Source organism: Boleophthalmus pectinirostris, unplaced genomic scaffold (assembly GCF_026225935.1).
Source record: "Boleophthalmus pectinirostris isolate CB_2022bp ecotype Guang Dong unplaced genomic scaffold, ASM2622593v1 HiC_scaffold_19, whole genome shotgun sequence".
Taxonomy (NCBI): domain Eukaryota; kingdom Metazoa; phylum Chordata; class Actinopteri; order Gobiiformes; family Gobiidae; genus Boleophthalmus; species Boleophthalmus pectinirostris.
The window spans coordinates 30,773,575-31,061,932 of record NW_026571140.1 but is presented as its reverse complement, the minus strand read 5'-3'; the positions used below and the strand labels follow the sequence as shown (position 1 = coordinate 31,061,932).

At 38.5% G+C, this 288,358-nt stretch overlaps 4 protein-coding genes across 5 annotated transcripts; 3 read left to right on the top strand and 1 right to left on the bottom strand.

Annotated features, from left to right (window-relative positions):
* Positions 1–65,048: 65,048 nt before the first annotated feature.
* Positions 65,049–158,996, top strand: dmxl2 (Dmx-like 2). The gene is given in 55 exon segments (XM_020939077.2): positions 65,049–65,718; positions 86,491–86,616; positions 89,928–89,999; positions 90,220–90,295; positions 94,564–94,708; positions 97,407–97,473; positions 98,788–98,960; positions 99,596–99,773; positions 100,980–101,160; positions 101,466–101,681; positions 102,341–102,612; positions 103,568–103,834; positions 104,595–104,824; positions 105,458–105,660; positions 107,433–107,554; positions 108,544–108,633; positions 109,859–109,961; positions 110,043–110,162; positions 111,422–111,649; positions 112,178–112,467; positions 113,127–113,296; positions 114,852–115,491; positions 116,634–116,963; positions 117,688–117,807; positions 117,884–118,019; positions 119,336–119,446; positions 119,695–119,864; positions 120,555–120,652; positions 120,761–120,926; positions 123,291–123,555; positions 124,592–124,791; positions 125,311–125,694; positions 126,395–126,577; positions 127,274–127,567; positions 128,185–128,376; positions 129,240–129,316; positions 129,459–129,589; positions 134,155–134,400; positions 142,317–142,501; positions 144,077–144,210; positions 144,415–144,500; positions 144,837–145,041; positions 145,967–146,084; positions 146,646–146,705; positions 149,137–149,223; positions 149,829–149,950; positions 151,362–151,419; positions 151,422–151,502; positions 153,362–153,422; positions 153,762–153,889; positions 155,210–155,287; positions 155,369–155,460; positions 155,551–155,603; positions 155,752–155,969; positions 156,876–158,996. Coding segments are annotated over 55 exon segments (9,135 nt in total). The 5' UTR covers positions 65,049–65,631; the 3' UTR covers positions 157,086–158,996.
* Positions 158,997–161,048: 2,052 nt separating this feature from the next.
* Positions 161,049–169,893, bottom strand: gldn (gliomedin). Its single transcript, XM_020939018.2, has 10 exons — positions 169,375–169,893; positions 168,059–168,110; positions 167,948–167,965; positions 167,222–167,320; positions 165,125–165,226; positions 164,636–164,761; positions 164,330–164,401; positions 164,111–164,236; positions 163,339–163,489; positions 161,049–161,657 (listed from the first exon to the last, which is right to left on the bottom strand). Exons 1-10 carry the CDS (start codon positions 169,891–169,893, stop codon positions 161,192–161,194), a joined length of 1,731 nt encoding a protein of 576 aa, XP_020794677.2. The 3' UTR covers positions 161,049–161,191.
* Positions 169,894–177,399: 7,506 nt separating this feature from the next.
* Positions 177,400–190,090, top strand: LOC110172912 (aromatase). Of its 2 annotated transcripts, XM_020938871.2 has the most exons (10): positions 177,400–177,644; positions 178,314–178,464; positions 178,934–179,088; positions 179,985–180,173; positions 180,728–180,842; positions 180,940–181,051; positions 181,540–181,702; positions 182,962–183,203; positions 183,685–183,798; positions 190,007–190,090. In XM_020938871.2, exons 1-10 carry the CDS (start codon positions 177,476–177,478, stop codon positions 190,088–190,090), a joined length of 1,494 nt encoding a protein of 497 aa, XP_020794530.2. In that variant the 5' UTR covers positions 177,400–177,475. The 2 variants fall into 2 exon arrangements, with proteins under 2 accessions (XP_020794530.2, XP_055010579.1); XM_055154604.1 differs by lacking the exon at positions 190,007–190,090 and having other exon boundaries at positions 178,314–178,466; positions 178,936–179,088; positions 183,685–183,928.
* A 12,240-nt stretch (positions 190,091–202,330) lies between these two features.
* On the top strand, positions 202,331–277,644 carry tnfaip8l3 (tumor necrosis factor, alpha-induced protein 8-like 3). Its single transcript, XM_020938866.2, has 2 exons — positions 202,331–202,545; positions 274,150–277,644. The coding sequence occupies exons 1-2, from the start codon at positions 202,500–202,502 to the stop codon at positions 274,710–274,712; spliced, it is 609 nt and encodes a 202-aa protein (XP_020794525.1). The 5' UTR covers positions 202,331–202,499; the 3' UTR covers positions 274,713–277,644.
* The last annotated feature ends 10,714 nt before the right edge of the window (positions 277,645–288,358 follow it).

The window sequence follows — 288,358 nt, the reverse complement described above, 5'->3', positions numbered from 1 at the left end:
TCCTCTGTTATCTCTCTGGATCACACTTGTGTCCTCTTTGTCTCCCTCTCTCTCTATTCCTCTCCTCATCCCCTTATCTCTTCCTCTCTTCACCCCTTCCCTCCCCCTTTCCTCTGCCTTTTCTCCACTCCTCATCTCTCCTCCTTCTCCTCCTCCTCTTCCACCCTCTTCCTCCCTCCTCCCCTCTCCTCCTCCTCCCCTCTCCTCCTCCTCCCTCCTCCTCCCTCCTCCTCTCTTCTCCCCTCTCTTCTCTCAGCTCTTGATTACTGGAGGGCCCTCTCTGACCCAGACTAGCAGCTCACAGCTCTTTTCTTTTGATGGAGAGAAATGTCACAGAACACAGTGGGTTATGCTCCAGCCCCAGCCCCATTACCTGCCCCAGAACAAAGGCACTTTTGCACACCCCTTTACACAAAGACTTACATTTATAATATGTAGTCTACTAACGCTGGTGATGCCAAATTATGCTCACTATATATTAAATCATTTGTTAAGTTCTGCCAGCATCCAGAAGTTCACTTAGATGTAAGTTTCATTAGTGCACCACTGACGGTGGCGCCTGCACTTTCAGTGTTGTTTGCATGTTCTCCCTGTGCCTGTGTAGTCTTCCTGTGGGTGGGGCTCTAGTTTCACCTAACGCTAAAAAATTAAATAAATAAAGTAAAAATCTAAGTAGAACGTCGATCTAAAACATGCACAATCGTTGTCCAGCTAGTGCTGACCAAAGCCTGCTGAAGTCTTTGGCTCTGATGGTCACTCTTTACAGATTTCCCCCACACTCATCTGTCTAGATAAGACCATCAATTAGTAAGAAGATTGATGAATTCAAAATGAAATGCTCAATTGCCTCAACCAAGTGTAACCCGGTCTAAAATGTCACTTTAGATGAACTGGCTAAAATATTAATATTTTCATCTTAATAAATACCAATAAATATGACTCTAATAAATAAGTAATCTGTTACAAACATCTCAAACCTGTGTCGGCGGCAAGGGGGGGCATTTGAGGGCCGTGCCCCCCCTAGCGGCCACTGGTGCCCCACCCCCCAACAGGCCGTTATTATTACTATTTTAAAATGATTTTGATTGGCGCATTTCACTTCGGGCTGAGGGCACAAACTTTACTGTGACATCAATGACATCACAGTCTCTGTTTATTTAGTGTAGTGTGATTGGACAACTGTCCTGTCACTCACGTCACGTCACGTCAACCTGCTGCGTCAACTCGTAGCAGCTTCACGATTAGCGGCAGCTGCTACTTTAGCCTAAAGCTCCACACAGGAAATGGCGAGAACAGAGTCAAACACACACGGACAGACCCGCCGCCGGGACCCGGGACTGTCGCCGCCCGGACTCGGGGCAGTCGCCGCTGGGACTCTCGCTGCCCGCGCCGGGGCCAGGGCAGTCGCTCGCTGCTCTATCCGCCTTTGCCCGCTCGTTTCTGGGTGTAAAAGTTTGACCTGAGCATAGCGCGCAGAGGCATAATTCTACCTGGTGTCCTGGTGCTGATATGGACTGACTGTAACTTTCAGATTTAAGTGGGAAGTGGGATTAAGACTAATTTTACAACCATCTTGTGCACTCGGCTCCTGGACCTCGCGTCACGGACTAGACTGGACCAGGATTTGGACCAGTTTCATCTCTTCATATTGGACAATAAACTTTTGGAAACAGAACCAGTGGGACAGTGGATAGAGGAAACATTCTGCTTCAGTCTCTGGAGAAGGTAAGAGGCTGGTTTTCATTAGTTTGCGGCAAATCTGAACTTGGAGCCTCACAGGTAAATAGTGTTATAGTTAATAGTTAATAGTTAATAGTGCGCGTAAATGAGCTGGTGGGTGTGATGGAGCTGCTCTGGTTGTTCTGTCGTGTGCTGTAGGAGCGGCATCTGTGTTCATGTCTCTTATTGTAGTTTTACTGACGTTGTTGGGTCTGGGTGGGGGCGGTGTGTTACGTTGTGTTGTTGCATAAAGTTTGCGCGTGGCTGTTCATTGTGCTCTGATCGATACTGTTCAGCCAATACTAACCAAAATATCTGTTTCTGGTATTTGTTATAATACTACAGCCTATATATATAATACATATATTATTCATAATATATATTTATAATTTTGCCCTTGGTGCCCCTCCCAAAAATTATACCATCAGCCGCCACTTGTCCTGGTCCTGTCCTGTTTAGTCCTGGTTTAGTCCTGGTTTAGTCCTGGTTTAGTCCTGGTTTAGTCCCGGTCCCTCAAGTCTCAGGTCTCTATAGGACAGGACTGGACTGGACGGCGACTCGCGTACCACGTTCACTACAGCCCTGGTGCTGTCCGATGCGTGGCTATTTCTAGTTCAGAGGTGTTTTTGACGAGAGGCTGTTGTTTAATGTTTACAACCAGTGGCAGGACTTATTGTTTTTTAATAACCCTCAACCTTTTATTATTGTCTTGTGTGCGTATCGTCTACCACACGGCCTCAACAACTATTGCAGCTAATAATAATAATGATCTTAATATAATAATGATTATAATAACAACACATAATTAGCCTAATACTGTTAAAGAAAAACGTGTTTGATAGCATGTCTGCTGTGTATGACTCCACCGCGTTAAAATATTTCTCAAATGGTAGTGCCCCCCCTGCTGGTGACCCACGCCCCTCCAGTAGATGTGCTCTGACGCCGACTCTGTCTCAAACTGATATAAATATATTTGATTAGTCTGATAAAAACATCTCTTATAAATAGTTAAAAAATATTATAAGCCAAGCAGAGGCTTTCGTCAGTTTCATTTGATAAAGTTCATTTTGTTATAGACAAAGTTTGTTAACATTGTACATGAGAATAACACATTGTATCTGCATAATCTAAGTCTATTGTATGTCAATCTTTTGTTTTCTGTAATTTAAATAGAGGATGCACTGGTGATATCCAGTCAGTGAGGAATGGGCGTGTTCCAATATCGCACATGTAAAAACATCTTGTCCTGTCGCACTCGGCTGTGAGCAGTGCAGGGAAGCAGACGATAGCGTAACCCATTGGGTAAAATAGTCACAAAAATAGCCATGGATGCAGAGTCTACAGGTTTTGTGTGGGACTATTGTTACCTGATGTCAAGTGAGTGTCCAATATGTTTATTTTGTGTATCATAACTAGAGCCCGACTGATATATCGGCTGGCCGATATTATCGGCCGATATGGGCACATAGAGACATATCGGCTATCGGCCAATATGCTTGCTGCTATGGGCCGATATTTCACGTGGGCATGTTATACCTTGTTTTAAATCTTAGAATCTCTACATTATGTTCATTTAATCCAATTTACAGACAGATAAATGTCCTAATATGTGGCTCCGCATCAGTATTTATCTGCGGTGTAATTTGTCTGTGTCTGTGTCTGTATTGTCCCTGAACACACCACCAGAGTGACGTCACTTCACTCGCGTGTGTTTGTTTACACCCGCAGCCGTGCGCAACACTGAGATTATTTTCTTTTTATGAACAATCAGTTTGACTCTGGATTAAAAGGACTTTTATTAGTGCAGACTTGTGATGTGAGGAGGAGCCTGGTTTAGTCCCGCTTGCAACAAAACAATCTCAAGAGTCGCTTGGGAGCCAAAAGAGCCAGCTGCTTTAGTGAGCCGAGCCAAAAGAGCCGGTTCTCCAAAAAAAAAAAACTAGAATACCCATCACTAGTAGCTAGAATGTGATGCAAAAATGCCATTAGGCCAAACTACTGTCTGTAGATATGATGTAAAGGGCAGAATAACAATAAATGTTGCCTAAATAAACCCAATTTAGAATCCACTAGAGCCAAAAACTAAGTTTTTTAAACAATTCAAGATTTACAGTGAATTTTTAGATCACTAAATATATCAGCGATTATATCGGCTATCGGCAGCTCCAACTCCCATTATATTGGTTTCATATCGGCCACAACAAAATCCATATCGGTCAGGCTCTAATCATAACAGCCCATTTGGCACAAATAAATGTATAATGCTAATTGTGAGTTAGCGACTTAGCATGCTAACGCTAAAGCTAGCCTGGTAGTAAATTCTGTACACAAAGTATAGACAGTTTATATGATTCATTTGCTAAAGAAAGACTTTCTAATGCACAGCGGACCAAGGCCACTCTTTGGACCCTGCTGTGGATGTCAAGAGTCTCTTTCCAGCGTGTGTAAGCTGCTCCTGAATCCTGCATGAGGCCGACATTTGAACAAGCTCATGGACACGAACCTGCTGCATGCCCCGCCTTGTCACCTGCCCACTGATTGGAACTACTGTGTTGTGAGTACAACTGAACCTCACTGCACGTGCTTTTTGTTTCGGCTTGCTCAGCAAGTGAAGCGACCATTTTTTATGTTTGTAAGGCCCAAACGCACCCGAGCAACATCAGGCCTGTAACAACATTGAACTGAACTGGTGAAATTAGTTAGGGGTTGTAAATTTGATTGAGATACAAGAGGTAAATAAAAAAAAAAACATTTCCAATTGTATTGCAAATTCTAAGTGCAATGAACACACTGCTGTCATTTTAATTTTAAACATCATATTAATTCACTAAATTCCTATTTTTACATTTTATATAGTCTGTGTGCGTGTTTTATTTTGGTGTATATTCACAGAGGTTACATTTGGTTACATACAGATAAAGATAAATTAATTCAGTCTTAGTGGGTTTAAAATGGAGTATCTAAACATTCCTGCTAAGTGGAGGCACCGTCAAACAAAGCTTTGTTAGATATTAAAGGATTAGATTTTTAGCTGTATCTCCTCTTTATTTTAAAGTAACTGTACCCAGGGCTCCACCCATAGTACTACCACTATTCAGATAACACATTGGCTACATGGGATGGGTGCTACACAAGGGTCCCAAAACTGAGATGGCCTGGGGACCATAAACTTTCACTCAGCCCACAGTGCCAGAGCTGGAGCCTGCTTGGTTCATACCTTGTACAATACAGGCAAACTTTGATACGCACCCACTGTTATATATATTCGGACTAAAATCAGCATAAACCTACGAGGACAGATGTGATTCACCCGCCCCGGCTGCTCTGAGGCAAAGCTTCTATTTCGGTTGTATTGTTTGGAGGCAGCAGCACTTCTTCCTCAGGCCCTGCGCGGCAGGTGCACACGGCAGGTGCACACGGCTGATTTATAGTAAAATAATGTGAGAGCCACACACCAGATGTTCTGACAGGGACAATGAGCACAGGCAGCAGAGCGTTTAGGAGGAACTGACAGAGGGCTCCCCAAGCACGGCTGGAGAACAGGTGAATATGCAAAGATTTCATTTCAAAACTTTAAGATCATCATAATACTGTTAAATCTACTGTTCCAGGTAACTTTTCTGTAAAGTATATATCACTTTGTTGTCTTCACTTAGTTGCAGTTGCTTTGCCTGGAATGTTCCACAGTTTGGCATTCAACTTATCGTCATGGAGACAAGTAGTTGATGGTACCACAGGTCAGATCTATGGAGATGTGAGCCTCTAGCATAAGGACAGTTTGATATGCAGCACTCTGAAGTGAGACTTTCAGTCAGGAAAGGCAGAAGGCATGAATATATATATGACCAGTCGACGTGTCACAGCAGGAACGAGTTGTGAAATCAAACTGTGCTTAAATTCAGATGCGAGAAAAGCACAGACATCTTTCCTATCTACAAAGCACTTCCCTCTGCAAGTCTTTAAAAAAACAAAAGTATAATAAACTGAAGTAAGTCTGCCAGAATCATCATGTTTGTTTGTTTGCGTGCTTTACTTGGCTTCTGCCTAAATCATAATGCTGCTCTGTGACTGGACCTTACCTTGTACCGGAGAGAGCCTGACCAGATGGGTTGGGTCAGGTTAGTCAACAATGAGGCCGATATTAAACGTAAACAAAGTGTTTAGTTGAACTGAATTGAAATAATCAGACATTGTCTACTGTAAGTGCCATGCTCTGATACAGCTGTACAGTGCATATAGCTCTCTCATATTTCCATAAATCAGGAAACGGACACCAGGAACAATCAGCATTTATCTCATGGCTCTAATCGAAGAATTCAACAGAGCACCCAAACGTGTCCCTGTAGTTTTCCTCGGAATGGTTCCATCAGGAGAAATGGGCCATCAGAACAGATGAGCTGTTCTGATGGCTTTAATTTCACACATGTATGAGCACATTGGACAGGCCCATGTGTCTGTATAACTGTGGATATTACATGTATTTGTTTCTCTGCTTTTGGTGCTGTCTGGAGACCCATGGATCAGTCTGCTTTCACTGCTTAAAGCCTCCGAGGGCAGAGAGATAAAGCTGGAAATGGGAGTATGGTGAATTCTAACAGTTTTTATTAGAGCCCTGTAAACTAAAGGAAGTGGTTAAAGTTTTGGGAACCCGTATAGAAAGCCGGAGCCCCACTTTCAGCATTTTCAAAAGTTGGAGGGTCAGGTGCCCACAGCAACACACCGCAAATGCTTCCTTAAATTTAGCTTTGAATCCAATGTTTACCTTCTTTCAGCTCCGTTAACAATGTTTAGTTCTTAATAACAACACTAAACCTTTTTTTTATTCATTTCTGTGATATTCTTTCCTATTTTCAATTTCAGACATTTGTGTTAGGGTTGAAAATCAACATGTTTGTTTTGATAGAATGATAGAAAACACATCATAGCTGGTCAAGCTACTTGTTGGCATTGTTCCGTGTGTAGAATAAACCTGGAATGAGATATGAGTGCTTACTATAGCAATGTCTTTTTAAAGGGAGAAGGAAACAGTGAAGGCATGCACACGAGCACTGAAAAACAAAGCAGAACCGGAGGGACTCAAATCAACCATTTCGGATCACTGTAAAAGAGAGAACCACATTATGGACTGGGACGGAGCAAACATCATTGGGACAGAAGACAACAAACACTGGATTACGGAGGCAATCCAAACACAGAAACATGCCCATGGGACTATAAACCAGGATGAGGGGGACTTTTTATTTTCACGCACCTGTCCTGAAGGCATTGGACTGCAGATGGCAGGTGCAGGTGTCATCCTGCCACCACCAGGAAGACTGTGTAAATCAGCTGAACACACACGTCACAAAAATATCATGTGACCACTCTTAGGAAAGACCATAATTGAGCCATCAAAACTGTCAGGTATGAAAACAAACTAAACTCTCTTCAACATGCCCTGGGGATGTAATGCTAACTGAAGGCTCTGCTCTGTCTGAAGCTCTGTTACTCAGGATGGACTTTAATCTGCGCTTTGTTTTAACACAATCTGAAATATACCAGATGAGATGACTTGCACAAGTCCCTTTCCAATAACATTACAGTCACAAGTAGGGTTGTCAACCCTCCCTTGAAAAACAGAATCGTCCCATATTCAGAAACAAATGTATGTGTCCCGTATTGAGCTGAAAAGTGCTGTCTCGTATTACCAGGAGAATCAAAAATAGTGTGTAGTCAATGAAATTAATGAGTATGTGGTGCTTTATAAGAAAATTTATAGTAAACATATTCTCAGCCTCTCCTGATCTGTGACCAGTGAGCTGACAGGTCGAGGTTGCTTGCGCTGCAAAGAAGATGCCGGAAAACAACACTGTGTTCTGTCGAAATGGGCTGCCCTGTCAAAATGAGCTACCTGCAGCCTAACGTAAGTATTCTGTCGCAAAATCTAACACACACACATGTCCACACTTAACATGCTTATCTGGTAAAAATATACAATACACTTTTAAAATGTGACTTGTTACTCCATTTCTGTCTCGGGAGCTCAAATCGATGGCATTTAAACTGGAACAGCGCTTGGGGGTTGTGCCCACGCGGAGTAAGCACTTGGTAGCTCTAATCGATGGGTAGCTCAAATTGACAGGACACTGGCCTTACCAATGAGGTGTCCCTGATTTATTTTTCAGGGAGTTGGCAACTCTTGTCATAAGCCAATTAACATTAGCCAATAGTTTTTCAATTGATCACTCTCACAGTTTTTGTCACTTAACAAGACCGTGAACGCTCATATTGATCACACACTCCTGAAAATGTGCTATTTCAATCTATTTTGTATTTTTTCAGACTATCTTAAAACTTTTTGGGCAGGGTTTTTCAGTGTGCATGGTATCTGCTGAACATTCTATCGTAGAGATACATGTAGGACCCCCTAGCATCATGTCACTACAAAGTATCAGTTGGAATGTGTTCAGATATAGCACACATTTTATCCTATACTTTCTCATCTCTTCTAAGCACTTTCTATTCGATATACTTTCAGCACGTTACTCACTTGTTTGTTTCTTGTTTGTCCGATTGAAATAGCCACGGCACCCTGCAAAAACTTGAAATTGAAGGTTACATAAGACTTATTCAAAGCAAAATCTGCACACGTGTTATGAGTATTTTTGAGCCTTGCACTACTGTAAAATTTTTGAAAGTGCACTGGGTTATTACTTAAAATTGGATCTCATTATTAATAATAGTTTTCATCCTGACTTAGTGTGGGAGAGAAGCTTTTAGAGGAAAATTGCCCTATTGGTTTCTATGCAACACCTCTGCATCCGGCCATCAGCATTCGGAGCAGAGTTAAACCATGTTATTATATATAAGTCATGCAAGTCTGTAGGCGAACTGGTCAGTGTATTGTATTTGGTTACAAAATATCCCAAAATATAGAGTATCAAGTTGGGTCTTTGTTCTTTTTATCATAAATTAAGCTGCTGTCAACCACCTAAACAGCTATTTATTTACTTATTTATTCATTTACAAATCAATGGCAATACATGCATCCCTTACTTCCGGTCATCGCACACAGCAGAAAAAGGCACAAGAAATGAGCTTCGAACTCCATAAATGCAAAAAGGGAATCAGATCTGTGCGACTGCAAACCTCTGTTCAAACTGTTTCCTTTTCCAGCGGAATTGAAACATAGTGAAAGGTGAAGGCGATGGACAGTATTGATACATGGGAAGGATGAAAAAGGTAACCTTTGGCTGCCTAAGAAATCACCCTGAGTTTGCAGCGAACATTTTGTATGTGGTGCGCCATCAAAACAAAATCCTGATCCCTCGCTCAACCTTGGTTACGATTTTTAAAAGTCAACACCAAAGCGAAAGGCACCAGCTATTCGCCAAGAAACACCTTCCACTGCAAAGCGACGAAGACGTGATGTTGCTGTAAAGCCAGTCCAACAAAAAGTGCTCGCTCAGCCTGCTTGTTTTTTGTACCTCTCGCTTAACAAACAGGAAAAGTTTGGCTTCGACAATAGACCCACCGGGAAATCGAACATGGCGGTTTGATGCAAATTTTTTCAGAGGATCCTTCCCAGTATGCATTGCGCGATGACCAGAAATCTGAAATTCAGAATGCATATTTTTAAAGCCATACTGCCATTAATAGAAACTTTTTTTTTAGTTTAGTTTAGATTTGTTTTTCGATACTGCACATTAAAAAATGTCCTTTCTCTGAGCAGGTTTGTATCTTCACAAAACTGCCTCTTGACTGACATAAAAATTATCAATGGAGAAAAAATTATGTCCTAAAATATGGTTTTAACTTTCTGTTCCTTTGGATTCATGCAGGTGACGTCACAATCGTCTTCCACAAAGCTGATCTTGTACCTGTGTCATGAGACCAGGCTCAAATAAAACAATCAGTGGTTTTCAAATGTAATAGAGATTTTTACTTGAGTCTGTCCCTTTTTCATTCTGTGACTCACAATGATTATTTTCTGTTTGTCTGATAGAGAAAACTTTAATTTAGCAGCTAAATTTAACCCCCCCTCCTCAACAGCCCCATTTTTGAGAGGTTTGTGTAGATAAATGATTCTGTCTGCTGACGCCATCACATCTGGTATTTATAGAGGCGAATCACATCCACCTGCACATTCACTACAGCAGCTTGTGTCAACAGTTTGCTTTGGTTTAGCAATATTTAGATTTGGGGCATTTGGCATTTTGGTGCAAAGATGGCATACACAGGGGTTAGCATTTTGTACTCACACTAAGAAGTTCTTCAGCCTCGTCATGCAGTATTCAGCAGTATTCTCTCTCTTTCTTCTCCCAAGGATCTGAATTGTAATGTTGCATAGTGTTATAGCCTGATTTTCTCCCTCATGATAGGTAGGTTTTATCTATACTGTGGAACATTCTAGACAAAGCCAAAGATACTTCCTTGGAAACATCAGGTGGCAGACCCTAGAAATGTTACGCAGTGCACCTATAAAGGGTCCATATTTTGCAATTTTCTAACTTATAATGTTGTTTCCTCATCAGAAACATACCTGGAGTTGTGTTTTGTTTCATTTACACATGTTTAACACACAAACTTTGCAAATTAAACAGAAAATGCACACCAAGGTTCTCGTGGAGGTGCAAATGCAAGAACCAGCAAAATAAAAGTGAAAAAACGCATAGCACACTCAGATGGCTGATGTCCAAAAGCTTTTTTCAAATTTTTAAATAACGTTTTGCCCAAAAAAGCCTTTATCAGATATTTTTTCTTGCTTTGGACCACAGTGTGTATCATATCTATATCATACTGTGGTCCAAAACAAGAAAAAATATCTGACAAAGGCTTTTTGCCATCTGAGTGTGCTATGCGTTTTTTCACTTATTGCACACAAACCCTGCAACTTTAGGCTTTAGAGTTCTTCTCTCAACCAGAAAACACTCTGTTCCACCTTGTGATGTCATGTAGTAATACAGGAAATGCACCACTGTGTTTTTAAACTCCACACACCTTCACTAGAATCGTTTGGATGATTTCAGACCTGGAAGTGCCAGTCTTTTCTGAATTTAAGGTAAAATATTGCTTTTAACTTGGAAACTACTGCTTCATGACATAAGGTGGATCGGAACATTTTAAGCTTTGGAGAAGTGGACAGAATGATAATAAAGGGTTAATCAAATGTGTGAATGAAATGAAACACAACTACAGCTAGGGCTGAATGATTTTAAGAAAAAACTGAATTGCGATTTTTCTGGCAAATATTGTGATTTCGATTTCATCCACGATTTTTTTCAAATCAAGTTTCAGTGCACATGAACATTTGCAAACATTGGAAAAACTTGCATCAAACCAGAGTCCTACCCTGATGATTTGACACTGGACCGTAAAAAATCGTCCAGCATGAAATCATCTTCCTCACGATGCAGACCGTCTGAGGCGACCCACGTACACCTCTGAAATTTTCTAACTACGCGTCAAAACAATGCAGACAATAAGGGTTGTAATTGGTCCTTTCGCATTGTCGCATTGTGGCAGTGAATTACTTTGCGCTGCATAGACCGTGACACAGATCCATAAATCCATAAACTGGGCTTTAGGAAAATTGTGTTGTCTGAGAGCACGATTTTCTTACACTTCTTAGACTTTGTGTAGTATAGGACCTTTAAGATTAAGGTTAAATTTGACTCATCCTTCATTGCCACCAGAACAGTCTGGAACAGTGGGCAATGCAGTGCACCCTGGGGATCTCCAGATTTTGAGCGAATCTTGGTCAGGACTACCTCAGCTGAAGGATTTTGTGCATGTTTTGGGTTGATGGGGGAAAACAGAGCGCCTGGAGAAAACCCACCCACACACACGGAAAACATGCAAACTCTACACAGCCTTCTTGCTGTGAGGCGATAGCGCTCGTCTCTGTGCTGCAGCTCTTAATAAAAATCAGCTTGCATAATATGTCTTCTTTAAATATTATTCCCTCTTCCCTCATTTGCATCCGCACAAACATGCAAACGCCTCACATCAGATTTAGTAAAACAGCATTTTTGTGAATCCTTTTTATCCACTGCTAAAAAGTGCAAACTCAGACCAAACTTCCACACTTGAAATAACCTTGCATAGACTCAGTACACTACTTCTCCTCCTAATTTTAGATGTGCTGATTACATCGTTCCTCGTGTTCAGCGTCTCACACATGCTGTTTTATGTCTTCGTAAGTTGCTGTGTTGGGCGGCTGTGATATTGCGCGCGGTCACACAGGTTTTATTAGCCATCTGAGAGGTCAGAGTTCAAAGGTCAAACGAAGCGTGTCAGGGAGGCTAATTAGGCAGTGCTGCGGCGGCGAGCATCAGTGCCGGGTTAGCGCACGGATAATTGAGGTGATGTTTGAGGTTAGGGAGGAAGAATTTTGGGGTTTTGTCACCGAGCGAACCGTTTAGATTTTAAAAAGGGTTTTGTCTGCTCCTGTTCTATACTTTTAAAAGCAAGGAAAGATAAGTAGACCTAAATATTCCAACACTACTGATCCAATTTAAGGCAATCCATGAGGTTAAAGGTGCACTGTGTAACTTTTTGGTTTGTTCCTATGGTCTATGGCTGGTGTTATAGCTCAACAATACTTGGGTTGCCTCTCTACAGATCTGGCCTGTAACTTGGTCTGGTTTGGGCTCCATGTAGATAGGGTAGGAAGAAAGGTTTTAATGCAAAGCAATAACATCTCATAGAGAAAAGTATTTGACAGACCGTCCACCAGAAAAGTTACACAATGCAGCTTTAAGTGAGGTAATGCTACAGTGGGAGATGTTTGTATATGGTAAAACTGGTCATAAGATTTGCCAATTTAAAAATGTACAGTTTTCTATCTTATCTTGCTTCCTTTTCATTTCATCCTTTTGATTAAATTTTGACAAAGAGACAGACAAAATCTACTTTAAAATATAAATGTCTTGCTCAGTGACAAAACCAAGAATACTTTTGCAATATTAGTTGTTCTCAAATTCTAAAAAACACGTTGACGTTAGAAACCAATCCAATATTGCAACCAACCCATCTGGATCCACTGATATTACACCTCATCCTATTCAATTCAATAATGAGGCAATTTGTAATTTGTAATTTAAAGGTGCACTACACTAGCCAGGCTGGGGCCACCTAGTGACTCTGCTCAATTTCATTTCTCTCCAGCCACTAGGTCTGGAATTGGAATACACTAGACGGTTTGCAAGAACCCCGGAAGTTGTAGACCATGCACCGGCCAAACACCGAAGAGCTGTGAAGCCGTGACGTCAAACTCAAGCGCCTGTTTGGGTCCCTTTTGTGGTACAACACAACAGTAAACGAGATGGATGTAGACGAAGATACACATTCTGTGTTGGCGAGATCGAGGATTTAAAACCGGAACGAAGAGAATGTTTGGTGAATTTTGTCAAGGGGAAAGACATTATTGCCCTTCTTCCTACTCGATTTGGCGCATTACACACATCACAACCAAATGGCAGCAATTGTTTAAATAAAGAAGTACTTGCCTACGGTCGAGCAAATGAATCCTAATGCTGTGAGGTCAAACGGATTCCATGAAGTGAAACCGGCTGATGAATCAGCTATACAACTTTTCTGGTAAAAACTTGTCTGTCTCTATGGAAACAAGCAGGTGAATTCACTTAGCCAAGTTATAGGTCAAATCTGTGAAGACACAGTAAAATAGCAAGTTTTTCAAGGTATTTTTGAGCTATGAAAAAGCTTGAAGAAATGCGGAAGGCCGTTTAAAATAATTTGGAATTACGAAATAAACATATTTTATTATTTTAGCTCATGCATGGACTAATACTGCATTGCTTTTATTTTAGAGGTGTTTTTTTGTTTTTTTTAATGACATTTTTTTGTAAGGCAGCCTCACTTTTTCTTAACAAACTCTTACCAGCTTGTCAAAACAATGCTTTTTACTGCTTTTTTATAAAGAAATTTAATTAATATTATGCAGAATTGAGTTAAGTAATCTGGCCAGGCCCTCCACAATATTTTCTGTTTCTTGTGCGGCCCCATGGAAAAAAATAATTTCCTACCCCCGGATTAGATTAATAAAAGAAGTGGGTGGCGGTCCCTTTACCAGAAGTTACAGAATGCATCTTTAACAACAACAACTCCAGCTGTTTAACTTGGGAGCTGCACTTTAAAAACACAATATGCATGTTGTCCTGGGGTCATCCTCTGCTCCTGTACTGTAGGTTTTCACGGTGAAAGTTGAGTCAAATGCAGAAGATTTTCACAACAGCAACAACAATATATACCTTGAAATAACTGCAAAGAGCCTTTTAATAATTTGTTTTTCATTGTTTTAAGGACCAGCAATCTGCCATAGCACCACTTAATCTCACCAGTGTCACACTTTGACCCTAAACCAGCCCTGGCTCATAAAAACTAAACTCTGAGGTGGTCCAGGTGGCTCCAGTGTGTAGCAGACGGTCATTTATTTAGTCCTTTTGAAATCGCAACTCTTAAGTGAGAATATACTTGTTATTCAAATAGTGACTGTCTTAGTGGCTGAATACCGAAGTGTAGAGTTGCAATATAACTATAAATGAGCTGTTAGATTGTTTTAGACACGCACAAAATGAAACAACAAACAAAAGACTTATACACCGGTTTTGTTTTGTCATCAGAACTGACTGAAGCAATAAGGATTAAGCTTGCGCTGTCCTTAAATGAAACACTTTAACCATAATTGGGACTGAGGGAAATCCAACTATAGCAGACACAGGAAACAAATGTAGTTATATTCAAACAGAGCTTTAAATCACATGCGTTTTGTTTTGTATTATATTACTCTGCCCCATTTACCTGTCAGATAAACTTGGCATTTTATACAGTACAATCAGGAGTATTGTGGGGAGAATCTGCACAGAAAACAGCTTTTATCTTCAGTTGTACTCTAACTGAGCCCAAGCCCTGAGCCCCTAAACTCAAGCACAATATGGGATCTTTAGAGAAACTAGTGGAGAGTCCGCTACCTGCTTGTCTCCCTGGAAATGCACTAATGGGACATTAGAGTTCAGATCTGTGGAGCGTCGCCCCTATTTATAGAAGGAATTACGTCTCTCATTATAGCGCGGTTCACCTTTCACGGCCTCGCTGTTTCATGGATTTTTTGTGCAATTTTGTATGCTTTTTTTTACGAGTATGAACACGCAATGTGTTCCTCCCCCTGTGTCCTGATTGGCTAAGGGACTGTAGACCATTGTCAATCAGTCTCCTCCATGCCGTGTCTCCTGTACAGTACAGAATGCGTTTAGCCAAATTTACATAAATGTTCGATCGCTAGCAGTGTGATTCTGAAGTGCTGTATGTTGTATGTTTTTCCCTGACAAAACCCACAGTGTCGACAAAACGTTCTGCACTGACAAAGGCTCCTACGGTCACACCCAAAAGTTGGACTTCTGGACATGCTGAAGGAAGATAGAAGTTACGCAGATGTGGGGCGCATTACAGAATAAGTTAATCTTCGGTTTGTTACATAAAGAAGGAAGAAAATAACAACAAGGATGACTGAAGCAGTAAGTTTTAGGAAGGATGCCAGAAGGGTTGTAACTGTCCTGTCTGAGAAAAGTGTTTAAAGTGTGTGGTGAGCGGTTTCACAGCCTTAAAACAGATATAATAATAAACTTGACTACTTCACGGATTTCGCCTATTGCGGGTTATTTTAGAACGTAACCCCCGCGATAAACGAGGGAACACTGTAATGTTTTTTTTTAACAATAAAAATACTCATAACGAATAAATGCTAAATGTATATGTTTAATGGAACATCCCAGGTAAAGCAATAACATTTCCATGGAGACAAGCAGGTAATGGACCCTCCCTCCGAAAAGTTACGCAATGTACAGTTAAGTGAGTGAACACATCCAGGACACGTTAGCTTTCTGAGGACTCTGTGTATAAAATACTTAGAGATACCGATTTGATAACACAGAATGAAACCCAGGATGGGTGGATGTGGGCTTTGAAACTGGTCAGATTTGCTCCATGCACAAAATAAAGGACATACAGGTCTCTTTCTCAGATCCAACTGTGCTGCACCAGATCACACATCTTTGGTCTTCATAAGAAACAGATGACTCTCCTCTGGTCCTCGCTCCTCCTGTGTTCTCCTCTGGTGCTGAGATGGTGTGAAGGACTCTCATTACTCACAGCAGATGCTGATTGTGATCTCTCTGTGTTTCTGTCTGTGTCTCCCTGTTCCTCCTCTCTCACTTTTCATCTTTCTCACTCTTTCTCTTTCTCTTCAACTCTCTGTTTCTACCCATATTTCTATCTTCCTCAGTTTCTTTCTCAACCCCTCTCCCCACCTCTCACTTTCAGCCTCTCTCTTGTGTATATCTTTTGAAAGGTCTTATATTACACAAAATGGATTCTTGTGAGTTTTAAGCCATGTTATAGTAATGTATGGTATAATAGTTGTTACCTCATCAAAAACAGACCTCCACTTGTATTTTGTTTCATTCACACATTTCAGTAATAGTTTAATATTAGTCTGTCTACATCTCCAAAGTTCAAAACTCTCCATTGTGGTAATTTTCAAATTAACAGCTACCTTTTGTGGTTATTTTGTATTTTGTACAGTATGTTTAATATTTTGTTTAAAATTGAACGTGTATCTGCGTAGACATATTTTTATCATGTTAAATGTGCTCGTATCACTTTATTTGAGTCATGTCCATTATTATAGTTCAATGGGTTACAGCTGGGGGGAGATTTGAGTGGTGTGCATTTTGAGTTCATCAGTGCTTAAAGATTAAAGAATTATTATTATTATTATTATTGTTATTGTTATTATTATTAAATGTCCATAGCTGACCCCTTCACTAGCTCCCTAGCCAGCCTCGAACAGCTCATTTCACAAAATCCAACAGTCCCTTACTTGTGTCCTTTGAACTACACTTGCTGCACTTCTTAGTTGGTTAAAATCCCATGACTGGATTTTAAAAACTGAGCTCAAAAACTTTCAGAAACTGTGCAGTGTGTGAGCCATGCTGCCACAAAAGCGCGAAGCATGATGTACTCATGTAATGTTCTGATTCAATTACCAGAGATAAAAAATTTTGAAATATCTGTTAATGATAAGAAATGTACTAATAGGGTGATTGGAAAGGAACCTTTTAAAAGGCAAATTGTTTTCAGATTTTGCAACTCCATCCAAGATTAAAATAGTTGATCATAGAATTAAAGTGAAAAACAAACATACATTCTTGAAATGGCCGGTCCTGCCCAAAATTAAAGAGATGCAAGTCAAAATTTTAAAGAAAATATATCCTTCTGCTGAAACACTGAGGAAAAGATTCAGCTTTGAAGTGGAGCTATGTGTATTTTGCACACAGAACCCTGAAACCACAGAACATGTCTTTTAAAGTTGCTCAGTGACCCAAAGGTTTTGGCTGGATATTTTTAAGTGGGTGCAATTTGACCATTCTAACTTACCATTTAGTGATGTCCAAACTCTCATCTATATGGGCGGTCCTTCTAATATTATGTTCCAAGCTTTGAATATAACCATACTTGGGGGTAAATATAATCTTCACAAATGTAAATGGAAAAAATTGTAAACCTTCTGTGCCTTGTTTTAAAAATGAATTGATGAATTATTTATCATCTTTAAAAACTATGAGCCAAACTAATGAGTGCTTGTCTCCCCTGTATAATATGCTCCATGGACTGATGACTACACACCCCCAGCCCCTTATGAACAAGAACTTTAACCCTTTTATGGACAATGAACTGTATCCCCAGTTGGAGAATGAACTTATCTTTATGTCTTCATTATAGGTTTATTTACCATATTTTCCGGGCTATTAGGTGCTCTGGATTATAAGGCGCACTGTCATTAAATGGTCTATTTTTGAATTTTCACAAATAAACCGCACCGGACTTTAAAAGAATCACAACAGTTCGATGAGTCAGTCAGACTTTGTTTGGTGCGTTCATTATGACTCTTGGCTTTGTTCAATTGTGGCGCGTAGTGTTACGGCCCCAGGCCTTAGATTGTAATTTGTTTTGTGTGATTTTGCTGAGTTCTCCTGATTCCTGCTGTGGGAACCCTGGCCTGTGATTGGTGGGGCATGTCGACACCCACCTAGCCTGCAACCACCGCCCCCTATTTAAGAAGATTGCCAGGACCTGTTCGGGGCTGCTGGCCTCGGTGGCCAGTATGCCATTTTGTGTGTTTATTCTGTTGTTCTGTTTCTTAGTTTAGGTTATTTTTTGTCTATTTTAGTCTTTTTTCTAATTTACCTTTACATTCCTGTTAATTAAACATTATTTAATTTATTCAATTTTTGTATCTTTACTATTTTTGTTACTTCCCTCACCCCCTAACAAGCTGGGCCGTAACACGTAGGGAGGGTGCTGTGTGGGACCGCTGGATTGTTGGCGTATTTGCAGTGACTCAGTTGTTCAGTTGTGGCTCAGAAAGGCACATTGCACTCGCTTTTTCGGTTCGTTCCTCCGTTCCATTCCTCATCCGTTTGGAGTGATGAATGTGGCTGCAGGTGTGTTTCGCTGCGCGGTCACTGTGTGCTCCGTGCGTGTTTGCGTGCGGCTTTATAGTTTACTGAAGTCGTGCTGGGTTTAGTGGATTCGTGTATAGGGCGCTCTGGATTGCAGGGCGCACAGTCGTTTTTTGATGGGGTTGGAGGCTTAAGAGCGCGCCTAATAGCCCGGAGCGAGGAGGAGAAAAGGATGCATAAAGACTATGAGTCTGTATGCATAAAGACTATGACTATGAGAAGAAGTGTGAAGATCTGAATGAAGAAAAGGACAAATACAGAAAAGTCTTGGAAACTGAAATGACAAAACTGCAGATGGCCACAAAAGAAGCGACTGAAAAGTTTGATGAAATTCTGGCAAAGCTGTTTGAGCGGAAAATTAAGTGTGAAATGGCTGTAAATCAGGAAGAGTTAAAAATTACCAATCTGTGCTACTCCCTGCTCATTGAAGAAGAGCTGAGAAACCGGGAGGTGGAACTCAAGCTCAAACTTCAACAAGTGCTGACATACAAGGATGATATCGCAGAGGAGGTGGTGAAATGTGAAGAGGAAGTGGAGCAATTTCGCATGACTTACGACACTGTAGTAGCTGAGGATAAAGATCTTGACAAAGAATTTCGAAAAGAGTTCAGTGATGTTCCCAGCCACTTTGTTGACAAACTGTATAGGTTGTTCAAACGTAGACCCAGGGTCCAAAAGATGAGAGCACAGACCACTAAAAACCCAATCCCATTCAAAGACCCGCTTCTGTCTGGGTCCATGGCTCCAGAGAGTCTTGGGAAGCTGCTGATGGCCGCGGATGAGATGGACTCGCCTCAGAATATGCCCAAGAACCTGAATCCTTTAATCTGGGAAAGGTTCTGCATTTTCAGGAGAACCAAAATAGAGAAAGAACACAAGGTAAAAATGAACGCCATGACTCTAGCTGAGATGCTAGCATTTCTGCAAAAAAGGAGGGAAGAGGAGAGAGCCGCCATTGAAGAAATAAAAACTATCTCTGAGGAACTCCAAAGACTGCATAAAGAGAAGAAGCAATTCATGGAAGACCCCAAGATCCAGGTCTTACTGAAATGGGGCCAAGTAGAGATGTACGATACAGAGCTCACAGTGGACTACTCCAACTATGTGCTGGTTGATAGAAGTATAGTGGAAAACCTGAACAAAACTATTACTATGCTTGGAGAACAGAAGATCTCAATCATGGTGGCCTGTAAAGACTTTCGCAAAGGCGTCATTCAGCAGGAGTGGGAAAACACAGTAAACAAGATGCGCATTGAAGATCTACAAAATGAGGCTAGAGATATACAAAGACTAAAGCTCTCTGAGGAGCAAAAGGAGTATCTCGACAAGACTGATAGAGAAAGTCGGGTGTCTAAGCAAGTCACTAGCTTGGAGAAGACTATAGCATTTGGAGAAAAGGCTCATCTAAAAAATGTGGACCGTCGCAAGCAGAAAATTAAGCAGCTTGAACAGCAGGCCAAGCTCATGTCTGACAAAACCTCAGTGTTAGAGGCCCAAAGGAAAGACTTGGAAGTCACTGTGTCAGAGTTGGCACACATGTGTGACAGAATAGCTACAGATGATCCATCATTGAAAAGAGAGGAACGTAACCAGGAGATTGTCCAAAGGCGTAAACTTAAGGAGCTGGCCCAGGTTCAGGCCGAGGAGCTGTCCCTGCTTAAGGCGGAAGTGGAACGTCTCAGGACAAAGAACTTTCCCTCTCTCAACCGGCTGCAACATCATTAAAATGCATGATTTAAAAGAAAAGTGTTAAAGAAGGTCTAAACAAATAATAATTAATAAACAATCAAAACTTAAAAAAAAAAAAAGAAATGTAATGATGATAACACAATCCCCTCATTGAACAACACACAGATTTGCTCTTTTGTACTGTAGCATGTTTGGCATGTACAAAGATTGGCGTGTCAGCTTCCTGGTGGTTGCAGCCCATCAACTAGGAACTATAGAAGACGATATTAAAATGTATACGTCAATAAAATGTTGAATTTCAATCTATTTCTTTATTTATTCATGTATTTTTTTTATTTATTTATATTTAAAATGTACAAGGTACACATTTTATTGGAAATGGAAGAAAGTTTTCTAAGGACAAATGCAAACATGTCAGAACATGTCCTGAATTTGGGAGAGAACCATTGAACTTCAATCTATTTATTTATTTATTAATCTATTTATATTTCAAATGAAAATGTATATGAGATTAAAGTGTATATGTCAATTAAATGTTGAATTTCAATCTATTGATGTATTATTTATTTATATAGTTATGTATTTATTTATTAATTCATATATTTATTTATTTATTTATATTTAAAATGTACACGGTACATATTTTATTGGAAATGGTAGAAAGTTATCTCAGGACAATAGCAAACATGTTAAAACATGTCCTGAATTTGGGTAAGATTGACTGAATTTCAATCTGTTATTTATTTATTTATTTATTATTTCTAGATTTATCTTTTGAAAAAGGTGGATACAAAAAAGGGTGCTCCAGATTTCAAAGATCTTCAACGGTGTTTTGAAGAAAGACAGAAGCACCTCACCATCCACACGAGCCACAGACTCCAGCAGGAGGCGTGGTTCACAGGAAGGGAGGGAATCTGGAGCATCTTTTTACAAAAATCAGAGGATTCCCCAGAGGAGAGAGAAGAATGAAACTCTCCAGATAAAGTGCCAGGACCTGGAATCAAAATAATTAGATACAAATTTGTAAAGTGGAGGAAATAGAAAATAACTTGTAAGAACTTCAGAGAGAATTCAGTGAACATGTGTTAGTCCTGGTTTAGTCCTGGTTTAGTCCTGGTTCAGTCCTGGTTTAGTCCTGGTTTAGTCCTGGTTCAGTCCTGCTTTAGTCCTGGTTTAGTTCTGGTTCAGTTCTGGTTCAGTCCTGGTTCCCTTCATATGTCCCTTCACATAAACGTGTGTCTGTGTGTACGACCTGCACACGTATAATCTCTGAAAAGTTTCACATGAACCATCTCCAACACGACAGAAACACAGAACAGACTCACCATCAGCAGAACACCCCTCTGTCACAGAGAGAACACTCATATTCCACTGAGTCACTGTGTCCTTTAGTCCCACAGAAACTGAACCACATCAGGGCACGAGGAAAGAGCTGTTTTTATCAACGCTTAGTTTATGCAAATGAGTCGTGGGGTTTTAAGTTTCGTTTCTGTAAAATGTAAACAAATGTGCTTCTGATACAGTGATACGGTGATGCACAGATTTGTTTCAGTGTAAATGGAGTCTCAGGTTCTGTGTTTTCTGTTCTTGTCGTAGTCGAGGTTTTAGTCGATCATTGATGATTTTCATTTTTATGTGAGATGAAAACTCTGTTCCATGTTTTACCAAAGCTTTAACTGAACGTGTTTCTCAATCCTGGCGATGTTTTTAAAAAGCCAGTAGATTACGTTACAACGTGTTTATTCAAATATTTATCTATTAATGTAAGGAACGTCTGTCTGCGTCTCTTTGTCTGTTCCACGTGTAACTCTCAAACCGTTCATCCGACCGATCTCACATTTGGAGGGTGTCGTCCTAATGGGACGAGTGTGTTCAGTGCCCAGTTTCAAGTCGTTAGGGCAAAAAATGACAAAGATCTGGTAAAATGAGAGTTATATTTTAAATATAAACAACTTTTGGAATCTCTCTTCTGTGTCCTAGCAACGGTTGCCCATGACGATAGAACTCTCGATGACATCATCACTTTGTGTGTTGTTCTGCTCACAAACTCATTCCCTGCTCTTGGGAGTATGACATCATCACATTCTAGAATCCTGAAAACAACCAATCACAGAGCTCCTGGTGACATCACTGGAATCTCAAAGTCAAAGCATTTTCCTGCGCTCTGATTGGTCGATCACGTCCTTTGAAGTCACTTTAAGCGCTTTGACTCAAAGACACCAGGGGTTGTAAGAGTAACACAAACACTCAAGATTTAGTGACATTTCAGTTTGTGAGAACATATTATCACAACGAAACGCACGAGCAACAGATCAAAGAATCTGGCGGAGGAGTGGCGGAGCGTTGAGCGCGACCACGACGCTGCAGAGGCGGAGTGGAGCGCCAAACTGAAGCTCTGGATGGAGAAGGAGGTGGAGACATTTCAGTTTGTGAGAACAATGAAACGCACGAGCAACAGATCAAAGAATCTGACGGAGGAGTGGCGGTCGAGTCGCTGCAGCGGCGGAGTTGAAGAGAGAGCATGGGGCTTTGGTGGGCAAACCCTCAACCAGAAAAAGTTACATAGTGCAGCTTTCTATGAACATCCATTGAGTACTAATTTTTCACTGTCTTTTGCAGCCTTCAGAGAGAAGTACGAAGTTGAAAGATGCCTGAAGAAAGGGGGCTTTGGTACCATCTTCACTGGCAACCGGAGAGAGGACAACCTTCCAGTAAGTAGGCGATTCATTTTGATTTGTATATGCTTTTTTCACCAAATAATTCATTTAGTTTGTGTAGAATCCCTCAGTCGTCCAGGTAGAATGCATGGCAAAAGAGAAACACACTTTGTCAACTGGACAAACGTTTATTTTGGTTGAAAACTGTTCTCTTCAGTTCTGGTCAGACGCTAGTGGACACTGCCTTATATCTGCCTGAAGGGAGGAGCTAACTACACAAATTACTATGAAACTAACACACCTACTTGTTTAGAGTTTCTGTTAGTTAGCTAGGCCTATTGAACTTGCACTGAGTGTGGGATCATATTAGCATAATCATTCAAGCCCATAATGGTGCTTTCACAACTTGGGACCTGACCTGGTTGTCCATATTGTTTTTTCTTGTTGTGATTGAGGTTTGAGGATGGACTTGTAAATGGGAGATAGATGATGCCCAATGGAGGATTCTCTTTCCCCCTCTCAAACCAATTATTTTCTCTGACTAAGATCTAAGACCCCCAAATAAATATAATACTAATTCTTCTATGCTTCTTACAGGTTACCATCAAAAGCATTCCCTTGCCCTTTATCACGTGGGTGGTAAGTCATTCTACACATCTTCTGTAACAGTGGTGTATTTGCACATGCCTTGACCCATATTCCCTTTTGTTTGTCCTAAAGCATGTGCCATACTGTAAAGATCCAGTCCCTCGTGAGGTGGACATGCTGGCGCGGGTGGGGGCGTGGCCTTATGCGAATGAGAACAATGTGACCCCCGTCCTCCATGAGTGGTTCAAGGCAGACAAGTACGTCCTGCTAGTGCTGGAGAGGCGAGAGCCATGCATGGACCTCTTAGACCATCTCAATATTTTAAGACGCGTCCCGTTCGAGAAGGAGGTCAAGGTAAGTGTAAAACTGATCAGTGTATGAGTTTTGTATGAGACTTTAATATAGGACTCTTAAAGGCATTATATTACACAAAACTGACTCTTGTGAGCTTTAAGCTATGCTATAATGTCCTCAAACATGCTTAGAGTTGTGTTTTAATTCATTCGCACTTGTTTGAGTAATCCTTTATTATTACTCTGTCTACATTTCCAAAGCTCAAAATGCTCTGCTCCACCTTGTGATGTCATGAAGTAGTAGTTTTCAAGTTAACTTTTGTTGAATCTGTATTGTATTACTGATTTGCTTTGCTTTTCCACAGCGTATGTTCTGGCAGCTGGTGAACGTGACCATGGAAATGATGTCTTGTGGAGTCTTTCACAGAGACATCAAACCTGGGAACATTTTACTGAACTGGAAAAAGAACAAACTCAAGCCCAGAGTGCGCCTCATAGACTTCGGCTGTGCTCTCCCCTTGGATCCACACAAGGCTTACAGAAGCACTGGAGGTTAGTACGGTGTCTGCTGCACATGTGTTTGGAGCTTAGTGTGTTTAAAGTAGTGCTGTCATGCGATTAAAAAAATTGAGAGATTAATTAGTTACGATCTGTAATTAATTAATCTAATTAATCTCATTTTAATCTCACCTAAAAATTGCTGAGAAAAGCCTTCAATTTGAGGTATTTTCATTTAAATTCATTATTACATTATTGTGGCAGATCAAAAGACTGATATAGAACAAAAAAAAGTGACTTTATAAAGTAATTTATTGTTTAACAAATCTCTACAAATTGGCTGTTGAGCCTAAGTCTCCATGAATAAGAAACTGTTTGCTGTAAAGTAGCAAAGACGAGGAAATCTGAACATAATAACTTTTGTCTACTTAAAGACAATAAAAAGTCCAGTCTTTCCTTAACCATATTAAAAATATTATTGATAGAGAAATGCTTTATATATGAGATCACTGGTTTTAGTTCTGCTTTTAGTCCTGGTTTAGTCCTGGTTTAGTCCTGGACTGGATTAGTCCTGGTTTTAGTCTTGCTGTTAGTTCTGGTTTAGAGGCGCACAGGAGGAAGCGCGGTTTACGCAGCGTATGCGAGAAAACACGATCCACACGCGGCGCACGGGAGCACGTCGGTGTCCGCGCAGTAACTACGGAAGGAAATGTGGTCCGCGCGTTCTCAGGTTAATGACGATGATGAAGGTGTGTGTTTGTGTGTGTTTGTTTGTGTTTGTTTGTGTTTGTGTGTGTTTGTGTGCGTGTCCTCTCATGTGGCAGGTCACTATAGGACAGTAGTGCAGACATCATGAGCCTATGCAGGTTGTTTTCACCAGTGACATTTAAGTTGTAGGCGATTTTAAATTTGTTATTTTCTTTTATATTTCACGTTGGGAGAATAGTTTCCAAGACACGAATGTGTTTTTACCTGTGCACTGCTGCCTCTGTTCTACTGGCTCTTCGACCTCGTCCATTGTGCCACTGACGCCGCCAACGTTAACATGACGTTTACTTCGCTCTTACTGTGCGCGTTTTGTGTGGGTTTCCGGCAATGAGTGGAATTACCGAAATAAAAAAATTTATAAATGTGTTGTCCCAACAACACATAAAAACAGGTTTTATAATAAAGCAACTCGCATACAGAAACAGTAAAGTTAGAGATTAAAAATGAGATTAACGCGATTAAAAAACATAACGCGCTAAATATGACTGTAATTAATTAATCGCAATTAATGCGATAATTTGACACCCCTAGTTTAAAGTGCATGTTTATAGGTCCTGTATCACACTAAATTGACTCTTGTGAGCTTTGAGTCATGTTAGAATGTTGTTTTATCCTCAAAAACATACCAGAGTTATGTTTGGTTTCATTTCACACATGTTTGAGTAATCTATTAGTCGGTCTACATCTCCAAAGCTCAAAAAGCTCCATTACACCTTGTGATGTCACGTAGTGGTAATTTTCAAGTTAACCTTTACCTTTAGTTCAGTAGAGATTGGCAATTCCAGGTCTGAAATCATCCAAATGACTCTAGTGAAGGTGTGTGGAGTTTAACAACACAGTGCAGCACTCCCTTACCTTTAACACAAATTTTGCATGTATAGGTTATAACTACTCCACTGTTTGTAATCTCCATACACCTTCACTAGAGTCATTTGGATACTTTCAGGTCTGGAATTGCCAATCTCTACTGAACTAAAAGATAGCTGTTAAGTTGAAAACACATGTTATTGTACTTTTGGTTTTGGTAAGTTTTGTGTGGGTGAAATGTGTAATGTAACGTAGTATTTGCCTGTTGTGTTGCAGGAACTTTGATGTTCAAGGCTCCGGAGTGGTTCAGGATGGGGAAGTACAAGGCGTATCCCTACACAGTGTGGCAGCTGGGCTTGGCCTTGTATATTATGCTGCACAGAGTGAGGCCATTTAACTGTACGCAGCAGATCACCTCCAAATACATGCCCAAACTGTGCGACAGGCTCACAGATAGTACGTATCAGACTTTTTTACACAGGTTATGCACACGACATCACAACACTTGGACTGTTTAGATTGACTGGAAACATTGTACGAGTGTGAATGGCAAATAATGACATTTTCAACTGTAAAAGCTCAAAACACAGCTTTAAGTTCCAATATTACACTAAATTGACTCTTTTGAGCTTTAAGCTATTTTATAATGGTGTTACTTCCTCAAAAACATAACAAAGTTGTGTTTTGTTTCATCCACACGTTTGAGTAATCCTTTATTATCATTCTGTCTACATCTCCAAAGCTCAATATGCTCTGTTCCACCTTGTCATGAAGGAGTAGTTAAAGTTAACAGCTGCTACCTTTTACCTTTGGTTCACTAGAGATTGGCAACTCCACGGTGAAATTATGGAAATGATTCTAGTAAAGGTGTATGAAGCTTTAAAACACAATGGAGTACTTCCTGTATTACCACATGACATCACAAGGTGTAACAGTGTTTTCCGTGAGAGAAGAACTCAGCCTAAATATGCAGGGTTTGTGTGTCAAACATGTGAATGAAACAAAGCACAACTGAGTTAAAATGGAGAAAAAATTGTCCAAAAAAGCAAAGACAGAGACACATTTTGTCTGTTACGCTGTTCATAGTTCTGTCACAATGTTAAGGGACATTTTCACTGCTTAACACCAATTAGAAATGCATTATACCCACACAGCGTTATACAACAGTTCTAATTCTAAACTTTGTTCTGTTTTTAGAATGCAAAGATTTATTAACCCGGCTGCTGGACAAAGACCCTAACACCCGGATATCCTTGAACAAAATCAAGGACCATCCCTGGTTGAGGAAGATGCAGAGTGTGGTATACCCCGGTTTAGCTGTGTCGAGGGAGGGGGGAAGGGAGGGGCCAACGGGAAGAGTGAAGAAGGGGCCGAGGGGGAGAGTGAGGAAGGGGCCGAGGGGAAGAGCGACGGAGGGGCCGAGGGGAAGTGTGAGGGAGGGGCCAAGGGAGGGGCAACGGGAAGGAGGGCCAACGGGAAGAGCGAGGGAGGGGCCAACGGGAAGAGTGAAGAAGGGGCCGAAGGGGAGAGTGAGGAAGGGGCCGAGGGGAAGAGCAACGGAGGGGCCGAGGGGAAGTGTGAGGGAGGGGCCAAGGGAGGGGCCAACGGAAAGAGCGAGGGAGGGGCCAACGGGAAGAGTGAAGAAGGGGCCGAGGGGAAGAGCGACGGAGGGCCGAGGGGAGAGTGAGTGAGGGGCCGAGGGGAGAGAGTGAGTGAGGGGCCGAGGGGGAGAGCGAGGGAGGGGCCGAGGGGGAGAGCGACGGAGGGGCAGAGGGAGGGACGGCCGAGGTGGAGATGAGGTGTTAGTGGGCGTGGCCACAGTCTCACCCTGCAGATTTGACTTCACGTTCAAGCTTGAACCGGACTGGGTTGCGCGGTGACGATGTGCTGGGTTAGCACCTAACCCTTTTTATTGGTTGTGCATTTAAGCTGGTAGGAAAGCAGAACTCAGACCTAAGCAGATGAGTCCTTAAAGGGATAGTTCAGGATTTTTGACATGAATCTGTATGGCATCCCCGTCATCAGTGTTGTGCATCCACACCGACTTACCCCCCGAAAGCGTCCGGTGAGCCGAGATCGTGACCGGTTTTGGTGCTGAGGAAAGTAGTTCGGCAAGTTGTGTGGGGACTGTATACTAAAGCGTTTTTCTTCTCAAAGTAATATTTGTTCAAAAGAGTGATACATTTGCATCACAAAACCACCGTCGCCAAAAAAGTCAGCCCTCATAATCGCTTGGCGCTATTTTCTCTCCGTACGTACCACTGCGCGCGGCTGCCAGGTGACAGCGCACCGATCCATCACTTTCTTCAGTTGTTTGGCAGTGTTTACATGCGCAGACCGCCGCCACACGAGAGAGCTAACGAGAGAGCTAACGAGAGAGCTAGAGCCATAAGTATATGAGCCTGGTTCACTTTGTTTACTGCTCGGAATGTTAGCGACAACATGTCTGATTATGACACCGACAATAAAGACGTTGCCTTTACCACAAACCCAAGGGGAGATCTTTGTGAACCCGAATATACTGATGCCGAATTTCACCAGATGGAGTTAGAACGAGGCAGAGAGAGAGAGAAAAGACAGAGAAGTGGTACAAGTTGACGCTGGAGCCGTGAGAGACCGAGTGAGCGACAATCACCATCACGTCATTTATAAACTCGTGTACAGCGAACATAGAGCCTCCACTGTGACTGAAGTATGGACTACTAATAGAAACATAGAATCATTCACACGTCCACGTAGCTGCTGCCAATAGTGTACGTGACATTTACAATAGTAATAACAGTCGACTTATAAAGTTATGTTTTGTAGAAGCTTCACTGGTGATATGACACTGAGTGATTTACTGCACACAGAGTTACAGCTGATTCTTGAACCTGTTCTCTTGTAAACGTAGCGGCACTTCTTCGTTCTTACCTGGTTTAGTTTCCACATTGAAGCCAAAGGCAAGAAGCCAAAGTTTCCTCAGCACAAAGTCCGTGACAGGAAAACAGTGAAATGTGCGTGGAGATTCAGCCAGATTTTTGTTGTTACAGCCTGGATAATCAAGAGTTCGCAACATTTTTTAGATATATTCATATGTATCTTATACAAGCTCATATACTTATGGCTCTAGCTCTCTCGTTAGCTCTCTCGCGTGGCGGCGGTCTGCACAACACTGCTCACGGGGATGCCATACAGATTTATGTCAAAAATCCTGAACTATCCCTTTAATGACAAGATGTAGGTTTTCTTGTTCTGGTGTTTGTGGCTCCCTAACCTGATTTATCAGCTGGTTTCACACAAAAAATTATACCACCAGCTGCCAATAAAGACTGCAATCGCCTGGTTGAAATTATCCAAATGATTCTAGTGATTCTAATGGAGCACATCCTGTATTACCATATGACATCACAAGGTAGAACAGAGTGTTTTCAGGTTCAGAGAGAAGCACATCAGAAGCACAGACCAGAAAATAGCGTAATATAGGCCCTCAAAATCTTACTCTCTAACCATCGCTTTTTCAATCTTACTGTCTTCTTTCTCTCCCTCTCCTCATCTCCCCATTCCCTCTCTCTCTTTCTTCCTCTCTTCCTCACTATCCCCCCTCACTCTCTCTCCCTTTCTCTCCTTCTCTCTCCTCCCAACCTCACCCATGCCTCCCTCTCTCTCTCTCTCTGCCTGTCTCCCTCTCGTCCCATCCACTCCCTCCCTTCACCTACCGCTGTCAGTCTAATAACACCAACCAAATCCCGTCCCATCCTCTCTTCTTTACCATGCCAGTCTCGTGTGCTTTTATGTGAACCGTCATGTCACACTGAAGTCCACCTGGGGGCTAGTTTCAACACTGCTCTCTCTGAGTCCAAAGATAAGCCCGGGATCAATGGTCGAACGGCTCTTAACCTGCTTTTAATATTTCATAAGTGGAAGAATTCGCAGTCAGGGCTCCCAAAGCATGACACAGAATTATTTAGGAGTGAATGAGCGATCCGCAGACAGGAGATGGAGAGAGAGATGGAAAGATAGAGAGGATACCTGTGCCTGTTGCTCATATATGGTAAAGCATTGCATCATTTGTTTTCTCAGTAGCATTTGGAGTTTGAGAAATGGTCGTTTCTAAGTGTTCAAACCACGCACTGAATCAAAAGCGATACGACAAGAAAACCTGTAACAGTGGGAGACCTCACGGCTTGATACAGTGAAATACGAAGAAAACTAACAGCAACATTTGAGAGCTTTCCTCTAAAAATGTGTTTAGTTTTGGTCTAAAATGACAGAATGGACTGCAAACTGTATATATAAATGGACATAGCTCAGCTGCTGTGTTCCAAATAGGAAGTGAGCAGGGGGGCGCTTCCGGCTCCATCAACTCTGGCTCCAAGTCACTTTGTTTTGAAAAAATGTTGCCCCTCTTTCGGACCTGCTGCTGTAAGTCTTTTCATTTTAGTCTTAAAATGTTCGCATTAACTCGCTCTATATGATTCTGGTGTTTTTATTTCACTATTTTCAGTTCAGACATGGAAGTATCCTAATTACAATAACCATCGACATTGTTTTTGTTCTGCAACTTTCCTATCTGACAGTGTCTCAGAACTTGAAGGTTGGCAGTTACATCTAGTATATTTTGTTGACATGCTGTTGTGTCTTTGGGCAAAACGATTTTCCCACCTTGCCTTTGCGTAAATGATGTGTACATAACTGTTGGTTGTTGGAGAGGCCGTTGGCATAGACTGGCAGAAAGTCTTTGGAAGGTCTTACGGCAACTCAGCCAGGAGACTGAATGAATAATTTAAAGTCTCTTAAATTACTTTCTTTTATTTTTTTTTATAGTTTTTATGTGCAAAAAGGTGCCATTGTGTTTGAGTTTTACTAAAATGTGCCTGTAAATGTCTTGGTCAAGGCTCAAGCTTTGCACAAGATGTGAGTGGACTACAAAATTACAGTGCAGAAATACCAGCCGAGTTAAATTACTCTCTTTAACTTTTGTAGTTTTTATGTGTAAAAAAAAGTACCATTGTACCACCAGAACCATCTTGTTCCACCAGAAATGCTTTCAGGTAAAACTGTTTAAAGCAGTGGGCATTTGTAGTGCAGCAGGTGGAGAGCCTTTCCAGATCCCTCACTAGAATCAGGATTGGTACTATAGTGTAGCCCATCTATATAATATATTTTGATGAAATGTTAAATTATGTAGTAACATTGCAAACGCCTGGATTATTTAAGAGTGCAACAATAGCCTAGTGTCGTAGTACTCGAGACCAGTCTTGGCCTTGTCTTGGACTTGACCACGTTAGGACTCGGTCTTTTCTCGGTCTTGAAGGTGCTTGGATTTGGTTTCAAGGTCTGACACTCAATGAGAGTCTATCTATGGAGAGAGATTTATAAAAACATTTATATATATGTGCTAAAATAACTGTAAAATACAAATAAATGTTGAAAATTACAAAAATGCTCTCAATTTGGTCTTGATGCGCCGTGGTCTCAGTTTTTTCTCAGTCTCGGCCTTTAAATGTCTCGGTCTTGTCTCGGTCTTGACCCTCAAAGTCTTGGTCTTGTCTTTTAGTGCGGTCTTGACTACAATACTACTATAGTCTATAGACTATTTGTTAGCTAACGTATGACTTTGAAGATGTTTTGATTGACACAGAAACACCAGGAGTGAGCAATATTTACACAAATGATTACCTTTTCAATAATTATGCAATCCTTCAGAATTTGGACTGTAAAAAATGTACATGTAAATGTCATTGGTTAAAGCTTAAAGTGCAGAAATATCACTTTATACACTTGTTTTATAAGACTGCAATTAAGTTTGTTTATTTTTTTAATCCCTTCACATATCTCCAAAAGTAAACCTTCTTGATATGACACTGAAATACTAACCACAACACCTCCACATACTTCACTATAACTTCCACAGACATCCCCACCAGCTTGTTTTGCTCGCACTACCATTTGAATTTCAAGAGATATGGACCCCAACCAAGTCATTTTCCGCCTGTATTATTTACTATGATTCTCAGTGGAGCTCTGAGTGTAGCATGATGCATTATGGGAAAGATAAGACTGCCGATGTCCTCCAATGTCCTCCTCTGCACAGCACATCTGCTTATCACATACAATTAAACTTGCATCTCAAAGTTAGCGCACGGATACAGGCACAACATCGAATCAATACGAGCTTCTAATGGTGATTAACACGACAAAGCTGCTGATTTTTTGTGCCCTCGAGGCTCATTTGCTTCTGGATATTTTAATTTTTTACTCCACAAAGACCTCTGTGATTTGTCGGAAAGCTATCCATGCATGCCAAGCACTGCCACCCCCAGAGCATTTCAATGTGATTCATAGTAATTTACATTTTAGATGCCGCTCAGTGGCATATGATTGTAATTCTTTTTTTTTTTTTTTTTTTTCTAGAAACCTCTATAACCCCACACGGTTCCATCATGTTTTTCTATCAAAGCAGGGAAGCTGGAGCTAGAACAAAAATGTATTGGTTGAGTGTGGTATCATTTTATGTAGGTGTCCTGCCAGTAGGTCAAATTCATTCTCAGTGGAAATGCATTTTGGAGATATACGGGGTTTCTGAAGTGGAATAGTAAAATGTCAGTCAAATTGTATATTTATTACGTAGTTTAAAATCCAGGCATGCCCACACAGTTTTACTCCTATTTTTCCACATGTCATACAATCTTGCGTCTTCTATTTCTGAGTGAATGGCAGTACTTACACGAGCACAAATTGAACAATGTAAGCTTAAGGTACACTTTATTTTTTCACTGCATTTGACCCATGCTTAAGGCTATGTTTATATGATGACGGTCTGAACAGAAGACGCAAAAGTGGCATTGCATCTTCACTTTTTATTCCGTGTTTAGGTGAGCGTTTTCGGAAGAAAATTTGCGTGCATACGATGAAGCAAAAGTGCGTGGAATTCAATTGGAAATGCTTGTACTTAATGCAGCAAGAGCAGCTTTGGACATACGGAGATTCATAAGTTTTCACGCCACGCATTTTCATCAGCTACTCTTTTCACAAAGTTGTCCCACCATTGACTGTTTCTCCAGGTCTCGTCCATAGCCCTCTGGCTCGCCTGGGACAAACTGGTGCATCCAGAATTTGACAGAGGTAAATGTAGATCCTTCTCTGTTCACTAATAGTATCTCTGCAGATTCTGTACATTTATTTGGATGCCTCCTGTAAGTTTTTTAGAGTTGCCAGAGCAGCTTGAAGGTCCGACGCATGGAAGTGATCAGATACATTTGTTTCTGTGTTCTGTATGTATGTGATGTAAACGCGTACATGATGTGAGCAGATCTGACCCAAATTTTGCGTCTTGGGCAGCGTAGACGGAAACGCTACGGTGGAACGTATTTGTTACCATCTAAACGAAAGGCATTTCTGTTCTCGTGTAAACAGGCCCTAAATGCTGCTGGAGATATCTGTCAGAAGCTGGGTGCTGCAGTGCTGTGCCCAAGGACCCATCTCCATATCTTACTAGGTTTTGGTCTGGATTACCTTAAAGGGATAGTTCGGATTTTTTGACATAAATCTGTATGGCATCCCCGTCATCAGTGTTGTGCATCCACACCGACTTACCCCCCGAAAGCGTCCGGTGAGCCGAGATACTGGCCCGTTTTGGTGCTGAGGAAAGTAGTTCGGCAAGTTGTGTGGGGACTGTATACTAAAGCGTTTTTCTTCTCAAAGCAATATTTGTTCAAAAGAGTGATACATTTGCATCACAAAACCACCGTCGCCAAAAAAGTCAGCCCTCATAATCGCTTGGCGCTATTTTCTCTCCGTACGTACCACTGCGCGCGGCCGCCAGGTGACAGCCGCGCACCGATCCATCACTTTCTTCAGTTGTTCGGCAGTGTTTACATGCGCAGACCGCCGCCACGTGAGAGAGCTAACGAGAGAGCTAACGAGAGAGCTAGAGCCATAAGTATATAAGACTGGTTCACTTTGTTTACTGCTCGGAATGTTAGCGACAACATGTCTGATTATGACACCGACAATAAAGACGTTGCCTTTACCACAAACCCAAGGGGAGATCTTTGTGAACCCGAATATACTGATGCCGAATTTCACCAGATGGAGTTAGAACGAGCAGAGAGAGAGAGAGAAAAGACAGAGAAGTGGTACAAGTTGACGCTGGAGCCGTGAGAGACCGAGTGAGCGACAATCACCATCACGTCATTTATAAACTCGTGTACAGCGAACATAGAGCCTACACTGTGACTGAAGTATGGACTACTAATAGAAACATAGAATCATTCACACGTCCACGTAGCTGCTGCCAATAGTGTACGTGACATTTACAATAGTAATAACAGTCGACTTATAAAGTTACGTTTTGTAGAAGCTTCACTGGTGATATGACACTGAGTGATTTACTGCACACAGAGTTACAGCTGATTCTTGAACCTGTTCTCTTGTGTAAACGTAGCGGCACTTCTTCGTTCTTACCTGGTTTGGTTTCCACATTGAAGCCAAAGGCAAGAAGCCAAAGTTTCCTCAGCGCAAAGTCCGTGACAGGAAAACAGTGAAATGTGCGTGGAGATTCAGCCAGATTTTTGTTGTTACAGCCTGGATAATCAAGAGTTCGCACCATTTTTTAGATATATTCATATGTATCTTATACAAGCTCATATACTTATGGCTCTAGCTCTCTCATTAGCTCTCTCACGTGGCGGCGGTCTGCGCATGTAAACACTGCCGAACAACTGAAGAAAGTGATGGATCCGTGCGCGGCTGTCACCTGGCGGCCGCGCGCAGTGGAAGAGAGAGAAAATAGCGCCAAGCGATTATGAGATCTGACTTTTTTGGCGACGATGGTTTTGTGATGCAAATGTATCACTCTTTTGAACACATATTGCTTTGAGAAGAAAAAACGCTTTAGTATACAGTCCCCACACAACTTGCCGAACTACTTTCCTCAGCACCAAAAGTATCTCGGCTCACCGGACGCTTTCGGGGGTAAGTCGGTGTGAATGCACAACACTGATAATGGGGATGCCATACAGATTTATGTCAAAAAATCCGAACTATCCCTTTAATGGTTAATAGTCACATTTTTATATAGTGCTTTTCCACTTTCAAGGCATAATACACATACTAGGGGTGAGGTAGGTTAAGTGTCTTACCCAAGGACACAACAACAGTATTCATCTGTGGGAGCTGGAACTGCGCTGCTAACCTGTGGGTCAGTCGTACCAGTGATGTTTATGTTGAGAGCGGGATTTAAACCGCCATCCTTCAGATCAGAGCACAAACACTCTTCCAACTGAGCTACTGCTGTACTTAACTGTAGTGTTGTCAGACAATTCAAGGTTAACACAACAATTCCAATCTTGTATAAAATCTTGGAAATTGCAATATATTCTGTATCCAGTCAAGTGAAAGCGACTTAGGTTTGGTGGGAAAATTGCTGTTTACAAACAGGGCTGGGTATCATTAAAAAGTTGCCGATACGACACATACTTCGATACATAGGCCATGATACGATACATATCTCGATACAGTGAGCTTTCGATTCAATACGATACAATACATTTCAATAAAAAAACAAAGGCTAAATCATAGCTGTGATACTAAAAATCTTTGTTAAACCACTTCTTGTGCAAAGTTCATATGAAACACAAACATTTTAATTGTCAAAACAGTGAAAATGTCAAATGTGTCATAAAAACGAATTTCCTTCCACTGAACAAGCCACAAAACTGTAGCACTGTAACAAAATAGTAAAATTTTGTAAAATATACCAAAAAATACTCTTGACGATATATCGATACAGCAGCCCATGATACCGATACTGTATCATCCAATTAAACAGTACGATATATCAATATTTAGATATTTTTGCACACCCCTATTTACGAATAAGATTAACAGCAGCTATGAAATCACAATGAACAAAGTGTGGTTGCATAAATAACTCCTCATAATTAATTTAATGCAAGCTTTTTACATTTCCTCTTTTTGTTATATTAAATTTTCTGTCTGTCTTGAACTATATGCTGTTGACTGTCATGAAAACCATTACACAGGTGATATGTTTACGTATTAGTATTGATGTAGATAAAATGCTCTATTTACATGATGAAATTGCAGATAGTCCTCCCTCAAAACCTCTGTAGAGTCGTTTTAAAACATAAAGTTAAGTTTATATATTCAATATGATAACAATGACATTGACGTTTCCAGTACTTGATAACATTCCCAAATGGGCAGCAGGAGTCTGTACTTACCCAGTCTCGTGTGGCCCTTCCTGGAGTATTTTGCACTATTTCACATCTTCAAGGACTCTAGGACGTAAAAGTAATGAATATCTGATCAATCTGTCTCCAATCCATCATCCCACAGACGCAGGCTAGTGGAGCTAATCATAAGAAAGGAAAAGAGATTTATCCCCCACCGAAAGCTAGCCATTATTCTGTAGTCGCAGTACACCACCAGTCCACCGGGGGGAATAAACCGGCAGCCCTTCATACATATTTATACAGTAGGAGCATTCAATATTATACGTGTTTGAATAACATGACAATAATGAGTGCTTTGAACAATGTGTTTACAGATGTGCAGTAATAAAAAGCATGTTCATGACTTTTGCTGCTCTGAGAGAGTTTGCTTTATGTGGTTTATGATAATGTGTCAGATAATATTACACCAGAGAAAGAAAAGCAAGTATGTTTGGATTATTAAAGGGCCCATATTATGCTGTTTTCTCATCTATGTATATATAACAGGACATGCTCCACTGTGTTTTTAAACTCCATACACTTTCACTAGAATCATTTGGATAATTTCTGAACTAAACGTAAAAGGTATGTAGGTTTTAATTTGAAAACTACCACTACATGGCATCGCAAGGTGAAACATTTGAGCATTTTGAGTTTTGGAAATCTAGACAGACTAATAATAAAGGATTACTCAAACATTTACACAAACATTATGAAACAAAAGATAACCCCAGGTACGTTTTTGATGAAGTAACATCATTCTAAAAGCTCACAAGAATCCATCTTGCATAATATAGGATCTTTAGCAGCTACAAGCCCACACTAAACAAAGTATGATTGTGTAAATGACTACTCCCAAAATAGAAACTGAGAAATGAAGAAGCTGCTAGACTGAGAGGTGAAATGTATTTAGAAACAACAACTTTTGTCCAACTGACAGAATTCAATTGTATTTTGCGATACTCCTTCAATGTTTTAGCACAAATTGAAAACACAAATTCTTTATATAGGTCTTGATCCGTATCACGGATATTTAAAGGTCCTTTATTATTCCTTTGAGGATACAGTGTGAGTTACAGATCTTAGCCAGAGAAAAGAATTGGTTTGAGAGGGCAGTTATGGAAGCTATTTTTGTTAAGAAAGAGGATCCTCAGACTCAGATACAATCTCCTATTTACAATTCCATCCTCAAACCTAAATCAAAACAAGAGAACAACAGGGATAGCCAGGTCAGGTCCAGAGGTGTGAAAGCACCATTATGGCCCTGAATGATTATGCTAATAAGATCACACACGGTGCAGTTCAGTAGGCCTAGCTAGTTTCAGAGTAGTTTCATTGTAGTTAGCTCCTCCTTTCAGACATATGTAAGGAAGTATCCACCAGCATTTTGACCAGAACTGAAGAAGCAGCTTGAATTAGCTGCGAAACCAAATAAACTTTGACCAAATAAACTTTTGTCCAGTTGACAAATTTTAATTCTCCTTTTGCCACAGATTCTACCTGGACAACTGAGCGATTTTTCACAAGTCCAATATTATACAAAATTGACTCTTAGCCATGTTGTTACCTCTTAGCCATGTTTTTACCTCATCAAAAACATACCTGGAGTTGTGTTTTGTTTCATTCACACAGGCATGTTTGAGTAACCCTGTCTGTCTACATCTCCAAAGATCAAAATGCTCTGTTCCACCTTGTGATGTCATGTAGTGGTAGTTTTCAAGTTAACCTTTATCTTTAGTTCAGAGTCTGGCAATATTAAGGCTGAAATCATCCAAGTGAATCAGTGGAGCACTTCCTGTATTACCACATGACATCACAGGGTGGAACAGAGTGTTTTTTGTTTGAGAAAAGAACTTAGCCTGATTTTGCAGGGTCTGTATTTTAAACATAGTTGAACGAAACAAAACACAACTCCAGGTATGTTTTTGATGAGGAAACAATATTATAGCATAGTTTATAAAATAGCACAATAAGAACCCTTTAAAGATATTCACATATCAGTATCAATACTAAGTATGAAGCACTTTCCTTACTATGAAAATTAAGGATACGTTCAGACTGCAACCTGGAGTGACCCAAATCCAATTTTTTCGCCCTATGCAACCTGTATCTGATCTTTTAATGACAGTCTGAACGACACAGATCCGCTTTTTTTAAGATGTGACCCATTGGATATGTGCTCCTAAAACCGATACATATCCGATTTTTTGACAGGCGACTTCAGTCTGAACGGCCAGGTCATGTTCATCCCACCTACACGTCAGGCTCAGATTCTAGTCAATGGAGGGAAAGTGGCGTTAACAAGTTAATTAGTATTTGGGGGGATCACTGTATTCAGGACAAATTGGAGTGGTCTTATCGGAACCGGATGTTTTTTGAAATGATTGCCAAAGAAATGGCAGAGCACCACTACAGGAGGTCCTGGCTCCAATGTCAACAAAAATAAAGACCCTGTAAGCCAAATACAAGGAGGCTAAAAACTCAAACAAACGAAGCGGCCGTGGATGTGTAACCTTTCCATTTTACGAAGAACTGGACCGTATTTTGGGAGACAAGCACAGCGTTTAGGCTTAGGTAAACACTGAACATGCTCGCTGTATATGACATCGTCGTGTTCTCCAATGCACATAAGGGACATTTTTGGGGTGTTTAAAGTTCACACTGGAGATCACATACAAGTCACATTTAATTGAAAACGTGAATGACCTCGCAAAAAAAAAAAGAAAAAATTCTAATTGAGCATTAAAGGTTGTATGGAGGATTTTTTTTTGTTTCAAATTGTCAATGATAGCATTATAGAGGTGCAGTAGCCTTGTAATTATGATGACCAAAAAAAAAGAGAATAAAAATTCATCAACTCTGGACGTGGTGGGGCTAAACATTTGCCAATAGATAACGACACTGCCTCGTTATCTGTGAGCTGACAGGCTGTCAATCAAACTCCCTACGTTTCTAGCGTAACTGACTTGCCTGCGCGCTGCCATTACGTGGTTTACGTACGCCTGTCACGCAGTCCACAGACGCACAGACGCTGTTTACTCCACCAACGCAACAGTTCTTAGCGGCTTTTTGGACCTATATCTTCCTCGCAGTTAGCACAAAGTTTGTTGCAATGGCAGACAAGAATCCAGGAGCAGTTAGCCGCAAAAGAAAGTCCGTTTTTGAGGTCGCTGAAAGAAGAAGACAAGGGGTAAAGCAGCGAAGCCAAACTAAGGTGATTCTTGTAGATTCATTCCAGCGATGGCGCGACTGAAGCAGACGCAGGGTCTAAAGACTGACGCATTGGTCGCCAAATTACTTCTGGACAGGTAACTTCTGCTTATTATGAAAACTTACTTTATTTCCAAGAGCTAGACAAACATTTTTCAGGACACGAATGCGATATCCTATGTCTGAAAACGTAATTTTCAAGGCAAAGAAAGAGTCCGCTTGCTGCTGCGTGTTGTAGCTAGTTCATTCGCACGGAATCTCCGCGCACCCTTCTCTGCTCCCCTTTCCTGCTCCTCTCCCCGCTGCCCGTTCCGCTCTTCTCCCTGCTCCTCACTTCTCCGGGCACGGAATCTCCGCGCACCGCTCCCCTCTCCTCTCTCCTCTCCTCGCTCCCCGCTCTGCTCTTCTCCCTGCTCCGCACATGAAATGTCCGCGCACAAAATGTCCGTGCACCGCTCCCCCCGCTCCTCACTTCTCCGTCTTGCCTAACCAACACTGTAGTTAGTTGTTTACAAGTCATGTGCAGCGCACCGGCTGTAAACAAACCTGTTTCTGGCGTAAGGAGGCGGAGGGAGGAGGTGTTTCTACGTAGGGAGCTGTAGGGGAGGGGGGTGGTTTCATGCATGCGCAACATTTGAAAAAGGACAAACAGTCGCTGGATTTCTCGTTCCTTGGAAAATCCTCTATACAACCTTTAAGCCCTGCAGTCTGAACGTAGCCTTACCACACCACAACAATTGACTAAAGAATAGAATGGAATAAAGATATTTATTAACGATGAATAGATGAGATGGTTGGGAGGAGACTCTGGATGGATCTCAGGTGGTCAGTCCAGCCGATTCAGGACCCACCTCCCTTTGCAGATGAGGTCTTCAGGCTGAAGGATGAACAAAAGACATGGGAGGAGGGAGAGGTTGAGGCATGGTCCTGCTCCTGAATCTCAATCAATCATATTAACTCCACTTGATGACCACCCAATTTTCTGTTTGTAAACAAGCTCAACATTGCACTAGGCTAAAAATCTGATCCTTTTCTCTTTTTTTTTCATATTTCACCGAGAGCATTCCGGTTGTATTTTGGATGGGTGATTCTATTTTTAACGAGCACATTGTAAAACCGATATTGCATCCCGTCTTATACGTTTTGATATATAGCTTTGTTTTTAATTAGTTTTAATGGTAAAAGGAAATCTTAGACAGCCCCATAATTGCCCACAAACTGCTGTACGCTGTAGCTCCCTTTGTCTGGGGCTTTTCTTAGTATAATTTTAGCCTTTGATCGAACTCAATTATTCCTCCCAGAAAAAGACGTCGAAATCTCCTCCCAAAGTTTTTCAATAAAGTTTTTTATGATGAAAGATGAGTCTAATAAAAAGCAATAACACTGGCGCACTCTCATTAAAAACTACTTTGTCATATTTCAAACAAAAATGCAACAAACCAGGAAGAGGGCTGACTTTATTCGCCCATTATCATACTAATTGCAAAAGACGCTCAACCACAGATACAGAGATGCTGCTAAACTGGACGATGTCTGTAAATAAAGAGGAAACAGACTCAGAAAAGGTCCACAGATGTCATCACTGCTAATTTATCATTATGACAAATTAGTAAAGCATGCTTTTAAAGGTGGGGAAAATGCAAGTACTTTATTTTGTTACTTGTATATCCTTGTATATAAGCTTTTGTATTTTGCCAATCCTTCAATGCTGCCTAAGGACCCATCTCGAGAGCCTGAGTTGGGTTCACTGCACGATGAAGAGGAAGCACCCAGACATATGGAGAACATACAAACCTCACACAGAAAAGTCCACACAGTTTGCGAATTGAACCCACAACCTTTATTCCTCTTGGTAACTTTAAAGGGACAAATCAGAATTTTGGACGTAGGACCTCATTTCTTAGTTAGCCAGAGTGTTGGAGACATGTGGAGACACTTTTTTAAAAATTCCATGTAGTCCTTGTATTTGCAGATGTCGCTGGCTGGTGCTAGGCTAGTGCATGTCAATGGCCATAGTTAGCCTGCCACTAAAAACAGTCTTACCCACTCCACAAAACACCTGAAAGAAATCTGTTATTACACCAGACTAGTGATGTGAATGTCTGTGTTGATAGAATAATGTTTGAAAAAAACTAACCTTGCATCGCATGAATTGTCACATGTTGAGGGACTATTTTCTCATATATCAGTCCACAGCTGCAAAGCTTTCTTTCAGGAAGTACAACTCGCTGTTGCTGCTCAGACATAAATCCTTCAAATGTAAAGTTGGTTTTACTTCTAAAATTATTCTATCGACACAGACATTCATATCAACAGTCTGGTGTTATAATTGTTTTGTTTTGGGTGTTTTGTGGAGTGGGGAAGACTGTTTTTAGTGGCAGGAAAACTTTGGCCATTGACACGCACTAGCCTAGCACCAGCGACCTCTGCAAATACAAGGACTGGATGGAATATTTTAAAAAGTGTCTCCACACGTCTCCAACACTCTGGCTCACTAGAAAATGAGGTCCTATGTCCAAAATTCCGAACTGTCCCTTTAATAGCTCATCATTATATACGACATCATACAGCTGTGATGGTCTTATGTTTAAAGGGCTCATACACTATTTTCTAATCTACTGTATATTTTAATGCTGTTTCCTCATCAAAAACACACACATTCACTCATGTTTAACACACAAACCCTGCGTATTTAGGCTAAGTTCTTCTTTTAAACAGAAAATACTATGTTCCAGCTTGTGATCCCATCATGTGGTAATACAGGAAGCACTCCACTGTGCTTTTAAACTTGATACACCCTGACTAGAATCATTTGGATAATTTCAGCCCTGGAACTGCCAATCTCTAGTGAACAAAAAGTAAAAGGTAGCTGTTAACGTGAAAACTATTGCTTAATGACATCACAAGGTGAAACAGAGCATTTTAACTTTGGAGACATAGACAGGGTAATAATAAAGAGTTACTCAAACGTGTGTGAATGAAACAAAACTCCAGGTATGTTTTTATGAGGTAACAGCGAGAGGTGTGCAAAAATATTGAAATATTGATGTATCGTATCGTTTAATGTGATGATACAGTATCGATATCTTGGGCTGCTGTATCGATATATCGTCAAGAGTATTTTTTGGTATATTTTAGTAAATGATTTTGTTGAAACGCTGCAGTTTTGTTGCTTGTTCAGAGGAAGAAAACACATTTATGCAACACATTTTTTCACTTGCTTTTGTATCACAGCCATGATTTAGAAATAATCATATCATATTGTTGCCTATGTATCAAGGTATGATACAGCCCTAGTAACAGCATTCTAACATAGTTTAAAGCTCATAAAACTCTATTTCAAGTAATATAGGACCTTTAATAGCTCATAACTATATATGACATCATGCAGCTGTTATTATGATGGTTTTGCGTTTAATGAGGAAGTGCATTAAGACGGCTCTGGTTTACTGTTTGCAAACAAGCATCTTTTTTCAGATCGATTCTTCCCCGCTGTGAAAAGTGATCCATTGCAGCGTCCAAAGGGGCTTTCTCTCCACAGAAGTACATTGATTCTGATTTGGCACCGTCTTCTCTGTGGTTTATGACTACACTACACGATCTCTTAAAATGTGAGCATTCTCTTCAACTTTCTGCTTTGTCGATACAAGAATATGTCTGAGGTTTTGGGTTTTAATGCTGTAATCTTCAAATAACTAAGGGATGCTGGAGATTTAGACTTGTGAAAAAGAGGACATGACTACCAGGGTTTAATACAAGTACAAGGCTTTCAAAGTGACAGTACCAATGATAATGAATATAATGAGTCCAGTGATGGGAAGAATACTTTGAAAATGTATTTAGATACAGATATAGAATACCAAAATTATAATGTATTTTGTATTACTCTGATACGTGGCCAGATCAAAATACTGTATTCTGAATACTTGGAATACTTTTACACAGAGTTACATTATAATATAGTGTAAAAAAACATAAGATATAATTCCAATGACAGCTTTATTTTTGTTGCACTGTTTTTATGCATTAATTTATGCCTAATTAGAGACAACAAAACATTCACTGACGCACTGCAAAAGCTGTATTTACTATTTTTCTAACCAATATTGTGCAGTCCAAGCCAAAACTGGATAATGAATTACTGCATGTATTCCTTTTAATTTAGTAAAGTTTCACCTTATTAAGTATTTTGCATTTGACCCACCCATTATTAGCCAGGCTGGCACCACCTAGTGCCTCCACTCAATTTCATTTCTCTGCAGCGACTAGGTCAGGAATCGGAATACACTAGACGGTTTATAAGAACCTCGGAAGTTGTAGACAGTGCACCGGCCACTCAGTGAAGAGCTGTGAAGTCATGACGTCAAACTCAAGTGCCTGTCTGGGTCCATTTTGTGGTACAGCACAACAATAAGCAAAGCGGTCGAGATGGATGTAGACGAAGCCAGACATTCTGTGTTGACAATGATTTCTAAGAGCGAGGATTTATAGCCAAAACAAAGAGAATGTTTGGTGAATTTCATCAAAGACTTTGTTGCCCTTGTTCCTAAGGGATTTGACGCATTATATACGTCACGACCAAATAGCAGCGATTGGTTAAATAAAAAAAGTACCCGCCTACCATCGAGTGAACATATCCTAATGCTGCGAGGTCAGACAGTTTCCACAAAGTGAAACCGGCTGATGAATCAGGCTAACCCTTTATAGCCACTTCAGCTGATTTGCACATAGGCTCATCTTCAATGTGAGCTTATGCAATTAATAAATATATTTCAATTCATATAGTAACTGTGAATTGTGTGATTATTATAAATCACCAAATATAAATATGTGTCATCACTTTTCTCTTTATGTACTGCTCTGTGCTATAACAGGAGCCTGAATGTCCCTGAAAGATGCTGGCTCTTTGTTGTTGAAAACATGGGGTCCAAGGCAAAAGGTCCCGGGGCCAGAGCTCTGCCTTATTCAAGTGTCACAAGAAGATCCATGGTCCCCACTCAGACCAGCGTCAGTGACTCCCATCCCCGGAGCCTGTCCTGGGGCATGTGGAGGGCACCTGAGACCCCATCTGAGGCCCCATAACAAGAGAGAGAGTGTGGGGAAGAGAGAGCAAGAGAGTGAGAGAGGAAGACAGAGAGAGGGAGGGGGGTAAGAGGGTTGCTTGGTTGGTTTTCATTCATCTCTGTCTTGGATATGTGAAATAACAGTAATAAGACTCCATATGTCCTCCAACGAATGAAAAATGCGTTTATTAAATAGAGATAGACCGATAAAGCGAATCGGCTGTTGGCCTTGAATGTCCGATATATTGCTGCCTAAAGAGTACACACAAACTTTTATTTGATCACTTAAATGCTCAAAAGGTGACAACACTGCTCTCTTGAAGGTTTGTGGCAAAAAGGGACTGTAGGTGAGTTTGTTATAAATTGAAATTCCATAATTTGGCGAAAATAATCTAAATCAGCCTTACATATCAGCCCAAAAATATCAGCAGAGCCCAGGATGCTTAACAATCGATATAGGCATCTACCAGGAAAAAACATATATATTATTAAATACAGAATCTCAATGTGTGGCTAGCACTCATGCTTCACAACAAGACGGTTTTGGGGTTGACTCCTGGGATGCCTGGGCCTTTCTGTGAAGAGTTTCCTGGTTTCATATCTGTCCTGACCAAGACTTTTGCATATTATTGGAGCAAAAACATTTAGATTGAATTGCAACTCATTCCATGCCACATTCTTAATATTTATGAGTTTAATATTTATCAAATTTGTATTTTTATGTATAAAATTCTTTAAAATTCAACAACGATCCCTAAACATTTCACATTTTACTTTAAAACCAATGCAGAGATTCATAGATACAAAACTCATCAAATTCATAATTTTTATGTTCCAAAATGTGTCACATCCAGAGCTCAGTTTTGCCCACGATACAGAGGCTGTAAATTGTGGCTCCAGTTTTCACATCTGGTTCGTGACAGCAAATCAGACGCGCTGTTTAAAAAGAGTTTGGGGAAATGTTTGATGTCTGCTCCTGACAGTTCACCTTGGAAGCATTAAAGAATGGGTCAAATGCAGCTACAGAGACATGAAAGTGTAAAAATCTCTCCACACTATCATCTGCCACTGAATGAAAAAAAAGTTTCTGTATATCTTAGCAAAGATAGGCCTAACCTTACTTTGAACACAATACTAACGCATGGATACAGTTACAGGAATTATCTTGACCACAATGAACCAGAAATGATTATGATGATAGACTAAAGACTAGACTAATTTACATTGTTCTGCTTAAGTTTTAAGATAGTCATGAGCTCCATCAGTATTTTCATATTGCCACAAGCCCGGACAGCCCCCCACAGCGCTGCATCAGACAGTGTGAATGTGTGGTCCCAGTGGATCACAGCTCATTGGTCAGGTACAGACCCTCTCCACTCCCCTTATGAATCTGACTGTTTCTGCGTCAGCATAAAGACAGAAAGACAAAGAGCTACACTTTAGTGCTAATGTCCCACAGCGAGGATCCTCTGTTCCCCCTCATCAAGCACGCTGCCACTGCTTTAGCCCCATAATGGCCACCGTGCACCGCAGTCTCCTCCCTCACTGTGCATTCTGCATAGGTTTAGGTGCAACTGCATAAATACATGCTTCAGAGTAATGTCCAAAGGTACGTAAATGTTATGGTAAAGGTATCTTCATGCAATTACCACAGTCAAAGGTGGGACCAAGTCGTCATTTTGCAAGTCTAAATTAAGTCTCAAGTCTTTGACCGCAAGTCCGAGTCAAGTCCCAAGTCAAATACAGGCAAGTCCAAGTCGAGTTCCGAGTCACTGCCCCATAAGTCCAAGTCAAGTCCAAGCCATCTGCTTTGTGGTTCAAGTGATTTCAAGTCTTTAAACCAGACTAGATTTTTGCAATTTATATGACTTTTAAGATAAATTGTACTTAAAAAGTCATAGTATATTCATATATGAGTATTTATAGAGTATATTAGAGTTGGAGAAATGCAAACTTGTTCTTTTTAAATGTCTTGACAAGATATTAGAGTGAATCATTACAGTCGGAATAGAAAGAATTCAGATTTAAAAGTGTCAAGTCAGAGTCAAGTCCCAAGTCAATGATCTTCAAGTCCAAGTTGAGTCCCAAGTCTTAGTCCATTTTATCAAGTCAAGTCTCAATTCCTAAAAATAGTGACTCAAGTCTGACTCGAGTCAAAGTCATGATTTGCAAATCCCCACCTCTGACCACAGACCAGACATTTTAGGTTCTAGATTTCTGCAACAGGCTGCTATGAGTTTGTACCGTTGACTGTGGGAAGGATGGAGCGTGTGATTGACAGGTGGATCAATGTTGGACTGTTATGGTGAAGAAGGAGCTAAGCGAAGGCAAAGCTCTCAGTTTACTGGTCAAGATACACTGGCACTCTTACCTAAGGTCATGCCCAAAAGGATTCAAATGGCCAAAATGAAGGAGCTTGGAGCAGAGCCGCTATTCCTCCACATGACTGAATGAACTGCTTGTCCCTTCTCCCACTCTGATGTTGACAAATGACAGAAAAACAACTATTGCTGCTTGATCAGGGAGTTGCTTAATTGTACTTTATTGTTTTGTACTTGACAATGATAAATAAATTCTGTTGTATTCTGGGATAGTCACTGGCAATGGTTTCTGGCATTTTCCTGAACTACAAGAAGTAAAAGTCTAGCCTGATTCATGGCCAAATGATAAGATTAAAAGGTAGTGGTCCAGTGATTTGCTGAAAAAGTGAAAGTATTCACATTTTTTTAACTATCTATCTTTTTCATTTGGTGAAGCAAACCTTGACCTTATTCTGCCCACATTTGCCTCTGAATGCTACTAAACTGGACTTTGTTTGTGGCAGCACTTCTCCGTTACAAAAAGTAGGTGGATTTGTTTTAAAATGTTCAATGTTCAGTAATTCTCTGGAAGGATTTAAAACCGTTTTGTAGAACTAATTTGCTGTCAAGATCGCTGCCCCATGCAAAATAATACAACCGCAGTGACAATACAAAGAGTATTTATAGTGTTACAAAATACGCAAGACCACACTGGAGACAGTATCACGAAATGTCCCAGAATCCCCAGAGAGGTTGCGTCTCCTCCTGTCGCTTTGAGTCACTGTTGAACTGAGTCACAGCTGCTCCTCCACGTCAAAACAGAAACGGTATCTGCAGCACTGTGGCGTACACTGTGTCTGTATCTGTGCAGTGAAGACACTTCTCATATTTATCCCTGACAAAACTCTCCTGGACGATCATCGAACTGGACTCGTATCAAAACAACACAGAACTTTGCCAGCGCCCTGTCACACTGCAGCCCCTTTTCTGTCCCGTCAGCTCCCTTCGGACTGATTTATGGGACAACTACATCCTCTATGCCTCAAACTGACAGAAGAGGATAGTGAATGGGAATTGACTTTTTATCTGGGCAGTGTTGTTCTTTTCAAATAACGCTTTTCACTGTTTCACTGTTAAATATAATCTTTAATGGTCTCATATTACGCAAAACTGACTCTTGTGAGCTTTAAGCCAAGTTATAATGTTGTTACTTCATTAAAAACAGACCTGGAGTTGTGTTTTGCTTCATTCGCACATGTTTCAGTAACTCTTTATTATTAGTCTGTTTACATCTCCAAAGCTTAAAATAGTCTGTTCTACCTTGTAATGCCATGAAGCGGTAGTTTTCAAGTTACCAGCTCCTTTTAGGTAGAGATTGGCAATCCCAGGTCTGAAATGATCTAAATGAGTAACGGTGTATGGAGTTTAAAAACACTTCATTACACCTCAAAGTGGAACAGAGTGTCCTTTGTTTGAAAGAAGAACTCAGCCTAAACATGCAGAGTGTATGTGTTAAACATGTGTGAATGAAACAGAACACAACTCCAGATACCACCAGATGTCCTGGCGAAGACCATCTTGCTGGGCGAAACGCATTGGCATCCCTCCATGCAATAAAGGACTTAATGTATTCAGTCGGTGTGCCTCAGGTTTGTACCTTGCCCACTTTCACTTTTTTTTTTTGGTAAGTTCTACATTTTGTTAATATTTCAAGTTTAACCCTTATAGAGCTAGTCTGGTTCATCCACCGGTTTCACTTCGTGGAAATCATCTGACCTCGCAGCATTAGGATTTGTTCACTTAACAGTAGGTGGGTACTTTTTTATTTAACCAATGCTGCTATTTGGTCATGACTTATGTGATGTGCCAGAACGCTCAGTGGTGTCCAAGTAATTGCAGACACAACACCAAACAAAGCAGCATATCTGTCAACGATCATTGGTGTTTCTGCGAGGTGAACTTGCGAATTAAAGGTGCAATAAAGAAATGTTTGTTTTTGACAGAGAAAGTCCAAAGGAGGATAGCAAATGCAGTCTGTTATCGCAACACGGATTGGTTCAGCTCTTCACTGTTGGGCGGTCGATCTACAACTTCCGGGGTTCTTGCAAATCATCTATTGCATTTCGATTCCTGACTTAGTCGCTGGAGAGAAATGAAATTGGGCGAAAGCAGTACCAGCCAGGCTATGTTTTTATGACCTAATGAAGCAGTCTACTTCTTCTCTTCATCTGACAACTCCAGATATGTTGGTGATGAGGAAACAACATAATAACATAGGTCATAAAATAGTGTAATATGGGCCCTTTAACCAGGAAGGTTCCATTGAGATGATCATACCTCCTGGCCAAGACAGCAGCACAGATCAAATAATACATCAGCATGCATTTAGACAATCACAAGAATTGTGTTAGCTGAATCAATATCAAACCTTTTAGCATTCATTTAATCTAACTCAATGGAAGCAGTTCTTTTAGTTTCCAGTCTTTTTGTAAATTGTTCCAGGATGTTGGTACAGAATATGGAAATGCACTTTACCAGTTTCTATGTAAACACTTGATATAGAAAGTAGCACTGAGTCTTGAGGTTGTTAAGTGCTGTCTTTCTACTCTATGTTGGATATAATTATGTTTTCTGAAAAGTTATGAAAGATCTGTACCTGATGTTTATTGTTTCTGGTTCAAGTATAAGCCCTTTACGCCACACAACATAAACAGCTATTCATCATTCAACAAAGGGAATTATTTTTTTATCCCTACAGACACAAAGAAGGACAAGAACCACATAACAACTGTATGCGACTATCCCAGAAAGTCGTTGGTCAGTCATGGTGCAATATTAGCTCAGAAAAAAATGAAAGTGGGCAGAGCCAACAGGCTGTGACCCAGGCAGTGGTTTATCTGTGATGGTTCAATATCACAACAAGAGAGGGTGGGGCTAATCGTTAAAACTAAAACAAGTTAATCGGTGTATCATTTGTTCGTTTTGTTTGTTTTTTTTAAATAAAACCAAAAATAAGAAAACGAAAAAACAACAATTTTCTTCATTGTTTGTCTCCAGGACCAAAATTAAAAAGCGGATAACAATTTGTTTTTACAGTTTTCAATTTTGTTTTTAAACGAATAATGGAAAAAACAGATAACGGCAGTTTCCCGTTTTCATGACTTAAACTGCGATGCTGGCACCAGGACTGAACCAGGACTAAAACAGGACTGAACCAGAACAAATACAGGACTGAACCAGATCTAAACCAGGACCCGATGTCAGTCCTGGTCTTGGTCCCTGTCTGGTACCGGTCTCAGTCCCCGTCTGGTTCCAGTCTCAATCCTGGTCCCGGTCCCGGTCTGGTCCCGGTCTCAGTCTCTCAGTCCCAGTCTCAATCCCAGTCTTGGTACCTGTCTGGTCTCAGGCTCAGTCCTGGTCTGGTTCCAGTCAAGTCCCGGTTTCAGACTCGGTCTGGTCCCGGTCTGCAGACACTTGTCCCAACACCAGACACTCAGTCCTGGTTCAGTCCTGGTTCAGTCCTGGTTCAGTCCTGGTTCAGTCCTGGTTCAGTCCATATGTGGCACAATAGTCCAGCATTGCAGTTTAAGTCACAGGTATGAGATGTGACCCCTTGGCTGTTGTGTCCTTAGGCAAGACACCTCATGCACTTTGCCAATACTGTGTCAATGTGTGACTGGTTGTGGGGGAGGGTGTTGGAGCAGATGGAATCCAGTTCTCTGTTATTCTGCCCATCGTGAAACACTGTGATTATATAAAATGGGAGTCTATCTGAAATACTCACAGTCATTTCATAAAGCTTAATTTCCAAGATGTTATATTCAGAAATTAAAATATATGAGATTGTCAACCGCTTTTATAAGTAACAAATAAAAGTGGTCCAAAAGCTGTATATTATATCAGGACCTTTTTAATGGATATGACCTGACTACAATTTATTCCCTGGAAGAGGCGCATTCCCTTGGTCTCTGGCGCCCTCTAGAGAAATTTAGTTTAAGTACACTGGCACACCACCACAGTGCACTATTTACTCACTTTTCTCAGTACATTTTTACTCATATGTACCCATTTCCTCAAGACAATACTTAGACAAAAGCATTTATTTTTATTTGCAAGTGTCTTGCAAATTTTTCTCCTGGAAAACTGCAGTATTGGTCCAACAGAATGATACTGGAAAAATATTTTGTGTGCTACCGATATGAAAACAGAGCAGGTTAAAGTTAAGTTTGGTTAAAATAGGTTAAATTTGTGGTTTAGGTTTAAGTTTTTGTTGTTGTTGTTGTTATTGTTGTTGTTGTTGTTGTTGTTGTTGTCGTTGTTGTCGTTGTTGTTGTCGTTGTTGTTGTTGTTGTTGTTGTTGTTGTTGTTGTTGTCGTTGTTGTTGTCGTTGTTGTTGTTGTTTTTGTTGTTGTTGTTGTTTCCCCAAACTTTATTTAATAACAATTTTCAAATATGAGCATTGTTATTTAAATAAAGACAAGACTTAGATTTTAATTATGGTTGAGGTTAGGATCAGTCACTAGGAAATTAATGTAAGTTAGATAGTTAGTATTAGTTAGTTTATTTCCATCCATACATTTTCTTCCACTTACCCGGAGCCGGGTCATGGGGGCAGCAGTCTAAGCAGGGACTCCCAGACTTCCTTCACCCCGGACATGTCCTCCAGCTCCTCCAGGGGGACCCGAAGGTGTTCCCAGGCCAGCGGAGAGATGTAGTCCCTCCAGTGTGTCCTGGGTCTTCGCCGGGGCCTCCTCCCAGTGGAACATGTCTGGAACAGATGCCCGAGCCACCTCAGCTGGATCCTCCCATACGACTGAGCTCCTCACCCTATCTCTGAGGGAGCGCCCAGCCACCCTGCGGAGGAAACTCATTTCGGCCGCTTGTATCCGTGATCTTCTCCTTTCAGTCATTACCCAGAGCTCATGACCATAGGTGAGGGTAGGAGCATAGATTGAGCGGTAAATCAAGAGCTTTGCCTTTCGACTCAGCTCCCTCTTCACCACAATGATCTGATACAGCAACTGCATCACTGCCAATGCTGCACCGATGCTACTACAAGTTAGTTTATTTTCTTTGGTCAATTGGCATAATCACTGATCATGTTATAATGATTCACGAATTACACAAAAAATAACCATCACCTCTTAACATACAAGATGGCAGAAAATCTAAGTAATTGTAATGGCCCCAGCGAGCATAGATAGCCAACATATGCGTGTATGTGTGTGTGTGTATGGGTGTGTTTGAGCAAATCCTGAGTCAGCTGAACTCAGATGTTTGACCTCATTTTAATTCTCACACTCTCAGGGGAAATGAACCAGCGTCACCAATCACAGACTGTGTGCAGCGAAAGATGTGCTAATGAACGACAAGCTCAGAATCTGTTTAGTCTCTGATGAAGACGCCACTTTGACCCAGTTTGTACGCCTTATAACAAGAGATCTCTGTATGTATTATGATTCCTGACCTCTCTCCTCCATAGGCTACAGTGTCCAAGGGTGTGTTCGCATTTGTTCTGGTTTGGTTCTGGTTTAGTGATGTGACGTCATTCACACATGTTTAACACACGCACCCTGCATATTTAGGTTTTCTTTTGGTTCTTTTTTTAAACAGAAAACAAAATTGACTCGTGTGGGTTTTAAAGGGCCCATATTACGCTATTTTCTAATCTCTTACTATGTTTTTTCCTTATCATAAACATACCTTTGCTGTGTTGTGTTTTGTTTCATTCACACAAATCCTGCATATTTAGTCTGAGTTCTTCTCTCAAATGGAAAACACTCTGTCCCACCTTGTGATGTCATGTGGTAATACAAGAAGTGCTTCGCTGTGTTTTTAAACTCCATGCACTTTCATTAGAATCATTTGGATAATTTCAGCCCAGAAATATCCAATCTCTACTGAACTAAAGACAAAGGGTGGCTGTAACATTAAAAGATTTTGTGTAATATTGGACCTATTATGACAATCTAATGATAAAATGCTGGTACCTCCTTAAAAACAGACCTGGAGATGTGTTTTGTTTCATTCACACATGTTTGAGTAGCCCTTTATTATTGCTTTGCCTGTATCTTTAAAGCTCAAAATGCTCTATTCCACCTTGTGATGTCATGAAATGGTAGTTTTCAAGTTAGCAGATACCTTTGATTTAGCAGAGATTATCTAAATGATTCTAGTGAAGGTGTATGAAGTTTAAAAAGACAGAGGAGCACTTCTTATATTGGCACATGACATCATAAAGTGAAAGTGAAAGAGTGCTTTCCATTTGAGAAAAGAGCTCAGCCTAAATATGCAGGATTTGTGTGAATGAAACAAAACACAACACATCAAAGGTATGTTTATGATGAGGAAATCATAACAGATCAGAAAATGGCATAATATGGGCCCTTTAAAACTGCCAAGAGTCAATTTTGTGTAATATAGGACATTTAAATAAACTTGAAAGATAAATCTGATCTGATAAATCTGAAGTTCATTAAGTCCTTGCTGATACTGCAAAAACACAACTAAAATCAATATACTGGCTTATAGATTTGTGTGTCTGCTTCTCCCCGTGAGAAACATATGACTCTCCTCTGGTCACAGTCCAGTTTCTGTCGCTTCAATGTCTCCTCTCTCCAGATAAGGGCCTACTATCACCCTGTTATAACATTTACAGGACCCACTGTTTGTCCACCATTAAAACCAAGGTCCCCTGTCTCTCTCCTTGTCTTTGTCCAACTCTCCTATAAGCTGAACAGTGCTGCTTTAGTGCCTTTAAAAACCTTTTATCAGCTCCGTGTGATGGTTTAAGATTAATGATCGGCTGCAGCACAAAGAGATGCAGACAAGGAGCCATTTTGAAAACAAAGTCTGCTCAGAAACCTCATCAATTATCAGCCAGGCCTTCTCTCAAATCTTCTATTAGACTTTTTCAGAACAATTCTTCACTCTGAAACTCCATTGTCCTTTTCAATGGCAAACTCTGGATAACTTTAAGGTCATGTGCACTATTCAGCCAATTTGTAGCTGGGTATTTAATAGTAAGCCAATAGTCTCCCAGAGTATGATTTCAACACACAACAATGTAGACAAAGATCGGTTATTCTCTTGTAAGATATACCTTTAGGGTAATATGACCTGGCTTGTCCTCTCCACGTGGGCGGGGAGTCCCTGTTTGAAGTGGAGGAGTTCAAGTATCCCGGGGTGCACGAGGGAGGCAAAGATGGAGCAAAGATGGAGTGTAAGATTACTCTCGCCTATGAGGTTTGGGTAATGACCAAAAGTACAAGATCGCAGATACAAGCAGTCGAAATGAGGGTGGCTGCTCCCTGGGGAGGTGTTCCTATCGCACCGGGAGGAGGCCCCCGGGAAGACTCAGGAGGCACTGGAGGGACGATGTTTCTCGGCTAGCCTTGAGGTCCCACCGGAGGAGCTGGAGGAAGTGTGTCGGGTGAGGGAAGTCTGGGAGTCCCTGCTTAGACTGCTTCCTCTGTGAACAGGCTCTGGATAAGCGGGAGAAGTAAGATGGCAATATGACCTACTTTTTTATCACAATACATTTTAAATAATCAACTGAATACTGATGTTCCTTCTAGCTGTTGCTCAGAATGCTGCAATATTCTTCCAGACACAGTTTCTTCTAATAAATAGGATAATAAAATAGTGCACATACAGTATACATGTATATTTATTATTATTTTTTCTGCATGTCTGAGTTGTTTTGCCGTTTTGATGAGTGGTATGTCCTGCTGATAGTGCTTCCTCAGTCTCACAGCCAAACAGCACAGGGCACAGAGCCATTATCACTGCTCTTCCTTCCTCTCTGTAGGACCCTGCTCATGAGTCGGTCTGTCTGCCGTCTGCTTTAACTCACACTGCCGCTAGCACAATTTATAGCAAATAATTCCACATTTAGGTAAGAGTCTGGTCCTGGTTTAAGCCCATGGTCCCAGTTCTGGTTTAGTTTTGATATAATCCAGGATTAGTTTGGGTTAAGTCTGAGTTTGTCCCAGTTTGAAGGTGGTGTGTGTGCAGCCAGTGTTACAGATCAGTAGATAAAACAAAACCGAAAAAACTAAGACTGATCATATACTACAATGTATATTTTAACTGAGCATCTGGTGGGACTGTGTCTCTCAGCTGGTCTGGGAACGCCGTAGGATCCCCCTTTGAAGAGCTGTGTCTAAAGGGAAGTCTGGGCCTCGCTGCTCAGACTGCTGTCTCCACATAATTAACTGACAGAAACCAAGGCTATAGTATTTTCTGAACAGGTTATCCTTGGTTCCCATAGTACATCATTGCTCATGTTATCGTAAAGATTACACAGTTCAGCACTGCCCTCTTTTGGACATTTTTAGTTACTGCACTTTGAAACACAGCTAAAAATGTAACAACCAAAAACAGATGTTTGATTCCCTCTTTTTTTAATCTAAAATACATTTTTATAGTTCCATTAAAAACATTTATTTGGGGGTTAGTTCCTTCCTTGTGGGTCAAAGTGGCCACCCAACAAAAGCATTTAATCCTTAAGTGTGATGCTGATTAAATATTTACCAGTATGTGTGCTTTGCAAATTGTCAAAAATATAAAATTTTTTATGCATGATATGAAAGCGAGTGAGGGTTGTAAGATTCCACATAATAATTGTTAAAGGACTTATATCCTATGCAAAACTGATTCTTGTGAGCTTTAGTTCATTTTATAAGTCATAATTATAATGTTACCCCAACAAAAACATACCTGGAGTTGTATTTTTGTCTGTTTTTTCATTCACACATATTTAAGTAACATGTGTAAGTGTTCCACCTTGTGATATCAGTTGTAGCAACTACCTTTTACCTTTAGTCCAGTAGTATGAAAAATCCCTCAGTTGTCCAGGTAGAATCCATGACAAAGGAGAAATCCAGTTTGTCGACTGGACAAAAGTTTATTTGGTCGAATACGTTCCAAGCTGCTTCTTCATTTCTGGTCAGAATGCTGTTGGACACTTCCTTATATCTGTCTGACGGGAGGAGCTAACTACACTGAATCTACTCTGAAACTAACACACCTGCTTGTTTACAGTTTCTGTTAGTCAACTAGGCCTATTGAACTGCACTGAGTGTGGGGTCTTATTATCATGATCATTCAGGGCCATAAAGTATTGTTCTCTTGTTTTTTTTTTTTTTTTAGGTTTGAGTTGTAAAAAGGAGATAGATGGTGCCTGAGGCCTCCATTTCTGTTCAAGGATGGATTCTCTTTCTTAACAAAAATAGCCTTTTTAACTCTCTTCTCAAACCAGTTCTTTTCTCTGACTAAGATCTGTACCTCACTATCCTCAAAGGGGAGATAGGTGGAGTTGTACAGCAGACTGAGGACCAATGCTGCTCTCTTGTCATACATACGTACATCCTCTTGTGAAGTGGCTGTTTTGTTTCTCCAGTGTTGCGCTCACTGCAGTCTTCACTACACTGCCTGGAGTAGACCACATCTTCCCTGCAGACAGATATGAGGAAGTGTCCACCAACGTTTGACCACAATTGAAGAAGCATCTTTGATGAGCTGTGAAACATATTTAACCAAATAAACTTTTGTCCAATTGACAAACTGAATTTCTCCTTTGCTTTAGTCCAGTAGATCTTGGCAATTGCAGGGCACAAATTATCCAAATGATTTTAGTGTTTTCCGTTTGAGAAAAGAACTCTGCTAAATAACTAAATATGCAGGGTTTGTGTGAATGAAACAAAACACGACACAACAAAGTTATGTTTATGATGAGGAAACAGCATAGTAAGAGATCAGAAAATATGCAGGATTTGTGCATTAAATATGTGAACAAAACAAAACACAACTCTAGGTATGTTTTTACGAGGAAACAACATTATAACATAGATCAGAAAGTAGCATAATATGGGCCCTTTAATGTATTTGAACATAATAATTTAAGAGCCCAGTAACAACTGCAGTTTTCAAAGGCATATTTTGCCACAGGCTGCACACATGTTCAGATGGACTTGTAGCAGAAGAGCGGATGTGACCTCCTTTAAGCAGAAATAATGTTTGAGACTCTGTGGACACGCGACTGAGAAACAAGAGGCCATTTCTGCACCAAACCCATTCTGTGGAATAGACCTCATCAATCTGTGCTATCTGTGACGCACTGCTCCCTCCAGTCTGAGCCGCTGCAGGAAGGACAGAGCCACCAGTCACCACAAAATCTCTATTTAAAAACACCTGCACTGTAAACCCTAATACTCTTCCTTACAAACTAAAAATATTAGTTCAGTGTGCTTAAAATGGGTTGATTCCTAAACATTATCAAGTAATATAGAGCTTTTTTTTTTTTTTTTAACAAAGAGTAACATTACAAGACTGATCTCAGTATTGCTTACTTTCCTTCAGACAAGAACATAACCAGTGTGAATTAAGTAAGGTTACTCAAAATGTTCGAGTAAGCATCCACCAGGACTAAACCAGAACCAAACCAGGACTAAATCAGGTACTAAACCGGTACTAAACTAGGACTAAATCAGGATTGAACCAGGACTAAGCCTGGACTAAACCTGGACTAAACCAGCACCAAACCAGGACTAAACCAGGACTAGACCAGGACTAAACCAGGAATAGACCAGGACTAAATCAGGACTAAACCAGGACTAAACCAGTACTAAACCAGGACTAGACCAGGACTAGACCAAGACAAAACCAGGTATTAAACCAGGACTAAACCTGTACTAAACCAGGACTAAACCAGGACTAGACCAGGACTAGACCAAGACAAAACCAGGTATTAAACCAGGACTAAACCAGGACTAGACCAGGACTAAACCAGGACTAGACCACGGCTAGACCAAGACAAAATCAGGTACTAAACCGGGACTAAACCAGGACTAGACCAGGACTAAACCTGGACTAGACCAGGACAAAACCAGAACTACACCAGATACTAAACCAGTATCAAACCAAGACTAAACCAGTACTAAACCCTGACTAAACCAGGCTCTAAACCAGGACTAAACCAGGACCAAACCAGGATTAAACCTGGTAATAAACCAGAACTAAACTAGGACTAAACCAGGAGCTGAATTAGGACTAAACCAGAAATAGACCAGGAATAGACTAGGATTAAACCAGGACCAGACCATAACTGAACCAGGATAAAATCAGGTACTAAACCAGGACTAAACCAGGAAAAGACCAGGACTGGACAAGGTATTAAACCAGGACAAAACCAGAAGTAAACCAGGACTACAGGGTCTTTCGGCTATAAATAAAGGAAATAAACAGCTAATCATGTTCAATTATAGGAAGTGCTGAGCGATAGAGGAAAAACACATCAGTTCTGCAAGTGTCAGAGGCCGAGCAGTGGAGCACTAAAGCATCAATCAAACTGAGCCGTGTGGCAGCTCGCACAAAAACAAAACCACCAACAATGAACACACACTTGTACAATACTGCATATATTTAACACAATATATTAACAGTTTATTCAGATTTCTTTCATTCATACATGTTTAACACACAAGCCTGGCATATTTGGTTGGTATGTGGTAATACAGGAAGTGCTCCACTGTGTTTTTAAACTTCATATACCTTCACTAGGGTCATTTGGATGATTTCAGACCTGGGATTGCAAATCTCTACTGAACTAAAGGTAAATAATTGTTGTTAACTTAAAAAATGACTACTTCATGACATCACAAGGTAGAACAGAGCATTTTAAGATTTAGAGATAATTCGGGATTGCTCAGTGTGTGAATGAAACAAGACAGATTTTCCTATTTATTGCATTTTATTTGTGAATGAAATATCCAAAAGGCAAAGTCATAAATGTTTACCCAGACCATTTCTCTTTGGCTACACCACATAACTTTCAATATTTCAATAAATATCTGCATTTTAACAGTTTTCATTTTGGCTGCTCTCCATCTTGGCCTATACAGAAGGTTGTGTTTTCATCTGGAAAGCAGCAATTCCTGCACTTGTATTTTCTTCCCGTCGGACTTCACTGTACTCCACTCTGAAATCACAGGCTGTCTGCGGCTCTCAGTGAAAATCATCAGTTGTTGTGGTGATGTGGAGAGGTTGGTCCAGTGGTGAGGATTTGATCGGTGTCATGTCTGTGAAACAGTCCGAGTGCAGAGACAGTGAAATTACAGTGCTCTGAAGATGAAGTGCAGCTGTGAAAGGACTGACTGATCATCCGTTTTATTCTCAGTGTTTAGACCAGACGCTTCTGTTCTGTTAATGACACAAAATACTATTTAATCCCTAAAACCAGCAAAACGGAAAATGGTCACATTTTTATATGATGCTTTTTTATCTTCAGGACACTCGAAGTACTTTATAAAACTGAGCACTTATGAGTAGACCACAATTGTGATTTGTTTATTATCATTTCAAAATAATATTCTAAAAATACACTGGAAAAAAATAATATCTAGGTAAGTTAAAATGACTTAAATTAAGAACATTTTACTTTATTTGAGTAGATTAAACTTGACAAGTAAAATGATCTACCAGTGGAATAAGTATGTTTTTCTTAATTCAAGCAAAATTCAATTTAGTTTAAGTGCAAAAAGTTGTAGTTTTTCTTAGTTTAAGTGTAGCAAGATGTATTTTCATATTTTAACTTCAAAAAGTCTTGTTCCGCTGGTAGATAATTTTTCTTGTCAAGTGAAATTTACTCAAATCATGATCAAACTTTCTTAATTCAAGTCATCTTAACTTGACCAGATGCTGTTTTTTTGCAGTGTATATTAAAGCAATTTAGAAATGCATAACATTTTTACACAGATTTCACAGATTCTGTTGTTGCATATTCCATTTTATGCTTGGCTTTTCCTTGATCATATTGTATAATGATTTTTTATGTTGTGCCAAATTAGCAAAGCAAATTCCTACACTTTTTGAACTCTGATTCTGCTGCTGTCATATATAAAATGTATATTTCCAAAACAAAATATTATCAAGATGACACTACCAAGTCATGTGCTAATACAGGAAGTGTGCCAGTGTTTTTAAACTCCATACACCTTCACTAGAATCATTTGGATAATTTTGTTTCCAGAAGTACTAATCTCTACTGAACTAAATGTAAAAGGAAGCTGTTAACTTGAAAACTACCACTGCATGACATCACAAGGTGGAACAGATCATTTTGAGCTTTGGAAATGTAGACAGACTAATAATAAAGGATTACGCATACATGTGTGAATGAAACAAAACATAATTCCAAGCATGTTTCTGGATGAGGTAACAACATTATAACATGGTTTAAAAGCCCATAATAGTCAATTTTGTATAATATACCCGTAAAGTCCTAGCCAGGCTGGCGCCACCTAGTGCCTCCATTCAATTTCATTTCTCTCCAGCAACTAGATCAGCAATCGGAATACATTAAACAATTTGCAAGAACTCCGGAAGTTGTAGTCTGCTCACCGGACAATTAGAGAAGAACTATGAAGCCATGACTGGGTCCCTTTTGTGGTACAGCACAACAGTAAACAAAGAGGTTGAGATGGATGTAGACGAAGCCATATATTCTGTATTGGCAACGATTCCCGAGATCGAGGATTTAAAGCCAGAACAAAGAGAATGTTTGGTGAATTTTATCAAGGGAAAGATGTTATTGCCCTTCTTCCTACGGGATTTGAGAAAAGATTAATATACCAGTTAGCCCCTTTAGTGACAATATTACATACTGTACATACCGACCAAATAGCAGTTTTTTTTAAGTAAAAAAAAAGTACCCGCCTACCTTTGCGAATGAATCCTTATGCTGTGAGGTCAAATGGTTTCCACAAAGTGAAACCGTCTGATGAATCAGGCTAGTAAATTCCACCCATACCCACGTTGCAAGTAGATGTTAAACTGACAAAAGTAGCAAAAAATGTTGATGTTTAGTTCCACTTTAATGCGTGGTAAACTTAAAATACCACCGTCCCTAATCTATGAGAAAAAGTTCCATGGCGCTATAAAAGTACAATTTCACTTAAAGCCCCGCTGGGTTTTATATTACAGATGAGCCAGAAAACCCAATATTAGTGTCCAGATATGTATACGCAGCGTGCAGCGTACTCACATTTGTACCCCTTCATTATTACTAACAGTTTGTGGACTCGGCTACATCCATCTTGAGCAGCTGAGACTCGTGCTCCGAGGCCCAGCCTGGAGCTTGTAGCCAGCCATGAAATGAGAAAATCTATAATGCATTTAATTCTGCTCTCCGGAGATCAACGCTGTGTCTCCCAACAGCGGCACAAGACTGCACGAGCACTGGATTAACCTCTGTCCAACCGTGGCCATTTTTGCAATACTTTGTGTGTATGCTGCAGCTATTACTCAATGCCTATAGGCCACTTCACGCTGCCACAACACAAGCCACCTGGTCTCTCTCTCTCTCCTTCTTTCTATCTATCTCTTTCTCTCCTTCTCTCTCCCCTCCTCTCTTTCTTCTTCCTGTGTACATGAGTTATCTGAGATGTAATCAAATGTACTTACGCAAGACTCACTGTGACAGTCGTTGTTCTTCTTTGTCAGCAGAGTGCAATGTCAAGCTAATATCCACACGTGTTTACAGTCTACACACCTTTACGAGCCGTGGAAGTAACCGAATATATGGGCCAAGAATACATACACTATTCAGAATACAAATTTTGAGTAACTGTATTCAGGCACAGTTACAATTTCATTTGGTGGTATTCAGAATGCAGCTACTTTTCCTAAATCAAAAGAATAACCTTAATGGTGATTTTTCCTTCTCCACTTAATGATTGGAAATGCATAACAAACAGTGAAACAAATATAAAGCTGTTTTAATACCATGTTGTGTCATGTTCTACTATAATTAAAATTTAACTCTATGTAAAAGTACTAATACAGTACTCTGACTGCAGCATGTATCAGAATATGATACTTTAATTCAGGTTTTCAGTATTCTGTAACTAAATACATTTTCAAACTATTCTTCCCATCACTGTTTACAAGGATAGAAGAAGTATAGAGTAGTAGTAGTGGAGCTATATATAAATGCATACTGAACTTATAACGTTTCTATTTTGAATAACAACCTAAGTGGTTAGTGGTGGATGGAGGTGAGGATGGAGCGTGAGATTGACAGGCAGGATCGGTGCAGTGTCGGCAGTGATGCGGTCGCTGTATCAGACTGTTGTGGTAAAGCGGGAGCTGAGTCGAAAGGCAAAGCTCTCAATTTAACGGTCAATATATGTTCCTCCACTCACCTATGGTCATGAGCTTTGGGAAATGACTGAAAAGACAAGATCACGAATACAAGCGGTTGAAATGAGTTTCCTCCGCAGGGTGACTGGGCGGTGCCTTACAGACAGGATAAGGAGCTCAGTCGCACGGGAGGAGCTGGGAGTAGAGCCGCTGCTCTGCCACATCAAGAGGAGCCAGTTGAGGTGGCTCTGGCATCTGTTCCGGATGCTTCCCGGGCGCCTGTTCCCGGGCATGTCCCACCGGAAGGAGGTCATGGGGAAGACCCAGAACACGCTAGAAGGACTATGTCTCTCGGCTGGCCTAGGAACTGGAGGAGCTGGAGGAAGTGTCCGAAGTGAAGGAAGTCTGGGAGTCCTTGCTTAGACTGCTGCCCCCGCGACTTGGCCCCGGATAAGTGGGAGAAAATGGATGGGTGGGTGGGTGGTTAGGTGGTTAGTTGTTTCTTTTAGTCAGATTAGTTGTCTAGTTCTCCGATATTTTAGTTGGTTTTAATCTATTCTGATATGCCTTTCACAAGTGATCTACCTGGAGTAATTGTTGTCTTTTCTACATGTTGTTTGTCAGATGCCCTTCCAAATATCAAGCCGTGCAATTACAATCTAAGTCCACATACATTTACAGTCTGAAGTATAGAGAAAAAGTAGCTATGTGTTAATATTGAACTTATAACAGATTTATATTTTTGAATAATACCTTTAGTTCTCATTTAATCTGATTAGTTGTCAATTGATTGAATCAATATATTATTTGGTTTTAATGCATTATGATATTCCTTTCACAAATAATCTTGTCATGATCTTCTACATACACCTGCACAGTCTGAAGTACAGAAAGTGTAGCATACTGAACTTAAAACACATTTCTATTACAACTTTTGTTCTCATTTAGTCGGATTAGTTGTCCAAGTTTCAGTATTCCAGTATTCATTCTGATATCCCTTTCACAATATTATCTACCTTGAGTTATTGTATGTCTTATTTCACATCAGATGCCCTTCCAAATATACTGTCACGTGCTTGTGTACATTCCAACACAGGATTAATAAGTATAGAAACTTATAAATAATTAACTCGGCCTGTGCATTTTATAGCATTGGGAGTAGGTGTTCATGAGCAGTTGCTTCAGCCTACTCATTTCGGGCTGTGTGCTTCTATTTAATGTATGCATGTAATGTTAAAAAAAAAATGTTGAAAATGTTAAAAATGCACAAATACACTAAACTAACAACATTTGGACTATAAATCATTTCTATTTTTATTTTAGACACAAGTTTTTTTTTCTTATAACTTCTTATAACTCACAAAAAATTCAGAGGTTCAATAATGATTTGATCAACTGTTGAGAAATATGAATGAGTGTTTTATTTTTGCTTATGTTGCATACACAGCTGCACGGACCAGTTCTCACTCAGATTAAGAGTCTTGTGATGCCTGAGGTGTGTGTGCTAACTCATCACTCTGAGAGGAAGCCTGACTTTACACAGACAGAGGAGTTCACTAATCACATGTGAACACAGGTCACATACTGAAGGCACAGATCGCTGAATGTTATCAATCTATGCAAACACTTTACTGTACACAACAAACTCGATCAGGGTTCATCAATCCCACTTCTCCAAACTGGACTCATTTTTGGTCATATATTTGTGTGCATTCTTTGGTCATGGTCATTGGATTGGAGGAATACTCTGAAAATGTATTTAATGTAAGAGAATACTGAATACCTGCATTAAAATGTATTTTGTAATGTATTCTGTTACCAATCAGAGCACTGTATTTTGAATATACAGAATACTTTTAGGGTTACATCAAGTTGCAGTTGTGGCGTAAAAATGCAACGTAGAAGTAAAGACAGCGTTGTGATTCTTTGATCATTTGTTACACATTTATTTATCTCTATGTGGAGCGAAGTTTTGTATTCTTCTCTCTAATATTGTGCAGTTTGAAGCCTAAACGGTGTGATCAAGTGTTGTTATGTATTCTTAAATTTTAAAAAGTAACTATATTCTGAAAAGCATCAAATATAAAAGTAACTGCACCATAATAGTTACTCAAAATTAGTATTCTGAACATGTATTCTTGATAAATGTATTCAGTTACTTCCTAACACTGGCCATTAATGTATTGGCTGATATAGTCCTGCTACAACTTCATATTTTGTGTATCATTCTGTATCATCAGTGTCTCAGTGGGTCATTAGCACTTATTCAAATTAATTAAACGCCCATGCATCTGTCTCCAACTGCAATGAGCGAAGCACCAGCCAAATCTGTGATCATCTTTTTAAAAAGTCCAAAAAAATATTGCACAATTCAAATGTCGACCTTCATTAGGGATTTTCTGTCGATCTAACCTAACAAATAATGCATAAATAATACAGTGGTATAAATAAGAGCCCCTATAACCCCCTTTGAATGATTAGGGTATATCAGAATAAGCATGTTAGGTTGAATAGAAGAGAGTTCATTAGTAGAAATCACAAACAAGCACATAATGTTCATTGGATGTTTATCTACAGACACATTATTATACATTATGTCTCATGCCTCATTTTCAGCAATTCCTGTAATTATACTGGCAAAGATTTAGCTACAAAATTAACTTAGAAGTAAAAAAATATATATAAATAAAACATGGAAATGACATTAATGATAATAAAGTATTCATTGTATCAGATATCCTGCTGTGATAAGAGGCCCGCCCCCTCTCAGCTGTGTCACCCTCTCTGCAACTCCTGCTCTGAGTGTTATTGTTTTCACAACATGTAGTAAATTAGTATTTGATGTAAGCATAGATTTAGAAGAGAACATGTGTTATCATTGCAGTAATACACTTGCAGGTCGCTATTCCAAAACAATGAATCCTACTGTACTGTTCACTGCAGTCTGCTCAGGCTGATGGAGGCTGGAGATAAGAAGAAGGGCAGGAACAAAGGACATCCTGCTCCAGAAGCTCTCTGTTCTCCGTCAAATGTCAAGTAGGTCTATCTTTTCTTACTGTTCTTTTCAGTTCTACTCTCAGTCGGGCTCAAAATAAGTACACTGTGAGCAAAGATCTTTCAAGAGACAAATTGATTTGCTTATTAGTTTGCTTTTCCTGCAGCATATACATCAAATAACAAAATAGACATTAAGTACGCCTGAGACATAAGGCCTGCTAGGAAATTATTATTGTAGGATTAAAAACCACATAACATCGTTTAGCCTGTGTCCTGTGTTGCCTTGTATAGACCTAGACTAGGGTACTTTATGAAGAAAACTGGCTAACTTATAAGTTAAGAGTGAAACTGCTCCACCCCCAGGCCTAGAGAATGATTCAAGATAGTTTTGCTTCTACAAAGAAAAATGACATAAAATTATAATTTATACAGAATTGAGGCAGATATGAGTTGACAGGTTTTAAAGACCCACATTCAGACTCTTAGTCATATTCCTGATAAATTGGGCTACAGTCATATCCGCTGTCTTTCACAATCGTGTTAACAGTGGGCCACTAAACCTTTATGCTGAATGAATGAACTCTCGACAGATGGCCACAGGCTCACACAGGCGCGCCTCAGCGCAGAACCAAAGAGCAAGAACAGTGCTACTCTCAGTCACAGTACTCGTTTTTATGTTTTATGGAGTCTAACTTGGACTAAATAACAATAGTAGTAACAGCTGAGCATTTATACTCGCAGATAACTAAGTTAATAAGCAACAAGAAATCGAGAAATACGTGCGGTCTGCTCCAGTGTTTGTGTATGTAGATTTAGTCGTGCCTGGACGCGTCGTGAGCGCGCATGTCAGGTTCGCTCCTGCAGAGATCCTGCTCGTCGCTCGGCTCTCCCGGTTAATCGCAGAGATGGTGTTGACAGCGAGAGGCGGCGGACGCTCCGTTTTACATGTTTGAGTAGATGACACGACCGGCTGAAATTACATTCACACGGGACGAGCCGCGCTCCTCCGACACACTCCGCTTCGCCCTGGAAGAGAGCTTCCAGGCCGAGGACAGCGTCAATATTACTGATGGAATTCCCACTCGTCGCTAGATGGAGAAACCTAAAGGGTGGACTCGTTATAAATAATTAAAAACCATTTGCTGCTAACATATCAACAAAATGCATCTGCACCAGGTGCTGACTGGGGCTGTGAACCCGGGAGACTGCTGCTACTCGGTGGGAAGCGTGAATGACATTCCGTTCACGGTGAGCTCTTGTTTTATATTCCGTATTTGACAAGGATAACACCCACAGAGGCTAAGGACTGAGTAGCTAGCTGGGTCCTGGACAGATAGCAGAGTTGGCTAGCCGCTTGGCTAACACGGCTAACGAGCTAAAGCGCTGCTGGTCCGGGTGATTGTTTAGCTGAGCTGCTGCACCGATGGGTCTGCTCGCCCTGCCTCTGCTGGAGCTCCGGGCTCCGGTCTGAGCTCTTTCTCTGTGGTAGCTACACTGCTATTACAAAGCTAACCATTAGCCTTGTATATTCCATTGTAGTCCTTCATATAATATCCATTACAGCAGTAGTAAGTTATTCCCCCCTCCCCAAGACAGTAATCGCGAGTCTCTCAAATGACCTTTAGCTTCATCTTGTAACGCCAGAATGACTGTAAGGGAATCCCTATGCGCAGCCATAACATTATGGGGACAATCGCCAAGGGGCATGCTCCGATCAAAATAAGCACCGCACAGGATACAAGCACAGTGCATGGGTCGTGCGTAAAACTGCGCACTTCTCCACAACGCAAAGGCGATGTGTCTTCTGGTCGCAGAACTAGCTAAGCTCGCTACCATTTGGCGTTAAATCCTCCTCACGGATCATTAGCCCGCTGTCATCTCAGCATCAGCAGCGCCAGGCATGACGTAGAGAGCCATATATGGAGACATGAGCTAGAGGCATGGGTGCAGGGGGTGCAGGGGTGCCTCTCTGGAAACAACCTGAGAAATAAGATGTGGGCGCATTTGGGGATGCTGGAGTAGAGCTAGTCCATCCATTTGGAACAGGCAGGACTTGGTGAAGGCTTGAATATGAATGAATGGCTTTCGTATTCCGTCAGTCAAAACGTTTAATTGTTTTAATGTAGGAGACACGTGACCCCTTTGACCCGTGCATATTCATTGGCTGTGTCAGTGTCAGGCGGCTGGCAGCATCACCTTGTTCTGTGCGGCTCATGTAGACAGAGACAAGCCAGGCCTGGTTTACACTGACAGCTGAGAGGTCTATAATACAGTCTACTGTTGTGTGCAATAGTTATCTAAGATCAGAAGTGCCCAAGTCTGTGGTACTAGGCTGAAACTTGTTGTCCAGTCATTGAAGTCTGGGTCAGATGAAGCACTGAGATGTTGCTTTGATGGGGTGGGCAATTGTTGATGCATTTTGAAAAAGCATATCCATATCTGTTCTTGTAAACAAACCTGAGTGGCTCCCTTTATCACTCTAAATCCTATAGTAGCAATATAACTGATAACTCCTTTACTACTCACTCACTATGGTTTAATCTTGATGATAATATTCAAATGATATTAGGGCAATCCATCAGCAATGAGAAAATTATCCACTAAAGAAATATCTCTTTACTTACACCCATGTTTGAAAGATTACTCTGCAATATATTTTTAATGAGCGCTTTTTATTCTCTCTATATGTATTGAATATGTATACCATGTATCTTCAGTAAACAATTGAGATATTATCCATTTCTAAGTGCATCTCAGAACATCAGTCAGATTTTTGACTAGGGTTGTCTGTCAAAAGTATCAAAATATCATATATATATAAAGTCACATTCTCAGGACAGAAATGAACCTTTCCTGAAGCTTTAGAATGATCTTGCGCTGTATCACAACAAGTATAAGAGTACATAGACTAGTACACGCCCACAGACCACTATCGAACCTCCCTGGATGACTGAGGAATTACACGGATATAACAGGGTAGCTGCGGGGTTTTAAAAGTCTTAAAAAGGTCTTAAATTTCACGTTCCTAAATTAAGGCCTTAAAAAGTCTTCATTTATGTTGTCCAAGTCTTATTTTTTTCACAAATGTATTAAATTTCATTATCCTATTTCCTATCAAACAGGCTGCAATGTTAAATGGAGGGAGGAAAAAAACAACAATGTGAAATCGTGTAACGTGAATGAACGTCCAATTTGGAGTATGCGCAAAAAATATTTTGGTTTCTGGTGCTGGTGGCAATGAACAAAACAATCAGTAGAGTGGAGGAAGACGCTGGATGGATCATGGGGAAGTGTAGGTTTAATCCACAGTGGCTCTTCTGATTCTAGATATAGTACCGGTAGTTGTTTGGTCATTATTAGAATTGGATCTGGTGTTTTTCGCCCATATAATGGTTGCGATGCTGGTCTTAATTTTCTTTTAAGTGGTCTTAAAAAAGGTCTTACAAAAGTCTTAAATTTGGGGTAGTCAAACCTGGGGATAGCCTTTATAAGACCACATGGTAATATAAAAGAAAGTACTATGATTTAATGTTGAAAATTACACTCTGTTGTCTAATTAAAGAGTGTTTTTATTATCATTGTTGTATTGGAATCTGTATTGAGTATCGAGTCTATTCCTCAGTATCAAAATTAACAAAGCCATGTAATCTTGTGTGATTTCTTCGTGCCGTCTTCTTCTCACTCAAGATCTTTGCTAAATGTAGTAAGTAGAGTCTTAAGAATTACCACATTCATGCTGTGAACGCCAATTCTGAGCTGTTTATTCTGCCTAGAGAGGTGTCAGTGAGAACACATTATATAAGATACACAATACACACTGTTTTATCTTCATTTGTGATCAGTGTTTGGCACAGAGAGGGCACTGATTTACACACGTTTATACTGAAACTATGGTGGCAAAAGCGGTGCATATATGAATCATCTTTTTAATACAATACTTGGAGTAAATGTCATTGAATGCTTTAGTGATCATAAAAGCGCTGACTACAGATTAAAAACAGTTACTTCATAGTGTTGTCACAATACTAATTTCAATAATAAGCAATAGATTCAATACTCAATACTGATTTCACCATCCTTTATTAATGGTAAAGTTGCATCATACATCTTTGTTTTGTAATTGTAATTCCACACAAAGCAACTCCATAACTTGGGAGTCTCCCTTAAATTCTTTGTTAAGACTGTGTTGCTTCACAGTTTGTTCACCTCTGCAACATTTTACACATTCTTTAAAGTGTTTATTTTGTTTTTATCTATTACATTAAATCTATTACAGGCCCAGTTCATTGTCAGGTTATGCCCGTATTCAATTTACTTTCACACAGTAATTCAGACTCAAAACAATTCATTTGATTCATCTTAATATTTGTTGATATTCTATTGTTTATTTATTCTAGTCTTCCTTTAACTCCCAGCATACATAGCCTCTGATTGCTTCCCTTTCTGCAACCTCTCTTTGTTGTTTACATTCATATTGATTACTTGCAGTGTTGCAGTATTATTATCATGGCTCAAGCATTCCATGTAATTTAATACCTGTAATACTCGTTCCCTCACTAATCCAGTCTTAAAAAAGAAACCCCCCCAATATTGTTTCTATGGAATTGTGCATATTTTGTGAGGAATAGGAAGGAACAGTCACCCCCAGAACGTATTTGAATCAAGGTTTGGTCACAATACTTTAACCGTTGCAATATACGAGAAATGCCTTGGCAGAGGTTTTTGCTCATCATTGATTGTTGTATTAAAGGGCCCATTTTATGCTATTTTCTGATCTATATTATAATGTTGTTAAAGACACCAGGAGTTGTGTTTTATTTGTTGGGGAAAAAATTATATATCTCTTGAAGATAAATAATGGATCCATTTGCGAAGCCCGATGAGTTTTTGGACTATAGACCAAGGTTTATTCTTGTTACAGCAGATATAGACAGTACCTAGGCCTGCCCTGGCCAGAGCCCAACAGCCTCTCTCCACCAGCAGTGTGTCCCTACCACATCTTGCCCCATTTCCCCAAGTATCTCCCCCAGTATCTGAGCTCTGATTATTTATACAGAAATACAAGTTACATACATATCAAAGCAGAGTGACTTTTGTTTCAGAGGCTGGTGCTAAATTAACATACAGTTGAGGACAGGTAAGACAACAAAGGGCTTTGTGAAGAGACAGTTGTGTCTGTTGAACCTTTACACATGTTAATGAAGAGTCTGGGTTTTAGGTGGAAATCACATTCATTTACACATAAACAGTTTGAAAGAAATGTTTCCACAGTATACATTTCTATCATATATTCAAACAAAAAAAGTGCTCCTATGTGTTTTTAAACTACTTGCACCTTTCAGTGATTTCATCCCTGAAGTAAAAAATCTCTACATAACAAAAGGTAAAAAGTAGCTTAAAAACTACAGCTTCATGACATCGCAAGGTGGAACAGAACATTTTAAGCTTTGGGGATGGAGCTTGCCTGATAAAGCAGGATTACTCAAGCATGTGTGAATGAAACAGAACACAACTCCAAGTATGTTTCTGATGAGGTAACACCATTATAACATGGCTAAAAGCTCATAAGAGTCAATTTAATGTAATATGGGACCTTTAACGGCATCATCCGCCTTTGTCAGACTTCTGCTGCTATTAATTTTGAGATTTCTGAGAAGACAAAACAATGAAATATGCTGTAAGTATTTCAAACATGTTTCTAGGTAACTGTTGATTTATCTCGTTTTTCTCAGAACGCAGTAATTTTCAGCAGAGAGTGTTCATTACCTGCACCTTCTGCTCTAATTGCAAATGTTCAAATTGCAATTTCAGTTCAGTTTGATTTAATCTCGCCTCAAAACACTTCTCAACTTATTCCTTATTTGTGTCCTTGTGGGTGTTACTCGCGCATTCTCCAAGCAGGTGTCTTCTACAATGGATCAAAGCTGTTAACTGGCTTTGTGCCTAAGGGTCAGAGCAGAGGTCAAAGAGGAGGAGGAGGAGGAGGAGGAAGAGGCAGATGCAGCTCATTAAGACAGAGCTCCATATGAAAGTCAGGCCTTCTTCATCACCACTGTCAACATTAGGACTGAATGAAAAAAATAAAAAAATAAAAATGCATTTGCGATTAGATTTGTGATTCATCTTTTAATAATAGGATGCTGTTCACATTTAAACGTGTTCAGAAGAAGTGACAAAAATACTGAAATATGACTGATAAACTAATACAAGAATCATATTTCAGGACCTGTTTGTACAAATGTAAACTACAGGGTTAGCAATTTTTTGATAAGACAGGATTTGCTGTTGATTTGGGAGGAAATTGTAGTAATGGAAAACTTGCAGCTTTTGTAATTTGCTCATTGTGTCCATTCCAATTGTGATTTCGAGTCGATTGCGATTACTCTTGCAGGTTTAATCATCATCACCATCAGAAAACATGGTGTGTCCCAGAGGAGAGCAGAGACGTGTCCAGTGCTGTTACAGTCAAGTCCACCCTGGTAGCTATAGGTCACTTACAGTCACATCGAACACAAGAGCAGGATTGCATGGGTTAAATAAGCAGCAGCAGCAAGCTTCGTAGCACCTTTGTTACAGCTTTGGTTGAGAATTGGACAATATATGGCAAGTTTTTTTTTTTGTCGTAATGTTGATTCTGAAAATCTTCACTGTGTAACATTTCTGATGGAGGGTCTGGCAACAGCTTGTCACCATGGGGATGCTTTTCCAGTTGCTTAGAGCGTCCCACAGTGTGCCATCTGTGGGATACTTTAAGCTGTTACCTGCTTGTCTACACTCCACGCAGACAAGCAGGTAACAGCACCAGTCCTTGTTACATGTCAGATCTGTTGAAAGGTGACCCCGCTCATCATATTTTTTTGTTTTTCAAGATGTTTTTGAGCAATAAAAACACACATAATTAAATAAATGCAAGATGGTGTAGTTAAAGCTATACTGCGGAACATTCATTTTAAAAGAATACTCAGAATATAGAAGTTACATGGCGCTCCACTGTTCCTTTAACTAAACCATTCACCTATGGAGTGGTATGTGAATTAACTCTACTGCTGCCATTGTGCCACCCAATTCAGCCTAGTATGTTAATGCTGGGTAACGTGCTGTGTTTGTATTGTAAAAACGTTTTGTATTTTAGTTTATTTCAAACATGCAAATTGTAAGCCCAAGTTATATCACATATTACAGTATCTCCACATCAGTCAAGTTCAAATGAAAGGAGACATATTTCATTCCCTCTTTCCTATTATAGCTAATGTTACAGTACCAGTAGTTGTATGTGTCAATAATTCCCATATTAAATAAACTAGAAAAAACATATCGAAATTAGCATTAACATATTTCTTCTTTATTGGATCATGCTTGAACATTGTTTCAAACCAGAGACAGAGATTCAGAAGCTTTTCATTGTCTGAAATGTGGTTTTAATGTATGTTGACATTGGCCCTGAGGCTGTAGTGTTGCTGAACGCTGGTGAAAATGTTTTGTGTATTTCTTGGTAGTATTATGTTGTACCTAATTTGAAGAGCTTGATATTCCACAAGGTCCTTAAACCTGAACATTGCAGAAACATGTTAGTGTGACCAAGATAACTACATTTGTTGCCCATTCTTACGCCTTTCTTCGGTTAATGGATGATTGCAAATTGTGTAGTTTCCCCATGTCGCAGCACAAAAGCATAGATAAGACCACACACCATAAGATGTGTTGTATGATTAAGTGAAAGTGAAAGCTAAAATGTGTTCTGTGCTCTTTTATTGGTGTTTAAAAGCTGACCGTATGAGACAGATGGCCTGTTGTCAGTGGTCCAACGCCCTGTGTGGAGGATTCACATGTGCTGAGCAGTACCCTGGAGAAATTCAGCTTCTATGGTTTTCAAATCTCATTAGCAGAGGCATAATTACACCATGTTGTTTCATTTTTGGTGATTAAACTTCTGTTTAAACATGTCGAGAGACAGATTCATAGTGACCGCACTCACTATGACAGTGACAGTTCTGTTTTTGTTATGAATGTAGTATCTTTAGTGGAAAGCTGTCTTGTTCTGGATGCTAGATTGAGAACAGGTACAATGAATGAAAGTGTCTGGAAATATAAATAACAGTTAAAGTTAGGGTTGTAAAACGTATCAAAAATCATTACTAAAATCGTTACTAAAATTTGTATCAAAACTAGATACTCATTTCGCAGGTACTGATACAAAAAAAATCACATTCACAGGACAGAAATGAACCTTTTCTGAATAGCTTTAGAATGATCTTGAGCTGTATCAGAATAAGTATAAAAGCACAATAAACTAGTATACGCCCACGGACCACGATGAAACCTACCTGGATCACTGAGGAATTACACAGATATAAGTCCACATAAACTAATGTTTAAAATAAAGTGCTAAGATTTAATGTCAAAAATTTAGATTCTATTGTCTAAATAAAGAATGCTTTTTATTATCACCGTGGTACTGGAATCGATATTGAGTACTGAGTAGTCCTTAGTATTGTAATCGAGTTTGAAATGTTATTGTGACCACACTAGTTACACATTTTCGAAATGTGATTTCAGTTATTTTAACAGTCAACTTGTCACGAATCACGATTATTTAAATTCATTATTACAGCTCTTACATTTCAGTCAGCAGAATATAAAATTACATGACCAGCAAAGCACTCCACAGTTCCTATATTACACTGCTCTCATCTGAACAGCCTCATCTGTCATATTGCTGAGGGTCACCTCTCACTCATAAAGAGAGGTGTACGCACTTTTAAATGAGTCCTTGATGCTCAGAGTTGGAGCTGTGTTTGTGACGTCTCAAACGTAGTCAAGGAGCTGCTCTCTATGTGTCTGATATAAATAACCTCAGCTTCAGTTTGAGATCACACATGAATATTTCAGTAATACTCTGCTCTATGTACTCAGTCATGGCACCAGGCACTGCTGCAACTGCAAATGACCAACCCTTTTTGTTTTATCAGGACTCTAGAGTCGCCTTTGTTCTGATTTGTTCATGTTTAGTTGGTGGTTAAAGGGCCCATATTACACTATTTTTCCAGTCTATGTTGTGATGTTTATTTTTCTTCTCATGTGTAAATGAAACAAAACACAACTCAAAATATGTTTTTGAGGAGTTAACATTATTCTAACATGGCTAAAGCTCATAAGAGTAAATTTTACATAATATGGGACCTTTAAATTGGAGAATGCTTAAAGACCCTGTACTAGATTTTTTCCAAATTGCAAAATGTGTCTTGCCCCAGTACAGATGCATTGTATAAGCAGCTCTTGGGGTCAAAATAGGTCTGCTGCCGTCCTGTCTGCTTCTAATTATGAAGGATTTAGTTTTGCAATAATCTTGAAGTGAGTGTTAGCATGCTAGTGTTAATTTCAAAGGAGAAATTCAATTTGTCCCCTGAACAAAAGTTTATTTTGGTCGAATATATTCCAAGCTGCCTCTTCAGTTCTGAACTGAAGAAGCTACAAAATATATTCAACCAAAATAAACTTTTGTAGAGTTGACAAATTGAATTTCTCCTTTGCCCTGGATTCTACCAGGACAACAGAGGGATTTTACACACATGCTATTGTTATTGCTTTGGACTACTGCAAACCATTTAAAATGAACTAGTTCTGTTCAGGTACAATTTTAATATAAAGGTCATAATTAAATTTATCTTCACGCAGCTCTGAAAGGAGGAAGTCGGCATTTTAACCATGTTCCTTGTTCACAAACTCATAGATGACAAAGTATGAGTGCACCACCGTGACACAACCAACAAAGTTTCATCCTAAAAAACATATTCTAGCATAGGCTCCCTCTTGTTATTTTGCAATCGATAAAATACTTTACCATAGATACAGTATATAGTAGACATCAGTATGATTTGGTCAGAAAGTGCTGCATTTACAATAAAATCTTTGGGAGGAAAGTATTTATAAGTAATCTCCACCCCAGCTTTAACACAAGTTTGCTTTGACATGAATAATATAATAGTATACAATGGATGACATGATAAATCCTTAATGACTTATCGTTCAATATATGAAAGCTGGAACAATACATGTTGAGGCTTTATACTTATCTTCTGTACAATTTATTGGTACAAATGTGGATGTGGGGTATTTTTGTTGTAATATAATAAGGTTTGAGCTGTAAAAGGTTAAATAAATAACTTCTGTAGCTAATTGATTCATTCTCTTTTTATTTATTGCAGCTCAGGCCACTTCATGATAGCCCGATTCATCAGCCGGTTTCACTTCGTGGAAACCGTCTGACCTCGCAGTGTTAGATGTCGTTCGCTTGACAGTAGGCGGGTATTTTTTATCCTTTAACCAATCGCTGCTATTTTGTAGTCACATATGTAATGTGCCACTAACGGGACTAACTGCTATATTAAGCTTTTCCCAAATCCCCTTCCCCTTGATGAATTTCACCAAACATTCTCTTTGTTCCGGCTTTAAATCCTCGATCTCGGGAATCGTTGACAACACAGAATGTATGGCTCTTCGCTGATTGACTGGTGCCCAAACTCGCACTTCCGGGGTTTTTGCGAACGGTCTAGTGTCTTTTGATTCCTAGTTGCTAGAGAGAAATGAAATTGAGCGGAGGCACTAGGGGCCCCAGCCTGACTAAATTAATGATACTGTTTATTTAAAAATGCTTTACTGAGATTAATTTGCATTATTGTGCTTGTGATTGTGGCACAAAGTAATCTTGATATTACAGTTTATCGCAGTTAGTATCCGTAGTATCTGTAGTAATATATCATACTTCCGAATTATATCGTACTTTTTCTTTGTACTAGTGGGAAATTTTGTCTCTATATTTTCCTCAGCAATATATTGAAAGTCAAAATGTGTTATCGTGACTGGCCTAGTAGCAAGTTTCTCTCCAAAGTTCTCTTCTTTGATCTAATCCTTGAATAAATGTATACTAATGTCAAACTTGTGTACTTTTGATCCTGTGATTGAATTTTTGTTTGTTTTGTTAAGTTTTGATAAGCCTTAATTATGTTATTTTCCAAATTTCAGTGTGCTATAATTTGCAATCACCGCACACACAGCAAGTTTTTTCTTTTTTTTTTTTTTATATCATGCAGCTCTTCAATGGCAGTGACCTAGTTAGGTACCAGCACTAAAAATAAAAGGCTTCATATCTCCTCTTTATATTTTACATTACCTATAGACATGAACACTCAATATTGCTGAAGAGGATTGAAGAAAGAACGAGTCATGAATGTCGTAATGACTCTTTACTTTGCGTTTGAATGTGGCACGAATATAGGCACCTGAGCCAGTTAGATATGCAAAGCTTCAGATGTGTGATGGGCTAAAAATAGAAATCCTGAAAATGATGTCGTGAGAGGGGGATGGAGAGAGAGGGGGATACAGGAAGAGAGAGAGGGAATGAGATAAATGGTCAGAACGAGGGTTAGGGAGGGAGGTGATAGTGGACGAGAGGTAGAGATATATATATATATATAAAGCGAGAGGAAATGAGGGAGAAGTAGAGGGAGAGAGGAATATGGGGAAGAGGGAGGGGGGGTGGAGGAAGGGAAAACAGAGAGCGAGATGGAGAAAGAAAGAGAGCATTGACCTCACAGCAGTAGCATTCAGGTTATTAGTTCATGTTGTGCAATGACTCGGTGTGGCATTGTTTTGTTTACATTTCTATCATTCTTTTTTTTCTTTTTTTGTCATTCACTTCACTGTGATTGGTTTAATCCACCTTTCCCTCACTCTGACCATAACAGAGGCTGTCCATTGGGAAGAGTGAATAATAATATGGTGAATTTACCAAAATATTCCTGCCCTGGTTTCTGTTATTATTTCTTTTCTCAATTAAAGTAGTGCAGATCCATCTTTAGTAACATACAGTACGAGTGGGTGTAATCGTCTTACAATGGCCACGTTTACATGATGTTTTTTAGTTACGAATTAATTGTTCTGAATTAAATAGTTCTAAATTAAAATATTATACTTTGAGTTTACATGGAAATAATAATTCTGAATTGAGGTTTACATGGAAAACACGTTAAATCGCCTTTATTTAATTCCGCTCAATCTCTGGGGATCAGGAAGGGTTCTGATTGGACAGGGAGTGCACAAATGTATTTACGTCTACCAGAAGAAAACACACACTTCAGCTGCTACCTGCTTTTTTGTCATCTTGGTTTGTCGTTACCCCATGGACACAAACATGATGAGGAATGAGGAATAAATTAATTTGGTTTTAATAAACCACCCACTTACTGATTATTTGGAATTAAGTTTAATTCTGACTAATCATTTTCATTAGGAATTAGTGTTTATGTGGTCTTTTTATAGCGGAATTAATTTTGATTCAGAATTAAATTATTCTGATTTGGAATTAAAGCTGTCATGTAAACGTGGCCAATGTCGGAGATGTCTGTATGCCCTTGAAAGTAGTCCACTGCCTTGTTTTATGGTGTACTGAAGCACCCAGATGTGAATAAGCAGAATCAAACCTCTTGTTTATTGTGTAGTTGTGAGTTCAATGTAAAACCATCAAATGTGTTCAATGTACTGAAAAGTACAGAAACAAACCAGACAGATGGATGGGAATAGAAAGTTACAAAACCACAAGATGATTTCTTGTTTTGACTAAAGTTGGGTTTTACACAACTTTTGTAGAGGTTAAAAATGACTGAAATTTCCCAATCAAAGTTTCACTTGTGTTCTGGTAATATTACTGTCACATCTGTGCCCAACAAACATGTGACCTTGGACTGAGTCAGCTGGAGTTATGGGGATGATTGGATACTTTAGTACCTTTTCACTTATGAGATGCTGCTTATTTGTACTTAAATTGTAACTTTTTTATTTAGTCGACCAGGAATTTCTTCTATTCACCTTATTCAGTCTCTTTTGTCTCTAAATGTTCCTAAACAGATCTTTCTTGTGGTAGCACTTCCAGATAAACGGGGATCCCATTAATTTCAATGAGAATTTGGGAAAATTTTTACAGCTAAAATATGACATAAAGTAGTTTCATTTGCGTTTATTGTCACATGATATTTTACTAGGACCAAAGTGCAGACCTAGAAGTGGATATTGTACTTTCGATATGAGTAGAAATGTGTTTCTGCCCGGCTGCTGACTCAGAGCCAAAGTGAACCCAAACATGAAGAAGTGTGCGCATAGGAGCAGCTGTGGTCTGCACACTGCATGTTCACATTAGGCATAGCACTATGGAGTGTGATGAAGCACAGGCAGTTTGTATTTCTACTTTGATGAGTTCAGACTTGTACACAATCTACATTTTTTAATATTGTATGTAGAAGAAGATGGTTCTCTGGTCGTATCGATGCTTTGGAGTGACCGGAGCATGCCTATGTTCCCTCAGCCCTATGTTCAAAATTAGGCCCTATGTTCCCACATTTCCTTTATCATCCATTTGCATCAGAATTTATCCCCATTTCTCCCAATTTGGTCGTCAATTACAGCCGACGTATTAACCAGCATCGGTTGAGTAATGTAGAGATCATGATGCAAAGGACCCTAGGTTGAAATTACTCTGAATCATCCCTTTAAATGCAGTATAAAAATAAGAATGACTTGACTTAAGAGTTTAATTTTTAGAAAGATTTTAGAAATAAGAAAAATCTTAGAAATAAGGGAACGCAGGGTTGAGGGAACATAAAGCTGACCTCGAAGTGACCATCACGCTGGGGGTGCTCCATATGCATTTCTATTTGTGGAATGTTTAGCAGTTACCATGGTTACACAATGCACACATTAGCAAACACAGCCCAAAAGCAATATGAGCGGTCATGGTCCTTTTTAGGTGTTTGGTATTCAACAACAAAGGTGAGAGTAACTGAAAAATGGTTGGCTAAATCAACTCATATGTGGTAGTTCCAACTAAGTCAGCTCTTTCAGGTCAGTTTGTGTTAAAATAAAGATCAGATTAAAGTCTAACTTGAGTAACAAAACACTGGTGCATTTAGTTTGCTTCACACCCCCAGAAAATGTTATTAACATCAGCTGCAAAGTTTCAATAGGCATGAAGTTTATAAGTAACTCTGATCTGCAATGGTCATAGGAAGTTGACCTAAAAGGAACAGCAAATGCTCTAAAAGTTGTCATTTAATGTTCGGTTTTTGTTTTATTTTTTATTACTATATAAATATTTCAATAATACTGCAGCAGATGTCATCACCATTCCCTGGGGTTGTGGCGCTAACTGCGGGCACTGCTCTGTCTGAAGCTTTTTTACTTGAGACTTTATTTTAAGCTTTGTTTAAACCCAATCTGACCATGAAGAACTGATTTAGCTGGAACTACTTGTATTGATCACAGGCTCTTGATGTTGTTTAAATCCATTTTATTTGTTTTTCTTGAGTTTTCAGACAATCTTAAATCTTTTTTGCAGTGTTTGCTAATGCGTGCATTGCGTCTCCATGGTAACTCTTGAACATTCCACTGTAGAGATACATGTAGAACACCCCCAGCATGATGCCACTGCAAAGTATCATCATTTCATAATTTTCATCTGCCATGAAGGTCAAGGTAGGGATAACCAAATCTCTCGATACAATATTACCACAATGCTTGTCACTAGGGCTGGGTATCATTAAGAAATTGCAGATACGATACATACCTCCATACATAGGCCACAATACTATACATATCTCGATACAGTGCACTTTGATTCGATACGATATATTTCAAAACGATTCGATACGGTTCAGTAAAAAATAAAGGCTACATCATGGCTGTGATACTAAAAGTCTTTGTTAAACCACTTATTGTGCAAAGTTAAAATGAAAAACACCCATTTTACTCATCCAAAATGTGAAAATGTCAAATGTGTTGCATAAATGAGTTTCCTTCCTCTAAACAAGCAACAAAACTGTAGAGCTGTAACAAAATAATTTTGTAAAATATACCAAAAAATACTCTTGGCAATATATCGATACAGCAGCCTATGATATCGATACTGTATCATCACACTAAACAATACGATATATTGATATTTCGATATTTTTGCACACCCCTACATCTCACGGTACGATATTTATTGCAGTATTTTGAAGAGGCTAATATAATTGTAGATAGGACACTTTTTTGCTTTTTAAATACCCTGACAAGAATTTGGTGTGAATTATTACTGTCATAATCTCAAAAATTCAAGTATATATTTGATATATTATTGTGAGACTTTTGACAATACTATATCACGAGAATTTTAGTTATCGTTACATCCCTGGTCAATGGTCTTTATATTCATGGGTTTCATAGGTGAGGACTTAAGTTTTACCCATTTGAAAGATATAATATTTAGTTTCACATACAGTGTGCATAGGGATGGATGAAAACGTCAACATTCCTGTGAAAATTGTAGGCAGATAAGCCCCTTGTGCTGATTTGAATTTATTTTCTGGTATGTTTTTTCATATTTTTGAAAGGAAAATATCTTAAAAATACCTTTGATGGCGATTGGCAACATAGATTTGCTTGCTTTATGTCCTACAGCCCTTTTTTTTACCAACTTGTACTTCTATTTTTAACAGTGCAGAACAAGCGTTAACCCACTCCCCTGGCCCTGTTGTACTTCCGTGCCTTTTTTAGTTCTCAGTGTGGTTTGCGTTGCTTCGTCACGGCGGAGCTGTTACCGCGGTGATTCTGTCCAAAAGCACCAGCTCATGTGAGTGACTTCAGACTGACGCAGGAAATGTGGCTGTTTAAGTCAGCACATACACAGACCTGAAGTGCACTTTTCACTAAACACACACGGGAAACACAAAGCGGCAACTCTACTGAGATCTAATTATTTTATTTTTTCCAGAGGCGTGCCTACTTTGTCAGAATAATAACATTTTCTACGTGTGTGGGAACCAAAAGTAAATGCAATTGTAGACTTCTTTCAACCATACATAAATTACATTATGTTTCATTTTGTTTGGTACAAGTGCAGTTAAAGGTGTATTGTGTAAATTTTCTGTTGGAGGGTCCGTCAAATGCATGCTTTTCGTCATGGAGATGTTATTTCTTAGTCTGGAATGTTTCACAGTATGATATTAAACATTTCTATCTTTATGGAGACCACACCAGACTAAGTTACAGGTCAGGTCTTTGGAGAGGCGACCCTGATCACATGCCTGTTTTTGTAGGTATTCTTAAGCAGTAAAACCACCTGTAATTGAATAAATGTAAGGTAAATCTGTTTAATGTCATGCTGTGGAGCATTTTAAGCAGAGCAATGATATATCCATTGAAACAAGAAGGTGATGGACTCTCAAACAATCAAACTAGAATAATTTCATATGCATATAAGATTATTTTAACCACAGCTCCTAACACTGACAATGTCCTGGATCAGTGTTTCTCAAACTGGTACACACTTCAGGTGGTGCACAAGGTCCTATAGAGTAGGCCTGTCATGATCATTACTATGGCTATGTTTATATGAAGACGGTCTGAACAGAAGACGCAAAAGTGGCATTGCGTCTTCACTTCTTATTCCGCGTTTAGACAAGTGTTTTCAGGAGGAAATCTGCGTGCATACGATGACGCAAAAGTGTGTGGAATTCGATTGGTTATGCATGCGATCAGGCTCGCCTGCGACGAACTGGTGCATCTAGAATTTGACAGAAGTAATTGCAGATCCTTCTCTGTTCACTAATCGTGTCTATGCATATTGTGTACATTTGTTGGGAGCCACCTGTAAGTTTATTAGAGTTGCCAGAGCAGATTGAAGGTCCGATGTATGGAAATGATCTGGCATGTTTGTTTCTGTGTACTGTATGTATGTGATGTAAACGCATACGTGACGTGAGCAGATCTGACCAGAGTTTTGCATCTTGGGCAGTGTAGACGGAAACGCTACGACGGCGTGTATTCAACTTTTCCACTCTGGAGGGTGGTTTCATATTTTTGCATTTTTAAGCCCCAAAAACGCCTTCAACGTCTAAACGAAAGGCACTTCCAATAAAATATTTTGTTGTTTTTACCCGCAAGCGTTCTTGTGTGAACAGGCCCTATATCAGCTTATTGTTCAATACATGACAGATGGAACAATATTTTGGGAGGGCAATACTTTTTCTTTGCATTACTGGGAAGTTTTTTGTTATTTTTTGACTATATGATGAGATCTGAGCTGTAAAAGTTTGAGTTATGAACTTTCATGACTCATTACAGATGCAAACTATGTGCTAAAAAGTGTTTCATTCTGCTGTTTATTGTAGCTCATGTTTTTTTTGTTTTTGTTTAGCAATACTGTAGATTTAGAATATTTTTGTGGTTTAAATCTGCTCTTGGGTGTCAGTGGCATAAATTAGTACCAGTATTATTATCGTCTATATTTATATCTGCAATACATCGTACTTCAAAATGTGACAGGTCTGACTTTGTTAAATTTTCATCCAGTTTATCCATATTTTTTGTCCTTTTTTGAGGTAATTCGTGTTTTAGACTCATAATAGTCACTTTGTAGTCCTATTTCAAACCTTTCAAATTTTAGACCTGGTATCCACCTTATTCCTCCTCACCCACTTTTGTCTCTAAATACTTCTAAATCACGCTTTTTGTGGTGGTACTTCCAGTTAAACAGGGATCCCATTCATGTCAATGGACGTTTTGCAGATTAAATATGCCATAAAGCCAGTTCATTTAGACTTAGACTTAGACAAACTTTATTGATCCACAAGGGAAATTATTTGGACACAGTCGCTCACACATCACAATATAATAGAGAAAAAATATAAAAGTGATAATAAATTCTAAATAAGTAGCAAAAATATAGCAAGAGGTAGGTGTTCAATGTTCATGTGCACTAACAAGTAAACACTGCACTCTGGGGGGCTTTAAAACAGCTTTGTAGTCCGTATTGAACTTGTTTGTTGTCAAAATTGGCAGCCACACACAAAATAATACGACCTGAATGATGATAACGGCGCCCACTGCAACTTCCGGAATAAGGTGCATAGTTCTGGTTTAGATCTTGTGCTACTCGGAGAGCCAAATATAATACAGGAACTTGGTAATGTTCTTGTATTGTTGTGATTGCATCTGCTGATTCACCAGATAACCAAAAACTATCCTCTTTAAAGAGTATTCTCACCTGCTCAGTCTTTACAGTAAATGTGGACATGCACAGTTAGCCCCATAACCCCCTGCGCTCGCACCATGACAGAGTACAGTGTGTGTTTCAGTGACGGAGGAGCAGAGTGGTCCAGGCCCGTGACGGTGACCGCTCTTATTTCCAGCCGTAATGCGCAGAACCGAGCGCCGCAGTAAAGCACAGCACCCATATTGTTTCCTCCACCAGCTCTAATGTTTTTCACTATTTCTCCCGGACCGTCGTTGGTTGTACTTCAGATGATTGTCAAGAAAGATTTTAATTTTTACGATTATTACCTCCAAGCATGAAGTAACTGTTAAGTGATAATCAGTATTTTTCAGTTTAAAGGTCTCTTGTGAGCTTTAAGCCATGTTGTAATGTTGTTATACTTCTCAAAAACATACCTGGATTGTGTTTTGTTTCATTCAAATGTTTCAATAATGCATCGTTATTAGCCTGTCTGTATTTCCAAAGCTCAAAATGCTCTGTTCCACCTAGTGATGTCATGTAGTGGTAGTTGTAAGAGAATTTAAGTAATTTATCTTCTACGTACATCTCAGTTTAACATTGACACAAAAGCGATATTTACACCATGATCTTCCCTTGGCATACCTTTGGCATACCATTATCTAAATTGTGGCATATTGCTGATTAACCGGTGTCTACTGACCTTCATAGTCTCACTACTTGCTTTATAAACCTCCTCCTCCAGAAGCAGAGTCAAGGGGCTTGAACCCTCAACGATCATACCGTGTTCTCTTTTGAAATCATACTATGTTGACTTTTCAATCCCCCCGGGCCTGTATTATTGATGGTCTCCTGCGTAAGACATCCAGTTGGTCTCCAGCCTTTTACTTCCACCCTTTCTTGGACAAGCTGAAAACTTTGACAACGGTAGTTAATGAAATGATGGAGTTTAAAAACACACTGGGGCACTTTCTGTATTGCCACATCACTTCACAAGTAGAGAGAAGAAAGCACAACTTCAACAACAACATGGTTCAAAGCTCACAAGAGTCAATTTTGTTATTGAAAAAGTGATTTTTTTTTTTTAACCTTACATGTTTGACCTGGAGATTTTTATTTCATTTTTTTGCAAGTAGGAGTAATGGGCGAGGATAGAGGCTAAATGAAAATGACAATTTTTTGAGCACTCAACCTTTGAAAGTAGGACTATACAGGATTAGTCAAACAAACTATCGTCATTAGCTTACTCAGAGTTATTGACTGAGTTGGTTCATAACTCAGTCAATAACTCTGAGTAAGCTATTGACGATAGAAGGCTGTCATAACATGGTCAAAAGCTCATAAAAGTTGATTTTACATAACATATTCCGTTTAAATGCATGTTTCTGCACCAGATTGGCCTGGTCTATCACGCACAAATGCCTGACAGGTGAATGTTGCCAATCAAAGTGAAGTGTTCATTAGAAGTACCTGAAGCCTTATAGGTATCTTTACTGTTTCGTGTCTCTTCTACAGCGTCTGTAGTGTACTGTAATGCGGTCGGTCCTGTTATGTGCCCTGCTCTTCTTCTGTTCTCGTGAATAATGAAACACAGACTGAGGAGGAGGCGGCTCTGCTCTCTGTTGCCTCTCTTTATACAGCTGAGCACCACCAGACTATCTGTCTCTATCTCTCTGTATTGATCAGAGGGAATGTAGTGTAAATGATAGCTGACGGCTTCTATTCTCTGGCCTCTGATCAAAGGGAGGTTTTGACTCTATTTTTGCATTCAGGTTGTTTGTTTTCCTTTACATATCAACTTTATCTGATCCATCTAAAGGTTCTTCAGTTACATCATCTGGTCCAATCCTTAAAAAATGAATTACTGATGAAAATATAATATGAAAAGAATACTATTTTGGTGGTTTTATCATATTGTGATTCAGTACTTTGTTTAATGTACCTATTATCAAAATTTTAGACACTTTTCCCACTCACTCCTCCTATTGGTCAGCTTCTGTTGAATTTAGCCAATCACAGTGAAGTGTGAACTTTCAAAAGCAGCATAATTATACTGTATTTTTCAGACTATAAGTTGCTCCGGAGTATAAGTCACAGGGCCACCCAAACCATGAAACAAAGAGTGTCTTATAGTCTGAAAAATACAGTAGTGGCCACATAATACTGTTTAAAGCTGTAGTACATGAAACGTGATAAAACTATGTGACTGTGGCTAAAGAAAACTAAATATCATAGCATATTTGGATCAGTCTGATAATATTTTTTGTTATTTTGTATGGACCAATGTTGTTATCAATATCTGGGTGGAAAAAATTAGGACTAACTCTAAAACATTCGCTTGTTTGACACCTTCATTTTAGTCCCTGGATTGCTTTGTGAAGTGGAACATAAATCTGGACAAGAAATTGAAAAGCACTATGTAGGACTCCTATGAACATTATGACTTTGACAAAGGGAAGAAAAAAACATTACTTTACCACATGCAGATTTGCTCATTGTGTATCTGTTATTGGATGGGAAACGTTGTCCTCCATGTCCTCACTGTTTTTTGAAGCAGGAACATGTTGTGCTAAATTGTAATTGCAAAACCAGTGGGTTCAGAGTGTCTCTTTAAATGTAGCTCTTGTAGAGATCCCAGACTGCAGTGCTGCTCAGAACAAAGCAGATCTGAGACTACTGGAGCCGTAACATTGTTGAAAAGGTCAATGTTGGTTCTGATGTAAGGTGCTACGGACTACAATACAGTTTATGTCAGTGTATCGGGCTTCGTTCAGTAGGCAGGTGTTCTGCCAATATGACAGGTGATGGTTTGCCCATTTGGCTTTGGTGTAGCTCTACTTTATACAATGTAAAACACAATTAACATTCTTGTCAAACTGCTATAGTCCATAACTGATTAACTACTAGGCTGAAAATATGACTTATTCAAAAGACAGTTTATACTGACATTGAGGACACTGTGAATATGAACATTTTCTTATTCTATGTAATATAACAATAAACTTTTAATATGTGTCGTATGTGAACCTTGTATTGTGACAGATATTTTATTGTCAGGTACTTGGGAATCAGCCAGGCTGGCACCACCTAGGGCCTCCGCTCAATTTCCTTTCTCTCCAGCGACTAGGCCAGGAATCGGAATACACTAGTTGGTTTGCAAGAACCCCAGAAGTTGTAGACCACGCACCGGCCAATCAGTGAAGAGCTGTGAAGCCAAGATGTCAAACTCAAGCGCCTGTCTGGGTCCCTTTTGTGGTACAGCACAATAGTAAACAAAGTGGTCAAGATGGATGTAGACAAAGCCAGACATTCTGTGTTGGCAACGATTCCCGAGCTCGAGGATTTAAAGCCTCAACAAAAAGAATGTTTGGTCAATTTTATCAAGGGGAAAGGCGTTATTGCCCTTCTTCCTACAAGATTTGGCGCATTAGATATGTCAAGACCAAATAGCAGTGATTGGTTAAATAAAAAAGTACCCTCCTACCGTCGAGTGAACGAATCCTAATGCTGCAAGGTCACACGTTTTCCACGAAGTGAAACTCCTTGGCAATGGCCAGCCCAACAGAATTGATCCTTTCCTGAATAGGTTTAAAATGGTGTTGATCTAACGGAAGCAGTATAATGGTGGTGATATGGTGATATTCAAGATGATTTTTTGTTTTAATTTGGCTGTACCTTTAGTTTAGACCTCTACAAACTGTCAATATTGAATGTTTTTAAAGTTCAGGGGATTCATATATTAATTTATCAATTCATATTTCAGTCCTCACTAAGATTAATGCTCCTGCAATTGTTTACAATTTCCACTCAGAACAGAACCCCACTTTTTCAAATCAAAACCCTAATCACAAAATCATACAGCTCTACTTAGTATCAAAATCTATAAATTAACCCTATTGTCCTTCTCATCTTGTAATATTGTGTGTGGTAATTCTTTATATGTTTCACTCACTGCCCCTGTCCTTCCTCTGTTGCAGGCCTATGGTTCGGGCTGTGACGTGGTGATCTTGGCCAGTGACTTTGAGTGTGTACAGATCATCCCCGGAGCCCAGAACGGAAACATCCAGGTGGGCTGTGTGGAGTGTTCCCACCAGCTCGGAAGGGTAAGTCCTGTCCTTCAGCTGTGATTGCTCTAAGCCCTATCTGCTCCTCTGCTCCTCTGCTCCTCTGCTCCTCTGCTCCTCTGCTGCTCCAACTGTAACTGCTTGGCCTGTCACGATAATCACAATATCGACTTATTGTTCAGTATGTGATAGATGGAACGATATTTTTATGGGGTCAATATTTATCATGTGCACATTTTCTTTGTACCTCTGGAGAGTTTTTGGTTATTTTTTGGCTATAAGATTTAAAGGTGCACTGTGTAACATTCCTAGTGGAGGGTCTACCATCTGCTAGTCTCCATGGAAACACTATTGCTTTGTCTAGAATGTTCCACAGTATAGATTAAACCTATCTACAATATCACAAGGGAGACAAGCAAGTTATAGCACTACGCTTTTGAGCAATAGAAACACCGGTAGCAAAAACATGCTCGATGAATATGTTTAATATCATATCGTGGAATGTTCCAGGGAAAGCAATAACATCTCCATGGAGACGAGAATGTGGCAGGCCCTCCACAAGAAAAGTTGTGCAGTGCTTCTTTAAGCCATAAAAGGTTAAATTAATAACATCAACAACCAATTACAGAAGCAAACAAACAACTAAAGTTTTTAATTCTGCAGTTTTTTTTAACAGTATTGTAAATTTAGGCCCATGGGAACACTTGCGGGTAAAACAACAAAATATTTAATCGGAAGTGCCCTTCGTTTCAGGGCTTAAAAATGCAAAAATCTGAATACACTCCGCTGTAGTGGAGTGCAAAACTCTCTTCAGATCTGCTCACGTCGTCTATGTGTTTACGTCACATACATACAGTACACAGAAACCTGGCATGCACACCCATTTGAATTCCACACATTTTTGCGTCACTGTGTGCATGCAGATTTCCTCCTGAAAACGATCGTCTAAACGCGGAGTAAAAAGTGAAGACGCAACTCCACTTTTGTGTCTCTGTTCAGACCGTCATCATATAAACGTAGCTTTAGAGTATTTTTTTGTGGTTTAAATCTTCTCTTGTGTTATTGTGTCAGTGGCCCAAATTACTGTAGTCTCAATAATATCTTTTATCATCTATAGTTTCTTCAGCAAAGTATCGTGCTTCAAAATGAGTTTTCACTGCAGGCTTAGTGACTGCTCAGTGTTTTGTCTGCTCCTCTGCTCGTCCTGCTGTGGCCTGTCCCTGGAGATTATCGCTCAATCTGCCGGAGGAGAATGCATACAGAAAGGGGCATTAGGTTTGTAGAATACAGTGAACAGTAGCTACAGCAAAAAGGAGAAGGCAGACTCGTGGTGTTTTGTAATGCTAACTTAAGTGTTAAAAAGGACAGATGGCCAGAAGTGAAGCAAGTGAAGAAACAACAATGACTGAACAAGCAAATAGGAACGGAAAAGGAGGGAAGGACACTAAGGAAAACCAGTCTTAGTTTGAGGTCTTTTATTTGAAATGTAAATTAAAAACATATTGGAAAGGTTTATTGATTACTGGGCGTTGTATCTGTCAAATATATTACAGATGGGGCCAGATTTTTCATGGCAAAGTATGTATGATGTTATCTGTTGAAAGATCTGGCTGGGAGTGCGATGTTCTCTCGTTCTTTAAAGGGTCCAGATTACGCTATTTTCTATCTATGTTATAATGTTGTTTCCTCATCAGAAACGTATCTAGAGTTGCATTTTGTTTCATTCGCACATTTAAACACAAAAACCCTGCATATTTAGACTGAGTTCTTCTCTCAGACAGAAAACACTCACATTTTACCTCGTGTTGTCATGTGGTAATACAGGAAGTTCTCAACTGTGTTTTTAAACTCCATACACCTTCACTAGAATCATTTGGATAATTTCAGCCCTGGAATTGAACATCTCTGCTGAACTTAAAAGCTGAAGATAAAAGGTAGCTTTCAACTTCAAAACTACCACTTCATGACATCACACAGTAAAAAAAAGAAAGTTACTCAGACATGTGTGAATGAAACAAAACACAACTCCAGGTATGTTCAATTTTGCGCAATATAGGACCTTTAATCTAAATAGTGGCACCAAAATATCACCCATCCCTTTGTAATTTAATACTTGAATAGGGGTGTGCCAAAATATCAGAATATAGATATACAGTATCTTATCATTTAATGTGCTGATACAGTATCGATATTGTGGGCTGCTGTATCAATAAATCATCAAGAATATTTTTAGGTATATTTCACAAAATTGTTTTGTGTAAGAGCTGCAGTTGTGTTGACGTTTTCGCTGTTTTGAGTAAAATGGGTGTTTTTCATATTAACTCTGCACAGACTTAGTTGACTTTTAGTATCAGAACTGTGATTTAGCCTTTGTTTTTCACTGAACTCTTTCGAATCATATTAAATCAAAAGCTCACTGTATCAAAAAGTGTATAAGTGTATCGTGGCCTATATATCGAGGTATGTAATGTATCAGCAATTTCATAATGATACCATTTTAGATGTTTAGATGCTTTTAGATGTTTTGCTGAAAGCGTCTGTAAAGAGACAAATGAACTGAAAAATGGAAGGGAGAAATCAATAATAAAAAACATGTCCTCTAAAAATGAATTAGAGGATGGAGGGAAAAAGAGGAGATCCAGATCAACCAGGAGTAGGAAAGATGGATTGAGTGATTACAGATATTAAGGATGAAAGATGAAGATAGAGAAGCAGTTCAGTCTAGTCTCTGTCTCGTCTCCTTCCTCCTCTCTCCTCTCTCTTTCTCTCTCTTTCATGGCTCTACCTTTTCTCTTTCATCTCTTCTCATCTCTCTTTATCTCATCCTTTCTCTCTATTTTTGTCTCTCTTCTCCACTCTCTTGTCCTCCCTTCTCGTCATCTTCCTCCTCTTCCCTCCCCTCATCTCACTCTTCTCCTCCCTGTTTCCCTCCGTTCCTCCTCCACTCTCCTCTCTCACTCTTTTTCACACTTCTCTCTATTTTTCTCTCTTTTTTTCCTTCCTTTTAAATGTCCCCTCTCCTGTCATCTCTCCTCCCTCTTATTCTGCCCCTCTCTTTTACTCCTCCTCTCAACTGCCCCCTCTTATCTCTCCTTTCCCTCCTCTCCTCCCTGCTACCCTCTCTCTTCTCCTCTCTTGTTTCCTTTCTTCTCAATCATCTCTTCTTTCCTATCTAATTCACACTCTCCCTTACTCCTCCCTCCTATCTTTCTTTTCCCTCCCTCCCTTCTCTCCTCTCTTCTCCTCTCTCATTTGCTTCATCTCTCCGCTCATCCTCTCTTCCCTGAGCTCATATAAGTGCTGTTGATGGGGTGAGTAGTGTTGTGATGATGGCGCCTCTTTATTTTTAGATCGCTGCCTCTTACGGAAACACAGTCTGCATCTTTGAGCCTCTCTTGACCAACCCAAACAAACGCCACAAGGTAGGCCACAGTCACCATTTTAATTTAAATGTATTTTTAATTTATTTTAATCTATTTTATTTTATTTTAATTTATTTTAATCTATTTTATTTTATTTTATTTGTATTTATTTTATTTTATTTATTTTGATTTCTTTTTAAATATCTACATTTTATTTTAAATTAATCACGTGTGCCTCTAACAAAGCATGGTGTGTGCACTCTCTTGTGACTAACTGCAGCTTAACTATCAGTGGCAAAAGACTGGACAGTTCTTCCTCGATGCCATCACCTACAACCTGGCCTGGGACCCTCAAGGTACAACTGCTGTGTCCATGTGCACTCACTTTTAACTCTTAACTGTGTTTAGACAGCAACACAAATCACATAATTCATATGGGAGCAAGATATTTACATAAGAAAGTACGTATGGTTTAGGGATGCACCAATATGATACTGATATTGGATGTTGATTTATTATTACCTTTTATTGTGTACTACTCTGTCCAAATAATCTCCTTTGTGGATCAATAAAGTTTGTGTAAGTCTAAGTCTGTGCTAAACCTGAAAAATATTGCTGGATGAACAAATATCATTAATTCGATATCCTGATTGGACATAAATGATGTAATAAGACTATGTACTGGTTGTAGACGGGGGGGTGGGGTTTTAGGGGACTAGAATTGGACCTTCATTAATATTAAAGGCGCACCCTTGTAAGGCTTCTTGCCCCAGGCCCCAAATTTCTCTTGATGGGCCTGGTAATGAGCACAGAAAGTCTCAATATTTGATCTTTTATTTAAACAAAGCTGTTGTGTAGTTACTTGAGGGATAAATAACAACTACATAACACATTTCGGTCAGTTTTGTCTTTTTTTATTTTTGTTTTAGAGGAAATACATGTAGTTTTAAGTCTGCACTGGTATCGTTTGATATCGTTACAGAGAGATATTTAAAGCTATAGTACTGGGATCAGTATCAGAATGGAAAAAAGCTGGATCGTTGCATCACTAGTATGGTTATGTTTTATCTCTTATTTTTTTAATTGTAAAAATGTTCAAAAAAAAGCTCATTTCATTAAAAAATCAAACTCACCTTCAAGTGCTCCGTATTTCTGTCGTGTCATTGGTCAACACATCAGCCTTCACCTCACTGAATGAGTTAGTTTGAAGATTTGTTTTTTGAAAAGGCCTTAGCTCTTACTGTATTAAAATTCAACATTAAATGATTTTTAGTAGTCCATTAGTCCACTTGTGCCGTGCTTGTTTTTGAATTTGAAGACATTTGCCAAAGTCGTTTCACTCTTATTCACTTTGCTTTTAGTGAATAAGACTGAAATAGTCCTTGGTCCTTTGAAAGTCAAATTTCAAAGGACCAAACACTTTTTTTATATTCAAAAAGTAAAATTGTTCATCTCATCAAGAGAGAGTGCACTGGTGTCAAAATACGCTGTTAGATAAAGCTATGTCATTGAAAATCTTTAACCAATCACTTGCCACTCCTTACGCAAAATGGCTCCCTCGAGCTTCAGAGCCTTTTACCTGATGAGAATCCTGTGCCAAAAAGCCATTTGCTTGATTCTTCTTTATGTGAGTTGGAAACAGCGAGAGCCTGGAGATAATAAACAAAAGTGATCCTGTCTACACGGCTGTAAGACTCTCCCAAAAACAGATAAGCGGAAGTCGATTTTTGCTGAGTGTTAGTAGGCCTGATAATTACTATATCGACTTATCATTCAATGTATGACAGATGGAACAATAATTTTCTGGGGTCTATGTGGGCGTATTTTGTTAGTACAAGTGTGGAACTTTTAGTTAAACTTAAGCTGTGAAGGGTCAAATAAATAATTTCTATGACTCATTATAGATACAAACTAACTGCTAAAGTGATTCATTCTGCTCTTTATTTATTGCAGCTCATGTTTTTAACCATTGTATAATTTTAGAATATTTTTGGGGGGATAATTGCTCTCTAAAGTTATTGTGTGAGTTGCATAATTAGTTTCAGTATTATCATTTATCGTCTATATTTTCTTCATCAGTATATCGTGATTTATAATTTGTCATCGTGACAGATTTACATGTTTGGAAATTTTTGTCTCTAATAGCTCCAATAGTCACTGATAGTAAAAGCGAAAAGTATAAGCATAAAAATACCCACACCTGTATGTACTAGTATATATCTACTCCTTTATTGACAAGTATAATTTGTGTTTGCTTCATAATACTAAAAACTTACAAAGATAATTATGTTTCTATGAATCCTGGATATAGAGATGAACTAGATAAAACGTTAAAATGTTGTTACTCATGACATTTTTTATGATTTGTTTTACTACCAATAGAGATGGAGAGTGTGTTATCATACCTCATAACATTTTTTGTTAGTCTAACGTTAAACCAAAGATACTAAATGCTAAAGATAGAGTATTTTGACACCACAGTGTGTTCTTACCAGTAGTGATCCAGCATTTTATGAGGTTTTTTCACACTTCCTTTGTAAACTTAAAAAACATATTTGGCTAAATGCATCTCTATGGACATCTCTTTTTGCACATTTAGCACATATACAGTATTTTATTACCTATTTTGACTGATTGTCTCTCTGACTAATAGTCTGCTGTAAAATATACCCCATTAAAGGCTTTTATACTGAGATAGAATAAAGGCCTTCTTAACCCATTACAGGACTAATTACTGGAACAATGTGAGCTATAGTATTTTAATGAGAGTCCATGCAGCTCCTCCTTTACTCCATGCACCAGAACTGCAGTGGTCTTGATCCATTGGCTTCACTTGTAATAAATCTTTGTCAGGGCCTCACTGGTTTTGTGTTTACTGCTGTTGGCGACGCACTGCTCGTAATACACTTCTATTGAATGTATCGATTGTTAAAAGTCTGGAGCTTTTAATATGTTTTGTGAACCGCCAAATAAGTACACACACAAAATCCCAGTATTATACATTATATTTTCTGCTTCCATAATGTGTAGGTGTGTGTTTGGTGGTTGCAGGTAAACAGCATTTCCATTTCTGTGCTATATATTCTATTTCATCCTACCTGACCCCTCTGGCGATGATCCAGAATTCACGGAACTGCAGTTACATACATAGCTCTTGTTTTTTTGCTCTGTGATGACTCAATTTCTGTCTGTTTCATGGACTTAAACAACTTAAATTTCCTGGAACTAAACCTGGACTAGATCAGGATTAAACCAGGACAAGAATAGGACTTTACAGCTGAAATGGCTCAAGAACAAGTCTAAATTTTTTGATTTTGATGAAAAAATACTTTGTTGATATGTGTTTTAATCATTGCCTTAAGTTTACATATTTACATCTTATATTTGCATGTATATTCTGAAACATTGATAGTATATAGTGTACTTGAGGCAGTAGTAAGCAGACAGTATTGTAGTAGTGGTAATATAGTAGTAGTAGTAATAGTCATAGTTATAATCATAATGGTAGTGGTAGTCGCAGTTGTTGTAGTATTAGTGGTAGTATTAGTAGTAGTAGTAATAGTAGTAGTAGCAGCAACAGTAGTAGTAGTAATAATAACAGTAGCAATAATTGTAGCAGTAGTAATATCTGTAGTAATACTTGTAGTAGTAGTAGCAGTAGTAGTAGTAGCAGAAGTAGTAGTTGTAGTCATAATCATAGTGGTAGTGGTAGTTGCAGCTGTTGTAGTATTAGTAGTAGCTGTAGTAATAATTGTAGTAGTAGTAGTAGTAGTAGTAGCAGCAGCAGCAGCAGCAGCAGTAGTAGTAGTAGTAGTAGTAGTAGTAGTAGTAGTAGTAGTAGTAGTAGTAGTAGTAGTAGTAGTAGTAGTAGTAGAAGTAGCAGTAATAGTAGTAGTAATAATAGTAGTAGTAGCAGTAGTAGTAGCTGTAGTAATAATTGTAGTAGTAGTAGTAGTAGTAGTAGTAGTAGTAGTAGTAGTAGTAGTAGTAGTAGTAGTAGTAGTAGTAGTAGTAGTAGTAGAAGTAGCAGTAATAGTAGTAGTAATAATAGCTGTAGTAATAGTTGTAGTAGTAGTCATAATCATAGTGGTAGTGGTAGTCGCAGCTGTTGTAGTATTAGTAGTAGTAGTAGTAGAAGTAGTAGTAGTAGAAGTAGTAGTAGTAGTAGTAGTAGTAGTAGTAGCAGTAGTAGTAGTAGTAGCAGCAGTAGTAGTAGTAGTAGCAGTAATAGTAGTAGTAGTAGTAGTAGTAGTAGTAGTAGTAGTAGTAGTAGCAGCAGTTATTGATATAGTATTAGCAGTAGTAGTTGTAGTAGCAGCAGCAGCAGTTGTGATATTAGTAGTAGTAGTAGAAGTAGCAGTAGTAGTAGTAGTAGCAGTAATAGTAGTAGTAGTAGTAGTAGTAGTAGTAGTAGTAGTAGTAGTAGTAGTAGTAGTAGTAGTAGTAGTAGTAGTAGTAGTAGTAGTAGTAGTAGTAGTAGTAGTAGTAGTAGTAGTAGTAGTAGTAGTAGCAGCAGTTATTGATATAGTATTAGCAGTAGTAGTCGTAGTAGCAGCTGCAGCAGTTGTGGTATTAGTAGTAGTTATAGTACTGTGTGCGTGACCTGGTGTGTATCTGTGCTCAGGGAACCGTATCCTAGCAGCCACAGAGAGGCTCCAGCTGTGGGCCCCTCCCCTCGCAGACGCTCTGATCGAGGAAGAGGACGGTCAGGCCACAGACGACAAACACCACCCCGTCCTCAACGACTGGAACTGTGTCTGGCAGTGCAAGTATGGAGCTATTTACTATTGTACTGTTTAATTATTCACTTCAAAGTATTCTGTATTTCAGACACTTTCTTTGACTGGCTAAAAATATCCCACAGTGTCTAAAAACTACAGTCTCCTCTATGTGACTTTGTTGATTTTGTGTGTTCAATCAATGCAGTAACTCTCCACCTTTGATCAAAGTTTGTTTTAAGGTCAGTTTTTAAAAAAAGAGAGAACTCTGCACATCAATTACTTGAGACGAGTTCGTTGGAGGAGAGGGAGCAGCCCAAGAACATACAGAAAAATCCCTCACACCGTCTTACTTGCAAAATATGAGATTTATTAGGACAAACAGTGCACCGTTTCGGCACTAGGCCTCTTTCCCTGATGAAGGTCTGTTTGTCCTAAGAAATTTCACATTTTACAAGTAATACAGTGTGCCGGATTTTTTTCTAGGGTCAATTAAAAAGGAGTTGTCTAGCCAGATATAAAGTGCTTTGCCCAACTTTTATGGCGGAGGGTCTGTGGTGTTATTGCTTTGCCTGGAATTACATTAAACGCATCTATGTAGCATTTATTCATTACAGGTGTTTCAATGGATCAAAAACACCAACATTCGCTCTGTGAGTAGAGGTGCCTGTCCACAGCCCATACTGCTCTACAAAGGCAAAAGACCTTAACTTGAGAAACTGACTTCACAGCTGTTTTGTCCAGACAAAAGTATAATAGGTAGGGCTCCCAAAATTTGACAAGTAGTTGCTATAATGAAGAAATATTTGTAGGTAAAAATATTGAGCTCAAAATTGCCCTTTGACCCTTGTTTGGGGGTTCCTGTACTCTGTAACATTATTATTATTTGCTTGATTTTCACCAGACTTATATCCATTATAAGAACTCCTCACCAAGGTCTAGTCTTCATGGAGCTTTGGATTTCTTATTTAGTGCTGATCAGGATCGTGCAGGAACACTTATACAGTTCAAGACTTTGTTTAACTTTGGAGTATAGTATGTATAAAAGTATATTTATAAGTATAAATAAACACACACAATACTTTCACAAGATAATTTAAGTATAATTGAATACAAAGGTATATTTATTTAATGTGTTAAGACCCTGTGCCAAGACCGCAACAAAAAGAAGGAGGCAAGAGGTTGGATTTCAAATAAAATTTATTTATTAACTAACTCACAAACAAAACATACACTGTTACTGCCTTTTGCCTTTGCATGACTCCTTATTTTTGGCACATGACACAAAGGCAGAGCACAGGAACTGACAAATAAGGGTCAAAGGGCAATTTTGAGCTCAATATTTGTCACAGTGTTTGTTCACATGATAAAGAAGGTCTCAAATACCCCCAAAATAATATTAACTCATTTTTGACCAAACATGTTGTTACAAAGTTGTGCCTTTGTAGGGCAGTATAGTTGTCTCCCTTGAAATAGATTTAGGTTAGATTTCAATCTCTACCCTGGAACATTCTAGACAAAGCAATAACATCTCCATAAAGACAAGCAGATGAAAAGTTGCGCAATGCACCTTTAAAACCGGCATTTCAGGTCCAGGTATTACAATTATCTTCCTGGGTTAATTAACCGCATTGTAACTATTCAAATAATAAGTTACAATGCGGAAATGTTATAATAATTATTAGATTAAGTGTGTTATTATCTTGAAATCACACTTATCTATAAAAACAATGGAGGACAATGTAATATTTTCACTTCCTGCCTTTTAAAAGTTCCATAATTATTATTTTTTTACCAGTCGCTTCAATATTATTCCCTTTATGCAGCCTAACACGAATATAATGTTATCTGTTATCTGTTTCTGCTGAACCAAAATGACTTGGACACATTATAGACTTGCAGATCTGTGTCTCAGTTTTTCCATGCCCTTCTCTTTTTTCTCTTTGAATAGCCAGTTAGCCACAATAGAGGTCCCCTGTTTGCTTTTGTCCGCTCTGTGCACGCTCTCATTACCAAACAAACACATAAAAGCGTACTGCTAATTGTCACCTGATGACACATGAATAACTGAAGCCACAGAGAAGGAAGTGCAACCTCCAATATCAGCAACACAAAACACACACTCACCAAACAACAGCCAACAGCACAAACGGATGAAGAGAAGAAGTGAAAATAGAAAGCTAGATGACAATGAGTATAGCAATGGGGAACAGTGATGGCGGTTTCATACCAAAATATTAATAAATCATTACTGACTGAGGTATCAGAAAGTACTGGAGCAAAAACAGCTGCCTCTGTTGTGAAAAAAATGCCAAAAAGTGGTTTTCTTTTTGCCACTGTCTTCTAGAGATACTAGCAATGACACTAATGTAAATAGATTTGGCTTTTGGAAAATCTAAAGAGGAAACTACAAGCCTCCAATGACTTTTTCAAATGGCACTTATCTGTTTTTGCAAATTAACTCTTCATATATTCTTTTTAAAATGTGGTGTTTTTCTTTCTAGTTTATCTGCACATATATTACATTTTTAGATCAGTTCAAGGCGGGGTGGAGTGTAAATGTAGGTAGGTAATAAATAATAGTAGGTCTATTTTTTTTTTAAAGTTGCATTTTAATACAAAACTGAGTCAAGATTGCACCATTTGCCATAGTATTACTTGATCTCTGGTTGATTTAAAAATATATATATACTGATATTGGCCATCAAACTGTTAATTAATATTTTATTTTCCACTGTGTTTTTCTCAGAACTGCTGCGTCTATTCATGTCGCCAAGTGGTCTCCAGATGGGGAATATTTCGCTACAGTTGGAAAGGTATGATTATTATGGCATTATCCCAGCTGCTGGACTGGGTAGCTTAGTTAAGACAGTGTAGTTAATAAAGTTTTAATTAAAATTGATCGAGATTCAGTCATATCTAATCGTCAATTATCAGATTTTGTCTTTTTAATGGAGAGGTCTATAACCAATCCCCTGTTAGTAAAGGGCTTTGTGTTGCATTTTTTTGTATGAAAAGTGCTCTGTAAATAAAGTTTGATTGATTGATTAAAGGTGTGGTTTGGAGCAGAGTTCAAACTTTGGAGGAAGAACATTTTTTGTTAAATGGTGATGATTAAGAGTGTGTATTGTTATGTTCAGAAATTTTTACTTTAAACAATTTTTATTTGTTTTTAATGAGACAAAAAATAGAATTGAAAAACATAATTGATTAGTATATTATAATGCATTTTTATAATAGTTTCTAGCTCTATTCTGGTTATTGCTGTTGGTTAAAAATGTTAAGGGTCAATATTAGGCTCTTTTCTGATCTATGTTATAATGTTGTTTCCTCATCACAAACATACCTGGAGTTGTGTTTTGTTTGAGTCACATGTTTAACACATGAACCCTGCATATTTCATGTGAGTCCTTCTCTCAAACAGAAAACACTCCTTGTCATGTCATGTGGTAATGCAGGAAATCCATAGATGTTCACTAGAATTGTTTGGATGATTTCAGCCCTGTAGTTACTAATCTCTACTGAACTAGAGCTTAAAGGGAGCTGTTAACTTGAAAATGATGGCTTCTTAGCATCGCAAAGTTGAACAGAGAATTTTGAGCTTTGGGAATGCAGATAGACAAATAATAAAGGATTACTCAGATGTGTGAATGACGCAAAACACAACTCCAGGTAGCTTTTTGATGAGGTAACAACATTATCACATGGCTTAAAGCTGACAAGATTCAAATTCACTTACTGTAATCATAGCGATCGTTAATATAAAAACACAAAATAAGACCAAACTGAACTGCTAATGTATTCAAGCAGCGTGCGTTACTCTTGCTCTTTGTTTACCATTTACTGTGTAACATGGGCATTATGGAGGTAATAGAACTCCTTTCTGTCAGATTATTGGTGTTAAGCATCTGCAGAGTCAACACACACACACAAACACACACACACACACACACACACACACACACACACACACACACACACACACACACACACACACACGCTCATTATCTAAGCTTTTACCGAGCTCAGTTAGCAACAGCATTAACCAAAACCAGGAAGCATCTCTTGGATAAAGCTATTTGTGCCTAATTTGATTTTAATTCTTGTGCTAATGATCTGCTTTGTCTTAGGATGACTGTTTACTCAAAGTGTGGTACCCGTCCACCGGGTGGCGCTCCGCTGTGGTGGTCCAGGACCCGTCTGATAAAAAGGCTGCCTCTGTGCACTTCTCCTTCGTTTATCTGGCACATCCCCGATCGGTCACTGGGATGTCCTGGAGGAAGACCAGCAAGTTTATGCCCAAGTAAGGAAACGCCTTAAACTAAGATAAAGATAGATTAATGCAACTCAAACGTTTTTGCATTTTTACTGCATTTTTTAGTAGTGTTGTTAGGAACGTAGTATTGTTAGGAATTTCCACCTCAAAAAGAAAAAGGCTCGTTACACACACAAATTGCTCTCTTGTTTTATATGTAAAATCTATGTAATTTCAGTAATACATAATAGTAGTTTCTTAAAAACTGCACTGTGTAACTTTTCTTCTTGTCTCCATGGAGATGATATTGCTTTGCCTGGTATACTAGTGTTTCCACAGTATTCCACATTGAACTTGTCTTGTATTTATTCAATTTAGACAGTTCTTCTTGCTCACATGAAAAATATGCTTTCTTACTGTGAACATAGTCACTTCTCCACTGATCTGACCTGTAACATTTTAGGCAAAGCAATAACATCTTCTTTGAGACAAGCTTATGGCTGTGTCTCCACTAGAAAAGTTCCATAGTGTAACTTTAATTTCACCATATGGTTTTATACTTATTCTGACATAGATCAAGATAAAATCATAAAGGGAAGATCCAGCTTTGTTCTATTTAAGTATATGTGTTAAGTATAACACTGTACTGTAATTGCACACCTGTTTGGTTTGTTTTTTTCCAGGGGCTCTGTGTGCAATGTCCTGCTGACGTCGTGTGAGGATGGTGTGTGCCGGCTGTGGTCTGAGACCCTGCTCCCAGAGGACAGTCTCCTCGGGGGGCAGATTTCTGAGAACTCACAGTCCTACAGCTCCAGTCTGCCTGGGCTCGGAGGGAAGGACAAAATACAACATGCCTTGGAGGTGTGTTATATGGCAGAAATTGATATTCCTTCCCCATCACTTTTGACCATTAAACACAATACCTGATTCTTGCAGTCTGAAAAAAGGTGAAAAACAGAACTACTGGTAGTTTTTTGAAAAGGTTTCCTATTTTTAGCGTCTAAATATGAGAAATTGTTGTTTTTGTTTACATCTTGCTTTTCTGCACATGCACAGTGGTAGGCAAAAAGTCAGTGGGGCCGCTCGTTTGTGTTGACAGCTGCGTAGCGTATGTCTGTCATGAGACAACTCCTCTTATTTTGATGTAGGTTTTGCATTTAATTGTTTTGACATGACTTCATCATCTTGTGAAGTGATGTGTTGAGGATCAAAAACGTTACTTTGAAAAGATAAACCTCGCTGATAACTGTTGACGATGTTAATGTTGTACTGCTGATGTTGACTTGCTGATACGGACTCTTTTTGCCTACCAAAATGGCTGCCGTGAAGTTACAAACACTTTTCACAACTTCCAGTTGCCAGAGCCAAATTTTGTTGTCAGTGTAATTCTAACACACATTAGCATGCTAACAGCGCACTTCTTGAATGGGTTTCATGCTGCTGTTTAGATGTTGACATTGACATCTAGTTGGAGTAGAGACATAAACGTTATTTTTCAAGCTTCCCACTACTTCTAAATTTTTTTTTCATTGTGAGAGTAGCAGCACATTACTATTTTTCAAACATTCCACTTTTCCGGCATGAATAATGTTAATGTTATAGCCTATTATACTTTGTGCTCCCATATATCATAAGACACTTGATCAGAGAATACTTTGGCCACAGGATATCACACAGTGGAAAATGTCCTAACTGATAGCCATGTGAAACAGTCATGCATTTTAAAAAAGAGCATAGGCCAACCTTCGGGAAAGTACCTAATCTGAAAGAGAGGCTGCATGGGCCCTTTGTGCTTCATTCGTTTTGTCATGTATGCGATCTGCGGAGACACCATATGACGTGTTAGAATAGTGATACTAAAAAGTGTCGGAAAACCGGCACGTATAAATAGAGACATGTTGTAATGAAGGGATGTCGGAATAGGCGGCAGATCCCTCTTGGGTGATAAAAACTGCAGTCTCATTGTGACTTTACCCTGTATCTATGTTGGGGCTAAACAAATTGTGCTGAACTACATTGAAAAAGATAGGTACAGCCACTTGAGTTTACATGTTTATGTTCTTGCAGTCGATCCACCACTTGAAGCACCTGCGCAGAGGCCGGAGGCGGTCCTCTGCTCTCGTCACCCACAGTGAGCTGCTGCCCTCTCAGCTCGGCACCCACGACCCGCACACGCACAGGCACCTGGCACACCACGGCAACGCCCTCTGCCACTTCCACATCTCCGCCAGTATTAACCCAAACACAGGTACTAGAAGTTGTATTTTGAGTGATTCATGTTTGAGTGCTTCTGTATTGCTCTGCATTTGTAAGTTTTGCGGTCTGAAAATGTCTACTTTCACCTTCTCTTTATCCCCACCCAGTTTGCTAAGGCGCTTGCACAAATGTTTATTTTTCTTCAAAGTATAAGCCTTATACATGAAAGAATTAGTGAAGCAAATGCCAAAAAAAAGTGAAGTCATGCTCTCCAGATGTAATAGCTTATCACTGAATACATGAATAATATGTCTTATTACAAACATGCCCTTCACTTGGTTTTGTGTCTTTCCTCAGATATTCCGTCCCTGGCAGATGCTGCAGCGTTTAACTCTGATGATGGCTCTGGGGGCGGGGGCTTCGTGGTGCACTGGCTCAACAATAAGGACCTAAGCTTCACTTCCTCTATGGACCTGTTTATGCTGCAGCTCCGCAAGTTTACGGAGCACCATCTAGAACAAGCCACTGACGACCCGCTAGACCCTGACGGATCCCCTATGAAATTTGAATTTGGTATGACTAAAATATCACTTACAGCAAAAAAAACACCATTGCCTATTCTAATCTAAGCAAATACTCTGCCTCTTAGTGCACATTAATATTTCATGACACAGTTATGACAGACAGCAAAGACTATCCTTAACAATAAGTACTTTTTGATACTGGGCAGTATTATAGAAATCTATCAGCATTTTGCTACTTAATACCCTAATTTCAAAGATTACACTGTGACTGTTTTATTTATTCTTTTTATCAGCTCTTTTTGCAGTCCTGTTTATTTATTTAAGAACATATATTTTCAGTTATCTAATTTTGCAATTCCTCAAAACAAACATTTGAATATAAATTTTACCAGTTTGTCTTTTTAATGCAAAATGTTAGGGGGCAGGAGTGCTACAAGGATATTCAGAGATTGTGCAGAATTGTCCTTTTCGTGCTCTTCAGTGTAGGGACCAGTCTCATATACAAAGTTGAAATAATAATAAAAACATTTAATTATCTAACGTTTTATGGTGGACTACCTTTAGAAGCCTTTTTGCTACAAATTTACATATGAAATATTGAAAGACAAACCACTCAAAGACCTAAACGCAAAATCTCAAAATGTTGTTGACAAATACAAACCAAAACTATGAAATCCTTACTTAATGCTCTTGTCTCCTTCTACATAGATCTAGATGAGATGTCTGACAAAGCGTCCTCTGAGCACGGAGAGGAGACAGAGCCAGGGGAGCAGGGCAGCACCAAAGCCTCGTCCCCAGGCTCCAGCTCCAGCCTGCCCCTGCCCTCTATGCTCCTGGAGAGGAAGATGGAGACGCTGATGACCGAGTGGAACAAAAGTCCTGACATGCTCTTCACCATTCACCCGGTGGACGGCTCTTTTCTGGTGTGGCACGTCAAGTATCTGGACGAGTTTAACCAGGGCATTTTCAGACAGGTTCAGGTGAGTGGTGTGATATTTCCAGGGCTGTAATTGACTTAAGACTTGGGGCTTGGAATTAGCAAAAGATTTCAGATATGTATATTATGCAACAATATATGACATCAAGTGCACATACAAGAAAAGTACTGGTAAACTGCATATTAGTTTGTAAAAAAGACAGCAATTTCCATGCCGTGCCCTTTCTGCTGTAATAAGGAACAAGATTTTCTGTTTGAGAGAAGAACTTAGCCTAAATATGCAGGTTTTGTGTGTTAAACATTTGTAAATGAAACAAAACACACCTCTAGGTTTGTTTTGATGAGGGAACATTATAACATAGGTCAGAAGTAGGTTAATATGGGCCCTTTAAGCCCCATGAGTTTCAGTTGTGTATTTTTGATTCTTGAAGACTGGAGTAGAGGTGATGGTGCAGATTCATACATGATAAAAAGGAACTGAAAGTACAATTGAGAGGAAAGTGAAACTTGAATTGGCTTTGATTTGCAATGTGTATCTTTGTCTTAGCTATATGCATACAAATCTGATTGATTAGAAACTAGGAATATAGCTATAAAAATGTACAAAATTATACATTTTTACCCAGAGATTGAGATGCTCTCTCTCTTGTGGATCCAATGGTGAAGTTAATTTTAAAAGATTGCTCTAATACGTTATGTGTGACAAAATCAAATAAATATATATAGAGATGAAAATATATATCTTATATATCTGTTAAACCAGAGGTTAAAAGGTATATTTACAGACTTTCATATATTTTAGAACCTTATATCTGTTTTTATTTTTTGAGCAATGCACTTATTTTGTTATTTTCTTTTAAAATTAAGACAAAACATCAAGATAAATTTTATATTTACTATATTGTTGTCTGTATTGTACCTGTATTGTCTGAGCTACTTTGTCCAAGCAGTAATCTAATAATTTGATAACACGTTTTTACTTTCTCTCACTCCTTCAGGTCTCTTTCTCCTCTCGTATTCCTGTGGCATTTCCCACCGGCGACGCCAACTCTCTGAGTAAAAATATTCTGATGTACGCCTACACTCTGACAGAGGGGGAGAGCGGTGGGACCGGGGAGCAGGGGAGGAGCACACAGCGCCTGCCCCGCTCTGCCTCAGCCTCCGCCGGGCTCACTTCACTGGGCATGAACCCTTCCAGCTCCCAGCCCATCACCAGCCCCGCAGTCATGATGGTCTCCAAGCACGTGGACGGATCCCTCAACCAGGTCAATGAACGCAATAAATCAAAAATGTGCTGTCAGGACACTGAGAGGAGTTTTATGTCATAGTGTAGTTTAAAAATAACACCTGCTTCAAAGAACTGGGGGAAGCGTGTAACTAGGGCTTGGTACTGTTTGACTTTTTTCTTTTTTTCCAATACTGATAATTGAAAAATAACTGTTTTTCGACATTGATACCTGTACCTGCATATTTTAAGTCTAATTTTAAAGGACATTACAATACAAATTAAGCTTTTAATCATGTTATTAGTATTTCTAATTCCTCTTTAAATGCTCCGAATAGCTTCCCCATAGATTTTTGTACAATTTTCATTTGACATTCAATCTTGACTAAGAATGCCCAAATCACAACCACAGAGAGTTCAAAATGAAACTACAATAAAACAATTATTTCATTTTAGAGGTTATAAATGACTACTGGACTAACTACATTTAAACCTGTATAAAACAACAAAGCAATCATGGTAGTGGATGGGGGTGCGCTCACATCCATATAAGACTCTAAATTAGCAAGTGTGCACCCCCATTGAAGACCTTAGTACCCCCATAGCTTCAAAACTGTCTGGCTCCACCTCTGCTGCTAGGTATGGTGACTCCAAGCTGGCCTGGTAATACAGTAACATAGAGATAATAGCTCTAATGTTAGATCAAAATTGAATACTCACCCTTAGTACATAATATTATGATGTAACTGAAAAAGTGAATGCTGAAGTGCAGACTCTAAACTTCCTCTTTGTGTGTGCAGTGGGCGGTGACATTTGCAGAGTGCTCGGCCTTCTCAAACGTGCTCAACGTGTCTCATAAGTTTCGTTACTGTGGTCACCGATTCCACCTGAACGACCAGTCCTGCCACACAGTGCTCCCCCTGCTGCTCACCTCGTCACATCACAACGCCCTGCTGACCCCGCCCTCTGCACCTGGCAGCATGGAGGGCGAGCAACCGCCTACGCTGCCAATACCCAAAGGACTGCCCAGGTACATGGAAGCAGAGATAAAAAGAAATACACATATGGTTTTGAATATTGCTTTAAAACGTTGGGAAACCACATTTTAGTGTCAGTGTTACATAATAATGCACCATAGTGAGTTCAGCCTTTTGAATGTTGATTTGGAAGCTTAATGCTCGAGGTAGTCACGATGTATGCCAATATAAAATATTTATTTTTTTTGCTTTTCCCCCATGGAGTATACTATAAAAGCAGCTCAAAATTAGTATCTATTTTTGCGACATACTAACCTGAAAGAAAGAGATGTAAGCAACACTATGATTGACTGAGTCGATAGTGGTCAATACCAGAACTAGTTTTAAATTTCTACTTCCTTCTTTTGCAGTTTGAAAATCAGGTAATGCAGCTTTGTTGTTCAAATCATCATCTTTTTTCATATGTTAATGAATTTAACTGACTTTGCTCTGAGCGCCTTTGAGCAGCAGTTGTTGACAGGCTGGTCGTGACATCTTAAATTCAATTGGAAAACTTTGGAGCTACTCTGACTCTGAAAAGATGATTGGGGCAAACACAATGGAGACACTTTTAGCATTTTGCAACACAATACAACAACTCATAAATAATGAAAGACACTGAAGCAGAGCTATTTTTGTCCCTCCAGGAAGCAGCTTCGTAATGCAGCTACTCGCACCTTCCATGACCCGAATGCCATTTACAGTGAACTGATCCTGTGGAGGGTGGACCACATCGGGCCCCTGTCCTGCACTGGGGGGGTCTCTGAACTCGCCCGCATCAACTCTCTCCACACCTCTGCCTTCAGCAACGTGGCGTGGCTGCCCACTCTCGTCCCCAGCACAGTCCTTGGTAAACATGTTGATGTATTTTTATGTGGGTGCATTAATAATTTAAGGGTGCATTGTGCAACTTTTCTTATGGAGGGTCCTTCAGATGCTTCATGGATGTGCTGTTTCTGTGTCTGGAATGTTTCACAGTATGTCATTAAATCTTTCTATCTTCGTGGAAACCAAACCAGACCAAGTTACAGGTCAGATCTGTGTAGAGGCAATCCCACTCTCAGTTCGAATGCCTGTTTTTCTAGATATTTTTGAGCAGTAAAATCACGTGTAATTGAGTAAATGTAAGATAGAGCTCTTTAATGTCATGTTGTGGAACATTCCAGGCAGAGCAATGACATCTTCATAGAAACAAGCAGGCGACAGGCCCCCCAACCAAAATGTTACATAGTGCATCTTTAAAGATTTTTATGGATTTTATGCTGAAAATGGATAGTTATGATGCAACTGAAATGAAACATAACTATTCCTTTGTGTGTGCGCTGTAGATGGTGATGTCCACTGATAGTTTTCTCTGTTAGATAAGCATAACAGTGTGGAACAATTTGATTTTGGTGGGCAGGAACATCAAACTAACAAAAACAGTAAAAAACTATAGTATACACACATAACCGCCAAACTGGAATCTGGGTTTCTAAACTTGTTCTCCTTATGGACTTCTTGGGGTTTCACAATAGTTTTTCACGATCTTGCTTAACTTTAGCTTTGCATAAGCCGCCTTTCTCTTTAAATTTTTTGTACCAAGTCCAAATCTCTTTGCTACTTGGTGAAGTTTTTTCCAAATTTTGCATTGAAGGCTACACAGTCTTGGGTGACTGTGTGCGAGCATATTCCAAGATGCAAAATAATTTCTCTTTGGCAGTGAACGGTTCAACCTGAAAACAGAGCAAAAATAAAAGATTAAATATCAGGTCTTGATCTGTTTCTATACATTCTGTGAAAATTTGAGGTTATTTAAGAATTTTCAAAATTATTGGTCTGTGAAATTATGTCATTTTTTTGAGACACCCATGTACAAATTCATTAATCTTACAAACAAAAAGATGCTTTGTACCAGATTTAGCTGCTGCTACTTTCCATCTGCAGTTCAGCGCCAAGTCCCATTTTAGAGTTTGCAGAATTAATCAAATGTTGTGATGGAGACTATACTAAATTAATCCATATAAAGGAATTCATTTATAACTACCATCCATTTGTATTTGATTTTTTTCACAAGTAGATGACAGATTTGAATCCTGTCCCCCCCTCCTCTTGTTCATTCATATAAGTGAATTCCCCCCGGCCTTTGTTAAGTCTCACCTGCGCTCTCTGACTGTCAGACTGCAGCAGCGTAGATAGCATCTAGAAGTGATATGTGAGAATACAACAGGGGCAGGTTGGCCAGTCTAATTACAGGTAGCTTTAATATTTTTAGAAAGTGAATATTTTAATGGCATTCCTTTGTCTGGGTGGGTTTGCCCCTGGGTACAGTGGCACACCTCACTGACCTAAAATAGACTAATCCTGTAGTTGGAACAGTATTTCATAGTATGGATTTTGCAGTCTCATGTTGCCATTGAAGGGGGACTATTAATAAGCCAATTGTGTGTGCTGAGAGTTCGTCAAGATGTACAATTTAATAAATAAGCAGTAACAATGTGAACTACTGACAGCCTTCTTGTTCTGCCTTTGTGAGATTTTGAGTCAGATACTTGTGCATTCATACACCGAGTTCTAACAGTAGCTAATTTATGCTTACAAAGTAGGACGCTGATTAAACTTTTCACTTCTGTCCTCCATCAGGGACTTACTGTAACAGTGCCAGTGCCTGCTTCGTAGCTTCAGATGGAAAAAATCTCCGCCTCTACCAAGCTGTGGTGGATGCCAGGAAACTACTAGACGAGTTGTCGGATCCAGAAACCTCTGTGAGTTGGTCATATTGAATCTGCACCATTATTCTTCCTGTATATAAATCATACTCTTAAGTACATATGACAGCATGTTTGCATGTTTTTCTAGTTTTCTAATGGTTTGGTGGAATAGTATCTGTGGTAAATGTGTAACATAAATTTACATTAGTTTAGTTTGTGGATTAAATAAAACATAAACTGGATTTGTATCCATTCTCAAGGAAAATACAAAATACCAAAATCCAGGGACAATCTATACATGAGTGTGTTTTTTTGGCAATTTGAACCTTCTTTTGACAAAATAAAGCTGTTTTGCCTTATTTTTTATTAGTCTAATCATAAATATCAAGCAAGTTAAGTATGTTTTGACCCATGTTAACATTATGGTTGCTAGGTAACTGTTTTTTAATTACAGTAGCTCGTAGGAGTGGAAGAAAATATTGATTCATGATCACGATACTTCATTGCGCGATTCTTATACCGATTCAAAATGTGTCGATTTTTAGAAGTCATGTTTTTCATGAAAAATTAATAAGTTCAATTTAATTTTCTTTCTCATGATTTAAAAATTAAATAAACAGTATTTCATAAAATTTTGTTCTTGTGAATGTATACTTGACCAAAATATTATATATAATTATTGAAAGTCACAATATTTCGTCATTTGTTTTACTATCAGGATATAGGATCGGGATATATTGAATCGTGACAGGCATATCATGATGAGTATTGTATCGCCATACAGTACCTCGTATGTCAGATCTGCTGCCCATGTCTAACCAGGAAGTTAAATTATATACTCCTCTAAAATAAAAAAAAAAACGTAAATATAAATCTTGAATACAGTGATGTTAACTTATATAGTTATAGTAAAATTAGTAGTCTAACCTGTCATTTGCACTTTCAAGTCAGAAAATTTAACTTTCTTTTTCTAACTTATTTTCCATCAGACTGCACCTACATGTTCTGTGTACATGTAAAGTAACTGTTGTGTTCTTGTTTAGAAACTGGTGGGCGAAGTGTTCAACATTGTGAGCCAACAGTCTACAGCCAGGCCTGGATGTATCATTGAGTTGGATGTCATTACAAACCAGGTTAAATGCTTCTCTGTCAATATTCAACTACATGGTACTTTATGTTTTAATGAAACAGGGCATAGATTATTTAAAATCTACTTTCATGAGCTTTTACCTGTCTTTAACCATCCACTTTAGTTGTATTGCATATTTCATAAACAGACAGACTTAGACTTAGACAAACTTTATTGATCCACAAGGGAAATTATTTGGAAACAGTAGCTCACATATCACAATATAATAACAAAGAGTAAAAATATAAATCAATAATAATAAACAAAACTTAATAATACATGCTCAGTTCAATGTTCCAAACAGTAAAAGCAGTCTTGCATTTGAGTTCCTGTTTTGACTCACCCACAATCTCCACTCACTGCTCTGTATTTACCTGAGATTATTCAAAAATCTGATTCTTGGTCATACATATAGGATTCAAACAGGTCACACAACCATTTTTCAATAGTAACAACACAGAACACCCTAATTTTTCCTGTTATTTATTGCAACTCAAGTTGTGCAAGGCCAGCGAATAGCTTGAAATGGTTCAAAGGTAAATACTGAACATCCAGAGGTTAAAAAAAAGATAAAAGATAACAAAACAGAAGTCCAAGCTCTGCCAAAAACTACCTCATGAAAAAAGAACAAAATGGTGAGCTTGAAAACGTGGAGTGTCCAGCCAAGTCTCCAGACTTAAACTGCACTGAGCTGGTTTTGTGATGAACTGGACAGAAAAGTAAAAGTCAAGCAACCCACAAGTGCCACATATTTATGGGAACTTCTGCAACAGACTTGGGAAGAACTTTCTGAAGAGTATTTGACTTCTATTGTAAAAAGAACGAGTCACGAGTGTGTTCAGCTGTTATACCTGCCAAAGGTGGACACTTTCATGAATCAAAAGTTTAGAATATGTTTTGGTGAGCAGTAAAGAGTAAAAAAAACTGGAAAAAGTGTGGTGTTCTAAAACGTTTGACTGGCAGGGTACATGAAAATCCATGGGTTGCTACAGTGAAATGCCAGCATGAAAAGACAAGAGGGTCTGTCTCTTCTGCAGTTTCCAACAGGAAGTCATTTGAGCTCTTTCTATTATTAGGTCATTTTAGATCAATAATGTGGTTTACAATAAAAAAAAAAGGAAATAATAATTTATATATGTTATAACTTAACACTAAATACCTGAATAAAAAGCATAATATGTTTTCTGCCATATTGCCATAGTAACCAGTGTACTTATGTGTATCTGCAGTGTGGGTCCAACACTCAGCTGCTGCATGTCTTCCAAGAGGACTTCATTCTTGGGTACAAACCTCCGAAATCAGAAGCGACACCACCAACATTTGGTGATGGAGGTACAAGACACTTTTGACAGCAGAATATATATCGTTTGTTCATTTTTTGTTTTTAACTTCTGCATTATTATCTTACTGCAGATTACCAGCCTCCTCCATTTTCTGAGAAGTTTTTCCTGGTTGTGATCGAAAAGGATTTGAATAGGAACTCTGTGCTTCAAATGTGGCACCTTCATCTCCAGTCTGTCCAGGCCTGTGTTGGTAAGTCCATGCAACTGCTTCATTACATAAACTCGGATGAATACCTGAAAACTAAATACCTGCATTAAAAAGTATTCTGTAGATTATTCTGATACATGGTCCAATCAGAATACCAAGAATACCAGTCACCAACTGCAATGTTAACGGCTACAATTTTAATATGTTCTTGTCAAGATAAATGCTCTTAACATCATGCATTATATGATTTAAAGAATGAAACTGTATGCGTAGAATACCCTGATGCCTTTAGGCCGATCAATTCTGTCAGAAAGCCCGGACACTAATGCACCTTACAAAATAGCACTGACTTGGAACGCACTTTAGAAAATGGGGGCGGGTGGGGGCTGTTTTTTTAAAAGACTGTATTTGACATACAATATTTTTAAACTAATTATTCCTATTATTATTTGTGCTGTTGCCAAGCTGGACCTGAGTGCAGAGTTTTGTTTCAGTGTATGTTTTATAATGACAAAAAAATTCTGATTCTGATATAATTCATTTTTACATAGCATTTTCTTGGGCAATAGCTTTTAAAGGTGCACTGCGTAACATTTCTTGGGGGGGGGGGGGTTAGTCTCCATGTAGATGTACTTGAAATGGTAAAGCATTAAACTTATCTATCTCAGTGGAGACCAGCAGTGTAAGGTACAGATCAGTTCAGTGGATATTATATGCATGTTCTTAAAGGTATTTCCGAACAATAAAATCCACCTCTAGTGAAACAAAGGCTGAATAGGCTTTTAATGCCATTCTGTGGAAGAATCCTGCACAACGTCTTACTTGCAAAATGTGATGATTTTTTTGGGACAAACAGTGCAATGTTTCGGCACTAGGCCTTCATCAGGCAAACAAGTGCCGAAACGTTGCAAGTAAGACGGTCTGCGGGATTTTTCTCTATGTTCTTGGCTGCTCCCTCTCCTCCAATGCACCCGTCTCAAGTAATTGATAGGCGAATTTCTCATTCTTTTAATGCCATTCTGTGGAACCTACCAAGCAAAGCGATAACATCTGCCTATAAACAAAAAGGTGGCACCGAAAGAATGGCAAAAACAAATAGTGGGCAAAGAGTGTCAAACTATAAAGAAAAAACTGCATGACTCTCGCAGGAAGTCATTTTTATGGCATGGTGCTATATCACAGCGGCAGAAAGGACTTAGTGGGCGGGGCTAAATGTTAAAACTAAAACATGTTTCTGACCCATGGTTTGAAAACAGGTACATCCCTTTAAATTCCCCCACCTTCTTTGTCCCTGTGCCCAGATGAGAAGAGTCCAGTCTACAGCTTTCAGAGTCAGCTCATGGTTCCTAATCAGACTGTGAACCCAGACTCGTCTCCAGAGTCGTCTCCCATCAGACCTCTGCCTCGCTCGGCCTCCACCGCAAACCTCCAGTCTGCCAGTAAACTCATCCTCAGCTCCAAACTGGTCTACAGCAAACGTCTGGACCTGCCGCATGGCGTGGAGGTCACCAGGGCAACGCCATCTGCAGGTAAGACGCTGCGTAACGTTTGTGCTTGTGGATAATACTTATTTATTTTTTATCTTTTTTATGGGGATAGATTTACAGAAGTATTCATGCAAAAAAGTTCTAAATGTTTTAAATTACTACTGCCATCTACCATAATTCCAGACACTTTTTTTTTTAAATAAACAATTGGATAAATAAACAAAATAAACATAAATTATCACTTGTTTGGTGAGAAGGAAATAGTGCAGAAACTGTTTTGCTTTAAATCACATTTACATTTAAGGTTTAAATTGTTCTTGGATTTTTGTGAAAGGAGAATTTTCCAAATAATTACACATTTTTAGTACTTTCAATTTCACATACTCTTTCACAAAATTACCATAAATGTCTGCTATTGTAAAGAAACTAAAGAAACTCACTAAAAATTCTAAAACTGACTGGATTACTTTAAGTTTGACATTAAAAAGCACAAATATTTCCTAAAGAAGTATATACATCTAAAGAATATATAGAAATCACCACATTGACTATCCCATTCTCTTTCTAAAGGTCATTTGAGCTCCTCCTCCATCTACCCCGTGTGCTTGGCTCCGTACCTGATCGTCACCACCTGCTCGGACTCCCACGTGCGGTTCTGGCACTGTGCTGTAGAAGGCGCCGACGAGGGCTATGGGGACGACCAGCAGGACAGCCGCGTGTACCGGTGGGAGCCCTGGGCCTTAATGAACGAAGAAGAAGACAACAACAGTGCAGTCTCAGTCTCAGGACGTCCTGTAGCTGTGTCCTGCTCGTATATCGGCAGACTGGCTGTGGCGTTTAAGCAGCAGAGACAGACGCAGGTATAAAATGGGAATCTGATCCCCCACTGTGTACTTCTGTCTGGGTTATAATATTCATATTACACCAGCAGTCACCTTGAATTGAAACTATGCAATATAAATGCAAATGTGGAGATCTGTCTGAAAGTCTAGAACAGTTTTCACTTACATGGTTTTGTTCAACTTTTATTTTATATGCGTGCCATTGCTTTCTTATCCATGGGTTTTAGGAGTGATGAAAACTGAGCAAAGTTGGCATAGTGATTACCAATTTAAAATAAGATTCAATAGTCAAAGGTTCTAAAAAACATGAATAAGAAACAGACTCTTTGTGCTTAAATCATGGGAATTATTCTATAAGTGTTATTTTTTATTACTTATGTTTTTTATTTTAGAATTTTACTACCAAAACACTTACTACAAGGAAGACTCCCATTATTTATAAGTTGTCATTCCCAGCACAATAAACTCTAACTCTAATTTAACTATGGGTAATTTAGAATCACTTGTCTAATCCTGATTCAAATATAATAATTTACATGATTGGCCCGGACAGAAGTGCTATCAAGAAAATGATATTTTGCTGCAGAAAATATCAATAATATTCAAACTACTAATGCCAGTGAACTGTTTTCTAAATGAGTAAGATCCTCACTGTTCTTATTCTGTGTCCCCTACAGTTTAATTGTGCTCAGGACTTCTCGATGCATGTGTCGATCTACGAGTGTGAGTCGACCGGGGGCTCGGAGTGGGTCCTGGAGCAGACCATTCACCTAGACGAAATAACCAGACCCACCTCCACACTGGACCCCAGAGTCAGCGTGGACTCCAACCTCTTTGTCTACAGCAGGTCAGGTTTAAAGCTTATAGTTGTGTTTTTAATATTGATTTTTTTCATTTAACGTTCACTCATTTGAACAGCACAATCATGATAATGCATTTTATGTTTTAAAAGAAATGGTTAAAGCTAAAGGTAAACTTTATTGGCCCCTTGGGGAAAGTGGTCTTGGGGCACAGTGCCACTTGCTGCATGTCATAAAATTGAACACACAACACACAGTTAGTAACACAGTTATTCAGAACAATACACGTTACAATACATTAAATCTAGCTCTATATGTACAATATCCTTTGTCTGATTAAAGACTGTTTAAATCAACAGTTCTTAATCCCTGCCTCAACCATTAAAAACCATGCTATACGACACAAAAAGTTAAATAAGAAGAAGTCATGATGAATATTAATACATTACAGCTATCCAAGTTTCACAATTCATCATACTGATTAATGCAAAGGAGAAATTAAATTCTGTCAACTGTACAAAAGTTTTTTGATTTAAAACGTTTCGTAGTTCATCCAAGCTGCTTCTTCAGTTCTGCATGTGCTGCTTAGATGAGCTGTGAAACGTAAAAATAAACAAAAAATGTCTAGTTGACAGATTAGAATTTCTTCTTTGCAACTGATCCTACCTGGATGACTGAGGGATTCCTCGACCATACAGGTTATGTTAAAAAGCGGGTCCACGTACAATGAATTCTTTATTCAACAGCGATTTAACACAAGCATTTAAGATATAAATCATAATAAATATACAAAAAAAAAAAAAAACTGAAACTGATCTTCAAATGTCCCAGGCACACTAACTGTACATACCTTACTTTGACTGTTACTGAGGGGTCTAACGATATCCAAGTCCCACGATATAATATCATCACAGTATGAACCTCACAGTACAATATTTATTGTGATATTTTGAGGAGGCTAACAAAACTGTTAATATGCTACTTTTACTCTTAAAATGCCTTCACAAGACTTAATCCAAAGAACTAAGACTTAAAAGTGCTTTGAACTGTTATTTCTTCGTTTAGTCTGCACTGAAATGGAGCAAAGGATCATGGTCTATGTAGTTCCCTGTGTCTTTTTTTAGCTATTGCTGCACCATAACTCTTAATTTAAGCAAAGAGACTTGTAATTCTATATATTGTGATGGTCCACGATATTACTGTGAGAACTCTGACGATACAATATCACGATATTTCGGTTATTGTTACATCCCTAATCTTACCATTATAGAGTATGAACCCCTGGAAGAATATTATTGTTATTGCTGAAGTAATAAGTAAAATAAAGTGCAGTTTACTATTAGACTGGCTCCAAAGAGAATGAGGAGATTTGTGTTTGTTGAACCTGGCACCATGGCTGTGTAGTGCTTTAGGAAAATTTATGAGGAAAAAAATAATGCCAAGAGGCAAACATATTAATAGCTAGAGTCATTTGGGAACATTTTTTGTAAGCGGTGGTTGGCGTCAACTCATAAAAACAAAAGTACCATGTCTCAAAGCAGTTTAAATCTGTTATGTTTTTATGTCCATTATAATAATACAACAAAATTATTCTCATTTCAGGTCTGATCTTTACATGAGCAGAGACCACACCTCTCCCAACATCAAGCACTACGTCCACCTAGACTGGCTCTCCAAAGAGGACGGCTCCCACATCCTCACTGTGGGCGTCGGCTCCAACATCCTCATGTACGGGCGCATCTCCGGCGTGGTCAACGAACAGACCAGCAGCAAGGACGGAGTCGCAGTCATCACCCTTCCTCTCGGGGGCAGCATAAAACAGGGCATTCGCTCACGGTGGATTCTACTACGCTCAATAGACTTGTTATCTTCAGTAGATGGGACTCCTTCGCTGCCTGTGTCTCTGTCTTGGGTTCGAGATGGTATTTTAGTGGTGGGAATGGACTGCGAGATGCACGTTTACGCTCAATGGCGCCAGGACATTAAACCAGGCGATGGCGATGAGGGGAACCTGTCCTCGGCGGATATTTCAGGAGGCCAGAATCCAGTTTTTGAAGGGAGAGCCCGGTCTAAGAGTGTGTTTGAGACCAGTGCCGCTGTAGACGAGGCGCTAAGAGCTCCAGCGGGTCTACAGGAGGGGGGTCTGTTTGAAGCAGCTCACTCACTTTCTCCCACCCTCCCCCAGTACCACCCCACGCAGCTGCTCGAGCTTATGGATCTGGGCAAAGTGCGGCGAGCCAAGGTATGGGATGGTACTCATTCCAAAGGTGCATTATGTAACTTTTCTGATGGAGGGTCTGCCAAATGCTTTTCTCCATGGAGATGTGATTGCTTTGTCAGGAATGTTTCACAGTATGGTATAGGGCTGCTCGTCAAGATTATTTTGGTCAATATTGAAATCACAATTATTCAAACGATTATTTTTTAGTTACACAATGCATTTTTCAGCATTTCTTTCTCTCAAAATTGTGCACAAAACTTTCAAATTTAAAATAAATATAGGCTACAAATATGTACCTTGTTTTTGCACAGATTTGCAATGTATAAAATATAAAATGAATAAAATATACTTTAAACATGAAATAAGGCATAGAAAAACATAAATGTATCCAAAATAAACAATATATCAAGCTGTTCTGCAGTCTCTGTATTAAATAAATTAAAATGAATATACTTATTTATATACAAATAATCCCCAAATAAACTTTGTAAAGCTTTAATTGTTTCAACTCTATTAAATGAATAACTGACATATATGTGTATTTGTTTTGGGCAAGTAAGAAATGTGCATTCTTTTACAATAGAACATTTAATATTAATGAAATTATAGCAGAAATAACAACAACATTTTTTTTTTTTAAATGGCCCAAAAAGGAGTGGGAAGAGGAAAATTTATTTAATCCCACCCCCCCTCTTCTAATCAAACACAAAGAGCTTTCTTTTGAATTTTTCAGACTTTGGAGATCGTTTGACACACAAATCAAAATCGCGATTAATTGCACAGCCTTAGTATGGTATTATACCTTTCAATCTCCATGGAGACCAAACCACATCAAGTTACAGGTCAGCTCTGTGAAGAGGCAACCGACTCACAGTTTCTAGGTATTTTTGAGCTATAAAGCCACCTTTATTTGAATAAATATAAGGCAGAACTGTTTAATGTCTTACTGTTTAATGACATGTCCATAGAAACAAGCAAGTCATGGACCCCCAATGAAAAAGTTACATAATGCACATTTAAGGCAGCTATTATCTGTGGATGAAAAATTGTCCTCATTACAAAAACACAGAATCTGAGTTGGAGAGACTTCACCTGTCTGACAGCTCTTTGAAATAACACTATTCTTGCCTCTTCTAATAACCGCACTGTCTTGTACCCCTCAGGCTATTCTTGCTCACCTGGTGAAGTGCATTGCGGGTGAGGTTGCCGTGGTGAGGGACGTGGAGGCGGGGGAGGGCGGGTCCAGGCGCCATCTGTCCCGCACCATCAGTGTCACAGGAAGTACAGCCAAAGACACCATCGTCGCAGGGCGCGATGGAGGCAGAGATTACACCGAAATCAACTCCATCCCCCCTCTGCCCCTGTACTCGCTGCTGCTGGCCGACCAGGACACCGCCTACAAGGGGCTAGAGGAGGCGGCGAAGGCGGCGAAAGGGGCAGATGGAGAGGTGACCCAGAAGTCTGCAGAGGATCAGTATGCAGACCTCTTCCAGGTAATTATGGTCAATGAATAATGAATGCCTTCATAGTAAATAATACCAGAAACAGTGCTTTTGATGAAAATGAAAGAAAACAACTAAGTGAGCTGACAACTTACCTTAAGACAAGAAACATTTCCCCAAGAAAATGCACTGAATGTGTTCAGTGTGTGTGCAATTCAGTAAATTTAAAACAATTAAGATCAAATAATGTGTCTTTCCAACAAAATGTGTCTAAATCAGGACTGATTTCATTATAAAATCAAAAAATCTGCTGATTGCTGCAGTGAAATGCCACTATGAAGAGGTGATTCTGCAATTTTGAAAAGGAAGTAAATGGGCAGATTTCTAATACTAAGCAGTTTACAATGAAAAGTATATAAAAGCCTGCTCTACCTAGTTATAGGGTCACAATAAAAATACATAATATGTTTTCTTTAAAGCCACAGTATGCAACTTCTTTGTTGCTTGTCTCCATGGAAATGTTCCTTTAGCAGGTTGGCATAATGTATCTGTCTTCATGGAGAATGCTCTGAAGTATGGTTTTAACTTTCTATTTCTGTGCAATCATGCGGGTGACATAGCATCTCCAGAAAGTTACATTCTGAGCCTTTAATGCAGGGCATGAAACACATTGTTGAAAGCCACTTTCAAGCTCTGCATAGCAATGCACAGAATAGTTCAGCATTTTATTACAGTATGCAGTAGACATCTGAAGATCTATTTTTCTCTTTGACAGATGCCCACAGTCACTACAGACGACTTTGTGAACTTTGCCACTGACAAACCAGAAAAGAAATCCAGAGTAATCAACCTCTCTCAGTATGGACCATCCTACTTTGGACCAGAACATGCTCAGGTAGAACTCTAATGTTATGCCAGTGTATTCATGTTTAATAAGGACATTATTAGTAGTTTTTCTTTTATTGTATCAGGTTCTGTCCAGTCACCTCATGCACTCCAGCCTCCCCGGTCTGACGCGACTGGAGCAGATGTTTTTAGTGGCTTTGGCTGATACTGTGGCAACGACCAGCGCGGAGGTCACCAGCTCCAACGACAAACAATACACAGGTATCCATGAGCTTCAGAAGGACAACAAATTAGGACTGTTGACATAGAGATTAACAATTTAAAACAAAATATTAGATCTTTAAAATGGGAAAAAATCCTTAAAATGTTTTATATAACAGAAAGTTGAAACCCGTGAGCTGAAACTTACTTTGATTTCAAATAATTACTTCTGAATTCCCATTCCCAGTTGTTCATTTGGTAAAGTTTGCACCCAGTCACCTGAAAGTTGATAGTTCAATCTCCACTCACACTAATGCCATATTACATTTTGTAGTTTTGCAAGACATTTAACCTGCCTGAACTTTACTGTCTGCATACACTGTTGAATATATGTGTGTGTGAAAACTTCTTAGATATAAAGAGCTTTGAGTTGAACAATTAAATACATTAGCTTGTATTAAATGGTCTTTTAAAATTACTCGGCAATCTTATGCATCTTAAAATATATAGTGTTTCATATAGTTTACATATAAAATAACTCTGAACAGAGGTAGTCACTGATTAAGTGTTCCAGAGAGGCTTTATCTGGAGTTTCCGTAGTACAATGTTGTTATGGTGTTCCTTTTTACAGATACAGGCCTTCAGATAAAGTTCCTCTTATTGTCCATACATTGTCATTACATTTATCTAGCCTTTTGCCGCATTCGACATAAGCAAGCTGTTCCAGTACTACGCACGCACAAAGCGTAAAAAAGTTCAAGGCGAAGGTAGTGTCATATCTTGTGGGATGACAGTGTTTAAAATTATTTTCGCTATCAGAATAAGAGACCACAGGTACATATGCAGAATGTCAGTTCATTTTTACGTAGGGCTACAAGATATACTGAATCAAAATTAAATAGTTGCAACTAGCAAATCTTAAAAGACTGCATTTCCTCTTCCTCATTATATTTTATTATTTAAAAAGAACCTGTAGTTTAGACCTCTACAAAAATGTTCTTGTGATTCCTGTATTAGTGTAGTCTCTCAAATGTGATTGTTCCTGGCAGTGTTTAAAATTTTAGCTTTGAACAAAGGCCTACGAATAAAACACATCATAAATCTATTCGCAATTTCAATGTTTTCCTAAAAAAAACAACAACGTTTTCTTCCCCCAAAACGCCCAGCCCTATTTTAATCATGTCCTTGTGAAGTTATTTTGCAATTTCCAACAATAATGTGTATATTTTAATTTTACACCACAGTCCAGCACCACTGCTCCAAATTGAGTCTTTTTAAAATTTTTCTTCTTTTTTAATACCTTGCCATGTTGATGACTCTGTGTACTGCTCAGACGGTGTTTATCTCACAGCTGGTTGTTTCTTTGTTTGTTGTAGGTGGTGAGGCGCTGGACGAGTGTGGACTTCGGTATCTTCTGGCCATGCGTCTTCACACATGTTTGCTCACGTCTCTGCCTCCTCTGTACCGCATGCAGCTCCTCCACCAGGGTAAGAACACGACAGTATTCAACGTTATAACAGAGGATAGGAGAAAGTGTATTGTGGATGCAAATTTTAATAGGGTTAAGGCTGTGCATTTTATAAAATCGTAATCAAATTGAGGAAATACTTGTCTTGTCCATTCACAATGTTTTTAATAGTACAGTTTTTAATAACAGAAATTAAAAGACATATAACATCAAAAGCATTGGTCTCCTCCCCTCACTCTGTTGCATTCTGTTGTATGTTGGATGCAGGTTTGTCGACGTGTCACTTTGCCTGGGCGTTCCACTCGGAGGCAGAGGAGGAGCTGTTGAACATGATCCCGGCGATGCAGAGAGGAGACCCCCAGTGGTCCGAGCTCAGGGCTGTGGGCGTGGGCTGGTGGATACGCAACATCAACACTCTGCGTAAAATGGTGGAGAAGGTAAAAAATATATATATATACATGATAACAAATAGCTGCTAAGGAAGGGAACGGGATCGTGCAAAATAAATTTTTATTTTGTAAATTTTTTTATACAAGACCGATATATCCAGTATTAGTCTTGTGGCTGTGGCCTAAAACACCATATTTGCCCATACTGATATTATGATTTTAATATGAATTGCAAGGGCCACTGTTATAGTAAATTTCACAAAATAATTCATAAAAATATTACAATTATGTATTTATCTGGGCTCTAAAATGTGTAAACATAGTCATATTTGACCACAATTGCTCTTCTATTTCCATTTTTACTCATTATAATTAGTCTGTTTGAAAAGACAAATTTGATGCACTGAAAAATAAAACAATTACCATTATAAAAAAGATATATCACCCATTATTAGATTTTAATTACCTATATCAGCTACTGGTCAGGTCCAAAGTGACTCATTGTAGCCTGCTATAGAAATGTTGTATTCTGTAGCTCTATAAAAAAAAATGCATTTGTTATTTGTTGTTGTAAATAAGTAGCAGAAACTACAAAATTATTTGTTGAAGTAAACAAATTTGTTCTTAGTACCATGACTCCTTTAGCCTGTTATTGCCAACCCGCACTTAACAAAAATAAGTACCCTGCTTTAACTGTCTTTCTGTTCTTATTAACTGACTTTTTCTTCTTCGCCTCAGTTGGGTAAAGCTGCCTTCCAGAGAAACAATGACCCGCTAGACGCTGCGCTCTTTTATTTAGCCATCAAGAAGAAAGCAGTTCTGTGGGGACTTTTCAGGTGAGACGCACTAATCTGCTCCACAACATTTCATCACTGCTCCATTTTGATAAACTTTCCAGAGCTTTGTGCGGATTCTAAAGATGGATTCCTCACCTTTTTCCTCAGGTCACAGCACGATGAAAAGATGACTCAGTTTTTTAAGAATAACTTCACAGAGGATCGCTGGAGGAAGGCCGCTCTGAAAAATGCCTTCTCTCTTTTGGGTAAACAACGATTTGAACAGTCCGCCGCCTTCTTTCTGTTGGCCGGATCACTCAAAGACGCCATTGAGGTACGAATAAACAATAGCCCGTGGGAAATGCAACTGCAGTTTTGATTCGCTGCATTCTTTTGAGTCAAATTTGATTTTATAGAACCAGTCTGCATAAACATAAACTTTATACACAAACCCAATAACCTAATACAAAATATACTGTATACCAGAGTTCTGCACAGGTCCATTTTCAGAGCCCCGCACCCGCGCAGTACAGCACCACTTCCGCCGGTTAACCTGTGATTATATCAAAGTTAAATCCTCACCTACCCAGACCCGTTGATATGCCACCTGTTTCCCGCCCGTGCCCGTGATAAATCGAGGTCGGCCCATTAGGCCAGGGCTATGTGTCATTAGCAGATTATAGATATATACATGTCGCAACAGCCACGCCATTTGCCAGAACTACATCAGGAAAGGATCAGAATTGAATCAGGTCTAAACCAGAGCTTAACCAGGTCTAAACCAGGACTAAATCAGGACTGAACCAGATCTAAACCAGGACTGAACCAGGACTAAATCAGGACTAAACCAGGACTAAACCAGTGTCATTAGCATAAATATATACATGCTGCAACCACCTAGCCAATCACCAGGACTACACCAGGACTGGACCAGGTCTAAACCAGGACTAAATCAGGAGCGCAGCCGCTGAGCCGATGACTGTCTGTCTGACATCGTTCCAGGAAAAGACTGGGAAATGACACTTGTTTCCAGGGGAACAGATGCGCTGGATTAGTATTTTATTAGTATTTTTCTCTCGTTCATTGTTCATTTGATTCACCTGACGCACCCGTGTGTAATCACAACCGCCCGCATACCCGTCCGTACAGAAAATTACAGAACGTTAAAAGTTGCCCGTTTCAGCAACTACAACATGTCCCTCAAAATCTAATTAATGCATGCTGTTATTTCCAGGCTACTATATTTTCCGTCATATTTGATAGTATGTTAGATTTAAAGCCCAGTATGGAACTTTTCTTATGGGAAGTACATTACCTGCTTGACTCAATGGACTGTTATTGTTTTGCCTGGCATGTTCCACAATTATCGCATTAAACCTGTATCTTATTGTTACTGTGAAGCTCGACTCTCCATAGATCTCTCTATAACTAGGCCTGGTAGCTTGTGTCTCCATGGAGATGGGTAGGTTTAATGTGGAAGATTTCAGGCAGTGCTTTTAACCTCTCCATTAAGTCAAGAAAGAAGCTGGCCCTCAACCAGAAAAGTAAAACCAGTGAAACCACAGTAAACCATCACTTCCAGCCAAGTCTGTTTCTGTAGCTCTGTGATTAAAATCCTACAAAAAAACCTACAGTAATCAAAAAACAGGAGGAAAATGACAAATCTATCATCTAAGGGAAACACAATTACATTTTTTTTTTCTCCAAATTGCATCTGCCCTACATTATATGACCCAGTACCCTGACAGTACAGTCATTCCTCCCTCCCTGGATTCCTATTTCCCTCACAGCAGAGACAAAGATAATGGACTTTCTTATTACACTTTCTCTTTAGGGTGTCTGGGCTCATATCACCACATCATTAACTTTGCAGACAGACTCTTGGATATTTGTCTGCATAGAAAATCATGTACAGTCCCCGGTATAACTTTACTTTTGCCTTCATTTGCTAGAACTTTGGGAGCACAACCTGAAATTGAACAGTACGGTAAATGTAAAAGTTATAGTAAAAGTATTCTCAAAAATAACCTTGGCGACGTCTGAGAAAAGTTTGAAATGTAGCATATTCATTAAATTACAGTTTTCAGGCCCTACAGTTTCCCCTAACCATGTTTGTGTATTATTTGGCTTATGTTCGAGACAAATGTGCAATTATGTAATATGTTTATTTTAGGTTTCATCTATTTATTTGTTTTATTTGACCCTGACGTTACAGCAACTACTTAAAGCCACAGTATGTAACTTTTTAGCCAAAATATAGACTCCAGTCATGTTTTTTTTGTTTTGTTATTTAGTTGATTTTAGTGTACAAAACTTGCATCTTCACAAACTTGGCTCTTGTTTGGTCTGAATGCGTGTTTCCATGGACATATTTTTCTTCTGGCTATAATATTTCACACCGTCAAACTAATCTATCTTCATGGTGAATGTTCCGATGTTTGATTTTAACTTTTTATTTTCATGCAATGCAAGTTATGTGCAACCTTCAGCAAGTTACATACTTTACCTTATACATGATAAAGAATACTTATAGATATAGAATTTCTTGACAGTCACCAACAACTTATTCAGCTAATTCAAGTAACCCAGACAGCCTTGGCTTTTTCAGTTGGTGTCTGCAAGTCTGCAATTTTCCCATGGTGAGACCAAGAATGATTTTCTTATATTTCTGTTTTTCTCTCTCTGTATTCTGCTGTAGGTGCTGATGGAGAAAATGGAGGACATCCAGTTGGCCATGATCGTAGCCCGACTGTACGAAGCAGACTATGAGAAGTCTCCCACTTGTCAGGGCCTTTTGTACGAGAAGGTCCTGGGCTGTAACAGAGATGGAACGGGGTACCACTGCTCTCGCCTGCACCCGGACCCCTTCCTCCGCAGCATCGCCTACTGGATCATGAAGGACTACACCCTCGCCCTGGACACGCTGCTCGAGAGGATACCCAAAGAGGATGACGAGAATCCAGGTTAGTCCTTTAAAAACCCTGTATTATGCAAAATTTACTCCTCTGAGCTTTTAGCCATAGGTTGTTATGTCATCAAAAACGTAAGAGTTGTGTTTTGTTTCATTTGCACATGTTTTAGTAATCCTCTATCAGTAGTCTTCTATCTACACCTTCAAAGCTCATAATGCTCTGTTCTATTTTATGATTTAAACAGCGACCTTTTAATTTTTGTTCAGTAGAGATTGGCAATTCCAAAGCTAAAATGTCCAAATGATTCTAGTGAAGGTGTATCGAGTTTAAAAAAAATAGTGGAGCCCTTCCAGTATTACCATGTGGCATCAGAAGGTGGAACAGAATGTTTTCTGTTTGAGAGAAGAAGGTAAATTATGCAGGGTTTATGTGTTAACCATGTGTGAATGGAACAAAACACAATTCCGGGTATGTTTTTAATGTGGAAACAACATTATAACATAGATCAAAAAATAGGATAATATGGTTCTTTTAAGGTCTTTCACTAAGGACCATAAAGTCAGAATACAATGCAAATGTAATTTATTATGAATTAAGATGAAGATCATGGTAGAAAAAGCAATGTTCGAATGGTTTCTGAGAAGGAGATCCACATCCCAGAAAGGAGAGGGTAAAAGGGGCACATAAACAACAAGACAGAGAGGAAGGGAGTGAGTGTTATGAATAGGGTAGAGACAAGAAGGTGTGGTTCTGCTCTTGATAACTAAACTCATCGTCTTTATAATATGATGAACTGATTTTGATTTTAGAGCTTTTAATCATGTTACATTATTGCTTCTACATTAAAAACATTCAAATTTGAGTCATCCTACATCATATCTTGATTGTTTTTCAAAAGTTGGTAACACTCGTCACTGGTGTGAGGGTGAAATGTTTTCACAATTTTCTTTTTAACTGTTTTAACCTTCTTTGAACTGCTTTATCCTCCCCACGGTAACCACTGGACCAGGATTGTAGTACCTATAAAGACATTTTGTGCTCTAATGTAAGAACTTCCGTGCGTCTTTTTTCCCTTTGTCTCATTCAGATGCCATGGTGAAGTCCTGTAACCCGGTGGTGTTCAGTTTCTACAACTACCTGCGGACTCACCCTCTGATAATCCGACGTCACTTTGCAGAAGGCTCAGGTCAGACCACCGTGAGCCTCACAGCCGAGAAAAACACCGCGGACGAGATCAACCTCATCGAACGCAAACTGTTCTTCACCACGGCCAACGCACACTTTAAGGTAGAGCTATTGTCTATGTTCTGTAGGGAACAATAAACCAAGCAAAACATTAAGACATTCTTACAACTAATCAAATGTGTTTTATTTTATTTAGTTTTGTTTTATTGTACTTTTTTGTTCTTCTTCTTCTTCAATTTCTTCTTCTTATTATTATTAACAACTATTTTTTTTAAACTCAGAGATTATTTAAAATCTTTTTATTATAATTTCAAGGTGAAAAATATGCAATAATGGCCTTTTCACCAAGCAGCAACCGTGATTAGGCCACTGTAGAGAGGCCTGTTGCTCCATTTATTAAATATTATCAGTACTTAGTAGTGATTATATGGAATAATGTAATTATACTAATGTAGATGTGCATCAACAATTGTTACACATTTGTTTGCAGCCATATCTTATTATTGGATAGACAATTTGTTATGCTTTATTATTATTAATGCATATTTTGTACAAAGTTTTCAAAAATATTATATAATAAAGATGCAATAATTATCAATGTATTCTGATTGATCGTCTTAGGTGGGCTGTCCTGTTCTGGCCCTTGAAGTCCTCTCTAAAATCCCCAAAGTCACTGTGAAGAAATCAGGTTCATCTCCTCTGAGCAAATCCTCCTCAAAGGTCACTCTGAACTCCAGCCAGCCCCTGGAGAATGGGACCTCCGGAGCAGGCCTGGACTGGGCTGCTCCAGCTGCTCCTGCCTGGGGAGGGGTCGACAGCGCCGCCACGATGGACTGGAGCCAACCTGTGGTCAAAGCAGAGGACGAGCTGCAGCTGGACTGGGGGGATGACAAGAACGAAGAGGATGATGATGATGATGAGGATGATGGAGGTCTGGCAATGAAGAAACCAGAGGAAAATAAGACTTCTAATAGTGGTCCAAAACTGCAGAGGGAGGACTCACAGGTTTGTTTTACAAATTTACATTTACATTTACATTCATTTTAGATAATGCTAGATTGTTTCTTACAATATCCAAGTCTGTTCTCAAATTTAGCCTCAATAGATGTCAACATATATTATACTGAAATAAACATGGTCTCTTTTAGATAGTTGTAAGTGTGAAATACTACATAAATATCTTTTTAATTTCCAATAAATAATTGTTTACAATGTCACATACACTTGAGTATACACAACAACAAAATTAGGACTGAACATGAACTAAACCAGGACTAAACCAGGACCAGGAAAGAACCAAACCAAGTCTGCATCAAAATAAAACATGAGTTCAAACTAAATGGTGAATACACACTTAATATTACATAATGTTGAATGTAATTATCTCCCATGTACATATTCTGTATATACACTATTGTTAATGAACATGAGCTGTAATAAATAAATGAAACACTTAATGACTCATAGTTGGTAGTTGTTCTACACTCTACAGCTCAAATCAAATTATAGCAGAGAAAAAATTCCCATGATAAACATTGATCCCCAAATACCATTGTCCCGTCTGTCATGCACTGAAGTCAATATAGCAATCATTGTGACAGGCCTATACATAATAGCCCTGTTTATATTCGTGATGCAAAACACTAACAATATTTCTCATTTCCGTTGGTAGAGGTTTCGTAAATGTTATAATGATCTTTTTCAGGGAGAGTCTGAGGTGGACGTGATCGCAGAGCAGCTGAAGTTTAGGGCCTGTCTGAAGATCCTGATGACGGAGCTGAGAACTCTGGCCACAGGGTTCGAGGTGGACGGAGGGAAGCTCAGGTTCCAGCTCTACCACTGGCTCGAGAAGGAGATCGCCGCCATGCACACCATCTGTAACTACAAGGTGCACAGTTTAATAAAGTTTAATAGAGCTATACACACTGCACAAAAATTATTCTAAGTTGATTTTGCTACAGTTATGTAAAACTTCACTGGTTGATTTAAGAAAAAATAAATAAATCTAACTAGGAAAATGAATATTGACTTGGTTTAAGTCATATTTCCCTTTTCTCTTCTCAATAAAACTTGAAGAAAGACATAATTCATAATGGACAATTAGTTTATTAACATTGATTCAAACTGCAACATTCTTCAGGTAGATAAAGAGGTTTTATGCCACACTGTGGAAAAATATTTGAGCCAGAGGGAAAACATTTCCATGGTAACAAGTAACAGGGTCCCACTTTCAGGCCAAATAAGAGTTAGGTTTGTGGAGATGCAAGCCTGCTCAGAGTAAGGACATATGTTTTTCAGTCTTAGGGTTAACACAACCGAAATGAAAATAACTTGTTTTTGATTTAGATTTGATTAAAAGTTACATAATGTGGCTTAAAGTAGTTAGCAAGGATATTTCTTAATAAACTATTTGTTAATTACGAATCAAGTCTTCGTTCATACTTTATTACAGCTAAATAAGGTTTAGTTATGTGCACAACTGCTTGCTGTAAGTGTATTTTTTCCACATTATTTATCAGAAACCATGCTGCGTAGTCTGCATATTTTGCCTTATTAGACTTTGATGAAGCCATATCTCCCACAGGTGGAGGGTAAAGATGAGGAGGAGTCTGAGCGCTGGGGAGAGCGCACTGGGTCCATCGACATCTCAGATGACGTGTTTGAGCGCTCGGACGCAGGAGCTTATGAACGCCACCAAATGGAGCGGAGGCGTCTGCAGGCGAAGCAACAGCACTCTGAGAGAAGAAAGGCCTGGCTGAGGAAGAACCAGGCTCTGCTCCGAGTGTTCCTATCCTACTGCAGTCTGCACGGGGCCAAAGGGGGAGGAGTCACGTCAGTGCGCATGGAGCTCCTCTTCCTGCTGCAGGAGAGCCAGCAGGTACTAAAACTGTACAGAGAACATGACATCAAGTATAGGCTTACATGCAGCTGATAAGCAGGTTTTGAGATGTAGCCATGCAGTATAGTAAACTGACCTTTACCAGTAAGTTTTGTATACAATTTGGTCACTAGAATCTTTTCCATGTTTCTATTTTTATTTTATTTTACTAAAAACACTTTACATTGCAAAATAGAGTAGTTTTAATCCAGAGTTGTAGAGTTACTGTAAAGTTCTCCTGTAAAATTGCAGACTCCCCACTTTCAGATATATTCATAGTGGAAGATATGCTTGAAGACACTAATTCACAAAAAAGTATTTTAAAAATGTCACTGTGCAATGTCTTTAGCTGCAGCCCTCTTCTTGGCTAGTTTGCTGAGAACATTAAGATTTAAGGTTGGTAGGTAGGTTGACTCCTGTGAAGTTACAATAACTGCTATATCGAATTATTGATCAGTATATGACAGCGGGATCAATCATTTTTGTACAACTGAGACATTTTTTTGGTTCTTCTGACTCATTACAGATACAATACTGTACATTTAGAATAGTTTTTGTGGTTTAAATCTGTCTCAATTTGTTAGTGTCACAGCAAAAAACATCTCTCTTTGTTGTAGGAGACGACGGTGAAGCAGCTCCAGTCTCCTCTTCCTCTGCCCACCACGCTGCCCCTGCTCTCCGCCTGCATCGCTCCCACAAAAACAGTCATCGCCAACCCCGTCCTCCATTTGAGCAACCACATCCACGACATCCTGCACACTGTCACACACATGAAAACGCCCCCACACCCCAACGTCTTAGAGGACCAGGTCAGTGCTTTTTAACTACCATCATTTTCTCCAAAAACAACCAAATATCCTGTCATATTTTACATAAAAATGGCAAACCCTGTTGTTCGGATTTTTGTATTCTGTGCATCTTGTAAGTTCATAGGTCTGTTTCAGTCTTTTTGTCTGTTCTCCTGGACAGGACAACTTTCAACAGAGTCCTGATATTAAAGCATAAATTGATAATCTTATCACAATGCTTTTCAGAAAAATTACAATTCATTTTTCCCCACAAAAGTGTTCAGTCCTAGTTAGTGCTAATATTTAAGTATCAAATCAGATGCTTAAGCTGAGGTACCCGATTCTCAAACTTCGAAAAGAGGGAGTATGTATTTAAATGGATTTAACTATTTTCTGACTCTCACAAACTGTATGACACATTGTTAATCTTCACATGTATTATTTTTGAACACATGCGTGGTTTTAGAACAGTTTTTTCATAGAGTAGTAGTAGTAGAGTAGAGTATAGTAGAAGTGAAACCTGGTCTGCGAAAAAGATAAAATACTTTTGCTATTAGAAGCAAACAGTGCACAGCAGTCTTAATTTATCAAAAAGTGCTGCTTTTACGGTATGCTCTGGGGGGGACAAACTAAAATTACTCATTTACAAGAATGGAGAAACAGATGGCTTTATATTTACCTCTTAAAATGTATGTGATCTGGGCTCTAAGAAAATCGTGCTATGAATATTTTTGGCATACTGTCCACTCTTGCCTTCTTTTAATATTGGAGTTAATTTAAAAGCTGTAAGTTTGATATTGACAGGCCCTGGTATGAAGAAAATATTATATAAACATTAATATGTACTTTTTAATAATGTTTGTAAAATATATCTTGTTGTTTAGGTTTCTGCCCTGCACACATTAGCCGCCTCCTTGTCTGCCTGCGTCTATCAGGCCTTGTGCGACAGCCACAGTTACAGGTAATCTCCCCCTCCATCGTTTATTCATTTGATCATATCTGCTTCTCTCTCAGTCCTTTTTTCCAGCCCTGGCCTCTGCACTGTACTGCAATATTAAAACAAAGGGCAGTGACTCAGGCTTTGTTTGTGTTTGGTTTCAAAGCAGCCAGACGGAGACCAATCAGTTCACGGGGATGGTGTACCAGGGTCTGCTGCTGAGTGAGAGGAAGAGGCTCCGCACAGAGAGTATAGAGGAACATATCACGCCCAACTCTGCTCCTGCACAGTGGCCAGGTAACAAGACTACGCTACAGTTAAAGCAAACCTACTGTGCATCGACTTTTCAGAGCTTTTAAACCTAGACTAGACTTAGACAGAGTTTACTGATCCACAAGGGAATTTACTTGGACACAGTAGCTCACACATAAATTCAAAATAAGTAGCAAAAAATAGCAAGAGACTGATGTCAAATAAGGCATAATTATAGAAATGTATATGTGCAAGTAAAAAATAGAAGTAAGAATAACTCAGAATATAAAAATATCTCAGCTATATACAAGAGATCGTTAGGAAGACAGTGCAAAGATGATACGATGATTGACAGGACAGTGGGTTGTCTGTTACATAAGGGTGAGATGTTGTACAGTTGTAGGGAGTATTATCTTTACATAAGGGCGAGTTTTTGTACAGTTGTGTGGAGTATGGTATGAATGTAGTCCTGTATCTCTCACTAGGCGAGGCTGTAGGAGGCATTTTATAGTTGCTGTCCCTTCTCATTTACCCCGTCGATGTTGTAATTGGAATGATCTGTGCGTGTTCCAGTAATCTTTAAACACTTATTTTCAAGATGTCATATTGCCTATCAAACTCTGCACTACAGTCACTAGCATACACCCACAGCTTATTACTTGATTTAGTTAGTTAATATTATAACATAATGATCCACGGGTGTCGTAGGTGTCGTAGATTATAACTATATAGCAGGCTCAAGCACAATATGTCTGCTCTTTAATACAGTTAAGCACTAAATTATTCAATTATTCATACCCCAGATACATTTAGAAGGTTCTTATTTTATGGAAATGTTATTCCTTTGGCTGTAATATTCCACAGTATGGCATAAAACGTATCTGTCTCTGTGGAGAATGTACTGAAGTATGGAGTTAACTTTCTATTTCCATAAGTTACATAAGTACATAAGTTACATACTGTATAGGGGTGCACAGAAATATAAAAATATCAACATATCGTATCATTTAATGTGATGATACAGGACTGCTGTATCGATAAATCGGCAAGAGTATTTTTTTGGTATATTTTACTCAGTTATTTTGTTACAATACTACAATTTTGTTGCTTGTTTAGTAGAACAACAGCAACACATTTGACATTTTCACTGTTTTGATGATTAAAAATGGGTGTGTTTCATATGAACTTTGCACAAGAAGTGTTTTTTTTAGTATCACAGCCATGATTTTAGCCTTTATTTTTTATTGAACTGTATCGAATCAATTTGAAATATATCGTATCAAACTGAAAGTGCACTGTATCGAGATATGTATCTTATCGTGACCTATCGAGGTGTTCTTAACGATACCCGGCCCAATACTGTACCTTTTAAAAAACAAAAATGTTGTAATACACTGTATAAATCGACTCCGAAACCCTCAATGTTTGCGGACTGTCAAACTCAAATTGAGACTTTTTGTCAACTTAAAAAGTCTGTGAAAAGATGGGCATGATTAATTTATGTTAAAGATAATACAATGTAATACAGTAATACATTTTAATGCAGGATATTTTACGTTATTATTGTTTGTTTGTGACTACATGCATTGTGAAACTGCCTCAGTGACACAAAATAATGTTAACCAATAGTGTTTTATTTTACAACAATTAGAACAGTGCTTTATTTATAGAAATGTAGTGTTGCTTAAAATTATTCTGTCCTTTTTAAAACACTAAATCTTGGAAGCTCTTGGAACAGAGCTGTAGGAATCCATCATAATGCCTGAATTACATTTTTCACCTTTTATCTCACTACTATCACACTTGGAAATATCACTAGAGCTTTTGTTTTTCTTGGAATGTGTTGAAAGCAATATTTTTTTACACCTCCGTCATGTCTGAAACGGGGCCAGACATCGAATCAAATCCTGAGAGCTACAGTGAATCCTCTGTCCTGTAAAATCCAGTGTTGCATAATTCTAATTGCAGGAAAAGGAAGTGCAAAAATGCCATGTGTGAGAGCTTTAAATCCCTGATAGAAACAAGAGAGGTGACAGAAAGAGGAGAGGAGAGAGGGAGGAGAGAGTGAGACAGGAGGGAGTGAGGGTGGATGAAGAGAGAGAGGAGACAGACAGAGGGGGTGGAGAGAGAGAAAGAGGGAGGAGAAAGGGTGGAAGCAGGGTGGATGGAGAGAGAGGAGAGAAGATGAATTGAGGAAAGAGGGTGGAGAGAGAAAGGAGAGAGGGGGTGGAGGGAAAGAAGAGAGGGATGAGATAGAGGAGAGGAGAAAGGGTGGAGGCAGGGTAGAGAGAGAGAGGATGAAGCGAGATGAGGTGGATGAGAGAGGAGAGCGAAAAGAGGAAAGAACGTGGAGGGAGAGAGGAAGGAGTGAGAGGAGAGGGAGGAGAGAGTGAGTGGAAGAGGAGAGAGAGTGAGGGGTGAGAGAGAGGAGAGAGGGTAGAGATAGAGGAAAGGGGGGAGAGTGAGGGAGTAGAGAGAGGGTGGGGAGAGTGGATGGAGAGAAAGACAGGAGCAGGAGAGAGAGGAAAGAGACAGAGAGGGTGGAGAGAGAGAAGAGAGGAAAAAGGGTTAAAAGAGAGAGGAAGGAGAGGGAGGAGAGAGTGAGTGAAAGAGGAGCGGGAGTGGGGTGGTGAGAGAGAGAGGAGAGGGGGTGGAGAGAGAGGAAAGGGAGGAGAGAGGGAGTAGAGAGAGGTGGAGCGAGATGGGGGAGGGTGGACGGAGAGAGAGGAGAGAGACACAGAGGGTGGAGAGAGAGAGGAACGAGAGGGAGGAGAGAGTAAAAGAGAGAGGAGAGAGGGTGAAGAGAGAGAAGAGAGGACAGAGGGTAGAGACAGGAGAAGAAGGAGAGAGGGAGGAGAGAGAGTGAGTTAAGAACCTTCGAGAGGAGAGAGGCTAGAGAGAATGGGTAGAGAGAGGGAGAGAGGGTGAAGAGAGATGGTGGACAGAGAGAGGAGAGAGGGAGGAGAGAAGAGTGAGTTAAGAACCTTCGAGAGGAGAGAGGCTAGAGAGAATGGGTAGAGAGAGGGAGAGAGGGTGAAGAGAGATGGTGGACAGAGAGAGGAGAGAGGGAGGCGAGAGGGTGGATAGAGAAGCAGTCAGCCTGGGTCTTTTCACAGGGGCAGATGGTGAGCTATAAAAGGAGACTAAGAGCCTCTGGGAAACAAACCAAACAACACAATCATTATGCTCTCCTCTCCACACGCATTTGTCCTCAACCGTCTATGGACTTCCTCTGCTGGAATACTGTTTAGTTACATGGTGTATGATTTTTGATACTTTTGACAATGTAAGCAAAGCAATAACATCTCCACGGAGACAGGCAGGCAGCATGTTCACTTCTGTCCACCAGAAAAGTTACACAGTGCACCTTTAAAGGTCGTACATTACACAAAATTGGCACTTGTGAGCTTTAAGCCATGTTAGAATCTTGTTACCTCATCAAAAAACATACATGGAGTTGTGTTTTGTTTCATTCACATTTATTCTGTTTAACACTCAAAAACTCCAAAACTCAAAATCCTTGCTATCTTTTACATTTTGTTTAGTAGAGATTGGAATTTTCACAGTTGAAATTATGCAAATGATTCTAGTAAAGGTGTATGAAGTTTAAAAACAATGTGGAGCACTTCCTGTATTACCACATGACATGAAACAATGAATGTTTTCTGTTTGAGAGAACTCAGCCTGAATATGCAGGAATTGTGTGTTAAACATGTGTGAATGAAACAAAATGCAACTTCAGGTATGTTTGTGGTCCGTGTACTGTTTTTTTGAATTTCAATTAAGGACGAAAAACAATAAAATGGGAAAACAGTTTATTTCATTATTCTGCTTTAGTGCCAAAAAAAAAAAAAAAATATTTCAAACTCTATTAAACCGTGATCTATGTTATTAAAAATAAATAAATAAATAAATAAATAAAAGATTTCGACCTCTATTTCCAATATTTAATCTGAAGTTTATTTCAAATAACACCAATCAAAAAATAGTCTCGGTGCTTCTTTTAATTTGGATATTTTAATCTCTCTGGTTTATTTGAAGTTATGCTGTTAGAAGGACTTTCCTGAAAAATGCTTGCAATTTTGTGGACAAACATGTCCTCTTCTTTTATAGCGACACGTTTATGTTCATGTCCTCGAAAGTAATTGTTGAACTCCATGACGAGAAACAGATAGCAGCGAGGCGATGAACTTAGTTCATTTGACACCATAGATCTATGATAAAAAAAATGTTTTTATTATAGATCCATGGTTGACACTGCAGCAGAAACCAGAGAGAATAAAATATCAAAATTAAAATAAGCACAGAGACTGTTTGTTGATTGGTGTTATTTGAAATAAACTTTAAATTAAACATTGGAAACTTGGAGATTGAAATCATTTATTTTTTTATTTATGTTTTTTTTTTTTGGTTTCATACTAAAATGGAATAATAAAATAGCAATTTGTTTTCCCATTTTATTGTTTTTCGTTCTTAATTAAAATTCAAAAGAACAAATGCTACATAGACAGTTTGTGATGAGGACACAGTATTATAACATCAATCAAAAAACGGTTTAATATTTGGCCTTTAATAGCAGCTCATGTAACAGTTCTGTGCTTTCTGTACAGGTGTGTCTTCACTCATCTCCCTGCTCACGTCGGCGCGAGAGGAGGACCAGCCTCGTCTCAACGTTCTTCTGTGCGAGGCGGTGGTGGCCGTGTATCTGGCTCTTCTCATCCACGGTCTGGGCACTCACAACTGTAACGAACTGTTCCGCCTCGGAGCCCACCCCCTCAACAACCGCATGTGGGCCGCCGTGTTCGGGGGCGGGGCTAAAGTCATCATCAAACCAAAGAGGCCCGAAGCTCCACCAGGTATAAGCTGTTATTATTATTTGATTTGTCCTTTTGTGTGCTCGTAGTCCTGTGTGTCTATAGAGTTTTATACAGTCTTTTCAAGCCTTTGTGATAGTCTTTATGTGCAGTCTTTTGTATAATAGACACAGATAAAGGAGGGGGCTGGGGAAGTGAAGAGGCAGGATGAGGCAAGTCCCAAAAGAGCTGGGTCATGGTACAACAGCCATTTTAATCTACTGCAAGTATGTTTAAGAAGATGACATCAAAACATTCTCTTAAGGCCTCTACAGTTCATAGAAATGTAGCAATAACCGAAATATTAATGTAAAAAATCTGACATTAAGATCCTAGGCAGTCACAATACAGTAAGGGTGTAACGATATCTAAGTTTCACGATACGATATCGTCACGGTATGAACCTCACGGGACGATATTTATTGCGATATCGATGGAAAGCTCATGATATGGTGGAAAGGCTCACGATTAGGGATGTAACAATATCCAAATCTCTCAGTACGATATTTATTGCGATATTTTGTGGAAGCTAACAAAACTGTAAATATTCTACTTTTTCCTCTTAAAATGCCTTGACAAGATTTAATCCAAAGGACTAAGACTAAGGAGTGCTTAGAACTGTTATTTCTTCTTGTAGTCTGCACTGAAATGGAGCAAGGGATAATGGTCTATGTAGTTCCCTCTGTCTTTTTTCTATTGCTGCACCATAACTCTTAATTTAAGCAAAGAGACTTGTAATTCGATATATTGTGATGGTTCACGATATTATTGTAAGAACTTTGACAATACGATATCATGATCTTTTGGTTATTGTTACATATCTACAATTGCAAGTCTCTTATCTTAAATTCAATGTCTGATTCCAACAGCATCTTAAAATAACAGAGGAAACTACATATACCATGATCCTTTGCTCAGGGAGGACAGCATGAAGGAAATAACAGGTTACACACATTTGTGGCTTTCCCTTTTTGAAATTTACTATAAAAAATGATGTGATTAACGCAGAATAGCCCACCATTTCCAGTACAAATGATGAACTAAAATGACAAATTCTCTATCAAACTGTATTACATTTTGACACAGAGAAAGCCGTATACTTTTAGAACAAGGTTTCATTGGCTTGTTTGCTAGTTTACCGAAAACTAGGCAAGCGGGTTGCAATTTTATAACGGTGAGATGTAAACTATGCATTTTTTCGTGTAAAACTCTGCCTCATCCTGCCTGTTCGACTTACACATAATACTGTATAATGTTATGTGTAATATAATATTGAGTAAATAGGTAAGACTTTCTCTGTCCTTGTAATAGACAGAACCTCTATAGTGCCTTCTGTCTCCTATAGATCGCCATCACCTCTCTTCTCTTTAGCAGCTCCTGTATTTCACCCTTTGTGTCCTCCTCTCCTCCTCCTCTTCCTCCTCTTCCGGGGCATCTTTAGCCGGTAGCATTGTCCTGTCCAGTGTTTTGTGTGAGTGTGCCCTCTGCCCTGTCTCCCAGTGTCGGCAGAGTTTGAGACAGAGGAGAAACAAGAGAATGCACCCAGCGTCACCCCGCCTCACCCTATCCCCCCTCCCTCCCCCTCTGAGCGCCCCAAAAGACCTCCCCCTCCCGTTTTGAGGGTCGAGGGGGCCAGCTCTGTGGCGCCACCTAGAGCCAGCAGTGAGTAACGAAGCTGGTGGATTGCAGTGCTGGTTTGCAGGTTGTGCATGGTATTTGTACAGGATTGCAGTGATGCGGATGCCTGGTCTGATCCTTTGACTCTTTGGAGCCGCTGAATGCAAATCATGAACTAAAATGTGGATTAACAGCACTATCAGGGTTCCTGTGAGTCTTTAAGTGCATTATTTTCTTGTTGTGGCTTTGGTAGCACTTTATCATAAGGCATACCTTCAAATCATTTGTAACATTTATTAACCATTAAACATTAATCATTTACTAAACATTTTTATTAGTAGTACATGAGTAGTTAATGACGGGCATGTCCCACCAGAAGGAGACCCCAGGGAAGACCCAGGACACGCTGGAGGGACTATGTTTCTCAGCTGGCCTGGGAACACCTTGGGGTCCCCCCAGAGGAGTTGGCGGACATGTCCAGGGTGAAGGAAGTCTGGGAGTCCCTGCTTAGACTGCTGCCCCCGTGACCCGGCCCCAGATAAGCAGTAGAGAATGGATGGATGGAGTAGTTAATGATTAATAAACGTTTGTAAATTGTTTATTCAATTTAATAAATTTCCATAACATTTCCAATTAAACATGTTTTGATCCACATTTGTAAATTATTATTAAACACTTGAAGAGTTCAGTTGCAAAAACGGATATCTCTGTTTTGAAAACTTGGCAAAAAGTATTTCTCTTTTTGTTGTACAGATATTATCAAGGGCAATAATGTATGGTGGATTTTATCAAGGAGGGATGGAATGTTATTTAGATCACACTTATCTGTTTTTGCAAATAAACTCTTCACTTGTTAATGGGTAATTTTTAGTAAATGGTTAGTTAATGGTTAACAAACATTTACACTTGATTTTTATGCCTTATTATAAAGTGTTACTGTGGCTTCTCCCATTTGAGGTGTTAATAATACAGAACAAAGTGTAGAAGTGTGTAGAAGTGTCTTGCTCAAGGACAAGGCACAAGTATAATCTTAAGTTTAGTTTATTTGTGCAATTTACTTTTTACACTACAGTGGACAAATACATTAATAATAATTACAATGTGCAATTTTCCCCCATACAGTTTTACGTTTACAGCTGCCAGAAAGACAACGCCGACCTTCACTTTTTAGACAAACCCATGTAACTAAATACTAATTAGAGCAAGTACTGAAATTTAGTTTAAAGGATCTTTTCTGACCTTTTTTAATTTTTACTTGAGATGATATTAAAGAAGAAGCCACTTTTATTTGTCGTTGACAATTACATTCTATAAAAGTGTTTCTGTTATAATTGTGCTCGAATTGAGTTTGACATTTTTGTATCATGGCAACACTAATTTCTATGATGAGAGAGGTTTATTGTAGATGATATTCTGGGATATTCTGGTATTTTACAAACTTTAAATTGGACCAAACTAATACAGGAACCCTGGTTATTTCCTGACAGTGTTTTTAAACATCATACTTTGTTTTGTGTGAGCGTGTTTTTCTGCATGTGGTGTTGTGATGTCCTTTATGTTCATGTCTGTGTCCTCATGCATCACACAGCTGCTCCCATCATGGAGGGTCCCGAGGAGGGAGACCCCGACACTAGCTCTGAGTCAGGCAGTCAGACAGGTACAACGGGACCACCCTCTGTAGACCTGAGTAACCCAATGTGCTCTGTGCAGTAGCTGTAATGTGAAAGTTAGACACAAGTAACTGTACTCACTGTAGATCCATGTCTAATCTGTGAAGTTTCCTCTAATATCCAAGAAACATGTTTGATCTTTATTTGACCCTGTTTATTCTGGTAAACTCATCTGTTGTACTTTTGAATAGCTCAAAAAGTAATTTAAAGGTGCACTGCATAACATTTCTTGTGGAGGGTCCATCACCTTAAGCTGATAATGATTCATCAGCCAGTTTCACTTTGTAGAAACCGTCTGACCTCGCAGCATTAGGATTCATTCACTCGACGGTAGGCAGATACTTTTTTAATTTAACCAATCGTTGCTATTTGGTCGTGATATATGTAATGCACCACTAACAGGGCTAATTGGTAAATTAACCTTTCCCAAATCCTGTAAGAAGAAGGGTAATAACGTCTTTCCCCTTGATAAAATTCACCAAACATTCTCTTTGTTCTGGCTTTAAATCCTCGTTCTTGGGAATCGTTGACAATGCAGAATGTATGGCTCTTTGCTGATTGGCTGGTGCCCCAACTCACACTTCTGGGGTTCTTGCAAACCATGTAGTTTATTTCGATTCCTGACCTAGTCACTGAAGAGAAATGAAATTGAGCAGAGGCACTAGGTGGCACCAGCCTGGCTACTGTCACCCGGTTGTCTCCACGAAAATGTTATTGCTTTGTCTGTGTTCCATGGTGCAGATTAGGCATACAGTATTTATCACAAGGGAAATAATCAGGTTACTACGCGACATTACAGTTCAGCTCTGTGGAGAGTCGCCCCTATTCACAGAAGGTTTTATTGTGTTTTTGAGCAATAGAAACACCCGTAATTAATAAATGCTAGATACATGAATATGTTTAATGTCATACCAGACAAAGCAATAACATCTCCATGGAGACAAGCAGGTAGTGGACCCACAAGGAATGTAACGATATCCAAATCTCTCAGTACAATATTATCACGATATGCATCTCACAGTACGATAATTATTGCGATATTTTGGAGGCTAATATATACCCTTTAAAATACCCTGACAAGATTTTGGTGTGAATTATTAACATCATAATCCCAAGAATTCAAGTAAAAACATATTTCTTTATGTTGTCTGCGTTGAAAGGAATCATGGGATATGTAGTTCCCGATGTTTATTAGCTGTTGGAACTATTAAACAATCCATTTAAGTAAAAGATTTTGTAATTCGATATATTGTGACAGCCCAAGGTATTATTGTGAGACTTTTGATGATACGATATCACAATATTTCATTTATTGTTACATCCCTAGGACCCACCACAAGAAAAGTAGCACACTGCACCTTTAAATTATATATTTTAAGTAACATTAGTCCAGTGTATTTATGGATTTTTGCTTTTATTTTTTATTATATTAGAGATGAACAGTAATGAGACGTGGGCCGACAAAGAAAATTTAATGAAGAGAAATACCTACCACAGTCTTAGTCAAACATTCCATCATAAAACCAGGCTTGCATTCATTTGTTTGGGATTAGTCGGCCCCAATTAGTCTCTTTTTTACTTTAAAAACCATGCATATGCTGTGACATCAGCTGCAAAGTAACAAGAGATCAAAATGAGAACCGATACCAGTATCTTATCAGTGCATCCCTAATAATATTAAATAGCCACTTCCAAGCCACACATTTCCAGTAAAATGACTAAACTTGACCTTATGAGCCCATTTTCATTAGTGCGCGGCTATCTCCTCTCACACTGTACTTATGGAGGGCGATGATAGGCCTCTGTGTAGACCCCAGTGTCTCTGCCGTGTCTGAGATAGCCGCTCCAAGACTCAAGAGCCTGTACAAACTGGAGAGGAGAAAGCAGGAAGCTAAATGTCATGCTATTGAGAGGAATCACTTTGGCAAATGCTAAACCCTGCCCTTTTCAGCGGCAGCGCCTGGTGAATTTAATTTAATCAGAACCGGATCTATGCACGCTCGCAACAGGGTTTATAACCGCTGTCACTGGCTTCCTTCTGTGGGTTTTACAGTCATTAAAATCACCCCATGTTTGTCTAGACTGTAAAAATAACATCATAGTTATTAAAATAGCTTGAAATACAGTAGGTTAGTAGAGTGTTAATAGTTTTGAGTAGTTTTGATGAGCAGAGATTTAGTTAGTTGGTCTACATTTTTGGACTTTTCTGTTTCAAGGCATTTCCATCTAGTTTGAATATTTATTTTATAATGAATTATTAAATTTAATCTGGAACACATTAACATTATTAAAGTGGTGAAAAAACTAAAATGTGGCTGTTTACTGCAGGTTTCAGTAATCAGTAAGAGCAGGTAGAGGGTGCCCTTGGAAAAACGATCAAAACTTTAAGACACAACGAAGTCCAGGCACTCCAAAAAAGTAAAAATTGTACCAGGAAAATTAGTTAAAAGGCCTTTATTTAGATGTCCAAAGCCAACATGTTTCAATCATGACTGGTCTTCATCAGGGCTTAGTATTAAAGTAGTTTTGTGTTTTCTCTATAGAGTATACACTTTGACAAAATCAGACCAATGCAGATGGTTTGCAAGTATTTTTGTAAACCCAGTGTAAACAGGCCAGATTAACCCTGTGCCCAGACTAGCCCCAGGTACATTTAGGGCTTACTGAGGTTTAATTGAGTTTATGCCCATTTAATCCCGGGTCTAGTCCAGACAGGGGATATATTTTGGCCTCTTACACCAGAAGTAAGAACTGTAAGCAGCACTAGGATTGACTGACCTTGGCTATCCACCCCAATTTCACTTCGGTCTGAAAATACAAGCTGAAGCTGTGCACACTCCCGAAAATGAATCCCTGTGGAATTGCTAACAATGCGCGAAAGGGTTTTGAAAGCTAGGAAACAGATTTAAATAACTACTTCCACCTTTCACTGTTTGAAAATCATGTAATGCAGTGCTTTAATACGCAAAGTAACTCTCCAACAAATTGCTTGAAAACATAAATTGATAGAAAAAGAAGAAGAAAACCAATCTTCAGTAAATACTTGGAAACAAATTAAAAATTCTAGACCAACAAACTAAATCAAAACTACTCAAATCAAGTGAATTCAGGTCATTTTAACTCAGAGTGTGTTATGAAATAGACTGAACAACACCAAGCACCAAACACATTAACTGTCATTGTTGAATGTTTCTTAGTTTATTTTGTTGTTTAAATTTGGATTCTGTCCCGTCTCGTCCTGTGTTTGTCTAACTGTTGTGTGCTGTTTTGTCTGGCGCAGTGGCAGAGATAGGCTCCCAGGATAATGGGGCAGGTTTGTGCTCATTGCCTTGTGTCCTCAGCCTGAATGTGTGTTTAAATGTGTCTCCTCTGACTGTCACTGATCTGAACTGTGTCCTGCTGAATAAATGTTAAAATATAAAGACAAAACATAATAATCAAAGACAGTCAATGAACCGTGGACTGAGAAACAAGTGGCTGTCTTTGAGGCCCTTAAGGTTGACCCATTTTGAAGTATTAAACATTAAGTATTGTAGAAAAAAATAGTATATACCGTAGTCCTTTTTTACAGATTAATTCATGTTTTCAAGTCATTTAACTCTTTTTTTGTAGCTGAATTAGTAATAAGAGATTGTAAGGCATATTTGAATTTGATTGGCTGCTGCTAATCGATCTATATTTCATTTTCCAAAATATGCATAATACATTTGCATATTGTAATAACTTAAAATAAATTTAGTAAAAGTAGGGATGCACCGGTCCAGCTTTTTCTGTTTCGCCGATGCTTTGACTTTAAGTTTACCAGGGCAGAGATTGAAAATAAACCATGTATGGTAAAAAAATGTGTTTTGTAACCTTTATTTATCATCTTAAGTAAACAACTCTGTAAAAATACAACTTATTATCGTCTTATTGCACGTGTTTATAGGGATATCAGCTGAACCACTATCTTGAAAGGCTGTATCCAATCCTCTAAAATGTTAAATATTGACGCTGATATCTAATACTAGTATCATATCGGTGCATCCCTATGTAAAACTTTAAACAAAATGCATACATAGTTTTCTTGTAACATATTCAAGTTAAAATGTAGAGTTAGATGTAATATTAAATAAATATAGACTTTTATTTTTCATTAAAACAGAAATAACCAGCTCACCTCTTCCCTAATATTCTTGCTTGCATCAAACCGTATCATCTTTAAGCAAGTTGTTCATAAGAGCTTTAACACCTCTTGCTCATAAGAACATTATGGATACTGGACAGTACCATGTGTTCAATGTAACCGTACATTTCCACTCCTTTTGGTGAGTGCAAATGCTGAAAAGTTACAAAGTTTAACACAAACTATAACTTTTCAAAAAATACTGCTTAAAGTTTCCCCCGCAAGTGAATGACGCCACAGTTTGTTAGTCCAATACTTCATCTGTCTATGGTTTAAAACAGCTCTGTTGCAGATCCCTCTTTGCGTGTGCTCTCTGGTTGCCTTTCACTTTTAAAGACCCATTTTCCCAACACCATTCCAGCTCAAAATAACACTAAGGATTGTGCATCTATAATAACCAGCATCTTGAGTCCTATACATGCTTTAAAAAGTATGTCTATCTGATTACGCTGTTACCGTCTCTCCAGCAGTCCCCCAACCTGCAGAGGACGCAGACAGATACCGGAGGAGGTTCAATATGAGGATGCTGGTGCCAGGACGACCGGTGAAGGAGACCCCGGCCACGCCCCCTCCCGTGCCCACCGAGAGACCGGCCTACAGAGAGAAGTTTATCCCCCCTGAGCTCAGCATGTGGGACTACTTTGTGGCAAAAGTAGGGCATTAGACTTTTACTGTGCAGTGTGATTTATAGTGTTGTGAATTCAATTTTCACCAAGAAAATGAGATACTTAAACAGCCCGTTTCAAGAAATCCAGAGCTGCTTTGACAGACTTATGCTGTTTAGGTATATTCAGCTGAGCTATACAATTCAGTACTGACTCAGTCTGAATTATTCTGTGGTGATCTCAGAAACACAATCTTTAAACTCCATAAGTCAGGTTTACATAATGTAGATATGTCGCCATTTACTTAGGACCAAAAAGCAGCACACAACAGGTAAGTAGTTTTTGGCCCCGTTTACATGTACACGATACATTTCCCTTTGTTTGTACCCATCTTTTACATACAAACGACAAATTCGCCTCTGAAAATGAATCTTTCTAAAAACTCCGGCTAGAGTGGAGATTCTGGAAAACTACTTTTTCGCATTTGCGTGTAAAGTGAGATAAACTGAGTTATAGGGAACTGACGTGCCAAAATTGCGACCAATGTTCACCTTTTGCTCTGATGATGATAATGGAGCATTCAGAGCAGCAGTCGCATTTCTCCTGGTGCAAACACTTTTCATGTGTTTGCATTTGCGCACACAGCTGATACATCATATTCATGACCAGAGATGAATGAGCACAGAGGTCAGCAATTTTGCCCCTTTTTTAACAGATCTGTGGAGAGGCGAGCCCACACAGTAATGCATGTTTTTCAAGGTATTTTTGATTAATGATTACAACTGTAATGAAATAATGCTACAGGTTTGGAGCTAACATAGGGACTGATAGGCTTGGCGCAGTTATGATGGAGCTCGATTTTTATGTGGGTTGATGTAAAGTAAAACAATGCTATGTGCACGATGTTATTTTGGAAAACAGAGGAAGGGAAACAATCATTTCTCAACATACTCGGGTGTGTAAAAATAGCCTAATTATCCAGGTAGGCAATCAGGTAAGCTGGTTAAGTATCAGGCTGGGGGGTCCAGAGGTGCAGGTAAGTATCAGGCAGGCAGGGAGGAGGCAGGCAGGTTCCAAAAACAAGACAGAGGCACCTGGACATGTAATACAAATGAAATGTAATACTGGTGGTGTAAAACAAAAAGCCTGAAAAGGTCAATTAGTTTCGAGGAGCAAAAGCATCTATTAACTGGAGTAATATCAACGATGAGCCAGCGAGGAGTGGATGTAAAACCAGCTTCTTCTGCTGCAGGTAATGAGAGTGAGTGGATTCAGATGTGCCAGCTGCCAGAACAGGTAAGCCGCGGCTCGGGAGGGAGGAGAGACAACAGGGAAAACAGTCTCAAGGAGGATCCTGACAGTATGAGCTTGTCTTACTGTCTTGTTATTTTGGTTCCTGGCTGAGCTCCCTGAATATTACTAATACTAATGGCCTCCGCAATAGGCCACATTTGAGCATTTTCTTTTCTGAGAATTGAAGTGTATCTACTCAGCATGTGTACACAAAAGGTTTATGTAATATTTGTCATCATTTTAAGACATTACAATATTTAATTAATGTCCAGTTGTGTTTAGTTACTTACTTATTTTAACATTAAATCTCCACCTCTCTCTTCCCTCAGCCGTTCCTGCCGCTCTCTGACAGTAACGCTCTGTACGACTCTGATGAAAGTGGGGCAGAAGATGATGAAGATGATGATGATGCTTTTCTGTCCGACACTCAGATGACAGAGCACCTTGACCCCAACTCGTACAGGTACAGACCTACAGTATATACAGTACATTTGTGTTAAAAACTATTCTCAGGACAACATAGAGACTTGCCTTGTGTGGACCTGCTTCCACTCTTCTCACTCTTTTGTGCTTTCTCTGTTATATTTCTGTCACCATTCCTGTCAAGGTCAAATAAAAATAATATTTAAAATATGGCATTTCAGTTTTTTGTCCTGTTTGTTCTCAGCTGGGCTCTGATCCGTCTCGTGATGATCAAACTGGCCTATCATAACGTTAAGAACTTCCTTCCTCTGGCTGGACTCGAATCCACAGGTTTGAGTTCATCTTAAACATTACATTTATTTGACTGAGTTTATGTTGTAAATTTACAAAAATAAACCAAGCAAGAAATGCAGGCCATTTTTGGGTTGGATTTGGATTTTTGGATTTTAGATACTTTGGGCCATTGAAAAGATATATTTTTAACACTCTAAAACCTATGGATAGATGAAATTACAAAAATAGATACCTGTATCATTTAAAATCTTATGAATTTTAGAAAGAAAAAAAAAACTTTCAAACCTCAGCATAAATACATATTACAATATATGTTTTTCTTTTTTTCCTCTGTTATCTAAGACCAATTTCCTAATTACTTTTGACTTTCAGTAGATTTGCCAGTATCGTCTCCTCTGTGTAACGCTGTGCTGAAGACTCTGGAAAACTGGGAGCAGTATCTTTTGGAGCAGATGAACAAGTTTGACGGTCCTCCTCCGAATTACATCAACACATACCCCACCGACCTGAGCGCCGGAGGGGGGCCCGCCATCCTCAGACACAAAGCCATGTTAGAGCCAGACAACACGCCATTCAAGTGAGTCTAAAGAAATATGCTGTTTCATGAAGGAGATGATGTCACTCTCTCTGTCTGAGAGCAATCTCTGAATAATATATAATATATGCTGTAGTCATTATATCAGCAATATCCAGAAGGTTTCTATATGTGTCTAAAATATGTTTTTTCCTGGAATAACCACTGTATGGCATTAAACACATGTTTTACCACAGGTCTTTTTTTTTTATGGTGCACTTGTGATGCTTTCATGCTTGTGAGCCAGAGATGAAGCTATGAAGATTATTCTACATATTCTAGAGTGGTGACAATATCCACTTAGGCTGATGCCACCTAGTGCCTCCACTCAATTTAATTTCTCTCCAGCGACTAGATCAGGAATCAGAATACACTAGACAGTTTGCAAGAACCCTAGAAGTGGGAGTTTGGGCACCAGCCAATCAGTGAAGAGTCATACATTCTGTGTTGGTAATGATTCCCGAGATCGAGGATTTAAAGCAGGAACAAAGAGAATGTTCCGTGAATTTTATCAAGGGGAAAGACGTTATTGCCCTTCTTCCTACGGGATTTGGGAAAAGCTTAATATACCAGTTAACCCTATTGGTGGTGCATTACATACATCATGACCAAATAGCAGCGATTGGTTAAATAAAAAAGTACCCACCTACCATTGAGTGAACGAATCCTAATGCTGCGAGGTCAGACGGTTTCTACGAAGTGATGAATCAGGCTAATATCCACTGTCCTCAGACTCATAAACCTCACCACAAATTCAGCATATTTAAGAATAGACGTTTACTTGCTCTTTTTTCAATAGCACAGATTTACTCTGTATAATATTCTTCCTTCCTAACTTGATGATTGCAGTATATAATTACTACTCTCTTTCATTGTCTACACTTAAAAATAAATAGATATATATTTTTTTTGTTGTTGTTTTTTTCAGGACAAAGAATCACCAGTCGTTCCCGGCTCGGCGTCTGTGGCACTTTTTGGTCAAACAAGAAGTCCTTCAGGAAACTTTGATCCGATACATTTTCACTAAAAAGAGGAAGCAGAGTGAGGTATGTCCCCCATGTATGGCAACAGAATATTAAAGATTTGAACATCAAATATTCAATTTTCAATAAAATTGTACCTCTCCATAGCAAAGTTTTACAAAAATAGCTTCTATAGACATACATATACAGTATATGGCAGTGTGTTTTATCAGTTGTGTGGTCGTGTTTTGACTGCAGTGAATTTTTTATCTAACGCAGAGCCGATCACAGTCCGTCTTTGATGTCTGGAACACAGTGTTATTCAGTAATCATAACATAATAATAATAATAATCCTCCAGACTGTACTTTAGCCACTAATCCACAATACGATATGTGTCTGTGGACTGTGAAATGGAGAGCGAATGACTTCAAACACGAGCGACATATTGAATTATCCTCGCTCGGTCTATCCTGCTGCATTAGCTCGATGCTAATTGTGCCACACGAGAGTTAGCTTGTGAATATTTGATCATTACTTCAAAGATCCTGCCAAGCTTTTCATTTCTTTCATCCCATTTTTATTTTTTCTCTGTTTGTGCATGTGTTTTGTGCCGTGTTGTGTCATTTGTGTTGCCTGTGTGTAGTCTGTAGATATGGACCATGTAAAACCCAACTGCATAGCTGGAGCTAGCAGTCCCAAGAAGGTAGTATCATTTAGCCCCGATCTGTCTCTTTCTGCTGTACAACCAGGTTTGGAGGAGCCATTTACTATTGGTTTTCATTGTCAGAGGTGTTAGCTGTTTTACCTAACATCAAGATTTAAACAACAGCATAAATACATAAAGATAACTTGTTAAAAAAATATATAATAGAGTAATAGATTAAATAAAAGTGTATCAGTTTGAATGGGAAGATTTTGTCATTACAAATATGACCTTGAATTGATACTTTGCAGCGACATAAATAGTAACACAATTATGGATCTATAATAAAAGCTGGATAAGGCATTCCCCCTCTCGGCTAAAGACCAACTAGTGGCCGCTCCAGGTACTGCACCTCCCAGGAGTTTGGGCCCAGAAAGAATTCTCACATAGAAACACAATGCATTTTTTGGGAATTTACACTGCCCACGTTTGGCTGACGGGGCAACGACAACTTTTACAAAGGTTAGATTCTGTAGAGATTCTTTTCTATTTTCACAGCATAAACTTTTTTTACATTTTTAAAAACTCAAAGCTCCTAAAATTTAGCTTTGTAAGATTTAGCCTTGCCCCGCTCTGAGTCCGGTCTTGCTCCACTCTAGCAGCTCTCGCTCTGATTGGTCCAAATTCTCCACGCCGTGCATGTTACAGATGTCACACGGGTGGGAAGAGCCCCTATTGAGGAAATAAATGCGGAAGTGAACTTTTTTTTTCTGCCCATGCACCATTAAGCACAGGCCGCTGAAAACAATATGGTGCCATCTTAGGGTTCACCTTCCAGATTTTATAGTTCTGTGAATACAATACACTCATTAGCAAACACTGCCAAAAAAGTTTAAAATTGTCTGAAAACTCAAGAAAACATAAAAAAATGGATTTAAACAACACATTTTCAGGAGCCTGTGGTCAATATAATTGTTCATGTTCCTGTTTATGTGTTTGATTTTTGACAAAAAAGTGAGAGTGACAAACTGAAAAACCATTGTATTTATATGTGATTTATGTAACAGCACAAATCAGCTCACCTGTTGCAGTTCCAGCTAAGTCCGCTCTTCCTGGTCAGACTGCGTTAAAATAAAACTGATTAAGTTTAACAAATGGTCAGATAGAGTAGTGCTTACAGTTAGCATCGCACCTCTGGGGAATGCTGCAAAGTATCAATAGTTACACATTTAGGGAAAATTGCTTATAAACTTTGCATCAAAATTATAAGAATCTGTAGCTTTGTTAAGGCTGTTTTTTGCTTTTACTATAAACAGCCATGCCTTGTTATTCATTTGTATTTGAATAGAACAGAGTAAGTCATTGAACATACAAATGTCATGTAAATATGTCAAATTTATAGAGAAACATTGTTTTAAGTGGTTAATAAAGCACTCCTCACAAGCCTGGTTTACAGTTCTCTTTTAATGACTTTAAAATCCTCTCACTGCTTTATTAATCTGAAAATCTTACACTTTCTGGTGGGTTTTTGGTTTTTCTTCCATTGTTTGACCTTTTATTTATTTTTTATTTTATTTATTTTTTTTTTGCTAACTTATATACACCAATGAACCATTACACTATGATCACTGAAAGCTGAAGAAATATTGAATTTTAATATTGTTAGAAGTCGGGGTGGGTCATACTCACATTTATTTTATCACATTTTTTATTACACTTTTATTATCCAGATGACAATATTCAGTTTTCAAAACATATTATATATTATGGTAATCCATCAGAAATGTGCTAAAACATCCAGTACTGCATTCAGTAAAAACTTTACTGTAAAAATTAACCACAAACATACAGAAAAATCACTTACCCTGTACCCCATACCTTTGTTGTGAAGATTGTAATGCAAGTTTTGAATTTTTTATGGAATATTTTAATTCTAGACGATAAGCATGATTGAAATTTTAGAAAATATATTGTCATATTTTGGATATATCTTTCCCCCATCCCTAGTTAAAAGCAAAATAAATATAGGAATAGTTTTTAAAAAGGACAAATTGTGGTAGTCAGACAAATTTCCAGAAGAGCTGCGTTTGTGTCCAGGGTTATGTTAGTAATTTGTAGATGACCATAATGTTTTGGTTGGTGTAAAATAATATTCCTAGTGTATAAACTAACAGCATGCTTCTGTCAGGGCTCCTCTAACTGAGCAGGATCATGACTCTAATATAATCCAAATCTACGGCTCTAGAGTCAATATTTAATCACAAACTTTACTTTTTAAGCATCTCTTATGACCTTTCTCGCTTAAATATAAATGCCTCTTCTTTACTCTGCCTTCACAAACCTGGGAGTTATAAATATTATAGATCAAATAAACAGATTCGGCACTAACAATATTTCCTCTGGACATAATAAACATATTTCTTCAGTGATTTCAATGTCATGGACTCTCCTAGCCTTTGTTATGTAATGCGTTGCTTTGTCTGGTGTTCAGGTGGAGGCTGATCTGGGTTATCCCGGAGGCAAGGCTAAAATCATCCACAAGGAGTCGGACATCATCATGGCGTTCGCTATAAATAAGGTACTTTATTTTATGTTGCAGATATTATCACAAAGGTCACCGCTGCTGCTGCGTCTTAAAAATGTTTCGCGAGGTTGATATGAGGTGATCTTATTTGCAAGGTATATGACAAGAAAGGCAAGACAAGTTTATTTGTACAGAACAGTTCATACACAAAGTAATTCAAAGTGCTTTACAGAATAAGAAATACATTAAAGTCACAATAAAAACAAATAAAAACATAAATAATCATCATGAAATTAAAAAGAGAGACATTAAATTAGAGACAAGAGTGCGGAAAAATGAAAAATGAGAATGAGAAATAGCATGTCAGAGAAGTTAAATGTGGTTAAGAGTAGTAAATTATCCAAAATATAGGAGTGTTAAGCACAAACATTTTTTATGTGAGTTAGTTATGTATGCTGTCCAAGTATAATGTGTACAGAAAAGCTTTATTGTGAGTCAACAAAAACAGTGCAACCAAATTCCAAATAAATCTAACTAAACATGAGTATTTGCAGAACTATTTATTTACTGATATAAAATGTAAATTGAAATAATTAATCAAGAAGAATAACATTCACAGATGACTACAAACCATTTTTATGCAAATTTTTGTCCTTCAGGCAAACTCTAATGAGATAGTTCTGGCCTCCACACACGACGTGCAGGAGGTGGATGTGTCCACTCTGGTGTCTGTGCAGCCCTTCACTTGGATCGGAGAAGATTTTGACAAAGAGTCACGCAGGTTTGTGTCATGTTTGTTATTTTTTTTACAGGTTATACTTTAAGGGCCATAAAGTTGTTACTGGATTTTACGGGCTATTAGGCGCTCTGGATTATAAGACGCACTGTCATTAAATGGTCTCTTTTCGAACTTTTTTCACAAATAAACCGCACCGGACTTTAAACAAAACACAACAGTTCGATGCGTCAATCGTCGTTTGTTGTTCACAGTGACTCTGGGATTTGTTCAGTTGTGGCGTGTCTGTCTGTCCTGGACTGTTGGCGTGTTCGCAGTGAGTTGTTGTGGCTAGAAGTGGCACATTTCACTTGCTTTTTTGGTTCGTGTTCCATTCCGTTTGCGTGCGTGCTGCTGTGCTGCGCTGCGTGCGTGTAGTTTACTGAAGTTCTGCTGGGATTCGTGTGTTCTGGATTGCGGGGCGCGCGGTCGTTTTTTGATGGGGTTAGAGCAGGGGTGGGCAAACTTTCTGGCTCGCAGGCCACATAGGGTCCTAAAGTTTGATTGAAGGGCCGGACAGAAGACAGGACATAACGTGTTAAGAGCTCAGATTCATTACATTCTTATTCACATTTAACTAGGACTTCAGACGCGCGCTACACGTTTCATCACTGCTGTGAAAGATTCAGAACACATAAAACTGTTGAGACCTGTTCTACTGCACACCACGAGTGAATGTATATCATGAGTTCACCGTTTTCAAACATGACTGGTAACAACTCAATAACAAAGCTCACGCCAAACAACCACAGATATACACCTGTGAGAGTGATAAAACCTGTCTCCAAAATGATGTACACATTAATAATTACAACTCAGAGTCCATAGGTTTCCTTGATTGACTTTCACCAGCTCAAAATGGAAGCAGTGCAGTCTTATATCTTCAGCACCAACTACTTCACTCATGGTCCAAATAACTCCTGTAAGAACACTTTCCCATAAAGCATTGCGGCCAACATAATACGCCGCAACTCAATGTATATATAGTGCGCCATCTACTGGGAAACGCTGGAAATGCATGACAAATAAAACATCAACAAGGTTTATTATTGTAATTTTTTCCAGTTCGGCGGGCCAGATTAAAAGGTTTAAAGGGCCGCATACGGCCCCCGGGCCGTCGTTTGTCCACCCCTGGGTTAGAGGCTTAAGAGCGCGTCTAATAGCCTGGAAAATACAGTAATTGCAATCTAAAAACTCTCACTCACAAGTCTTCCTTAATAACCAGTCTCAAAAATGAAGTTTAACTGTTGTGATATTCCTAGAGAATTCTTTTTTTGCAATATCTTTTCTTATCATCATCATATGGAAATGATGTGCCGTCTTTGTAATCTCATGTGTTATTTTGATATTATTTTAGGTTTACACAAGAGCTCTTGAAAACTTAAAAGGAAATGACTCTTGTGTTTTGTCCCTGCAGCTCAGACGACGTGGATTACCGCTCGTCTCAAACAAACATCGCTCACACCACTGGCTCTGTGCCCTTCGCTCCGGAGAGATCCCCGTCTCTGCGTCCATGCCCTGGTTAGGCAGTGGACAGACCAGCATGGGAGCCAGTGTGGTATGATATGTTGTTTTGTTATTATTATACACCCATAAATGTGACTTTTTTACTCTGTTTTGAGCCCCACCTCTGTTAACAACATGCGAAATAATCAGCGATAAAATCTGATATATAATCAGAGGGGCCATGATCGAAAAGAAACTAGATGATTTTGCTGTTTTTGCCCCATCCACATTAGTACGTATTCGAGTCGTTTTCGTTGCGGATGCCATGTTTGCACCCACGAATTCATCTGAGTACGGATCTGATTCGACACTGTGTGGACGCCTAAAAACGTTGATACGCTGACGTAGGAGCTCTACTTGCCGTCCTTATTGGACCACGTCACTGTGACTTGTGCCTTCCTGATTCGCTCGGTTCGTGACATCTGTCATGTTGCGCTATTGTGAAAAACAGTTCAAACTAACCATAGACAAACGGGAAACAGCGTAGCTAGAACTAGTTGCACAGAACAGACTCACCATTAGCAGAACATCCCTCTGCCACACAAAGAACACAGATATTAGACTGAGTCATGTCCTTTAGTCAGACAGAAGCTGAACTGTGTCAGGGCGCAAGGAGCAAGCTGTTTTTTGAGGGCTTAGTCTATGCAAGTTAGATATGTGGTTTTAAGTTTAGTGTCACAGAAACACAGAAACAACGTGTCTGGACACAAATCGTTTCCGTCACAGTGATACGGTGATTCGTTTCAGTGTAAACGTAACCTTAATGTCATTTTAATTGTGTTATAACCAACAAAATCTGATAATAATTTGATTTTGAGTGTACATGTAATGGCATCCAGTATGTAGTGGTATGATTTTGTCACAAACTTCTGCTCTTACAATCCACCTTCTGGATTAAAATAAAATGCACAACTAATAATGTGCAGTAAAGTTTCATCTTTAATAATGTGTATGTATTGTTATCTACACGACACTTCCCCATTATTATTAAGTATGTGGTGGTTTTATCAGAGTGAGTGTTGGTGTGGACTAAACAGCTGTAGTGCTGAGTCTATGGGGCTGGTACAGAGCAGTTTGTATGGACTGAGCTGGACCAGTGTAAACACAGATAAGAGCTGCTCCCAGACTCTCCCAACCCAAGGTACAAATCTGCGTCACGTCTACATGGATCTTTATGTTCCAGCCACAACGACGAGGAGTTCAGAGGGTTTGGGTTAATTACATGTTCATGAATAATTTCAGTATTTGTCATTTATTTCATGTGAATTAGAAAGATTACGGGAGCAATTTGACAGGATAAATTTATGAAAATTTATGAAAATATCTGGCTTTTCGATTACCACCAGATCAAAACCGGGTCTATAATAGTACTATTTTCAGGTCTAAACTAGGACTAAACCACCTATAAATATGACTACTACAATGGTTTCAACTCACAAAAACAGGCGCTTAAAATAGACATATATCAGAACTAGACTAAAATTAAATGATTGGCTCACTTGACTAAATAGTTTTAGTCATTTTATGGTGAGTAATTAACCATAGCAATTAATAGTTCAAAGCAAAACTCTCTTTCTAATGGCTTTTCAAAATGGTGTCCATAAACAGGAAGCCGAAACTCATGAATATGGTTAACGTAATTTACATTTAAAACTAGTAATTTAAATGGTACAAAGACAGTTTAAATTCCATTCACAGAAAAAAAAAAAACACTTATAGCTTGAATTAATTTCTCAAAAATATGACTCCTCTGTCAAAACCTTGAACTCTATACATTGTTTGCAAACTAAATTTTGATAGAACTGTTTTTTTTTGTTTTGTTTTTTGCTTAGGTGTGGTGTTACGTGAATTTTGGCCCCATGTTCCAGGAAATGGAAATACTCCAGTGTTAACTCTTATTTTCATTCACAGATCATGAAGCGAAATCTAAACAACGTGAAGAGAATGACCTCCCATCCCATTTATCAGTATTGTAAGTGCCACGACTCACATTAGACTTACGCACTGAATTTAGAGCTTTTGATTTTATTTTTCTTACTAAAAACAAACAGAAACGGCTTTCAAAACATATTAATTTACTGAACATAAACATATAATCAGTGCCATTTACAGATAAAATAGTCACATTTTCATGTTTTTACTGTGGACTGGCTGTAGACGTCTTGATTAAGGCCCAAGCTGATCAATGATGATTAGAAATGATTGAATCTTGGTCTTGATTACAATTTGATAATTTCCCCACATCTTACTGTTTCACTGCTGTTCATAGTGATCGTCATGTTTGTGTATTTTGTGTGTGTTTTGTGCACAGACCTGACTGGCGCTCAGGACGGCAGCGTGCGCATGTTTGAGTGGAACAGACCTCAGCAGCTCATCTGCTTTAGACAGGCCGGAAACGCCCGAGTCACACGCCTCTACTTCAACTCACAGGGGAACAAGGTACGCACTCATTTATAAAAATGATTAAAGGGACTACAGCATGTCAAAACCGCTGACTCCATACACTTTAATGAGACTTTCTAATTGTAGCTCTTATATAATCATGAATTACTTGAGTGGGCTCTGGGTTCTTTTACTGTGTGCTCTTGTACTAAATCTAAACTACTAATTATTTTGGATCACACTACAGCCCTTTAATATGCGACACTAGACACTGAGATGTTACCAAAAGTAGATAGTCTACTGGTGACTAAATTAACACCAGACACAAGTAGTAGAAAAAATAAACCTCCTTTAATAAAGATAAGTAACATAAAAGTGCAAGTTTGTTTTTCAAGTTTCACAGAAATGTACAGCAACTCCACTGCACAAAACAAATCACAGCACTTTCACAAGGCCTGTCACAGTTTAATTACCTGTTTCTTAAGTTGTCCTAATGCCGGCATCCTAATACATCCTATGGTAAAGGCCTGTATCAATGCTCAGGTACGATGTGACCAAAAACTCTGGGTCACTTCACTCAATGAGCAAAAAAAAGTAAATGTGTTAATCCCGCCTGAACCATCTGGTCCAGTTCCATAGCGTCCTCGTCTCCTACGACAAAGCAGTTTGTCGAGTTACAGCGTGTCTCCAATGGCGTTTCAGAACGTCACGTCTCTGTATCCATTGTTGCCAGAGGTACTGTGAGCAGTGCCCGTGATGCTCACAGTACTATCTGAGGTCCGTCCCTCGTTGTCCAGTCTGGTAACAATTCCCTGTCACAAACTAACACTGTATTTATATATTATATTATATATATCTTTATAAAATTTCAAAAACAAGAGAACTTTAGCTGTGGCTGTTTCCTGGGCATCCCAGCCGGATTTCTCTCTCAACTCTCTCTCTGCGCATCTTCACACGAGAACTCACGCTACGTTCACAGTTTATACAAGAATACGAAATTGACTTGTACAATATTGTAAATAAAATATTAATATCTCTTATCTCTTTTTAGCTTTTGTAAATATGTTTTAAACCATAAAATGAACTATATCTTTTAATGAATAATGAAATAAAATGAATAGTATTTAACATTTTTATAACTATGAAATATGCTTTTGCAAAAGTACTTATAACACATGGATTTTTATCTGGGTTACATAATCATGTCACTACTCAAATTACCTTCACTGCACAGTTAGAAAATTTGATAATACTGTTATTGATTCACCTAAATACAAAATATTTCAGTACAAAGGTTTAGGTGTCCAAAGTAGTTTAAATAAAGTACGTCTTTTACCTTTCACTATGGAGTCTTGATTATTTACATTATTTTTGCAGTGTGGAGTTGCAGATGGAGAGGGCTTCCTCAGTCTGTGGCAGGTGAACCAAACGTCATCAAACCCCAAACCATATCTGGTGAGGACTTTTTTCATGTTTTTACCACAAAAATAAAACTTAAATGCAATTTCAAAAAGTTTATCTTTTGTTCTCCCTCAGAGTTGGCAGTGTCACACTAAAACCTGTGGAGACTTTGCCTTCATCACATCATCCAGTCTCATCGCTACAGCGGGACAGTCCAATGACTCCCGGTCAGTACCAGGAAACTGAAGTCTTAACTAAGCTGTGCTGCCTAATGAATCTAACTCACAAACTATTACCAATGTTTTTCTGCTCTACAGAAATGTCTGCCTTTGGGATACCCTAATTTCTCCAAGCAATACTATGGTCCACGGTAAGAACAGTAAAAGTTATTGTATATTTTAAGCCAATTGTACAATTCTGTGTCTGTATATCTGTTCTCTTACTCAACTTTTATTGTATTATAGTATAGTAATAAAGTTTGTCTAAGTTTAACTTGACTCTTGTGCTTTGTCCTGCAGCGTTCCCGTGCCATGAAAATGGGGCGACGGTGCTGCAGTACGCCTCCAAACAGCAGCTGCTCATCACCGGGGGCAGGAAAGGCTTCGTGTGTGTGTTTGACATCAGACAGAGGCAGCTGCTCCACACCTTTCAGGCTCACGACTCTGCCATCAAGGCCCTGGCCCTGGACCCCTTTGAGGACTTCTTTGTGACCGGATCAGCCGAGGGAAACATGAAGGTAACAGAAAACAATATGCCATAGTTTATAAAAAAAGATCTAGACTAGTTAAGAATAACAGTTGAAACAGGGAGCCACGGCGTCCAGGTAAATCTGACCGGGACGATACCGGGACTGAGACCAGGAATGAGATCATTTCGACAGAACACTGGGACTGAGACGAGGACTGAGACCGGGACCAGACCAAGACCAGACTGGGATTGAGACCGGGACCAGACCAGGACTGAGACCAGTTGAGACCTGGTGTAGTCTGGTTCAGTCCTGGTTTAGACCCGATTTAGACCTGTTGTAGTCCTGGGTTCAGTCCTGGTTCCAGCATTGCAGTTTAAGTCACGGAAATGTTATCCGTTTTTTCCATTACTCATTTAAACACAAAATTGAAAACTGAAAAAACTAATTGTTATCCATTTTGTCATTTTGGTTTTGGAGACAAATAATGAAGAAAATTGTTGTTTTTACATTTTCTTATTTTTGGTTTTATTTTGAAAAACGAAACGATACAAGGATTCTGGTAACCTGAGGCGCTTGTGAAGGAGTGTAAATGTCTTTTAAACAAACTACAGTTTGTTTGAAAAATAAAAATAGTTTTTATTTCATGACACAGAAACACATGCCCAATATTTGTAATGGATATGGTATTAGGCCACTACTGCTTCTATTATGCTGAATATTGTCACCACTATGAAAACATTAACTCTTATTTACTAAAATAAACTAGATTACTATTCCATATAGATACAGTATTATTTATATTTGTACAGCATCTAGATTTGTGGTTCAGGGTCATGTTTTTAAACTAATAAAAAAATATATATTATTGTTTGTATAAAACCAGATTGTAGCCATTCTCAAAGTGCTATGTATTTCATTCTTACTCCTACTTTACTTCTCTCTCACCTCCTTCAGGTGTGGAAGTTGGCGGGTCACGGCCTGATGCACTCCTTCAGCACGGAGCACGCCAAGCAGTCCCTGTTCAGGAACATCGGCGCCGGGGTGATGCAGGTGGAGACTCGCCCCGGCAACCGCATCTTCACCTGCGGGGCGGACGGTACGCTGAAGATGAGAGTCCTGCCCGACCGATACAACATCCCCAACAACCTCGTGGATGTGCTTTAACGAAAGAGGGAAGAAGAAGGAGGCTATACAAGCTTACATTTGCTAGGCATTAAAACAAAACAGGGAAAGAGCCAGTCAAACATCTCGCTTTTGACTGCTTTAGGTGCAGTGTTGTTTGAAAAATGGGTTTACGCTAGATGTAAACAGAGCGAAAAACAAAGCTGCAGTTATTTTTTCCCAAAGGCTCACAAAAAGCAACGTTACAAGCAAAAGGTACCATACTTGATTTTAAAAAAGCTTAGATTTATTGTAATTTTACGGAGAAGTCTAATCTCTCTAGAGTGTGTTTATAGAGAAGCTATGCATGTCCTGTTCTCGTTACGCGGTGCAATCACAGGTCTGTTGATAGTGCTCTGTAAAAGTGCTCAAGCAAAAATTTTAAAAACGTGTATATTTGTCGTCATTTTGTGCCCACAGCTGAAATCTCTCTTTAGCATCTACTGTAACCAGCACTGTGGTTTGTTATTCAGTCAGTGGTTTCCAGTGTGAATCAAGTTATTGGATGATTTTTATTTCAGTTTTTAATAGTTTTTCTGAACCCTTTCCTCCTCTCAGCTTATGTCTGCCCTTATGGAAAGAGTCGATGGTCATTGCTCCCTCTAGTGGCAACCCTTAGTCTAACCTCACCACTGCATAAGGAGACTGAGATCACGTTTTAAGGATTTGGTCCTCGTCGGGCTGCAGGATATGAGAAAAAAAAATGCAATATTCAATTATTATGTTTTGTACTGCAATAACAATATTCTTGTTACGTTGTAATTCACTTTTTGGTGCAGTAAGTTCAGTTAAATCAAAACACAAAATGCTCATGCCATCAAACAACACTGAGTTAAAAAAAAAAAGGACAAAACCAAGACCAACCCATGTCTAATCTAGAATTTAATAAGCAACATGATTAATATATTCTGCCATTTTTACTATTTTAAGTTCCAAAAATAGCACACTAAAATAAATTTGCGTTGCGGTTTATTTTCTTGCAATACCGATCGTTGCCTCAGCCAATATTGTAATATATTGTTCAGCCTGTAGTCCACAGTCCTGGTCTGAGTCCTGGTCTGAGTCCAGGTTTAGATCTTGGTCTCTCTTATGTCCTGGTCCATTTTGTTGTGCGCACTTTGCCTGCCCTCACTGCCTGTTCGGACGATGCCGTGTTTGAAGTATGTGATATCTGTTCCCCATGTGTCTCGTCTGCTACAGAATCACCCCCTCCCCACTCGCGGAAACACAAAAGATCACCTGGTTTTGCACAAAAATCTTGAATTTATTTATCGTTTTTTTAATTGCTATTTAATTTATTTATATGTTGTGTTGACCATTCCTGTGGACAAAGATATTTATCTTAACAATGCCTTTTATTTTAGGAATGTAAGGCTTTTATTTTGAAAGATGATGTGCTGTTTCTGTGTGTTCTCCCTATAGTTGTTTTTACCGTTTTCATCGATAAAGGAATAAATATTTGCACTCAAATTCTGGAGACACTAAAGGTTTTATTTCCAATAGAAGATACTGTTATCTATAAATGAATGTCTGGCTTTATTTGGCCTAGTAGTACAACGTTTCAAATAGTTTTATTATAGAAATTATATAAATATAAATATATATATATGAACTACCACAACAGCTTGTACAAACATAAAGCATTCGTTTATTTTTTGGGTTGTATCATACCAGCTGGATTAGTTGTACTTTTGTGTATGTAGTATTTATTATTGAAGAGATGTGTTTTCTCCCATGTTTCTGCCCACTACGTGTACTGTGTGTGTCTTAGGTGTTTATCCACGGTTCGAGTGAGAATGACAAAATGGAGGAAGCCAAAAGTCAAACGTTATAAAAAGGGCACAAGTCTGAAGTGTGTGAAGTTTGTGGCTAGAATTTATCTCAAAGATGAATAAATCGTTTTATTTCATCAGATCCACTTGGTTTTTATTTCTTACAAAATATAAGGGTCGCACAAACTTTACAGCACGGTAATTATAGCATGGGAATACAAGGAAAATCACAAAGGCAACTAGACTATAAAACTCAGTGTGTTTGCTGCTTTATTTCTCTATTATTACCAAGAAATCCTCTGCTTCGTATTCATTTACAACCTTATTGGATTAGGACAGTGACAGCTCCTTCAGGTGGAACTAGGACAGCTCTTCAGTTTGTGGATTTGCTTAATAAGTTCATTTTATACACTTTTTTTTGTCTTTCTTTGGATAATTTCTTGTTTAGGACTACAGTGGAAATGATGTACTCCACTTTTAGACCTGATTAGAACTGGAATAGTCCGGTTATAGACCTGGTTTAGATCAGGTTGTACACAGAAAGCCAAATCTTTTTCTTTTTTTTTTTTTTTTTTTGTGAAAGCCACTGGGTTAAGCTTATAATTACCATAATGTCCATTCTATTTCAACTACATGCAATTACTGTGCTGTAATAAGCTTCCGATAAAAGTGGTTAGATTTTTAAACAAACATAAGGAAGGAAGGAAAGTACCAAACACGGACGAAATATGACTTACAAATGACAAATCAAAACCACATGTACATAAAACAAGTAAAAATGTACAACATACACACAATTAGTACTCACTAAAATGTATAAATAAGGATTGTAAATACAGCACTGAATATAAAAGTAGGTTCAGGTAATGGTTCTGTAATGTATTTTTATGTTCATGAAAAAATTTGAAGCAAAGGACGTGTAAAGTACCAATACCACAACCAGGCTCCTTACTGTATACATATAGATACATACAATAGAAAATACAGATAAGGTAGCCAGCCTGTCCTCCACTTTAACAAAACCACAAGGCCAAAAAACAATGTAGTGACAAAATTGTATAGTCAAGTTGTTTACACGTCTAATATACTTTAAAATAACACACATTTCTCAACAGACGTAATCATAACAGTCAATAAGAGCCATGAACTGTATTATGCATTATTCTTGCTTTTTTATAAACTAGCAAAAAAAAAAAAAAAAATCCCTTTTTTGCTTTGGTAATTATTCTAATAAAACCTGAAATCTCTGATCATGTCTTAAAGATGCACTATGTAACTTACCATTTGCTTTTCTCTATGGGGAGGTTATTGCTTTGCCTGGAATGTTATAGCCTGATTCATCAGCCGGTTTCACTTTGTTTCACTTCTTGGAAACCGTCTGACCTCGCAGTATTAGAATTAGTTCGCTCAACGGGAGGCGGGTACTTTTTATCATTTAACCAATCACTGCTATTTGGTCGTCACGTATGTAATGCGCCTCTAACAGGGCTAACTGGTATATTAAGCTTTTCCCAAATCCTGTAGGAAGAAGGACAATTAAGTCTTTCCCTTTGATGAAATTCACCAAACACTCAGTTTGTTTCAGCTTTAAATCCTCGATCTCGGAAATCATTGACAACACTGAATGTATGGCTCTTCGCTGATTGGCTGGTGCCCGAACTTGCACTTCTCAGGTTTTTGCGAACCGTCTATTGTATTTTGATTCCTGACCTAGTCACTGGATAGAAATGAAATTGAGCAGAGGCACTACGTAGCACCAGCCTAACTAGAAATGTTACCCACTGTGGTATTAAACTCTGTCTGCATTCTTTCCAAATAGATGAGTTTCAATTTCTCTAAAACCTGCCTATGCACAGACCTGACCTGTACCTCGGTCTTGTGCTGTCACCGGCTTGTCTCCATGGAGGTAAATATGTTTAATGCCAAACAGTGGAATATTCCAGGCAAAGCAATATGCTCTACCAGAAAAGTAACATAATGCATCTTTAATAATCACCGTCAGACTCATTACAAGTAATTTTGAATTTGCACTATGTAATTTTTTTTCACTGCTCTGCCTGGAATGTTCCACAATATGACATTAAACTGCTCTACCTTACATTTATTCAATTACAGGTGGTTTTATAGCTCAAAAATACCTTAAAAAACAGCCACAGATCTGACCTGTAACTTGTTCTGGTTTGTTCTCCATGAAGATAGGAAGGTTTAATGTCATACTGTGGAACATTCCAGACAAAGCAATAACATCTCGTGATGAAAAGCGTTTGATGGAGCCTCCACCAGAAAAGTTACACAATGCACCTTTTGCACGTTTTGCAGATGTCAATGTTCGATTTGTCACTCATCAGATATAAAGTGCACCACATAGAGTTTAACAAATCCATTGTCCCACATGTACAGGTGTCTGTCTTTAGGACTGTACGACAACATGGCCAGGACCCCTCCCGGAGGCCGCAGGTCAAAGGTCACATTCACCGGTTTCCCTTTTAGCAAATCAAACGCGAAAGACACTCTGTTGTCTTTCGTATCGGTCACGTACAAGACCCCACACGCGATGAAGGCGTTTCCTGCTTTGGCTCTGGGATACGTGGTGTTTATGTAGGACGTGATGGAGAAGGTCTTCTGGTCCAGCTGTCCCACCATTATGACATCATCAACGCTGGACGCGAAGATGAGCCACATGCCGTTCTCGTCCGTCGCCACTTTGAAGTAGGTCTTTGAGTTTTGCAGCAGGTAGGACAAGTTGTGATAAAGAGCGTTCTCGATGTAGAGAATGTGCAGTCTTCGTGTCTCAAAGTGAAATCTGTAGAAAGATGAACAGGTTATGACCCAAACCGATGGTAAAAATTAAAGGGCTTATATTACGTCAAATTGATTCTTGTGAGCTTTAAGTGTAGTCAATATGATTAAGTGAGACTCAGGAGCAGGCCCACGCCTCAACCGCTCTCTCCTCCACACCAGCGAACCAAAACTCACCTCGACCACACCTCTAATGTCCCAGAAGCGTATCTGTAGCAGCCTTTCCCATCATCCCAGTTTGTCTCGGTTAACACGACCCCACCTTCCTACCAACTTGTTCGTCTTCAGCCGTAAGACGCCTATGAGAGGGGTCCCATTCCCAGCTGGGCCAACTGACTATTGAGATGGAGCCCAAACCTAGAGTCTCAACCCAGCCATCTCCACCCCGCCTCGTACATTATCAATAAACTTCTTCACTCTATGTCGTTGTTGGTGTGATCCTTGCTATTGAAACCATGTTATAATGTTGGCAAAGAAGAAATTCAATTTGTCAACTGGACAGAAATTTTGGTCAAATACGTTCCAAGCTGCTTCTTCAGTTCTGGTCAGACGCTAGTGAACACTGCCTTATATCTGGTTGAAGGTAGGAGCTAACTACTATGAAACTACTCTGAAACTAACACACCTACTTATTCATCTGTAATGAGTGTGGGGTCATATTAGCGTAATCATTCAGGTCCATAATGAGTGAATGTTCGCTTTGTTTTAGGTTTGAGGATGGAGTTGTAAATGGGAGATAGATGATGTCTTAGTTCCTCCGTTTCTGTTTAAGGATGGATTGTCTTTCTTAACAAAAAACAGCTTCTTTAACTCCCCTCTCAAACCAATTATTTCAAAGGTCTGTATATCTCACTATCCTCAGAGGAAGGAGTGGCCCGTGGCTTTTATATGGAGTTGGACAGCAGACTGAGGTCCACTGCTGCTATCTCGTCTGTGTTGGTACATCCTCTTGTGAAGTGGCTGTTTTGTTTCTCCAGTGTAGCGCTCACTGCAGTCTTCACTACACTGAATGGAGTATGTTATAATGTTGTTTCCTTATCAAAAACAGACCTGGAGTTGTGTTTTGTTTCATTCACACGTTTGAGTAACACTTTATTATTAGTTTGACTACATCTCCATAGATTCGAGAGCTGAAATTATCAAAATGATTCTAGTGAAGGTGTATGGAGATTAAAAACAAGGTGGAGCAAATGAACAAGGTGCATTTTTTTCAGTTTGAGAGAAGAACTGAGCCTAACTATGCAGGATTTGTATATTAAACACTTGTGAATGAAATAAAACGCAACTCCAGGTTTCTTTGTGATGAAGAAACAGGTTTATAACAGATCAAAAAATAGTGTAATATTTCATTTTTCATTCAGAACAGGTTGCAGGGGTCCAAAGTTTATGCAAACCAAGAAGCCTAATTATTCACCACAATGAGTTCGTAAGTGTTTCTGACAACTTTCAGAGGCCAGCGTGGAGTTTTGCCTTCATGCTTTATGCTTTATAATTAAATGCATACAGTAAACAGACCTCAAGAGCTGCTTATATAATATCTGTACTGGAACGTTTGTGATGAGGAAACAACATTATAACATAGATCTATATCACCAGGGTTGGAACGTCACACTTCCACTTTGCTGATGTCAAGATGTAAGTGTCAAGTTTTATCTAATCAGGTTAAAATGATCTCGTTTCTTTACCTGGCGATGGTGGGGGTCCCGGCGATGTGGTAGTACAGAGATCCATTATGAACAGTGTGACCACAGCCCTGGAAGAACTTTCTCACATCCACGAGTGTGTAACTGCTGTTCTGAAACGCACCAAGGCTTTTGTACTCCTTCACCACTCGACCTGGGACAGAAAAAAGACAAAATATTTTAACTGATTCAGCATGAGGGATGAGAAGTTAATCACATAGAATCAAAATCACAATAATAATCTGAATGGAACCAAGGCAGACAAAAAGAATTTCATATTTTCCAAAATTCTTCATGACTATTTAAGCAACACTGCACAACTTTCTGGAATTCGCACATCACCTGCATGATTCCAAGGAAATAAAAAGCATTAAAAAAATACTTCAGAACATTTATCATGATCTCCAGATATGTTTAATTCCATACATACTATAGCCAAAGAAACATTGGCCCCTCTACAGGCCAAGTAAAAGTCAGACTTTTGGAGACCTAAGCCCACAAATTTGGAGTCCCATAAATCCATCCAAAAAGAAAAATCTAATGTTTTTATTTTAGTATACTTTTTTGGCTAAAATGTTACATGGTAGGGCTTAAATATTGGTGGGGCTTTAACATTGCTTCAGCCTACTCCTTATATGCTGTAAATTATGTACATTATTGAAAAATATTAACCAAAACTAAACAAAAATAATCATAATTATCAAATATTGTATTGGTTTGGGGTACTGTGAGCTCATAAGCACAGACAGAATAATAGTCAGCATGAGTTTTGTACCAGAGAAATGTTCTGCCACCCAGATCCTCTCATCATGGAGCAGAGCCGTGTCCTTCATCCAGGACCCAAAGGTGCTCTCTGTGTGAGACACCTCTCTGGAGTTTATCAGGGACTTGATCAGACACTCTGCACGAGACAGGAGAACTGTTTCAGTACATGAATCATGAATACAATTATTGTGACAATAATGTGTTAAAGTGTATGTGAGCAGATTTATACCGTTTTTCTTGGCTGGTTTCATCACGTCCTTCAGAGAAGTGCCGTCATTTGGAGTATTGGATTGTAATGGTACTGCAAAGAATTATGTAACAGTCATCTTAGATTTTTATTTACCTTACGCATCACCACGTTATATTATCTGTGTATTAGGCAGAGGACAGTGTGTATTAATGAATGTTCAGATAGTACAGTGCGTTTGTGGCTGTGCTTCATGCTGAGTCATCAAACATTTAGACAATGATAAAACAATAATAATCTTATTTAATACACACTGCATAACAACATGTACAGATCACAATTACTCACCCAGAGTCTGCGCGGCCTGGAGATGAGCTCTGTTGTGTCTGATCCGAGGGGGACCCTGAGGACCTGGGGGACCTGGGGGACCAGCAGGACCTGGAGCGCCAGGGGGACCTGGGGGGCCTGGGGGTCCTGAGGAGAGGGGCATAAAGCAAAATGAAACACCGTACTGTAGGCATTAAGTCATTATAAATCACATATTAAAGGTGGAACAAGACATGAGATTAAGTTCACAAGAACAAAGTTAGTTTATAATATAGTTTCTAATACATAAAATAAATAAATATATTGACACAGAAAATGTTCATGCAGAAAAGTGTTTTACTTATTTTGCACACAATATCTTGAGACGTATTCTGATTGCACATTCACAAGACGTTTTGCTACACTGGGATAAGTTATCTTTCTGTCCATGTTTCATGCACACCTCATAACTGCTCATGTGATAAACACTTAGTAGTTCTTTATCTTTAATATAATTCAGTTTGTACAGACCTTCTATGATGACATCATTGGATGGTGGTCCACTCTCTCCAGGAGGACCAGGCTCGCCCGGCTCCCCTCTCTCCCCTGGGTCGCCCTTCTCTCCTGGAGGCCCTGAAAAAGGTATGAGGTGTCAATGACTTGTTTTTAATAATGTGACACAATACAACACCTACAGATTTTTTTTTCCTAAATTTGAACAAAAAAGATATAAAGAACATTTTGCCCTAACCTTGAAACTGCACTACAGTTTTCTCTGTAATTTTAATCTGGAATGGAGCTCGTCAAAAACGTTCAGAGAGGAAGCACACTCAGAAGCCATTTGATATATACTTTGATAAAACAATAAAGTTTTAAGGAGCATTATGCTGTTTTGTACCTTAAAGTAAGTATAAATAACATCTTGTGCCGCACACCAAAAACTGTGTGGAGCTGCCAGGAAATGTACAAGATGGATTCTCATGATTTAGAAAAGTCAAACATCGTGACAATCCAGCTTCCAGCGCTATGTGAACTTAGACCTACATGTGAGACTCCTACAGTGAGTACAGATTTCCATTATGAGTCGGGACTGTGACTGGAGTGGGTCAGACTCTGTAGGAGAGTCTCATTCAGCTGGAGCCCAAACCACATGAATCATATCTGAGGAAATGTGGAGGAAAGGCTGCGGTTTGAACCACTTTGCACGAGTTTGATCACAACATTGTTTCATTCAAAGGTTTGAGGAAACTGGAGGAGTTGGTCTGAACACAGTGTCTCTAAAGCCACACAATGTACCAGCGCTGTCCCAGTGGAGACTATTGTATCTGGTGGTTAAGTCAGGTCCTCAATCAATGACATCAACTATGAAGAAGTTGTACAAACAATAGTTTTCGCTTCGAGTTGGCGTAGGGGTTAGGTTGCAGAACACATTCCAAAAACATGGCATTAAATTTCTATCTCTATGGAAAAAAATGTGGCACCATCAGGCACAGTAAGAAGTCAGATCTAGGGAGTTGCAATCACACTTTATAAGGTTAGCAACTGATTAAATGAAAGAGAAGTTTAATTCCAATGCCATACAGCGTTTGCCAGGCTGGCGCCACCTATTGCCTCTGCTCAATTTCATTTCTCTCCAATGATTAGGTCAGGAATCGGAATACACTAGATGGTTTGCAAGAACCCCGGAAGTTAAGGACCACATACCGGCCAATCAGTGAAGAGCTGTGAAGCCATGACTGGATCCCTTTTTTTGGTACAGCACAACAGTAAACAAAGCGGCCGAGATGGATGTAGATGAAGACATACATTCTGTGTTGGCAACGATTCCTGAGATCGAGGATTTAAAGCCAAGAGAACCAAGAGAATGTTTGGTGAATTTTATCGCGGGGAAAGACGTTACTGACCTCCTTCCTACGGGATTTGGGAAAAGCTTTTAATATACCAGTTAGCTCCATTAGCAGAGCATTACATACGTCACGACCAAATAGCAGCGATTGGTTAAAAAAAAGTACCCTCCTACCATTGAGCGAATGAATCCTACTGCTGCGAGGTCAGACGGTTTCCACAAAGTGAACCTGGCTAGTGAATCAGGCTAATACAATGGAACATTCTAGGCTAAGTAAGAACATCTTCATGTAGACATGCAGGTGCTGGACCTCCATACCAGAAAAGTTACATAGTCCATCTTTAATTGTTGCAATCACTGTTATATACTATACTATACTATACTATACTATACTAACTATATATGCATTATAGTCTATTCTACCTACTATTCAGCATATTTGTGGCTTTCAGTGACCTGCTGTATGTGACATTTTAAGAACTTTTTATGTTTTAAATCATTAATTGCTATGACAACAGAGTATTTCATAATTCTGAACCCTGTAAGAACCAACTAGACCTTCTCTCTATACTGTAGTAACTGCTTCAGGCCTAAGTCTTTTGTGTCTACATCATTTTAAGTGACTTCTTTTGGCTGTACTCCTCTTCATACATGTACAGTGGGGGCTTTGTGTTTTTACAGTGCACCGTGGTTACTCAATGCGCTGTACAACCGTCGCCTCAGGTCTGAACACAAAATGGGTCCTAACAGAAAACCAGCTGAAAGAGGAGTCCCGCTCTCACCTCTTTTACCTCTCCTCCCCTCAGCCCCGGGCGTTCCATTCAGGCCTGGGATACCATCAGAGCCGTTAAACCCGGGCATTCCATCAGTGCCAGGCAAACCTAAGACATAAACAAACGAGAGCTGCTCAGACTGTGACAAAATGCATATTAACTGAATATTAGCAAATTAAATATCCATATCAAATGTCACTAAAATATAGGAAGCACTTTATAATAACTACACTTAACATGCCTTAACAAAGCATGAACAAACACTTAATTCATAGTGAACAAATTGTTTATTGAGAATGACTCCATTTTAGTAACAACTTAATATACTATGTCATAAACCTAATTAAATATTACTGAACCTCAATCACTGTTTACTGACTTTTTTCAGAACAAAAATTAAGCCTTGTTCATGCTTTATAAATGCTAATTAAGGCTTGGTTAATATAAAGTAGTATACAGCATTTCCTCCATTCGACCAAGATTTCTTTAGAGCCTAAACTAAAACGTGTTGTGACTTAAATAATAAAATTCAGTTTAGTCATGTTTTTGTTTTTTTAATGGTGATTTCGTCTCACTATAGTTTGACTTATCATTAACATAACATATTAACCTATATTTTTCCCATATACAGTGCACAGACTCAGTACATGTCAGTGGGTTTATGGGTCACTAGATCATCATGACAAAGCAATGGACTATCAATACAATGAACGAATGAATAAGCATGAGACTAACCGGGAAGTCCCGGCGGTCCTGCAAAAGAAAAAAAGAAAAAAAAAAACAGTCAGTATTAAATAATAAAATCATTATTAATAATGTAACACCAAGTTAATGATTTAGACTGACCGGCGATGCAGGCGCCCTTGGAGCTGTTACAAATGTCAATCAAGAGCTTAATCTGAAACAAAATAAGGAATAATTATGGGACAAATAATTAACATGATATTATTAATGTCAAGGGGAAAAAATAAATAATATATCTAGTTAGTTCTGGCAGTCATAGTAGATTTTTGTTACAATTCATTCACCAAATTGACCAAAAATTGCTCACTACCCTTAATTTCAACAATGTTCATAATTTCTCGTCTTTGCTTGCATAAGTCCTGTGCTGAGGTCTCTGCACTGGCTCCTGTGGCTCAGAGAATAAACTTTATACCTCATGGAATAGACTTTAAAGTATTTAAATAGACTTTAAAACTTGTGTACAAGTCTCTCCATGGCCGAGCACCAAAGTACATCTGTGACATATTAGTGCCATATGAACCATCTCACACTCTGAGGACCCCAGGGACCGGTCTCCTACTGGTGCCCAGAGTCAGCACTAAACACGGGGAGTCAGACATTCAGACTCATGCAGCTAAAACCTGGAACAGTCTTCCTGAAGATGTGAGACAGGCCTCTACTTTGACACTGTTTAAATTCAGGTTCAAAACAGTTCTGTTCAGCTGCATATGACTGAAACCTTTTCATTTTTTATTCCACACTCTTCTCTCGAATTTAATGTCTCTCTCTCTCTTTTTAAATTTTATGATGATTATTTATGTTTTGATTTGTTTGTATTGTGATTTTATAATGTATTTCTTATTCTGTAAAGCTTTGAATAACTTTGTGTACGAATTGTGCTTTAAAAATAAACTTTCCTTGCCTGTTTAATCTGTGCTGTTTAGATACCAGTGGACGTTAAGTTTAAGCACTTCAAATATTAATGTTACTAGTTTAGTAATGTTTTCCAAGACTATATTATGTGCAAATTATACAATATTATCATTAACATTTATTTAGGGGTCTTGCACAGTGAGGGAGTCCACTATCTGCTTGTATTCTTTATTGTAAGTAGGGTCTCCTCTCCACAGATCTGACAAGTAATTTGGCCTGTTTGCGCTTGTCCCCATAGAGATAGATAGATTTACGGCCATTTAGTAGATCATTTGAGAACAACAAAAGTGAAAAATTGCATTGCACACTCAGATGGCCGACGTCCAAAAGCTTTTTTAAGGCAAAAAAGCCTTCGTCAGATCACTTTTCTTGCTTTGGATCACAGTATTTTATCATTTGAGAACAATAACATCATCATGAAGACAAGCAGGTAGTGGAAAAAAGTTACACAATGCACCTTTGTGTCAAGTTTTGTTATAAAGTGATCAAATATTTTCACATCTCACCGGGACCATGGAGTAAGTCATCATCATCATTGTGTCATCCTGTACGTGAGCTTTGTGGTAACCGTGGTGATACTTCTGTTTCCTCTTCCCCCCATGTTTGCTCTTCTTCTGCGCCTCCTCTCCCACCTCCTGACTGACCTCCTGCTCTGACCCTTCGTACCCCATCTCCTGTGACCCAATCTGGTCCTCCTCTACCCCATCCTCTACCCCGTCCTCCTCTCCACCACTTCGCTTATTTCTCGAATACATGTACTGCCCCCCTCCTCCGCCTCCACCTCCTCCTCTTTTGGGCACCTCTTGCAAAAACTCCACCACTGAACTGTGCTCGATATTGCTTAATCTCATATCCAGTTTCTCCAGTTGCGTCGCTTGCTGGTTCTGCTGCACCAAAATGACCAAAAAACCCAAGGAATTCAAAACAGCCAGCACGCAAGTCCCATAGAGGACCACACGCTGGAGCACGGTCAAGCTTGGAGTAGGAATCCACATGGTTATAACGTCGCTGTTTCGTTTCTGCATTCAAAAAATAGTTCAAAATCTTAAATTAAAATGAAAAAAAATCAAGGAAATCCAAAAAATCTTAAATCAAAGTCCACAATTTGAAGATCGAGCTTGGACTGGTCCTGAGTCTAGATCTTGATCTGTCTGAATCTTGGTTGAATACTGTCCCTTGTGTTGCTGTTATAGTGCAGAGATGGTTGTGTGCAAAGAGGCTGGGGACATGTAGGAGTGGAAGGGGCATTACACAATTGAATGAGCCTGTCTTGTTCGGTCACCTGATTTAAATTCAGCTCCAGTGAATGTCCCGGGGAGACGTGGGTTGCCAGATATGACATAAACATGGAAATAGTTGCTCCATGTATGCTGTTTCTTTGTGCAAAAATGTTTAATGATTTAACAAAACCGTGACTGTTTTTTAAAGGGACCATGCCACGCTGATTCTGATCTGTGTTAGAATGTTGTTTCTTCATCACAAAGATACCTGAATACTAGGGGTGTGCAAAAATATCAAAATATATCGATATATCGTACTGTTTAATTTGATGATACAGTATCGGTCGGGGGCTGCTGCATTGATATATCACCAATAGTATTTTGTGGTATATTTTACTAAATTATTTTGTTACAGCGCTGCAGTTTGTTGCTTGTTTAGAGGAAAGAAACTCATTTATGCAAAACATTTGACATTTTCACTGTTTTGATGAGTAAAATGGGCGTGTTTCATATGAACTTTGCACAAAAAGTGGTTTAACAAAAGACTTTTATTATCACAGCCATGATTTAGCTTTTGTTTTTTATTGAATTGTATCGAATCAATTTGAAATATACCAAATCGAATTAAAAGTGCACTGTATCGAGATAGGTATCGTATCGTTGCCTATGTATTGAGGTATGTATTATATCGACAACTTCTTAATGATACCCAGACCTATACCTGAAGTTTACTTTTGTTTCATTCTCACATGTGCAACACACAAACCCTGCATTTTTAGGGTGAATTCTTCTCTCAAACAGAAAACAATCTGAAAAAACCTTGTGATGTCATTTGGCAATACAGGAAATGCTCCACTGTGTTTTTAAACTACATACACATTCACTAGAATCATTTGAAAAGAAAAGGTCAAAGGGGTTGTTAAATTGAAAACTACCGCGACATCACAAGGTGGAACAGTACATTTTGAGCTTTGGAGATGTAGACAGAGTAATAATAAAGGATAACTTTATAAATTAAATCTTGACACTATATTAGTATTCATAGCTTATCATCACCATCTTATTTTGGTTTAAACTTGCCAAAAATATTAAAAACCAACCAACAAACCTAACCAAGCTATTATGCAATATTTATTTGTATAATTTGTTATTGGGTTATTTCCAGTATGGTGATAAACTAGGGATGTAACGATATCCAAATCTCTCAGTACGATATTATCACGATGTGCATCTCACGGTATGATATTTATTGCCATATTTTGCAGAGGCTGATATAATTGTACATAGGACATGTTTTTGCTTCTAAAATACCTTGACAAGATTTTGGTGTGAATTATTTCCATCATAATCCCAATAATTCAACTCGAAAACATATTTCTTCATGTTGTCTGCGCTGAAATGAATGATGGGATATGTAGTTCCCAATGTTTATAAGCTGTTGCTACTATAAAACCATGTATTTAAGCAAAGAAACTTGTAATTTGATATATTGTGACAGCCTGCGATATTATTGAGACTTTTGACGATGCAATATCATGATATTTTGGTTATTGTTACATCCCTATTATACTCACAGTAAGAATGCATGTTTATCAAGGTATTTTTGAGCAATAATAACATTAGTTTTTAATAAATGCTATGGCTGAAAAAAGACAGATACTGTAAGTTTAATTTTGTGAAATATTCCAGGAAAAGCAATAACATCTTCAGAGACAAACAAGTGACTCACTACAAACCTTCACAAGATAAAAACTAAACTGAGCCGATGATACAAAATGTTTAGTTTAAAATGACATGTAAATGACTGGTGCAGTGTCTTTTTACATAACCTAAGGCTTTTGTATTTGTCATCCACTGTTCATCCATCCACCAAAATCTCACTGCGACCCAGTTCTGGAGCTTTGATTTGGGACAAAAAAAGACATTTATCCAGTGAAAAGACAAGTGAGGAGGAGAGGGCTCAAGGCATTTTTGTATTGTACTCAGTTTGGTTTGGAGTTTAGTTTTACAGCCATAGAAACAAGGCCTGTTTAGAAGATTACATGTATTTTGTTTTAGTAAGGCAACACTGTTAAAGACACATTGTGTAACTTTCTGGTGAATGATCTGACCCCTCCCTGTCTCCATAGCGATGTTATTGCATTGTCTAGAATGTCCCCATATGGCATTAAACAAATCCATCTTGGATATACTCAATAACACGGACTGACCTAAAATCTTGCATTCTTACTGTGAGCTCGCCTCTCCACTGATCTGACCCTATGGTGTCACCTGCTGTCTCCATAGTGATAAAGTGTAATGCCATACCTCCGCCAGAAAAGTTACACAGTGCATCTTTAAATCAAATAACAGCCAAATTAAGACGTGCTGTGGACACTGCAGAAAATACAATACAAAGAAATACTAATTATAGACTTTTTTAGATATTTTTTCTCTACACAGGCCTGTCACGATAACAAAAAGCATAATATATTGCTGTAGAGATTTAATGAGATAAACGATAATACTAAAAAAATACTGTATCACACAAAATAATCCCAATAAAACATTTTTAAATAGACAGTATCATTAAAAAGACATGAGCTGCAACACATAAAGAGCTGAAAGAAGCAATAATTAGTCATAAAAGTGACTTATTCAACTCTCTACAGCTCAAATCTATTCGTATTACAAGAAAAATAATAAAACACTTCCCCAATTTTGCAAAGAAAAGCACCCAAAATACACTGTTACAGCTGTCATGTATATATAAGTTGAGTAATTATCGTGACAGGCCTGTCTCTACAGTAATATGCTCAAAAAAGGCTAGCAGACAGTTGTTTTGTCCAGTCCAGTCCGTCACCTCGGGCAGTAGGTCAGAGTGGGACAGATGTGTAAAGACACCATCATGGTCCAGTCTTTTGTTATCTGCCTTTCACTGGAGCCTCTATGCTTTACTGCTAAAACGCTACTCAAATATGTTACAAATTTGCCTTCATGTAAAGCAGCTCTGCACGGGTTGTGGGTAGATTATATTGTAAATGTGTAAATGTAGAATTGCATTTTGCAGACCTTTGACTCTTTGGTTCTTTCTTAATTAAATATACTTCCTAATAGGTAATGATAACGCCAACTGTTCCCTTCGAATTAGAGATGCACCGATCCAGCTTTTTCAGTTCCGAAAAAGCAGCATTCAATAGTATTTCCTTTAAACGAAAATAAAATAAGTCTAAACTGTTCCAAATGTGTCTGCTTTTTATCTCTCATGTAACTATAGAATAGCTTTGTATAAATATAGATTGACTTATTATTGTTATTGTCTTATTACATTGATTTAAAAGCTCAATCAAGATATCAGATGAACCGATATTTTGAAGCTGATATCTGATCCAAGTATTGCACAGATATTCAATGCCAGTATCGGATCGGTGCATCGCTACTTAGAATGTTAATAGCGTATTCTATTTCCTTTAGCAAAATGGAAAGGGGAATGGTGTTTTGCTCATATAAACCTAAAAACTGCACCAAATCTTAGAAAAGGATGATAGAGTACAGAAGGTTATCAGGAAGTATACAGTATGAATAACATCTCAATTTCTCCAAAACTTTGGATAAAAACTGAAATTCTCAGGCTCCAGTCATCTTTAGTTTTGCACAGCGCTCTGAACCTTGAATGCCCTCGCCATGTAACTCCTCTTGTGTGAAACTGTGAAACTGCAGCTGTGTGGTCAAAACCCTTATCATCCTACAGCCTTTTTAGTTTGAGCCCTTTCTCATACAACATCTGCCAAACCACTGGACTTTATCTCTCCTGTCTCCTCTGCTGACCTCTGGGGCCAAACAAACAGGAGTTCACTGGGTTCAGTTCAGAGCTACAGGAGCAAGTGTAATGTAATGGGCACAGAGAGGAAATCTACAAAAATACATTTAAAATAAAGTTGGAAGCACATTTTTCATGTCAGTAATGTGCCACTGTGGTTTATTGGTCAGAACATTCGCCTTTAACACGAACTTTAATGATTCAATCCCGGATTTAACCAGTACATTTCTCTGGTCTTACATATGAATGTGGTATAAGAGTTTACGGTCAAACAAGAATTTCTATTGTACAATGAGATTTGTTAAATACATTTTTAATAGACATTCATGATCCAGCTTTTTCAGTTCCTATATCCAATTTCAATACTTTACCTTTAAGTATCTGACAAAACCTGACCAACCGATACCAATGTAGTGACTGATCTAAATGTGTTATGTAGTTCTCATTTATCCCTCACGTAACGGCAGAACAGATCTGTATAAATATAAATTCAAACACTAAGAGACTCTTTTGGCCAATATTATATCATTTCATCCATGCATCCATTTTCTTCTGCTTATCCAAGGTCGGGTCGAGGGGGCAGCAGTCTAAGCAGGGACTCCCAGACTTCCCCTCACCCCGGACATTTCCTCCAGCTCCTCCAGGGGGACCTCAAGGTGTTCCCAGGCCAGCCGAGAGACCACCTCAGCTGCTCCTCTCAACGTGGAGGAGCAGTGGCTCTACTCCGAGCTCCTCCCATGTGGCCAAGCTCCTCACCCTATCTCTAAGGGAACGCCCAGCCACCCAGCGGAGGAAACTCATTCTGACCACTTGTATCCTCGATCTTGTCCTTTCTGTCATTACCCAAAGCTCATGACCAAAGCAGAGGGTAAGAAAATAGATCTTTGAGAGAGCTTGTCTTTCAGCTCAGCTCTCAGCCCTCTTCACCACAACGGTTTGATACAGCAACCACATCACTGCTGACGTTGCACCGATTTAACATCATTTTATTATTACATCAACTTATACAACCAACCAGGTCATTGGCTGAATCGAAATTTGGAAGCCAATATCCAATTCAACAAATTTTCTAGTACTAAAGTCAATATCCGATACCAGTATTGGATCAGGTTCATCACTAATTTTTTAACAAATAAAGGTTGAAAAACTGACAACGAATATGTACAAATACAAATGTGAAATTACTAACTCTTTATTGGCATTTGATTTAATAATGCCACCGGTTTTGTTATAAAAGAGTTTTGGCTTGTGTTTTATGTATCCTTCTTATTCCACTTGATTGTTACTAAAGCAATTTGACACATTTTTGAAAAAACTGAAAAGAATTAAAAAAAATATTGTCAATTATGTTATTTCTTTTAATGATTTGTGGTGATAATCTCGAACAAAACTTTCTGAACTTCTTTCTGTATTTGTTTTATGGTTACTCAGAACAAATAACATCATTTTGGATGGGTTGTGGTTGACAGCAGCTCAGGGTTACATTAACATATATTCCCATAAACTGTGTAGATTCTGGACATTACTCACAGAGGGTCCAGTGAGAAGGGGCTTTCTCTGTGTTATCGGGGGGTCATCAGTCGTCATACAGCGCAGCATTATGGTGCAGTCACAGTCGCTCATTCACTCCGGTTGCATTCCTCTGTTTGGTGTGGGAGGTGAGAGTCACTGAGGACGCCTTTATACGAGCTGAACCACCAGGACAAAGAGACAACAACATCAAGTCAGACCAAAGCGTATATAAAACAAAGAGTGTTTTTAGACTATGAAAAAAAACTGATAGGGCTGATTTAATAAACTGAGATTGTAATTTGAATGGTGACGAGGTGGCTGAGTGGTTCACATTCTTACCTCACAGCAAGGAGTTTGTATGTTTCCCACTGTGTCTGGGTGGATTTCCTCCGGGCACTCTGGCTTCCCCCGTCAACAGTAAAACAGGCATAATAGTTAAAATCCTCCAGCTAAGGTAGTCCTGAGTCCTGGCCAAGTCTATTTCTAGATCTGGGGATGGGTCCCTGGGTGCTGCACTCCAAAGCTCAATGCCCCAGCGGTATTGAAGGATGGAGAACAAATGCAGAGAACACATTTTCCTACAGAGGCAGAAAAGTGTTAGCCTGATTCATCAGCCGGTTTCACTTTGTAGAAACCGTCTGACCTCACGGCATTAGAATTCATTCGCTCAACGGTAGGCGGGTACTTTTTTATTTAACCAGTCTCTGCTATTTGGTCGTGACGTATGTAATGCGCCTCTAACAGGGCTAACTGGTATATTAAGCTTTTCCCAAATCCTGTAGGAAGAAGGGTAATAACGTCTTTCCCCTTGATAAAATTCACCAAACATTCTCTTTGTTCCAGCTTTAAATCCTCGTTCTCGGGAATCGTTGCCAAGACAGAATGTGTGTCTCTTCGCTCATTGGCTGGTGCCTGGACTCGCACTTTCGAGGTTCTTGCAGGCCATCTAGTGTATTCCAATTCCTGACCAAGTCGCTAGAGAGAAATGAAATTGAGCGGAGGCACTAGGTGATGCCAGTCTGGCTAGTAATGTGTACCTTAACCTTACCACAAATCACAAAACAGTGTAGTCTAATGAGATGTTTTTCTCTTAGACTCTACAAAAAATCTTGTTGACAACAGTAGCTCAGTTGGTAGAATGTTTGTCCACAGATCCAAAGGTTGTCGGTCAGAATCCCACTCTCAGCATAAACTTCACTGTTTGAGCGATGTGATTTCAGCTCCCACAGATGAATGCTGTCATTGTGTCTTTGGGCAAGACACTCACCTCACTCTAGGTGTGTCTGTGTACACTGGTGTATGAGTGTGTGTGTGTGTGTGTGTGTGTGTGTGAATGGTGAGTGGTACCGTGCACTGCTTTGCGTCTTGAAGCTGTAAAAGCACTATATAAAATCGTGACCATTCACAATTTGTAGATGAGATTTTGTCATGTCAAATACTCAAACTTTAAATTTAAAGTGAAAAATGCATATCACACTCAAATGGCCGATAAATAAATACATCTGCCTAAACATTAATTCAAAAATTTTAAAAAAGCTTTTGGACATCAGCAATTTGAGTGTTTCAACTTTTATCTTGCTGTTCCTTGCATTTACACTTCTACAAGAACTTAATGTGTGTTTTCTGTTTCATTTGAAATACTCAAACTTTGCCAAAACTTTTCCAAAACCTTGTCAAACTCTGTGTGCGCGTGTGCAGTACAAAGACTCATAATCTTCTGGATCAAACGCCTTACTTTTTATTTTACTTGGCAGATGCATTTTTCATGATAACATTTTTTTCCAGTTTCCTGCGCACCAGATACATCTAATAAGCGTTTGTCTTTGAACTGCCAGCTGTCAAATACCGTCTTTTCCACTGAAATTGTACTCTGATCTCAAGGTTATGGCACAAACCCATCGCTCAAGGTCGCCATTTTGTTTACGTAATCCGTGTGAGTGTTGTGACTTGTGTCTTTACCCTGACCTGGCTTCACACCAGCGCGGGAGGATATAAAACCCGGCCTCTCGCCCATCGCTGCATCTTTCTGCGGCCTCTCCCCTCTCACGGCCTAACCTCCGTGTCCTGGAAAGCACCATGATGAATCTGAGCCTGCTCGACGTCAAGACGGACTACACTTCCCACAAGGCCACGGGGCTGCTGTCTCCGGGGGTCACCGTGGCAACTAGGACCCTGGCGCTGCTGGCGTGCGTGCTGCTGGTCGCTTGGAGCCACACTGAAAAGAAGAAGAAGACAACAGTACCAGGTTGAAATTAAGTTTTTTATTATCATGTGGTAATTCTAATATTTGTTAAGTTGCATTTATTTTATGACTTAATTGAGCCAGAAAAGTTCGGTTTAAATTTGTTTTAATCGGGGGGAGGTTGGGCACACCATGAATAGACTGACCAGACGTACCTTTTTACCCAGTTTTGAGCCTTATCTCCTCTGTCTCAGCAGATTTCTTCAAAAAACACAGATTTGCCCCAGTTTAATACAAGAAATCTCTCATTTGTTGCTATTTTTGACCATTTTGTTACCCACCAACAGTAAAGAGGCCAATATATTGTCTTTTTCTTTTGGCTAAAATACAGAAAACCATGCCTGAAAGTGAGCACAAGGCAAGATAAACAAAAATGCAATGACAGAAGTCCTTCAGATTAAATACTGACACGTAAGAGTCGAGAAATGTCAGCGCTCTTTTCACAATTTTATTATGACCATCCCAACCTTTGTGTCTCCCAGTTTTTAATTTTAATTATCTGGTCACCATAACTATACATCAAGTTACAGCTATTGTTTCATTATTAAAATCATTGCATATCAAATTTTCCTATGCAAAATGTATGTGTTAAATATATGATCCCGAACCTGTATTATGCACAGTTGACAACACGTGTAACGAAACAATTTTTCTTTGTATCCTCTAAACCAGGTCCTCTGTTCCTCCTGGGTCTGGGGCCTGTGCTCTCATACCTCAGATTCATTTGGACCGGTATCGGCACGGCCAGCAACTATTACAACCTGAAGTACGGAGACATCGTAAGGGTCTGGATCGACGGAGAGGAGACCCTGGTCATCAGCAGGTGTGGATGAACTAATTCCAAGAAATTAATACACAATTTGATGAGTAGGGCTGTGCAGTGCTGGAAAAAAAAAATATTATAATTGTGATTTTTCTGATGGGTGTGAATTATTGTGAATGTGATTTGCAATATATGTTTAAAAAGTAGGATTCTGGTCAAAATGCACATTGTAGATAACTCCAGGAGCATTTAAGAGAAGAGTGAAACGTGAACTGATAAACAAAAGCAGCATTTTGATCTTTGGAGATGTGGACAGACAGGATTACTCAAACATGCATGAATGAACACAACACTGGCAATGTTTTTGAGGACATAACAACCTTCTAACATGGCTTAAAGCTCACAAGAGTCAATTTTGTGTAATATAGAACCTTTAAATAGTTGCAGACTTTGATTGTGATTGCGGTATGTTGTGCAGATCTTGATAAAGGACAGTACTTGACATTTAATTGTATATTTTCTTCACTAGAGCGTCGGCTGTGCATCATGTTCTGAAGAGTTCCAACTACACGTCTCGCTTTGGGAGCAAGCTGGGGCTGGGGTGCCTGGGGATGCACGAGAGAGGGATTATTTTTAACAACAACGTCAATCTGTGGAAGAAGATACGCGCCTATTTCAGCAAAGGTACACTGCTTTTTATCCCCTTTTTGTCTTGCAGTGCACACAAGAGCTGCAAAATTAATCACAGTCTAATCATAATTTGAGGCTGTCATTTTGAAGTACCGCCATAAACAACAAAATATCCTGTTTTATTCTGCATAAAAACTGCTAACCCTGTAATTTAGATCTGAATATTAGTTTGTCAGTTTACATTTCAGTCTTTTTGTCAATTGTTTGGAATTGTTTAGAATGTGAACTTTAAGCAGAATTCTATTATTAAAACCCTAACTGCAAAATTATATTGCAAAGATTGTCAGAAAAATTATAATAAGGTATTTTTTTCAGCTTTTTTTGCCCCAGTGTACACAGTATATCACTCCTTTAACAAGCCAAAGCTGATATTAATCTGTTTGTAATATTGAGTTATTTAATCATTGGTTTCTAAAATGTGGTCAGTTTATTCTATAGTATACATGTTTAGTTGAACCATACATATCATATTTCCATCAAACGTGACCCTTATCACAAAACTTGGATTGTTCCGGTTTTAGTCCTATCAAATCAGATGTTTAAGTACAATCTTGTCTGAGGTGATCTCAAGCTGTTGTTACGTGCTGTCCTGTGTTGTCCTGTTCTTGTAAAAAAAATAATCACCCTATGCCTATCAACATGTCTTCCATATCTGAATCGAGACAAGCAAAGCAAGTTACACCATGAAAGAATAACTTGAAAGAATGCCATGTATTGCTGGGTTTCAGATAACATCATTCTATTGGTCAATAATATTTAATAGAGATGGGGGCAGCTGAAATTCATATTGATAAAATGCATTTTTTTGTTGTAATACAGTCACTACCTTTTAGTTCAGTGTTATCAATAGGAAAAGTGTTAGTCATTAATGATAATGTTTGTATTGACAGCTCTGACAGGTCCTGGTATGCAGCACACAGTCGACATCTGTGCCTCATCCACTCAGACTCACCTGGAGGAGCTAAAGGACCTGACCTCTGACCCTCAGGGGCTGCTGGAGCGTGTGGACGTCATGAGGTTTCTGCGTGCCACTGTGGTCGACATCTCCAACAGACTGTTCCTGGATGTGCCCATCAATGGTAAATTACTTGCATCTTTATTTTGTTGGACAGATAATGCTGTTGATGGATTGTATACATTTTGATTTAGGCACTATATTTTGATATAGATTTGATATAGATTTGATATATATTGAATTTCTGCAGGAGCTATATGTTTCCTGCGCTCTTACTATTTTAGGTAATAGGAACAATCACAACTTAACCTGGGTTTCCAGTGCCTAAACCTGCAGATAGAGGAAGTTTTTCAGGACAGGCCATACCTCATAGACCCTTCAGAATTCACTCTCTGAGCTGCAGAGACTGCACTAGCACTGATTAATGATTTGATGAGGTTCTTGATTTCAGCATTGAAACTGGAAACCCAAATGAGCGACTCATTTCTTCTTTCTGATTAGATAATCATCTTGAGACCTTGACCAAATTAATATGTTTTTGTAATTAAGAATAAATCTTATTTGCAATCAGTAAAAGCTATAGTTAATTTGAACATGTCCTGATATCTCTCATCTGGGGACAGTCATGTTTATGTCACTTTAAATCAAAATCATGCATCTTATTTATTTGTTTTGCAGAGAAGGAGCTGCTGCACAAGATCCACAAGTATTTTGAGACTTGGCAGGCAGTTCTGATCAAACCAGACATTTACTTCAGACTGGACTGGATCCACAAGAAACACAAGTCTGCAGCGTGAGCACCTTTAGCTTTATACTATTTTATATGTTTGTTCTATTATAAATGATCATAAATAAGGAAATGTTTGGATGCATTATGTATTTCATGTCAGTCAGGAGCTGCAGGACGCCATAGAGGAGCTGCTCCAACAGAAGCGCAGGTCCATGGAGCAGGCCGATAAACTGGACCATATTAACTTCGCTGCAGACCTCATCTTTGCACAGGTCAGACCCACAGCTCTTTTATTTTATCATATTTGTGGAAATGATACAGTTTTGTTGTTTTTTTGTTTGTTTGTTTTTGTAAGTTACATTTTACATTTAGGTCCAATTTAGGTGAGCACAGTAGCCTCTCCACAGATCAGACCTTGGCCTGGTGGCAAATTTCCTCCTGGTTTCCATGGAAATAGATACACATATTTAATAATAATAATTAAAATAAAATTATATAATATAATATAAAAATAGCATAATAACTTCTCTGACAACATTAATACACCCTATAACTCCAAGTAATATTCATTATTTAATCTTTTGTTATGGTTTATTTAAAGTAAGTCAAGGCAAATATATATGTAGAGCACAATTTGTACACAAAGTAATTCCAAGTGCTTTACAAAATAAGACTTTAAGACATTATTCACACTTTATTGAGGCTAATTAAGGTAAAGTGGTACTCCCTTGTGCATAATAGTGTCCCTCTGTGTTTGTAGAACCACGGGGAGCTGTCTGGTGATAACGTGAGGCAGTGCGTGTTGGAGATGGTCATCGCGGCTCCAGACACTCTCTCCATCAGCCTCTTCTTTATGCTGCTGCTTCTCAAACAGCACCCCCTAGTGGAGCTACAGCTACTGCAGGAGCTAGACACTGTCATAGGTAAGAAAATGTCTCATTAAGTCATTAACTGGGTTCATTCTTAGTCAGTACGAGCAGTTTATGATTTCATAAGTCAAAATTAAACCTGTTATTTTTTTATGGATTGCATTAAAGGTGCACAATGTAACTTCAGCTTCTCTCGCTTTGCCTAGAATTTTTCACAATATGAAATTAAACTGTCTTAAGCTATGGTGATGACTAGGGGTGTGCAAAAATATCAAAATATCAATTGTATAATTTAATGTGATGATACAGTATCGACATCAGGGTCTACTGTATCAACATACTGACCAGAGTTTTTTTTTTTTTTTTTTATTTTGTAAAGTATTTTGTTACAGAGCTACAGTTTTGTTGCTTGTTCAGAGGAAGGAAACTTTTTTGTGCAACACATTTGACATTTTCACTGTTTTGATGAGTAAAATGGGTGTGTTTCATATTAACTTTGCACAAGAGGTGGCTTAAAGACTTTTAGCATCACTTGAACTCACTTGAACTGTATTTAACTTCTTAATGATAACCAGCCCTAGTGATGCCTAGGTGATACACAGAGGCCAAGTTACAGTACTGTACATGTCAGGTCTGTGGAGAGGCAAGCCAACTAACATTATTAATACATGTGTTCAAGTTTTTTTTTTTTTTTTTCTTTTTCTTTTTATTGAAACAGCGCATGTAGTTCAAGATAGATTAGTGCCAAACTGCAGAACATTCCAGGCAAAGTTATAACACTGGTGACAAGCGCACAAACACAAAAGGTTACATAGTGTACCGTTAAAGCTATTTTCTATAACTTTATTTAATTCTGTCTACTGGACAAAAGTTATGGATCATACCTGGACAACTGAGGGATTACCCGGACATTTATCTAATTTAATTCAGCAGTAGATTGCAGATATGAAACCTGTTTCCCCTTCCCCTCACCTGGCCTTTGTTCAGACTCACCTGGTCTTTGTTCAGACTCACCTGGCCTTTGTTCAGACTCACCTGCTTTGTTCAGACTCACCTGGCCTTTGTTCAGACTCACCTGGCCTTTGTTCAGACCCACCTGCTTTGTTCAGACTCACCTGGCCTTTGTTCAGACTCACCTGGCCTCTCTGGTCTGACAACAGTAGCATAAATAGACCTAGTGGTGTGAAAATACAACATCCGTTATTGTTAACATTTATACTTTCGCTCTTTGTTATTATATTATATTGTGATGTGTGAGCTACCCTCATGGATCAATAAAGTTTGTCTAAGTCTAAGTCTGTTCTCTCCTCAAGGTAAGAGGCAGCTCCAAAACTCAGACTTGCCGAATCTGCCGGTGATGGACGCTTTTATAAACGAAGGCCTGAGATTTCACCCCGTTGTGGACTTTTCCATGAGGCGGACGCTGGCTGATGATGTCATTGACGGCTACAGTGTGCCAAAGGGGACAAACATCATCCTGAACACAGGGCGCATGCACAGGACAGAGTTCTTCATGAATCCCAATGAATTCAGCTTGGAACACTTTAAGAAAAATGTAAGTAACATCAACACGGGCAGATGGAAACAGTAAAAAGATGTTAAAGTCCTTATTTTAGTGTTTCCTTTAATCCTTCTTTAATGACAGTGTCAGTTTGTTGTTAAAACATTTTACATTTCCATTATTATTTGCATGTTATTATGTTATTATATTATTTAATTAATTATTTTATTTTTAATTATTTTATTACATCAGCTGATATTGTATATTTTACATAACAATCATTGCTCAGTGTTAAAACTATGCATGACTATAATTATGTCACCTAAACCCATAATTAGTTGTCCACAGATTTGTTAAAGCCAAAACTATTTATTTGAACTATAGCAAGCATTTACATCTATTTGCAAACATGAATAAGCTTTTTACATTATCTTTTCCCCTTGTTTTCTGTTTGAAATATATTATTTTGTATTCCTAAATATTAAAACTTCTCTACAGTTCTTTTTAAACTCACTATATATTCTGTTTCCCTTAGGCTCCTCGACGATTCTTCCAGCCCTTCGGCTCGGGACCCCGCTCCTGTGTGGGGAAGCACGTTGCCATGGTGATGATGAAGTCGGTCCTGGTGACGCTCCTGTCGCAGTACTCGGTGTGTCCACACGAGGGCCTCACTCTGGACCTCCTGCCCCAGACCAACGACCTGTCCCAGCAGCCCGTGGAGAAAGAGCAATTCGTCTCCATGAACTTCCTGCCCCGAAACCGAGCCGTAAGAACCTAAAGAGCAGAGCCTGAGGAACTTAAAGGTGAACTGCGTAACTTTTTGGTGGAGGGTCCGTCACCTGCTTGTTTCTATGGAGATGTCATCACTCTGCCTGGAAAGTTCCACAGTATGACAGCTCTACTTTATATTTATTAAATTACAGGTGGTTTTATTGCTCAAAAACAACTAGAAAAACAGGCATTCTGACTGTGAGTGGGTTGCCTCTCCATAGATCTGACCTGTACCTTGGTCTTGTTTAGTCTACATGAAGACAGAAACGTTTAATGCCATAATATGAAACATTCCAGACAAAGCAATAACATCTCCATGGAGTAAAACATCTGACGGACCCTCCAATAGAAAAGTTACACAACGCACTTGTAAAGGTGAACTTTTCTGGTGGAGAGTCTGCCGCCTGCCTGTCACCATGGAGATGTTATTGCTAGAGCTGAAATTTTCCGCAGTATGACTTTAAAATTAAACTTATTCTACCACAGTAACTATCTACAAGTTATTACAGTTTTGTGGAGATTCATGTTTATAAATGTTTTCCTCCAGTGTTTTTATTTTATTATTACAATAACACTTAATGCCATATTGTGGAGCATTTTAGTCAAAGCAATAACATCGCCATGGTGACAAGCAAGTGATGAACCCACAATCAGAAAAGTTACCTAGTGCCCCTTTAAAGAGCATTGAAGTCTGTTAATTTTGCCATATATAAGCCATTTGATAATGCAGCATTTTTATACAATATTTGCACATTGAAAACACAAAATAATAAGATGCAGATTGTAAATAAATAAACATAGTGATTTATGTAACAGTTTAGTTTAGTCAGTACTTCATGCACTTTGTAATATATTCACATTAACCTTTGGACGCACCCTACATGTACTCCTAGTGTTTGATCTCGCACCAGTACCGTAACATTTTTGTACAAATTAGTCTTTTGTATTTCTAAACTGTTACAATTGTGTACATGTTAATAAATGTAAGTTATTATGCCATCATGTCATGTGTAATTGTATTATTAATGTATTAATTATTATTCTGCATAATTTAACAAGTAAATCATAATTATTATACAAACAATAATACAGTTTATGCCCATATTTTGTTCTGTCAAAGTCTTGGTCACAAGTGTTTTTTTGTTGTTGTTTTTTTTTTTTTGCTTTTTTACATTTTAAATTTAGCCTTTTACCTTGTTCACATATGACTGCAAGAAATCAAGTAGATAAAAAACATGTATTTGTAGTTTGTGACCTGAAGAGGGAGCCAAACCATCTAATATTTCACCAGCTAAATTTCATCTTCTCTAGACAAGCACTCACTCACTCTGAACAGCTTTAGGATAAGACTTTAATTTATAATATATTACAGCTCGCATTAATCAAATAAGGAGTTGGCAAGGAGTTTCAAAATGAGATATCCATCCACATTTATTAACTAAAGACTGTTCCCAAACTGCTGCACACAGTTTAGACTTAGACTTTTTCAGACTTTATTGATCCACAAGGGCCTTTTTTTGGACACACTAGTTCACACAATATATTATAATATCAAAGAGCAAAAATATACATTGATTTAATAAAAGCACTATAGTCCTCTTTAAAATGATAGAAAATGGAGATATAGTTTGAAAACACAACAAAAGTAATATCTAGGTACGTTAAAAGTACATTGAATTTATGTGAGTAGATCCATCTTGAAAAGTAAAATTATTGTAGTGTTTTTCTTAATTCAAACAACACAAGATTTTATTTGAGATTAGCTGTTTTTCTTCTCTTCATTGTCCCTAGCTGTACAAAAAGTCTTGTTCCACTGGTACATTAATTTACTTGTTAAGTGAAATTTACTCAAATCAGGATAAAATGTTCTTAATTCAAGTAGCTTCAAGTATCAAATCAGTATTTCAATAGTTGCGCAGCTGTTTCTCCCATCGTCTCAAACATTAGTGATCTGAGTGACGCAAGAGCCTGAAAACATGCAAAACAAGTTACCAAAAATAAACAAGTATGGCATAAATTTACCCCCACGGTCCTGCAGGGGTGAGGGGCTGATTGCAGAGAGAGAAGAGAGAGAGAGAAAGAGGCAGAGAAGATGAAGAAGAGCAAGCAAAAGAAATAAGAGGGAGAGATTATCGAGAGAGAGAGAGTGTGACAGATGTGAAAAGACTCAGATCAATACATGCCCACCTCTACAGCATCAGCAACAAGTCAGTCCATGTCCATCTTTAACTGTAAACTTCAGCCAAATGTCGTATAAATGTTGATGAACGAGGATTTTAGTGCAGTGTCATGGTTTAAACTGTTGGAGTGTGCAGGTGTGCGAATCTGCGGGCGATCTAAGATGTCTTTTTCTGCAGTTTAAGTGTTTGTTTATATAGAGACAAATTTATAATGTTTTGGGGCCATTTTTAGACCTAATTTAGACATAATAAAGTCTGGGTTTTAGATTTCATGGTACTCCGAAAGCCAAATATTATCTTTATTGGTTCTTGGTTAGAAAAAGTTTGAGAAACATGTGATTTTCAAATACTGTACATGTTATTACTGTGTGTAGTCTGGAACCTTCAACCTCTTTTGGTTCAGGATTTGGTTCAGAATTCTGGAAAAAGATAAATAAATGTCCAAATACAACAAAATGGGATACAGTCGTCCCTCACTATAACGCGGTTCACCTTTCACGGCCTCGCTGTTTCTCAGATTTATTTTTTGTGCAATTTAGCATGCTTTTTTTTTTTTTTTTTTTTTTTTTTTACAATGTATGAACGTGCATTGTGTTCATCCGCCTGCGTCCTCATTGACTAAGGGACTGTAGACTATTGTCAATCTGTCTCCTCCGTGCTGTGTCTCCTGTACAGTACAGAATGCGTTCAGTTTGCCAAATTTACGTAAACGTTCGATCTCTTGCAGTGTGATTCTGAAGTGCTGTATGTAAGTGCTGCAAGTTTTCTCCCTACAAAACCCACAATGTCGACGAAACGTTCTGCACCGACAAAGGCTCCTGCAGTCGCACCTAAAGGCAGAGGAAGATGTAAACCATCACACAGAAAGTTGGACTTCTGGACATGCTGAAGGAAGGTAGAAGTTACACAGCTGTAGAGCGCCATTACGGAATAAATTAATCTTCGGTTTGTTACACAAAGAAGCAGGAAAATAACATAAGGACAACAACAGCAATAAGTTTTAAGAAGGATGAGGAGAAAAATTCAGTTTGACGACGTTACAAAAGTTAGTTTGGTTGAAGACGTTTCACAGCTCATCCAAGCTGCTTCTTCATTTCTGGTCAGAATGCTGGTGGACACTTCCTTACACTGGAATTTACCCACTGTGGGACTAATAAAGGCATATCTTATCTTATCTTATCTTATATCTGTCTGTAGGGAGGAACTAACTAACTGAAACTAACACACCTACTTGTTTACAGTTTCTGTTAGTTAGTTAGGCCTATTGACCTGTACAGGGTGTGGGGTTTAATTAGCATAACAATTAATGGCCATAATGGGGCTTCCACACCTCTGAACCTGACCTGGCTACACCTATTGTTCTCTTGTTTCTTTTGAATAAGGTTTGAGGATGGAGTTGTAAATAGGAGATAGATGGTGTCTGAGGCCTCCATTTCTGTTTAGAGAGTTCTCTTTCTTAACCAGAATCGCTTCTTTCACTCCCCTCTCAAACCAATTTTTCTCTCTGGCTAAAATCTGGCTAAAAAGTGTTTAAGAAGAATGCAAAAACGGTTTAACTGTCCTGTCTGAGAAAAGTGTATAAAGTGTGTGGTGAGGGGTTTTACAGTCTTAAAACAGATATAATAATTGTAAAAAATAAAGCTGGCTACTTAGCGGATTTCACCTATTGTGGGTTATTTTTAGAACGTAACCCCAGCGGTAAATGAGGGACCACTGTAAACTCAAATTAAAGGGCCCATATTATGTTATTTTCTGATGTTGTTTCCTCATCAAAAACATATACGTACATTAGGGGTGTATAAAAATATCTAAATATCGATATATCGTATCATTTAATGTCCTGATACAATATCGATATGGTGGGCTGCTGTATTAATATATCATCAAGAGACATTTTAGGTATATTTTACTGAATTCATTTGTGTAAGAGCTGCAGTCAGAGTTGTAAGAGTTGCATTTTCACAGTTTTAAGTAAAATGGTTGTTTTTCATATTAACTCTGCACAGATTTAGTCGACTTTTAGTATCAGAGCCGTGACTTAGCCTTTGTTTTTCACTAAACCATATTGAATCGATGTGAAATATATCGTATTGAATCGGATTGATTCGGAAGCTCGCTGTATCGAAAAGCAGATCGTATTGTGGCCTATGTATCTAAGTATGTATCGTATCGACAACTTCTTAATGATACCAGGTCCTAACATACATATTTAAGATGTTTTTTTTTCCCTCTCTCTCTTTCTCAAGCAGAAAACACTCTATTCCACCTTATGATGTCATGCTGTAATAAAGGAAGTGCTCCGCTGTGTTTTTAAACTCCATACATCTTCACTGGAATTATTTGGATTATTTCAGACCTGGAATTGCCAATCTCTACTGAACTAAACATGAAATGCAGCTGTTAACTTCAAAACTACAGCGTAATTACATCACAAATTGGAACAGAGCATTTCCAGCTTTGGAGATGTAGACAAAATAATAATAAAGTGTTACTCAGTCATGTGTGAATGAAACAAAACACAACTCCAAGTATTTTTTGTAAAGGTAAGAATATGATATGACTTAAAGCTCTCAGGGGTAAATTTTGCATATTATATAGTATAAGTTACTTTTTGACCAATTATTGATAAGTCGTTTCTCTTGAAATGGTCAGTGCCTTTGAAATTGTGGGAAATGGACTGTCCCTCCCATGGTTTTATATTGAATCTGTCCTAAATGTGATCTCATTATTGACTTAGGATAATGAATGACCAGTCCCAGGCTAAATCAGGGCTCTTGTAAACAGCAGAAGACTCCAGCTGTGTCTGGAACTGTCCTCTGCTCCTCTGTCACTTTGTTTCACACTAATCTCAAATACAAGAGCGGACAGGATCAACCAAACTGCAAAATTATAAAACAAAACAAACAAAAATACCCTGCTCAGTCTGTACTGTTGTAGCAGAACATATCAAAGAAGTGAAATTGAACCAGTTAGGTAAAAGTCAAGATCAATATTGTATCCTCCCTTATCTGGGTGGGGCTCCTCTTCATAGATTATGGTTGATTACCTGGAAAAAGCAATGTTATGATTTTGTCAGTTGACTTTTAAAGGTGTCCAATGCTGAAGTTTTTGTACTGGGTCATGTTGGGTTTTAAAATAGACACATGTATAGATGATAAAATAATCTGGTCTGAGAGCTGCGTTTCAGAGAAACAGTGCTCCTCTCAGGTTGAAGTACTGAATGATGGAGTCAAATACAAAGGGCTTGTGTTCTCACAGAAACAACTGAATTTATTCTTAACTTGCCTTTACTGTGTGTCTCCATGGAGATTAGATTGCTTTGCGAAGAACATTTCAGAATATAACAATAAACATATTGTGTCCTCATCAAAAACATACCTGGAGTTTTATTTTGTTTCATTCACACGTTTAACATACAAACCCTGCATATTTAGGCTAATTTCTCTCAAATAGAAACTACACCACCTTGTGATAGTAATACACAGTGGAAGTGCTCCACTGTGTTTTTAAACTTTGTACACCTTCAGTAGAATCATCTGGATAGTTTCAGTCTGGGAATTGCAGATCTCTACTGAACTAAAGGTAAAAGGAGCTGTTCAATTGAAAATGGTTACTCAAACGTGTGAATGAAACAAAACACAACTTGAGATATGTTTTTTAATGAGGTACCTGCTCTGCATCCATCCATCCATTTTCTTCAGCTTATTCAAGGCCGGGCCACAGGGACAACAGTCTAAGGACACGTAGACTTCCTTCACCCTGGACACTTCCTCCAGCTCCTCTGGGGGGATCCCGAGGAGTTCCCAGGCCAGTCCAGAGAAATAGTCTCTTCAGCGTGTCCTGGATCTTCCCCGAGGCATCTTTCCAGTGGGACATGCCCGGAACACCTCCCGAGCGAAGGCGGCCAGGAGGCATCCAGAACAGATGCCCGAGCCACCTCAGCTGTTCCTCTCGATGTGGTGGCTCTACTCTGAGCTCGTCCCCTTGTGACTGAGCTCCTCACCCAATCTCTAAGGGAGCGCCCAGCAACCATGTGGAGGAAACTCATTTCAACCATGATCTTGTCCTTTGGGTCAGTACAGGTAACTGCTCTAACATGGCACAAAAATCACAAGAATCAATGTTGTGTAATACAGGACCTTTAACCAAAACGGGAGTAAAACAGTTATGTGATGTACTAAACCGAAACTCTTAAGGCCAGTTATTGATGTCTTCTGAAAACCTGATCTGTCTGATGCTTTCACAGTTGGAGCCTCAGGGATGTGTTAATTACAGCCTCTTAACTTAACACTGTCGCATCACATCAGTGTCAGTCTGGTCTTATTTATGAGGTGTGACCGGAAACTCTCAGCCACTGTGATTATAATGTACCTCTGTATACGCAACCTGAAGGAACCTTAGTCTGTACAGAGACCACAGAGAACCTCTAAGATGCATTTCAGAAAATACAACTAACTACTATTTACTCCATATCAGTGCCAATAGTCTAACCTGCACCCTCACCTAAGTACCCTCACCTCACAGCAAGCACGTCCTGAGTGCAATTCACAGAGACCATATTGCTCAAGTTTCAACTATTAATTTATAACTTCCCCTTCAGGCTATTTAATGGTGGTAAGATAAGAAACTTAGATTCAGCTTTGGACAATGTACAATTACTAATCCATTAGATACTACAACATTTTTATGTGCAGTATAATGCATGTTATTTTGCTATGTTTTTTTTCTGGACAGAAACTGCAAAGATAAGATAAGATAATGTGAATTGAACTTAAGCTGCTGGTTAAGGGTCCACCACCCTTTTTACCGGTGATGTTATTGCTTTGCCTGGAATGTTTCATAGGAATTCATTACTGGCATTACAAACCTATCTCTTCATGGACCGTGACTGTGTGTAATTTTATGAAAACAGGAAGATGAGAGACAGCATTATCTGTAGGCCTAAATAAGTAAATAATAAAAAGAGATAAACATATTTAATTATTGTGGAATATTCCAATCTTTTCCACGGAACTATACTGCATTTTGTATGTAATATACAGTAAGTTACATCTTAAATTAAATATATTGCATACTTTTTTGCCTTCTTACAATTTCAACAAAATAGTTTTAAACATTTTGGTCTTGCATGAGCGAAAGTGCCAACAAGTCACACAAACAACAAATGTCTCAAAACACTCAATATTGACTCTAGCACAACCCACAAAATGCCAAATTCCTCACAATTCAGGACGACGACTGGCACCTCTTCATGCTCCCGTTTCCATGACAACCAAGGTCCCTAGATTTTCAATTTATTTATTTAATTATTTATCTTTTCCTTGACAAAGCTTAGTAAAAATGAGTGAGAGTGCATGTAAGGTCCAACGACAGTGACGTCTGATTTGATAGCAATAGTTTGTGGGTTGTTCGGGGGGGGAGGAGGGGGAGGAGATGAGTGGACGGGGGTTAATCAATCATTTCGTTCGACTGATGAAGCTAAACTCTGTGAGCCGCTGTGACGTCAAAGGTATTTTAAAACATGCTTGGATAATTAAACCCACAATAACTGTCAGGAAAAGTGTAGGAAATAAAGTTAAATGTTGTTACCATGGATATGTTACTGTTTTGCTTATAGTACAGCATTAAACTAGGGAGACAAGCAGAGCACTCCACCAGGTCAAGACACAGGTCAGATCTGTGGACAGGCAAGACAATTTTTTAGTAATTAGAACATCTGTGATTGAGTAGATGTGAATAAGGAGCTTCCACCAAAAAAGTTACACAGCGCACCTTTAGAGTCTTGGTGTTAGGCGTTACAGTATGTAGCAGCAGCAAAAACACTGAGCAGACCTTGGAAATCACTCTGGAGCTAATACCTGCATTACACACAGCCCTTCCCCTTAACACACACTGCTCGGTGATGGTGGGAGGCACTTTTAATAGTATGAGGCTCCTCCCCTAAATCAATTAACAAAAAAAAAAGGTTATTTTGTTACCAATATATTCATACGTTGTCCCTTTAATATACAAAAATCACAAATATTAACATAAACAAAAATATCCAACCACAGGCTCTAAGCACAGATACAGAGGCTGTCAGCATCGCAAGCTTCATTTGAGCTGTGCTGAACGCTATGGATGATGTCACACTCACTTAGTCCACTTTTTTATACTGTCTATAGTGTGACCCATTAGCCAGGCTGGTGCCACCTAGTGCCTCTGCTCAATTTCATTTCTCTCCAGCGACTAGGACAAGAATCAAAATACAACAGACGGTTCACAATAACCCCGGAAGTGCAAGTTCGGGCACCAGCCAACGAAGAGCGATACATTCAGTGTTGCCAACGATTCCCAAGATCGAGGATTTAAAGCCAGAACAAAGAGAATGTTTGGTGAATTTTATCAAGGGAAAATATGTTATTGCCCTTCTTCCTAAGGGATTTGGGAAAGGCTTAGTATACCAGTTAGCCCCGTTGGCGGCACATTACATACGTGACTACCAAATAGTAGTGATTGGTTAAATGATAAAAAGTATCTGCCTACTGTCGAACGAACGAATTGCACTGCGAGGTCAGACGGTTTCCACAAAGTGAAACCGGCTGATGAATCTAGTGACCCATAGAACTATAATAAAATCTTATTATAGATCCATGGTGTGACCACAGACTGTGCACATGACACAACATAATGCAGAAGACCGTGACTCTCGAGGTGGCTGACTGGCACACGCACAGAGGACATGAGGAAACTTTTGGAAAACAATAGCTTAAGGCAAGAGGAGAGTTTCAGCAGCAAACAAGTGTGCACCCCTGACTGTTGTGATGGCTTTGTGAGGTAAACTGTCACGGATGAATGCTGCCATTGTGTCCTTGGGCAAGACACTTAACCTATCCTGTCCCCGGTGCCTGTGTGCACTGGTGAATGGGTGAGTGGGTCCTTGATGTAAAAGCACTCTGAGTGCCTTGAAGGTGCAGAAGCGCTATATAAAAATGTGACCACCAATAATAGTATGTTTTCCTTCTTGAGAGGTTTTCAGTGCCCTTCTGTATCTCACTAAATTAACTGAAAATTATATGTACAACAGATTTTGCCTGTCTCCATGTTTAGCCAATAGATGAAATCCTTTATATAAGTCTGAAGGTTACTTGGTGGGATGGATTCATGTTTCCAGTATTACTCACTGTTGTTGTGACCTTTGGCAAAGCACTTCACTTTCTAGAGTCAATGTGCGACTGATATACTGGTTGGTGCATCAGGGAAAACATTGCTAAACTTCAGATTAGATTTACTTTTGGTCAAATGTCCTTGCAGTTACCTCCATCTGTGCATTATTTATTGATTTACCGTTTCAATAAAACTTTCTATAATTCTAAATCAGAAATAAGGCGGTACATTCACTTACCATCAATGTGTCTATAATACCACATTCTGAGACTTAAGACCAGACTGGAAGTGAAAAGAAAACACTCCAGTCATTACATTTGGAGTTTCAAAAGCCACAATTATTATTATTATTTAAAAAGTGTTTCCATATTTGAACACTCACTGCGTCTGAAATTTACTGACCACAAATTTCTTCTACAGATGCCAGAGAAACCACAGTGCAGCCCGTAGCCCCTGCAAACTGCAAAACCCAGTAATTAGATGTCTCTCCTGCAAAAGCAAAGAAGAGACAAAAGAAGCTAGAGACAATGGAAAAACAGGCTGGAAACTCTCATTATTTTAATCGTGTATTTTTGTGTTGATAAAAAGCAGAAGAGAAAGTGCAGCTCAACAGAATCATTATGTGCCAGTAAAAGTATTGTGTAATAGGTTTGCATGTGGAGAAATTGGCCAATATCGACTATTTCTATCAATGCTACTGCTACTACTACTACTACTACTACTACTACTGCTACTACTGCTACTGCTGCTAACTGCTATGACTACATCTACCTAAGTAACTAAATAAATAACTATTATCTACTAACAACTATTGACCAGTATCTACTATTTCTCCCAGTGCTACTGCTGTTCCTGCTGCTACAACAACAACAACAACTACTACTACTACTACTACTACTACTACTACTGTACTAACTAATTAACTCAATAAATAAATACATAAATAAATTAATAAATATATAAATAAATACTACAAACAACTAACCAACTAACTACTATTCTGTGTATAACTGTGTATAACTACTACTACTACTACTACTACTACTACTACTACTGTACTAACTAACTAAATAAATACATAAATAAATGACTACTAACTACAAACAACTAACTACTATTATGTGTATAACTGCTACTACTGCTACTGTTACTACTACTGCTACTACTACTACTACTACTACTACTACTACTACTACTACTACTAACTGACTAAATAAATAACTACTATAACTGCTACTAAATTACTACTATACTAGTACTACTACTGCATGTAGCACCACAAACTACTACAAGTAAGCAAACAGATCTGTGGAGAGGCAAGCTCACTCTAAATAAGAATGCTTGTTTTTCAAAGTAATTTTATGTAATAAATAGAAAACAGATGATATAAATAGATATTTAAAAGCCATAATAGTGTGGACCTCTTGAAGTAATAACATCTCCATGGAGACAAGTATTTGACATGCAAAACTTTAACCAGAAAAATTACATAGTGCACCTTTGAATTGCCTGTTTTATATGACAAATGAAGAATTGTATGAATTGGCTAAAATGCGTCAGTCATTTACTTGTGAAAAAGCCTTATTGACCAGGCATATCGCAGCTTTAGCAGAATAGAGTATTAAATATAGTTAAATATAGTATCCGAGATGTCCAAGTCTAATTTCTGGACTATGAATGAGCACTTTTCATTATGGCTCATATGAAATTCAAATGACCATCGTCCATTTTACTCAGAGCAGCCGAACATCAGCGTTTAAGAGCTGGACAACTCCCAAAAAGAAAGAGAGACAGAAGGAGACAAAGTTCAAATGCAGCATCGTTCACGGTGTGTAGTGCTTTTTTTCAAGGACAAAAATATACAAAATGCACTGTACATTACAACTATATTATAATATTTTCTATGTATTTAGGGCTGAATACAGTTTTTATCTTCTTTATTTACCAATAATTGAAAATTGATCCATCCACAGTGGTCACCATACATACAGTATTTAAAGGTCCTACATTGTGCAAAATGTATTTGTGAACTTTAAGCCATGTTAGAATTTTGTAACCTCCTCAAAAACATACCTGAGCTGTGTTTTGTTTCATTCATGCATGTTTAAGTAACCCTTTTATTATTAGCCTGTCTATTTCCAAAATTGAAAATGTTCTCTTACACCTTGTGATGTCATGAGATACAGGTTATTTCGTAGGGAATGGGCAGTGCTCAACTTGTTCCTTCTTGCATAGAGGAGCAGATATGGTCCTGCTGATGGGTTGAGGACCTTCTATGGCCCTGTCCAGCTCTCCAGAGTAACTGCCTGTGTCCTGAAATCCCCTCTATGTTCTGGAGATTGTGCTGGGACACATTAAATCTTCTTGCAAAAGCACGTCCGAATGTGCCATTCTGGAAAAGAAGTTGGACCATCTGTGCCACTTCTGTAGGGTTAAGGGATCATACTCTCAGTAGTGATAATCACTCCAGCCAAAGCAGCACTAGTAGAAAAAAAAGCCAAAAAAGACCAAGAGGAAGAAACTTGAAATGATCTCCACATGCAAAATCAGTCTTGTTTTAGGGTTTGTCTCATTGTTGCTATTCTAGTGCACTTGTTGTTCATTTCCATTAAAAGAGGTGTGCATCCTTTTGTTCCTAAGACATTGCCCTGTCCGTATTTGTATAGGTAACCGACACATTTTTTTTCACATTGAGATCTGATGTGTTTTCAAAGTGTTCCTTTACTTTTTTGAGCAGTATATATTAAAATATATATTGAAAAAATCTGATGTTCTGTTTCCATGGGTGAAGTTGTGTGCCCTTGAAAAGTCTCTTTGATATAATGAATCTTTGCAAAGTGGAGAATATCACTAATGAATCCACAACTGACGTAATCAAATAAAATATGAAATAAAGGTTAGGGTTAAGCATATTAGAAGGGCCGATATCACAATATTTACTGATCCTCATCTAAAACATTTTTGTTTTGTTTCATTCACACATGTTTAGCACACAAACCCTGCATATTTAGGCATATTTCTTTTCTCAAACAGAAAACACTCTGTTTCACCTTGTGATGTCATGTGGTAATACAGGAAGTGCCCCACTGTGTTTTCCATACATACACTGTGTTTTCTACTCCATACATCTTCACTCTTATTTGGATGATTTCAGCCCTGGAATTTCCTATCTCTACTGAGCCAAAGTAAAAGGTGTTAACTTAAAAACTCCCAGGCCATCATAAGATAGAACAGAGCTTTGGAGATGTAGACAGATTAATAATAATAAAGAGTTACTTAAACATTTGCAAATGAAACAAAACACAACTCCAGATATGTTTTGAGGAGGTAACAACATCATAACAAGACTAAAAGCTCACAAGATTCAATTGTGCATAATATAGGACCTTTAAAGAAAATACAAAAAAACCTGCACTATAGGTCAGTGACTCCAGGAAGAATAGCTGTGCTTCCACAGCTAATGGAAAAATAAATACAAAATACAAATACAATATTCAGTACCATACGGAATAGTTTTTCTATGAATTCTATAATTTTCTATGAAACTCATCTAGTATAGACTCATGTACTCTTTTTGCCAGTGTAAAATATATGACATAATATATTACTCAAGTAGGAGTAAATTATGTATATTTTTAAAAGTAACTCAAGAAAATGTACATTCAACATCCTGCATTTGTTTTAAGGTCTTTTAAAGACAATACTGTAGTAGCTGTATTTACCTTGTTAACATGTTCCTGCTGCTAGCTGCAAGACATCTTCAAAACTGTCACAGGTGTTGGTGTTGACATGCTGTGTATCAGTTTACTTCCTGTGGGCGTGGTCAACCTGGTGGACCTGGCAGGCTGCTTAGACTGACCACACCTCCCCTCACCATCCGGAGGAGGGTGTCCCAGGTGCATGAAAGGAGGAACGCTCCTCCATCATGTTTAATACTGTCCATGCCCTGTTTCCTGATTCCAATTTCCTTCCTGATCCAGTGTTTGAACTTGCTGTTCTCCAATCCAATGACCTGTGCCCCGTCCCAATCCATACTTTGTTTTTTTCTTTTACAGTGATCTGAAGATGGCTTGCAGCTCGCAGCCGAAACATGTCAACAGGGTAAATACACTAAATACACTTTATTGTCTTTAAAAAGAATCCAACAAGTTAAAGTACATAAGAAGACAAAATGAACATTTTTGGATACAAGTTTGTTTTGCCCAAGGGCTCAGCAACATTACACAATATAAAAGCAAGGATTGTATGACCTACTTTGAGCTGCTGGAGAAACTGAACAATTGCCAACTCATTGTATAAGAAATATGTTCGACTTGAGATTTTACTGAAAACACATTTGGAAAAACTTGATATTCCTGTGGCTTTTCCTAAACACTTTAACATAGAGAGAAATGAACTGATTTTGAATGATATTTCACCCCAGTTTAATAATACATTTCTCATAACTTTTAATAAAGCCCCTTCCCTCCTGTGTAAACCTGGACATGCGCTGACACCCCGGATGACTTCTTCCCTGTTTCCACAATAGAGCGTCTCTCATCCACAAACACTGGCTGCTTTTATTGCTCAGATCAAAGCAGCTCTGCGGGCTGTTGTCAGGTTATTATTGGCACAAATACATATGCGGTGGTGCACTCTGGGCTTTAGACCGGGGGCGGGGGGGCAGAGGGGGGCAGGAGGGGTGGGCAGGGGGGAGGGTGCCATCTGGAGCCCAGGGTCCCGCTGTGAGGCTGTCCACTCCACACCTGGGACATCGGACCACCAGCCGGAGTCGCACCTGCACCCATAAGGCGAGCCAGGGTTTAGAATGAACTCAAAACAAAAACACAAACATATTACATTGTTGGATTTGGTGAAAAATTACCACTGTTGTCATAGCAATTAAGAATCCAAAATGCAATAGTCTATCTGTTGAACTGTCAAACTTCCTCAAAACAATGTTGCCTTTCAACAGGAAGCTGAAACTATTTACTTCATGATTTTGTCTTGTGTGTTTTTTCTTTTACTTTCTGGGTAGCATCACAGAATCTTAAAATAATGTAATCTCTGCTCTGCTTGTAATCTTTAAAGGTGCACTGTGTAACTTTTCTAATCGAGGATCTGCCACCTGCATGTGTCTGGAGATGTTACTTCTTTGCCTAGAATTTTCCACTGTATACCATTAAAGGTGCTGTACCTGATTTTTACAGATTCATCATGAAAACAGAACTATAGCTCATTTTAAACGGTTTGCATTGGTCCAAAGTTATTCCTCACTTACCTTTTGCGTTTCAAACATCGTAATTATTGACGAGATGAGTTTTTTCAGCGCTTTTCACAACATTCAAGGCCTGTTTACATGAGAACGCATGCAGGTAAAAACAACAAAATATTTTATAGGAAGTGCCTTTCATTTAAACACCGACAGCGTTTTCGGAGCTTAAAAACGCAAAAATTTGAAACCACCCTCCAGAGTGGAAAAGGTGAATATGCTCCACCGTAGTGCTTCCATCTACACTGCCCAAGATGCAAAACTCTGGTCAGATCTGTTCACGTTGTGTACACGTTTACGACATATACATCGTCACCTAGCGTCACCACCCAATTGAATTCTTCCACACACTTTTGCATCACCGTATGCACGCAGATTTCCTAATGAAAACGCTTGTCTAAACGCAAAATAAAAAGTGAAGACGTGATGCCACTTTTGCGTCTTCTGTTCAGACTGTCATCATATAAACGTAGCCTCAGAGACCAAAGTAAAGTTTTGCCTTGACAATAAAGTTAACAGCAACTAGCATGTTAACACGCACTTCCAAATGATCAGACAATAAAATGTTTTATAATTAGACGCAGACAGAATCCAGTGGACATATTTTGACCTCAAGAACTGTTTATACAATATACTATCAGTTAGGGGTGTGCATATTGTTCAGTGTAATGATACAGTATCGATATCATGGGCTGTTAATAAGAGTATTTTTTGGTATATTTTACTAAATTATTTTGTGACAGCTCTACAGTTTTGTTCCTTGTTTAGAGGAAGGAAACTTGTTTATGCACATTTGACATTTTCACTGTTTTGAGAATAAAAATGTGCATGTTTCATGTTAACTTTCCACAAGAAGACTTTTAGTATCACAGACATGATTTAGCCTTTATTTTTTATTGAACCGTATCGAATAGTTTTGAAATATGCTGTATTGAGATATGAATCGTATTGTGACCAATGTATTGAGGTTTGTATTGTATCGGCAACTTCGTAATGACACTCAGCCCTATTATCAGTACTGAAACAAGATACATTTTATATATATATATATATATATATATATATATATATATATATATATATATATATATATATATATATATATATATATATATATATATATATAAAAATCAGAAACAGGGTCTTTAAATGCATATTCCATTTATTCAACTACGTGTGCTTTTATTGCTAAAAATACCATGGAGGCAAGAGACAGACCTTCCACTATAGAAAAGTTACATAATGTACCTTTAAATATATTGTCAACATTTATTTATTAATTCTGAGTGCATGATATGTAATATGATTGCCTGTATTAGATCTCTCACATCACATTACCTGAAAAACACTTGTCTGTTTTTAAATGTATAATCACAGTATTTCAACAGTATACACAACGTAAATAACCTTTGTGGACACCGTAAAGCGCCAGACAAAGCCGCGCGGGTTTGGTTTGAAAACAAAGAGCTTTGACCTTTCACCTTCAGTGTTATGGGCCCAAACAGAACTATGGGACAACTCCAAAACAAAATGCTAATTTGACTTTTGAACAATATTATCGAACAACACATGGCCCACATACAGCCATTCATGAAGCTTAGTCTTCTAGGCAAGACCAGTTTATTTGTATAGCACAATTCATACAGTAATTCAAAGTGAATTACAGAATAAGAACAGAATAAGAAAGACATTAAACTCACAGTACAAAGAAATCAGAACATGAATAATCATCATAAATTAAGATGAAAAGAGAATATAACCTAATAGAACAGGGGTGTCAAACTCAACTTCACAGAGGCCAAAATTAAAAACTGGGACTAAGTCATGGGCCAAACTAAATATTTATTGAACAATTTCAACAACATCTGCATGTTTTCTCTTCTTTTCAGACATGTAATATTAAACCTTTTCTTATTAAAATAAATGTTTAATAATAGTTTTGCTTAAACATTGAATCCAGAACAAGCAAAATGTAAAATAATTACAAATTTTAAATAAATAATGTCTTTATGGCCTACTTGTAGCCGGCGGGATAACTCTAATACATATTTGATATAATCTCGCGGGCCAAATATAATTTTGTTGAGGGCCAAATTTGACCCCCAGGCCTGAGTTTGACATGTCTATAATAGAAGAACTACAACTCCTTACCAGCCATTACATTATATTTTATTTTATCTACCTAAATAACATCTATAGTTCACACATTCACATATCTTCAAAATTACTGATGCTATAAAAACAAGATGTAACTTTGTGATAGGGTCCACCATTTGCTTGTCTCCATAGAGATGTTATTGTTTTGCCTGGAATATTCCGCAGTATGGCTTAATGGCTTAAATTTATCTGTCTAACCATATTTAATTTACTGTATCTAACCTAGGGCTGCTTAAATATAGAAACAATCGTTATCATGATTATTTTGGTCAATATTGAAATAATGATTTTTCAAACTCATATTTTTTAGTTACACAATGCATTTATTCAGCATTTCTCTCTCTTAAAAAACACTTTGTTAATGATAATTTACTCAAAACTTTCAAACTGAAAATAAATATAGGCTACAAATATGAACCTTATAGCAGTTTTGCGATGTATGAAACATAAACATGACATAAGGTATAGAAAACCATAAATGTACCCAAACACATAAATCATTTCAACTCGATTATATGAGTTTGGAGATCATTTGACACACAAATCGAAATGGTGATCAAAGTTAATCTAACCCTCACTAAAAAGTTACACACTGCAGCTTTACCACGCTTCTCATACAACTGCTCTTTCTCAAACTGACAGCATTATTTCTATTGTAGACCTATTATACGGGCTAATTATAGTAGCCTCAGTCAAATGCAGTGGTAGTTCTCACAGCTGATGTAACACAAACCTATTTACTGCTGAGAGCCACTCCAGTGTCAACAGATTAACCTCCCTCTGTCCACTCCGTCCACTCCGAGCCGTAATGATTACCCTTTTATAAACCCTTATACAACTGCATTATTTAAACATTTACACTTTGTTCAAATTACCTTTAGACAGACAGTATTTAGACCCATGTTTTTGCCCGCTTAAAACATAAGACATAATTCAAGTACGAGTAAAAGTATGGTGTCTGAAAAATAGAGCTTAATATTTTTTTCATACATTCAACATGTCATGAATTTGTTTTGCCCAAGGACACAACAATATTACACAAAATTATACTGGATCACCATAAAGATCACCCTTCAATACCCTCGTAACTGCATTATTTAAATATTTACATTTCTTTCAAAATACTCAGAAGGTAAAGGTTATTTGTGTTTTGGGTTTGAACTGTGTATTGATCAGAAGTACACGCAAGTTTTGTTTGTCAGATTATATTTACACCAAATTGGATACTATATTCAAACAGTACTTGAGTAGTATGTTCACTAAAAACTTGCTCTATTTTTTTACTTCTACTGGTGTAATATTAGATTTATGCGACCATAATTGTACTTAAGTGAATTTTTAGCTATACTTCGTGCATATTTTCCTAAACCTGTGACTGTCCTGGGAGATCAATAAAGTTCTAGTCAAAATCTAACATAAGAACTATATATTTTTTCCAGCCCTTTTTGCAGCACTAGTGAGCTTAGGCTTTTGGAAACAGAGTCGGATCACTTATAGCATACAGAGAGAGCCAGAGAAAGAAAGACTTTTAAGAGGAAGAGGAGAGAGAGAGAAAGGGAGGGAGAGAAAGAGGGAGGGAGGGAGAGAGGGGGAGTGGTGACATGGAGAAGGGGGCGGAGCTAAAATCCAGACTGGTGAAAGAGTCAGACAGAAGACTAGGCACAGCTGAGCACATCGGCAGCGCAACCATTCCTCTGCCTACGCTACAAAAGGACATCCAACTCCAACTTACAGGCACATTCAAACTTATTTTTCAGCTTAAAGTCAAGAAAAAGCTTTGAAAATACAAAAAAATTAGGAAAGTAAAATCCAGAAGGGACTGAGAAATCCACGAGAACTAAGAAGATGGACTCAGACTCAGGAGAGCAAAGTGAAGGAGAGCTGTCACCAGGTAAGACATGGTTTAAAAGTCATGCTTTTATTTTGAAATGGACTATAATGGACGACTGAATGTGACAATATAAGACTTTATGCACTGCAGTGAGCTGTAAAAGTTAACGCTAAAGTCATGCTTTTATTTTGAAATTACACTGATAATTGACTGCTACATGTCACAGAATGGGAACTATATAGATTTTTGGCCACAGCTTATCCTGATGTAGTATGTTATAAAAAGGATAAGATCATGCTTTTATTTTGAAATTGCACTTAAGTTGGGCTACTGCATGTGAAAAAATGTGAACTATATACATAGTTTGTCATTGCTTATGCAGTGGGTTGTGAGAGATAATGAAAAATGCCATACTTTTATTTTGAAATTCCACTTACAATAGAAAGCTATTGCTATTGTCACTGCATGTGATAATATGGGAACTATGTTGATCATTTGGTAGTGCTTAACTTTAAGCACAGTCACCTAATAAAAGATATTGGAGAATGCGTCTATTTTGAAATCACAGTTGTAATGGACAAATATATGCGACGATGTGATGGGCGGGTGGTTTGGATTGCTGAGCTTCATGTTGTATGTTAAAAAGATAAGGCTTAAGATCATGCTTTTATTTTGAAATCATACTACTGTCAGGCTAAGAGAATTGTATTTGTGTGAATTACTTATCCTTCAGTAAAGCTATAAGGCATATCACACTTTTATTTTGAAATTGCAGTTATAATTCACTACACATGACTACATTTTGGGACTATGAGAACAATACATGCGTACTTCTTAATTAGTATTCAGTTTTAAGCATTACCTTTACATCTAACAATTATATTTATATTGATCCCAAATGATTCTATAAATAAAGTAAGAAAATCTGTTGCATTTTTGTTGATTTATGATTTGCAAGTGACCACTGAAAAATGCTGCAGTCTTTTGGTACACTGGTTTGCACAATTAAGTCAGTATGATTTTCAAGATGTATGTAGAATGCCTCAGTTGTCCAGGTAGAATCCATGGAAAAGGAGAAATTCATGTTTTCCAGTTCACAAATTAATTGTAAAACGGGCAATTCTGCAACATACAAATACAACACATGCGATTATGAATAAACATACACAGATTTGATCAAATTAAGTCATATGAGTTCTGTATTAGTGCTTAGCAATACGCAGAGCCTCCCCGGTCGGTACTGCTGCTGTCTCTTCTTGAGTGTCAGCTTCCCGTTATATGCAGCAATTTTCCCGTTCAAAAGTTTCAATATTTATTTATAGTTTTAAATTGTCAATCAGTATGACAATGGTCCTTATTTCTCATCTTTCTGAAACCCATGGATGGGGCAGATAAAAGGCAGCTCAGTCTCCTCCAGGACTAGGCAGGCTCCAACACGTGTGTCCAACTATAGCCTCATTCAACACCAAAACCTGCCCCTCCACTGAGAATTACACACAAAATATGAGCTATGTAACATTTCGACTGAAAATATGTTGAATGGGAAACTATATGTAGAAAAGTATACGTTTTTGATAGGGACTTACTTTGTTCACTTATCACTAGTTGAGTTGTATTGACCAAACAACTCTTGATGTTATAATATACAATAAAAGGTATTTTGTAATTTAGGTTTATGTGCTAGAAAATTGGAGTGGATTTGAGTTTAAAACAGAGTAAAGTGAGACAGATTGGTTAAACATTCACTCTGTAACTTTTCTAGTGGAAGAAGATGCCATTGCTTCGCCTGGAATGTTCCACAGTATGGCATTAAACATATCTGGTTTGCATTTATTAACTCACACCTGCTCTTATTGCTCATAAAACATAATAAACATTAATTCTTCCTGACCTACTGTATGTTCTATCACTGTCTTGTCTCCATGGAGATAGATTTGGCAAGCATTTGGCAGATCCCCCTCCAGAAAAGTTACACAGTGCATCTTTAAATAACTGAAATGGTGAAATGTCGTGCTGTGTAAACGCTGTTAGTTTTAAATCCATTCTTCAGCTGTCTCTAACCTTTCACATGTTAAAACAGTCAGGCTTATCACTGGGACATCAGGTCACACTGGGGATATTATATTACACTAATCCAATCAGTTGATATACTTATTTTTTAGTATTTTAACCATCTGTCTTGGAAATAAGTAAAAGTAAGTAAAATATTTTCACGATCTACATCTCACGGTACGATATTTATTGCGATATTTTGTCGAACAAAACTATGAATATGCTACATTTTCCTCTTAAAATGCCTTGACAAGACTTAAAAGTGCTTATAACAGCTATTCGTTCATGTAGTCTGCACTGAAATGGAGCAAAGGATCATGGTCTATGTAGTTCCCTCTGTTTTTTTGTTTTTGTTTTTTTTTGGCTATTGCTGCATCATAACTATTCATTTAAGCACAGAGGCTTGTGATTCGATATATTGTGATGGTCCATGATATTACTGTGAGACTTTTGACGATACGATATCACGAATATTTCTGTTATTGTTACATCCCTGTTGAGTATTCTTACATTCGTACATGTTTACAGTGGCTAATACAGGTTTCGTTCTTGGTTATGACATTGTTTTAAAATGTATTTGCAGATATGCAGTTGCTGTGATGATTCATGTCAAAAATCATAAATATTTAATGGTACTTCTCCAGTCTTTCTGCATTACCCTATTGATTATTATTGACAGATTTGCTTGTGGTGAGTACAGGGCATTGATCAGAGCCTATCACAGTTACCCTCTGTGACCCCGTAGTACCACACAATAACAAGAGACAATTTGATCAGCACTAAGCAACTGTATTCATCTGTACTGTTTCCAAACCAGAGAGTGATTTGAATGTTTTCAGATTTAAAAGAATGGCAGCATTGACTAGTATTTGAATTTCAAATGAGCTTTGTACATTTGACATGTTTTTTAATCTAATTTTGGTCTTTACAACAAGACCATATAACAGTTATAATTTGTAATGTTCTACTAAACAGATTTAGAAAGCCTAGTACCAAATAAAGGGGTTAGTCCAGCCATATTGAAAGATGAGATACATTAAAGCGTCCATATTACACTATTTTCTAATCTGTTATAATGTTGTTTCAAGGTTTAAGGTTCAAGGTTCTTTATTCGTTATTCAAGCAGCGAGAGAAACACATGACAGAACGAAATGTGTTCCTCGAGGCCCAGTGACCAAGAGAGACAAAAACGATAATAAATAAGCAATATTAAAAAGTACATCAAAAACATGTAGTAGTTCCAACAGCCAAGTAAAAGTAGAACGTGTGGCAAGATAGAGAGGCAGCCTAAGCAGTCCCTCATCAAAACCATACCTGGGCATGTTTTTTATTTAATTCACATGTTTAACTCACAAACCCTGCATATTGTTCTCTTATGTTCCAGTGTTTAAACTCCATACACGTTCACAAGAATAATTAGAGTGATTTCAACCCTGGAATTTCCAATCTCTACTGAAAAATGGGTAAAATGTAGCTTTAAAGAACCACTTTAAGTATGTTCCACCTTGAGATTGTCAATTTTGAGCAAACAGACCAATAATAAAGGGTTACTCAATGTGTGAATGAAACAAAACACAACTCCAGGTCTGTTTTTGAGGAGGAAACAACATATTAACATGGCTATTAACATGGAGTACAGTACTGCACAATGCTACCCAGTCTGGTTAATATCAGGGCTACTTTATACTTTATATTCTGGAGTAGAGGTTAGTGGATAAGAAGAATTTTATCTTTGTCAATCAGCCGTGAGTTACACCCAGACGGAAATATTGTCTGGAACAAGGTAAGCCCAAGATATGCAAGATCTTTCAATAAAACCTGGCTTCCTGCGCAACATTTTATATAAGGCAATACACTTTGTAAGAGAGTGATAATGCAAACCACACAATCTGGGAATCAAACTTATGACCTTCTTGTTGAGAGGCAAGAGTTAATTTCAAAGTAAAAAGTAGCTGTAATTTGAAAACTACCACTACATCACATCACAGTGGAACATTTTGGGCTTTGGAGAACCTAATAATCCAGAATAATGTGTGAATGAAACAAAACACAGCTCCAGTTTGTTTTTGATGAGATGGCTTAAAGCTTCTAAGAGTCATTTTTTTCTAATCCTGCTTTAGTCCTGGTTTAGTCCAAGTTTTGTCTCAATATTGTTTCACAGTGCGAGCAAGTGCTTTGTTAAACTGGCAGGTGACTGACTCTAAATAAGAAAACTGTTATTCTTGGTTTACAGTGGTCAGTTTCTATCAAAAACCGTTCAAGAAAATGGGCCCTGTTGATAAGAAGGGTGGTCGTAATGTTATGCTTGATTAGTTGTTTAGCATGTGTGAAGAGAAGTAGAGGTTTTAGTGGATGCTTCGTTGAATAAATTAGCCTGTCCATCTGTCCTGTGGCTCTTTCTTCTCTATTGGCAGTGGGGAAATGGCAAATATGAAATCATAGCTTCCAAAAAAGGCATTTCTATAAAGCTGGTATATTGCACAGAGAACACATGCTTTAGCTATTTTAGCATCACATAAAAGGATGTACAGCGTTCGCGATGGAGCGGAAACATATTTTTGTGATGTGAAACCAATGGAGGAATGAACCACTGCCAAGATCCTGTAATGCAATCACAGTCCACTTGAAGGGTTATAATTGAAATTTATGATAATGACGAAACATATGTTAAAATAAAAAAGGTAGTTTTCCCCAAGAGAAGAGTGAAAAGTACTCTTCTGTTTTATGTTTTGACAAATTATGGTAAAAATTATCATCTTGAAAATAGATATTGCATTTTTTCAAGATGTTATGCTTTCTTTACGTATTTTCGGTATGATATTAAAGTTACAATATGCAACTTTCCTGGTGTAATGTCTGCCAACTGCTTGTCACTGTGGGGATGTTACTGCTTTGCCTAGAATGTTCCACAGCATGGCATTAAAGACATCAGACAGAGCAATTTACAGCTTTAAACTATGGAAGGGCATGCTCATTATAAGAATACCTGTTTAGGGCAATAAAAACTAGCCAGGGTGGTGCCACCTAGTGCCTCCGTTTGATTTCATTTCTCTCCAGCAACTAGGTCAGGAATTGGAATACATTAGATGGTTTGCAAAAACCCCAGAAGTGCAAGTTCGGGAACCAGCCAATCAGCAAAGAGCCATAAATTCTGTGTTGGCAATTCCCGAGATCGAAGATTTGAAGCCAGAACAGAGAGAATGTTTGGTGAATTTTATCAGGGGGAAAGACGTTATTTCTCTTCGTCCTTCGGGATTTGGGAAAAGCTTAATAAACCAGTTAACCCTGTTAGTGGCGGATTACAAACATCACGACCAAATAGCAGCGATTGGTTAAATAAAAAAAGTATCCATCTACCGTCAAGTGAACGAATCCTAATGCTGCAAGGTCAGACGGTTTCTACGGAGTGAAACCGGCTGATGAATCAGGCTAAATAAAAACATCTGTAGTTAAATAATTATAACATATATGTTTAATGCTATATTGTGGAACATTCTTGACAAAGCAATAGCATCTCCATGGAGACACGCAGGTGGTAAACATTACACAAGATACGTTACATAGTGCGTCTTTAATAATGTACTGAAAATGCATAAAGAAAGCATAAAATCTTGAAAAAATACAATATCTTTTTTCAAGATGATGTAATTTTTTTTTTTAACATATTTTGACATAAAATTTGACCTAATAATATCAGCGCACACAAGATAGCAAGGTAGCAGACCCTCAGCAATAAAAGTTACATGGTGTGCCTTTAAAGTGAGTACAAGCCTTGCCATGAAGAGGTCCTGAGTACAAGAGAGTTACAGCCTCAAGTATTAAAAGTTGTAATTGTTTTTACTGTGCAATGGAAGACTGCTCATCCACAAATTCTATAAGGTTGGCAGTTCAATTCCAATGTGTCCTTGGGCAAAGACACATCACCCAACTTGCCCCCACTGTTTCTCTGTACATTACTAGAGTGTGAATGTGTGTGTGTGCAAAGCAATAAGGACATCTGTTGGAAATTATATCTATGCAAATAAGACATAAGTATGCACCAAACTAAAAAATTATGAAAAATGGCTGCCAAAGTTTTATTTTATAATATTGGAAGCATTCTACATAATCTAAATGAACTTTTAAACTGCTAATCCTATTCTTGCTATTTTTGTTGGTCCAGATTTCCTTTTTAAATGTCCTATATTAGGTAAAATGAACTCTTTTAAGCCATGTTGGAATGTTGTTATTTCATCACAAACATACAGTAGCTGTGTTGTGTTTTGTTTCATTCACACATGAGTTTTGATTAATCCGATTAGTCTGTCTACAGCGCCAAAGCTCAAATGCTCTGGTCCACCTTGTGATGTCATGAAGCTGTAGTTTTCAGGTTATTCCAGGGCTAAAATCATTCATACACTGCAAAAAACTAAATCTAGCCAAGTTAAGATGACTTGACTTAAGAACATTTTATTATGATTTGAGTAAATTTCACTTGACAAGTAAAATGATCTGCCAGTTGAATAGGACTTTTTGTACTTAAAATATGAAAATACATCTTGCTACACTTAAAATAAGAAAAACAACAACTTTTTGCACTTAAAATAAGAAGCAAAATCAAATGTTGCTTGAATTGAATTGAACTTGTATTCCATTGGTAGATAATTTTACTTGTCAAGTTGAATCCATTAGCCTGATTCATCAGCTGGTTTCACTTCGTGGAAACCGTCTGATCTCGCAGTGTTAGAAGTCGTTCTCTCGACATTAGGCAGGTACTTTTTTAATTTAACCAATTGCTGCTATGTCGTCATGACGTATGTAATGATATATTAAGCTTTTCCCAACTCCTGTAGGAAGAAGAGCAATAACGGCTTTACCCTTGATAAAATTCACCAAACATTCTCTTTATTCCAGCTTTAAATCCTCAATCTTGGAAATCTTTGCCAACACAGAATATATGGCTCTTCACTGATTGGCTGGTGCCCGAAATCGCACTTTCGGGGTTCTTGCAAACCGTCTAGTGTATTCTGATTCCTGACCTAGATGCTGGAGAGAAATGAAATTGAGTGGAGGCACGAGGTGGTGCCAGCCTGAATCTCAAATAAAGTAAAATTTTCTTAATTTAAGTAATTTTAACTTACCTAGATATTGTTTTTTTTTTCCAATGTGTGAGTCTAGTGAAGATGTATGTATTAAAAACACAGTGGAGCACTTCCTGTATTACCACATGACATCACAAGGTGGAACTCGGTCTAATACAGACAGCTAATGTTTGCGAGTTAAATACAGTATGTGAATGAAACAAAACACAACTCTGGTATGATTTTAATGAGGTAATAACATAACAGATCAGAAAATGTTGTATAATATGGGCCATTTAAATAAAAACAATGAATATGTTGGTGGGTTATGTTGTTACTATTGACAAGGTAGTACATTTGAACTAATAACTTTTCTCGAATGCACCTTAATACTCACAATCACCTGACACAAAACTGTATTTCTGTAAACAGCACAGCCCGTATTCCTGGATATCCGTCACTCCACCTGCGCCTCAGAGTTACACCAGTTTTACCTGTACTATAAACATGTCCAGTGTAAACATACGGTATTTTGATGCAGGTACCAGGCAGCAGATGTGATGTGGTCCCAAAACAAACAGGCCATTCACCTTTATGATCTCTAACAACACAGCATGCTTTTGTTGTCCCCTTTTTATTCCTAAATATCTCTTCCTCTATTAGCTCATTCATATGTTTGGTTGCTTTGAGATCTGTATTAAAAGTCAACACTTTCAGCATCGGGCTAAGAGCTTTGTCACAAGAGCGCCGTTGCCATGGGATACGGATTAAGGACGTACATATCCAATAGTGTAACCTGGCCTTCAAACAAATGGTGTTTTTAAATGAAACTAAAAGAGAGACTAAATAACAGAGATAGAAATCACAAATTGAGAAATAAAAAAGCACTATAAAAATATTGGCTTCAATTCACAATGTTTTTGAGTTGACCACTATGTAACTTTTTGCTTGTGGGTCCGTCACCTGCTTGTTTTTATGGATATGTCATTGAATGTTCCACAGTATGACATTGAACAGCTCTACCTTTTACATTTATTAAATTACAAGTGGTTTTATGGCTCAAAAATATCTGAAAACAGGTGTTCTAATTGTGAGTGAGGTTACCTCTCTACTCGGGATGTAACAATAACCGAAATATTGTGATATTATACCGTCAAAAGTCTCACAATAATATCAAGAACTGTCACAATATATCTAATTACAAGTTCCTTTGCTTAAATGCATTGTTCTTTTATAGGAACAGCTAATAAACATAGGAAACTACATATTCCATGATTCATTTCAGTGCAGCCAACATGAAGAAATATGTTTTGTATTTGAATTTTTGGGCTCTTGACAGTAATAATTCACACCAAAATCTTGTCAAGGTGTTTTAAAAGCAAAAAAAGTGTCCTATCTAGAATTAAATTTGCCACTCCAAAATATCGCAATAAATATCGTACCGTGAGATGCATATCGTGTTAAAATTGTGAAACATTCCGGCCAAAGCAATAACATCTCCAAGGAGAAAAGCCGACCAGAAAAGTTACACAATGCACCTTTAACGTTGGTTTATTTGAAGACATAGAATATAAACTATAGTCACATTCACAATTGTCTTGGCTTAGTCCTGGTTTGAACCCAGGTTAGCTCTAACCTGGTTGTAGACCTGTTGTTGACCTGTTCTAGACCTGGTTTAGTCTTGGTCTAGTTGTGAGTTAGTTTAGGTTTATTTCTAGTTGTCCTTTGCATTGTGAGCAAGTGTGTGTGCAGCTTTGTCCAACTGGCAGGTAATTGACTCAAAATAAGAAAAAAAAACAACAACAACAAACTAAACCACTAAATATATTATAATATATAATTCATTTCAATAAATTTTACCCTTTGATTCCTTTTTTCTGTGTTTAGTAAAATGGAGTTTAAGAAAGATGGACATTTCAGACCACGAACATCTAGAGTCTCTAACCTTTTTCCTCCGGTGTGCTACTTTTACAAAACAAAAATGCCAGAGAGCTACTTATTTAGCGGTCAATAAAGTAAATATACAGTAAACATAAGAGCCACAGCGAGCCTTAGATGAGGTACAGCTAGATATCTATAAAACATAAACCATTATTCATTTATTAGTGCACAAAGTCAAGCATCAAAATAATACATGTGCCAATGGTAATAGGCATTTAAATAATTAAATTTTACTTCAGCACAATACGTATAATTCAGAAATCCCTTGGTGAGCTACTTGGATGTGGGTGGAGCTTCCGAGCTACAGTTTGGAGACCCCTGATCTAGAATCTGTCGTGGAAATTATCTGTAAAATACCAAAACATACAAGAAGACCTGAGTACTGGTCGGGATGAACAAAATATTAACATGTGAAATAAACAGCAGACATGTGAATGGCAAATCTAAAGGTACCTGTAGCCTTTCTGTGGGACTAAAGGATTAGACAAAGAATATTTTGCGGCTTCTAACACTTCTTACATTGTATATTGGACAACGGAAAAAACACCCAATACTAAAATCTCCACCCCACGTCACTTCTGTTTTGCCTGTTTTGAATTTCAATAAATGATTCTAAAAACAAGTTGAAAACAAAAGTCGCACTCATACAAATCCAATATTCCTAATCTAATCACTTGGATATTTTCAGTGATTCATATTTACTGAGCCTCGATTCAAAGTGACCGGAGATCAATGCCGCGCAGAGACAAATTCAGAGATCATTAATGAGATCAGACTGAAAACTCTTAAGGAATTTTAAACATGTGGTGAACAGCAAAATTATAATTCAATGTTACAGATACAGACACAACTACAAAGCGTTATACACATCACCACAGAGAATAACTTTGCCTGTATGTTATATTTTATCGATATGGGCGCTGTTTTGAAAACTTTTGATGATCCAGAACTTTTTTACGTGCATTTTTATGGCAACAGTCCCAATTTTTCATCAGTCTGAAACCTAATCAAATGTGACTGGTTGTGTTAGGAAGGGCATTAGTTGTAAAAAGCAGGTCATGAGGCATTAAACACAAGTCTAGTGACATGGAGACATTTTTTTGGTAATAAAATCCTCTGTAACCAAATAAACAACAGAGAAATGTAATGTCTTATTGCAGAACATTCAAGGCCAATCAACAGCATCGCCATAGAAAGAAGTATGGAGAAAAAAAGTTACATAGTGCACTGTTAATACTTATATTGTGACTCATGTTGCGGATGTGATTATTGGCCCATATTTGTTGTTTTTCTACACTTCCCGAGAATCCCAAAGTTTAATCACATGGCCGTCCCTTCTTCAGTAGTCGGTTCCTTTGTGCGGACAGTGACTCACTCAAAGCAGAAGTGAACTCGGAGACAGGAAAACTTTTGGTTCAGGCGTACATTAGTCACCGTGTGTGTGCATTCTTTCATTGCACTTCTAGTAAAGCCTCTTAAACCTCACTGTTACTCCTGTTTCATACTTTTGCACTGATTCACAGATTTAAAGGCATAGAAAGATCAAAGTTTCAAAGTACACAGTAGGCTAATGGACACGAAGAAAGTTGTGCTGCGTAACATTGTTCCACAGCATAGATTAAACCTAAAATTTAACCTACTGTATTTTTCGGACTATAAATCGCTCCGGAGTATAAGTCGCAGCAGCCCAAAAATGCATAATGAAGAAGAAAGAAGCATATGTAAGTTGCACCGGACTATAAGTTGCATTTTTTGGGGAAAATTATTTTTATAAAATCAGAGACCAGGAACCGACATTTCATCTTGAAAGGAAAGTTATAGTAATAACAATAGAACAGAGAACAAACAGGCTGTTAACATCACATGTGAACAGTTCTTCAGATAACTATAACATAAACAACAGAACAGAACAAGTTTACCAAACTCTTCATCTCAATCCAAATCACTAAATCCATTGAATTCTTAATCCTCTGTGTCATTTCGAAGCAACTCTGCGACCTCCAGAAGTAAACGGATCGCCACTTCCTCTTCTGTGTAGCTGTCGTCAGACTCAGCAGAGTCTGTTCCAGTTAGAATTATTCTGGAGTTTCTGAGTCCCGACAGGATGGTTTCCATTGTCACTGAAGTCCAGGCTTTGTCGATCCATCCAGTGACTTCCAGGAAGGTTATATGACGAACATTCCCGCTGGTCACACGTTTCTCACTCACTCCAAACTTTCTTTCTGCTGCTCGATTACCGTTTTCAGCTGCATATTTCACTACCTGTAGCAGGACAGTGGCTCTTTCTGCAGGAGACATGCGTAGTAGAGTGAAATGACAGTGGTACAGGAGTAATAGGAGTAGCAAATACTGGCACACAAGCCGAGAGCGCCCTCTCAAGGCTGTCAGTGTGAAAATTATAACATGTAAGTCACACCGGAGTATAAGTCACAGGACCACACAAACCATGAAAAAAAGTTAAACTTATAGTCAGAAAAACAACAGTAAATCTTTTAGGAGTACTGCAGGTTACAGCACTATACACTACTTTACAATTCAGATCTATGGAGAGTCAGTCCTATTCACAGAAGTTGTATTTTTGAGCACTAGAAACACCCATAATGAATAAATGATATGGATATGTTTAATATCTTTCCACCGAACATGCCAGGCAAAGCAGTAACACCTCCAGGGAGCCAAGTAGTTAGTTCATTAGTTCATTTTAGCTTTACTTCATAAATTCCACTTTGCTAAGGTGTAAAATAAATCGGATCTCCCAAGTTTCATGTTGGTACTTTATTTAGTTTGTCATGTACATGGATATTTTAAGTACAGCTCCTTTGAACGCATAATTTCTCTTCATTCCTGGTCTGTGGTCTGTGTGCTGGGTGCTGGGTGCTGACTAATGCAGAGACTCATGACGAACCCTGCTCCATCTGGACTCTTTCCTCAGTGTTTAGTGCAGCTTTGGTTCTGTTTAGGGAAGAGGAAGAGAGGAAGAGGGAGAAAGAAATGAGAAAAAGAGAGAAAGCGACAGATCTTAGTGTTGTCTTTAGGGCATAGGGGCAGTGTGTACTAAAAACAGATAGTTGATGTTGTGTTTAATGACACAGCTCTTCTTCAGGCTACATAAAAGAAACACGACCATTGTCTTCCTGTTCCAAATTGCAGAATTCATAGTGACATTTCAGAGTAGCAAGTTTTTACATTACATGTTGCTATTGTTGGGAAAAAAAAAAAAAAAGTCTACGTGGTAATTTTTGAACCTGGCATGTATTGTATTAATCTATTGAGGGGGTAAGTGAAAACTGATTTTTTTATGAGCACTCAAACCTCAAATACATGACAATACAGAATTACTTAAAGTATTGTTTCCCAAAGACTGGGTCACGATCCTCACGCGGGTTGCAAGAGATTTTTTTTTTTTTTGAGTCGCCTTGTCACGATCTGACACATGAGAGAGAGAAAACGTAGACAGGCCCACCTATCTCATTAGAAATGCTGAAATGTTAAGATGTATATTTTCTAATCTTTTTGTAATTATTTTATTGACTATTTTGTTCCAGTATTGCTGCTTCTCTTGAATGTTGAAAAGAAAAAGAAATGGGCTGTGTTTAATGTCCAAATAGGCGACTTATGGATACATTTTATTGCTGGTTCAATTACTGTTTTAATAATTGTTCAGAGAGACATGATCACTTAGTCAACAATAAAATATCCTCATTAATGTTCAATAATGGTCAAATCCACCTTTATTTTGTGATTTACGAATAATGTCTATTGACTTGGGTCACGAAGGTTTGTGACTTCTAAAACATAAGGAAAGTTTGGGAAACACTGACTGACTTAAAGGAACCAGATTACGCTATTTTCTGATCTATTTAATAATGTTTCCTCATCACAAACATATCTGGAGTTGTGTTTTGTTAGGTGGAGCAGAGCATTTTGAGGGTTGAAGATGTAGAGACTAATAAAGGGTTACTCAAACATGTGCGAATGAAACAAAACACAACTTTTTTGAGGAGGTAACAACTTAAAACTCACAAGATTCAGTTCAACTTTGCACAAGAAACTGTTACAACATGATTTAAAGCTCATAAAAGTTGATTTACAGTGTGCTTCTTTTAATAAAAACAGGCTTTTCGTATTTCAGAATTATATGTAGTTATTCATCTGACAGATCGTGGGCAAAAATAGTAATTCTGTTCTTTTCTTTTCTTTTCTTTTAAAACAGTGGTCCAGGTGCAGTGTGGTCTTTTGTCACTGAAATATTGCACCTTAATCATAGGTCAGCGTCACTTCATGCTCCACACTGGGCTTAAGCCGAGCAGGAAAAACAAAAGAACCTCTTATTTTTCTTTCAGTTTTATTTTAATGAATCATATCGCTCCTAAAAAGCTTTGTTAAAATGTTACAACAAACAATTAATGAATAAATACATCTTAATAACAGAAAGCACAATACTACTCACAGTACTTTCAAAATAAAATACTATATTTTTCAGTACATGTGGACAGATAATAAAAACAATAGCTCTTTGGGTGGGTCAGTACTTATCATGTGTGCATTTTCTTTGCATTCCTGGGATATTTTTGTGTTATTTTTAAACTATATGATAAGATTTGAGCCGTAGGAGGCTGAATTAATAACTTCTATGTCTCATTACAGATGCAAACTGCAGTTACTGTTTAATTCTTCTGTTTAATTTTGTGGTTTTTAGCAGCTATTGAGGATTTAGAATTGATTTAGTGTTTGAAATCTGCTCTTTTGTTACTGTGTCCGTGGCGTAAATGTGTGCGTGTACTTTTTCTCTGCAGATTTTGGTAAATAGCAGCAAAAAGTAAAAACTGTTAGTGAACAAGCTCGCGTGTCCTTCTCTGTTTGCTCAGAGGAGAAGCAGAGTCTTGTGCGTGGGCTCAACCTGCTTACACACACACTTCCTCGTGAAAAGATGGACCACTCGCTCTCTCTCCGTCTCTATCCCTCTCTTTTTCACCCTTTTTTTCTTCTCCCTCTCTTTCTTTCTCTCTCTCTATACTCTCCCCTTACTCCTGTCCACCTTTCTCTCCTTTCATCTCTCTTCCAATCAATCAAATCTCTCTTTCTGTGCTTCTTTCTCTATTTTTATGTCTCCCTTTTACTTTCTACCTGTGATCACTTTTCTCTCTCACAAGTTCTCTCCCTCCCTCTGCCTTCTCTTTCCCCTATCCTATCTTTCTCTCTTTTTATCCCTCCCTTTTTCTGTCTATCTCTTACCATCTGTCTCTCACACACTTTCTTCCCTCCTCTCTCCACCTTTCTTTTCTTCCCTCTCTTTACCCATTCCCTCCTACTTTATTTGCCTCTGACTCCCCCACCCTCTTTTTCTCTCTGTCTCTCTGCTCGCTCTCTCTTTCTTCCTCTTTCTACCTCGCTCCATCCCTCCTTCCTCCCTCTCTCCGTCACAGCTGGCGCTCAGATACTGTCTATATTCTCTCCTGGTTGCTGTTCTCTGGAGTGAACCTCCCAAACTCTCTGTTCTGCCAAAGGATCCTTTTAGCAGCTACATATGTTCTGGCAGAGAGATAAAGCTGCGTAGGCTCAGCTTGGCCACTGTATTGTATATTCCTCTGCTTTCGAAAGAAATAAATAGATGTAGTTTTATGTATTTATGAATATTACATATTGTGGCATTTTAAAACAATCTTTGTCAAAGGACCTGCATCTCTGTACAATTATATATTTGTTCATCTGTGCAGGCTGTGCAGGCAGGTTTTCAGGCGTCTTTAACATTCAGATTGATAAATTATAATATTGGGTCAACTTTGTAGTGACATCACACTGGGGGTGCACTAAATATACTTCCATGGCAGAATATTCAGGTGTTACCATGGTGATACAATGCACACATAAGATTAGATTAGAAATCATACATACATACATACATACATACATACATACATACATACATACATACATACATACATACATACATACATACATACATACATACATACATACATACATACAGCATACATACATACTTTCCAGAGTCTGTCCGTGGAACATTAGAAAATACTTTAAAAAAAAAAAAAAAGGATTTAAACAACACGTTTTCAGGGGTCTGTGATCAGTAAAAGTGTTCATGGTGAGAGTGACTTGCTGAAAAACTTTTCTGTTTTTTTTTTTTTTTTTCAAATATACAATGTAATATACAATGGTATAAACAAAAACATTGCTGGAGGCTTAAGAGTTCATATGCTCACAGGGCTCAATCAGCTCAATTAATAACACACATATGCATCACAGTGTAAATATATAGATATACATGTGCAAATGTAGGAAAGCAAATAAATACATTCATATGTCATATTTCAAATTCCGTACAAAGTGCTTTTGTCTTCAGGGCTTTGGGATTTGTGCAATAATTTAGAGAATTTATATAAGACAAGAGGGACTGAAACACAACAATTTACAGCAATGAATATGAAACTTTGATAGGATTAGGAGTAAGTTCAACACATATATTTTTTTGGCAGGAATATCTTTCTCAAAGACACCAGAGAGAACATGTTTTAACTTTTCTGGTTGAGGATCCACCATGTACTTCCATCTCCATCACGTCTCCACGGAGATGTTATTGCTTGACCTGGAATGTTCCACAGTACGGCAATAAACTTTTCTGTCTCTTTTCTGTCAAGTTACGGGTCAGATCATGACAAGGTGATTTTGAGCAATAAAAACCCACCTGATTCAATAAAGCAAAAGTAACTCCATGGAGACAAGTGTGGGAACCAAGAAAAGTCAAATAGTGCTTCTTTAATTTCTCCTCTTTTCCATAAACCCAAATGTTTCAAACACTGTGCTTTTAAAACACCATATTTTTCTAAGAGGGGGTGGTAGTTTATGTGCAGTTGTAAAAATGGTACCAGCAGAAGGAGGAAGAACAGGAGGAGAAGTTCTTTGTCTCTATTGTTTTTGGACAAAGAAACACATAATAAAAGACCAGTGTTTTTATTAAATGTTTTGTTTTGGGGTCAGTTCAGAGCAGGCCAGCAGCACCAAGCTTCCTCATGCACTGACAATACTTTCCTGTCTCTCTCAGTAGTAGTCTAGTCTACCTCTGTCTCTATAAATATCCCAAATATTACAGTCATAATACGTCATAAATATGCAACTTCATTTTAAAGGTCCAATATAGCACAAAACTGACTCTTGTGCGTTTTAAACCATGTTAGAATGTTGTTATCTCTCTCTGCAAAACTTGGAGGTGTGTTTTGTTTCATTCACACATGTTTGGGAACCGCTCCATGTTGTGATTTCATGTTGTGGTAGTTTTCATGTTAACTCTAGGGCTGTGACAATAACCAAAACATCGTGATATTGTATCGTCAAAAGTCTCTCAATAATATCGTGGGCCATTACAACATATCGAATCACAAGTTCCTTTGCTTAAATTAATTGTTATGGTGCAGCAATAGCTAAAAAATAAACAGAAGGAACTACATCGACCATGATCCTTTGCTCCGTTTTGGTGTAAATTACATGAAGAAATAACAGTTCTAAGCACTTTTAAGTCTTAGTTCTTTGGATTAAGTATTGTCAAGGTATTTTAAGAGGAAAAAGTAAAATATCGTAATATCTTAATGTGAGATGTGGATATCGTTACATTCCTAGTTAACAGCTTTTACTTTTAGTTCAGTAGAAATTGGGAAGAGAGGAAGGAAAGAAGTGGAGAAGAGAGAGAGGGCACTGAGGAGGAACAGAGAAAAAGAAAGAGGAGAAGACAGAGAGGGGGACAGAGAAAAGGGGAAGAGAGAGGAAAGAGAGAGCGGGGCAGAGAAAGAGGGGGAGACACTAAGAAAGGGGGTAGACAGAGAGTGGGGGAAGGACAGAGAAAAGGGGGAGAGAGAGAAAACGAGGAAAGAAAGAAGGGGATAAGAGAGAGAGGGCTGTGAGCGGGGACAAAGAAAGAGTGAGTGGGAAAGAGAAGAAGGAAAGAAGGGGAGAAGAGAGAAAGGGCAGTGAGGAGGAACAGAGAAAAAGGGAGAGAGGCAGAGAAAGAAGGGGAGACAGTAAGAAAAGGGGAAGAGAGAGGAAATTGGCAGTTCCAGGGCTGAAATGATCCAAACGATTCTAGTGAAGGTGAAGTTGAGTTTAAAAACACAGTGGAGCACTTCCTGTATTACCACATGACATCACAAGGTAGAAGAGAGTATTTTCTGTTCAGACCTTGATCAGAAAATAGTGTAATATCGGCCCTTTAACTTGCATAGTCTACTTTGCCTGATGCTTCTTGGGGTACATTGATTTACGTGGATATTTTAACATAGTTACTTTTACTACTGCTCTTTTGCCCCTTACCTTAACTTGAAATCATGTCGTTAATCTAATCATAAACAGTTTACGTCATGGAGACCTGATCTGACCTGACCTGACCACGAAGAAGGCAGGTCCCCATGAATTGAGTTTGTACACAGATTCTAGTGATAAATACCCACCCATAAAACTACAACTTTAGCTCCCACACTGCAGAGCTCTGTTATGCTTGTCTGTTTCCTGTTTTGGCTAATTATCTTGCATGGAACATTTCGGACTGTTTTTGTGGTCTTTTGCATAGCTTTGCATAACAAATGTTGCCAGTATTTTTTATTCTTCCAGTCAGGAGGAATGCTTAAGAGTTCTGGAGCTCTCATACTTGCAACTGTGTATTTATTTATACACAACCCAAAGCAGGAAGTCATTCAATCATTACACTGTGTGGATTAAAGGGGCGGTACCACATTTTTGTCTGTAGTTGAGCAAAATTAGTAATCTCTTAGGCTACATTCAGACTGCAGCCTGAAGTGACCCAAATCTGATTTTTTTTTTTTACACCTATGTGACCTGAATGCACACAGAGATAGATCCAATTTTTTTCAGATGTGACCTCGGTCACTTGGATATGTTCTCCTAAAACCAATACATGTCCGATCTTTTGACATGTGACTTCAGTCTGAACGGCCAGGTCGCCTTCATCCCACCTACACATCAGGCTCGGAGTCTAGTCAATGGAGGGAAAGTGAGGTTAGTGAGTTTTGGGGGGATCGCAGTATTCAAGACAAATTGGAACGGTCTTATTGGAACCGGGCATTTTTTGAAATGATTGCCAAAGAAATGTCCGAGCGCGACTACAGACAGTCCTGGCTCCAGTGTCAATGAAAAATAAAGAGCCTGTGAGCCAAATACAAAGAGGATAAAGACTCAAACAAATGAAGTGGCCGTGAACGTGTAATCTGTCCATTTTACGAAAAACTAGACCGTATTTTGGCAGACAAACCCAGTGTTTAGGCGACTTACGCAAACACTGAGCATGCTCGCGTCGTCGTGTCCTCCAATACGCACGCGGGACACTTTTGGGGCGTTTAAAGTTCACTCTGGAGATCACATACAAGTCGCATTTAATTGGAAATGTGAGCGATCACGCAAAAAAATCTGATTTCGCAAAAAAATCTGAATTGAACGTTAAGCCCTGCAGTCCGAACGTAGCCATAGTCTCTTCTAAATGAAACTGCTGTGTGCTGTCTGAGCGTTTAATCATCCTAGAAGTAGGAAGTGCACTATTCACATGCTAGTTGTTGTTAGCTTTACTGTGACAGCAAAACTCCGCTCGGGCATATATGGTCAGTAGTACTCAGACTTGCAACTGTGTATTTATATAGAACCAAAAGGAGCCAGGAAGTAATTCAGTCTTTATATGGATAAACGGGACTGCACCCAAAGTTTTTCAAGCTAAATTTCATCAGAATTAAACCGTTGCGTGTGTCTGAGCATTTTATTTTTATGTGTTTACCTAGAATCAGGAAGTGCACTGTTCGCATGCTAGTTGTGTGACTGCAAAACTCTTCTCTGGCCTCTAGAAGTTGTGAAAAGCGTGTTTAAACTCACAGTATAGTATACAGTTTGAAAGCTTGTATTGAGACAGGAAAGTGTAGGGATAACTTTGGAGCACCGCGCACCATTTAACATCAACAAGATCTGTTTTTCTTGTTTTTAAAAAAGTCAAAAATTCAGGTAGAGCCTCAAGCGATGTTAATTCAGTGCTTAACGTTGATTAGACAAATAAACTCACTTTTTCCAGCGTTACACACTCGGGCATTTGTACACAGAGACGTATTGTTCACTACAGGTTACATAGACTCTACAGTAAACGCACAGTTGTGAAAAAGTCTCTCGATTCCAAAACCCTGCTTCACTCAGAGCTGCCAAGTTTTACTCCCAGATTCCTCTCTCTCTCTCTCTCTCTCTCTACTTGCTCCCTCTCTGTTTTCCCCCTCTCTCTCTTCCTTGCTCTTCTCCATTCCCTCCGTATTTCCGCTTTCTCTTTGTGTCCTTCTCCCTCCTCATCTTTACTTTCTCTTTCTTATTTTCCTCTCTCTCTCTCCTCACGCTTATTTCTGCCTCATCCCTACCTACCTCTTCTTTCCCTTCTCTCTCTTTCTCTCTCACTCTTCTCCTCTCTCTATTGCTCTTCTCCGTATTTTCGCTTTCTATTTCTGTCTGTCCCTTTTCACAACCTCCCTTTCTCACTCTCTTCCTCTCTGTCTCCTGTCTATCATTTTCTCCTGTTAATTTCCCACTTTCCATTTCTCTCTCTTTCTCTCTCTTCCTGTCTTCCCCTTTTCTCTTCCTGTCTCTCTCTTCCTCTACTCATTCTCTCACTCTGATACCCTCTCTCTTCTGCCTCTCCCATCTCCTCCGTGTTCCTCCTCGCTGTCTGATTTTCTCTCTCTCGCTTTCGCGTCCCTCCCTGTCTCCCTTCTTCTCTCTCAATCTCTCTCTCCCTCTTCCCTTTCTCTCTCTCTCCCCTTTTTTCTCCTCTCACTCTCTATCCCATTCCTAACCTTTTCTGCTCTCTCTGCAACTTCTTCCTACTCTCTCTCTCTCTCTACTCCTCCCTTTTCCTTTTCTCTCCCTCCCTCTTTCCCACCGTATTTCCGGTTTCTTTTTGTGTCCGTCTCCCTCTTCTTCTTTCCTTTCTCTTTCTTATTTTACTCTCTCTCCTCACGCTTGTTTCTGCATGATCCCTACCTACCTCTCCTTTCCCTTCTCTGCCTCTCTTTCTCTCTCTCTCCCTCTTCTCCTCTCTCTTTTGCTCTTCTCCCTATTTCCGCTTTCTATTTCTGTCTGTCTCCCTTTTCATCCTCCGTTTCTCACTCTCTTCCTCTCTTTCTCCTCTCTTCCTATCTCTCTCTTTCCCCTGTTCTCTTCCCGCTCTCTCTTTCTCTCTCTCTATCCTTGTCCTCCCGTTTTCTCTTCCTCTCTCTATCCCCCTTTTCTGCTCACTCATTCTCTCGCTCTGATACCCTCTCTCTTCTCTGTCTCCCATCTCCTCCTTGTCTGATTTCCTCACTCTCTTTTGCTCGCCCTCCTTCTCTTCCTTCTCCTCTCTCAATCCCTCTCTCTTCCCTTTCTCTCTCTTTCTCTCTCTCCTCCCTTTTACTCACTTTCTCCCCTTTTTTCTCCTCTTGCTCTCTATACCATTCTAACATTTTCTGCTCTCTCTGCAACTTCTTCCTGCTCTCTCTCTCTCTGCTCCTCCCTTTTCCTTCTCTCTCTTTCTCTCTTCTCCCTCCCTCTCTTCCTCCCTCTCTTTCTGGTCCCTCCTTCTGATCTGGCTCACAGATGGGTTATGCACACCACCAAACGCTGCCTCAGGAAATTTCTCACAGAAAGAAAAAAAAGAAAAGAAAAAGTGACCAAGAATGGAAAAGACGACTCAAAACTTTTTTTCCTTCTTGCCCTTTTCCAGGACAAAATATATAAAAATACACGATTAGTCCTTTTATAGTTTTCTGACGCGCTCGTGCTGCCCTCGTGTCGGGGTATTTCTGCAAAAGTTGCCCCCAAATGCCTGAAGAGTCGCTCAAACACGAAGCACCGAGATGTTTGACAGCAGCTCAGAGAAAGAGGGAGAGAGAGAGAGCTGTGGTTTAGTCCAAGGCAAAGGAAAACTGACCACAACGGCGCCAAGAGAGAGAAGAAAGAGAGAGGAAAGGGAGGAGAGGAAAGAGAGAGCGGGATAGAGAGATGGAGGCAGTGAGAGTGAAGGGAGGAGAGAAAGGTGGGAGGGGCAGCAAAGAAAGAAGGGGAGAGAGGGGGAGAGGAAGGAAAGTGGAAGAGGGGAGGAACAGAGAGAAAGAGAGGGAGGGAAGGACACAGAAAAGGGGGAGAGTTAGAAAGCGAGGAAGGAAAGAAGGAGAGAAGAGAGAGAGGGTGGCGTGGAGGGACAGAGAAAGGGAGAGAGAGTAAAAAAGGGGGAAGACAGAAAGGGGTGGATGGGGGAGAGAGAGAAAGTGAGCAAGGAAAGAAGGGGAGAAAAGAGAGAGGTCAGTGAGGAGGGACAGAGAGAAAAGAGAGAGAGAGAGAAAGAAGGAGAGACAGGAGGAAGAGAGAGAGATGGGGGAAGGACAGAGAAAAGGGGGAGAGAGGGAAAGAGGAAGTAAAGAAGGGGAGAAGAGAGAGAGAGGTCTGTGAGGAGGGAAAGAGAAGGAGTGAGAGGGAAAGAGAGGAAGTAAAGAAGAGGAGAAGAGAGAGAGAGAGAGAGAGCAATGAGGAGTAACAGAAAGAAAGGGAGAGAGAGGCAGAGAAAGAGGGAGAGACGGTAAGAAAGGGGGAAGATGGGGGGCAGAGAAAAGGGGAATAGAGGAAGGAAAGAAGTGGAGAAGAGAGAGAGGGCAGTGAGGAGGAACAGAGAGAATGGGAGAGAGTGGCAGAGAGAGAGAGAAGAGGAAAGGGGGAGAGACCAAGGAAGGCAAGAAGGGGAGAAGAGAGACAGGGAGCAGTGAGAAGGAACAGAAAGAAAGGGAGAGACAGAGAAAGAGGGAAAAAGAGGGAGAGACAGTAAGAAAGGGAGAAGACAGAGAGACGGGGGCAGAGAAAAGGAAAAGAGAGAGAAAGAGAAGAAGGAAAGAGGGGGAGAAGAGAGAGGGCAGTGGGGAGGAACAGAGAGAAAGGAGAGAGAGAGAAAGAGGGAGAGACAGTAAGAAAGGGAGTAAGAACAGAAAAGGGGAAGAGAGTGGAAGGAAAGAAGGGGAGAAGAGAGAGAGGGTAGTGAGGAGGGACAGAGAGAAAGGGGAGAGAGAGAGAAATAGAGGAAGAAGAGAAGAGAGAAAGGGCAGTGAGAGAGGGAGAGTAAGAAAGGTGGGGAGACGGGAGGCAGAGAAAAAGGGGGAGAGAGAGAAAGAGAGTAATGAAAGAATGGGGAGAGAAGAGAGAGAGGGCAGTGAGGAGGAACAAAGAAAGAATGAGAGGGAAAGAGAAAGGGGGAGAAAGCAACAGAGAAGAGGGAGAGGCAGCAAAAAACAGGCAGAGGGAATGAACGGAAGAAAAGAGAGACGCTGCAAGGGATGGGAAGATGGGGAGTCACAAAAAGAGAGAGAGATAGGGAGAAGGTGTGAGGGAAAGAGGATGGAGCAGCAGTGCGAAAGAAGAGAGTATAAAACAGAGAATAAGAGCAAGACGGACTGAGAGATTTTGATTTTACCAAGACATTTATTGCATGATCATTTTCAGTCCAATAAAACAGGGAGCGAGAGAAAGAGAGGGAGACAAAAAGACGGAGAGAGAGGGGGAGAGGTGTGCGCTGCAAGGCTCCTGGCATATTGAGCTGAATATCCTTTTACAGTATGACTCAAGAAACCCTGTTACTTAAATTATTCAAAACCAAATTAACATTTTTGGACTGCTACTATTCAGAAATTATAAATCATTGAAAATCTGAGGCAATATCTTACAGTTTTTTATTTTTTATTGAATTTAAACATGAATTTATGCGTGAAACATCAACACTGGGCCTGTTGTTATTATAGTATACGCATTTGATTTACCCTGTGGAATATCTGATCAAACAACATGTGCTCTTCCATATTTGAAGCTCATAAAAATGTAAAATCGAATGACACTTGAAAGCAGCATCGCCGTCACACGTGTCACCGCATTAATGACAGGACTGAATGAGAGCTTATTATTGCAATCCTAAGAGACAAACTACACCTGCTAAATATTGATAAGAAAGCATTAAGACAATCCTTTGTTTATTCCAAAGACAACTCTTCCTATGGGAAATATCACTGAATTTATATTCTTGTTAGTAAGTTTGGAAACAAATTATAAAGAGGCATTTTTTTGGCTTTTAAGTAGTTGGAAGTACCATGCCGTCCTTGCACACTTGCCAATTTTATATTATTTTCAAGAGATAATGATACTGAATTATAATTTCAGTTATCCTACAGGAAATGTCAAAGACGCTGTGAAAAGTTGGCCAAAAAAAAACTTACAAAACTTACGAGCACCTTAAAGGCATTGTACCTGATTTTGATTCTCTTAAAGGGCTCATATTACACCATTTTCTGATTTATGTTTTAACCCTCTCCAGGCAGGCGTTGCAGATTTGCAACAGCTAAATGCCAATTACCTACTTACTCCACATCCATATTTTATGAGCTTTTTTTTTTTAACTCAGGAGCCTTTTCTCCCATCCATGCTGATAAACGTGGGCAATGCAGACTGTGCAAGAATGGTTACACACAAACAGCCTGCCAGAAGTACAAAGTACTTTTGTTGTTTACAAAGGATAAAAAAGTCAGGATTGTATATTACTACCCCATATGATAATTTTCCCCAAATATCAGATTTTTCCTGATACTAAAAATGTATTTGAGCCTGAGAGGGTTAATGTTGTTTCCTCATGCTCATTCCATCCCCTGGCGGCTCGGTGCAGCGTCGGCAGTGATGCGGTCGCTGTATCAGATCATTGTGGTGAAGAGGGAGTTGAGCCAAAAGGCAAAGCTCTCGATTTAACGGTCAATCTACGGTCCTCCCCTCACCTATGGTCATGAGGTTTGAGTAATGACTAAAAGGACAAGATCACAGATACAAACAGTCGAAATGAGTTTCTTAACCCTAACCCTTTAGAGATAGGGTGAGGAGCTCAGTCGCAGGGAGGAGCTCGGAGTAGAGACACTGCTCCTCCACAACAAGAGGAGACAGCTGAGGTGCCTTGGGTATCTGTTCCCGATGCCTTCTGGACTCCTCCCTGGAGAGGTGTTCTGGGCGTGTCTCACTGGGAGGAGGCCCCGGGGAAGACTGAGGACATGCTGGAGGGGCTATGTCTCTCAGCTGGCCTGGGACCTCCTCCTGATCCCCCCGGAAGAACTGGAGGAAGTGTGTGTGGAGAGGGAAGTCTGTGAGTCCCTGCTCAGACTGCTGCCCCCATGACCCGGCCCCGATAAAGCAGAAGAAAATAAATGAATTAATGTTGTTTCCTCATCACAAACACACCTGGAGTTGTGTTTTGGTTCATTCACAAACCCAGCGTATTTAGGCTGAGTTCTTCTCTCTAACTGAAAACATTGTACCATCTTGGGATGTCATTTGGTAATTCAGGAAGTGCTCCACTGCGTTTTTAAACCACATACACATCCAGTAGAATCATTTGGATCATTTCAGCCCTGGAATTGCCAATCTCTACTGAACTAAAGATAAAAGGAGCTGTTAACTTGAAAACTACAGCTTCATCACATCAAAGTGGAACCAAGCATTTTGAGCTTCTGAAATGTAGACAGACTAATAATAAAGGATTATTCAAACATGTGTGAATGAAACAAAACACAACTCCAACTCCCAACAGCTAATTTTGCATAACATAGGACCTCTAAAAACATGAAAAACAAAACTAGTCCATTTTAAACAGTTTGCAGCAGTCCAAAGTTATGGCTCACTTACGCATTCCTAACATCATAATCATACAGTGCATTAAGTTTTTAAGCGGTTTTACAACTCAGAGGCCAGAGCACACACTTCCTGTCTGATAATCTAACAACAGAAACCCTTTATAATCAAATGCAAACAGTACACAGCAGCCTTATTGTCACCTCAGCAGCTGTTTACAATATGTCTGTGCTCAAGTAACACACATTTTGCTCAAGTACATGGGGAAAAAAATCATCTGCAGGGCCTTTAACAAATCGCTAAGCACTTCCTGCGAACGTTGTGTCCCATATTAATAATAAAAAGCAAAAAGCAAGTTTGAATAATTGATCAGATTTGAGTTTGCGGAGGCCAAAGTCACCTTCAGATGCTTTTAACACGCTTTATTGATCTATCAGTGTTTTTAGTGTCAGGCTTGTCACCGGAGCGCACAGAGGTGACTTATACTGAAGACATCTGTCATTTCACAGACAAATAGTTACTCAAATGGACTGTAATTACTGTATATTTGAGGTTATATTTACATCGGCCTATCTGTGAGGTTTATCTTGTATCCATGGCAACGGGAGGTCGGATATTTCCCACTTGAGTGTTACGAGCTCTGACCTGAGAGTGATCCAGCTAATGTCAATACGAAATGTAAGGCTGAAGAAATGTAACTTTAAAATGTCTGTAACTAATTAAATCACAGAATATTAACAGATTTAACATATTACGCTATTTCTGATCTGTTATAATTTTGTTTCCTCATCGAAAACATACTCGGAGTTGTGTTTTGTTCCATTCACACATGTTTAACACACAAACCCTGCATATTTAGTTCTTCTCTCAAACAGAAAACAGTCTGTTCCACCTTGTGATGTCATGTGGTAATGTTCTCTACTGTGTTTTCAAGCCACATATGTACACACACCTTCAACAGAATCATTCGGATAATTTCAGTATTGTAAATCTCTACTGAACTAAAGGTAAAAAGCGTCTGGCAACTTGAAAACTACAGCTTCATGACATCACAAGGTGCAACAGAGCATTTTGAGCTTTGGCAATGTAGACAAACTAATAAATGTGTGTGAATGAAACAAAACATAACTCCAGGTATGTTTTTGATGAGGTAACAATATTCTAACATGACTTAAAGCTGACAAGAGTCAATTTTGTGGATGTTTAAACTGTAGGGATGTAACGATATTCACATTTCTTGGTACGATATTTTCACGGTATGCATCTCACGGTACGATATTTATTGCGATATTTTGTGGAGGTTAACAAAATTGTGAATATTTTTTTTCCTTTTTAAATGCCTTGACAAGCCTTCGGTTCTGTCATATTCTAAAGAATTAAGGTAATGTGCACTGAAACAGCTGAGCAAAGGATTATGGTAAATGTAGTTCTCTTTTTTTTAGCCCTATCACTTCACCATAACTATGAATTTAAGTAGAGCGATATATTGTGATGACCCATGATATTATTGTGAGATTTCTGATGACACGATATCATGATATTTTGGTTATTGTCCCTATTAAACTGTATAAATTATTGTTGCAATACATCACAGTTCACAAGTGGTACCAGGTCGGTTTGGGTATCATTAAGAAGTTGCCTATACAGCCCATACCTCGATACATAGTTCACGATATGATATGTTTTTCGATACAGTGCACTTTTGATTCAGTGTGATTCGATACGGTTCAGTGAAAAACAAAGGCGAAATCATGGCTGTGATACTAAAAGTCTAAGTCCACCAAGTTTGGGCAAAGTTAATATGGAAAAACACCCATTTTACTCATTAAAACAGTGAAAATGTCAACACAATTGTAACTCTTGCACAAAATAATTTAGTAAAATATGCCTAAAAATCCTCAGTCCACGACATCGATACTGTATCTTCAAATTCAATGATACATCAATGTTTCAATATTTTTACACACCTCTAGTACCAGGTGAGCAGTGTTTCAGGGCATTTTTTTCAAATCAGATGTGGAAAATATCACATTACCTGGAACATACCACTGTTGCCATAGTTATTAACAATTCAAAACGTAATACGCAAAATGCTGTGATTTCACTTCAGTCTAAACCCCTTCTGTCATAGTTTTATGTGAAATATTTGTAACAAGTACGTGATTAAGTACATGACTGAAGAAAATAAACTACTACTACAATATTTTATCTTTTGAATGAAAAGCTAGAATATTGTAAATGTTACTACTATTAACAAGAAGCAATGATCCTTTTACTATGCAGCATTTTGGAAAACTTACTCGACCAGTATTTTGTGAGTAGTTTTATGTAAAAGTTTGTATAGAGCACAGCAGCAGTGGCCCAGGCGTGTGATTGACAGTTCTGCTGAGTGGAAGAATAACGCAGAATATATTACGGCACCAGGAATATATTCACTCTACAGTGGTTTTCAGTAGATACAGTTTAAGCTTTTCAGAAAATACCACATCATCATGAAAGTTCAAAGTTCATGCAATATGGACATGTTGTTTAGGTGCTCAGAATAAACCTATGTAGGGAAAACTACTTCATATAACGCTGCACTTTGGAGGGTGAGCAACTTGTTTGTCCGATATGGGGTTATTTTATTGCTTTACCTAGAATGTTCTCCTTGCAGACAATCAGATGACACAACCAGATCGAGTTACAGGTCAGATCTGTGGATTGGCAACAATGATCTCTTAAAGAATACATGTTTTTGAGCTATAAAAACACCTGATTGATATGATTATATGAGTAAGATAGAAAAGTTTAATCCCATTCTGGAGAAAAGCAGGTGGCAGACACTTCACTTCAAAAAACTTAAATAGAGTGTCTTTAAAATAAACTTTTCATCGGTTTCATGCTCCGGTGCATCAGCCTTTTAATTAACCATCACTGAAACCACACTTTTGCGCAGCAGATGTTTACATTTTCACAGCTTCAATTTTACACAAACTCAAACCACAAAGTAGTGAGCAGTGGGTTGGGAAAGATCAACTTTGCCACCGGCCAAAGATAACTTGCAAACATACCTCTGTGTGGAGTTACCAAAACAGTATTGCAAATGAGATGCTTTACATGTGTCACAAAACAGAAATTCTAATAAACTATAAGCAAAACATGGGAGAATAAACAAAACATGATAACAGTGTGCCTTTATATCTACTACACATGACTGTAAACTGTTGCATAACACATCTATCTATCCATCTGTCTATTTTACTTTGTGACATTTTTAAAGATCCTATATTTCACAAAATTGACTCTTGTGAGTTTTAAGTCATGTTATACCTCTTCAAAAATATACCTGTGTTGTGAGGTGTGTTTTGTTTTATTATTAGAGATATTTTCACGGTATACATCTCACGGTATGATATTTATTGTGATATTTTGTGGAGGCTAACAAAATTGAGACTTTACAAGCCTTTGATTCTGTCATAATCTAAAGAAATATGTGCATAAAAACAGTTATTTCTTCATGTATTACTAATCTGCACTGAAACGGAGCAAAGGATCATGGTCTATGTAGTTCTCTTGGTTATTTTAAGCTGTATCGCTGCACCATAACTGTGAATTTAAGCAGAGAGACTTGTAATTTGCTATATTGCGATGACTCACGATATTACTGTGAGACTTTTGACGATACAACATGATATTTTGGTTATTGTTACATCCCTGTTATTAGTCTGTCTGCGTCTCCAGAGCTCAAAATGCTCTGTTCCACCTTGTGCGTCAAGTAGTGGCGGTTTTCAAGTTAAAAGCTACATTCTAGTGAAGGTGCATGAAGACAAAACACAGTGGAGCACAAGGTGGAACAGGGTGTTTTTTGTTTGAGAGAAGAACTCAGCCTAAGTTTGCAGGATGTGTGTGTTAAAAATGTGTGAATGAAACAAAACACAACTCCTTCTCCTGCACTTTCACCATTGAGGAATGAATATTGGTTCTCTTATCTTATCTTAAAGACTCACTGTATGCAACTCCTCAAAAATCCACTATTTGCTTGTCTCTATGAAGATGTTCATGTTGTTCCTGGGATGTTGGAATACACTAAATGGTTCGCAAAAACCTCAGAAGTGCGAGTTCGGACACCAGCCAATCAGCAAAGATCCGTACATTCTATGTTGGCAACGATTCCCGAGATCGAGGACTTAAAACCGTAACAAAGAGAATGTTTGGTGAATTTTATCAATGGGAAAGACGTTATTGTCCTTCTTCCTATGAGATTTGGGAAAAGCTTAATATACCAGTGTATTACATACGTCACGACTAAATAGCAATGATTGGTTAAATAAAAAAAAGTACCCACCTACCATTGAGCAAACGAATTCTAATGCTGCGAGGTCAGACTGTTTCTCTGAAGTGAAACCGGCTGATGAATCAGGCTAGGAGTGTTCCACAGTATGACATTAAACAAATCTGTGGAGATGAGAGCACAGTTTGCATGTTTTTAATGTATTTTGAGCAGCAAAAACATCGTAATTAAATAAACGCCTGTAATGCTGTACTGTGGGATATTTCAGGCCAGCACCAACATCTCCATGGAGACAATCAGATGGTTGACGTGAAAACTTACATAGTGGACTTTCAGTTTTACCATAACAAGATCTAACCTACAGAGCTCATGTCCAATACTCAGCATAACATTTGTTTTGTGTCGATCTTGGATTCACTGTTAGAAAATATAAAGTCAGCACTGTCCCTCCAGACTGTATTGTATTTTGCAGTTTCACTTGTGGACAGGAGAGTCGGTTTCCTGCTTTGAAGTGGTTACAGGTTTATAGTTGAGTGAACGGCTTTATTAAGTTAAACATTACGACTCTGTTCCCCACAGGGTTCAGTCTTGTGACGATCACGGGACGGGGCTGTTTAGATCTTTCAGCAGCATGTGTTGATGTTAATGTACAGCAGCTGGAAATCAGCACACACACAACGCACTTCAAAGAGAGAGAGAGAGAGAGGGAGGGAAGGAGGGTAAGGGGAGAAGGAGAGAAAGCAGGGAGAGGAAAGAGAGGGGAGAGAGAGAGACAGAAAAGAAAGACAAAACTAGAAGGAAGGACAGAGAGATGGAGAGGGAAAGAGAAGGAGAAAGAGAGAGGAGGAGGAGGAGGAGGAGAGGGAGAGAGTGGAGAGACAAAGAGAGGCAAGAAGAGAAAGAGAGAAGGAAAGAAAGGGGGGAGAGAGACAGAAAAGGACAGGTAAGGGGGAGAGAGAGAAGAAGAGGAAGAGGGGAGAAAATGAAAGCCAGAACTAGAAGGAAAGAAAGACAGAGAGAGAATGAGAGCGGGAGAGGCATTGAGAGGGAGAGGAAGGGACGGAGAGACAGAGAGAGAGAGAAGGAGAAAGAGCGAGAGGGTGTAGGATGAGGGGAGAGAGAGGAGAGACAGAGAGATGCAAGGGGAGACAGAGAGAAGGAGAGAAAGCGAGAAGGAAAGATAGCGGGGAGAGAGGAGAGAGGGACTGACAGAAATGGAGAGATATAGAGAGGGGCGGAGAGACTGAAGGAGAGACGGGGAGAAAGAAGAAGAAAGAGGGAGAAACAGAGAAGGAGAGATGGAAGAGGGAGGAGAGATAAAGAAAGGAATGTAAGTGGATACAAAAGCATGACTTTACATGGGTCTAATGCAACACAAACATGTTAAAGGGATTATAGAAAGACAATACAAATTACACAATGCATTTATTCAGCATTTCTCTCTAAAAAACACTTTGTTACTGATAATTTATGCAAAAGTTTCAAATTAAAATAAGTTTTGCTATATATAAAACATAAAATGAATAAAATATACTTTGAACATGAAATAAGACATAGAAAAACATAAATGTATCCAAAATAATCTATAAAAGCTGTTCTACAATCTCATTATTTAAAAAAAACACAAACAATATAAATATACTTGTTTATATAAAAATATATCCTAAAATAAACTTTTGTTAAGCTTTTGTTTCATTTCGATTATATGAGTTTGGAAATGTTTTGACACACAAATCAAAATTGCGATAAAAATTTTATTAATTGCACAGACAGAAAAGCCCTTAAAGCTCTAAAATGTTAAAAACTAAATGATTGCATAAACATATTACATCTTTGAGTAGGTCCATGTTTTTCTCTGATAAATAAACTAAAACTAACTAACTAAATTAAACCTCATTTTTTGTTTTATAGAAGGAAGTGAAGCTTTTAGAAAACAACACTTTCAGTTTTGATGGATTCACAAATTATCTGTTTCACAAATCTGCAGTTTAAGCAGCGATGGGAAGAAATGTATTTAGTTACAGAATGATGAATCTGAATTAAAATGTATTTTGTAATATATTCTGATACATACAATCAGAGTACTGTATTCTGAATACTTGGAATACTTTTACACCTGGTTGCATTGTATTTTAGTATTAAAAAATACTACATAGTGTTACAAACTGCTTTATTTCTGCTGACCTGTTTGCCATGCATTAACTTTAATTAGAAAATGGAAAAAAATGCACATACACCCATTGCAAGAGCTGTGTTTTATTATTATTTTGTTTAATAACTTGCAGTACAAAGCCAAAATTGCATGATAAAGTACTCTATTAAGTAATCTGTTCCTTTTAATTTAAGACAACATTTTCAACATTATTATTCAAAATACATATTTGCAGTGCATGTATTAAGTTAATTCCCACACAAAGTTTAAGCTATTTACCACTACAAAATTCATTAGTACGACATTTATAACCACAGATCATTACAAGTGAAACTACATTGTTCTCCTCAAACGTGTCTCCTTGAGTGCTGTGATTATTTCTGCTGATACCTCAAAAATACAAATATTTCACTTCACCTTTTACTTAATCTCATTTCTGTTTTTTATCTTCCTGTAAGCAGACATAAAGAAAGTGCTGCTGGCTTATTTCTTTCTTTCTTTTTTAAGTCACCTTATCTACACACTGCAGATGTTTTCATTAAAGACCCAAATCCTATTTTGGAACATGTTTTAGGTTGAACTTAGTCCCCTCTGATTGAACCATGATAGAAACCGAAACAGTTGGACAAGTTCAGTCTTTTTATATTTTGCTCTCAAATTCTGCAGCTGGTTTCACATTATTACACTGGATGGTACAAATAACATTAGAGGGAGATAATACTTTTTTGTTTGCATTTGACCCATCCACAGTGGTGGAACGTAACAGAGAAAAAGTAAAGTATAGTGTGAATACTTTTTACTTTTTCTTCACTTTATTTGAGAGTAGAGGTGTAACGATATCCAAGTCTCTCGAAACAGTATGGTCACGTTATGAACCTCACGGTACGATATTTATTGCGATATCGTGGGAAAGCTCACGATATGATGGGGAGGCTCACGATTAGGGATGTAACAATATCCAAATCTCTCGGTACAATATTTTCATGATATACATCTCACGGTACGATACTTATTGAGATATTTTGTGGAGTCTAATAATTGTTAATATACTAATTTTTCCTCTTAAAATGCCTTGACAAGACTTAATCCAAAGAACTAAGATGTAAAAGTGCTTAGAACTGTTTCTTCTTGTAGTTTGCACTGAAATGGAGCAAAGGATTATGGTCTATGTAGTTCTCTCAGTCTTTTTTTTAGCTATTGCTGCACCATAACTCTTAATATAAGCAAAGAAACTTGTAATTAGATATATTGTGATGGTCCACAAAACTCTGACGATATAATATCACGATATTTCGGGTATTGTTGCACCCAGTGGGATCTGAACTTTCTCCTCCACTACATTTTTAAACAGGACTGAAAAGCAAATGCATTTTTTATGATTGTTTGAGAACTGCTGAAAAACTTGGGTAGATTTTTCCACGTCATACTTCTACTTGACTTTTTTTTTTCTTTTTGCTCTAGTATCTGTACTTTTATTTAAGTAATAAAATCATGTGCTTCTTCTGCCAAAGCCCATCTGTGAATCCTTCTGGAGGAATCTGTCTGGACGAGTGGGCGGACAGTGCAGGGACCCATCTCCAGATTAAAAAAAAAAAAAAAAGAAAGAAATAATTAAAAACGGAAAGCTACAAGGTGGTTATACGTTTTAAAAACTTTCTGCCAATTTGAAACTACATTCTTTTAGACTGAGGCATTTGATGAGCAGTAATGAAACACTATCTCGCAATCAGTCTGGCTAATTTTCTACTCTTTTCCTAAAATAGACAGAAAACAGAACTAAACCTCTTGAACATTTCTTAAGTCTCGTTTTTACCTCAGCAGCTTTAGAGCAGATGATCTTGTAAACAAACCCGGAGGCCCGAGAGGTGGGGGGCGCTTGGCAGGACCGGGGCATCTTTGTAAACGATGCCATGCTACACGCTGGGATTTGGAACAGGTCAATCGGACGAGATACTCACGAAAAGAGGGGCACAAAGCACTTCCTGGTACTACACTCAAGCATCGGGGCACTGGAGGTCTGGGAGAGGAAGAGAAGAGGAAGAGGTGAGGGAGAGGAGAAGAGAGGAGAGGAGAGGAGGGGCAGAACTGCACATACAAAACCACCATATAGAAACAGTTGCATAAGGATTAAATCATTGTACTCAAATGTGACGATTTGCCATTATTATATTAAATCACGGGTCTCCAACCTTTTTCCTCCTGTGAGCTACCTTTACAAAACAAAAATGGCAGAGAGCTACTAGTCTTAGGGGTCACAAGACATTTCGTATATAACAGTGCCACGGCAAGCCTTAGATGAAGTACAGTTAGATTAGGGTGATCGGATGTCCCTATTTATACAGGACAGTCACAGTTTTGAGCCCTGTGTCCCCTGTTCCAGCAGATTTATACAAAACCAGTGATTTGTTCTAGTTTTATACAAGAAATGTCCCATGTGTCCCTATTTTTGACAAATTTGATCCCTGCCAACAGTAAAGAGAGGCATAAATTCTCATTTGTTTAGGTAAAATATAGAAAAGCTGATTAAAAATGACCAAAACACAAAGAAAGTGTGACTAGTCATGAATGGGCTGAGTACAGAAAAGTTTTCATTAATTATGCACTTGTTTCACAGTTTTATTATTACCAACCATCTCAAACCAGGGGTCTCTCAGTTTTTGATTTTGAAAATGTTGTCACCCTATGTTAAATGCCTATAAAGCATAAACCTTTATTCATTTATTAGTGTACAAAGTTAGGCATTGCAAAGATACACGTACAACAGTAAATTAATCAGGTTTAATTAATCAGCCACAATATGTGTAATTCAGAAATTCCTTGGCGAAGCCACTAAGAAGGGGGTGGAGAGCTACAGGTTGGAGACCCTTGTATTAAATCGTGATTTGTCAACACCATAGACTTTATATACCATATTTTCCGGGCTATAGGGCGCGCTCTTAAACCTCCAACCCCATCAAAAAACGACTGCGTGCCCCACAATCCAGAGCGTCTTATACACGAATCCACTCGGGTGTCCCAGCACGACTTCAGTAAACTACAAAGCCGCACCACCTGCAGCGCACGCAAACACACACGGAGCAGACAGCGACCGCGCATCGAAAAACACCCACAGACACACTTATCACTCCACGTGGACGAGGAACGGAATGGAGGAATGAACTGAAAAAGCGAGTGCAATGTGCCACTTCTAGCCACAACTGAACAACTGAGTCACTGCGAACACGCCGACAATCCAGCGATCCCAGACAGCACCCTCCCTACACGCCACAACTGAACAAAGCCCAGAGTCACTGTGAACGTGCCAAATAAAGTCCGACTGACCCATCTAACTGTTGTGTTTCGTATAAAATCCGGTGCAGTTTATTTGTTAAAAAAGTTCGAAAATAGACCATTGAATGATAGTGCGCCTTATAATCCAGAGCGCCCTATAATGCAGAAAATACAGTAGATGGACATAGTTAGTCTGCTGGCCACTTTGACCCAAATAGAGAGTCAGCGTGGGTGAAATCACTCCAGTCTAAGTAATATTAAAGTTATTTATGGCTTCAGCTTTCTGTTTATGCATTGTTTTTAAGACATATGATCATTCAAAACCATAGATCATCGTTATAATTTGGTTTTACATTCATGTGTTGTGTTTTCGTCACTGTTAAATTCAGGTTAAGTGAGAGCTCTAAAGAGTTAAAATGTCAGTGGAGACTAATACAAACTCTTAAAAATGAAAAAAGATACAATATGTTACTGGATGTTACGTAAAAGTGATTTTGTACCCCCGTTACAGTGGCAGCAGTGGGAGGTGGAGTGGGAGGAGGCAGGTTTTGGTGTGAAACAGGTTTTGACAGAAGCGACACAAACACATGATTTTGGTCTTTCACTTCATCACGTCCAGATTTTCTCCAAACATTTCCTCGCTCTGCTTTTAAAATCAAATCAAATAACGCATCTGCTGCTCAGACTTCCCACGCATTTCAACCATGGATTTCATTTTTGAACGTTTTTTGTTTTGTACATTTGTCAAAGCACAATCACATATGAAGATAATAAACACTGTAACTTTTTTGCTTGGGGTTCTGCCACATGCTTCTTTCTATGGAGCTGTTATTGGCCGGGAGGTTCCACAGTATGGCATTAAACAAATATATCTTGATTTATTCAATTACAGGTGTTTTTATTTGTCAAAACTACCGCAAAAACGTATGCATTATTACTGTGAGCAGCATTTCTCCACTAGCCTGTTTCACTTCTTGGAAATCATCTGACCTCGCAGTATTAGGATTCGTTCGCTCAACAGTAGGCAGGTACTTTTTTAATTTAACTAATCGCTGCTATTTGGTCGTGACATATGTAATGTGCCAAATCCTGTAGGAAGAAGGGCAATAACGCCTTTCCCCTTGATAAAATTCACCAGCCTGGCTACTTCTCCGCAGATCTGACCTCTAACTTGGCCTGATGATGTGGCCTGCTTGTCTCCATGGAGATAAATTAAATAAAATAAATGCCATACTGTAGATCATTTCAGGAAAAAAACTACATGGGAGTCCAGCAAATGGTGGAGCCTCTACCAGAAAGGTTACACAGTACACCTTTAAATTGATGTTTGTCTGTACACTTTATAGAAAATTAATGAAAGTTTTGAAATAATGTTTAAAACTTGCTATGACAATTTGTTTTTGCTGCATATTCCACAATTTCCGTTTGAGGTAACAGTGGCCAATTGGATATTATTTTTGTTTGTCTTTTGCTTATGCCTACACAGCATAAAGTCCTCATTATAACAAGGACTAACCGCTGAATCATTGCATAATTATTGTTTTCCGTAGCTCAGTTTCAGTATTATTAAGACCTCAAAAAGCTGTCACTTTCTCACTGCGTCCTCAACTCTGAACGGTGCAAAACTAAAACTATTTTCCACCCAAAAATAGCTCCGTCGTTATTATTCTCGGCTCTGAGCTGTGACTTTGCGGGTTGGACCGAGGAAAACCCGAGAAGAGTGCTATTCTGTTTTTCATTAAGTTAAATCGCTCTGACATTAAAGAGTCGCTGGCTTTGTGAATGAAGAGATAAGAAAGGGACGTATCTGGGGAAATAAAAACATCCTCTTGGTTCAGATGGCTGGGATTGAATGACTCTATAAAAATCTGAGGACTGCTACTTATTCCGTTAGTTTGTTGACGTAACTCATGCAGTGCTATTAACCAAATGAAATAGGTTTAGTATACAAAATCGTTACTTGCAATTAGCATGCAGAGCTGCTGAAAAGTGTTAATTTGTAGATTTTGTGAATTTTGAAGTTGTAGTTTAAAGTTTGAAGTTCAGAAAAGGAAAAATTTTCAATATTTTAAAGGTCCGATATTACATGAAATTGACTCTTGTGAGCTTTAAGCCATGTTATAATGCTGTTAACCAAATGTTCAGAATAATTAAATAGATTAACTTGTGCATACTTAGAAATAGTCCTACTAACTAATTATGTGAAGTTGCTGTAACATGTTCTTATTTTTGAGTAATTTTAACTTTTTTTTTGATTAATGGAACCATTTTGGGTATAAATGAGCGTAACTTAAAAACATAGATGATGTACAATGTAGAAGATTGAAGTAATTAAACTCTGAGAATGATAAAGTTCTGTTATTTCTATTGTTTCAAATGGGATTTATTTAAAAAGTAAACTGAATTTATATAGTACGTGCTAAAATGTAATAACATTTCAAAGCTCTTCACCAAATAAGTGAACTTATTCCATTTGTTTGAAAACTCCCAATTCACACATGTCTGAGTAATTCTTTATCATTAGTCTGTCTACATCGCCAGTGCTCTATTCCACCTTGTGATGTTATGAAGCGATAGTTTTCAAGTTAACAGCTGCCTTTTGTTGTTTGTTTATCAGAAATGGGCAATTCCAGGGCTGAAATAATCCAAATGATTCAAGCGAAGGTGTGTAAAGTTTAAATACACTTTGGAGCACTTCCTGTATTACCAGTGTTTTAAGTTTGAGAGAAGAACTCATCCTAAATATGCATAGTGTGTGTTAAACATGTGTGAATGAAACAAAATGCAAGTCCAGATGTGTTTGTGATGAGGAAACAACATTATAACATAAATCAGAAAATGGCATCCAACAAATTTGTTGGAATGTCAGTCTGGAATTTTTTTCATTTCCTAGTGAGCCAGAGTGTTGGAAATGTGTGGAGACACTTTTTAAAATATTCCTTCCAGTCCTTGTATTTGCAGAGGTCACAGGTTAATTTTTGAAATAAAACCAATCTTGCATTTGAAGGATTTATGTCTGAGAAGCAGCAGCGAGTTGTACTTCCTGATAGAAAGCTTGGCAGCGGCGGACTGATATATGAGAAAATAGTCCCTCAACATGCGACGATTCATGTGATGCAAAGTTAGTTTTTTTTTCAAACATTATTCTATCAACACAGACATTTACATCGACAGCCTGGTGTAACAATAGATTTGCTTCGGGTGTTTTGTGGAGTGGGTAAGACTGTTTTTAGTGGCAGGATAACTATGGCCATTGACATGCACTAGTCTAGCACCAGCGACCTCTGCAAAAACAAGGATTGAATGGAATATTTAAAAAGTGTCTCCACAAGTCTCCAACACTCTGACTCACGAGGAAATGACGTCCGATGTCCAAAAATCTGGACTGTCTCTTTAACCTTATCTATCTTGCATTTATCCAGTTACATGTATTACCTTGAAAAACCTGAGCTCTCCACTGATTTGACTTGTAACTTGACCTGTTTGCAGCACCTGTTTAATACCAAGCTGAGGCAAAACATTATTTTCTCCACGGAGACAAACATGGGGTGAACTCTCCTGAAAAGTTACCGTACACCTTTAAACCTACAATTTAATTTTATTAACCTGTTGCAGAATTTAGCTCAGTTTCAATCTGTATGAAAATGTTTTATATCCACACTGTGAATTAAGAAAGTTTTTTTGTGTTTTGAGTAAATTTCACTTAAGTAGTAAAATGATTTTTTTTTCTTTTTGTACTTAAAATATGAAAATACATCTTACTACATTTAAAATAAGAAAAACAACAACTTTTTGTACTTAAAATAAGAAACTAAATCTTATGTTACTTGAATTAAGAAAAACACACTTATTCCATTGGAAGACAAATTTACTTGTCAAGTTGAATCTACTCAAATAAAGTCAAATGTTCTTAATTAAGTTCATTTAAACTTACAGTGTAGTACAATATTTATGCAATATCAAGACTTTTTAAAAATCCTGCAGCTGACACCAAAACCCAAATGAGCAACTTTTTAAAATAAATAGTTCTCATTATGTTTCAGTGGTTTACTGGATGTTGGCTGTTTTTGCATTTGGCTGTAAAATAATTCTGGCAGCACCAACAAATCAAACAGGAGTTAATGAAGTCATAAACAATTTCTGATTTGAAGCGACTCCCACATCAGCAAGTGACAGAGCCGACGATCGTGACTGTTTAGGTTTCCCGTCTGTATCCCAGAGCGAGTGAGAGGGACAGAGGAAAAAGAAGGAGAGAGGAGAGAGAGAAAAGAGGAGGAGGGGGATGAGAGTGGGAGATGATCGAGGAGCAAAAGAGGGAAGAGAGGAGGAACAGAGCAGAAAGCGGGAGAAGCGAGAGAAAATGTTGGAATAGAGGATAGAGAGAGAGGGAGGAACAGGAGAGGAGAAGTGGAGGATGGAGAGTCATGGGGAAAAGAGAGGACAGAAAGATGGAGGGAGAGAGGACATAGAGGGGCAGAGAATGGTAAGACAGAGAAAGAAATGAACAGAGAGAGGTGGGAGATGAGAAAAGAGAGAGAGAGAGAGGGAGAAAAGAGAAGAGGATAGAGCGCAAAGGAGAGGAAGAGAGGGAAGAAGAGACAAGGGGACAGCGAGAGGAAAATCGAGGGATAGAGAAGAGAAACAAGGATGGATAGCGGAGAAGAGAGACAAAAAAGATGGAGAAGCTTTAGAGGGGGAGAGAGAGGAGGAGGAGAGAAGAAGAAGAGAGAAGGAGAGATGGGGCAAAGAGTGGGAGGAGAAAGAGAGAAAAAACGAGGAGGGGGAGGAGAGTGGGAGATGATCGAGGAGCAACAAAGGGAAGAGAGGAGGAACAGAGCAGAAAGCGGGAGAAGAGAGAGTGTTAGAATAGAGGAGAGACAGAGAGGGAGGAAAAAGAGGGGAGAGGTGAAGGAGGGAGAGACATGGGGAAAAGAGAGGGCAGAAAAATGGAGAGAGAGAGGATGCGGAGGGGCAGAGAGAAACAAGCAGAGAGAGGTGGAAGATGATGTGGTCGAGAGAGGGAGTACAAAGGAGAGGAAGAGAGGGAAGAAGAGACAAGGGGCAGTGAGAGGAAAAACGAGATATAGAGAAGAGAAAGAAGGATGGACGGTGAGAGAAAGATGGAGAAGGATAAGAGGTGGAGAGAGAGAAGAGGATAGGAGTGCAAAGGAGAGGAAGAGGGGACAAGAGAGAGGAAGAACGAGAGATGGAGAAGAGAAACATGGATGGGGGAGAAGAGAGAGAGAGAAAGATGAGAGAAGGGTAAGAGGGGGAGAGACAGGGGATCAGATAGGACAAGAAGGAAAAGAAATAGAAGGGGAGCGAGAGGAAAAGGAGGAAGAGAGAAGAGAAAGACAGAGGGATAGAGGAGAAGAGAGAGAATGTTGAGAAATTTGGGCCATTGCCATAGAAATTACCAATTTTAAAACAAATATTATGTCGTTTCATTGGGAAAAATATCTCAAAATGTAATATGAAGAGGAGAAAGAGAAAAAATAGAGCACAAGAGATGGAGGAAATAGAGATTAACAAAGAGAAAAGGGGGAGGAAGTAGCAAGAGAGAAAGAAGAGACAGAGAAGAAGCTGGAGGGGTATGTGCCACGGGAAAACTGGGCAGAGAAGAGATGGAGAAAGGAGAGATGGAGATTTGGAGTGGAGAGATGTAGCGTAGAGCCAGTTCCCATCCCAGATCATTCCCAGATCAGCGGCCCCTCTGGTCCAAACTCAGTGCAGCGGTCAACCCTCAGCTGGTGAACACATTAACTTTACAGCGCAGAGGTCAAAGGTCACGGCGCTCACAGGGACACATCAAAACCAGCCGAACAGGAACAGGAAGTGTCCTCAGCCTCATGTCAAGTGGCAGCGTTTAGGACAGTTAACCACATGTCGTTAAAGAAAATATTCGTACCATTTGCATTTGACCATATCTGATGGCATTTAAAGCCTTTCCCAAACTTTTTTTCTGGGAACCCATAGTTTAAAAATCACAAACCTTCGTGCCCCAAGTCAATAGACTCAAATCACAAAATAAAGCTGAATTTGACCATTATTGAACATTAATGATGATATTTTATTGTTGACTGAGTGATCATGTCTCTCAGAACAATTAGTATTACTCAATTTTTAAACAATGAAAAACAGTAATTGAACCAGCAATAAAAGGATCTATAAATCGCCTATTTGTTTTGCTTTTCAACATTCAATTGAACCAGCAAAATAGACAATAAAATAATTACAAAAATATTAGAAATTATACAGAACATGTCTTAACATTTCAACATTTCTAATAAGATAGGTGGGCTCGTTTGTGGCGTGTTCCAGTCCAAGGTGAAAGGAGGAGAGCGCCGCAGGTGTATAGGCAGAACTGTACATTGCAGACCTACATGCAGATCATGACAAGACCCCAAAAAAAATCTCTTGCGACCCACCTGAGTCTTCGGGAAACACTGATTTAAAGGGCCCATATTACACTATTTTCTGATCTATGGTATAATATTATTTTCTCATCACAAACAGACCTGGAGTTTTGTTTGCTTTCACACATGTTTAACATACAAACCTTACAGGAAGTGCTCCACTGTGTTTATAAACTCCTTACACCTTCACTAGAATCATTTGGATAGTTTCAGCCCTGGAATTGTCAACCTTTACTGAACAAAATGTAAACTGTAGCTATTAAAATGAAGACTAACACTACATGACATCACAAGGTGGAACAGAGCATTTTGAGTTTTGTATATATAGACAGACTAATAATAAAGAGTCAGACATGTGTAATAATATAGGGCCTGTAACAAACTTGGGGATATGTGCAGTCTTGTTCAGTTTAGTTTGAATAATTGACGACTAAAGGTGCACTTTGCTACTTTTCTGGTTTTGCTTTGCTTGGAATGTTACAACATGGCTTTTTGTTTGTTTGTTTGTTTTAATGTATTGATTATAAACTGTTTGAACTGGTTGCTTAGAATGTGCTAGTACAAACTATCCCAGTTTGGCTCTCACACAAAGTAAATGTGAGTGACACTTGTGTTTGGGGGCATTAAACCCTGAGAGTGCAGGTGTACACGAGGAGGAGGGGCTGATGGACGAGGACATTAAATAACCCTGAGACAGACACAAGACACAAAGAGCCAAGTCCCTCCAGACTGAGAAAGAGATGCACTTCACAAATGCACTCACAGGACACACTACCTAGAGGGAGAGATGGAGGGAGGAAGAAAGAGAGAAAGAGAGAGAAGGAAAAGTTTATTAAAGAAGGGTGGGGGGAGAGATGTTAGACGATGAGAGGGAGAGAGGGGAAAAGAAAGGAGTGGGGGGACAATGAGAGAAAAAGAAGAGAAACAGGGAGGTGGAAAGGAGAGAAGAAGCTTGTGCCAAGACTTACCTTTTACAGAAAGAACTCTAACTTGTTTTATTTCCCATAATTTCACTTTTGATTTATTGCTTGTGGAAGATGGAATTGTTTTTACTGATCTATAAAAATTGAAAGTGTTGTAAAAAACAAACAATAAAAAAATACAGTAGTTATCATAAAAAATATTGATAGTATAACGAAACAAAAGAAATAAGTATGATTGTTGAAGTTTTTGTATTGGAATCTCATAACATAACAACCAATTATTTTTTCTGCAACACTGAATATACAAGATTTATACAAAAAAAATGACAATATCATGAATGGTTTTACAGATTCAAATATATAACTGTCTATAACAGTAGTTCCCAAACTTTTCCAAGTACCAGATGTAAATCAGGTCTAAAAAAGGACTTTTCTGGGTCTAAACTAGGTCTAAACCAGAACTAAACAAACAACTATTCTGGGACTAAACTAGGACTAAACCGAGACCAAAGAAAGGACTATCCTAGATCTAAACTAGGTCTAAACCAGACTAAAATAAAAACGATTCTGGGAGTAAACTAAGTCTAAACTAGGTCTAAAATAGCGACTATTTTTGGTCTAAACTAGGTCTAAACCAAGACTAAAAAAAGGACAATTCTGGGTCTAAACTAGGCCTAAACCAGGACTAAAATAACAACTATTCTGGGAGTAAACTAAGTCTAAACCAGGTCTAAAATAGCGACTATTCTGGGTCTAAACTAGGTCTAAACTAGTACTAAAGAAAGGACTATTTTGAGTCTAAACTAGAACTAAACCAAGACTAAAGAAATTACTATTCTGGGTCAAAACTAGGCCTAAACCAAGACTAAAGAAAAGATTATTCTAGGTCTAAACTAGGCCTAAACCAGGACTAAAATAATAACTATTCTGGGTCTAAACTAGGTCTAAACCAGTACTAAAGAAAGGACTATTTTGGGTCTAAACTAGGACTAAACCAGGATAAAGCCTATTCTAGGTCTAAACAAAGATTAAAAAGGACTATACACTAGTAGATATAAACAAGGACAAGAGAAAAGGACAAAAATAATAAGTAAATAAATAAATAAATTGAGAACCGCTGGTCTGTAATAAAGACTACTTCATTATGCCCTCCCCCTGCCTATTTGTTTTTATTAAGTTTGTACAGATCGACTTGATAATGAAACAATATTTATTACACCATGTGACCAGACTTACCCCAGAGATATTAAATCTGTTATTTGAACAAAAGTCTACTGAGGTTGAACTTTACTCCCTGTAACTTTTAGTCTCCATTACACCGACAGCTTTTTAAGTCTTTATAGGAGCTAAACATTAACTGTGCGGGCTGTATCATCTGCTACTGGAGTGACGTTTGACCTCCGGCACTGAATGGAACTAGGTTTACAATTAATTAATCGCTTTATTAATCTCTTACTTGCCACTGAAAGCCAATGAATGAAGTTTTTTCTATGTGATCTAAAATAAACATGTTAAATTAGTTGAAGATTTGTAGCCATCAATGTAAGAAGCTGCCCACTTTTTGCAGCAATTTTGATTTAAGTTGATACTGAATTATTCTATATTTTATTTTTAAAAGGAGTTTTGGCTTGTGAGGATCCAAGAGGAAGAAGATATGTAAAAAATTCATAATAAAACGTGTTCTTTTGGATTTATATAATGAGACGATAAAGGATATTGTGTATGGAAAAAATAAATAAATAAACTTGCATTGTAATCTTTCAATAGGATATTTCTGCACTGCACTTCATTGATTAATTTTTCCGCTTTATTCATATTTCCTGTAACACTTGTTTTTTTTAGTTGTTTTTTTTAACTGATTTGCAAATTTTGACGTTGACATTTTAAGTCAACATTCAGCAAAACTATATTTATCTTGTAAACTATTTTAAATACAGTGTAGGTAGGTTGCGTAATCAAAAAATCCAAAGCTATAAACAAAGAAATTTTATGTCATGTATTATTAACCCGAACGATATTTCTGATGACATACAGATTTTGAAAACTTTTGCAATTTTTAGCTGTTGTGATTGTTCCTGTTTTTCTGGGTTTTGTGTACTTACAAACCAATCAAAACTTTTCCAATATGTTCAGACTTTTTCAGCACCGTGAACCAGAAGCATAAAATTGGACTGCCTCATAAGCTCACTGCAGCTTCAATACAACTCACATGTTTTGGCTGTTTTTGTCATTTTGTTGTCTATCTATGTTTTCATTTTACAAGGGGCCACTGTTAATGTTTGAAGAGGTTTTTATTGTTGAATGGAGCAGAAAACAGGCAATACATAACATACTGTAAGTCCTTAAACTTGTAAACTTTGGTCCTTCGCTGTCAGCTCTTGCTCCTCTGGGTCTAATAATAATCCTCTGTAGTTTGGAGACAGCTGTCCCCCTGTGTCTTTGCATTGGACATGTTTGACGCTTGTTAATGATCGTGTGGGAGGAAGATGCAGACAAGATAATATGAACTCTAACTTTGAAAGATTGTCAATTTGAAGAATATATTACACTATTTGCTTTATTTTGGGCACAACAACTACAGTGTTATACCTGCATGACACCTCGTTGTAGCTGTAAATTTGACAATTTGGCCTAGATTATTCCACAGTATGGAAATAAACTTTTGTAATCACAATGGAGACAGGTTTTTTAAGGTGTTTTTGAGCTATACAACACCTGTAATTGAGTAAATGCAAGGGAGATATGTTTAATGCCCTAGTGTGGGACATTACAGGTAACGCAATAACATCTCTGAGGAGACAAGCAAGTAACGGACCCTTTGCCTTAAAAGTTACACAGATCAGCTTTATTCATTTGGAAATTTGAAGGCATTTTTTTGTTTAATTCAGAATGTGTATTTTATTATTATTATCTTTTTTGCAACAAAAAGGTACGACTAAACCAGGACTAAAGAATGAATTATTCTGGGTCTAAACTAGGTCTAAACCAGGACTAAAGAAAGGACTATTCTGGGGCAAAACTAGGTCTAAACCAGGATTAACGAAAGGACTATTCTGGGTCTAAACCAGGGCTAAAGAAAGGACTATTCTCGATCTAAACCAGGATGAAAGAATGGATTATTCTGGGTCTAAACTAGGTCTAAACCAGGACTAAAGAAAGGAGTATTCTGGGTCTAATCTAGGTCTAAATCAGAACTAAAGAAAGGACTATTCTGGGTCTAAACTAGGTCTAAACCAGGAGTAAAGAAAGGACTATTCTGGGTCTAAACTAGGTCTAAACTAGGACTAAATAAAGGACTATTCTGGGTCTTAATTAAAATGACTGCACATGGCAAAAGCAAATTCATGATATTCAAATCCTGTTGTATTTCCTGAGCTTCAGCTGAAAAGTTGTTTGTGTTTCTCCAAATCACAGTCACAGAAAAGCCACAGTTCTCCAGGAAAAAAAAAAGAAAACAGATTATAAGTCTTTCCAAAGAGGCTTTAGAGCAGTGAGTCAAACAGTTGAATTGTACCAGGATTAAGTTTATTGGGCATTTAAGGTGAAAGAACCAAACAAAACTGCAATAACTTCAAAATATGTATTCTTAAAGTTCTTATATTAAAATTAAAATGACTCTTGTGAGCTTTAGGCTGTGAATGTTGTTACCGCCAACATAACATAGATCAGAAAATAGCGTAATATGGGCACTTTCAATTAAAAGTCATCAGTAAGCCATGTTAAATAAAGAGTTGTTGTTTGTTTGTTTTTAGCCTGTTTAATGATATTTTTTTAAAATAATAAGGTTAAGTTTATGTGACTTAAAAGGACGGTGTGGACTTTTGGACATAGGACCTCATTCCCTAGTGAGCCAGAGTGTTTGAGACGTGTGGAGACACTTTTTTAAATATTCCATCCAGTCCTTGTACGTACAGATGCCGCTGGTGCTAGGCTAGTGCATTTCAATGGCCATAATTATCCTGCCACAAAAAATAGTCTTACCCACTCCACAAAGCACCCATAACAAGTCTATTATTACATCAGACTGTCGATGTAAATGTCTGTGTTAATAGAATAATGTCTGAAATAAAACTAACCTTGCATCGCATGAATCGTCGCATGTTGAGGCACTATTCTCTCATATATCAGTCCGCCGCTGCCAAGCTTTCTATTAGGAAGTACAACTCGCTGCTGCTGCTGCTCAGACATAAATCCTTCATATACAAAGTTGGTTTATTCTATTAACACAGACATTCACATCGACAGTCTGGTGTAATAATAGATTTGCTTCAGATGCTTTGTGGAGTGGATAAGACTGTTTTTAGTGGCAGGATAACTATGGCCATTGACATGCACTAGCCTAGCACCAGCGACCTCTGCAAATACAAGGACTGGATGGAATATTTATAAAAGTGTCTCAACACGTCTCCAACACTCTGGCTAACAAGGAAATGAGGTCCTATGTCCAAAATTCCGAACTGTCTCTTCAACAAGACAAATTGAAATACTCTTTATTTTGGTTAGTTTTTGTAGTACAGATTGACTGGAGAATCTTGGCAGCTCTACTTTAGTAATAATTAAAGCTTCTTCTGCTCTGCCTCTCCTCATGTACTCATATTGTGCTGTAAGTCTTTTTTTTACCACTGCAGTTGTTGACTCTGTGCCGGTGTGATAGATAGACCCACAGAAGCCAAAAACCACATAAACCTGAGTTATGGCTGTAAAACATGAGATTGTATTTCACTTCATGTTCCCATATTAACACTGAACTCATAAATAAGGGCCGTGTAACATCAGCACTGATCTACAGATAAACCTACACATTTACACCACTGCACTATGTTTCAAGGACTGTTCTCAGGTTACTACTACTGATAAAGTTATTACTATTACCACTGCTGGTGCTGCTAATTCTATTACTATTACAACTATTAATACTAGTATCATTACTTTTGTACTCATTTTATTGCTACTACAAAAGCTGCCATTATCACTACTATAACAGGACCACTCATAATCAATTTACTACTCATATTACTACTACTACTACTACTACTACTACTACTACTACTACTACTACTACTACTACTACTACTACTACTACTACTACTACTACTACTACTACTACTATTGCTACTAGTACCACTACTTTTTCTACTATTTTTATTACTACTACAAGAGTTGCCATTATTGCTACTATAATAGGACCACTAATAATCAATTTACTACTCATATTACTACTACTACCACTATTGCTACTACTAGTACCACTACTTAAGTAAGTAAGTAAGTAAGTCTTTATTTATATGGCGCTTTTCACAGGCATTTTTTGTCCACAAAGACGCTTTACAGAGCATTATTCATATAGTATTATTCATTCACCATTATTCATTCGCTCTATACCTGGTGATGGTAAGCTACTATTGTAGCCACAGCTGCCCTGGGGCAGACTGACATAAGCCATTATCACTACTGTACTACTATACTGTACTACTTTTATTACTACTACAAAAGATGCCATTATTGCTACTGTAATAGGACCACTAATAATCAATTTACTACTCATATTACTACTATTACTACTACTACTATTACTACTACTACTACTACTACTACTACTACTACTACTACTACTACTACTACTACTACTACTACTACTACTACTACTACTACCACTGCTGCTACTAGTATCACTACTTTTTACTACTTTTATTACTACTACAAAAGATGCCATTATTGCTACTGTAATAGGACCACTGATAATCAATTTACTACTCATATTACTACTATTACTACTACTACTATTACTACTACTACTACTACCACCACTACTACTACTACCACCACTACTACTACCACCACCATCACAACTACCACCACCACTACTACCACTACTACTACTACTATTATTGCTACTACTGTTGCTGCCGCTGCTATGCTACTACTACTTTTTCGACTACTTTTACTACAATAGCTGCCATTACCTCTGCTGTAATATAACTACTAATACTTTCCCAATTACTTCTTTAATAGAACAACTTACAACTCATTTTATTACTAATGCTACAACAACTACTGCTATTACTACTACCGTTACTATTACCACTACTGCTTCTGCTTTTGCTTTTGCTGCTCCTATATGCCACTACTACTAACACTGGTCCTACTACTACTAGTACTACTAATTCTGCTACTTTTAATACTTAAACAGCTGCTACTATAACATCTACTGTAATATGACCGCTAGTCAATACTTACAAATACTTTCACTAATTGACATTTATTACCTACTACTGCTGCTAATACTGCTACTACTACTACTTCGGCCTCAAAAAACATAATCCTACACTGTAAACAAACCCATATATATTTCATGATTATTTGAGTAAAATATGAGAACGTCGGTGAGCGGTGGGTCCCACGCTCCTCTGTCTGTGTCTCTGCATCTTTCATGTTTTTGCCATAACTCAGCCCTCATATACCCACAGCTATAAACCCTCTCCACAATAACAAATGCACAAATGCACACACACACATACAGGCACACACACGCACCATTGTCTGTATTCACCCATTCATTTGTGTATGGAAATCACATCTGAAACACACCTGTGCAAAGACTCTGGGCCAATATTAAAACTCATTATGGACAAACAAGGAAGCAGTGAAAGGGCTGTTTAGGTAACGTGATAGGAGCAGGATTTGACGTACTGCGCGGCCCGGGACATCTCGTTTCAGGCGCTGAGGAAAATTTCCATTGACGAAGAAGAAGAGGAAAATATACATAAAATGATTTCGCGGTAAAAAGGTGTTTTAGGAAATAGGTTTGCGGGTTAATGATACGAAACAAATAAATAGCTAGTTAATAATGAACCAATAAACATAGCATTTCAGTTTTGTTGTGACTATTTGTCAAAGTAAAGTAACAAAACAAAAACAGTGAGCAAACTCAGAACTAAGCATAACTCAAATAATCACTTTTGGGCACCATGGGTTTGTGGTTTACGCAGTGAAGGAAAAAACAAAATCGGTGTCCATGACCAGAGCTGTATTTCCGAGATTTATTCCAGTTTTGCAGGCAAACAACAAGGGGTACATGATCAAGGCCTTGTCTTGCTGCTTCTCCTGTTGACGGGTAAAAAAACATAAAAAACATAGGCCCACCCAGGTGCACTCTGGTCTGGTCCATGGATTAAACCAAATACAGAAACGTAAACAATACCTCATTAGACTAAACAAATCAGCAAACATAATATTAACATAGCAAAAATATATTATACAAATTAACAAAACTGACAAACACAAATAATAAACTAATCTTAGAATAAACAAATAACCAAAAGCTCCTAGAAGTTTAAATAGGCAAATTGGCAATATAGCAATAAAATATATCAAATACTTTGTCATTTTAGATAAGGGGAAAGAATTCACTCTTACAGAAACTTAGAAAAACATGCATCCTTATTTTGAGCAGCCTTGCATCTCCACAGACCTGACTCTTACTGTATTTGGCTTTGATCAGGGCCTCCCTCTGCTTCCTGCTTGTTTCCATGCATCTTCTGTATGACATAAAACATATCTATGTCCATGGAGAATGTTATGAAGTTTGGTGTTAAGCTTTCTATCTCATCTCCATAGAATCCCCTCCAGAAAGTTACATACTATACCTTTAAATAAGTAATATCAAATTAGTAGAGCTTGGGATTGTCTCACCCTATAGAATTTTCAGTGATCCTAATGTTAAACCAATGGAGATTTTAAGATGCCAAATACCAGCCTTAGTATTCATTCAAAAGTTTTCTGATACTGTAGAATCATAGATGCATTTATCAGTAATGAATGATCCAGCAGGTTATCGAGTCATTCCACCAAGCTTTTACACTCAAGCAAGCAAAGTTAAGATTACTTGAAAGAAAGTTTTGTCATGATTTGAATCCATTTCTCTTGATCTTTTTTCTCTTGATCTCAAAAGAAACAGAAAACACACAACAAAGTTCTTGTAGAGCTGCAAATGCAAGGAACAGCAAAATAAAAGTGGGGGGAAAAAAAGGCCTAGCACACTTTTTTAAATAACATTTCAGCAAAAAACGCCCTCATTAGATCATTTTTTCTTGCTTTGGACCATAGTATGATCTACCAATGAAAACATTTTGTACTTAAAATATGAAAATGCAGCTTGCTACACTTAAGAAAAACAACTCTTCACAAAAATAAGAAACAAAATCAAATGTAGCTTGAAATAAAAAAAAAAAAACACACTTACTCCATAGGTAGATATTTTTACTTGTCAAGTTGAATCTACTCAAATAAAGTCAAATGTTCTTAATGTAAGTAATTTTAACATACAGATATTGCTTAGATATTAGATATTGCAGTGTAGTTTTTAATGTTTTTTTGATTGCACATTGACAGTTACCACAGTCAGATTCACATTTTAGTGGAGACTGGTGGATAAGCTTCATGCCTCCAGCTCTGTCTCTGTTCTCTCTCTGTGTCCTTTAACGCAGTGTCCAGGGCTTTCTCTGGACCAGGACCAAAACAAACCCCATGAGTGAGGGCTCGCTGTCTGGCACCAAGCAAAACATGTCTACAATAATATGAATGAGATGAATGACGGTAGATGGATGTTATGCAAGTGGTACAGCAGTGAAAATGATTAAATTGTTATAATTTGTCACATTAGGCGAGAGTGTGTGTGTTTGTTTATCTGTGTGAATGAAGCCAGAATTTTAAAATGTCATTAGCACTGGTCTAAAAAGTTAATTTTATGATACAAGGATAGAAATGTGAATACAATGTTGTGAGCAAGATTAAAGGTTAAAGATTCTTGGTTAAATTTCATCTCTGGTAGTGAATACTGTTATTGTGTTTGTGGGCAAGGCAGGGATGCAGATTCTCAACCATGTTTTTGTCAAGATGAGGCATTTGTGGCTCCAGAATTTTGCCACCACTAAATTTAAATATGAAAGAAATATATAAATATAAGACTTGAACATTTAAAAGACAGTTTCATATTATTGGCTATAACTAAACAACAAGGAAGTTAACGTTTTGTGATGGGAGGAGACCTGTTGGTTTTCTTGAAGATTTATTTTGGTTATTGTTCCATAATATAGCATTAAACTTGTTTATCTTGTATTAAATTACAAAAGGTGTTTTTATTGGCCATGAATAAATTGAAAAACATGATCTGTAACTAACATGATGTACATGTCTACAGATAAATATAGACAAATATAATATATATAATAAGATAAGATAATATATAGCCGATGAATGCAAAAAGATGGACTGATAATAAAAACTTTCTTTTTGATTGCCATGTTTGTTTCTACATGCAAAAAACAAAGTCTTGTCAAGTTACTATGACTTGAATTAAGAAAGATTTATCATGATCTGAGTAAATTTCACTTGACAAATAAAATTATCAACCAGTAGAATAAGCCTTTTTGTAGTTAAAATATGAAAATACATCTTGCAACACTTAAATTAAGAAAAACAACAACTTTTTGCACTTAAAATAAGAAACAATATCTAAGGGTGCTTGATCACTGTACTTGTCAAGCTGAATTGACTCTAATAAAGCAAAATGTTCTTAATTTAAGTCTTTTTAACTTATCTAGACATAGTTTTTTTCCAATGTATGCTACTGCTTCTGAACTTTGAATTTCATTTGGGATCAATAAAGTATCTACCTATTTATATAAGTATAATGCTGTTCTGTGAAACACGAGGTAAAGCAGCATCTCCATGGAGACAAGTATTTATACAAGTATACTGAGTACCTTCCATTAGATAAGTGGACTTTATTCTGATCTGAACAATATTTACTGTAATTTGTTCTCAGGTGATGTATGTTGCAAAAACATACCTTCTCTCTGAACATATAGGTCTGGTTTATTTTTAGCAGCACTCAGACTGACCAATAACACATGATGTGGCACTTTTAAAGGCGTTGTGCTCTGTGTACAGCTCAGAGGAGGTACGAGGTGAAAGTGTGGACTCAGCTTTTTCTGAAAACACTGACAAAGAAGCCTCTGTCCCGCTCACAGCTGGGACCAGACTGCTCCAAACCCCTCGCAGATCTGTAGAACAACATCCTAATACAACTGGCTGGGTTAGACTGGTTTGAGCTCAAATAAACTGTTTATTTACGTTTCACTTCAGAAATAGTTGCTTGGCGAGTTCAGAATGAGATGTCTCTGTATTTTTTTTTTTTAGTTTATATCAGGCTCCCTCGTTCACACATCAAGCCTGGGTTAAACACGGCCACGCAATCAGATGTGTTTATTTCAATGGCTGCTCTTACATACTCACTCAAAATCTGCTAATTACACGATTTTTGGAGCTATAAGATTCATCTCTTTCTAATCATGGTCCCTCTGATTACTTACATCAGAGTTTGCACTTTGCACGTCAGTTAAATCATCTTAAAAGTCCAGAAATCAGATAATAATCAGATTTTGGTGTACATGTAAACAAAGATAGTGATGTATGTGAAACCAAGGAGCTCATTGTTCACCCGCATTTACAAACACAATCACATTCCTCTCACTTCAGATTAAATGCTTCCAGAGGTTAACGATTTGATTGATTCTGCTGAAATTTGTAATGTTTTTCAGTTTCCTGTGATATTTTTTTCCTTGTAAGCAGCAGTATTTGTTTTGATATGGACAAACCATATATGTCCCTGATTGGCTAAGTAAATGAAAGTAAATGAATACATGTACTGAGAATACCTATTCAGAATACTAATTTTGGATAACTGTATTCTGTTACAGTTACTTCATTTGGTGGTATTCAGAACAAATATAAAGCTGTTTTTAATACTATAGTGTGTCTTTATTCAATAATTTATATGGCGGCATGGTGGCTGAGTGGCTAGCACTCATGCCTCACCGCAAGAAGGTTCTGGGTTCGATCCCTGGGTCACCTGGGCCTTTCTGTGTGGAGTTTGCATGTTTCTCCCCGTGTCTGGATGGGTTTCCTCTGGGTGCTCCGGTTTCCCCCATCAACCCAAAACATGCTACAGGTCTCCAGAACAGTTGCTAGTCAAGGTCAGTTAAATACAATCAACTCAATCATTGTGTGTCCTTAGACACTTCACCCACATGGCCTAGTATGAAAGTGGTGTGTGTGTGTGTGTGATGATGGTGGTAGTTGGAGGGACCATTGGCACCGATCTTCTAACAGTTATAAGAGTGAATTTGGAGCCAGGCTCTATATTTGGAAAACCGATCACAAGTATCATAGCAACCACCAGAGCCAATCATGACTGAGGTCCTTAGATATGCCCGCCCTTCACATCGGAAAGCGAAAAGGAGGCTTAACTTAGCAACGAAATGCACTAGCTGTCAATCAAACCTGTTGCTAATGCCAGCGGGAGTGACCTCGGGGAATGAAGGCATCTGATTGGTCTTTTATTTATGTCCATAGCTTGATTTAGAGACAAAATAGCGAAATTAACAATTCAGGATCATGTAGAGCAGGTTAATACGAACATTTTAAGACCAAAATGACGAGGCTCACAGCAGCAGTTAAAGAGAGAGGGACGACAAGATCAATCAACTGGAGCCATTTATATATACGATCTATGTTTTTGTTTTTTTTTTGTAATTTGTACCAAAATGGTCATGCTACACTGCTGAATGCTACAACGATCACAGAATAAAATTGTAGAACGAAGTTAGTACAAAGCAGTGGGCGTACGCTGGTGTCGGTGAACACAGCTCATGATCTACAATGTGGCATCTTGAAAATAAGTGATGAAAAACTACTCAAATATGCACGAATCACTCCAAGAACAACTTCCAGCGGATAAATGAGAAGAGGGAACCGCTACAACATGATTAAAAGCTCTGAAAAGTTGATTTTACATAATAGGTGATCTTTAAAGGTGTGTGACTTTTCTAGTAGGGGTTCAATCACCTACTTGTGTCCATGGAGATGTCATTGCTTTGCCTGGAATATTACACAAGTGTGGTATTAATCATATCTCCATGGAGACAAGATGATGCCCCCATGCAGGCCAAGTTAGGACAGATCTGCGGAGAGGTGCATCCACTTAAAGTAATAATAAAAACTCCTGTAGTAGAATAATAATAATAAAAATAATCAAAACATCTGTAGTCGAATAAATAAATATAGACAGATATAATGCCACACTGTGTAACATTCTGGTAAAGCAGTAAAATCTCCATCTGCAAGCAAACAAGTCACTGTGGAACAAAATGTTATAGCAAGTGAAAGGAAGTAGGAGAAAAGTACTCCGATAATGAGCTCTCGCACTTGTGTCTCTCCTCTTTCCTCCTCCCTCTTTTGATAAATTCCTTTGCTTCTTTACGTCTTCTGAGCCTTTCCTCTCTCCGTCTCTCGCTCTCTTTCTCACTCTGTCTGTCAACCCGCTCTCACTCTCCTGCTTCAACACCCGTCGTTCCTGTCTTCCTCTCTCCCTTCACATTTGACCTTTCTCTTCCATCTCTCTCTATTTCCTCCTCTCTTTCTCGTCACCTCCCTCCTCCTCCCTATTTCTCTTTTTTCTAACATTACCTGCCCGCCTCAACACCCCTCTCTCCCTCTCTCTTTCTTATCTGTCTCTCTCCTTCCACTTCTCTACACCCTCTCTCTCCTACCTCCTCTTCTCCCATTGTACCCTGTCCTCCATCTCCTCTCTCCTTTCCTCTTTTCTCTCCCCCTCCTCTCTTTCTGTTTTCCCTCTCTCCCTCCTTTCTCTTTCTCTCTTTCCCTCCTCTCCATCTCTGTCTCTGCCTCTGTCTGTCTCTCACTCTCTCTCTTTTCTGTATCGTTCCTCTCCGTCTGTCTTTTCCTGTACATCTGTCTTTCTCTCTCTCCCTTTCTGTCTCTCTCTCTCTCTCTCCATCTTCTCTATCTCTCCCTTCCCTCCCACTCTCTTTCTTATCTGTCTTTCTCCCTCCACTTTTCTACACCCTCTGTCTCCTTCCTCTTCCTCTCCAATTGTACCCTGTCGTCCATCTCTTCTCTCCCTCTATCGGGTCTGTCTTTCCATCTCTCCCTCCTCTCTGTCCCTTTTCTTTCTCTCTCTCATTTCTCTCATCTCCTACTGTTTCTCTGTCTCCCACTTTTCTTTGTCTGACTACCTCTCTCCCCCTCTCTCTCTCTCTCTCTCCCTCCTCTTTCCTCTCTGTCTCACACTCTCACTCTCCCTCTTTTCTGTCTCCCTCCTCTCCATCTGTCTCTCCCTGTCTATCTTTCTCTTTCTCTCTCTCTCCTTCCACTCTCCCTCCCTCTCTGCCTCTCTCTCCCTCTTTTCTGTCTCCCACTTTCTCTTCTCCTCCTCTTCCTCCTCTCCCTTTCTCTCTCTTTCCTTCCTCTCCATCTGTCTCTTCCTGTCTGTCTTTCTCTTTCTCTCTCTCCCTGTCTGTCTCTCTCTCTCCATCTCCTGTACTCCCTCCCTCCTCATCTGTCCCACTCTCCCTCCCTCCTCATCCCTCTCTCCCTCCCTCCCTCTCTCATGCAGTTCTCTTGTATTATTCCTTCTTTCAGTCTAACTCTGTGTGACGTGGCTCAGACTCGTCTCAGTCACAGAGCTCCACACTTTGACAGGGTTTAACAGGACTTCACCCTGTCACTGCTCTGAGCCCCACAGCCTCAGGACACATGGACTCTGCAGCCCCGAAGCTACAGTCTGGACAACAGTTAATAACAACAGAAACATATTTAGTCACAAGAAAAAAAAAAAAAAAAAAAAATCCATTCACATTACTGTGTATTTGATTATTGAATGCATTTTTAACATCACATTAGTAACTCTGCTATAATTTAAAAGACACATTATTCCACTTTTATGATATTCTGCACATCCCTGATTTAATTTAAAAAGAATAATTGATTAAAAATGTTTACCTTGTTTTAATATTTTGATATAATTTAATGTATTTCAAACTAATCTGTTGTTTTGATTTCAATAAATGGACTTCTAGTGTAGAAAGAAAAGTCATTTAGTTAAAGGTGCACTATGTACTTTTTAGCTGACCCATGCTTGTCTCCATGGTGAACGTTTTGCACGACTGTTTCATATGGTGTTAAACTCAATCTATCTCCATGCAGACGAGCAGGTGACAGCACCTAGTTACAGGTCAGATCTGTGGGAGAGGCGACCCCTCACAGTCTGACTGCATACTAACTTTACGCTGAGTTTAATGCCATTCTAAGGTTAAGGTCACACTGAAACTTATCACCGTATCAGCGTTTTGGAAACGATTTGCGTCCTGACACGTTGTTTCTGTGTCCGCAATCAAAGCCCTCCCTATCCACACAGTAACGCAAAACCGCCTGAAACGTTAGTCACATGACGAGGCTGACGACGTCACGTGGGTGGTAAAAACAAGGAAGTGGAGCATCGTGTCTGAAGTTTCAGCAGCCAATTTCGAGCCAAGCAAGATGGCAAGCGTGAAAGTAGTCAGTAGTTCTAGCGTCGCTGTTTCCCGTTTGTCTATGGTTTGTTTAAACTCTTTACCGCAATAGTGCCACATGATCGATGTCACAAACCCAGCGAATCAGGAAGGTGCAAGTCACAGAGACGTGGTCCAATAAGGACGGCAACTAGAGCTCCTACATCAGCGTATCCACGTTTTCAGGTGTCCACACAGTGCCGGATCAGATTCATACTCAGATGAATTTGTGGGAGCTGACGGCACCAGATTGTTCCTTCTCTGGAGCCTTTTTCCATCAGATTAGTGTGGACGAACACTGCATCCGCAACGAAAACGACTCAAATACATACTAGTGTGGACGGGGCCTAAGCAAAGCACTAACATGGAGACAAGCAAGTGCCTTTAAGTTAAAAAGTCTGCTGTTCAAGTAATCTACAAATCTATAGTAAAAACCACAAGTGAAGTCATGTAAATCATGCAGAAACTCCCATTTTACAGTAAAGTGATCCGAGTAAAATTTACACATCAGAAGGTGTTAAAACTAATTTCTCATAGTTGTCTTCTGTTTCACACTCGGCTTCAGAGCACAAAGAAAAGTAAACAAACAAGAATTCAACAGCCGATGATAACAGAGACCTCAAATGACTCAGATATCTGTCATGCTGATAAGACTGTGTATATTCTGTAGCTTTACGGCCATCATAAAAACAAACATTAGAAGTGTGCGTTAGACTTGTCCTGATTTGGTTCTGATTTAGTCCTGATGTGCACTTAGTTTGATCCTGGCCAAGTTCTGGTTTAGTTCTGGTCTGCTCCAGGTTTAGTCATTTAAAAATAATAGACTATTTTAAATGTAATAATGGTGCCATGTTAGACCTGGAAAGTTTCTCATCAATTTATGGAAACTTTTTTGACATTTTACAACTATAACCTTATCACACCCCGACCAGACTGTCAGACTACTGCAACTGAATCTGTTTTCCTCTATTATTCACTCCATATTGAGAGGCATATGCTGAACTTTTGAACCCCTGCATATGTCTGTGGATGTGTCAACAATACATGTCCAGAGAAAACGGCTGACAAAACTCTTGATATTTAGTCCAGTTTACAAAAAATAAATATGCTTGCAAATTCATATTGTCATTCATAAGTAGTAGTTGCTTAAAATTTTGGCAATGAAAACACATGTCACAAGTATGGAGGCAAGCTCAGGTTGCTGGTTGTGATCCTGTGTCCATGAGCAAGACATTTCTCTCTTTGTGTGTGTGTGAGGGTTTTTCTGTTGTGCTGTCCCCGGGGCAGTTGTGGCTAAAAAATGAGGAGTGAATGATTATGTGATTGTAAATACAGTAAGTGTGGATAAAAGCCCCATTTTGTTTTCCCACCAATGGAATAAGTGTGTTTTTCTTAATTCAAGCAACATTCAGTTTTGTTTCTTATTGTTAAGAGCAAAAAGTTGTTGTTTTTCTTATTTTAAGTGTAGCAAGATGTATTTTCATATTTTAAGTACAAAAAGTCTTGTTCCACTGGCAGATAATTTTACTTGTAAAGTGAAATTTATTCAAATCATGAGAAAACTTTCTGAATTCATGTCATCTTAACGTGGCTAGATGTAACTTTTCTGGTTGACAGTCTGCCACCTACTTGTTTCCATGGAGATGTGATTGCTTTACCTAGAATGTACCACAGTATGGCATTAAACTACTTTGGAATAAGCATGTGACACTATGAAAATAAGTTAGAAAATGCATGTTTTTAAGGCAATAAGAACATTATGTGATTGCATAAATCCAGTATAGAGAAGTTTAATGTCATTTGGAGCACATTGCAGACAAATCAATAACATCTCCATGGAGACAAGCAGATGGCAGACAACCCATGAGAAAAGTTACATAAAGGGTCCATACTACACTGTTTTCTGATATAAGTGAAATATTGTTACCTCATCACAAACATGAACCTGGAGTTGTGTTTTGTTTCATTCACACATGATTAACACACAGACCCTGAATATTTAGGCTGAGTTCTTCTCTCAAACAGAAAACAGTCTGTTGTACCTTGTAAGTCTTGACTTGGATTCAAGTCAGACTTGAGTCACTATTTTTAGGAATTGAAACTTGACTTGATAAAATGGACTAAGACTTGGGATTCAACTTGGACTTGAAGGTCAGTGACTTGGGACTTGATTTGGACTTGAGCCCTGTGACTTGAGAAGACTTGCTTCTCCTTAAAAAAATATATGTTTTTAGAAAAAAAAATTCTTAAAAGTTGGTAAATGCAGTGCTTAATTTTACACAAACAAACGGAAACATGTCCCTCTCACTTCTCCATTTGTTACTTTGGATGTAACTGAAGTACTGTGATATGGTATTCTCCAATGTACTACAGTAATATACAGAACAAAACAGTAAAACCAAGGGAACCACAAAGAACATGATTTTTAAATTTGATGACAAAATAACTGTTATTTAGCCCTTTTAAATTTAAATTATTTCTGTTCTGTAATCATATATAGATATACCATGACTTTTAAAGTATAATTTATTTTAAAAGTCTATAGCTATAAGCTATATTTGGTATTTTGGTTTAAAAATTTGAAATGACTTGGAGCTCAAAGCAGACAACTTGGACTTGACTTGGACTTACGGGACAGTGACTCGAGACTCGACTTGGACTTTCCTGTCTTTGACTTGGGACTTGACGCGGACTTGAGGTCAAAGACTGGAGACTCGTAAAACAAAAACTTGGTCCCACCTTTGCCTTGTGATGTCATGGGGTAATACAGGAAGTGCTCTACTATGTTTTTAAACTCCATACACCTTGTCTATAAAACTTTGGATCATTTCAGATGTGGAATTGCTCCTCTCTACTGAACAAAAGGTAAAATATAACTTTATCACATTCTTCTAGCTCACAAGAGTCAGTTTTGCGTAATATAGGACCTTTAAAGAACACGTGCATGTTTGTGTGTTCAGGTATGCAGTCGGCCAAGCACTGGTTTTGCTCGGTCACGGTTTAGGATAAGGCCTTCTTTATACAGCTCTGAGTCAGCTTTATCAGTTTGCCAACATTTCAGAAATCTATCTTAGCCAGTTTGTGGATATCAGAGATGGAGGGACAAAGAGCTGCTTCAGAGCAACAGGAAGTGACAGTTACAAAGACCAGTCTGTGGATGAGTCCGATGAAAAGCACCGCTCTACTTCCTGGTGCAGACAGCAACACTAGACTGACTGTGTATCTGTTACTGATATCATCTATAAAGTGGAATTTACATTTCATAATATCACATAGGTGGAGCATTATTAAAGCAGGTGACAGGTGAGATCAGAAACAAAAAACAAGTTGCCCTTAAAGGTGAACTACACAATTGATTCTTGTGAGCTTTAAGCAATGTTAGAATGCTGTTACCTCCTTAAAAACATACCTGGAGTTGTGTTTTGTTTCATTCACACAGGTTTGAGTAACCCTTTGTTATTACTCTGTTTACATCCCCAAAGCTCAAAATGCTTTGTTCCACCTTGTGATGTCAAGCAGTAGTTTTAACAGCTTCGTTAACAGCTCCTTTTACCTTTTATTCAGTAGAGATTGGCAATTCCAGGGTTGAAATGATCCAAATGATTCTAGTGAGGGTGCATGGAGTTTAAAAACACAGTGGAACACTTGTACTCATCCGTATTACCACATAACATCACAAGGTGGAACAGAGATTTCAGTATGAGATAGGATTTGTGTGTTAAACATGTGTTACTGTATTAGCCTGATTCATCAGCCGATTTCACTTCATGGAAACTGTCTGACCTCACAGCATTAGGATTCGTTCGCTTGACAGTAGGCGGGTACTTTTTTATCTAACCAGTCACTGCTGTTTGGTCCTGACGTATGTAATGCACCAAATCCCGTAGGAAGAAGGACAGTAACGTCTGTGCCCTTGATCAAATTCACCAAACATTTTCTTTGTTGCGGCTTTAAATCTTTGATGTCAGGAATCGCTGCCAACACAGAATGTCTGGCTTTGTCTACATCCATCTCGACCGCTTTGTTTACTGTTGTGTTGTACCACAAAAGGGACCCAGACAGGCGCTTCAGTTTGACCTCATGGCTTCACAGTTCTTTGCAGATTGGCCAGTGTGAGGTCTACAACTTCCAGGATTCTTGCAAACCGTCTTGTGTATTCCAATTCCTGATCTAGAAAGAAATAAAATTGAGCGGAGGCACTAATTGGCGCCAGTCTGGCTAGGTACTGTGTGCTTGCTATGATTAAACATTATAACATAGATCAGAAATACCTTTAAATGTACTTTTTATGCACATTCAGTTTTCAACCATGTTATAATGTTGTATTGTTATGAAAACACACCTGCAGTTGTGTTATGTTTTTCTTGTGCATATTTGAGTAATCCTATTTAGTTCGGTTCACTTCTTCAGTCCTCAGTGCGCTCTCTCTCTGTTTTGAAATCATAAGTCATATATCATTTGTATTTTTGCAGTATTCAGTTCATCATTGCCTTGTTTGTACATCATATTTTAGACTGTAATGTCCATAAGTGGTTATACTGGCTTGTCAATGCCCAGTCTCATCAAATCTCAGAAGCTAAACAGAGCTGGGCCTGGTTAGTCTTTGGATGGGAGAGCGCTGGGACTACCAGGACTACCAGGTGCCACAGTGGTGAAGCGGTGGCTCAACTGGAGTCTGCTGTTGTGTACTTAGGCAAAACACACCCACATTTCCAAGTATGAAAGCACGATAAATTTGAAAATAGCAAATTTTGTTGGCTATGACTGGATGTTGCATATAAGACAGATGGCCATAGTGTTTTGCTCGTCTCTCTTGCTCATAGACTGTATATATAAATGGACATAACTAACCCACTAGCCACCAAAGAGGAAGTGAACATGGAGGCGCTTCTGACTCCATCACCTCTGACTCCAATTGACTTTAACTTTCAAAATTGTCACCCCACTCTTTGTAACTGCTGCTGTGTGTCTCGTCATTTTGGTCTTAAAATGTTCATATTAACCCGCTCTACATGATCCTGGTGTTTTTATTTTGCCATTTTGTCCTTAAATAAATGAATATGAAATTGGCCCCAAAATTGCTCCTAACTTCCAGCCTCAGTGAACTTCATTTGACTGGAGTCGAATGAGATGGGTGACGTCACTCTCCCTAAGTCCACTTTTCTAGACCATGGTTTACCAAAGATTGGGTCGCAAGCAAGTTTTTTTTGGGTCACCTTGTCACGATCTGCATATAGGTCTGCAATATACAGTTCTGACACTGATATTCGTCCTGCACCCGGACTGGAACAGCTACAAAAACGCAGACAGGCCCACCTATCTCATTAGAAATGTTGAAATGTTAAGACAAGTTTTGTATTTGTTCATTTCTAATCTTTTGTAATTATTTTATTGACTATTTTGTTCCAATATTGCTGGTTCAATTGAATGTTGAGAAGAAAAAGAAATGGGCTACATTTAATGTTCAAATAGGCGATTTATGGATCCTTTTATTGCTGGATCATTTACTGTTTTTCATTGTTTAAAACTTGAGTAATACTAATTGTTCAGAGAGAAACAATTCGATCACTCAGTTAACAATAAAATATCCTCATTAATGTTCAATAATGGTCAAAACCACCTTTATTTTGTGATTTGCAAATAATGTCTATTGACTTGGGTTGCGAAGGTTTGTGACTTTTAAAATATGGGTCCCCAGAAAAAAGTTTAGGAAACACTGGTCTATTGGTCTTGGTGCACAATTGAACCTTAGTTTTCTTTGATTTGACCAACAGTATTATGGCTTACTCGTTGGATATATTCAAGTTTTCACACACATGAAAATTTTGACACTATTGTTCTAATTCTGGACCAGACCAGAACCAAACTAGGACTAAAACAAGACGACTATACAAGTCTATACAAGGACTAATCAGGACCAAGCCAGAATAAGAATAATGAGACCTTATCTTTAAAAATCATTGCACGATCATTAAATTATGTTCTAAATGTCACAGAGCTATAAACTACTACCTAAAATGTCAGCTCATCTGCGTATTAACATTATTATATCTCTATTTTTTCTCTTAAAGGTCTCATATTATGCAAAATTGACTCTTAAGTCATGTTATACTGCTGTTACCTCATCAAAACTTTTATATATACTCTTATAAATATGCAGGGTTTGTGTTTTAAACATAAATGAAACTAAACACAACTCTGAGTATGTTTGTGATGAGGAAACATTATAACAGATCAGAATATAGAGCAATATGGGCTCTTTTGGACCTCCATGTTACCCGTAGCTTGGTCTCTTAGTTGTCTGTTTTGATTATATTACCCTGACAAACAAAGAAGGTGGTCTTTTTTGGGTTGGCCTCATGTGTAGGGTCTCGTCTTCACCCCCGGACTCAGGCTCTGACAGCGGAGGAGGGACAGCTTTGACAGCACACGCCTGTGGAAATGCAGGAGCTGGAGGATATCAATGTTTATCGTGTGTGTGTGTCAGTCAGGGTGGCAGCTCAAATGAAGGTTTTGACTCCCATGGGTGCTGTAGTTTTAACATATTCCAGAAAAATTGGAGAGGTGGTGAGAAATTGGTTAATACATTTTGGACTGAATCAGGTCATACAGGAGTTCAGTCAATTCAAAGGTGGATAAAGTGATCAAAAATGTATTAAAATAGGAATACAGGTACTTCTAAATGACTCAAAGTAATGCTGGTTCAAGAAATTATTGAAGTAAGAGAAACGATGTATTTTGGGCTTGTTTAATTTTTAATTTGAGAGCAGTGATTCTGATTCTAACTATAGGCTCTGCTCTATCTGAGGCTTGTCAGACTTTTATCTGAGCTTTAGTTTAACCCAAGAGTTTGTTTAGTTGGAATGACTACAGCTGAGAGATTTGTGCTGTTGAACAAGTCTCTCACATTTAAAATTTCAGTCCCAACCTAGCTTGCATTATCCAGCAGTTTTTCAGTTACCTCTTTGTTGAAAATGAAACACCTAAACATGGACCATGAATGCTCGTATTGATCACAGGCTCCTGGTTCATTTTGTATTTTCTTTTGAGTCTTAAAACCTTTTTGGCTGTTTGCTTATGTCTGCATTGTGTCATCAAGTTGCCCTCAGCCTTATGTTCCCTAATTTCTAAGTTTTTTTTTTTTTTTCAAAATTAGGCCCTGTGTCCCCACATTTCCTTTATCATCAATTTGCATCAGAATTTATCCCCTTTTCTCCCAATTTGTTAGTCAGTTACACACAACCTGTTAACCAGCATCAGTTGACTACAGATGTAATGTAGAAGTCAGGGTGCAAAGGATGCTAGGTTGAAATGACTCTGAATCATCCCTTTAAATGCGGTATAAAAACAAGTGCAATCAGAAATAGCAACCTGGTCCCCCATGAGGCATTGGTGGGGGCAGTTCATCACCACAGAAGCCAGCTTATAAGGAGCCCAGCTCATACCCCGGCTATGTGTGTGCCAATTTGTGTGATGATTGAGTGAATATTTTAGGCCGCAGATGGTTCAGAAATGGCCAAAGTTGCCTATCCTTTATAATGGCGTGACCTTTCAACTGACCCGTGTGACCTCAAAGGACCTCGGACCGTCACCAAACTTTTTCTGTGGCATCAGGCACAGGGGCTTGACGTACCAAATTTGGTGACAATCCGTCCATAAATGGTAGAATTATCGTGGGTGGAAAGACACACAGACATACACACATATGCACAGGTAATAAAAATTTGACTTAACTTGAGAGTTTAGAGTTTAATTTTGGGAAAAAATCTTATAAGTAAGAAAAATCTTAGAAATAGGGGAACATAGGGCTGACCCCGTGTCATCAACAGAAACATTCCACCATAGAAACACATGTACCACACCCCCAGCATGATGCTACCGCAAACTATCAATTGTACGATATAAAGGTACACTATGTAACTTTTCTAGCGGTAGGTCCACCATATGCTTTTTTCCATGGATGTTATTGCTGTTCCTGCATGTTATGTAGTATGCCATAAATCTTACTAATCTTGCATTCATTCAACTGCAAGTGCTTTTGTTTTTTGCTGTAAAATACACTGAAAAACATGAATGGCCCTGTACACAAACCTGACCTGTAACTTTGCCTAGTGGTTGTCTCCATGGAGATTCTTTTGTATGTTATTCCAGGCAAAGAAAGATTAAAGTGAAAAAATCCATAGCACACTCAGAGCAAAAAAGCTGTCGTCAGATATTTTTCTTGCTTTGGACCACACTACACCCACTCCAGGCAAAGCAATAACCATGTAATAACCATAAGCAGGTGGCTGACCCTCCACCAGAAAAGTTACATAGTGCTCCTTTGGGTGATATTGTAACATAAACTTACAGTGGGAAGAGTGACCAAACTGTCTCTAGTCAGGTCGAGTACTATTAAATACACACTATTAAAAATATATTACTGAAGTAGGAGTGAAAGTAGGGAGTGAAATTTTATTAAAAAGCTCAAAATTAAATCCTGGACTCTATTTTGAAGTGCTACCAAAACCTGCTTGTATTTGATAATTAAATAAAACTACGCCTGCACACATGTATTTAAACAGTCTTTCTATTGAGTTTTCCAGAGAAGCAGGTCCTTATCTGACACACATGTTTGACTTTATCCTGAACATCTGCTCCCCGTGTCTGACCACACGCTGTCCGCCGCAGGAGAGACGCGCCCAGGACTCTTTTAGATCCACTCTGGTCTGAAGTGGGTTTAGGATCCACTTACTTCAACATGTAATCTGCCATTTTTAACAACCTCTGTGTGAAGAAGAAGCCAGGGATTTGTAGTACTATGTCTGAGTCTTTTTAGAACTAGAGCAATATTGACAAAAATACATATATATAACTTTATTTATTTACATTGTATTGTTATGATCATCATTATTACTAGTATTTTATATTGCAATCTTTCCCAACCAGGGGCACGGGCACTAGTCAGACTGTACTAAGAATTAAGAATGTTTGTGTAGGATAATTTTGACATACATTTTACTAAAACAAGAGAACATATTAACAGTAATGATCTAGTAAACAGATTTATAATTAATAAAACTCCAGTACTCCCCTTATGTTTTATGAATTCTTTCCAAAATCACAGAGTCTGGGCAGGTCCAAAATAAATGAGAAGTGGTTTCATTTTTCAGTTCGCAAAATGTTCTGGTTTGTGTCCATTGCTCTTCTAAGATTATTCTTTAGTGGATAACAGCAATGTAGACGTTTGTAGCAGATTTTTCTTTGCTTGTTGGTGATGAGATATTTGTGATGTAATGTCCGTACATTTTTCCATGGAATATTGTCAGTAGAGTCTGGCTGCTAATAGCGCATGAGTTGGACTCTGTTTGGGAGGTGCACTTCTTTTTCCGCGGCGACTCATTATAAGGCAAGTTTAATTGAAGATGAAGCCATGTAAGTTCCTTTTGCAAAGTTTTTCAAAGTTTGGTGCTCAGTGTCTTCACTCACGCCTGCTCAAGCCGCCATCTTCAGGTGCTGGCCCTGTCCTGCCGTTTCCCCAGTTTGGGCTCCTTCCTCCATTAATGACATCACTCTGTTGCAGCCAGTGAAATAGCGGCAGGAGTAACCCTGTCATCATATCACTGAATACATCTCAGAACGTCTAATAAACAAAATGTGAACTAAACGTGTTAAATTAATACTACTGAGTCTGGAAAAATATCGGAATAAATTTATATTTTTGTTTATTAAAATAAAATGGCAAATATTGGTAGGGACTATTTTGTCTTCCCCAAATATTAGTTGTGACATGTCCCCACCATCCCTATGCAAACCTATGCCCTTGCGATTGTGTTTTTAAACTCCATGCATCTTCACAAGAAACATCTGGGTGATTTCAGCCTTGGAATTGCCAGTCTCTTTTGAACAAAAGATAAAAAGAACTGATAACTTGAAAACTTCCACTACATGACATTACAAGGTGGCACAGAGCATAATAATGGGTTACTCAAACATGTGTGAATGAAAAATGGTCTATACTCAACATTTTATTATTACATATCTCAGAAGCATGTCAAAAGCTTTTCTGAATCTGATATTATTTTGTGTAGACGATATGTTACCCTGAGCTGTATAACAGATTTGTAGTTGATTTTCATTTAATTTGTCAGGTTATGGAGGGCAGTCAAAACCAGCTGGTGTTTTTTTTTTGTTTTTGGTTTTTTTTGATGGAGAACTGCCCACTGGCACAGAGAGCGATTCTGGCTTCCTGCTTTATTCAGAGCTCTGCGGAGTTTGGAGGAGTTATAGGTGTCTTGTCAGCAATCCAGATGATATTTTTCCATTTTAACTTTTTACTGTAGTTTTGAACGTTAAAGGAAAGTATGAGTTGGCGAGAGCTTACTTTAAAACAGTTGGTCTGTTTAATAGGTCCATTTATATTATAAGATTAGTGTGGTTAGATCCTCTTGGCAATACATGTAGCTGCATCATTAAATGTGCACTATGTAACTTTTCTGGTGGAGGATTTGTCTCTATGGAGATGTTATTGTTTTGCCAGAATTTTTCACAATATGGTTTTAAACTTATCTGTCTGAATGGAAACAAGCCAAATTACATGTGAGGTCAGTGGAGAGACACAAAGCATTTTTTTTTTAGCAATATAACACCTGTATTTGAAATAATGACAAATAAAGATAAAAAATGTTTAAACAGCATATGTCAATCATTTCATGAGTTACATTTCCATGGAGACAAAGCACTGGCATGCCATACATCAGAAAAGTTACACAGTGCACTATTAATCAAGACTTTGCTCTCACTTATTATGAATTGCTTTGAATAGCTCAGGGTTTCACAAAGACTAAGTTGACAAGACAAGAGATTTTCTTTGGGTCGCCTTGTCATGATCTGCATGTTGGTCTGCAGTATACAGTTGTACACATGGATTTGTGACCTTATCATCATTCTGAATAAGCATTTCATCAGAATATTCTGTCCTCAGTAGGGCCAGTGTTTCTATGCTTATTTCTCTCACTATTACATGCATGTGTGAATTGGGATTTTCACAAAAATGCTCACAAAAATGAAGACAAAGCACAGAAACAGACTGAATGCTGCGCCTGATCTGCTGTTGCGCTCTCGCTCTGTTGCAGACAAGCCCACCTATCTCAATAGAAATGTTAAGACATGGTTTGTATAATTTCTAATCTTTTTATAATTATTTTATTGACTATCTTGTTCCATTATTGCTGGTTCAATTGAATGTTGAAAAGAAAAACAAATGGGCTACATTTAATGTCCAAATAGGCAACTTATGGATCCTTTTATTGCTGGTTCAGTTATTGTTTTTCATTGTTTAAAATTTGAGTAATACTAATTGTTCAAAGAGACACGATCACTGAGTCAACAGTAAAATATCCTCATCAATGTTCAATAATTCCACCTTTATTTATGAATAATGTCTATTGACTTGGGTCATGAAGGTTTGTGCCTTTTAAAATATGGGTCCCCAGAAAAAAAAGTTTGAGAAACACTGGAATAGCACAATGCACAGCTCTTTGAAAATTGACTACATAGAATGTTGTCATTATGTAAAACCATATAACCCGATATTATAGCTGCACATTATTGAAGCTGGGGCGGGTGTACTTCTGATCACAAGCTTACTGTAACTTCTAAGAAAACTGTGCGAATGTGGCCTTATTTATTTGATTGGGTCAGGGGGAGTTATAAACCACGTCATTGTGGATGCGCCTCAGCTGCTCTGTGTAAACACATGAGGAGAGCTGATCAGACCCAGTGCTCCTAACATTAACATGCTACAGATACACTGGCCTTATCTCAACCCTCTGAGCGTTTGTTGTTTTTATAAAAATGTCTCTTAAACCCTGACTCCAAACTGTGGGAGGACTATTTGAGAATTCTTAAGATTTCCCTGTGGATATTTTAAACTCTTGAGGGTCTGCTAATTGTTTAAAATAGCAGATGCTGTTTATTGTTTGTGGCTTGCAACTTTCCATTTTGTGGTCATTAGATGTAATTTAATGACCAAACAGGATTAAATTGAGTTTTACTATTGCATGGGGACAGAATAATGGTGTACTGAATTATCTGTAAGGTAGTGCTATAGTTTTTTCAGTGCCCACAGTACACAACAGGCCTATTCAACCTGCAGCCCAGGGGCTAAATCAGGCTCTGCAAACGATCTAATCTAGTCCACAGCCCAGCTTCCAAGTATTCAAATGTTTTCTCTAGTAGTTTAGTTGGTCTTAGTTTGTACTCGGGATGCACCGATTTAGCTCTTTAAAAGACTTTTACACAACTCTTGCTGTAACTGGCGATAATGTCAGTATATTTGTTTTCATGGTAAGACGTTAGAAAATCATTATTTTATTTGTTCAAATATTTAAGATGTGTCAGAACACCACAGTTTTTAATTTTATATTTTATTTGTGAAAATGTGACCTTTTACCTTGCCCCGGAAGTAAACAGATTGAGAAAAATAGTAGTCGCGAAAGAGAGAAAAAAAGATTATAGAGAGAAACACAGAAAAGGGTGTAAAGAAAAGACGTCAAAATTAAGAAACGCTATTTAACTACTGCTGGTGATGTATAGGCGAACATGTTTTCACTGTGCTCAATGTGTTGATGGAGTGGAAGATTATTGAGAATAAATATTGGCACACATGATCATCAGTACGCAGCGTGAGGTCCTTTTTTGTGAAGAAAACCAGGATGGCTACACTTGCTGTGTGTTATAAATTTGCATTTTACCTGGAGATTACCTATAAAAGTGTCCAAGTGTGCGTAGGCCTTAAAGTATCTGCTGATAAACATGTAACCGATACCAGTGCAGAAACAGCATTTATTTTCTGAAAACAAAAATAACATAAGGCAAAACTGGTTCACATGTGTTATGTCGTTGTTACTGTATTTATCTCTCAAGTAAAAATAAAACAAATTTAATTAAATAGAAGTTCAAACACTGAGACTTTCTGAGTCATCTACGATCAGTAAATGGTCATATTAAATTGATTTATATGCCCAGGATCAAGTGAACTGATACTTGCAAGATGATTTCCAGCAAAATTCCAGCTTTAGACCCGGTTTAGTCTTTAATTTTGGGTTAGTCCTTGAGGCATTTTGCAGGGAGGTTATGAGTTGGTTGTCTGCTTAACCACCAGCCAGTAACCTACAGTCACTTTTATGAGTAGAGAAACTACATTACATGCAAATCTGTATATTTATTTTAGTGACATACTGAACAATTTTAGAGTCCAGTTACATAGTTTATTAATATTGTTATGTATTTTTGACATCCTGTTTGCACCACTAGTTTTTGAACTTGAAGATATGTTGTCATCAAGATATTTATTTACACAATATAAGCAACACTGATGACTGATTGCGAACAAATTGCAGTCAGAAATTACCCACAATTCTCCACACTGTTTCTTTAATTCTCTGACAGTGACAGATGTTGTTGTTTTAACACACAAAACTCCCAAAGCAACACTTTATTCTGTTTACAAACTCAAAATCCTTTCCGCGGTTAAAAGTTCACATTCCCACATTTTTACCGCCTCTGAACACAAATATTTTTTTCAAGGAGTCAATTTGATTACGTCTAAATTTCATATTTTCATGTAAGACTTCAAAAGTTCAGTTGAAACGGCCCTCACATCTGTAGCTGCTGTAAGTGTCAGGATGGATTGTCCCAGAGTAACTCCAAAAGGTCAGCCAAATGTCTCCATCGCTCTCCCATTTTTCCTCAGAAATTTGAAATGTGTTTGAGAGAAATGCCACGGAAGGGTCAGATATGAACATTTTGTGATTCATTTTACTCATGTGGGTTTGTCCTGTTGATGGCGTATGTCAATTGTGGTGATAAATAGACAATGCAATGGTTTTAAAGGTCCTATAGTACGCTATTTTCTGATTTATGTTATAATGCTGTTTCCTCATCAAAAACATACCTAGAGTCGTGTTTTGTTTCATTCGCACCGTGTTTTAAAACTCCATACACCTTCACCAGCATCATTTGCATAATCTCAGCCCTGAAATTGCCAATCTCTTCATGACATCACAAGGTGGAACAGACCATTTTGAGTTTTGGAAAGTTAGACAACCTAATAATGCAGGATTACTCAAACATGTGTGATTGAAACAAAACACAACTCCAGGTATGTTTTTGATGAGGTAACAGCAAAACCAGAACAGTATTGGTTAGGGATGTAACAATAACCAAAATATCATGATATTGTATCATCAAAAGTCTCACAATAATATCTTGGGCTGTCACAATATGTTGAATCACAAGTTCCTTTGCTCAAATGCATGGTTTTATAGTAGCAACAGCTTACAAACATAGGGAACTACATATCTCATGATTCATTTCAGTGCAAACAACATGAAAAAATATGTTTTTTACTTGAATTCTTGAGATTATGACAGAAATAATTCACACCAAAATCTTGTCAAGGTATTTTAAAAGTAAAAAAAGTGTCCTATCTACAATTATATTAGCCTCTTCAAAATATCGCAATAAATATCGTACCTTGAGATGCATATCGTGTTAATATTGTACCGAGAGATTTGGATATCATTACATCTATAGTATTGGTTAATTTTAAACAGTTTGCAGTGGTCCAAACTTATACCTCACTTAGGCACTCCGAGCATCCTTAATATTCATGATAAGTTTATAAGTGTTTTTCACAACTTTCAGAAGCATGCTAACCACACGCTTCCTGCTTTTTGTTTAAATTTTGCATAATTACTGTAATCTTGTACTGTAAACCCTTTGAACTGGTAACCTTGTTTTATATATATATATTATTTCACCTTTATTTAACCAGGAGGTCCCATTGAGATTGAGAACTTGGCCAAGGTCAGGCCAACACAATCAATACGATGAATCAACAGTAAAATCACAAAGTATCACATTAAAAAAACATTTGCATCTTTCAAGAAAAACATACACATGATCACCACACTTTTGTTTTTTACAATTTTGTTATAGTTGTTGGGCAAAACCTTCACCCACTCCACCACACATACTACACCACAATATCCAGGATTAGCGTGACCAGAATTTCAAAAACTGGGACACTCTCGGTTGGTGATGATAAAATTGTGAAACGAGTGCATAATTAAGGAAAATTGTTTTGCACTTGCGAGTCAGTATAGTCACATTTTCTTTGTGTTTTGGTCATTTTTATGGAGCTTTTCTGTATTTTACCTTAACAAATGTCAATATATGCCTCTCTTTACTGTTGGCAGGTATAAAATTGGTAAAAAATAGGGACGTTTCTTGTATAAAACTGGGACAAATCAATGGGTTTGGATAAATCTGCGGGGACAGGGGCCGCAGGGCTCAAAACTGGGTAAATAGGGACGTCTGGGATTGTCAGTGCACAGTGCATGTACAGCTCAATGAGTGAGACATTTTCATGACCTTTTTGACTCTGAACTGGAGCAATAATTTGACTCCCACTCTCTCTAAACTCATTATGTCCATTGTCTCTTATTTTTTAGGACAGGAGGGCTTCAACTCCCGCTCCCTGGCCCTACAAGCTCAGAAGAAGATCCTGAGCAAGATGGCCACAATGGTGGTCGCCAACATGCTAACGGACGACACGAGCAGCGAGATCCTGGACGAGCTGTACAAGGCCAGCCGCGAGTTCACCAAAAGCAAGAAGGAAGCGCACAAAATCATCAAAGACGTCATCAAAATCGCGCTCAAAATCGGCATCTTGTATCGCAACCACCAGTTCAGTCCCGACGAGCTGGACACGGTGGAGAGATTCAAGAAGAAAATGAACCAGGCGGCCATGACAGCGGTATCTTTCTACGAAGTTGATTACACGTTTGACAGGAATATCCTCTCCGAGTTGCTTTTGGAGTGTAGAGACCTGCTTCATGGTATTGTTGAGCAACACCTGACGCCAAGATCGCACACCCGAATCGATCACGTCTTCAACCATTTCGCTCACGTGGAGTTTTTGACGGAGTTGTACGGCGATCAGGAAGAGTACAGAGTGTCGCTACGCAAAATCTGCAACGGAATCAACAAACTGCTCGATGAAGGAACGCTTTAACCTCTGAACTTCGACCCCTCCCGAGCCATTCCTGACCTGCCCTACTTGCCCTTCACATTTGGGGTTTTCTGTCTTTTCACTGCTATATACTGAGGTTTTCTTACAGAGGGGAGGCTGCCAAATCTTTTATGAAAATCAGTGTATACTTGTCATGAGGGTGGATTTCTATCTTGTTTCTATCTCTTAAAGGTGCACTGTGTAACTTTTCTGAAATCTGGTCCACAACCTCATAGTCTGCATGGATATATTATTACTTTGCCTTCCACAGTATGGCATTAAACCTAACTTATCTTACATTTATTCAACCACCAAGTGTTTTCATGGCTCAAAAACTTATAGAAATATGTAGATTCTTGGAGCAGAGTCACCTCTCCACAGATCAGAGCTGTAATTTGGCTTGGGGGAGTGTCACCTGCTCCATGGAGATAGACAGATTTTCTGATCGATGTTATAATGTTGTTTCCTCGTCAGAAACATACCTGGAGTTATGATTTGTTTCATTTACACATATTCACCTTCTCTAAAATAATTTGGATGGTTTCATGAAAACTACAGCTTCATGACATCACAAGGTGGAACAGATCATTCTAAACTTTGGAGAGGTAGACAGACTAATATTAAAGGATTACTCAAACATGTGTGAATGAAACAAAACAAAATTCCAACAACAACAAGAGTTAAACAAGAGTGAATTCTGTGTAAAATCTGACCTTTAATGCATACTGTGGAACATTCATGAAGTTGTGGTATTGCTTGTTCCGATGGGAATGGCTGCACACAAACTCCTCCACACAAATTTCTCTATCTGATCATCAAGGTAAATATAAAAAAGAAAAAAATAGATATTTACACAGCGGTAAGATGTCATTTCAGGCCTGGTCTACAATCTATTACACAACTAATGTTTAAAACTTGAAAATGACACTCGCAACTTGAAATTATGAAGCACCTACTCGTCCTCTTTTTTGTTTGTGATAATTATGGTTGATTGAAAATTGCCATGTTTGGGTGCTCATTATTCACAATGGACAAGCTCTCATCATGGGCTTTTGCTGTTATAATGAAATCATAATTTTAACCAATAAGTGTCTTTCTTGTATCTTGTGTTATTCCTCAAAATTTATCAGATGGGCCTACGATATGATTATTGCCTCATTCAATGGTTTGATTACTGGACCTTTAAAACTGGGGTACCTGATTTCACAAAGCAAAAAAAAAAAAACATTCGCAACATTTTAAAGTTTAATATTATTTAATATAGACTGGGGAAGCTAAAATTAATATAGTTAAAATGCAGTTTTTGTTGTTATATAATGAGTTCTGGGGTCTCGTTAAAAATATAAATGATCAGGCTCACAGTGCAGCGCTCTCATTTTGTTGAGTTCTTAAGTGCTGCTTTTACAATGTACTCTTATTGCGAGAAAACTATAGACTCTATACACAACTGGACATAACTAACCTGCTCGCTCGATGTTATATTAACCCACACTACATCGTCCTGGTGTTTATATTTCTCTATTTTGTCCATAAATCAAAATATGAACCCCAAGGTCACTCCCTCCAGCTTCAGCAACAGGCTTGATTGATAGTGTTGCTAAGCGCCTTCAGCAACCTTACTACTGATGGTTGTTTGGTTGCTATGATACTTGCAGTCAGAATTTCAAATATGGAACTGCAGCCTCGATGAGCTTCATTTGACTGGAGCCAAACGCTAGGGGTGACATCACATGCCGTTAGTCCAATTCTTCTGTCCTAGGGGGTCTCTATATTGACATAACATCCTGACTAATCAGATTTCTCGACCAGAAAAAGTTGGCTTGCCCTCTCCGGGTAGGTGGAGAGATTCTGCCTCAAGTGGAGGAGTTCAAGTATCTCGGGGTCTTGTTCACGAGTGAGGGGAGGATGTAGTGTGAGATTGACAGGTGGATCAGTGCAGCGTCGGCCGTGATGCGGTCACTGTATCATATTGTGGTGAAGAGGGAGCTGAGCCAAAAGGCAAAGCTCTCGATTTACTGGTCAATCTACGATCCTACCCTCAACTATGGTCATGAGCTTTGAGTAATCACAGGAAGGATGAGATCACGAATATAAGCGGCCGTAATGAGTTTCCTCTGTAAGGTGGCAGGGTGCTCCCTTAGAGATAGGGTGAGGAGCTCAGTCACACAGGAGGAGCTCGGAGTAGAGCCGCTGCTCCTCCACAGAGAGAGGAGCCAGCTGAGGTGGCTCAGGTATCTGTTCTGGATGCCTCCTGGGTGCCTCCCTTAGGAGGTGTTCCGGGCATGTCCCATTGGAAGGAGTTTGTGGGGAAGACCCAGGACACGCTGGAGGGACTATGTCTCTTGGCTCGTCTGGGAATGCCTTGGGTTCCCCCCGGAGGAGCTGGAGGAAGTGTCCAGGGTGAAGGGAGTTTCTGCTTAGACTGTTGCCCCCGTGATCCGGCCCCGGATAAGCAGAAGAACATGGATGGATGGTCCTGACTAAGTAAAATTTGATCACTTAAATGCCTATTACCATTGTATTATTTTGATGCCTAACCTTGTGCACTAATAAATGGCTAATGGTTTATGTTTTATAGGCATCTAACTGAATCTCATTTTAGGCTCGCCTTGGTACTTAAATGTACTCCACTTCTTGTGACTGGTAAAACTAGTAGCTCTCTGGCAGTTTAATTTTGTAAAAGAAGAAGGTTGGAGACCTCTGTTCTATACAGTCTATAAGGAAAAGACAAAATAAAAATAAAAAGTCAGGTGCCCCAGTTTTAACTTACCACCATCTACCTTATAACATCATAAACAAGTTTGTAATATATTTGAGTCAAACCAAGTCATGTACTCCAAAATATACTCTTCCCCCTGTAAGACCTCCTCTGCCCCCTCCTCTCTCTCTCTCTCTCTCTCTCTCTCTCTCTCTCTCTCTCTCTCTCTCTCTCTCTCTCTCTCTCTCTCTCTCGTCTCTCTCTCTCTCTCTCTCTCTCTCTCTCTCTCTTTCTATCGTCAATGAGGGATTTATTCTCCAAACTCAGTGGGGTTTTTGCTGTGCACTGGGAAACTTGTCTTACATGAAAATACTGCAGCTCCTGTCCTTTTCTGTGCTAAAGTGTACTGTACAAAATGGCCAAAAACATGTGCGTTTGTGTTTCTCTGTGTGTGAGTTTGTGTGGAGTGTGTACATATGACCAATGTTGTGTGCTCCTGCTGTCTTCTATAAGATGTAACACTTTTATTAAAGATCTCTGGTAAACCAAATTCACCTGCCGTTATGGAGATTTATTTCAGACAGTTGATTTCATAACATCAAATTTTGTTTTGTTTATGTAAATTTAAAGGGTCCATATTACGCTTTTTTTTTTTTTTTTATCTATCTTCTGATCGATCTTTCTGTGATGTTCTACTCATCAAAAACATACTTGGAGTTGTGTTGTCTCTACTGAACTAAATTTTAAACTTTGGAGATGTACACAGACTAATAATGCAGGATTATGGATCTCCTGGTATCTTTTTGATGAGTTAAAAACATTGACTGACTGACAAGTATGTAATGTAGAAAATTCTTAATCCCCTCATTTAGTTTTTTTTTTAAGTCAGTTTAATTACCGTATCTAATTGTGAGATATCAAAGATTTATTCTCAAGAACTAAGTCAAGCTTGATTTACAACAATGATATTTATTAGAGAAAAATGTTAAGTGCATATTCTGCTTTTCAAATCAGTCTTTTAAGATAAATATCTTTCCGATGTGAAGTCTTTCTGTGTTTTTTTTTTTTTTTTTTTTTTTTCAGATTACTGTGATGGTTGCTATGGAAACCTTCCTGGCTGTGACAGAGCCCGGGGCAGTTGGAGGCAAGAGCGAGGTCTTGTTATATAGACCTACTGCTGTACGTATGTCTATGCCAGGCAAACTTTTATATAAGACATACGGAGTTGACCTACTTACTAAAACCAGTTTGAACGAATAAATTTAAGTACTATTTTATGAAATGAATATAGCACACTGTAATAAGTTTATTTACAGGTACAGTATGGGACATTCTGGGGGTGGCATGTCACCTGCATGACTCCAAACGGAAAGTTAAAACAATACTTTGGAACATTCAAAAATAGATATGATGTACATACTGTGGAATATTATAACCAAATGAACAAAATTTCCATGGAAACAAATAAGAGTTTTGTTTCTCTTCCTTTGATCCATTCCAAATAAGAGTCAGGGTCAGAGTGCGAACACATGACAAAACTAAAATAAAGGCTTTTATTTTAGTGTATTTTTTTGGCTAAAAAATTTACATACTATGGCTTTAATGCAGAATCTAAAACACTAAACTGTAATAGCACTGACCAAGGTTTGTTTAAAGGTGCATTGTGTAACTTTTTTTGGTGGAGGGTCCATCAAATGCCTGTCTCCATGGAGATTTCACAGTACAGCATTAAACCTTTCTACGTGGAGGCCAAACCAAACCAAGTTACAGGTCAGATCTGTGGAGAGGCGACCCCACTCACAGTCAGATTGGCTGTTTTTCTTGGTATTTTTGAGCTATAAAACTACCTGTAGCTGTTTAATGTCATACTGTGGAACATTCCAGGCAGAGTAATCACGTATCCACAGAAACAAGCAGGTGACGGACCCCCAACCCAAAAAGTTTCATAGTGCACCTTTAAGCAAACATCAAATCACATGATATAGTTTACAGACAATATTTATTTTAAACTATTAGTCCGGTTGTATCTTCAGATTACAAAATAAACTCTTTAGTGGTTTTGAATGTTCCAACACTTGTAAATTAAAACTCACTATCTTTTTGGAAATTGTTAACCCACGGAGCTGGCTAAGTATTTTTCACAAACCCTAATCCAACCATAAAACGCTGCACGCCAGATTTGATTTACTCATTTTCCTGAACTAACTCCAAGCTGAAAGTTAAGAAGATTTTCACATCTCTCTCATACATAAAATACCAGCTTAAGTTTCAGCCTATAAATTTTACGGATGGTACTAACTCTGATGAGAGCTGCAGACTTCTGGTTTACCCTCCATTTGAGCCCATCTCCAGACCTTATATTTAACGACTGTGAGGATTTGTGATCGGTGATTTGTCATTTACGGCCCATTAAACTCTGTGTGGTACTGGTGTGGGTCCAGATGACTTACTTGGACAGGAAGTGAGGAAGATGACCAATTTTGCGCAGCGACCACTCTCCGGGGAACACCAAAAATGGAGACCACCCACTCAACCACCACTGTCACTAGCAAATTATGAGGGTTCAGTTACTTGGAAGAGAGGGGGCAGAAAAAGGCAGTGAGGTATTTGCTTTAACTTTATTTACTGGCTAAAACTCAGCCAAAATGAGAAAACTGACTTAGTTGTTTTGATGTGGTTAGATTCACATAATAAATCTTTGGCCGTGATCTCTTAATACTTAATCAGTTTCATGCATGAGCCAATGATCCAGAAATCTTTAGAGCTAAAACTTGTAAATATTTATTGTAATTGAAACTTTAAAGGTCTTTAAAGGACTCTCGTGAGCTTTAAGTCATGTTAAAATATTAAAATATTGTTCACACAGTTGTTTTATTCACACTTGTTTAACTAACCCTTTATTACACTGCAAAAAGTAATATCTAGTTAAGTTAAAATGACTTAAATTAAGAACATTTTACTTTGATTAAACGTGACAAATAAAATTATGTACAAATGGAATAAGTGTGTTTTGCTCAATTCAAGCAACATTCGATTTTATTTCTTATTTTAAGGGCAAAGAGTTGTTGTTTTGTTGTATTTTCATATTTTAAGTACAAAAAGTCTTGTTCCATTGGCAGATAATTTTACTTGTCAAGTGAAATTTACTGAAATCATAATAAAACTTTCTTAACTCAAGTGATCTTAACTTTTTTTTTTTTTTTTTGTGGTGTATTAGTTTGTTTCTCCAAAGCACAAAATGATCTGTTCCACTTTGTGATGCCATGAAGCAGTAGTTTTCAAGTTTTCAAGTCAACAGCTCCTTTTACTTTTGTTCAGAAGAAATTGGCACTTCCAGGGCTGAAATTAATGAAGGTGTATGAAGTTTAAAAACTCAGTGGAGCATTTCCTTACCACATGACATCAAAAGGAATGTTTTGACAGAAGAACTCAGCCTAAATATGCAGGGTTTCTGTGTTAAACATGTGTTAATTAAACAAAACACAACTCCAGGTACACGACCGGTCAAAAGTTTTAGAACATCCAAATCTTTCCAGTTATTTATTGCAATTCAACTCATGCAAGTTAAGTGAAGAGCTAGAAATGTTACAAAGGTAAGAACTGAACAGCCAGAGGTTAATAAAAAAGATAAAAAAATACAAAACACAAGTCAAAGCTCTGCCAAAACTACCTCAGGAAAAAAGAACAAAATGGTAAACTGGAAAACATGGAGTGTCCAGCACAGTCTCCAGACTTAAACCCCATCGAGCTGGTTTTGGATGAACTGGACAGAGTGAAAGTCAAACAACCTACAAGTGCCGCACATTTATGGGAACTTCTGCAACAGACTTGGGAAGAACTTTCAGAAGAATATTTGATTTCTAATGTAAAAAGAACAAGCCATGAGTGTGTTCAGCTGTTATACCTGCCAAAGGTGGACACTTTTATGAATCAAAAGTTTAGAATACGTTCACTGGTTAACAGTAAACAGTAAAAAACTTGAAAAAGTGTGGTGTTCTAGTGTATATGGAGATAATACAGAGAGAGATTACACTAGTGCTGGAGGAAACAGACAGGGATTTACCATCTGATGCTCTTGTTAAATGTGCAGTCACTTTCTGCATGATTCCATGGAACAGTTCTGAACATTCTTCATGGAAATAGACATGTTTTATAAAATACTGTGGAAAATTAATGCAAAGGAACAACATATTTATAGAAACAAGCAGAAATGGACCCTCCTCCAGGCCAAGTAAGGGTCAGGTTTGTGGCCATGCAATCCCACACAAAGTAAGGACACGTTTTTGAGTGCAATACACACAAAAAAGGCTATTTTTAACATAGTGACATATTCTGGCTTTAAGTTTGACTGATTGATTAGTTTTTATTCCGAGTTTGTGCCAAAAGAGATATTACATACACTTTGTAAACAACAGAAAAGCACATTTCTCGAAAGGAGTGGGAAGAAGAAAAACTGAAAACTTTCTGTCTTTTTGGAAATTGTTCACCCACCCCTCCCTATTCATTACAGAGTTTCAAAAATTATAATGAATACTGATACCAAACAAACTTTGGTTAAAAAAAAAAAATCTGAATAACTAGGCTTGGAGAGAGAGATATAGAGAGTTAAGTTTGCAAAAGTGTTCATTCATCTGGGCTATGAATTGTGCACCCATATTTTCAGCTCTAGGTCCACATCATACACAGGAGCATCACATGAGCTTCTTCTGTTTAGGATTTTAACATGTGATATTCCTGAATCTGAGAATTACTGAAAAGTACAGGTCCATTATCAGAAAAGGCTCCAAGAAGTAAACTTTAAAATACAAAGACTTATCTACTTCGTGACATTTATGTTGTTTGAAATTACAATGTTAAGACTGAGCCTCAAGCTACAGACTCATGCGATGAAACTCAAAACACAGATAAGTTTCAGCAGAAGGTCATAGGTCAAGAAGTGTCCGAATCTACGAATATCTGGAAGTCATGGTTTTTTTGTTTTTTTTTGCAGTAAATAAATAAATAAAACAATTCCTTAAAAAACATGCCTTCTTTTTGACTTGTAACTCCAAGTAAATGTTAAATAATTTCAAATATTAAAGGAAAGTGTAATTAATCTAAGTCATATTATGAAATGGAAACAGAGCCCTCCAGTGGTCATAAACTGCTAATTCCCTGTCACCCAAACAAATCAGTGCAACTAATTTATCACAAACTCACCACAAATTTGGGTTTTGCATAACTTTTGAGTGGTTTCTGTGTCCTTATGAACTCGACCACAGTCACGCGTACAGCTCAGTGCACACAGAGCTCCATTTGTTTTGTAGGAACCCAGCTTCTGAGAGAGAAAAGAGCCTGCAGTGAGCTTATTATCAAGCCGACCCAAATACACCACAGACTCCAGTGCCTGAACTCTGTCTAACCCTCTGTCTGTCTGTGGACATTATTGTTTCAGTATCTTTGCCTCTTGTGGCATTTATGGATACAGGATTATATACTATACTATTTCTATACTATAAGAGAGGGGAGAGTTGAAAAACTTTGACAACTGATACAAAGAAATTTACATCAGAGACTCAATCAGTAAAGCAGGCTATTACATATTAAGGTTTCTCAATGAGGTACATAGGTCCCAGGTACCCAGGCTCTGCTCTATTTCTTTTACTTCAGTTTTGTCCCAATCTATTTACAGTTTTCCAGGAAGAATGGCTGATATCTAAGGTAAATTAAATACAATCAATTCACACTGGTGCTACAACCTGGTACAATCTCGTGTTAAGGTTAATGTATATTGTGGACTGTCCCTGTTTCATTAAAATAAATAAACTAAACTAATCTATTTTGACTTTTGTTTTAGTTCTAAAAAATCGATTAAATCAAATTTACTCTTTCATGTTAGAACACTGACATCAATGACTTCATCAAATTATATTATGAGATGGTACTTATGTTTCCATCTTGCGCCCTCTAATGGACCAAGGGAGGTATAGCATCAAAGTAGATTCAATAAGTCTCTTCATCACCAGGCTGTGGTGATGGAAATGCTTTAATCAAATATATGTGCGATGCTTCATTCTTCATTACAACGCATTTATTAATTCTGTTCACTGATTATGGAAATAAACTAAAGGATTTTCTGATTCTGAATTAATACTGAGGAGGAGATTTACATTTATTGACCACCAGGGGTCAGTCTCGACTCACATTCAGAGGAAAGGCACGTACACTTTCTTAATAAAACTTGCTGTGATGAAGCACGCGCCACGGACCGTTTTAGATGATTAGATGTGTTCTTCTTTGTAGGTGATTTATCTCCCTCCTCTCCTCATAAAGACTATAGGCGCGTGTATGAGTCTTTGGCGTCAGTCCAGAGGGCTAAGGACAGAAAGCAGAGTCATCATTTTCACCAGGTACAGAATGCAAAACAACACAAACAGTCATGAAAAAATGTTACATAATACACTTTACATTTTAAACATCTGTTTTACAACTGCAAGGGCGCACTGTGTAACTTTTATGGTGTTGTTTACTGTCACCATGTCTGTTTATTTTTTCTGTTTCACAGTCTGTCATTAAATGTATTAATATCCGCGGAGAAAAACTGGTGACTCCACTAGGACATGGTCAGATTTGTGGGTGGATGCAAAAAAATAAAAATAAAAAAATTATTTTAAAAAATGACTACACATCACAAAAACAAATTTAAGGGAATGAGTATGGCCTAATTATTCTCCCATCTAACCCATAGTTTTGAATCTGAATCTACAATGCCCTCACAATGTTACAACCATTGCATGTTGTTGTTGCATTTTCCTGAATACTTATTTATTATGCAGTTTCTTTGCCAACTATTGCAGCATCATTTGGTGCCTAAAATACCTTTCCAATACAACACAAATACACACTTTAAGTTCTCACAAATAGATGAAAATTGTGAGATAATGAACTTTGTAGCTATAAGGTAAGGAACAGTGATTTTTATTTTTAGAGATTGCTGTAGTCCAGCAAATGCAGGAAAAATACATTTATAGGTGCAGTGCGTCAACTTTCCTTCTGTGATGATGTTATTGCTTTATCTAAAATATTCCACACTACAGCATTAAACGAAGTTCAAATTAAAGTTGGATTTATTACCTTGAAATACATCCATTCTTACTGTGTGTGTGTTCACTTAGCTTGGTGACATCACATGCTTGTTTTTATGGAAATAGACAAACCTAATACTAGTGTTGTAGTACTTGAGACCGGTTTTGGTCTTGAAACCAACCTCTTTTTTTTTTTTTTTTTTTTTTTTTGTGGTCTTGGTCTCGTTTTAGACTCAACCGCTTTTGGATTCATTCTTGTCTCTGACTTGAAGGCGCTTGGACTTGGTCTTGTCTTGTCTCGGTCTTGAAGGTGCTTGGACTCTGTCTTGTCTCGGTCTTGTCTTGAGGTCTGACACTCGACGAATGATAAAATTGAGATAAATTTATAAACACATTGATATATATGTGCCAAAATAACTGTAAAATATAAATAAATGTCAAAAATTACAAAGATGGTCTCGATTTGGTCTCGATGGGCCATCGTTTTGGTCTTGTCTTGGTCTTGGCTTTTAAAAGTCTCTGTCTTGTCTCGGTCTCAACCCTCAGAGGTCTTGGTCTTGTCCTGGTCTCGGAACCTGTGGTCTCGGACAGGTCTTTGTCTTGATTAGTGCGGTCTTGACTACAACACTACCTAATACCATATCGTGGCCCATTCCATACAAAGCAATAACATCTCCATAGAAACGAGCAGTGAGTGGACCCTCTACCAGAAAAGTTACACAGTGCACCTTTTAGGGAATCATCATCACTATTCAAAAACAATGAATTTAACAAACATTTCCAGGACTGATACAAATTCCATATTATTTGGAGTTTGCTGGTGGATGAATGACTCATGTAACGTTACTACTTTTAATGAGCGCACTGAAATGGAAAAACCTGAATCATACACGCTTCATTTAATATTCATAGCGTTTATTTATAGAGCAGGCTTCATAAATTTTATATATGACCAATCAGGCACCCTTTGTACTATAGGCTGTTGTGATTTCCAAACAGGCAACACAGACCAGCCTGAATCATATGGACACCTGTTTCTCCTCTAAACCAAATGTCAGCAAGCTGCAGTTTGGGAGATGCTGTGTCTTTACCTATGATAAACTTAAAAAACTACTCCTCTGTTTAACCATGTTATACTTTTGCCTCCTCAGAAACATACCAGGAGTTGTGTTTTGTTTCATTCACACATAATTGAGAATTACTTTATTATTAGTTTCTTTGCATCTCCAAACCTCAAAATGCTCTGTTCCACCTTTTAATGTCATGAAGGGACCATTTTCATGTTAACAGTGATTTTTTAAAATGTTTTGTTTATTAGAAATTGGCATTTCAAGGGTTGAAATCATCCATTATTCTAGTGAAGGTGTATGAAGTATAAATACACAAAGGAGCACTTTATGTATTACCACATGACATCACAAGGTGGAACAATGTTTTCAGTTTGACAAAAGAACTATAGCATGTGTTAATCATATGTGAATGAAACAAAACACAACTCCAGGTATGTTTTTGATGAGGAAACACTGAACACTATATACATAGATCAGAAAATGGTGTAACATAGGAACTTTTATTATTTTGATTTCTTCTTCTTGGCGTTGCAACATTGAAATTTCCCCTTTAACTCTTACCCCAACCTAACCAGGCTGGTGCCATCTAGTGCCTCCGCTCAGTTTCATTTTTCTCCAGCAACTATGTCAGGAATCAGAATAATCGGAAATCAGAAACTGGCTAATCAGCGAAGAATTGTGAAGCCATGATGTCAAACTCAAGCGCCTGTCTGGGTTCCTTTTTGCGGTACAGCACAACAGTAAACACAGCGGTCGAGATGGATGTAGACGAAGACAGACATTCTGTGTTGGCAACAATTCCCAAGATCGAGGATTTAAAGCTGTAACAAAGAGGATGTTTGGTGAATTTTATCAAGAGGAAAGACATTATTGCCCTTGTTCCTACGGTATTTGGCGCATTATAATCATAACCAAATCATAACCGTCATAACCAAATAGCAGCGATTGGTTAAAAAAAAAAAAAAGTACCCACCTACAGTCAAGGGAATGAATCCTAATGCTGTGAGGTCAAACGGTTTCCACGAAATGAAATCGGCTCATGAATCAGGCTAATCCCAACCATGAACTAAACAAAAAATCTGCAGATGAGTTGTCTACTGCTTCTGATAGATCAACATTGTAGAACAGGTAAAATTGTAGGTAAAAATTTCCAAATGACAACAACTATACCATATTTTATTCAATTGTCATTATGCAACACAGAATCATGTAATGACAAATAATTCAAGACTCGTGGCATTATCTGTGCTGTATGAATCTGTCTCTTTCCTGACAGTCTGCAGTCTCTCACGGCACTGCAATAACACAGGAACACAGAGTACTATGTGAGCCAGTCTTTGCCTACACACTCTGAGTGGGTGGGAGATAATAGAAAGCCTTAAATATCTCCTCGATTTCTCCACAAATATGCCAAGATGCAATATGGGACTTCAGGTTTAAAAACTGCTGTGCTGTGATGTTAAAATTTTGATTATTTAAGGATACAGTATGCAATTTTGGACTAAAATAAAATAAATTACTAAGAAATTTAAAATGACACAGACTACAGTTCTTTAAATACAGCAGTTGCAAATTGATGTGTTGGTACATTGAGGAAGTTTAATATTATTTTATCATAACATAAATAAAGAAAAGAACATACCCAGACTTGTGCTTTGTTTAATTATACATGTTTGAGTAACCATTTATTATTAGTCTACATCTCCAGAGTTCAAAATGCATGTTTTCAAACTCCAAACAGCTTCAAACAGAGCATTTTGAGCTTTGGCAATGTAGAGAGACTAATAATAGTGTTACTCAAACATGTGAATGAAACAAAGCACAGACTCTGGGTATGTTTCTGAGGTGGTAACAACATTATAAGATGGCTTAAAGCTCACAAGAGATAATTTCAGATATCATGCAACCAAAAATGTATTTAGCTTAATCTGTGTACCATTCGTTCATTCGTTTTTCAAAATGAAACCAAAATTAAGAAAACGAAGTATTAACTATTAGTATACAAACTATTTTCTTCATTATTTGTCTCCAAAACCAAAATGATGCGATTCGGACTTTTTGCACCTCATGCTGACTGAATCAGGATTGATCCAGGATTGAACCAGGACTGAGACCAGGACCAGACCGGGACTGAGACTGGGACCTGGTTCAGTCCTGGTTCAGTACTGGTTCAGTACTGGTTCAGTCCTGGTTCAGTCCTGGTTTAGTTCTGGTGTAGTCCTGTTTTAGTCCCGGTCTCAGTCCTGATCAGTCTATGTGTGCACACCTCTGGGCCCATCCCGACACTCCTGGTTCACTCCTGGTTCAGTCCTGGTTCTGGGTTCAGTCCGTGTGCGGTGCAAAAGTTCGGCATCGCAGTTTAAGTCCGGAAACGGGAAACGGCCATTATCCGTTTTTTCCATTATTCATTTATACACAAAATCGAAAATTGAAAAAACGAATCGTTATAAATTTTTTTCATTTAGTTTTTGGAGACAAATAATGAAGAAAACAGTTTTTTTTTTTTCTTATTATTTTTGGTTTTATTTTGAAAAATGAATGAATGAATGATACACGGATCTAACTCAAACAAATCTCTCTCCCTCTCTCTTTTTTTGTTTGTGTTTGGCTATTGTCTGGATACTAAATTGACTCAATAAAAACAGATGTAACTTTGGTTCCAATTGGAAACTCTGCTGATGGGCTTTGTTCATAGGAGATTCATTATGACTGTACCAACAACCACCTCGTAGTCTGTCCCCCTCAGCCTTTCCTTATGAGTTCAATACAACATGTGGCAAATTAAATTATCAGGATACTGGAGGGAGCGGGCTATAG

What these genes read in the sequence shown, in the direction of transcription:
- LOC110172912 (XM_055154604.1), top strand. Translation starts at nt 177,476, where the DNA reads ATGATGAATCTGAGCCTGCTCGACGTCAAGACGGACTACACTTCCCAC. An exon ending in GACCCTGGTCATCAGCAGGT is followed by an intron (nt 178,467 to 178,935) that starts GTGGATGAACTA and finishes TCTTCACTAGAG; the next exon opens with CGTCGGCTGTGCATCATGTT. An exon ending in GGAGCTAGACACTGTCATAG is followed by an intron (nt 181,703 to 182,961) that starts GTAAGAAAATGT and finishes TCTCTCCTCAAG; the next exon opens with GTAAGAGGCAGCTCCAAAAC.
- tnfaip8l3 (XM_020938866.2), top strand. Translation starts at nt 202,500, where the DNA reads ATGGACTCAGACTCAGGAGAGCAAAGTGAAGGAGAGCTGTCACCAG. An exon ending in TGAAGGAGAGCTGTCACCAG is followed by an intron (nt 202,546 to 274,149) that starts GTAAGACATGGT and finishes CTTATTTTTTAG; the next exon opens with GACAGGAGGGCTTCAACTCC.
- gldn (XM_020939018.2), bottom strand. Translation starts at nt 169,893, where the DNA reads ATGCAGAAACGAAACAGCGACGTTATAACCATGTGGATTCCTACTCCA. An exon ending in TGACTTACTCCATGGTCCCG is followed by an intron (nt 168,111 to 169,374) that starts GTGAGATGTGAA and finishes ATTTTGTTTCAG; the next exon opens with ATTAAGCTCTTGATTGACAT. An exon ending in CAATGATGTCATCATAGAAG is followed by an intron (nt 164,762 to 165,124) that starts GTCTGTACAAAC and finishes CCCTCTCCTCAG; the next exon opens with GACCCCCAGGCCCCCCAGGT.